Source organism: Parambassis ranga, chromosome 12, assembly GCF_900634625.1.
Source record: "Parambassis ranga chromosome 12, fParRan2.1, whole genome shotgun sequence".
Classification (NCBI taxonomy): Eukaryota; Metazoa; Chordata; class Actinopteri; family Ambassidae; genus Parambassis; species Parambassis ranga.
In genome coordinates this window covers 12,295,337-12,533,733 of record NC_041032.1, presented here as the reverse complement: position 1 = coordinate 12,533,733, position 238,397 = coordinate 12,295,337, and the positions used below count along the sequence as shown (strand labels likewise).

The 238,397-nt window shown below is 42.3% G+C and overlaps 14 protein-coding genes and 1 long non-coding RNA gene across 21 annotated transcripts; 4 read left to right on the top strand and 11 right to left on the bottom strand.

Moving 5' to 3' along the window:
• Nucleotides 1-2,195: 2,195 nt before the first annotated feature.
• garnl3 (GTPase activating Rap/RanGAP domain like 3) lies at nt 2,196-55,725 on the bottom strand. Of its 6 annotated transcripts, none has more exons than XM_028417836.1 (31): nt 55,185-55,725; nt 38,703-38,772; nt 24,338-24,412; nt 23,469-23,568; nt 22,199-22,317; nt 21,451-21,515; nt 20,262-20,325; nt 20,060-20,086; nt 19,727-19,802; nt 19,245-19,343; nt 19,048-19,151; nt 17,793-17,901; nt 17,644-17,689; nt 17,461-17,567; nt 17,269-17,384; nt 16,757-16,879; nt 14,715-14,789; nt 14,362-14,476; nt 14,234-14,260; nt 14,052-14,156; nt 13,209-13,325; nt 11,311-11,477; nt 10,936-11,094; nt 10,474-10,540; nt 10,162-10,269; nt 8,320-8,438; nt 7,861-7,996; nt 6,113-6,172; nt 3,921-4,139; nt 3,627-3,747; nt 2,196-3,539 (listed from the first exon to the last, which is right to left on the bottom strand). In XM_028417836.1, the coding sequence occupies exons 1-31, from the start codon at nt 55,280-55,282 to the stop codon at nt 3,374-3,376; spliced, it is 3,159 nt and encodes a 1,052-aa protein (XP_028273637.1). In that variant the 5' UTR covers nt 55,283-55,725; the 3' UTR covers nt 2,196-3,373. The 6 variants fall into 6 exon arrangements, with proteins under 6 accessions (XP_028273637.1, XP_028273638.1, XP_028273641.1 ...); XM_028417837.1 differs by having other exon boundaries at nt 16,757-16,861; XM_028417839.1 differs by lacking the exon at nt 55,185-55,725 and adding an exon at nt 43,525-43,805 and having other exon boundaries at nt 3,374-3,539.
• A 14,587-nt stretch (nt 55,726-70,312) lies between these two features.
• Nucleotides 70,313-104,689, bottom strand: LOC114444161 (carboxyl-terminal PDZ ligand of neuronal nitric oxide synthase protein). Its single transcript, XM_028418582.1, has 11 exons — nt 104,203-104,689; nt 103,046-103,117; nt 87,556-87,648; nt 87,394-87,452; nt 86,506-86,614; nt 85,954-86,095; nt 85,305-85,468; nt 83,005-83,166; nt 82,050-82,254; nt 80,648-80,969; nt 70,313-72,169 (listed from the first exon to the last, which is right to left on the bottom strand). Exons 1-11 carry the CDS (start codon nt 104,305-104,307, stop codon nt 71,614-71,616), a joined length of 1,989 nt encoding a protein of 662 aa, XP_028274383.1. The 5' UTR covers nt 104,308-104,689; the 3' UTR covers nt 70,313-71,613.
• Nucleotides 104,690-107,470: 2,781 nt separating this feature from the next.
• Nucleotides 107,471-111,847, bottom strand: cacfd1 (calcium channel flower domain containing 1). Its single transcript, XM_028418316.1, has 5 exons — nt 111,267-111,847; nt 109,546-109,618; nt 108,759-108,884; nt 108,471-108,578; nt 107,471-108,167 (listed from the first exon to the last, which is right to left on the bottom strand). The coding sequence occupies exons 1-5, from the start codon at nt 111,373-111,375 to the stop codon at nt 108,077-108,079; spliced, it is 507 nt and encodes a 168-aa protein (XP_028274117.1). The 5' UTR covers nt 111,376-111,847; the 3' UTR covers nt 107,471-108,076.
• A 90-nt stretch (nt 111,848-111,937) lies between these two features.
• On the bottom strand, nt 111,938-114,836 carry ptcd2 (pentatricopeptide repeat domain 2). The gene is made up of 10 exons (XM_028418315.1): nt 114,707-114,836; nt 114,291-114,383; nt 114,085-114,214; nt 113,866-113,983; nt 113,714-113,792; nt 113,553-113,644; nt 113,355-113,468; nt 113,204-113,278; nt 113,016-113,129; nt 111,938-112,844 (listed from the first exon to the last, which is right to left on the bottom strand). The coding sequence occupies exons 1-10, from the start codon at nt 114,834-114,836 to the stop codon at nt 112,623-112,625; spliced, it is 1,167 nt and encodes a 388-aa protein (XP_028274116.1). The 3' UTR covers nt 111,938-112,622.
• Nucleotides 114,837-116,858: 2,022 nt separating this feature from the next.
• Nucleotides 116,859-131,944, bottom strand: map1b (microtubule-associated protein 1B). Its single transcript, XM_028418436.1, has 7 exons — nt 131,644-131,944; nt 130,129-130,230; nt 125,449-125,531; nt 124,780-124,920; nt 119,505-124,578; nt 119,179-119,417; nt 116,859-118,919 (listed from the first exon to the last, which is right to left on the bottom strand). Exons 1-7 carry the CDS (start codon nt 131,816-131,818, stop codon nt 118,764-118,766), a joined length of 5,970 nt encoding a protein of 1,989 aa, XP_028274237.1. The 5' UTR covers nt 131,819-131,944; the 3' UTR covers nt 116,859-118,763.
• A 20,238-nt stretch (nt 131,945-152,182) lies between these two features.
• ptger4b (prostaglandin E receptor 4 (subtype EP4) b) lies at nt 152,183-155,637 on the top strand. Its single transcript, XM_028418236.1, has 2 exons — nt 152,183-153,304; nt 154,194-155,637. Exons 1-2 carry the CDS (start codon nt 152,525-152,527, stop codon nt 154,761-154,763), a joined length of 1,350 nt encoding a protein of 449 aa, XP_028274037.1. The 5' UTR covers nt 152,183-152,524; the 3' UTR covers nt 154,764-155,637.
• Nucleotides 155,638-157,571: 1,934 nt separating this feature from the next.
• ttc33 (tetratricopeptide repeat domain 33) lies at nt 157,572-165,002 on the bottom strand. Its single transcript, XM_028418679.1, has 5 exons — nt 164,910-165,002; nt 164,248-164,475; nt 161,891-161,972; nt 160,125-160,256; nt 157,572-158,201 (listed from the first exon to the last, which is right to left on the bottom strand). Coding segments are annotated over exons 1-5 (819 nt in total). The 5' UTR covers nt 164,912-165,002; the 3' UTR covers nt 157,572-157,826.
• Nucleotides 165,003-165,552: 550 nt separating this feature from the next.
• prkaa1 (protein kinase, AMP-activated, alpha 1 catalytic subunit) lies at nt 165,553-174,913 on the bottom strand. Its single transcript, XM_028417647.1, has 9 exons — nt 174,709-174,913; nt 172,873-173,014; nt 171,629-171,722; nt 171,205-171,349; nt 170,499-170,586; nt 170,184-170,408; nt 169,572-170,085; nt 169,353-169,479; nt 165,553-168,435 (listed from the first exon to the last, which is right to left on the bottom strand). The coding sequence occupies exons 1-9, from the start codon at nt 174,803-174,805 to the stop codon at nt 168,152-168,154; spliced, it is 1,716 nt and encodes a 571-aa protein (XP_028273448.1). The 5' UTR covers nt 174,806-174,913; the 3' UTR covers nt 165,553-168,151.
• Nucleotides 174,914-177,192: 2,279 nt separating this feature from the next.
• On the bottom strand, nt 177,193-186,249 carry aif1l (allograft inflammatory factor 1-like). The gene is made up of 6 exons (XM_028417550.1): nt 186,087-186,249; nt 185,849-185,910; nt 183,891-183,957; nt 181,797-181,838; nt 180,786-180,948; nt 177,193-178,601 (listed from the first exon to the last, which is right to left on the bottom strand). Exons 1-6 carry the CDS (start codon nt 186,109-186,111, stop codon nt 178,514-178,516), a joined length of 447 nt encoding a protein of 148 aa, XP_028273351.1. The 5' UTR covers nt 186,112-186,249; the 3' UTR covers nt 177,193-178,513.
• A 1,897-nt stretch (nt 186,250-188,146) lies between these two features.
• Nucleotides 188,147-192,180, top strand: LOC114443483 (Golgi phosphoprotein 3-like). The gene is made up of 5 exons (XM_028417549.1): nt 188,147-188,558; nt 188,933-189,064; nt 189,275-189,389; nt 189,503-189,663; nt 189,999-192,180. Exons 1-5 carry the CDS (start codon nt 188,349-188,351, stop codon nt 190,260-190,262), a joined length of 882 nt encoding a protein of 293 aa, XP_028273350.1. The 5' UTR covers nt 188,147-188,348; the 3' UTR covers nt 190,263-192,180.
• Nucleotides 192,181-193,147: 967 nt separating this feature from the next.
• On the bottom strand, nt 193,148-195,444 carry LOC114443485 (uncharacterized). The gene is made up of 2 exons (XR_003671448.1): nt 193,946-195,444; nt 193,148-193,851 (listed from the first exon to the last, which is right to left on the bottom strand). It is a non-coding gene; the product is annotated as an uncharacterized LOC114443485 (long non-coding RNA).
• Nucleotides 195,445-195,994: 550 nt separating this feature from the next.
• On the top strand, nt 195,995-202,518 carry pstpip2 (proline-serine-threonine phosphatase interacting protein 2). The gene is made up of 14 exons (XM_028417795.1): nt 195,995-196,145; nt 196,643-196,743; nt 197,789-197,863; nt 199,248-199,282; nt 199,364-199,470; nt 199,556-199,618; nt 200,065-200,163; nt 200,267-200,312; nt 201,073-201,152; nt 201,240-201,338; nt 201,450-201,546; nt 201,648-201,732; nt 201,816-201,847; nt 201,960-202,518. Exons 1-14 carry the CDS (start codon nt 196,113-196,115, stop codon nt 202,013-202,015), a joined length of 1,008 nt encoding a protein of 335 aa, XP_028273596.1. The 5' UTR covers nt 195,995-196,112; the 3' UTR covers nt 202,016-202,518.
• Nucleotides 202,495-209,734, bottom strand: dhx29 (DEAH (Asp-Glu-Ala-His) box polypeptide 29). Its single transcript, XM_028417794.1, has 27 exons — nt 209,452-209,734; nt 209,043-209,116; nt 208,849-208,962; nt 208,651-208,780; nt 208,443-208,582; nt 208,220-208,369; nt 208,001-208,127; nt 207,761-207,919; nt 207,497-207,665; nt 206,915-207,413; nt 206,576-206,842; nt 206,350-206,493; nt 206,086-206,262; nt 205,865-206,005; nt 205,617-205,761; nt 205,413-205,533; nt 205,252-205,336; nt 205,068-205,156; nt 204,630-204,758; nt 204,475-204,550; nt 204,175-204,399; nt 203,957-204,093; nt 203,794-203,884; nt 203,399-203,704; nt 203,196-203,327; nt 203,001-203,097; nt 202,495-202,765 (listed from the first exon to the last, which is right to left on the bottom strand). The coding sequence occupies exons 1-27, from the start codon at nt 209,624-209,626 to the stop codon at nt 202,710-202,712; spliced, it is 4,155 nt and encodes a 1,384-aa protein (XP_028273595.1). The 5' UTR covers nt 209,627-209,734; the 3' UTR covers nt 202,495-202,709.
• Nucleotides 209,735-209,811: 77 nt separating this feature from the next.
• Nucleotides 209,812-222,659, top strand: mtrex (Mtr4 exosome RNA helicase). Its single transcript, XM_028417476.1, has 27 exons — nt 209,812-209,912; nt 210,181-210,318; nt 210,405-210,471; nt 211,599-211,661; nt 211,748-211,860; nt 212,089-212,263; nt 212,345-212,435; nt 212,552-212,676; nt 212,800-212,898; nt 212,996-213,113; nt 213,208-213,339; nt 215,515-215,594; nt 215,905-216,015; nt 216,187-216,288; nt 217,402-217,527; nt 218,100-218,250; nt 218,413-218,585; nt 218,661-218,729; nt 218,807-218,932; nt 219,014-219,124; nt 219,215-219,403; nt 220,534-220,697; nt 220,842-220,947; nt 221,457-221,513; nt 221,593-221,755; nt 222,224-222,328; nt 222,492-222,659. Exons 1-27 carry the CDS (start codon nt 209,812-209,814, stop codon nt 222,542-222,544), a joined length of 3,108 nt encoding a protein of 1,035 aa, XP_028273277.1. The 3' UTR covers nt 222,545-222,659.
• plpp1a (phospholipid phosphatase 1a) lies at nt 222,628-232,230 on the bottom strand. Of its 2 annotated transcripts, none has more exons than XM_028417477.1 (6): nt 231,713-232,230; nt 229,858-230,012; nt 227,228-227,508; nt 224,881-224,938; nt 223,647-223,823; nt 222,628-223,560 (listed from the first exon to the last, which is right to left on the bottom strand). In XM_028417477.1, exons 1-6 carry the CDS (start codon nt 231,768-231,770, stop codon nt 223,441-223,443), a joined length of 849 nt encoding a protein of 282 aa, XP_028273278.1. In that variant the 5' UTR covers nt 231,771-232,230; the 3' UTR covers nt 222,628-223,440. The 2 variants fall into 2 exon arrangements, with proteins under 2 accessions (XP_028273278.1, XP_028273279.1); XM_028417478.1 differs by lacking the exon at nt 229,858-230,012 and adding an exon at nt 228,622-228,773.
• Nucleotides 232,231-238,397: the final 6,167 nt, after the last annotated feature.

Sequence of the window (238,397 nt, the reverse complement as noted above, 5' to 3'; positions counted from 1 at the left end):
ATGTCATAAAATGTGATAGAGGAGTAGACTCAGCAGCCAGGCTGGTGTTAAATTTCAGAGCGGAGGCAGGGCCGAAACACAGACAAAGCAGAGAACCAACAAAAAACAAGCTTTGAGACAAAGATGTAGAAAAACTAGCCTGGGGACACAGAGGCATGGGGAGCAGGAAGGAGAGCACATGGACTAAATACACCAGAGTAAGACACAGGTGGAGACAATAGAAGCACAGCAGCCAATCACAGATGAGACAACAATCAGGCTGAGATTCACTCGACTACCAAAATAAAACAGGAAGTAGAAGGAACCAAGAAACACAAAGAAACTGACCTCTGAATCAGGACGTCTACAAGAGGACACTCACAAAATTCTCACTAATTAAATAATAAATAAAAATAAAATAAATCAAAGTAAACAGAAAATAAGTTTGAATCATCCGCTCAGTTTCTGCTTGGATATAAGATGAAATAAGTAAAACAATGAGCCTGTCCAAATTTCATAAATATTTATTACATATCAATGAACAGAATCAACTACTTTCACAGCAGTGGTCTACAGCACTTGTTTAAAATAACTGCTAAAATCAAATAATAATAATAATAATTATAATAATAATAATATAGTTCAGTTTCATTTGAGGCCACATTTGATACACAAACATTTACAAGTAGTACTTGGCATTAAAAACAATGGCGATACAATATTTTTAAGACACTTGGTGTTTTTTTTGTTTTTTTTTCCTTGCGTTTTGATATCACAGAGGTTCAGCAACAGTCTAAACAGTAAATATAGATTCAAATAGAAAATCAAATCAAATAAACAGTGAGAATGCCAAGGGGAGGTAGAAACAAAGAGTACTCGACAGGAATACAAGAGAAACAGAAGCATCACCCACCCTGACTCAGAGTAATAAAGAGTACCTTTGTAAAAATCCCCCTCACGCTGTGGCCTTCTTCTTCTTCTTCGTCCCTTTTCGATTTAGTTTTACTGAGTTGTGTTTCTGAGTTGGAGGGATTCACGGACGAGGTGGACAGAGGAAAAGGAGGAAGAGGAGGCTCATGCAGGATCTGAAGGCTGCTGTGCGGTGCGCCCATGTTAACATAGAACCACTTCTAGTCTGGTGCCTTACACACATTTCCCCTCTGGTTTCACTCCCACTGGTCCATGTCAGCATACATACACAAGTGTGATCTTTAAATTTAGGTGTTTTATTTTGAAAGACCAAAACTCAGAGTCTCAGAGCTGCAGCTGATTGCTCCACCTGGCCTGAGCTGCTGCACTGCTGCTCGCCAACAACTTCTGAAACACCTGTGCATGAGTTTTTACACAATTAAAAAGGGTATTTCATACATAAAGTTCAGAATAGACAAGTATTCAATGGCAGAAACTGAGCTGCATTTACATCATATGGATTTTAAATAGTGTATGATTCCAATGTTAGATAGTTACAGGACTGAAATACTGCACACTGTGTGGAGTTTAACTGCTGTGGGTTCAGTTAATGTTGAGTATCTTAGGCTGGTATTGGAGTGGTTTGGTTTCCAGGCACTTAAGCACCAACTGTAGTTCTCCAATTGTTTTTATTTAAAAGTCAAGGTGAACACGGTTTACAAGTCAGACACTCAAATATCTGCAAATTTAAAGTTCTACAACAAAAGTGAAATATTCTGCCTATCAGGATTTGACTTTAATTGATCGCTCAGTTAATTTAATCATCATCAGCAGGCATCTGGATCTACAGGACCAGGGAAGATGACCACTCTGGGTTAGATTAGACTATAAGGCCCCGTTCACAATGGAGAAAGTCAATCCAGCTAGAGTAGGATTGAATCCAGATAGCCGTTAAGCTGGATATGACCTATTTTCAAATCTGGCTATCACACACGTGGTTTCACGCTCAATCCAGCTCAATCTGGCTTGTCAGGTGGCGCCTTGTAATATACAGAGTCTGTTTAGGTCGCGGTAGGACTGTGTGTGCATGTGTCGTGTGTGTTTTTTTGTCCTGTGTCGCTCGTTCTTTCGTTTTTTTGTTTTGGTTCTAAAATCAATTGTAGCCCTGTGAAAAATAAACTCGGGGCAAAGCTGTCGTAGTTCGATGGTTGTTTATATACGGCTTTTGTACACGACCCGGACACTGTCCCTGTGAACCAGCAGTATCACTTTGCAAGCGGGATTCGCTAGCCGCGTTTGCGTTTACACCTGAGCCAGATGTGAGCCAATGCAGCTAGATCCACCTCCGAGAGGTAGAAAAAAATCAATCCAGATATATCCAGATACGGCCCGAATCCCGCTCTAGCCGGATTGATGTCCCCAGTGTGAACGGTAAACTATTTGTGTATTAGTTATCATGCTTGTTCACTTCTATTTATGACCAAACTCCTCTTTGCTATGATATTATTTGATTTGATCAATTTAAACTTTAGTTTTTCCCCATTCTGGAACATTTTTTCATTTTTTTAATGTAATGTAATGTTTAGGGCCTTTGCTGTTCCCATAGTAACCATTTCGCATTTTAACTTTTATGTGGCTTCAAAAAATGGCCTTCTGAAGTAGGATTGGAATCAGCATTGTAATCTCATGTGGACTACAATCATGGCTGCTACTGCCTGACACCTGAATACAGTGGCTGTTAGAGGTGTAGTTCCATGGAGGATGCTGGGAAATGGCACTTGTGGGAGACTTTGCCTCGAGCCCTGTCTACCTGTATACCGTGAATCAGGAAAATATTGAGGAGTAAAATGTGCAGAGAGCATAAAAGGTCATACTTTTACTAAATAAGGGAATAATTTTTTTTTTTATAATATATCTATAAATCTGCACCACAGGCACGCTGCGTGCATCTTCATGTATAAACAGATGTACACATACATATGCATATCATACAACATTTGAAAGTGGATCTGAAATAATCACATAATATACAACACATATTAAGCTCTGGTGACTTCAGAGGGAATGTGTGAGTGTGCAGAGATTTTTGTCGTGCCTCCGTTCGCAGATTTACATTCAGCTTGTGGTTTGGGATCAAACCGTTATCTCAAAAGTCTAATTACACCACGACATCTCGCACAACCTCATCGCCTCTTTGGGTTATTTGCTGCGGGGGCAACACAAACACCCAACACACAGTGGCCGAGGGACTGCTCACGAAAAAACAAACACACACAGACACGTCCTCCAACTCCCACTGCACCCATCTTTGTCCTATGAATGAGGAGAACCAAGATACCGTGGGTATAAACAAACCAAAAATAAAATAAAAAAAAAAAAAGTTGAGAAATAAATCCAACAAATTAAAACCAAACCAACCAAAAGTGTAAAATAACAATGACAGCACAGGGGTGGGAGGGCAGAGAAGTGCACGATGGGATTGTCTTCACTTTAGGTCCAGGACATCTTCTTCAAAGGAGGTGGAGAGGGCGAACGCGCGGGCCTGAGGCGGGCTCTCCGCCCGCAGCACCACCTTCTCAGGCTCGGTCTCTGAACTGGACGAACAGTGCAGCTGGACGTCCAGGTCTGCATCAATAGACTCTGAGGCGAACCTGTTGTTAATGTGCACGGTAACACATTATCAAGTTAAAGTGACGCAAAGCAACATTTACAGGTGTGGCATCTGGTAAATATGTCACCTGTCGCTGTTTGTTGACGTCAGTGCTCGAGCTTTGGGCTCCTCCTCGGTGTTCTTCTTGCTCATCTTTCGCTGCTTGACTGATCCACTGTCAGATTTCCCACTCGGTTCCTCTGTCAGACCTATGTTGGTAACAATAAACAGCTCAGTAACAAGGAAATGGTTAGATTTATGGATAAGATGGCTGGTTAGACACACCCTGCCTTTCTGGATCTCTATAATGAATGCTAAGCTAAGCTAATCTGGCTGTAACCCTTTGTGTAGCATACATTAACACAAATTGGGAACGTTTTACCAAGTAATTCCTTCCGCGTGCGGCTGGCGATCTCTTTGATCTCCATGCGGGACAGGGAAAGCGAGTGTGTGGCTGAGATGAGAGGAGTCGACGGCAGCATGGTGGGGGCGGGCGCCGTCAGCACCTTGTTGACCAGAGGAGACTTCAGGGGTCTTTCGATGCTGCGGCCCACCAAGTTACAAAGAGGGATCTTGAAGATCTGCTTACATGCTGCCTCGCCTGAGAGAGAGTAAAGAAAAGGATGGAAAAAAAAGGAGATACGAAAAGAAAGAAGGCACGTGGAAAGAGAAGGGATTAAAACAAGAGACGACAGAAAAAGATGGGAACAAAATGTCAAAGAAGAAGCACATATAAAGGACGGGCAATGTGTGGAAGTTACGTATGACATCTGAAACCTGCGCTGACTTTCCTCTCAGCTACTGAACAGTTTTTGTTATTATTGCCTCAGTATTGCACATTGAGCCTGTTGGGCGTAAAGACTACAAAGTTTGAGGTTGGCAGCATTTAGTTAGCTTATAGCTTAGCATGAAGAAAATGGGGGGGTGCTAATACAACACAAAAAGTCCAACAAAACAAAAAGTTGCAATCTGAGGAAGTGGTTTTGTTGGATATAACAAATGCTAAGCTAATGCTAACAGGCACAAGATACATACTAAGGCTAGCTCTGTTTCTCTTTGTTTCCATTCTATGCATAAAAGAGCCTCTCTGTGGTGCATTCAAGGAACCTCTAACATCTCATCTCATCTATAGATATTTTGGTATGAGATGAGACACAGTTTTGGAGCTATAGGTCATCTCTCTCCACTGTAAAAGCTGGATAGCTTCATGCTTGTGGTGCATTATGAGACGAACTGTCCCTTTAAACTCTAATATGTTGTCTAAGGTAAAGTAAAAACATTTTTCCAATATAGTGCAATTAAATCAGAAAAAAATCAAAAATATTAAAAATCCTAAAATCTTAGAATCAATCCTCCTGTATAGAACTAGAATATGCCTGCAAAGCTGCAGTGCCTAATCATGCCACTGGGGAGCAGCATTAGAGTTCATCAGCCACACATTGCTCCACTGAGGCAGACTGCTGGTGGAGGTAACACAGATGAGAATGAATCAAAGTGGGGGAGTCGACGCAGCACAAAAGAGGACCGTCTCGTCTGAAATGTCAGCAGGTGAGAGGAGGGTAAAGAGCCATGGAGAAAAATAGAGGGTCACTGCTGATGTTTGACAGGTACACTGTGTTAGTGCTGTTACAGATCCGCTCTCATGGACCTGCGCTGCCACACAGACCCAAAAAAAACTAGACAAAATACGAGAAAGCATGCAGTTATTCTAGGAATATATAATCACAGAGATCGATATATTCCACGTGCGTCTCTGGACCGGGGGAAGTGTCGCAGTCCATCACACTGGCGTGCAAATTTTCTTTTCAGCACTAATTGAAGTTGAACTGTCCAGAGCTGCTCTGGCTGCAGGTGTTTGGTGGTGTTTGTTTTAAGCCAGTGGAGGTAGATGGTGGCCAGCAGCCACATCAGTAACAGCATCTTGTTCACATTACTGATGCGATTACATCAGATGAAACCCTCCCCGAGGAGCAGATACGGCAGGCGCACAGGCAGTTAGAGGATGGGATTTTTGTCAGCAGCCCTTCAACCTTTCCCTGCCCCCCCCCCCATCTACAAACCTCCCACACCCCTGTTTGGACGACCACTTTGGATCGAAGAGAGGGCTGACAAAAGTCTCCATGGCGACAGTGCAATCTGTAAATCATGCTGCGGCAGACGTGTCTTCTCCTTCCCTCTCTCCCTTTTCCCCCTGCTTTTCTCTTACTTGTACACAGCCCCTCCCTCTTCCTCGTTCACTCCTGCATACCTCCTCTGCCTCTCCTGTAATTTTTAAAACCCTGCACCTTGATTGACAAAACCACCTCCGTCTCACTTTTTACTTTGTGCTCTCAAACCTCTTTTTTTTGTTAACCCTCTCGTCAAGCTGATGCTTTAATTAGTGAAGACAGAAAGAAAGGGGGGATGGGGAAGACATAATGTTCACTTAACATTCAAGTCAACATGCCGCCTTGGAGCAGACAGGGTGATACACTCTGGGAGCACGTGCATGTTAGTGGGGCAGCATTATGAAGGTGTTTTTTTTTTTTTTTTTTAAATGAACAGAGGACAAGTTGTTGGAGAGTCCTGCAGTACCTTCAGCATCCTTAGACATGTACAGGGAAAGCTTGGTACCATAGGGGATCCGTATAGAATCTGAACCAGGAATGAAGAAGAGGGTTACACAGACTGAAGACACACACAGTAACACATTTTGGGCACACAAACACACACACACACACAGCAGGTTCTCAGTTAGGTCCCAGTGATGCAGAATGATATTCGTAATCAGCTCAAAACAGGAAACAGAATGAGAACCCCTTTGAGAGAAATGATTACCCGAACCAGGCTGAAAGCATAAAGCCCACCTTTGGCTAATGGCCGCAGCAACAGACAATCCTCCCTGCCTGTTAGCCCCTAATAGGACCTGTAAATATACAAGCTTTTTAGGCAGACTGCCTTGATGGTGCAGCAGGTACACAACCACTTTAATAATTGCTCTCCTGAAGCCCTGTCCTTCACTGAGGCCGTCAGATGAACACATTTGCATCCTTTAAATGGGGGAGGCTCGTGAACAAAGAGCAGTCATCATCCATCAGTCTGTTGACTCACTAATGAACGACAAACCTGTGTGTTACCAACTGCATTAACAACAGCTGTGCGTCACAGCTGTGTCAATCAGGAACAGGTCAAGAATGAAAGGAGGGGTTGCTGAATGGTCAACTACACAATGAATGATAGAGGAGGGTGGGGATTGTATTGATCCTAGATCATCTCTGAAAGTGTTTTGTGCCTCTGAGGACGCTTCCCGTGTCCATTGACTGGCAGCGGTGGGAGGGATGATGGTAATTAAGACTGTTATTCATTTGGCAATTTGTTAGATCATAAAGATGCTGTCGGACTACAAATTAAATCGCACCTAACTACAAACCACTTTTCGAATCAATCCATTCAGATTACATTTCTACCTGTGTTTCAATTAAAGGCCTCCGTTCAGTTAGGTTTGATTATGAGGACAGTCTGGTGTGTTCAGGGACTACCTGACAAAATCTAATGGCTCCGGAAGCCCGCTACCAGAGACATTAATCCACGTCATCCATCAGAGAAATAAACTTGTCACAGCCTCTGTAGGTAATGTTATTGATCATGACAACTGTATGAGGAGGAAAGCTAATACAACTCATCTGTTACTCGTCAAGTTATTAACAATTCATAATTACTGCTCAGTTAGCCGCTCACGTAACTCTCAGACTGTGTCAGAAATGACTCCTAACACACTATATAGTGCCCTGTAGAGTGTCTTGTTGTCGGTTGGATGGGTGTAACCATGGTAACCTATCTGTACTTAATTGCATTGAGGAATATTTACGAATGCTGGCTGGCATACTGACCAGTGTTTGTATATTTTTACATTATATGCAAGGTTGCTTGGAAGTCAGCTTTTACAAGCAACCAAATATTGAAACCTTCTGTCGGCTTTAAGTCAAAAGAGAAGTGTGTTAAGGAGACGTGTTAAACTCAGAGGCTAACGACGAAGACATTTGAATATTTGTCTGTTTCTTTCAGTGTTATTCGTTGAGTCATGGTAGAGTTAAATGCAATTAGGTGTCTTCCTGTAGAAACTACACTTGCTAAAAACGGCAGTAAATGAACCCTAACCCTGCAGGAGAAAGGCAGCGAACCATTCTGCTGAGACAAGTTTATGTAAATGGCTGTCAAGCTCTGGGCTAAGAGGGCAACTGCAGTCAAACAAGGTCCTGCAGGCAATGATGACATATAGGAACCTTTAATATCAGCGCTGTAATAATCAACATCCTCGGGCTGTGTTGCTGTGCAGGGCTTACCATCGCCGAGCGGCGAGGGGAACACGGGCATCTCGTAGCCGGTGGGCGTCTGCGGGGAACTCTGGGAGCTGGTGTCTCTTGAACTGCAGTTGGAGGCTGAGCTCACCGGAGCAGACGAAACAAAATAGATGTCCGACTGTGGAGCCCACAGAGAGGAAGTAAAAATCAATACAGAGATGTAGAGGAGCCAGGAAATATTAAGAGGAAAGAAGAAAGAAGGTGAAACACAAATAGACTGGATGAGGTATTTTCGTTTAACGCCAGATGTCCTTCTTTTTTAATTTATCTCAGTGTATACATGATATTATTGCTTTGTAGCCATGCAGATCACCAGCCATATTTCCCATTGGGGTAATAAAGATTGATTGAAATAAAAAAGCTGAGGCAGCTACTCAGATTACAGAGAGTGAAGTCTGACACTGAAAACATTCACACTTCTATTTCATCCATCCTACTGACCCGTGAAGAAACCAACTGCAGCTCCGGGACCACTGCTGTGTACACGAGGTTGCCATTGACCACCAGTCTGATCTCAATGGAATCTGTTGTGAAGGCCAGGATGTAGGGAAATGCACAAACTGCAGAGACAACACAAGCAAATGAAAAACAAGAGTTATGATCAAAAGGAGGCAACAGGGAGACGCTGCAGGAAGTCCCACAATACCTGACATTTAATACTTCCACCCAGAATGACATTTGGAAATGTCATCATTAGAAGCAGATATACTGTATGCAGAAGCAGAATCTGGTCGGACTGCTCTCTGCTTTATGTTAAATGTATAACACGGAAACTTACTCCACTAAGTTAGCCAGCTAGATGCTTACTTTGTTTATAAGGGACTGAACAAGGCTAAAGGATGCTAACAGAAGCCGTTATAAACCAGATAACTGTTGGATTGCTTCAGTTCCGAGGTTTATCTACCACCAACTTTCAATTCTATTAAAAAATCTACTTTTGGTTCACGCTTCGGTTCTTTAGGACCAGATCAAAGCAGGAAAATAATACTTAATGTTCACATTGGTACTTTTAACCAAAACGTACAAAGGTACGTAGCCAAGGTTGGACAGCTTTTATAACATTACTATGGACAGAGTGCCCATGACATCACTGCCTAGGTTCCTGAAGCACCATGTTAAAGGTAGGGTAGGAGATTTTGAAAACTCAGTGAGAGTCAGCCAGATTTCGAAAGTAAACACACGCCCCTTTCTCTCGGAGCTCACCCCGAAGCCACGCCTCCCAATCACATGGACACGCATTACCTGAAGACGAGTTGCGGTCTGTGACTTCGGCCATCATGCACGTACCTCTCTGGTGCGCACAGAGCAGGAAGAGAGTGACAACCAGCCAATACTCTGCACAGGGGCGCCTTGTAGGATTGGCTGATGTTTTTAACGTTTTATAGCTTCCACAGATGATTCATATTCTTCATTTTAATGCGAAACTGCCGAACTAATTGGTTGCTATCGGATTGTAAAGAGTTACACTAATTTAACAAAAAGTGCATCAGAATGAAATCTCCTACCCTACCTTTAAGACTGTGTGTGACGTTGCTCTGACCATGTTGACAGCATCACAGTCCACCTAAACTCCAAATACAGGCATAGAGGTGGAGTGTGAGTGGAGCTGAGGCAGAGTGCTGTAAGTCAGTCACTGGAAGCAGTCACGGCCATATTTATGTGTAATGTTAAGCTGTTGTGAAGTTTTTAACATGGGAGTCTATGAGGATTGCCTCACTTTTGGAGCCAACCCCAAGAGGCTGCTGGGTGAACTGCAATTTCTAACTCATGCACAGGCTTTATCTCTTGGTCACAAAAAAAACAAAAACAAATGTGTGCTGGGCTAATAAAAGTATGCTAAAAACATGCTCGCCATCACTGGAGGGGTGCTAAGAAACCATTTGGAAGCAGTTTAATTCAATAAGCCACATTTGGTTTATTGGATTATAATGGCTGCACAGCTGTTTCTTATATATGCTTTAGTATGTTTGGTTTATTACTTTGCATCGCACGCTTTGTATGTGTGAAAAAGGGCACATTTCAGATTCACAGCCAACCAAAGCGGCAGCATTCGGTCATCAACAAGGTCAGAGTTACAGGTTTAATACTGATTGTGTTTGCTTTTCATCACCTTCTGCATTAATCATAGCATGCACAACTCACACACACACACACACAATCACACAGGCCATTTGGATGCTTGTGGCTAACACATGGTGTTTCCATGGTGACAGCAAGCTCCGGCCAGGCCAGCAGCATGGGCAGGGTGGGTGGGTCCCAAGCACTGTTGCCGTGGTAACCTACCAATAGCATTGGGCATCTGGTTCCAGCTGAAGTGGAAATCGGAGGTGTTGGACTGGATCATCGGTGTGGAGCCGTTAAACGGACAAACTTTCTTATAGTAACAAATATCTGGAGACAAACAAGTTTCACGTTAACTCACTGACACATATTTGTCCTGCTATGCAGACAAGTAGATGGCTTCAGTTTCAAAAATATCTATTGATATTCTGTTGCAGTCTGTGCTGTGATTTTTATTCCAGTGGCACAGGCACATCATAAAGGCTCAAAGACAAGAGACCCAAATCATTTCTGAAATGTTAAAGGGAGACTCACAGTTGTAACACAACAGCAGACCGGCCTCCCCATCTTCATACACATCAATGGCTGCTACAAAATTTACCTGCAGGCAAAGACAAGTCAGTGTTAAGAGATCACTTCAACAAAACAAGGTTTTTAATAAACACCCTTAAGGTATGTGTAATTAATGCTCAGGCTGTGACACAGAAAGCCATCAACATTGGCTGAAGTCTGCGGTGCGTTCAGCATTTTAAAAGCCTTTGCTAGATTTTTCATTTTCTTTCCTTGACAAAGAAAAATGTAGAGTGAGTTTATTAGAACAGCTGCTCATCCTCCACTCTACTCATTCTTCTTTTCTCCTCTCCAGCTGGTTATGAATGACAATGTGTTGATTCCCCAAAGTAATTAGCAGCATGAACACAACACAAGAACACAGGGAGGGGGGGGAGGAGAAAACCACTGGGTTTATTTATGTGAGCGTGTGTACATGTGACTCACCCTGTTGGCATCTACATGATGTAGCCGATAGGCATCTCCAGTGCTCTCATTGATTAGGTCAAATTGGTGTTTGTAGGCCACACAGATCATATTGTCATTTTCTCCAGTTGGCCCGTCGACCAGTGTCATCACCACCGGCGGATCACACAGACAGATCTCCTAATGGGCGGATAGATATTGACTGTGTAGATAATCACGCTGTTAGCAATGGAACCACATCTCCCATAATGCTTCGGAAAATACTGCTATGGATCAAATAGCTTATTTTTTTCCATAGTATATCAATGAATACACAGACAGTCATCACAGGATAAGCTGAATGCTCTGACTTCATGTGTTTCTATCTTCATTCATTCATTCTTGTGGCTGTTGTACCCGTATGTACTGAAACTCCTCCACAGGGGAGTCCGCTCCCGCGGCGATGGCGCTGAAACCTTCGAAGCGTGGATGTTTCCTTGTAATGAGGAGGAGTTTGTTCCTGATGGCTGCTACTATCCTCAGCTCTGAGCCGTGGTGGGTGTTGATAGAGTACAAATGACAACCTGCGAGAAAGAGGAGGGACGAGGAGGTGAGGGGAGTTGGAAAGTACTCTGGACACGTGCTGTGCTGTAGGTTTCCTGGCATCATCGCACGGATCGATGCAGCCGGTTCGGACGGCTGGCATGACACCAGCAGAGGGTCAAATGTGATGTGTGTGCACTCTGCCAAGGGGTTGTTCATTATGGTCACACTGCAGGCTGACTGGATGTACAACATATTAAATTATTCCCTCTGCCAAAAGCTGAAAGCAACTCTGTTGATGATTTGCCAGAGTCAGTTTTTTAAAAAAGAAAAATTTTGAATTCACTTATTGAGACATTTTTTTTTAAATCAGTGTGAGGAGCAGTGTTTAAATTGTATAGCATGTGGGTTTTTATCGCTGTAATATGTTTATGCTAGGCTAACCTACGCTAACAGCTGCTGGTTTGTGTGTACACTGTAGAAGAGACCGGGGCTTGTTGTCACACTCTGTTATATATCTTAAAATTAGTTCATCAGATTGTTAAAAAATACTTACCAAATGAAAGAACAAAGTCTTGGGCACAGGTTTTGTATTCATTTTATTTTGATATCTCTATTCTGTGCAGACTTATCAGCATTTTAATAGGGGATGCACACATGTGACATGCTGCCCCATTAGCAGGTAAGTTGTCACACACCGTGTGGAGTAATACGTCACACATGTTTGGCATAAATAAAACAAGACCACTTCAGTTTAATTAATATTCTAAATTAAATTTAGCTAGAAAAAGATTTGTTTTTCTTTTGTAATTCCTGACAATATCTTCTCCTGTGAGTTTTTCCTCACACATTGAACAACCATTAACCAGCAGATTCTCTGTGTCTATTATTGCATATACTCAAGTGAGACAATTTGCCCCACACCCACCCATATTTGCTAATTTTAGCCATATTTTAAAGTAAAGCACTACTCAAGTCTGGCCAAACACTTTATTCTCTCTTCTAACAGGTTCAAATGTTAAATAATTGATGTTGTGTCTTTAAGCAGACAATTACAAAAAATATTTAGTTGGTATTTTTTACTTTCACATATGAAAAAATTTGTCCTCGCCTCAGTTTACAGTGCGCTTTGGTATTCCCAGACAGTTTGTGACATCACGTTATGTTTAAACACAAAACTAGATTTCCTCTTTTGAGTAGACCCCCTTTATGGTCAAGTTATTGCAAGTGTGACAACTTACCCATGTGACAAAAAGCCCCAGTCTCCCCTACTTATATATTTTGTATTTTTTTATTGTATATTTTTAACAGTTTATTTTTAACAGTTAAGGGAGAAAACATCCTGTATTGTATTTTGTTTCTTGAACTGGATTGTGTTGATGCTGTATAAATTGGGCCCAAAACAGTGGATTTATATATATTTTGATATTTCCTGGAGAAAAATAAAAAAAAACAGTGTGACTCATCCTGTCCTCTGGAGCACATATTGATGTCCCTCCCTCCCCCTGTGTGTGTCCTTTCACCAGCCAACATGATGCAGAGTGGCTGCTCATGCCATTGGAGCTGACTAATCAGGGCAGGCTGGGGCTTCTTGGAAACAAATTAGCATCCTGCTAGCTGGTGCACAGAAACTTCATAGTAGAGCTTCTTTTCATGCCTGTTTATAGGCGATGAAGCAACAAGTGCTGTTGTTGCGGCACTAAAGTAAGACACCTTGAGCTGAATTAAATCCCATGTTTACAGCCTACAGGATATTTGTTGTTGAGATGTACCTTTAGTTTTCTCCAGTTTATTCTCCCGACAGTCACACTTGCTCCTGACGAGCTGCCGCTCCTCCAGGCCTCTCTTGATCGTGCTGAGCCGGAACACGTACAGCCGAGCGTCCTTTCCTGGAAACAAAACAAAAGCCGCTTCTGTCTTGCATGAAGGTTGCTCTTAATTTGCCATCTCCTTCTTTAATCATCCGCCCACGACCAGACAACAGTGTTGTTCTGAAGGAGGATTACTAGGAGGCTTCCAGAGGCTCTGCGCCCTCTCAGAAGCTTTATCAAAGCCCACACACAGTTGTGACAAATGTTTGTGCTGCCATCACATAATCACTATCAAAACTCAAGTCAACCCTGTTTGTCAATATTAGGGTTAGCTAATCATGTGCAGGGTAATTAATTACATGCCCCTCTGGTTGGCACAAACATGAGAGAAATCCTACTGCTGGCTGGCTGTACACAGAAATGTCTTATTTACACTGTTTGTATGTTTGATTTTTTTCTATCAGTCCTTTACAGTGCACTTCACTCTCACAGTCAATAAGGTCCTGCAGGATAAACAGACACACACACACCCTACAGGGATTGGTTGACTATAGGTCAGCTGCCATAGATCGCAGCAAGAGATCAATGTGTTCAGTGGACCAGTGGGGGTGGAAAGGGTAAGTATGTACTCAACAACACTGAAAGAGAGATGACAGAGATAAAATAAGACGGAGCAGCGGAAATAATGAGAAAGATGCTGTGCTGTAAATACAGTTCTGAGTCAATGAGAGGATGACGAAGAACAGCACCAGGGGAAGCAGTCTCTGACGTGATGGAGGGTGTTATAAGAAGCATCCTGTCTACCTTTGTCTGCTCGGGTGATGAGCAGGTCCTGAGGCTCAAGAACGTGCATCTGCTTCACCACCATAGTTTTATCAAACACCTGCACAGGAGGCAGGGTCTGCGTCTCTGAAACACACAAATAAAAAGAAGGGTAAAATCTGAAGCACGTATCAGTGGAGGATTATTGATTGTGTGTCAGTTACCGCTGCTGGACAGGACTGGATCAGGCCCTGAAACACAGACAACAACATTATCTGCTGGATATTGAATGGATATGGATGGGTGGCTTTATATTAGAGGGTACAGGACGTATTGATAAGCGTGGCCTCACCATCCAGCAGCATGACCCCCGCTGTGTCGGTGGCAGCCAGCAGAGACTGACCCCAGGAGTCAGCGCACACGGTCTCATAAGGGAAAGTGCTGCAGAACGACTGGGACTCCCACGGCTGCGGCATACGGACACATACAAGGATGGAATGACATATTAACTTCCAAGGGATCAGATCATTACTGTCTGATGAGTTAATTAGATATTTTTCATTAAGGACACACCATAAAACTACTCTCCCCCTACTGGTAGCAAGTGGCATTACACAAAAACAACAATAAAGGGTCACAAACATGAGAACAGTTTTCTACATTGGTATAAACATATTAAAGATAAACATATTACTGTCCCCTCACCTCTTTTCTGCACAGGCCTGTGGTAACGAGGCTTGTCGGGGCATCTCCTCTCACGATGGTCTTCAGCTTCAGAGCCTGGAGAGGAAAAGAAACCAGACTGTAGCAGACACTCCGTGTAATAAACACACCTGAATGTTCTGTGTGCTTTAGGTTGCAGTAATGGAAATAATTATTACATTAATCATATTTTCTTTATTTAGGTGCAGAGAGCTGTGGCAGCTCATTAAGACAGTCAACATGACCATCTGAGGCTGCAGTCACTTTTTACATATCTGCATAAACAGCCAATCTGACGATAAAACAATGAGTCCAGAGACTGATGCAGCTCACTGTGGCATCCAGGAGGAAATACTTGTATCCAGACATCCAGGAGAACATGAAATGATTGTGTGAACATACAGAGCATCGGTTTATTTGAGGACAAATGTCTCGTCTCTACAAAACTGGATAATCAATGACTCGACACGTATGCCTTCCATTGTTTTCATGCTTTACAGCACAAGGTGTCGATGCCTCGGCTTTATGTTTATGAGCGAAGAGCGACAGAAACGAGGCAGAGAACACAAACAGCAACACCGACAACGAGGGCAGACAAATGAGGACACCAAACAGAGGAAACAAAGGGGACAGAGTTACTTAGAGGCATAAACAAGTCTTTTAAAGAAGGTACAGTCTGAGTCACTGTGATGGATGGCAAACAGCTGTCTGAAAATTAACACAGCAGATCTGCTCACAGGTTGCTCTATAGGAGCTTAACAAACCCAAAACAAGCACAAGTGTCTTTGCTTGATGTTCATTACATGCACAGACGGCCTTGCTTTTGGTTTCTAAGGGTAATTTCTGATTCATTATTTGCAGGACTTTATTCACAGACACATTAGGTAATGGCGCTCTGAAACATCACCACAACAGAGCAGAGATGTGCCCTGAAACATCCATTATCCTCCAGCTGCCCTGAGGCAAATTATTTCAAAAATGACACAGGTCGCCTAAGTTCACCGTCACAGCACAGCTTTGTAGGCTTCTGTGGTCAGAGTCTGGTGCTCTATAATTATAATTACATCAGGTGTAATGGTGATTAAATCAACCTCTTGCTCAGAGAGCTCTTTTCCCCTTATTTTTACATCCCTCTGCCCTCTCTGTGAGCAGTTTTGCAAAGACTTTATCGGTGCAAAGAATTACACGTCAGTATTTAGTTGTTGATATTAATGGGTTCTCGGCCATTTTGCATCTATTACAATGGAAATATATGAGATAATGCTCCTTTTTTAAGTCCTAATGGAATTTAAATGTAACAAGTAAATGGCACAACAATAAAACATCTTTTTGTATTTTTGGTATTTCCTGAAACAATGAGATTATTTATTATGAGTGAGACACTTGCACCCTCTGTTTAGTTTCGATCCATAGAGCCATGAATTGGACACACCACTTTTACCAAAATAAGGTCCCAAGATGTGTGACAGTGACTTTTTTTCTTAAAAGGCACCAGTATTCCTCTTTAATAAACACTACACTTGAGTTTTTCTTGTAAAATCTTTAATATACGGCTATTTTTGTGGCACAAGCATGAAAGCACAGAACCTGTAGAAAATGTCTAAAATGCATCGTGCCTGAAAAAGTGCTTTGTTTTTTCAGACCAGGTAGGAAATATATGCAGTGTGTCCCACAGCTGAATTAACCTCCTGATTACAGCAGGAATTTGAAGTGTTCTCTACAATAGAAGCAGATGAAAACAGCTTTCATGGAGAATAATCATCTGTAATATATAAATTCTCTGCTCCCTGTGCAGCTGAATTGGTTGTACGGCTCCTTAGGCACCAAACACAGATTTATATAGTTTAAAAGTGCTTTTTTAGAATAAGAGCACATTTATTTATATGTATTCATTATGAACTATATAAATAAAAATCAGTGTGCATGTGCGTGTAGGCTTCTTGGATGAGCCGGCGTGTTTGTGTTGACACCTTTGTCTATTCTGGTGCCCATGTGTTTTCTGTGTATGTGTGCATCAAATGACGGTCGTGTGGTTTGTGTGTTACCTGTCCTATTCTGACAAATTCGGCCTGCCGCGCCTCCTCCTTCTTGCGTGCAGACTTCGGAGACTCAGGCAGCACGTCGCTAAAGGACCGTCGGTTCAACATGTTCTGAGGAGAAAAAGGAACCTAAACATGGAACACACACAAAATGTGGCATGGAGAGAGAGAGAGAGAGAAAGCAAAAAAAGCGCTCTTAGAGACAGACCCTGGCAGGGGGTGAGAACAGCAGCAGGAAACACAGTTGTGTTAGGAGCAACAGTGAAAGGAGGGGACAAAAAAAAAAAACACAAGAAAAAAGTGATGTGAGGAGAGAGAGCCCTGCTGAGAAAGTCAGCATTGCAGTAGTATCCAGTCAGTGTGGTGCAGTGTGCAGAGGCAGACTGAGGGCTGCAGTGGAATACAGCAGAACACAGCTCAGCAGTGACTCAAGTGACAAGAAGGAGTGAGGGGGAGGACCAAAAATATGTCCCTCTGAGTGTTAAGGCTGCTTAGACTGGTGGTGAGAAGAGCCGTACCTTGTGCAGGTCAGGCATGAGGTCCTGGTAGAGCGAGAGGATCAACATGTCGAGAGTCCGCTGGCGCTTCTGGGCAAACGTTGGTGTCTCCAGTGTGGCTTTCTCTCCATTGATTACTACAGGAGATGAGGATAGATCAGAGTAAGATGAGGCAGATATTATCCGCACATATTTCTTTTAATGTTTTCATACATTTGACTAATAAAAAGTCCCTGAATTCTTGGTGATCAGTAAACACAGGCGGAGACGGGAGAGGTGGTCCAAAGAGTGGAACGCTCTCCTCTGAAAAAATCTTCAACCTGTGGCACATATAACAACAGGTCACTTTATATAATAAGACACAGAAACCTTACAGCTTCAACCAAAGACACTCACCTGTAACTGTCATTCTGGCTATTATACCTAACTAATGCAAAAATATCTGAACGTGAAAGTAAAGGAAACACTTATTTCACAGGAGGCACGACAGCACGTCTTCAGTGATTTCATTAGCAGACGCCGCTGACGGTCTGTGTGAAGGATACGAGTGAAGTGCGATCGGATCATAGACGGTTTGAAGGACGACGACGCATCATCCCCTTCCTGGAATACTATGGTAACAATGTCGTTTCCAATGTGCCTCTTTCTCTCCACCTGGCAGAGAGGACAGAGCAGACAGAGAGAGAGAGTCACACGCATGAGGAGAACACCAGCAGCCACTGCACCTCGGCGTCATTCATCATGTTTGACAGGAGTGGTATTTAAAGTTCCCAAGTAATCAAATCAGTCTGTTTTTATAAGTCACCTTTCCGGCACATGAAGAATTAAAAAGTTATTTTGTAGGTACTCCTAATTGTATATTGTCCTTTCCTGAAAAGCTGTACTGATTTATAATTTCACCTACACCTAAATTCATTCATTCACCAATAAATTCACCATTTATTTAATAACTTTACAGAAAAACCTGCAGTTTGTTTAAGCTTTAGGAGCACTGTTAAATCACATGAGACAGGATTTTGACTGCGACAGATTGTCGTCTGAAATTAACACTATAATAATTTCATAATTTACATCGAAATGACTTTATATTGCACAGACTCAGGTGTGATTCTCAGTGTGAGTGCAGCTGTGGTCACTCAGCACAGACTGTTCCTTATTATTGACCACCAGTGTCCAATTACATTTCAAATCTGTTAAGCTGCAGCTCTTTTAAATCACACACCCTCATATTGGCATTACAGAATGGAGAAATAATGTCCCTTTTTTCTCCCTCTCATGCTAACCCGAATACATTTGACAGGTTGGCTGACACTGTGCTCTGCTGAAGTGGATTTTTCTTTTCCTAATAACGGACAGACGAAGGCCTCTGTCTCATGTACATCGACATTATTGCCATTTTCAAAGTATGAAAATGTACAAAAATAAAGAACAATGAGACTGAAATCATGTTTGGACATGTTAACATGGACGTCTGTGGTGACCAGCCTCTAGTGGCCATTTGAGGAACTGCGCTTCATTTGCTGCATTGATTTAAGCGGAATTTTAAAAACTAGCATGCTTACAATGACAATGCTAACATGCTGACTATTACCTAGCAGATATGCTAACCTGAACATGGTGCTATATGAAAATTCATGGACATAAATTTCATGAAAAAGCATAATTATAAACCTCATGGAGGCACCTTAACAAAGGAGAGCGATCGAATAATGTCCAAATGTCATGTTACTCCCTAAATGATCCTGGCTTTGATTAGCCATAATAACAAGAGAATAAAAACGCACAACCACAGACACACACCTGCTGTTTGTTTTCTTTAGAGTAGGGTAACATGGTGGACACGTGAAACATGAGTTCATGGCCTTGATACACTGTGTAGATGGACTTAATTCCTGTAGTGTCATCTGCACAGAAACAAACACACAAACAAACACTATAAAATAACAAAATAGCCTTTAATTTTAAATAATGTTGATAATAAATATGTTTGCTCTTACTCTTTGTGTCCAGGCCTCCGCGGTAACCTGCCCATCCCTGCAGTGTAATGGTATCACCCAACAGATTAAGGAACTTATCAAAGCTCTCACTCCCCATCTCTACAAGCACAAAAAGACAGATCAACAGTTGTTGCTGCTGCACACAAGATCACAGATGATACTGAAAGGTTCACATACATTTGATATTAGATCATTTTCATCATTAAATGATGTCAGGGTCCATGTTAAAAGTGGTTTTACTTTAAATTCCGATGTAACATCCAAAAAAGGTGCAAACACGTCCCGTCATCCTTGTCCTCCCCCCCCCCCATATCTCCTCCCCCATTTATCATTAAATAAACCCACAGATTCATCTGGTGCATATAACACTTAAAAGCAGCTATAACCACATTATGTTTTGCTGCCATGTACTGGAGCCTAAGTAGGACTTTTTTTTAATTAACAGCTGAGAAATGAGTGTGTAAGAGTGTTGAGGGATTTACCGTTGCTGAACATCTCGTCGTCTGTGAGCTGTCCATCTTTGGCAAAGAGTACACCAAATTTAAAGTTGACAGAACCCTACACAATAAGAGTCTGATTAAGAACTGAAAGTTTTTTTTTTACATTTTCAAAAGGCAACATGTGTAAAATCAGACACTAGATATAACTTAGCCAACAGACAGATGACTTTACTATGCAATTATATAATAAGATGGAAGTGCAGTGTGATACTTTTACTATATAAATAAGCCAAACAAAGGGACTGATAAGAATCACGGACAACATTGTTACTACAGAAAGCCTAAGTGTAGTATGAAAGCAGTATCATTTCATACCTCTTGTTCCTCTAACACCAGCAGATCCTGAGGAAAGAGCACATAACAACTATTATTCACGCTGACCAGGCGCTGCAGCGAGACATGACACAGCCCAGGGGCGTTATAAAGTTTAGCTGTTGCAGATCAGACTCCGCATGAAATGGACCGGCGCTGTATTTCATTAAAAGTGGGCCACTGCTCTGCTCGGTGTCGCTCTCACCTTCTGAATCTCCGGGTTGAGGATCTCCCTGGGGCCTTTCTCAAACCTGTCCATGTTCATTGCACTGTAAGAGGAGGAGAGGGAGAAGAAGTGATGAACAAAAGAGCTGCTTAGTAAGGATGGAAGACAAACAGCCCAAAGGCTAACGGAGCAAAAAGGAGACCTGATACAGGGGATTTCTCATTCAGCCTGTACTCATTCAGAGCTCGAGCTGTGACACTGCTCAGCCTGAGGAAATGATAACCTCCAATCTTCTGTTTCATGCATCTTTTTTTATCTCATTACTCACGACATCTGCTGCTGGAAACATGGTGGATTTTTTTTTTTAAATAGCTAGAAAATACATGTACATATGTGTCATTTTACAAGTCAATACCACCAACCAGGTGCCAGTGAGTGGTTATATGACAACAATTCAAGATGCAGCTTACATCCATGTATGCCCAGACTCATAGAATATATGTACAGAAGACCTTAAATGGATTTATTAAGAGTCTTTTTTCTACTTATCCATGATCAGGATGCCTAAACCTTGGCTTCTCTTTTAGCGTGAAGGAGCAGCAACTCTACACTCAGCTCCTCACCTTATCTCTAGAGCAGACCCCAGCCACCATGTTGAGGAAACTCACAGGGGTGCTTGTATTTGTGTTCACCACCCACAGCTGGCCAGAGATGAAGGAAGGAGCATAGCTTGACTGGAATTTGAGAGCCTTTGGGCTCCGCTCTCTCTTCATGACAACAGACCTGACCAGAGCCTGCCTTACTGAGGATGCAACATCAATCCACCTGTCCATCTCCTGGTGCCTGTTTTTCCTCCAACATACCAGAACTCCCCAAGGGAGCTGCTCCCTCCCTTGGGGTAGTAGCATCCCCAATCTTGAGAGTTCATTGTACGTTTCTGTTCAAAAGGGTGACCTAAGGTCACAGTGGCCTTAAAAGAGCAAAATCTAACCAGTTTTTTCTTGAATCAAAGAGAACATTTGTGCCAAATTTGAGTTTCCTGCAATATATCACATCAGCAGGCCACTTTTTTTTCATTATTGTAACCACAGGCAAACAATCTTACCATGTATCTGAGGCTCTGATTGCAGTCACATATTACAATGCTATGCTCAAAGCAATAACAGTAACGGTACTTCTCATTGTGACGACTGAATGTTGCCCTCAAGCTCCAGGCGGCACTTCTCACCTTAGGATTGACTTGACTGATAGTGTTTTGGTTGGGCTGTAGGGGAGGCTGATCTTCAGAGTGCCCTAAGCAAAGAGGAATGACACAGGAGAGGATTACACACACACACACACACACACACAGATTCATTCAGCTTTTCTGTGAGGAGTCACTTGGTTAAAATGTGTAGCAGAGCGATTCTAAAACATGTTTTTTCAATTAGTCAAAGAATGATATGAACCCAAGGCCGTTCAAAACAAAGTTGTTCTGTTCAGCAAAACATCCTGTACCGGTTACAGAAACAAGACAAATCAATGTGATCAGGCTGCGGAGGTGGGCCGCCCTAATCAGGTTCCAGATGAGGCTGGAGGATAAAATTAGATCCATGCTATCTTGGTCATGATACTGAAACTACAAACTCACAATAATGAACACGCATCTCGCACACCTACGCACGCCGTGACTCAAAAGCAGAGTAGCACGGTCCCTGAAGACGGCATTTGTTGCTTTTTCACATTTAGATCACAGAAGAAAAACCACCTACAGACATACAATCTGTTTCATACTCAGGATGCATCTGCAAGTTTCACAAGAGGCTGTGAGGTAAGGGTGGACATTAGATAAAAAAAGTCACTTTAAAGTGTATAAGGAGCACAGACAAAGCAAAAGAGAAGTTACTCAATTAGCACAAGGTGCAAGAGACATTAGTCTACAACCAACAACACCAGTTCTGCAGGTCTGCACATGACATTGATTGACTCAAACTCACTGTCTTCCTCCAGAGGATGGCTCTGTACTGAGGAACCCGCTGGTTGTTCTGGTCTGAGAGGACGACTGACATGAAGAAGGGATTCTTCTCTGCATCTGTGCCCACATAGTTCTGGTGCACTGAGAGACAACATATAGATTACATTACACATGCACGTGGAATGATAATGATACAATCTGTAGCTACAAGGACTATGTGTCCTTTTCCCATTCAAATATTTCAGTATTCATCCCTCCCTTTCATCCCACTGCAGCCCTGCCCTGCTTTTTTTGTCCTTCTTTCTTTCATCATTTTGTGTCATCCTTTCATTCAGACCCCCCGGATACAAAGACCTCCTGACGACACGGCAGCAGTCACACATTCATGCCTCTGCCTCTGCGGTTGACAGGGTAACATCTTCAGAAACACTGCCAAACAGACCTCCAAACCTGATTACCACAGGATCTCTGCTGCTTCGTTCTTTGTCCTCGTCTAATGCTTTTTCTGTTTATTCTTCATTAACTGTGTGTTTATGTTTCAGGCAAGGAAGCACTTTGCCCAGTTTGTACGCTATATTTCCACACATACTGAGACTATTCCAACAGGAAGGGTAGCTGACCTGGAGTTCATAGTGTGTGGTGTTGTTGGGTGCAGTCAGGCTGTGTGACACAGATGGCTCAGCTGCAGTCCAAACAGGTCGAGCCAACTTCTCTGAGACCATTTTAAACTGGCCATGCCGTAGTGTGATCAGACCCCGGCTGGAGGAGCAGGGGGACGGATTTTCTCTTTTTCTTCTTCTAACTTTCCTTCATAATTATCTCCCTCCACCTCTCTCCTTTATCTCATCCTTTCAGCTGAGGGCATTCTTCCTGATTCAAGTCATGGTAAAGACACCCTGAGAACGATCTTTTTGTTGCACCACTTGCATTGCTGCCTATGCCACAGGCCTGACAGGAAGGGTGTTAATTAGGATGGTGAAATGATGACGGTCAGAAGGGTGAAGGAACAGGTGACCAATTCTAATGTATTTTTAACAAATAGTTCAGGGATCATTTCAGAAGTCGGCAGTCCAATCTTAATTATACCATGGAGGCATTTGCTCTCTGCTGAGGCTCGATGTCCTCCGCGGGCTTTCCACTCTGGGTGGTGCATGAGATTAGAGCATAACTGAGACTCTCAGAGGGGGATACTGCTGGATGCTAACAGGTATTGCATGAGGACAAGCCTGAATCTCACACTAATTCTGCACATAAGCGTGTTTTTAAACAGAGCACAGCAGGTTAGCACTGACCTTTTCCCAGGAAGTATTTAAAGAACCATCTGGTGTGGTACTCTGGATTCTCCAGATGGACATCGGTCCTCCTCCAGGTTCCCGGAGTGTAGTCCAAAGTCTGTTTGTCACACACATACACAGCTTGAGTCACAGCAGATACTGAGATGCAGAGAAAGCACAGACAGTTTTTATTACTATCAGTGCTGTAAATAATATTATAGTGCATAAACACACTCAGTTAAAAGCTGCAAGTGTTGTCTTTAATGACAGGCAATCCCACTGTAAGCATGGGGATGCTGAAAACAGTGACATACTGAGGTTTATTAGCTGCTTGGATTGCTTGATATACATCATTTTAATATATTACTAAGTAGGGAAAAATGGGGTATTTAAAATGATCATTGCTTTACTCAGTAAGGGACAAGCTACATCACTTTATCAATATCTGTATGTTGCTCCATACACAGCACCCACTGCTGTTGATACCATGGTGTTTGTAAGCAAAATTTGGATCAGGCTGGAGCTGCAGTGATGCAACACTGACTTTGGTACTTATATTGATCCTTTTTAAAAAAAAAAATCTTTAAAATGTGGAGTTTGTGGCAGAGTAATTGCCCCTGTCCCCCAGCTATGTCATCTATTATATACCATTGATGGGAAGCAATAATGTGGAAATCAACACCACCATAGCATAGCAATCTGGGAGCATTAGAAGTGTTGAGAGTCAGGTCGGTCAGCAGTTTCCCACTTCCCCCTTGTTTTCATGCTAAGCTAATTAGTTAGCTGTATCTTCATTGTGGTGTCAGCTTCCATGCACCGTTTACTACCTGTTGCTGATGGCTGCCAATCACATGCTGTGGACTGGTTGGGGTGTATTGTGTATGTACCTCATCTGACGAGCCATTCTCCACCCTGAAGCGCCCTGCCCTCTGAATGGCCCCATCTGCGTCACTGGAAATCAGCTGAGAGGGAGACAGAGAGAGAGAGAGAGAGAGAGAGAGAGATGTTTAAATGTAGACATCTGAACTCTGACTCATGGCAGACAGTAATAAGCAGGTCATAAATATGTCCGAGCTGGCGCTGCATCACAGGCAAAACAGGAACCACCACAGACGCATCACCTCCATGTGACAACAACAGCATGATTCCCACTGCAAACGTACAAGCAGTCACTTCCCTTCCAGAGAACATCCCCACTCTTTTCAGTCCATAATAATCACTCTTTGTGAAGAGTCTTAACACTTTTTTTGTCCAGTAAAAATCTGTTTCTGTCTTTTTTTCCATTCTTTTCATTTTCATCTGCCACCCTCTACTTATCGCCCCAATTATCTGTCTCTTGCTGACTCACCTCTCTCTACCCCAGCACTGAAGAGCAGACATTATGAGAGTGAAATGGGACAGTTAATGGTAGTGTGGATCCTAAACAAAACAATCAGGGCAGAGGATAAGAACAGAATGTTTCCTGCGCAAGAGACGACTCACAAAAGTGCTCGGACATTTTGGGGAAATCTGCATACTGAACAGTAATTTTCTTGCTGAGAGCTGCATTGGACTGGATGTAACCTCTGAGCTTGTAACTCTAGGAAAAAAAGCAGGTGTCGCCTGATGATCTAACCTGTGGGGCCTACAGAGCTGGAGCTGATGGAGCTGATGATGTTTACCTGCAACCGACATTCATGGGTTAATTCTGTGGCCCTTCGTTTCCTTTTATTGGTATGAAGACTTGTTTTTAAAAAGATTAAGGCTAGCTGTTTACAGACGTTCGGCTAAGCTAAGCTAACCATTTCCTAGTTGCATCTTTAAGGATAATAATGTTGTATCTTCTTTCACTGGACCTGCAGGAACTCTCCACGTGTTGTGCATAAATAAAAGTGCACTGATAGCTCACCAGCAGAGGTGAGTGAGATGCTTTGTCAGTCAATGGTGCTGCTATTTACCATCTTCCTCTTGTCCTTGTGGACATCTGCAAACCCCCTTCAATCTATGCTTCTTCACGTCCCTGTTTTCTATTTAACCCCCCAGCTCCATCTCGCTGAGCGATGCTGTGTTGCCAGGCAACGGACCACAGACTCTCTCCTCCCTTTTTGCTGCTGTTTCTCCTTCACCTGATTTTTTTTTCTCTACAACTTTGCCCTTAGCTCTTTGACCCTCTTGACTGTAGCACTCTGCTTTGCTCCCCTCCTGTGTACGTTTTTTTTTTTTTTTTAAAGACTCCTAGTTGGCCGAGTACACTGCGATATGTCCAGATGGCCTGAGACAGAGAGGAGGAAATAGAGGATGAAAAGCTAACTCCTGAAGGGAGCAGAGCTGAACATGGAAAGTTAATGAAGACAGTGTGGTGAAACTGACCTCCAGGCTCAACAGAACAAAGTTGCTGCTAACAACAAAACCACCAGGACAATACTGTCATCAGAAGTTTTCCTGCTGCCTATTCTGAGTGGCTAACAGAACCAAGCAGGGCTAGCAGCAGCTCACAGGATCAGGTTAGAATGATGAGGAAAAGTGATGAAGGAGCACAAATCATCAAGCCAGAGAAAGAGGGTTAAAGTCCATTCCTGTGTGTAAGTGAGGATGAAAGAGCTTCAGTTCCACAATAAATCATTAATAGCTGTCACACCGACTTAATTGTTCCTTCTAAATTAAATCTGATGTGCAGAGCTGTAGCAGATTCATTCAAAGGTATCAAATGAAGCTTGAGCCTGCAAGACTTCAGTAAAGAATGAATATCAAGCATAATTTGATGCGTCAGCTATAACATACTTTCATCAGTCATTACATCATGATGCCAGTGTTTGAAAACATCATGGTTTGCAATAAGATCTATCCTTTTAGAAAACCCATGAGACAAACATCTCCCAGCAGAGACGCCCACATGCACTTAATCACAGAAAATCACCTGTGTTACACTCTGCACCTTCTGGCCCACTGGTAAGCAAAAAATGGCTCTCCACTCGACATAATTATGACAGCGATAATGACTGATAACAGCCATTTAATGAGCTGACAGTGAGAGCGAGGTGCACACCCAGCAGAAAAAGGAAACAGTTAACCTTGCAGCACAACTCTCAGAAGGGGGTTTTCTGATTTGGTGACTCAGCAGATATGCACACAATTGAAGACATAACTGCAGCTGTGTGAGGTTATACTTGTAGGAGATGCTGAAGCTAAAAAACTGTTCAAACAACACTGTTCCTGGGAAAAACAGCTTAACACTGTAAAGAGAAAGAAAGAACTGCCACTGTGCAGTGCGTACGTGACAGCTTTCTACATGCAAGGTGTGCTTTGACACTTTTGTTGCAGCAATCTAACAACATGACTATCAAATTATTCCGCTGATTTCACCCAGCTCTGACGGGAAGTAAAGCAAGTAAAGCTGCATTTCCTCCCAGAGGTACACTGTATATAATGAGATAATAAAATCCAGCAGATCCGAGCAGAGCCGAACGTTCTCACTGCAGGTGTGAAGCTCTGATAAACAACAGAGGTTTCTGTGCAATAATTGGCAATGTTTTCACCGAGGCGGCAGAAAATACGGCGCTCTCTCTCCCTTCATATGCAGAATAATATGCCTTAAAAACGTATTTCCTCATGTGTTTACGTGCGTGTGGATGCTTCTCCTTAAGATCTGTGTTTGTGTGTGGAAAATGGAAAGTGGATGTGGAAGCAGTAGGCCTCCATCTCCCTCCATTTCTGTCTCCTCCTGCAACATTAACTGTCCAATCGCAGGATAATGGAGGGGAAACCAATGCAGCATTCAGAGAAGAGCAATGCACCGCCTCCCAGGTGAATGTGTGTGTGTGTGGGGCTGCATGTGAGAGAAGAAAAAAAATATTAAGTGTGTGTGTTTAGGTAAGTGTTTGTGCTGCAGTGTGTGAATAGGCTTTTAGCTGTTTTGGGGTGAAAGAATGAAAAATGTCTGGAAAAAGGAGAGATAATGCACTCTGGGGAGTCTGTAGGCTTGTGTGTGTCTGTACACACACACACAGACACACACACACACACTGCTTCTAAATCATGCAACAGAAGAGTGGCAAAGAAGGAAAAGCTGCACTCCAACGATTCCCCCCGGGCCCGGGCCAGGGGGGGGGCAGACGAGAGGCAACAGGAGAGAAGGGGGAGTCTGTTATGCTTCTACGCTTTAACAAACAACCCATAAAACACCTCAGCACTGCCAGGGAGCAAAAGAGGAGGGACGGGGGAGAGGAATATATATATCTATATATATATAGATATATATATAAAATGCATATATATAGACAGGGGCAGAATGAAGGATGAGGCCAACAGGAAAGTGAGGCAAAGAGCGTTGTGTAATGACAACAAAAAGCCAAATGATAAAAGAGTAATAGCCGTCTTCACTATGCGTAAACCCATGGGAGCAGGGCAGAGGCTTTCCAGCTTTACAGACGCAGCGTGCCTGCACTCCCTCTTACACACACACACTTAAACAGCTCTCATTTTAGGGCATGACTCGAACATTTTACAAACACAATCGAGTACTCATAGAGCCACTGATTTCCCCAAGGCCCCCGTGACAAAGGAGCTCTGCAGTGAAGTGAAAGAGAGACGTGTGTGTGTGTGTGTGTGTGTCGGGGTGTTAAATCAATACTTTTGTGACTGTTGATAGATAATTGATCTCATCAGTGGGCCTGTTCATGCACACTCACAATCCTCCAGGATGGCAGAGAACACTGAGGCGTAAGCAGCAGAGCAGGAGAGGAAGCGGAAGAGGATGAGGAGGGATTTAACTGAATTCTTTGATTAAAAACATTGAAAGGGGAGAAGTTTTTTCAGAGGATTCATGAAAATCTTTTCTTTTTTTCCTACAATCCGGATGTGAAGTTTTCTACAAGATTAAGATTAAGAAACCTTTATTAGTCCCACAATGGGGAAATTGCATAGTAAAAGCCAGAAAATGTTATGCACCTCACTGCTGAAGCACTTCCACAGCTTGGATCAGCATAGAAAGAACCAGAACAAAAGATCTGAATATGCATTGACACTTCTAGTTTAATAAAAAGGCGTAAGGTGCAAGACAAGAATAGAAAAAAACTGCAGTTTCACAAATGTCCACTTGAGGCTGACTCCAAAAGTGAGCCAATCCTTCCTTCAGTCCCTTTCTGCACAGTGGATTCATTTTTATTTAACCCTCAGAGTTAAGGGAACAATGTTTGCATCCACATCGCTAGCTAACCTTCACCAGCTACAGCTGATAATGCGTGCTGACAACATCTGCCTATGACAAAACCCTTGTTAATAAATAAAGGCTGAGGAAAGCTAAATGCAGCATCCTATTCGCCTCAACACATCCCTGGTTAGAACATAGCGAGACTAGACCGACTAGACAGCGAGCGGGTGGAACATGAGTTCAAGAGAGCCATTATGAAAGGTTGTGCTGATACACAGCAGATTCAGAGAGGTGTAAATATCTCATGCTGGCTACACAGCCCATCGAATGACTCAGACAGCCCAGAATAAAAATACTAACTGAATGCATTTAGAGACGGAAGTGAAACGAGGTGAATTAAATCACTGAGTGTGAGAAAGAGATACAAAACGCTGTGTATTTTCACTGTCTATTCAAAATGTAATTTTTGCTGGTCAAATCATCAGCTATTTCTTTATTTTTAGAAAGTTTAAGTATCTTTCAGGAAGAAAAAGCAGCTGTTTGGCACACATCTCCTTTTTCCCACATCCTAAATGAACTCATTCTGCTAACAAATATTGACTGTGTAAAGCCTGATTCATCCGTGCTACAGGCGTCCATTGTGTTTTTGGAGCTGTTTGCCACACAGGAAGAAGCTATATCAGGCTTTGGGTACACAGAGGATTTTTCTTCGTTTGCTCGTTTCATTGTTGGTTTTTGGTCTTTTGTGGAATTTGTTGACAATAAGAAAAATATGATCAGACATGTTGTTTTAAATGCTCAAGAATGAAACATTCAGAACTCCTGCAATTCAAATGAGGATGCATAATGCATGATGTTGTTGTAGACATAAAAATTACAACCTGTGAGGTAGGAAATTAGAGGTGAAATCAAAGACAAACAATCACTGTAATGTGGCATATTTGCCACTGACTGCACCGGATTAGCATTAACGCTATACCTGTGGCTATAGGAAACACATCCAGCCACATGCTAACAACACCACATCAATAGCTTCCCATTTATGCTACAGTGACGCTGGCGATGACTAATCTAATGACTGGAACTGAAGGCACTGAGCCGTCGACTCTCCCACCTAGGAGCCGCGTTGATGGGTGCAGCAGCTTTACGGGCCCTCAGACGCTGCAGTGAGGCCTCGGATCACAGAGCTCAGGAGCACAGCGCCATGCATCAGCTGCTTTAATAGGCATTTAGTTATGTATCAGAGGGAGGACAGATGGAGTGACAAGAGTTAGAGGGAGAGACATCTAAAAAAAAGGATGCTTGGATAGACACCTGCTCTAACCCAAACTTCACAGGTGAATGCTTTAAGAAGAATTTCACATGCATTATTCTGCTTGGGAAAACACAAGGGAAGAAAAGAGCAAAAATAATTGCAATTACACGAGAAGCAGACAATTGATTTTCCACTGATAAAAGAAATCCAACAGAAGATAAGAGCACAGGCGGCTTCTCAGACGACACCATGATCATTTATTGCTGTGGTTCGCCTCACAGACAATAAACAGAGCAAGATGTCTTGCATTGTAAAATGTGTCCTGGTGAGCTCACTTTCTCTGCTCTCTGCTTCACAGGAGGATTTGTCAGTTTGCATTCTAGCTTGCAAGTGTCACACCAGACACACACACAACCCACACCTGCCTTCAGTCAGCATGTGAGCTAACACACATCAGACAACATGATGCTGCTGTGTAACCGATGGAGCCACTAAATGTCCACAGATTTCAAAAACTGACTTTTACCCTTATCGTTTCTTGTAATTGCCACTTGTGGCCAGAGTGGCCGCTGTTTATCTAAGGTCATGTGGTTAATAAATAAACGCAGCCACACTCGGTGCGTTGCACACACACACACACGCTGAGAGTGGGAATAAATTCAACATGACAGTGCAGTCAAAAGCCTCTGAGGCAGTGACAGTAACACTGGTAGGCAGGTGGGAGTGGAGCCGTCTGCTCACCAGTCGCTGTGCAAGACTGACAGCTAACCTCTCAACAGTGTTTCTCACACACACACACCAATGCTGACAGGAGTCTCAGTCACAGTCATTGCTGTGAAACAACAAGGCACCAAGACAAATGCACATGCCCACAAAAAAAAACGACATGTGAGTGTCTGACGGATTTTATCCTCAAAGCTTTTATTTATTTATTTATATTTATTTATTTTATTATTTTTCCCTGTGTGGTACACCACCCAGCACCCACCTCAGCATCATCTCTGTTCATTCCCACGCTCTCTAAGCTGTTGTGTCAGGATAAATTTGGTTTAATTGTTGCAAGCTTCAGCTTTAGTACACAGCACACAATTGAGTTTTTGAAAGTGGAGCTGTCATTGAATGACAGCACAGGGTGGGAGTCTCCTTTGTGTTGTTTGTCTCTATGTGTGAATGTGTGTGTGTGTGTGTGTAGGCAAGACTGATAACAAGTGTGTGTGTTAAATTGTATGACTGTAGCATGTAATTTGGGCAGTGTGTGTGTGTGTGGAGCAGCGGGATATTGATTTTCCCTCATTCTTCAGTGTATTTGGTAAATTAAACTTCTTCCTCTTGTTGCTATGTAACAATAGGGGCCTGTTAAAGTGGTATTTGACACACAACTAATTGCCATTTAACACACTGTTTGGATACAGCTGAACTACTTGGTTAGGTTTAGGAAAGGATTATTGAGCAAACACTCTTTCACTTTGTGTGAATTCTTTTATTTTTATTATTTTATTCTCTTCATTTTCTTGGTTACCATGGTGACATGCCCCACTCCACCGAAAGATTATGCCTGCACCTACTAGAGGAGGGCATAAAGCAACAGAAACACCAGTTTCAATCCCCTTAAAATTCAAAGTTTTTTTTGTGTTTTTGAATTAGGATAAATTAGTTAAAGTCACCAATATTTCCAGTTTGTAAACTTTTCTCACTGTACTCGTTGTTGAAGTTGTGTTAACATTATAAAGATGGATACATTTACAGAACACTGTCATCATGACTCAGAAGTATCTCAGACTCCTACAACCGCACTAAGTTTCCCTTCAAAGTAGGCTCAAATGTAACAGGGCCTAGTATATAGTATAATCAGCTTCCTGATCCAGACCCAGTTTTATCAGTTTGAGATTGTGTTGTTGCTTCTTCTACCAGCTTCTGGACAGATGTCTGTAATTTGATTTCATCTTCTATTGATCCTGATTTTTCCCTTTGTTTGGAGAATGTACTGTTTGGCTTCATTACCTTTTCACTCACAAAGACTAATCAATATTACCTTATTAATCTTATTATTTTGTTATCTAAATGGTATATACACAAATGTCATTACACAAATCAAAAACCTTTTTTGTTGCATTTAGGAATGAGGCCAAACAATACTTCAAAACTATAGAAAAATCCCATAATTTGAAAGCTATAAAGACTTTACGTTTATGTGCTCTATACAATATTTTTGTATAATTCTCATTGTAAAAATAATGTTTGTATATGTAACCCCCTGGCATTTACCAAGTGCATTAATGAGCTGAAGGAACACAACGTTTGTCTGTTAACCAGTTTGAGTCATGTGTGGCTGGAAAGTCAGCGCTTGTATTTTCTAGCTGCACCTACTGGTTTTAGGTGGGGATGTTTGTCGTTTTATGTATACAGTATATAAACAGTCACATTAGTGTAACACAGAGTCGCTGGTGTTACCTCAGTGCCCTCAAACAGCTGTAACCTCCCAGTTTATTGTGTGGGGATTTAAGCACAAGGCTGCTGTTTGTCTGTCTTTACGAATGAAATTTGTATTATGGTGAAGCTTCCCTGTCATGATCTGAATGTGTATTATTACAAATTGTTGAACATATCGGTGACTTATTTATAAATATATTTGCTGGAGGGTTATTTGTTGGAATCGCTTCTCAGTTTTAATGTTTAATAAACCAAGGATTCAACATAAAACACTGTGAGTAGCAGATGTGATGAGAAAAGCATGTAGATGCTTAGAGAACAATATAATGCTTCCTTTCTCTGCTGTTTGCAGCTTGTTGGTAATTTGCCTTTTTAGGCAAATTCCAATTTTGATTTCAGCTGAACAATTGTTCTTCTATTCCATCCTTTTTTTTTTACTGTGCAGAAGTAGGGATTTCTGGCCCCATTTGTACTTGGTGATAAATTTAAAATGTTTATCTCAGGGACAAATTTTAAATGTATTTATTGAACAGGGTTATTTGTGTTGAATCATGTGAGGTTAGGAACAGCTAAGCCTTAGTTCTTTACATAGATGCTCTTCACAGGGAAGGTTAAAGAGGTGTGTGTCACTAGTTTGCATTTCCAGTTTGCTTAATGGGATAAAATTGGAAGACACAAGCTGTGCCCATGTTACTCTACTAGAATTATAGCTATTATATTATTATATAATGTAATAATAATCATATATAGTATATATAGTGTACTATATAGTATATATTATAATATATACTAGGAAATGTTTGATTGCTGCAGCTGAAGCATTGCTTTGAATGCTGATGTGAAGGATTGCTCTGAATTGCTGGAGAATCAGAGCAATTCAGAGCTTTGTATGCCTCTGTGTGTCAGCCTTTCACCATGGTAACAGCAGAGGAGACCTCAAAAACCACTCCAACTTTGAGAGCCTGGCTTGCGGAAATGTTTCGGAATTAGAAAATTCTAAATACAAGTTTGATAGAGCAGCAGCTAATGAGCGTTTTAAAATGGAGTCTGTAGCTTGAAATTTGTAGGAGGAGATACTTTTGGCAGATGACCCTTGTTGAAGGCTCCTCCATAGACTCCCATGTTAAAAATGACACAGAAATTGCCTAATATTTGAAAAACTATAATTTTTTGAAAAACACCGGAATGTCCTCTGTGAGATGAACATTTTGATAGTTGAATGGCTGAAATCGGTCGATGTATGCTGAAGATACGCTGCGCCAAAAAACATACGGTAGAATAAAAAAGAAGAAGAAAGAGGGTGAAGAACAATATGACTAGCAATGGCAATCAAACTAATTACCACTAATCCTTAAGGAGCTATTTGATCACTACAGCGCAAGATCCTTTGCTACAGATTTGTTAACATCAAAACAAGATGATTGCCATAACAACCACTACAAAATAGACACCACTATCAGTCTAGGTTGTGATGTCATAGTGTTCAGCATGTGATGTCATAGTGAACATTGTGTCTTAGTGATATCAAAACAAACCTAGACAATAATTGGAGCTCTCCTGCAACATTCCGTCATTGCTTGGATCTGTACCGATCAAGTTTCTTAGAAGTTTTTGAGGCTTTTTGAAGCACAGTAGTATTATTGCTTTATCCTTTGTACAATCTTTGGAGCATAAATGGACGGACATGGAGATGAAGGCCAAACACGCAATCAACATGAACCTCATAGAGGTAAATATCTTTATAAAGGCCAAAAACAGGATTACTTGAATTTAGTCAAATTGGGAAACAGTTCTGATAGTGGCAAAGATACTGAAGAAGAACTCTGTGAGGTAGATGTGTGTCAGCAGGACAGACAAGCGGACGCCCTGCCTCAAGCCCACAGGCTTGAGAACACTGCTGACACCACAAGCAGCAGCCTTAAAGATGTATTTGAAGATGCTCTTTGTGACCAAAGGGACGATGACCCCCTGGGAGGATGGCCAATGTGGTACTGGCTTGGACAGGTAGATGTGTGTCAGCAGGCCAGAGCAGAGGAAGGTCAACCCGAGAAGTCCACTCTGCAGAGGACGTTGAGGTGCAATTGTGACCAAGGGGACTACGACCCCCTGGAAGGATGCTCAACGTGGTACTGGCCTGGACAGGTAGATGTGTGTCAGCAGGCCAGAGCAGAGAAAGGTCAACCCAAGAAGTCCACTCTGCAGAGGACGTTGAGATGCAATTGTGGGAATATACCTGAAAAGTCATCTGTCAAGTCATGCAGTGATAGAGAAAATAAGGGTTTTAGCACAAATAAAACCAAAAAGACACTGCTGGTGACTATTAAAAGTGTCTTTTCCAGGAACAGTCCTGGAAATAAACACAAAAAAACTAGACCTGAAGATAAACCAAACATGTCTTGCACAGAAGATAAACCAAACAGATCTAGTACTGGACATCAACCCAACAAGGTTGGCTCTGGAGATGAAGCCATCAAGGCTAGTCCTGGAGATAAACCAAAGGCTAGTCCTGGAGATAAAGCCAACAAGGTTGGCACTGGAGTTAAATCCAACAAGACCACTTCTGAAACAAATGAAGTCAAATCAGGTTGTGGAGAAAACACAACTTTGACTACAGTTAAATGCAGAAGAGCAACATTAAAGAGGATTAGGAACTTCTTCTCCAGGAATAAAGTACATGGTCCTGGAGATAAAGCCAACAAGGGTGGTCCTGGACATCAACCCAACAAGGTTAGTCCTGGAGATAAACCAAAGGCTAGTCCTGGAGAAAAGGCCAACAAGGTTAGTCCTGGAGATAAAGCTAACAAGGGTGGTCCTGGACATCGACCCAACAAGGGTGGTCCTGGACATCGACCCAACAAGGTTAGTCCTGGAGATAAAGCCAACAAGGTTGGCACTGGAGTCAAATCCAACAAGACCACTTCTGAAACGAATAAAGTCAAGTCAGGTTGTGGAGAAGACATAACTTTGACCACAGTTAAATGTAGAAGAGCAACATTAAAGAGGATTAGGAACTTCTTCTCCAGGAATAAAGTACATGGACCTGGAGATAAAGCCAACAAAGCTGGTCCTGGAGATAAAGCTAACAAGGCTGGTCCTGGACATCAACCCAACAAGGCTGGTCTTGGTGATGAAGCCAACAAGGTTGGTCCTGGACATCAACCCAACAAGGTTAGTCCTGGAGATAAAGCCAACAAGGTTGGCACTGGAGTCAAATCCAACAAGACCACTTCTGAAACGAATGAAGTCAAGTCAGGTTGTGGAGAAGACGTAACTTTGACTACAGTTAAATGCAGAAGAGCAACATTAAAGAGGATTAGGAACTTCTTCTCCAGGAATAAAGTACATGGTCCTGGAGATAAAGCCAAGTCGAGTCCTGGAGTCAAATCCAACAAGACCACTTCTGAAACGTCCTTCGTGCTTGTTCCAACAACCCGTCCAGAGGGGAGACTAACGAACAGTAAATCTGGACAACAAACAAAGAACAAAAATAAAACAAAGAAATAACAAACCTAACCATGAAACAGGAGGAAGTAAAGACACTGAGAACACAATGCTCCCAGTTGTGTCACTGGTTGGCAGTGAGGAGCGTGTGCCTATGAAGCTGTTATACAGATACAGGTGCCAGGCATTCATTCATTGTGGAGTCTGCATTCCCTTTTTCATCTGTAACAGAAACAGCAGATTGATTCATATACTGGGGATGGAGATGGGTCTGACACCTGTACCAAGGCTTTATATTGTGTGGTTGGTTTGTTGTTTGAAGCTAAAAATACAGGTAAATATACTGTAGAACCTTAGGCCTCACTTTATTGCCACTCCACAGCAGAGGAAATCCTCACAGCTTTGTCATGTTAATCCTTTGAAGCATATTATTCTTGTGTCTGTCCCTGCTGTGTCTGAGGCCAGTTCTCCTAAGCCATTCAGAAACATTTTTTAATTTGGAAAACTTATTTGGTCTGTAGTGACTATTTGTCAATAATATTTGAAACTTTTAACTAAACAAAACCAATCAACTTAATCAAACAATCACTCCTGTGCACCGTGGGTATTTGGTTTACACAGGCAGGACTCAATGTCCATTCTTAAAAAAATCATTTTTGATGGCAGGGTTATTTAGTCCGTGTTCAGGCAGACAACCAGACAAACTTTTTTCCCTGCTGCTGTCTCTCCTGTGCTGGTAAAAAAACATTTGCCCACCCAGGTCCATTCTGGTCTACCTGTGTCTAGTGCTTACCTAAATAACCTTGGTGCCCCTGAGTGACGCTAAATAGCAACAACAACTAGAAAACGGCAATCAAACTAATTATATTATTACTAATTATTATTATTAAATTATATTATTATTATAGCTATATACAGCTGTGTTGGTGTGTGTTGACTTGGGTGAATCATATCACTGGTGTGTGTGTGTGTGTGTGTGTGTGTGAGAAGGTACTGGCTCTTATTGCTGCTGCTTCTGAGATGCCAAAAATAAAACAAATAGACAAGGTGAGTCACAGCCCTGTTTATGCAGGTCTCTTTTATTAGGGAGACCCTGCTTGAAATTCCAAACCTCAGCTTGTGCTGAGACATTTGATGACATCTCAAAGCAGAGGGACTACTGCAGTTAAACAAATGAATGCCAGAAAACAATACATCACAACGACTTCAGTGATTTACAGTCTTAAAAATAGAAACAATGATTAAAAACATGATGTCTTCCAACATAAGGAACTGTAAAAACAGAAAGAATAGTCGGACATTCAACTTTCCAGTGGTTCATGAATGCATCGCATCTAATGGCAAACTATAACCAAATCTAAGGCAAAATATAAAAACCACAATTTAGTAAAAACTTATTTGCATTATAAACAAAACATGCTGCAATTAAAAAAATCATGTCAATGATTGTGAGTCACAAACCACCACTGTACCCAGACCTATGCAGTCTGTAGTCCAGAAGGCTTTGACCTCAACAGTGTCATCTCTGCTGGACACAGCTCTGCCCACATTAACGTCACACCACAGACACACACACAAACACAGATGAAGCCCAAGACTCGCCACGACAGCTGCTCTGCTGCAGCGACAGCCTGGCAGAGGTGAACTGAAGGCCCCCCCACATACATTTAACCAGTATCTGATTTGTAGAAAATTCAGCTTCTGATGTCTTTCCTAGGCAGACACACACAAACACACACACACCTAGAGTGCACAGATTCAACACAAGCAACTGTTGACTGAAAGGAATTAGGACCTGAATTTTCAGACTCTTTGTTGATCTTTGCACACGCCACCCCCGGAGATATACAGCCTTTAACAGCGTGAGTGCAAGACACTATGAAAACACTTTTGCCTTGTATGTCCACACATGCAATTAGATTTCTTCTCTCACAGAAAAGCAGAGTCTATATTTTACTGCAGAGTCAAGGGCCGGAGCTAAGATGGAAGCTTGGCAACATGTGGTTATCCTCCCTGAGGTTATTTCTAAAGATCAACTGGGTTTGTCAAAGCCTGTCATTAATTTTCCATTAGACACTTCCTCTTCTATTAACTATACCACACAGCCTCTTATCCTGTCTTAAAAACTTTGTTTTGGTGATTACATTTGATTAAACATAGCTTCTCGTCTTATGTATGTAATAAAATCAATATTTGTTGCAGCCAACAAAGAGCAATAAGGCCCCTTTCCCTTATTAGACCTTCATACTGAACCTTTAGCTTGCTGCACATTGGGAAAAAAAATCAATTTCAGGTGTAACAGAGATAATAAAAATGAGAGGACACCGTGCAGTGATCTGATCTACAAACTTGTTTTACACATTTTAATGCAACCGTCTCACTGTTCTGCGATAGCAACACTTTGAATATCAACTATCACACACATACACACAGCTGCATTGTGCATGGTGTCAGTCTGCTTGTGCTGATAGGCAGCATGTGGTTTCTCCTCAACACTAATCTGTCACACACGTGGTGCTCAGCACTCATGGACAAACCCACAATATGTCTCTGGTAGGAAGTCTGATCACAGTGCGAAAACCCTAGGACTTCCTGTCCCTCTGGGCTATCGGGATGTACAGACTTATCTCACAATGGAGAGAGGAACACTCCTCCACACACACACACAGTAACAATGACTCAACAGCTTAGTAATCAACCACAAAGACACATGCTGTGTCTGTGCTTTACACTGGCAGTGTCAAAATAAAACAAATGATGTTTGGAGGATGAAAAGCAAGCAAGAGTCCTGCAACACTTTGAGTGGAGCAACCTGGCAAAGCACATCGCTGGACCACACCCAGTACGTCATGACTCATCGGTCCCCCTCTGTTGTCCATCCATGCCAACAGAAAGAGGGGATGGCAGTGAGAGACAGAGACAGGAGGGTGGGGAGAATCATCAAGAGCAGACACAAAGAGAGCAACAAACAGATGAGTGCGTTGTGGGTGGGACTCACCAGCTCGACTGAACCATAGTGTTTCCTGCTGAAGTCTCCACGCCTGCAGCCCAAGTCCTCTGAGGCAGAGCTGTAACACAAACGCATGGTCAGACACATGGCCTCCATCACAACACACAGACAGCACATGCATACACACAGTGGCAGCTGCAGCATCTGCTCACTCTGTCTTCTCGTTCATGGACACTTGTTTCTCTTTCTTTCCCTTTCCTCCTGTCTGTGTCGTGTCTGTGTGGCATGGTGACTGGCCGGGAGTGGCGGCCAACCCCAGTCCTGATTGAGATGTGGGTACTGATTGAATTAAGCTAGAGTGATAGATGGAGACTGGCTTAGAGAGCTGACTGCTGGCCAAATAGTCAAATGCACACACAGTAAGGTAGAAACAATCACAAGCAGGCACACACCGTTTAAAAAAAGTTAGCTCGGTCTTATAAAAGAGACATACTGCAGTGAGTCAATCTGCCATTGATCCAAGAGAGGTTGCTCCATAGATCAGATGGTTCCATCACTTCTAACCAGAGATGAGAGAGCAACAAAATCAGTGGAAAACACCGAACGAAGCACAATCAGAGAGGCCAAGAGGCAAGGTGAGAGCCTCTGTGCTGCTGATTGACAAAGTCACACATTACATGGTCCCACTCATTGACAGTAAAAACAAGACAGAGCTTCCGTGATGTCACCCGTTTGTTTCTGAAGAGCCGTTTTGAGGCTCGGTGGGAGGCACCGGGACGTTCTGACCGCAGCGATGTTGGCAGCATCATGTCCGCCAAAACTCCAAATACGGAAAGAGGGGGGAGCACGAGCGGAGTTTAGGGGGGCGGATGATAATTTTTTAACAATTGACACTAGAAGAGAACCTATCATTTGAGACCAGAATGGTGTTTTGTACCAGGCTGTAAACCCCATTTCTGCTGTGAAGTTGGCTATTTTAACATAGGAGTCTATAGGAAATGACTCTCTTCTGGAGCCAGCCCCCCAGCGGTTGCAGCATGAACTGCAAGTTTTGACACTTCCGCATGGGCTTCAAGTCTGAGCCCCGAAAGTTGCCGCTTGGACCTACTATGCTGATCTCTGAGACAGCTATAGGAAACATTTAAGGAGATTCTGCAAGGGCAACGCTCCAGCCTAGAAATGCACAGTGATTATGGCTGGACGCCCATGTGGCACGCTCTTCTCTATGATGGAGAAGATCCGTCAACCCGATGGTGTCACGCACTGGACATAACAAGAACCTTGTTTAAACGCAGTTAATTGTTCCAAAGCATTACACACTGAACAGCCCATGTACCTCTGCTTACCTCCAGTCCTGATGATCTTACCATTGATCCACTACTGTCACAGCAGTAGAATCGCTTGAAAGCACTGTAAAAAGTCTTAAAACTTGAACAGAAAGTATAAGCCCAGGATAATTCAATTAATTTGTCTACATTCAGCAGGCAGTGTTCTCCAAGATCCCACTTTTAGATCAGTTTTTATTTCTTTGGAATAGTAAATGTCACAGAAATCTGGTTAAACCTCATTAGAATTGAAGACATTTATTTAGCATAACCATCACAGAATTATGGCTGAAAGGCAGGCCAAAGCAATTTCCTGTGCTAAACAGAGACACTGGGGTAAATAGGAAGATAATAAGAAGTAAGCTTGGAGGATTAGACTGAAGATGCTGGTGGTTGCATCTCATTCTAACAGTAGATTAGTAGAAGAAACAGCTAGGGTCTGCAATTAATTTAACATTTTTGTTGTGCCTCTTAAAGTGTGTTTTTCTTCTGAAACAAAAAAACAGCATTCATTGCAAGCTTGCAACTATCTGACCTATTTTTGTAATACTCTCATGGATGCTGACAAGGAGCCATGGCTCTGCCCAGGGAGCATTTCACTGACCAGAACTCGTCCCTTTAATATTTTGTGTGTGGTGTTGTATCTTCCTCCGTGCTTTTTGCTTCCTCTGTCCCTCCTCCCCCACACCTCTGCTTCCATCTCCGCCTAACCCTTGCCTCCCTGGTCAGGTTTCTCTGTCTCTGCAGAGATGAAGGCTGTTAATACATAATGCACACTCATGCTTAAAGGACGCATCAGTGGGGTCTGTACTACAGGATGTATCCATCACTGCCTCCTTACTCGCCCTCCTCCTTCATTCTCCTCCCTCCGCCCTCCATCACAGCACAGCTTCCACTCTTATGTCTTTTTCCACTATTGGACACCCTGGTCACCATCTTTCCTTACCCTTTACTTTTCCTCTGTGTATTGGAGGGAGGTGATAAAGTTATATTAGCCATCCCTCGCCTTCCTAATGAAACTAAGGCTCATTGTAAAGCTCATCTCCTGTAAAGGTATCATGGCTTTAAGGCTCCCTATGGTGCATTAAACCGAAAGTGGGTTTGAAGTGGGACTGAATGAGGAACCCATGGTTGATGGTGGTCAATACACCTTCCTGTCAAGTTTTTTTTGTTCCACAAGCTTGTATTAGAGCAGTCAACTGTTGCATTTTTTGAACACGATCCACGATCCCCTCCTCCCTGAGAACTTGGCTGTATAAAAGAACCGTGTTGCTGCCAGAGAATGTGTCTTTGTGTACTTGGGAAAGCATTCATTGTTCAGTTTTAGATTTTTTTCACCTTTAGAAATGAGAAGCACTTCTACACATGTAGGAGGTGCAGCTAAGAACTGTTTGTGCTCAAGGTGGTTTGTGTCAGACCAAACAGATGAGCAACAATCAAGCTGCGCTGACACCTATTAAAGAGGCGAAACAAGCCAAGGGAGTAAAGTGGCATGAGCCTGAAGAGGAACATGTACCCATCAACAGTGCAACACAGTGGAGATTAAATATTCTAAGTACAGTATGTGTAAAAAAAAACACTGGCAAGTCTGAAGTCATCGCTCTACTGAAGCCAACAAAGCTCAAAAACGTATGTTCTTCAACCCAAAGTAAGCTACAGAGGCTGCTTTATATATGATTTCTGTGCCAAAAAATGCTGTTAGTAAATGTTCCCATGCTAACATGCTGAAACAAGACACCTGCTTCACATCAGCATCCCAGCATTAGAGCTGCCTGCTCTCCTGTGATTGACGACATGTAACAGTTGAAATCATTATCCTGCATTCAGAGCTGCTCATATGTTTCTACATCATAACTTGAACTCTGCACTACAGCGGTCCAGACATTCACTTCCCAGCAGCCTAATGGCTGTTAGCCAGAGAATAATGACTTTGAATGCTGGGACCAAAAGATACAGCACTGAAACAGAAAGAGAGGTAAAGGGGATATTCATTACTCAACTGCTGCCCTCAGTAATGGAGTACGGGAGAGGTTACAAATTGTGGCTTCTGTCACAAGACAATGGACACTGGCCACTGAAAGGCTCCATACAGCACAGTGAAATGTAAAGTATAAATCACACTGCCACCCATCATACTACTGCTGCTGCTGCTCAGGAATAAGCCACATACAAATTCAGCTGGCTTTTCAAGACTTTTCAACATCAACTGTGTCACAAATGCCATGTTTGAGAGCATTTTGATTAATATATATGTATATATAAATAGTTTTTATATCAAACAAACACATGACGGCACAATCTGCTGTGCATGTATCATACAACCCATGCTCCCTCCACTTTTTGGCATCATTTTTACAAAGTAGGGATCAACACAAGATCCTGCCAAGTGAGGACTTTCTCCCAAGAGACTGATTCCCACCAGTAGCTATTACTCACTCAACCCAACTTTTTTAGGGGTCAAAACACGCCCCTTAAGGTTGGAAAGTTAGAAGAAAAACTTCCACCTGCAACAAGCTCCTACACCTCAGTTGCCATGGTGACAAGCCCCAAAAGAGGATAACAAACTTAAACGAAGCAACTGTGGCAATATATAGGGACTTCTGTTCAAGCCTATACTGGATGATTCCATGTTACCTGCTGTGTTACATTGTGATGCCACAGGTGCACCCAACAAGCACCCCCCCCCCCCCTCACACACACACACAGATGCACATACAAAATTCATGGCTGAAGTCGTTGAGACATTGCATGACAATAACAGCATGATGACTTCAGGAGCCAAAATGGTGCAGTATGGAGAGAGGGGCAGTGTCATCAGCACTGTACATTTCCTATATAATCTACTGTGTGTGTGTTGAACTGTAGCTCAGGGCTCAGCTCTCTGGTGTTGCTATCAAGCTGCAGCAGTGGTATTTTCAGCTCAACGTACACTGAGAAGCTGGAAATGAGCTGCTAGAGAGCAACCTTGGACTACATATCAACTCAGTTGTAGAGTTTAAGCCAGCCTGTGGCCACATATTCTGTCGCCGCCCGCGCTGCATGCACCTCCACTCTACCTTGAGCTGAAAAGCATGACATGAATAATTCATATTTTTTTCCATGTAGCCTCATGTCTGCTCTCTCAGGAAACAGCTCAATTAAAGAAACAATTTCTAAAAAAAAAATAGCTAGACAGCAGAAACCTGTGGAACAGCCTTCAGCAGAGTGTTAATACTTCTAGAATGGAGACTTGTGGATTCAGAGGTGCTCAGCGTGTGAAGCATAATTAAAAAAAACTGTTCAATAAATCATGCATATGATATACAAAGTATTAAAACTCAATCATAAACTGTGGAACAATGTAAACATAATTAGCCTGCCCACCAGCGTAACATGGCACTTTACGCACGAACGAATGGAGCAGGTGTTTCTGTCTATATTGCTGGAGGCTGCGTAAAATATGCGAGTGCTGCAGGGAAATGACAGAGCGACGACAGAGAGCCACATGCATTCAACAGATGAGTGTATGCATTCACACAGGTATGAGCTTAGTTCTGTTTTTTTACCGTTGAGTGAAAGTCAACAGTTTGTTAGAGGCTTGATCCACGCTGTTCATATCCCCATGCGATGTCAGTCCAGAGGACCAGGCGACAGCACAACACACAACAAACCGGCGTTTTTTCCCCCCTATTCGTGTCTCTTTCCCCTCTCTCGCTATGATGAGAGCAGCAGGGACATCACTGCGGCGCAAACTCCGACAACAGCTAACCAAAAAGGAAAAAGAACACCCCGGCTGGTGGCCCGATTCTTCCTGGCTCCTCTCTCGGCGCGTAAACTGTTCACTGCATGATGGTGAAGCGCTCTGACACAGGAGCTGTGTGTTTACTGTGTGATCCCTCGCTCTCTCTCTCTCTCTCTCTCTCTCTCTCACACACACACACACACACACACACACACACATCACTGGTGCATTTCAAGTCACCACATTCTTGCTGGAGGCACCATTCAGGGCAGTGTGTTCATTTTTTTTTTAGCTGCTGATGTTACATCACCGTCAATTACGCGAAGCTTCTCAGTATCCCGGAGCGCAAAGTGATGTCAGGATACAGAGGTTCACATCATCTGGTGCTCTCTCAGCTGTGACTCCTGCTGGTGTCAGGCAGTCACCAGTCTGCGGTTATTATTTATCCTAAAATGAGCTTTAATTTAAAAAAGGTGGCTGGGTTTATAAACTGTAAGTCATTATTTAATCATTTGCTTATCACTGATGATCCATTAATGGGGTTGTAAAAAACCTCTTTGGTTGGCCTTGCTGATGTTCCTGAATGATAAATAGTCATGTTTTTAAACCTGGTAACTAAACAGATGATTTAAAGTGAGCCGGCCTGACACATTCTTTAGAAGCAGTGACTTCTCGTTCCTCTGCCTCACGTATTATCACCAATCAATCACTTACATGCTCCCCAGAGTCTATCCATAATCCCTCTGAACTGCAGGTCCGGGCATTGATGAGGTCATTTATTCACATTCTCACACACACACACACACACACTTCCCCCACTCTGCACCTAAATTAGCATTTCTTCTGTCCTCCATTAATAACCACTCAGCTTCTTTAAAAAAGAAATCTGATATAATGCCACAACAAGTGTCTGCTACTTAACCTCTACGACTGTTTGGCTATGGCAACTCAGGCTCTGCCCACATGTGGACAAAAGCCGTTTACACAAACCAACTTTAAACAATGATAATGCAGGGGTAATTATCATTGTAATTATATAATATAATTATTATATGCATTGTATTGAAGTCTTTCAAATGAAGTGGGTGTCTTCCATAAATACTTTTCATTTTACCCCCTCTTCGCTGAGCTGCTGTGGGATGGAAGAAAAAAGCAGATGGTACTAAAAATAATCCAGCGATGAACAATACCCACTTGACTGCAGAAGCTTTGGTTATTTGACTGAAAATAAAAATGTGTCTTCACACAGATCAGGGACGTCTGTCTCTCAGACTTTGTCTGTCTATCGGTGACTGGTGGCATCAAGACTCTCTCACTAAGCCACACCTCTGTGAAAGTGGAGCAGTCTCTTACACCTCCTCTGCACACCAGCTCAGCAGCCCCTCTATTCATACTATGAGAAGCTGTGAGTTGGGCAGCATGCTAACAAGCCACAACACAAACCTAGATGTCTTAGACATAATGTCCTGGCTGTGTGCTTAAATTAATTTAACAATTTCAAATGTAACGAAAGAGGCTAGCACGGGTGGATGAATAAAGGAAGCAGAAGAATGTGACAAAAACACACATCGTGCATCAGATCTGACTTTAATTCTTCCTCTCGTCTCTCCCACTCTCTCGTTCTCACACACGGACACAGAGGATTTGAAATTTGAGCTGAGGTAAATTTGATACCTTCACTACAGCCCAGCCACAGACTGTGTCTCCAGCTCCAGCTACATGCACACAAACACACACACACACACAACATGAAAGAGTGCAGGAATGCTGGACCCGGGCTACACAGCACTCAGCTGCTCATCAATTTTTAATCAGCAGAAACCCCCCTCTGTGGCACGACACACACCACAGGAAAACACCTAAAGCTACCAACACACAGTGCTGTGTGTCTCTCTTTATCTATCTGCCTCAAAGTGGCCACCTTTAAAAATAGCTCTTTGCTCAGATGCAGCTGGAGTCTGCAGAAGAAAGAAGCCATCTGAAAAAGGAGACCGCAGAAAACACAGGTCTCCTTTTTCTCACCTCTGGATCAAGTTACACAACAAGCAGTCTGAGATACCTGAACACCCCCCACCTCTAATTAGAGCCCTGAGGCCGATAACTCACACACACACAGACACTCATACATGTTACATAAACACAACTTCATCACACACCCTCCCGCTGTCACACTTTGTCATGCGCCGGCCCCCGTGTCCTTTGACTTATGAAGTCATTCTTTTACAAAGGAAATGGGAACAGGGAAGACTTCCTGTAACCATGGCTGCAACCAAATTGTATTTATGAGTGCTGATGATTATTTTTTTACTGAATCAGTCCATTAAATATTAGCAGAAATGTCAAAAAATATAATAAAAAAAGACTCCTGCATGTGTGGGACCTGGTGGTGCTGGACCATCCCAGGCTCTCTGCTCCCCACACGGATGCAACTTCAAAGCTGAGGATATAAACGTAGGTGTAAGAGTTACGGTGTGTGGGTTTACAGTCTGTGCGTCCAAGGTTGCCGTGCACCGGTGCGCCGGTTGCGTATGCACGGGCACTCACAACAGCCGCTCACGAAGTAGCAGGATGCAGATCAGGGGCTCTTGACTCAATAGTGTAATAATCCCTCTGAGCTACAGTTAACCGCCGCCTTCTCTCTGGACAGCTGCCCCTCAGTCTGAGCCTCAGCCTCAGCACCTTTTCCCACACAGAGGATAAACCAGTCTTGATAAGAGTGTACAATATGAGTTAAACATTGCGGGAGATGTACGAGAGATGTATGCAAATGAGTAAAGACAAATATAACGCACACAGTTATGCAAAGAAGATAGGTTGCTTCTACAAGCAACAACACAGTGGGTTTTTCTTTTAATGTTTCACACACATGCAGATAAAACATGCAAATCCACAGATCTGCCATGATTAGAGTGAAATTATGTCATTGGAACAGCAGAAGAAGAGCAGGAAAAGGTAAAGCAAGCACCTTTAAACAACATCCTATTTTTTAAAAGGGAAAAAACAGCTACATTTACAACATGCTATTCATGCTGGATGGCTAAGAGGGAACATGAAAGTATTGGCTGACATTATTTGATCATGGGACTGATACAGACTGATAGGAGAGGGTTAGGGATGATGAGGGGACAGGCAGCCGAGGCAGAGCTTCATCCCCAAGTCTCAACTTCACCTCCCTCTAACACCTCAACACAAACTACTGGGTTAGGTAAAGATCATGGTTTAACTTAAAACACACCTATTAATACAATTAAGCCCTTTTTTATGGACGAATCAATAGTTTGATAACTTGCCTATAAAAGGAGTGTCTGTAAATGTACTTTCAGTTCAGTGAACCATCATGCCATAAGTGTTTCTGTTAACCTGTCATGAACCATTAATTCAGACTACATTCAATAGATACCCTTGTCAGTAAGCAGTAAGCATTCAGTGGTGTGTAATCCCCTAACATAGCAGTCATTTGTAGATATAAGCACACACACACACAAACACACACACTGAGGGAGATGATTTGGATTCAGAGCTTGGCTTCTTTGTCTTTAGCGCATCCCAAATGCCAGCAGGTCACCATGTGGCCTCTGTAAAATGTCACAATGTCGGGTTGCAGGGATTGATGATGGCGCTCTCATTAAATGTGATCAGGTGAATTAACCTGGCCAGCCGTGTAGCCCTCTCTGCCCTCGGCCCTGTGGCTACATGTAAGAGTGTGTGTTTCCTTTCTCATATTTTAGACTTGACATTAAAGGAAGGCTGCGTTAGCAGGCAGTGACACAGTTCACATTGTTACACCACACAAAGGCACACAGTGCACCCCTGCTCCACCTGCTCTCCACATAACTGTTCTTAAAGCACATACTCCTCCTAGTGGAAAGGTGTGACCAGTGTATCCTCACTGATCTGTTTCGACCAATCAACATGAATTTTTAAACTTATATTCTGTGCTGTATCATATGTGCAAATACTCTGTGAATACTTTTGAATTAATCTTTCTTGTTTTGGTAAAAAACACAATAAAAATACCATATGGTGGCATTATTGTTTTTATAGGAACAGTCTGCCCTCTTGTGGTTGTACATCACAGTTACATGCACTTGGGTACACCTCACTGAGTGATGGTCCCCCTTTGCTCTGAGTTGTTGGTGGCACAAACCTTTGTCACCATTGGTGCAGATGTGCACAAAACCAATATCAAACCACTACACTACCTCCAGCCGCCTTGACTCTCATGTAAGACAGGTCAGGTCTTTGATGCCTGCATCTGCAGATGTGATTCATCCATTGATTGTCTGTCCAGTTTTGGCGAGCCTGTGCCTCTGAGGACAAGACAGTGCTGACTTGTAATTTTTGCCAATTGCCAAAACAGAAATACCACAAAAGTTTCTGTGCATTCTCTTAAAGAGTGCATGTACGTGCATCTCCTGAACTGATCAATAACCTCTCAAATGCTCTGATTACCTATGCTCTTTAGGAGATGTTAGCCTGCACATGTGTAACTGTATGTGGTATCACTATAAAGGTAGCATTAGCTTAGCTCTCTTCTAGCACATACAGTGACTTGTTTCCCAACAGGTTGATGTCAAAGTGTTATTATTAAACAGTTGCTGTCTCAGCTTCCTGAATGGGTGTTCCCTCTGCAAACAGCCATGTTAAACTCATTTCAGTTCCTCGTTTGATTCATCAGAAATGTGAGACGTCAGGTGTTAGGGTGGGCGTTTCCTAAAGAGAAAAAATGTGTAGAAAGCGAGTGGTGTGTCAGCATATGAAACTAAGGTGCCCATATTCTTCCTTCAGAATAGCACCATGCAATAAAAACATGTTGCAGTAAGAGGCCTACAGCAGGGGGAACTCCCTTTAAGTTCCTGAAATAATGTCCACACTTCAACAACTTCATTTGAGCTCCGTCCTTACACATCTGCTGAAAGTACACCCCTGTGTCTCTGCCTTCAAACTACACTTCCACCCCTTTCATTTTTTCACATCTTCCTCTGTTGCTCGCACCCAAACCAAGAAGCGGTTTTGGCCGACCTCCTGCAAAACCACAGGGTAAAAAATGTACAACAGTAACCCTTGACGGGCTCTATTTCCTCTTCTGTCTCTCCCGGATCGCTCTATAAAAAGGTTAAGACGGGGGCATCAGGCTGGCGTGAAGCAATGTACACACAGACTGTTTGTGCACCGTGTGGACTTCATTTGATCTGAGCTGTAACCCCTTCAACAGGCACTGACTGTCTCTTCACCTTTGACTGAGTTTAGCATAAAAAAAGGAAGTTTAATACAACTTTGTGAAAAGAGAACACTCTCTTGTAAGCATGTGGCTTGTGGCTGAGCTCGAGGTGGCCGCATCCCCACCAATACCCAGTTTTAAGTACAACTCACTCAAAGCTGGGCTTATTCTGGCCAACTATAATGGGAAATGTTTTTCCAGCCTCCAAGCTTTCTTGGAGCACTGCACAGTGCATTTTAATGTGTAGGTATGTGTCTTAAAGCCCTAAATGGAAGCAGATGTTCCAGTCAAAGAGTAAAAGTTTACACAGGGTTGTAATCAAGTGAGGGATTTTTCCCTTTTCTTTTTTGGTATTTTTTTTCTTCTTCTAGTAATTTGAGTCTGTTTTTCAGTCTAAATGAGCCCGGTGCGCTGCATTGTGCGCATGGCTGAACTGTGCCGGGCTGTGCTGAGCTATGCAGCCACATATGGGAGTGATTACGGTCCAGTGTTTATCAGACCTCACTGAGGGCCTGACTGTACGGCTGAGCAGAGCGGACTCATGCACACCATGTCTGTTTCACATCTACAGCCTTCTATGGAAATCTGGTGTGAGTAATCAGTCGATCGATAGAAAATTAATCTTTTCATAAGTGAGTAAATGTTTAAAGTGTACAAAAAAGTTGTATAAATCCATCTGTGTCTCCAGAGGGAGCTGTGAGAACCTCTAAATGCTCTAACAGGATAACACATCAGGCTAAAATGACAACTTAGAAGAAGAATAACTTTGAATATCTTCTTATTCAGCAGCACTCACAAAGTGTACTGTGCCTACATTGTGCAGACAACTGGGGAATACAAATGTGCAGCAGGTTGCCAAATTGCTTGTTGCAATATTTCTTATCTTCTGTGCAAAGGATTGTGGGTCAGAAAAGCCAAAAAACACAAGCTGCCCTGCACAATGACCTGATGACATTCTGTTTCTACCTTGTTATTTTAAAGACAGAAAAGAAATACAGCACAGCTGTGTTTTAGGTTTAAAACACAATTAGTGTTAGACCTTTACATAGGCTCCAGGTTCTACATTGGATAGTGAGTTCATTTAAATCCACTGAGTGTGAAAGACATCTAGCTGCCTCTGTCAGGAGGACATCAGTCAGGTGAGGGTTTAACCACAGAATGGTTCTCGTCTTCCTGTTTTCAGCCACAATGAACACTGGTTTCTTTAACCCACGGCCTCCCAACCAAACTACAGCCACTGCCAGCTAAAAAAACAACACAATCAGTTGTATCGTCTGTATTTTCTGTGAGTATGCAAAGCAGGCAAGTGCTTCTAGTCAGCAAAAATGTCAGTTAGTCCACCAATCACTCTCCCCGCTGGATGCTTTATGACAGACTGTAGCGCAGAGGGAGACCCCAGCAGCCCGGACTATCACACCCTCTTTCAGTTCTGCCTGTGAGTGAGCATGCTGCCGTCCATGAACAGTCTGTTAGTCCATTCCTAAATCTAAGAAACAAACATGTCTGACATTCAAAACATGTGTTCTTCATTCACATAAAGCTTTGAAGCCCGCTGTAAAAGCCTCACCAGGAAACCACAAGAGGACAAACCCTAATACATATTTCCTTCTCTCTCTCTCTCTCTCTCGCTCTTTTTAAAGATGCATATGCTCACAAATCCCTCTGCTGAGTGTTTACAAAGCTCTTGAATGCAGCTACATCTGGATCAAGCCTCATGCCAATCTGACAAGAGGCAAGCTACAGCAAAACCTCTGCCATGCCAAAATTATGGGTCTGGCAGCGGGCGAGATGAATGAAGACAATGAGAGCGTTTCAAAGTAAATGCACTCAAATAACTTCTTGAGTGAGAAGTTCAAGAGTCTGCAGTCCACCGAGCATCTATTTCTGTCTGTGAGTGCAGGTGAAATCATCTCTGGTTTGTTTAAAAGGTGGATGAGATGGATGACATAAACAAACTGAGAGAAGTGATTAATGAGAAGCAAATAATCCACGCAGTCAGACCTAATCTCTGCTGCCTACAAGATAAACAGACTCTATATCGTGACGTGCTTGTTACAAAAATCAAACCATAGTAACGCGTTCTGATTCCACATTGTTCCACGTTAGCTTCGAGATAAATGAGCTTTTCTTCCCTCGTGGTCCTGTAACATGCTCAAACCGCTCCCTGCCAGCGCATGCCTTTCCTTAAATGAACTACAAATGTTCTGTGAGGGATTGATGAGGGAGTCCAGAAGATTCCGTGCAAGGAGGTTAGTTTCCACCGCATCTGAATTTGCTGATGTTGGATTCATCGAAAGCATGCTGTACTTATTGTGCTGTTTTTTATATAATACTGGCTTCAACAGAACATCTTCCTTCTGTGGTCCATCTTTTTTATGCTGTACTGCCTGTGACCATTCACATAATTCCCCTCGGTCTCTCTGGCAGAGTTGTGTTTGAGCCAGTGCTTTCTTGGCACCTTCGAGAGACACCATGTAGCCTAATCTCATTCACTAACCATCAACCAGAGTCGCCTGGAAGTTAGTGTGAGACAGGCGGACTTGACGAAGAGACACGCCACAATTGTTATGGAAAATAATGGAATAAGACTCTAAATAGGTTAGGATTTGTTGTTCCTGGAGGACCTCCAGGCTCTCCCTCTGTCAAGCAAAAGACTTGAGGGCAAAGAACATACTTATTGTGTGCTTACTTATAAGCACACAATAAGCATAATAAGCACTCTTAAAGTACTCCACTGTTCTTTTTCAGAAGGAGGCTGAATGATAGATGGAAAATTCTTCTTTTTTAAAAGCAGTTTCTATCATATTTTTTGTTTGTACTGCATGTAAACAACCTGCCCAGCCAAATACACAGACATTGCTAGCTTTTCATTTCATGTGACAATAATAAACTGTAAAATGTTGCCATATTTTGCACAAAGTCTTAGTAGGCTAACAAATTACCAACAAAACACCATTACCATTTTTACGATCACATGATTGGATCGAGAACTGATTTCAGACTTGATCGGAATTTGACGTTACCTCCCGATCAGGACTCGGATCTATATTTATTAGGGCTGTCAAAGTTAACGCCTTGATCGGATTGGGGCTCGGTATCGGCAGATACTCAAAATCAAATGATTTGGACTCGGACTCAAGGGCAAAAAAAACCTGATCGGGACATCCCTATTAGAAATCATAACTCCATGGAGAATATTTTATATTTCCGGAAAAAATAAAAAGTCTTTGTTATTGTCACACGCTCTCAGTTCATTTGAAGCAAATGTCCACATGAAAAAAAAACACCACATTTGATTGATAATACATCCTACTGATACGACACAGGGTTATGTTTATGCTAGCTGATCGTATTGCTCATCATCCTTTCACTGGAGGTCCATGCAATGCGGCAGGTATTCATGCAGGAGTCTGAAGTTTGAGTCCCCCTTACACTGCGAGCTGTTTTGTTTTCACCTGCTGTTAAGTTACATGTTTCTACATGGTTGGTTCAGCTAGAGAATGACACTCACGTTCCATTTTTAAGGACTTAAATATCAACCTCATGTAAAAAACAGACCAGTATACTAACATGTTCCCCTTTAACCCATGACCCATATGAACACAGACACACTGCTGTACATGTTGAGCCAACATGCAATCACTCGCTGCCCTAAACACCAGCACATCTGACCCAGCAGAGCAAAATGACCCAGTAATTGAATCCAGTGGTCCATCAAACTTTCCTGCTTTCACTGTCGACTGTGCAGCTACCTGCTGTCTGTGAGAATATCCGCCAGCTGGCAGTCCGCTGACTTTGTTAGATAAGGCCTATGTGTCATGATGTAGCGGTGTCCAAAACACAGTTGGAAATAATAATGTGATGTGAAGTGTTTATACCAAAACAGATTAGCTGCAGGAGATTAGAACAGATCCTGACAACGTTACACGCTAATGTACGTTTGATCCTGGATGGTGACATGCAATTTTCAATCCACAGAAAAAAAAACATCTGGCAATTGACCTTTTTGATAATTGGAAAATTATTTAAGTGATAAGTGCAAAACTAGCTAATACATGGTGATGATTTGCTGCATTAGAGCTGTGAAGCCAGCATCTGGCCACATTCCCACAACATTCCTACATTTATTAATCAATCAAATGAGAAAATAATCATCAGATTAACTTATTATCAAATACATTTTAGCTGCAGCCCAAGAGAGTCTGTTATAAGTGCTGTGGGAGGTCTCCCGCTGTCTGCAGCCTGGAGGAGAAAAAGAGGCCAGATCGATGTCTAGATAAAGCTACCTCATGACATCCACTCCCAGACAAACTTATGAATGCTCCAGCTGGTGTGTGTGTGTGAGAGAGAGAGAGAGAGAGAGAGAGAGAAATCATGTGCAATCATGCATGTATCTAACATATAGAGAAAGTCCTTATGAAGCTGTCACAAACTGTTGGGTCTGTATGGTCATGCTTCCTTGCAGCACAATGAATTATACAGTCCCAGCAGCAGCCCTTCACTTGAGTGTCTTTCATATCGGCTTCAGTGTAGAGAATCTATTCCTCCCTGCAGACGCACTTCAGGCAACAGCTCTGACTGATTGTCTGTTAAACTGCAAGTGACTGAGAGACTCCCAGGAAGCTTTACAATATGACTCTGGGCCCATAGAGTGCAGAAATGGAACAACCTCTTACACTGCACACATCAGCCTAATTTGAAGGGATGCACGCCTTGCACAAAGCTGATCCAGTCTCACTGCGGGTACAGTACATACCTGGCAGCATGTGTACAGTGATTCCCAACACACAAGTCTCAACATCACACCGAGACAAAGTTACAAAACGTAAGAGCAATGAAGCAACACTCATCAGTAAATTTGCACTCTGGCACACCCCCACAAACTGTCTGAAATAGCAGGAAATTAGAGTGAAGGTGGGAGTGAGAAAGATGATACCACTGCAAAGATAACATGCAGACAGTCAAGATAATGGAAAAAGGCAATGTGTTAGTCAAAAAAAACAATTATGCTGCAAGTCAATTAAGTCCTCAAATGTGAGAATGTTCTGTGTTTCCCTGTCTTATCTGTCAGCAAATGGGATTTCAGGCTCAAAGGCAGACAAAACAAAGACGTCACCTGACGGATCAGTCAAAACAGACTCAAACTGTGTCACTGCGCTGGGTGATTTCCACCCAAGCTTTACATTAAAATGATCAGAAATGTGTGTGTTTGAGTTTCATCATTAGCAAGGAAAGAAATGATTGATTTTCTTAAGGAAAAAAAAATCAAGAAAATGATCAATAACTAAAGTGAAATCAGAATCAGAATCATCTGAGATTAAAGACGATACACTAACAGGTTCCTAACAGACAGACCTCATCTGGGAGGATGATGCAAAATGAAAAGAAGTGTTGTGACACCTCAAAAAGTGAGAGCCTTTAACTAACCCAGACAGATCACAAGCATCTGATGGATGAGATGCTCAGAGCCAGGCAGAAGCAGCTTGGTGCCATCCTGCTGGAGGCGCCCACAGGAGGCCACACATCTCAGCACCCTGCTGAAACCCAGCTGTAACAAGCAACAAAGTCATATCAACTGCTCACATCAGGTTCTCCACGTTTGTCTCCACCACCTCCCGCCTTTCCTGCCTCTGTCTCCTCAGGATGTGTGTGAACTCACAGGTGTCCAGCTGTGCCTCCTGCCAGAAGACTACAGCAAGTATTCTCATTCCAAAATCTTCCTTTTTGATGTGCATGTATGTAAGGGTGAATTCAAAACCTGCACATTGTCACCCCTCTGTGGCAGGACAGATCTGTGCCTGCTGGGCTGACCAATCAGCACCTGATTTGGGCTATAAAATAAACGGAGGAGCGCGTCCTGTCACTAAGCAGCTCTGTCAATATTGAGGAGTCAGGTGCAGACAAAATGCACCCGTGCGTAACGCATCCCCCCACGGTCCGATCGGAGGATGTGAACGCACGGTGCTGAGATACAAAAAGACAAGACAAACAGAAAGCACCAGGATGTCATTTCAGCCATAAATCTGAGGGGAACATATGACCCCATGCATCCGATTCTTGGATACATGTTTTGGTGTTTCTTATCATTGCGCGCACACTGGCTAAATCAGCAGTAATGGTGAAAACCACATTACAAACTCACGGTGTGTATGCAAGGAAAGTGTCACTTCTAGGCAGGAGAGTACCGTCTAGCCATTTTGGTCTCCCTCTTGTCCCAGACAAAAAAATGCCGCCGACCATCCTTAAAAAACAAGAGGACCTACCTGGTAATCTCGAAGCTGCAACCCTTCCGAAGGAGCAAGGCTCTCTTCCGCATGATCCCTTTGTCTCTGCCGAGGTATACATTTTTATCTGAATTCATGGGTGCTGGACGAGCAGGTAGGCTCTGGGGAAACAGCAGCGCTTTCTTTGAGAAGGGGAAAGAAAGTCCAGAATCGAGCAGTGGACTGCGAAGAGGAGGCGGAATTGTGGGGGAAAAACTGGCCGGAAAATCAGAGAAAGGGAATCCTTTGACGCTCGGTTCACCTTCGCAGAGGAAGGAAAGTGAGCATGCAGAGTTTCCCCTCCCCAGGCTGGACAAACGACGCTGTGCTGAAGCTTTCAGAGGAGCATGTTGTCGGAGGATGGTGGTGGTGGAGGTGGTGGTGGTACGTCCATGTGGGGTTAATGGAGCAGGCTGTAGCGGGGCTGCTGCTGCTGCTGCTGCACCCTGAGCGGACTGCGCTCAGGAGATCCGGTGTTCCTCAACTGTGGAGCTCACAGTGCTCCTGCAGCTTCAGCCCGACACTGAGTGGCTACCCGGCGATGACTTCATGAGAGAGAGAGAGAGAGAGAGAGAGAGAGAGAGAGATGGTTAGTTTAGAGCTCTTAATGAAGGTAATTTGTGCGTAAAAGGGAAGATAAACAGAGAACTGAAGGCCAAGCCTACAATGTGCTGCTGTTCTATCTATATAAAAAACAATGACCCATCCAAAAATAACATCATTTATTTTATTTTCATTTATTTACTTCTTGGTTTCTTTGGGTCATGACAACAAAACACATTCAAACACACAAAAAGAGCACATTTAAAGAGTTTAGTGGTCAAATTTTCACCCCCAATAAAACCTTAAAGGGCTCTGCCAGTTCTTTCTGCTACATCCCTCAGCTGCAAGTGCACCCAGCTGGGCTGGACTATGGAGTAGTTGATTAGCTCTACAAATATAATGGTGTAGGCGAGGATGTATGCGTCTTGGATGTGCTTCATTAGGGTGGGATGTTAAAGGGTGATTCATAGAACACTGAAAGACACTGTGGGCCAGTTCAGAAGAAACACATTTACATAATCAAAGAAGAAGAAGAGGAAGAAATAAACGAACTGCACTTCCTTCAATGGCCACTTGGCCGAGTGAGTCAAACCCCAACACACCATCATGTTTACAGACAGCATGAGGATGGATGGACGGTTAGATGCACGATATGCTGTTAGATTCAATAATCACTTTAGGAGGAGGAAAGGTACGACAGCAGTAGTTTCTGCTTTGATTAGGAAATAGCTTCTATGTTTCACCTTTTGCATCCTGTAGAAGGTAAAGCTGATTACTCCCACATATGTATGAACACACACACTCTCTCTCTCGCTCTCTTCCTCTGTCTCATGTGAGCCCACTGTTTAGATGAGGAATTCTCTCAACATGACTCACAGCTGCATGTTTGTGTGATTGGAAGGACTTCAGTTTTGTTGCTCAAACCTTCTGACTCACTGTGGTTCTGCTGCAGCGGATCAACCTGCACGGTTAGGGACGTCTTTAAATAGCTGCCCTCTCTTATCAAACTCATTGCGTATGAGCAGCACGGCAGCAATGAATTAAGACTTACAGTGTTTGTTTCTGAGGTTTGTGGTGATTCCGCAGACTTGTTGAACGTCCTTTGATGCATTTGTAATCATAGCGGATTTATGTGAGGCAGTAATGTGACGTGAGTGTGGTTCTCTTCTGTATTTACAGAACAGGCATAGAGGACTCTGCGAGGCCTTATAAGTCTGTGACCTGCGGCAGGACTTAATGAAAATCTAAACATATCCCAGCCTTTTGAAAATCCTGTGCTGCTCTCAACTGTGGAGAGGAATAATAAAAAGCTACTTATAGAATTTAGATTTGTTTGCTTTCACAAACTAAATTGCCAGCTGTTGACTGCAGACTTCATTTAAATTCCTGAAGCTTCAGCAGTATCTTTCCTTTTAGTGGTTTTCTTTGATGATAATTATTGATTCTGTCACAAACTGCTTTTAGACAGGTAGTGTGTGCTTTGTTCTTATCAAAATCCATGAGGACATAACATGAACAGGAGCATCCACAGACATGTTCTTCTTACAGTTGCATATTTTACTGAAAACAGTTATTAATTGTACTCAAAAACAACACCCAAAACAAAGTGCTAAAGGACACAAAAAGACACTCCTAATAACAACAACACCATTCACTGTCAACCCTGTTGTGATTAATAGGAAATGAAAGCATTCTGGAAGTGTTTGAGAGATTTGTGTGGCTGTTGAGAGGAAGTTTAATGAAATGTGACAGTGTTAACAATCTTTGTGATTCCAAGTTCCATGTGCTTGTTTTGATCTGCAGTGGAGTGACGTGCAGAACAACAGTCTGCTCCTCTGTTTTATGGCTTTAAGTCTTTTTCCTGATAATCACGGCCAGGTGTCATGTCTAACATGCATGAGTCATGGCGGGCGTTGCCAGCCCTCCTGCTCCGAATGTGCCACAGTCTCCTTAACCCCTCAACAGAACAGCAACAGGAACTTCTAGATGTCCATGTTAAGGTCATTTCGCCAATGCAGAAGCAGAGTGGAATTCTGTGTGCAGCCTCCATTAGTCAAGAAGTGACAGGACAGGCAGGACAGAAGGCAAAACACTTAAAGAAGGAAGCCATGAGCTCTGAGAGAGGCTTGGGTGATGGACTGGGGGAGTGGAGAGGAGATGGCAATAAAATTTGGGATAAGGAGTCGCTGTGACCTATAAATTTTAGGAGCTGTGCAGGCAGTAAAGGGTCTGTACAACCAAACATTGGACCATCAAAGCTAAGCTAACCTTCCCTGGCTTCAGAGAGGTTTGCACAGGTTTTAATCTTCTCATCAAAGTCCAGAAAATAAACAAACATGACAAAAAAAGACATGACACCTTGCAGGCTGAGTATTCAGTCAGAGGTTCTGCTTGTGTGCCATGAAGTAAGTTTCTAAAGTCAAAAGAAGTAATTGCATGTGACCGATCCCTTCTAACAGTGTTAGGGGGGAGAAAAGTACAACCTGGCAGCATGAATATGGATGCTCGTCCATATCTCTTCACCAGCTGACTGTAAATGGACTGATTCATCAGTGTCTTGCTGACCTGTGCAATAAAGAAAGCACAAGGAGGAGAGGGGAGAGGGGGGAGGAGAGAGAAGAGAGGCCACAACATGTTGCCAGAGCACAGCTGAGGTGAGTCTATCAATGACACTGGGTCTGATGCCAGCAGAAAACAGCATCCTGAATCTAAAATACAATGTTTAGCAGGATGATGCCAACGTTGGCACATCTCTCTGGGTCACAATTTTATTTTTTTTTTAAGGGGTGAAGGAGGTGGAGGCTGGCAAAGAGGGCACAAGTGTCAGCAGGCTTTCATCCCCCGAGGAGGCTCAACAAGCAGCCGAATAGAGACGAGGCCGACGAAAAAAATCCCCTGCAGAGACCAGAGAGAGGCACTGAGTCATACTTAAATGATTTCATCATTTTCTGAGCGGTGAAAGGAAGGGGTGTGACTCTGATTGAAATGTCTTTGACTTGAAGCTGTGACCCCTAATTTCAGCCAAAGAACGGCATTCCTTTCATCAAAATGACTGAATGAAGGGGAAAAAAAGATTCAAAAAATAAAAAAAAGACACAAACTGCAAGGCAGGGTGCAAAGCAAACTGTGAAAATACAAGTAAGTAAAGAAACACTGGAGATTAAGGTGCACCGGTATCATGTGTACAAAAGAAAATACTGATATTTGGGAAGGAAATCCACAGCAGGCTCTCAGCGTTAGCAACTACCAAAATAAAAGGGAAGCAAACACGACAGTCAGCAACTAAAACAAAGCATTGTTCTCAACAACAGTGAATACTGTACTTTTGTATTTGGCCAGAAACAAAACATACATGCTTGTGCTGATCCAGTCTTAAGGAGGGAGTCCTAGGAGTCCACCATTTTTTACAGCTCGATTAGAAATTTAACAAAAACATCTTACCACCATTGAAATGTTAAAAGCTTGCTGTCCCCTGTAATATGATAATCCTCCTCTTTCAGCCCTAATCTTTATTCAAATCAATTCATAGATGGCTCTTAGCTAAAAATCAGCTGTCAGTGTGTGTGTGTGTGTGTGTTTGTGTGTGTTTGTGTGTGTAGCTGTGTGTGAACAGGTGCGGGGGTTTCACTGGGGTTGACGGTGTTCATTCAGACTGACGAGAACGCCTTCAAGGGCATTTGTTTGGTGTGTTAAAGGACAAGCTTATATTTACTTTCTTGTTTCCCAGTGCTCAGACATGCACGCACACACACACTCCTGCCTACTGTAAAGCTGAGTCAAAGGACTACCAAACTGAAAATATAATCACAGGGGAAACTGATTTAGAGGAAGAGGCACGAAGTGCTGGATGCATTCATCAGTAGCAAGCCTCAGCTGATTGTGTGTAATATTGGTTCAAACTCAAAGCAATCTGTCAGCCGGGCGTGATGATGTGTCTGAATACTGATGTCCTGCAGTAATTTGCTCTCGAATCGCTGTCGAAACAAACATGAAAGTATTGTATTGTGTATTTGTGACCTCCTGTGAGCAGTCTGGATGTTTCCACTGATCCTCCGGCTGTCTACAGGGTGTGTTTAACCGCTGTAACACACAAACAGCCATCAGCCTTTTGTCAAAACGTGCTAAACCCTATATGAGATTTAGAATAATCCTGTCATGTAAATGATTCTATAAATCCTGCCTATTGTAACGTCCACATGCATCCATCCCGGTGGTTACTCGAGAGAACATAATGTTTCTGTTTACAAACACAATTATTCAGAATGACTGGCTGTCAGTCACACTCTGCATTTTGATTGTCATGCTTGTGTCTTGTCAGCCTGTAAGTGCTTTAGGTTTCATTTGTTTTACCCTGAGTGCTACTTTGTTTTGATGCTAATCCACAAACCACTTTGCTACTCCTCTGCCATCCTATTACAGAGAGGCTGCAAAAAGAGTATATGCAATATTTCTATTTTGCTCTAAATGTCAGATGCTGCTGAGAGAGGAACCAAATGCAGACAACATAAGACAAAATGTCCATCTTAATGTGAGATTTAATAAGCCGTAAATAGTCCAAAAAGAACGCAAAGAATGACAAGAGTCCAAGTACACATGGGTAACGAGGCAGAGGTGGGCGGGGCAAGTAGTCACAAAGGCGGAAAACACAGGAGGATGTAAAACACACAGAGAAACACTGCTATCAAAATAAAACAGAGAATATACTAAACGGGTGCCGGCTCATGGCCTGTCTGCTTACCCCAGCTCCACATCCACTGAGTGGCAAAACATCTTGTTGAGTGGAGTGTTGAGGCCCTGAAAAATATCAAAACAAAACTCCATAAAATGCTGTTGTGACTGTACAAATGGATGCAGCAAGAAATATATGATATCGTTTTAAAGACCGTCAAACATTATAGATTTCACAGAAACAACTGGATTCCAGCAGCTGAAACGTCAGTCCGACATGACGATACTTTGGTTAAATATTTGATTGAATGCTCTATTGACAACGTGTCTGTTAAATATTGGAAATAAATGAATACTCATTACGAGTAACATTGTGTTTGTTTCAGAAAAAAAAGAGCAGTGATCCCAAACACCCCGACTATGTGCCATCTTTATTTAGCTTCAGGCTTAGTTATGCCTTCAGGCTTTGCTTTGTGTGTTTTGAGGATCACTGCCGAGTACAGCAACCTTTACTTTAATCACCTGTTTTACTCCCATTGTCACAGTTCTCCCTTCTCTATTTAAGACTTAACAGGAGTTCAGGCTCACTATGATGCTGCCAATGATTGTCAGAGCCTCCCATGAGGACTTTAATTGGCTCCTCAGAAACCTGTGTCACGTATGGTGTAGCCACTCCAAGGTTAGCAGTGCTATGAGGAGAAAGGGCTCCAGGAAGGAGGCTAGTCAATCTTTAAAGGGATTCAGATGCTAGACCCTTCTTCTGCTTCATGTTTACATTGAAGCATCACAGTCAGGACTGCTCTGGTAAATTAGGTGCAGGTGTTCATGCCTCTTGTGTCTACTTGAGTGTCAGTGGAAGCCTGAACCCTCCCTTTAGCTGCACGATGGACAATGGGACACAGCAATTACAGCTTGGTGGTCTTAATGACGGTGTGTGTGTGGACAGTGTTTTGCACATGGTGATGTAACATTTTGTAAGGCTCAAGATGATGTGTGTTCTGGTTGAAATTATTGAATATAAATGGTGTTTATTAATAGAATTAAGAAGGAAATGAAGGTCTATAGACAACTGAACCCATGCAGATCCTGACTAAACTCAGGTTTCTGTGTACCTTGGCGCCATCCATCAAGCTTATCGCTATGAACTATACACTCAGACACACACACACACACACACACACACACACACACACACACACCTGGTTCCTGTCAGTCTGCCAGTAACACTTTCCCACTCTCAGCTCATCGCAGTCAGGGTCACCAAGAGTGGCGGTGTTGAGCGGGCAGATGGTGCCGCCACTCAATCACTTCCCCTCCAGCAGCTTTGATAAGAGAGAACCTAGATAAAGACCAACACTTGGATTAGTGCTTCCCAGCAGCTGTATCTAAAGTACAGTTGTAAGAGGAAGTAAAACCAAAAGATGACAGACTAAAACAACAGATACAAAAATTGAGATAATATGCACAGTTTTTGTTCATGTGACCCAGCCATAGATAATAAATCCTCAGCATTCATCCGAGCAGTATTCCACTGGCAAGAGCCACCGAAACAGGCTTTCTGCCACGTCCATGTTGTTACTGATGGCGGTCGTCCAGCTCTCCCAGGCGTCTGTAGACCTGGCTGAGGGGGAATGTCTGTCAACTTGCCACCAGCTCCTTTACCCAATTCCTTCCCCGTGCCTCCTTCATCGCCTCTTAGGACACTGGTAGCTCCGATAAGACGAGCCTTCATATGGCCTTGGATATGAAGCTGATATCTGGTTTCAACAAAGACAGGATGACGCATGCTGGCGGTTTTAGCTGCCTCCCAAAGATGACCAGGTCCCGTGCCAAGGAAAGTCAGTTGAATGTTGTTGTCTTGGTTGTAACTTGGGTGTTTTGGGTTGCCTTAAGCCAGATCAAGAGTCACACATGACAAGCACCCAGTTCATTGACAGTACCTTAAAACACAGCCCTATTGTTAGATTAGATCATTTTTTCATACAGCGTATAGGCAAAGAAGACAAAGGCTTCATTCATTTCAGTGTTTGAGGAGGGATGACCCTGGTTGAGTCTCTCATTAACATACATTTAATTTTCCTTCATTATATGAAGAGCAGACTTCAAAATTAAAATGCTAAATGGGGCGTGGGGGAGGGGGGGTGGTGGTAGAAGGGATTCAAGGCTGAGAATAGGTTTGACAAAGAACACTTAATCAGTGCGAGTGGAGAGTAACATGACATCAATGAAAGGAGAATCAAATCTCTTTTCGTTTAAATCACACACCTGTATCTCTGTGTGCAGACAGACAGGGAAAGCCCTCCAGCGATGGTACATCCTCACCCAGGTGACTGACAGCTCTAGTAATTGGGAAATCCCTGCATGAAGTGACTGCACCTGCTCACCACAAACACAGATCGCATTCTGTGAATAAGATATGTCTAAATGCCAAAATAAATTGATTTAGTTCATGTTAAAACCCTAAATGGTCAGAGTGACATTTAAGAGAAAGGATATGGTTATTACATGGATTCATGAGACAATCTTAATCCAATATCTGAGAGCCATCGTGACACGGAGACATCATGAATAACTGACATCTGTTCCTCTGATCCTCCCACGGCCCCAGGAAGCCATCAGCAGCCAGAGAGGGCTGGAGAGAAGGGCAGTGGCTGATTTGCATAGCTGCCGCTTAAATGACTCGTTATAAAGATGACAGTAATAATGTAGTCCAATGAAACCCTGCATTGTGAGAGCAGGGTCTCGCCCCTCATGTAAGCAGCCATCAGAGAGAAGGAAGAGAAGAAAAATATTGATGTAAGTGAAGGAAAAAACCTGACACATGGCAGCATTCATTCGTTCAGTTAGTCATGCATGTTTGCATCAGAGGGATTTCTCTATTTTGCAGTTCACAGAGCAAGTGTTCAAAAAGACGGTCTGCTTTTTCTTCTGCTGCTTCTCTTGTGAGGCTGATAGATTTCTAGTGCGAGTTATGAAATCCGGGGATGTCTTAGTTGTCCATCCATCCATTTTCTACTGCTTATCCGGGACCAGGTCGCAGGGGCAGCAGTCTATACACCCAGACTTCCCTCTCACCGGACACTTCTTCCAGCTCTTCCGGGGGAATCCAGAGGCGTTCCCAGGCCAGCCGAGAGACATAGTCTCTCCACCGCGTCCTGGGTCTTCCCCGGGGTCTCCCCTTGCAGTGGGACATACCCGGAATACCTCCCCAGGGAGGCATCCAGGAGGCATCCAAAATAGATGCCTGAGCCACCTCGGGTGACCGAGCTTCTCACCCCATCTCTAAGGGAACGCCCAGCCACCCTTTGAAGAAAGCTCATTTCGGCCGCTTGTATTTGCAGTCTCATTGGTCATTACCCAGAGCTCATTTGTCTTTGTTGTCAAAGTCTGAACTAAAGAGTATTGGGAATATGTCCAGAGGCACCATTTGCCAGGGGGCAACCACTGGGGGCCCCATGCCAGGTAAGGGCCAAGAAATTTAAAAACTACAGCAGTAGTGTACACATTTTCCAATAACAGCAGGATAGCAACACCCGATTCTGCTCACCCACACCCTTGCAAGAGTGTTTCAAGTCATGACGAGAAGAAAGAAGCTGCACCAAGATCTCTATTTAGAATCATACATGAGGACATCACTATTGTCAACCACCGTAGGCTTGCAAATGTTTTAAAAAGAGTTCTTGCTAGGGGTTGATTGGTCAACGTGTGGCTGTGAATGTGAGTCTTCACACAGGAAGAAGGAAGCTGGGTGGAAGCCGCCACTTGTGTGGCTCCTATCAACGCTGCAGGCTCGTCCTCTCCTTCAACATCACAAGCTGACAATCAAATCTGTCCCTAGCATCGACATCCCAGTGTGACGCCGCCGCTCTTTGTTATCTTGCAGCTCATTAACATAACTGAAGATATAACTTTGCCCTTGAACAGAAGGATGCATGTTCACACACACATGTATATATAGTACAAAACAACACCCAACACACAGAAACGAACTCATCCATTCTTACGACACAACCTCAACACACACACACATTTCTTTTTATTTCAATTCAGATAATGAGGAGGAGGAGGAGGAAGAGGCGAGAAAATTCTCTTGTGGATACCTTTTGTGCGACAGTCAGATGCAAGAGATCCAGAGAGATACAACAATAAATGAAATGTCAAGAGACCAACAACAGGGTTTTCATCCATTATCCTTTCATCACAGGCGGCTCCTCCTGCTGTCAAATGAATTGCTTGTCAGAGTGCGTGCTTGTGGTGTGTCCAGTGTCTTATTGATTTATCTCTGTTATTTACTAACACATAGCTTTGAGGATAATGGCGCCTTTTGTTTCTGCAGATTAAATTTCTCTTCATAAACTTCCATTAATGCCAGTTTTCTATTTCAGCCTCGCTCCCAGAAACATGCGATGCGGAGGTGGCGAGCATCTGTTATTTACACAGTGACCAAGACTCTGGTGGTATACTTTAATCATATGAAGGCTACGCACATCGACAATAACTACACTTCTTTCTGAGTTGTTTACATCAAGCCATACTTTCCTATAATTTGCCACAGCACAGAGGAACATAACTGCTGCTAAATTTGCTTCGAGGCGTTTACTCTCAAAGTGAAGCACTGTGGAATCGATGCTTTGTTCTAGTGTCTCATGACCTGCATGCTGTGAAAATTGTACCAACCTCTACAGAATCCTCCACCATTTTTTTCTTCAGTGTAAACACTACTATTTAAATGGCTTGAAATATTGAGTCCTAATGTCCTAAAGAATTTCAAATGATGATACTAGGAATAGTTTTGGTCTCTCTTGATAAGTTCCCTTTTTTATAGGGTAGGCAGGCCCTGAATTAAGAGCATACTCCCTCACCTCTGCCCGTCTTTTACCTCTGTGTCAGGGTTTGTGGTGTGGGAGGACAGCAGGCAGTTTAAAAGGCAATAATAAGTCTTTTATTCTAGGCCAGGAGGGCAAAAACAAAGGGTTCAAAACTACAAAGAACACTTGCATGGTAAAAGATGTGGCACGGCAAAAAAAACAAGAATTAGACTAGATCGAAAACCAGGCAGAAAGCAAAAGGAGATCAAAATGCAAAGCACGGCATGAAACCTGGACAACGCGGCTGAAGCATGGCTTGGCAAGGCTCAAAGGCAGGAACAAACCCCCATGAGAGACAAGACAAACTGGCACCCGGGGTAGGGAAGACACAGACTAAATTCATGTGGACCAGGGAAGAGAACGAGACACAGCTGACACACATGAGGGAGGAGCAGGTAATCACACAAGGCGGGAAACCACAGGAAGTAAAGCACAAGACAAAACACGAGGAGGACAGGACTATCAAAGTAAAACAGGAAGCACAAGACAAGGCAAGACAAGACCACAAGGACAACAAGATACAAAATACAAGAAACAAAACAGAGAACAAAACAATAACTGAACACGGGATTAACAAAAATTAAAAAAAATACACAGGGTCATGACACCGTGCCTTTGGACTTTAGGCAGACTGTGACGCTGCCAACATAGCGACAGTTGAATCCTCTCACAGAGACACAAACTGGCAGGGGGACCTTGTTCATAGTTCTGCTTTTAAAGGGACTGTAACCTGAGAGCATCAGAGGATCCATAGGTTCAGACAGTCCAGCTGGGCTAGATTTCCCTTGAGGGTCTTTTCAGCACAGTTTTGACAAGGTAAGTTCTAAAGAAAAGAAAAATGATAAAATAAACTGTAAAGGCACAAGGTGTTCATGTCATGCGTAACTGTTAGAGCTCGTTAGCGCTGCAAAAAAAGCCTCAGATAAAAAGTAGTTTTCCTTCTGAACTGACACTTCATATCCTGACATTTGCCTGTTCTGCAGCTAAAGCTACATTTCTGTCAGCGGACTGAAATAGCTCTGTGAGTTGATGAGAGTGAACAGATTAAGTCTTCATGTTCAGCCTTTCAGGTTACATCGGCTTTCGTCAAATAGAGCGCAATCTAACAGAGAAGTCCCAGGTGGGGAAATGCAAACAGGTGTGCCTGCTGGAGATGCTTTGACAGTAAGAAAAAGATGTTCAGAGACGCCAGGCTAAGCGATAGGGGAAAGAGATAAGGAGGAGGTTTCAAGAGTAAGGGTGGAGAAATGAAATGATTCACTGCAGATAAGAGCTATAGCACAAGGACGACCTGAGACAGAGATACAGTTTTTATAAATGAGAATGACTCTCTGCAAGGTCAGGGACAGGCCAGAGTCAAAGCACGGTCGTCTGTTTGGAGGGCAGAAAAACACAGCTGCAGTAACAACACTGACGCTCAAGCTATACTTGAGGCAACCCCCATGAAAAAATGATCTGCTGCTGTGGAGTTCCATGTGGCTGCTGCCTGGCAACATGATCAACTTACTACAATAACACAGCCACCCCGTCCTATGAAAAAATTAAATGAAAAGACATAAATCAGTCAGAAATAGATAAATCAATGCTGCTCGGTTTAGGCCTGTGCTTGTGGCATTGTGTGTGTACCTTGTGTGTGTTTATGTGCTTGTGCACACACACCCCCTACTTTCTGACAAGCATGAGATTGAGTGCCGCAAATGAGACGGGATGTTTTTCCGTTATGTGTCTCTCCTGAGAGCGGTACACATGCTGCCTCAGCATCACTCCCGTCACTTTGTCACTATGGCGTGAATAATCAGATTAATCTCCATAAGGGAGGAATTCTTCTTCTTCTTCTTAAAAAAACTAGTGACTAGTGGTAAATCTGTTTTTTTTTTTTTACAATACATCATGTGTTCTGCAAAAACACTGAATGTTTGTAGCGTGACGGAGCCACTTCTCAGTTGTTTTACAGTATAAATGGAACAGCAGAGAAGTCATTGATCTTGTGTTACTGTTCGAAAGAAGGACACAGGAGGAGGGGTTTAAAGGGAAGAACAAAGCCATCGACATGGCAGCAGCCCTTGTGCAGTTAATTATATTGTATCCACAGATACAGTAGTGTTTTATTGTATGGCCAGAATTATGTATAACTATGAGGGTGAAGGAAAGCTAGAAAGCTGAAGTTGCAGCATGTCCCATTCTGTTGGTGTATTTCTCTTCAAAAGATGTTCCCCTTGTGCTGCCATCAAATCCCAGCTCCCCTCGTGATGTGATGAAACAAACTGAGTGTGAAAACGTATCAGATTTGGAGAAGCAGCCGAGTGAGCTTATACTGACTGCTCTGTGTCACCAATATTATTACTGTCACACACACACACACACACACACACAGAGGAGGGACACAGAGCGGCAGGTTTGAGGGAGGAAAACGGTGACTCTGACTTCTGTGTAGTGGAGTTTAAACTTACCTTTAAACATGTCGATCCACAGCCTCGTCAAGATTGTTCAGTGTTGGGTGTCTGGAAGGAGAATGTGATTTATTTTGAAAATAAGTATTCAGTAGTGATAAAACAATCTAACATCATCTAACAGTCCACATTAAAAACTGTATGGAAATACATTTTCAAATATAGAAACAGAAGTGTTTATCCTGCTGACAGATGATTTAAAAAGAAAACAACACATTAAAGATATTTTAAAGTAAGTTACAGAACTAATAAGTGTGTTGGCCTTGTTAAATCCAGTGTTTTGTTAACCCTGTCTGTCCACCCACACCTCTTCCAACAGTCACTGAATTTCAACAGAAATATATTGTATGAAACAAAATAATTCTCAACTTCTCTGTGTTAAGTACCAGTTAGAGCCGCTGTTTTCCACAGCTTATGACTGATGCTGCCTTCATTTGGACTAATTACTGTAGTCAGCAACTCAAGATTTCACTCTCTTGGAAATAAAAATAACTATTTGTGAGGAACAAAAACAATCTGTCATATTTGTTTTGTTTTTATTAGCAGAAACAACTGTTGTTTTTTTTTGGAAAGCTAAAGTTAGTTAATATTTTCCCTATGACCTCTAATGGGTTTGCAATAACACCTAATCAACTATTAGCAATAAATATGCAATATTTAAAAAAATCTCTCTGGATTTCTTGCATCTAAAAAACATGTAGTGTTTTTAGAGGGATATGTTCAGAAAAAGCTGGCTAAGCTAATGAAGGGCAAGTTAGCAAGTGCATGTGAAGCATTTTTATCAACATACGATTGCTCCTTGTAGGAAACGGTGAGTCATTCCGTCCCTCTGTCCGTGTGTGTGAGGGCTGACTGAAGCATTCTGTCCAGATTGCAGATTACAAGCAAGGTCACACACTCGCAGATAAACAAGACACATCTCAATTCATTGCAAGAAAACACACATACTGACTTACAGATGCAGCTGTGGCTGATAGCAAAGTCTTCATATCTGCTGTTTTGGAGTCTGAACTCCTATGAAAAAGGAGCAGGAGTGGTCACATTTGTGCTGAGGGAGGGCAGCTAATAGAAAGTTAATGGAAATGGTGGAAGGCATGCTGAAAATGTCTGGCCCCTCAAGGCAATAAGGGGATATATGAAAAACTGAGTGAGTTATTTGAAGAAATGTCAGCTATTTACAGGTCACATACAGTCTGATGTGAGGCGGATATTAGTTTCCTGTCATTGTATACATTTAAAGTGCAATGTGTATATTAATTCAAGCGACATCACCTCTTTGAGGGAGGTAGAAATACCCTGTGAACTCCACATGGACTTGTTTATCATTCAGAAATTTGCAGAGAAAAACATCACTCTCCCCTATAGCTTCAATATTAGTTGTTCAGCCGTTCGGAGACACTATAAATGCAAATGTCATCATCCGAAACAACACATAAGCTGATTGATTTCCACACTATGAAGACGGATGAACAACCCAAAAAACATCACCTCTATCCACGACTGTCCTGTTTTATCTTTTTTTTTTTTGGTTCCTACTGAAAAAAATGCAGCAGGCTTCCGAGCCGAGTTCTTCCCCCGTGCCTGTGATCAGCAGCCTCCCACACAGAGCTTTGATCAGCAGCAGGCTCCCTCCTGTCTATACACAGACTGATGACTTTTCAGCAGTGTTAATGGCCACATAAAGGACAATGGCCATCTACTTTAAGCAGAAATGTAAAGCCACTCAGCCAAGGTTAACCACCGACATCAAGCTGCAATCTGACTCTTCTGAGCTTCGCGATTGATCGCAGATCAGATGCAGTCTGGTATTGAACAGGATTTAAGCCAAGCCACCTCTCTAGAGAGAGAAGAAGAAAGAGAGGAAGAGGAGGGACAGGCCACACAGGTATCCTGCATTATTGATTATCCAGTTGGGGGACTTCTATGTTGAATGAAGGCATGAAGCCACACAGGAAGAAACAGCTTCCACAAATAAAACACAGCTCGTTTCTCCTTATTAGCAGGTACCAGAGGAGGTGTCTGCACTCCTGAGATCAGACTTGGCTCGGCATGGGAAAATAAGAGCACTAACACCTCAGAGCTTAAGGACTCCCTATCGGCCTTCTTTCTCATAAATGCATCCAACCGAGGCTCTGAAGGCATTAAGCCTGTCACTCACATGATCCTGCCTTGCAGCTACAGCAGAGCTGAACTGTGCTGGCTGAGAAGACACAGCTCACATTCAAAGAAAGGCACCTCAAGGAGAAGAAGTAGTAATATAAAGTCTTAACGAGCCTTAACAATGTTACGCATGGCGGTGGAGAGTTTGAGAAACATGAATTTTTAATGCCAGCCGGCGATGTAATGAGACATACTTAATGCAGCGAGAAAAAAGGGCAAAAAAGGAGACTATTCTGGTATCCATTCAACCTGGTAGCTTTCCTCAGCTGCACCTCTTTGTGAACACTAATCTTCCCACAGTGCATTCAACTTCTGCCTGTGGATCAAATTATGTGGTACATACCAGCTGCACATGCACTTCCTGTGTGCAAGGCGCCACAGATAAGACATCGTCTTTCAATAAAAATGCACAAATAAACAGTTTTTTTCCAACTATTCTTCTTTATTGTTTCATCCGTGTGTTATTGCTGTTTAGCTCCCTGCCACGTGTGATGCTGAGAAAAGCCTCGAACCTTTACACATGCACCTTTAACACCCTGATCACACCTCAGCTGTGTCACCTCTCCTGTCCATTTATCTTCAATACAACCCCGTCAAAATAAATTTCACTGCTTCAAGACATTATAATCTTACAAATATGCAATAATGTGCATATTTTCTACACTGATCTAAGACAGAAACACTCAAACAGCTGTGATCTGAAGCTTTTTACGTTTGAGGGTTTCCCTACTTCCTGTTTCTCAAAGCTAGAATATTTAATGCAGAGCTCCCTTTATTTATTAAAGGATTGCATCTACGCTACATACAGAGGTCCACGCTACATCTGTCATTCCACTACTACACCCAGCATGTGGTGTAGTAGTGCTATTAAAGAGTCGGAGCGCACCTGTGACACATTGACCCCGCACGCCACCGCTCAATGCCATAGGTTATGTAACCATCGCTATGGCTCCCAGTAAACTAACCCCCAAGCTACTGACCACTTTTATGTGGAATATTTTATTGCATGGTTTTTTAATGGATGAGTTGACGTTATGAATTAATCAACACTAATAATAGTGTTTGTTCAGGGAAGCCACATGTTGAGTTCAGCCTTGCTTCGCTGCCATTTTTCCAGATGCAGGCTTTCCATGCACGCACTAAACCCTCAATAAGACACGTTTGTTTTTATTGGCCGTCTTGGGTGACATATTGCTAGCCAACATTCTGTTTCTGCATCAACCCAAACACCACCTTGATCTGCTCACTTCTACATCCTGCCCCTTTTATTCCATCTTACAGACTTTCTTGTTCTTTTCTTTTCCAGCCATCATCCAGTCAGGTGCTCTGCAGAAGTCAAAGCTTTTCCCAGCATCTATACCACTCTTTCCACAATATTTTGCATCACACTTAAGCCTCATACAAAATATGGTTAATGTTGTCTACTAGCAAAAATAAAATGTGTTCCCTCATTGGCTTTGCCTTCTATAGTGTGACTTCAACAGTGCAAGTATTGCTACATGTATTCTGCTTAACATTCTAGTCACTAAAAAGTAAATTAGATCATTAATTTCATTACAAAAATACTAAATCTGTCCATTGGCTAATATTTTATACATTTTCCGTATATGCTATATCTGTGTCACAAATGGATGGAACACTTAAGAGGTCCAGAAACAGAGCTCAGTGCAAACACAGGAGGGTTTGACAGTAAGTATTGAACATCGAGGAATGTCTCAGGAGGGTCGTTAGCTCATCCTCCTAACTCCGCTGTGGAACATTAGGGTCTTCTTGGCTGCTCTCCAGCAGCTCATCCTCAGAAAAGCTAATGTGAAGGCAGGTATCATTCATAGGAGAGGAGAAGGGCAGCGGGTGACCACAGGTGTCCAAATGTAAGCTGAGGGTCGGGGCTTCAGATTTACAGGCTGAGTGAACTGCTTCACGCCTCTCCTCTAAGGGACTGTCACAGCCGCTGGAGGCCGTTAAAAAGGTCCCATGGTCCCCGAACAGGTCGTCATCATCACGGAGTGGTGACAGCAGAGACTTGGTTTCGGAGCGGACGCCTGAGTCTTCGCTGGCCGAACAGGAGCTGCTCTCGCCGTTGCTGAGCGAGTGGAATTCATTCGACGACAGAGAGCTGGGGGTGATGTCCCGGAACGAGAGGCTGCTGCTGCGGCTGGGAGCCACGTCATTAGCCGTGGCCTCTGCAGGCATGGGCACGGCTGGGATTTCTGACCCCGGGGACAACGTCCTGCTAGCCCTCTTGCGGTTCATGGAGGGTGGCGGAGGGTCAAGTTTGGGGATTATCTGTTTACACCTGCCAATGACAAGAACCCAAGAGAGAAACTGGTTAGCAAAGTCTAACAAACACCCTTTAATGATGAGAAGTTCACATTTTTTGTCCCTGCTCTGCTAAAGGAATCATTTTCCTTAGGGTACAGAAATAAGTCTCAAGCCAGTTTTACTCCATCAGTCACATTACACTCCATTAACCTGAGTACACTGTGACGTAAGCTGTTACTACACAAGACAGTGACGCTCTCTTTTTCTCCAGCCCCCCTTGTTGTTTTGGCTGTCTAGGAACTTATCTACATCCCACAGCTCCCCGTTGAGAAAACAGAGGGACAGGAGAAGACAGAGAGCCAGAGACCGGGGGAGAGGAGGGTAAGGGAGCGAGGAAAGAGCTGCAGGCTTTCCCTTGTCATACACACCAGAAATAGCTACAATGCAGTCTCTGATTTCACCACAGCAAAGCCGTGATGACAAGCACCAGTGCACCCAACCACACCCAATTACAGTCATTCTGTTGGAAAATGACTCCTGACACACAGCCGATAACAAACCTCACTTCCTCCCTGACTCCTCCCGGTGGCGGCTAACTTCATTCCCCTATAAAAATCCGGTCCAGGGTTGGATCCTGCTCTGAGTAATGAACTTATGTGACTTAATGATGTATTTACCGTCTCTGCTTCTGCACAAGGACGACAGCTAACAGTAATGACAGACTCGTAATGGTGAGGAAAACATCCAGAGATAATTATCCACTATTTCCCAAAACTGACAAAAGGAGTAACACACACACACACACACGTGGATGGAGGGGTAAAAGTCAAGCTGAACTCCAACAGACTCCAACGCCACAAGAGACATCATTAGTTTTTATTTGCCAACTGTGGTGACTCATGGTATGCTGATGTAACTGATCGATTGGTCAGAACAACACCTGGATGGATTGCCATGGAAGTTGGTTTAGAGAATCACAGAGGATGGAGCCTTTGACTTTTCCTTAAGCAGCACACTCAGTCTAAGAAACGCTTTGACTATCATCTGATGCCTCTGAGGGCAGCAACCAGCTCCCAGCAGAAATCTACATTAAACCCATACACTGGCCTTCCTAAAGGTATGTTTTGACAAATACATTAGCCCTCTTCTTGTTGGTGTTTGACCTTTTTTGAGGAAATCCAGCTCAAATGTTTCTCCTCCTTACCGCTTCAGTTTTTCTCAACACTCCCTCCGGGGATACATGCCGTCTTGTGGGTTATCAAAACAAACAGCATAATTAAATGTTTTATTCTGCACTGTTTATTTCTGTGTGTGCTGCTGAGATGATTGCAGCTGGATGAAGGAGCAGGCTGCTTTTCCTCCCCCTCCTCCTTTTCTCTGTCACATTGACACCCCTCTCTGCTTCGCTGCCCTATCTCCCTCTACTGTGTGTTTTTTCCTTTCCATTATTCTCTGTCTCTTTGTATTACTGAATCATTGTTTCTGTGTACATTCAGCCTACCTACACCTTAGCTGCTGGTGTGCCTCTCCTCCTCCATCTAATTTAATGCACTAAAATAATAGGTCAGGTAGAAGGATTTCGAAAAGTAAATCTGGTTGCAAGAGTGCAATACATAGAAAGAATCTGACATCATACACAGGCATCACTGATGTAAAATGCAAAGCTGAAAATCGAATGGCAACCTTCTGGGTCAGAGAATGCCCATGAAGCCCATGTAAAAGTGCAGTTCAACCCGCAGCCTCTAGGGGTTGACACCAAAAGCAAGGCAATCCCTATAATCTCCCATTTACGCATAATTTGGGTGCGAGCACCTTGAATAAGAGGCGGATGCTGCCTGCTTCAACACTCACAGCAGCCCAGGATAACATCACTAGCTAGCATCATAAAGGTTCATGAAAAATCTAGGACATGAAACAAGTTAGCGAAAGTCGTAACGTACGTCTGTAAAAATATGGAATGCATGCTATATTACAGTTACGCAAGCAGTGTGGTCGTGGCAACAACAACAACAACGACGACAGACAGCGACCTGAGACAGTGAAGCAGCAAAAGTGTCGACTCGCTTCTGACAGTGTCATGGCTCACGGTGCACAAAAGCTCTCACACCAAAGATGGTTAGCTTAGCACAAAATACCATTTAATGACCGTTTACACAAACTGAATCAGCCACTGGTTTAATTTCAGCATAGAATAAAAGTAGCTTTTTCTAATTTGGTGCATTAAATAGTGGATGGCAACCTTTGACATCTTATAATAAAAAAAAAGAATGATCAGAAGAACGATCACTCACTTTCTCATTTGTCTGTGAGCCTGTTCTGAGCAGATGCAGGGTTCCCATAAGTTTTTATTTATTTATTGTCAGCTGGTGCCAGCCACAAGTTCAAAAGTGTCTTTTTCTGTATGCGTCTCTTTTTTCCTCTGGCTGCTGGTCAAACATGTAGCAGAACAATATGTGAGACCTGTGGTGCTGTACGCCTGAGGATGGACTCATCACATTCTCCATCTGGTTGATTCAGTAAAGCAAAACATGCATGTGACCAAACACACACACAAAGAAAATCGAATTCCACTTTGTCAGAAAGACGTTCTGACAACAAGACGAAGGCTTGGAGACAGAGTGTCGTACACAAAACCTCTGACTCCCTGATTACCTCAATGCAAATGCGGTTCTTAATTTGCAGAAGCACATCCGCATGTAAATGGTGGTTATTATGCAGTCATTAGCAGAGGAATCACTGGTGAGGCCTACACACGAGCCCACTAACACCCACACTGTTCATCTACCACATGCCCAGTCCCATGCTTGTGCCACACAAACACACACACCACGGCTCCACATGCTGGTTATCATGAGTAATACTCACACAGAGAGAGGAAGAAGGGGCAGAAAGGAGGAGAAGAGGAGGAGTAAGAGGAGAGGAAGGGGGCTTAGGCAGTGGCAGAGAGCTCCCCAGGCTCCCAGGGAGAGGCAGGCTGGTGCAGCAAACGATGAGAAGGGCAGGGATGGGGACGGGACGATGAAAGGCATGAGCTGTGGGGTTTGTTTGAGCAGAGTGACAGACTGAGCTGCTGGTATCAAATGAGGGGTGGTTAAATGAGGAAGAGGACGAGGAGAAGTGGGTCCTCACACCTGTACCAAAGAGAGGCAACAGTTAGACTACAAAGAGGCAGGCAGCCATGCAAGGCAGAAAGACTGATGGAATGTGGGCTCACTTTAAATTTACATGCTGGATTTGAACATCTACAACTTTGGCACCTTCAGCAGCAGCAGCATCCATTCACATCAGCTGATAAGAGAGTAGTTATGAAGGGCTGGGAAGTACTGCGTTTAAGTTATTTAATAATTTTCCTGAACAGAATAATAACGCTCAATCACTGTGAATTGGTGAATACAACCATAATCAGGAGTCTTAGGCTGCAGTTGCCATGGAGACAGAGCTGTGGAGGTGCAAATCAGAGAAGAAGAAAATTCTAAATTCTTTGATTTTAAAGTTAAGTGGTCAAAACACATTCTATAATTAATTTGATGTATTTAATGCAGATTAAATGGACAGTGCTATAGGCTGGTTTAAATTCTATTTATCAATGTTTCTCATGTTAATGGTGTTTCCTCCATGGTTGTGTGTTTGGATCCATTCTGGTCACTTTGTTTTGGGTCCTAAACACCTTAGGAACTGACCAGCTGACTATTAGTTACTCTGGGTGGTATTATTCTAGCCTATAAAATAACTGTGATGAACCTCAGAGTAATTTCTGACTCACACATTAAACAGGTCTCTTGGGCAGCCTTCATTCTTGCTTTATGTAAAAGGACAAGGGTGGAGTTTTAGGCAGAAAGTCTGACTTTAATAATCACTGCCAGATGGCTCTCTGGAGAAAAGTAATGCAATGCTGAATTTAATTACCACAGAAGTAATTAAACTTTGACACATCACCTCAAACAAAGCACCCTAAAGAAAATATCTTAATATGAGAGTGTAGTACATGCAGCCGGATACAGAAACATGATGGGTGGAGATTAAATTCTGTAGGCACCTTGTAAGATGTAGTTAACTAACATTTTTACATACACTGGCGATATTAAGCTAGCAATGTTACTGCAACTGTGACTCATGTTATATTGTCTATAGGGAAAGTAAACAGGACTCTGAAACCAGACATGTCTGCAACAGCTCCTCCCACACTCTCCATGCACCTTGTCCACTCCCACAGGAAGACCCAGGTGGAAGAAGAAGAAGATGGCAAGACTGCTTTTGCTAGCTCAACAGGTTATTAGAATTTAGTGCAATGTGCTCTCATCCCTCCATTCTACTCAGTGCTGAGCCCATCAGGGTCGATGCACAATAAACAGGGAGATATAATCCCTACAGAGACTCCACCACCTAAATGCGGCTGTCAGTGTGGAGGAGCACTGGAGCTTTCAGTCACTCATGAAAAAGACGCTGAGATACCTAAACTCCTCCAGCTGGGATAGATTCACATGTGTGGATATTACCAAATGGAACACTGAAGGTCTCTGGGAGCACCAGAAGGACGACACTGTCCACAAACAGCAGAGACGTCACCCTGTGCAGCACCATGCCGCTGTTACCACTGCTGCCACTGAAACAAATCCAAAGCAGCTGCTGCCTGAACATCAAGAGATAAGTCTGAAATCAGCAGGAAGTTCATTAAAGGATTCACTTTTCTAACACTGAGCGATGTGCGTCAGGTTACTCACTCCGGGGAAATGTGTTTTCTTGGGGAGAATTAAATGTCACATGAAAATCAATAGAGAGATCAGAGAGGCAAGAAGGTTGCTTTAGAAATTTAAACGTCAATCTCCCCGCGGTGTCTGAAGTACATATGACTCATAAGCACAGCGGGATGATTTTCTTCAACGCTCAATAAACAAGGAACAAAGAAAAAAAAATGCAGATCAAAAGGGGAAGATGAGGAGTCAGTAAAACCTCTGTGCCTCCAAGAAGATGTGACAAAAAACACAATGTAGGAGGTTTAACTGAGAGAGGGGGGATTTATAAAAGTGTCTTCCTTTTGTACTGAAATGACAAAGGAAGACGCGTGCTGCGTCTGTGTGGGATGTTAAAGTGTAGGTGGATGAACGTGAGAGCCTGCAAACTTCCAACACTGTTAATTTTTATTAAAGAGCAGCTCCCTGTCCGTGATTCTTCTTCTTACCGACTCACCTTCTCTGCTGAAACCACGGATGAATCTCACAGCTAATCCTCACAAACGACAGTATCCATTTCTGTGTGTGTAAATCTGGCTGGCAGTGCTAGCTCTGCCCAAACGCCAGGAAACATCATCCATTACCCCCATCACATCAATGCAATTAAATTATGGTCCGATGAGATCTGCAGCTGCAGCCCTGACACACACACACACACCATGATGAAGCGGTTAAACAAAACAAAATAAACGAGAATATCATGAGATCAGGTCAGGAAATGTGATTACACAATGTGTAACACTGAGTGGAAGAGAAAGCAGTCTATACCATACCAGAGGAAGCCGTGACTCACTCACACATATAAGCTGGTCACCATATGTCTGCTTGCTCTGTGTGGGCATGCTGTAGTTTTTAGCAGCACAGCACAGCTCTGGGGATCTTTGGTCAGTCCGCCACTGAAATATCTCAACACTTTTGCATGGATTGATATTTTGTTCTGTTCTGACTCTGGTGATCCTCTGACTTTGTGGCCACAAAGTGTTTTTTAAGCCCACTAAAACATCCTGCTTTGATTTTTCCAGCTCGATGTGTAAAGCTCTGTAGAGTTCAGTGCAGCCGCAGCATGCTGTGATCATGAAGCGCTTGCTGTAGAGCGTGCACTGATATGAAGGAGAAGGCACGTGTGACTTTAGAGGCTAAACTGTATTAATATTAATAATGTGAAGCGAAGAGGTTGTGGCACTCCAGCCTCGACCTGTGGGAGTTTCAAGAGGAGGAGAGGCCGGGTGAGAACAGACGGCTGCTAGTTCACAGGACATAAAAATCAGGCCACTCAGGCTGTAAACATTGATCCGCAGGGGAAATCCAGAAAACAAAAGCAAATGGAAGCAATAAAATCTGCTGTGAGGGGGAGGAGGGTGAGGAAGGGCAGACACGGGAGTCTGACTGCACCAAAGGTGATGCAGGAGGAAACAGAATAATACAAAGAAGATGGAAGTCATAATGTTCCTAAGCAGCAGTGAGTTGTCTTTTTCTGTTGCTTCTAATGAGGAGTCACACTCACACATGTCTTAAAGGTAGGGTAGGAGATTTCATTCTGATGCACTTTTTGTTAAATTAGTTTAACTTCTCTTTACAATCCGATAGCAACCGATTAGTTTGGCAGTTTCACTTTAAAACGAAGAATATTAATCATCTGTGGAAGCTATAAAATGCTAAAAACATCAGCCAATCCTATGAGGTGCACCTGCGCGGAGTATTGGCTGGTTGTCACTCTCTTCCTGCTCTGCGCGCACCAGAGAGGTACGTGCATGATGGCCGAAGTCACAGGCGTGGCTTCGGGGTGAGCTAAGAGAGAAAGGGGCGTGTGTTTACTTTCAAAATCTGGCTGACTCTCACCGAGTTTTCAAAATCTCCTACCCTACCTTTAATGTGCTACACCAGCTAACATTAGCATGCTAACAGTGGTATAATATTGCTCTCTCGAGTGGATAACCAATATAATTCATCCAAACCCTAGCATGATATACCAATGTAGATAAACCAATGCCAGATACGTACTTTAATGGAGGCCAAGTTTAGCCTGGCTGCGTGCCTATGTTTGGAATATTATGGAAAATAAAATACTAGATTAGTGAGCTAACTTATCGCAATAATTCCCAAGTGTCATCCACGTTATAAACTCAACTCAACATTACACACAATAATAATCCCTTTGTGTATCAGCTTAGGATTAAAGTTTGTGGTTACACATAAGGTGATATCATTCAGGAGAAAAGGCAAGTACGGGGGGGGGGGGGGGGGGGGGTTTGGTGGAGAGGGAAATGTGTAAACTTCATCTTTGTTCAGCTTCGGAGACAGAAAATACAAAGTGTGGTGGGAGAGGGAAGCTCAGGAGGAAACCTGACTTGTGGTTACATAATAATAAAGAAAGAGTAAAAAGGAGGAGTTAAAGCCTGGAGCTCCTAACATTCAGATGGAAATGTACACTAACAGCACAGATCTGAGGTTTCCTTTTTGTTTTCCCTCTCCCGTGCCGAGCATGTCACAAAAAAAGAGAAAAGAAAAAGTATTCTGACATATGTAGGAGGGTAAAGTTTCAGGTGGGATTGGCCGGGAGTCTGTAGCTGTCAGAAACCACAGGCGCACACACACACGCACGGCAAACACACAATGCTCCACCGAGTCCATTCCAGCTTCTTATTTTTCCTCCTTGTCTATTTTGAAATTAACATGCTCTCCTTTGAGAGTTGGCTGTGGATTATTTTCAGAGAGAGGGAGAGGAGACAGCAGGAGTTCATCCTGCTTCTACATCTTATGCAGAAAATGTTTTTTATAGCGTTACTGGTCTTTGGCTTTATGGAGATTAAAAGCTCATTAAAAAGTGATTATATGCTGGGGCTCCATGTATGCACTCAAGGTAAAGTCTGTGTGTGTGCCAGAGGATTCAAAGATAAAGTCAAATATAAAGCAGTGAAAATGTGATAAAATGTGAACAAATAATGAAGCTCAAACATCCCTGAAAAGCAAAACATGTTCATTATGAATTATTCCCCTGAAATAATTGTATTTACTGTCTCTCCATGCACATTTTAATGGCTTCTCCAAATGAGTTATTGCATGAAACAGAAACACTAAAAGTTAAAGCTGATGGAGCTTCTGTGCTTTTCTTGAATCTCATTCTCTCTCTCTCTGATTCCCTCTTTCAACCTCAGACCTGATCCTCTCTTTGTTTGTCTCACCCGAACCCTTTTCTTCCCTGCTCGCTGTAATCCCCTGATTACAGTCACACTTTCATTAGCTGCAGGCAGTTTCTGCTGACTTGAGCTGTTCTCCACTAATAACGCTAAAAGCTACAGGACGTGTATGTCACTGTGTAGCCTGGTTACCCCGAACACAAACCGACTGGTACCACATTAGGTGTGTGTGTGTGTGTGTGTGCAGCAAAAAGGATCAGCTCAACGTTTTGGAAATTGTCCAGGATTTTGGATGAGAAGCTTGATACAGTTATACCTTAGCTTAGCTCGGCACAAAGACTGGAAACAATCCTGAAGGAGACAGCTAGCAATCCGTGAAGCCTCCATCCTCCCAAATAAAGCAGGCGCATCCTTCATTATGTATAATTTTAGGCAATGTAAACGGATGAACTAGATATTTAGCATGTGTTTATTTCTACTGTAAAGCTGGACATTTTTCCATGGAGGTTTAAGTGCCATCAACACTGATAGCTTGCTCCTGTCTCTAGTCTATATGCTAAGTTAACTAGCTTTTTATTAAATGTACAGATGTGTCAGTCAAGTAGTCGTGAACTCTGTGCAATATCATGAGGACATGGATCTTACTTTTCATCCATGTTGGCCGAGTTTCTGGCAGAGAATGGGACGATCTCATTGCAGGAGCTCTCCTTGTTGTCTGCGGTGCCATTGGCCCTGATGAATGGGTCCAGGTTGTTGACCGAAGCCGCCTGCTTGGTGCTGTTCTCCAGGTTGAGAAGGTTGAGGTAGGACTCGGCACAGTCCACCTGGGAGGGGGAGAGGGGTGAGGTTGGGAGCGGCCATGCGGGTGTGGAGGTGATGAGCTGGTCCAGGGTCTGACTGTAGTGATTCTTCAGATTCAGGGAGAGAGACTTTGCTGACACGGTGTTGCATGTTGACTGCTGGCCATCTGGAAGAAGACAGAAAACACAATAAGGACAACCAGCATGTTGATCTTTACAAAGATCCTCCCAAGTCATTACAGGCAAAAGGAGCTGGCAGAGAGCCACACACAGCAGCACCCAGGCCAGCCTAACACCAGCAAGATAAAAGGGCAAAGTATGATTCACAATGCATCAATTTAAAACACATAATCAATATGTATACAGACACACAAATCTGTGGTGTGTGTATGTGTGTGTGTGTGTGTGTGGTAATTCATTATTATTTTTTGCAGGATCCGTCCCTATTCTAGCTGCTGTAAACACAACCTTCTTCCAAAAATCCTCCTTTGGGACAAAGTGTTTGTATATGCACCAAAATGAAGGTTATTAGCATAATAAAACTCAGAGAACAAAGTCTGTGAGTGGGAGATAATGCTGACAGAATGCAGTTTAAAATCCACTGTGCACAGCGTGAATTACTTTCAGAGAGGCGTGCGGTGTGTAACATAACGTGTGGCTGATGTCTGATTGTGATTGTCGAGCCAATGCAAAAGCACAACAATCCTTTCAAAGGGAAACTTCAAATATTAAGAGTTGCCAGATTAATAATTTTAATAAAAATATCTCTCAGTCTCAGTCTTTATGGCAGTATGAAAGTTTACTTTGGTTTTTTTTTTAAGCCCCATTTTTCAATTTCCCTGCATCTCATTGGGACCAACGTGTTTGCAATATTGAAGAAGAACAGTACAACCCCTGTTTTTTTCTGCACTTCTTTCATGTGGCTCTAACCAGGTCAACAAAATAAAATTAAGCTAATAATGTTAGCATAACTAACTCTTTTTTTACCTAAGGAAACTGTGCTTTGGTGCACTCTGGTTGCAGAGCAGCACTCATAACATGGCAGCCTCTGCCCCATCAAACACAACAGACAGTGTTCACAGGCAGGATCACCGTGTGTGTGTGTGTCGTGACTGTCTACATCCTCCACAGGCCAAAAGAGGAGTCAGCAAAGAGGACTGCAGCAGACGAAGGGAGCAACCTGACCTGACACGAGCACGTCTGAGACATAACACTGTTCCTACCAGTCACCTCTTTTAGTCACTTACTGTGTCCATTAGCTTGTGGCTCCTGCTGTGGCTGCCCCGGCTGAGCTGTTTTTGGCGAGCGCGCCTCCAGCTCTTTCAGTTGCTGCACGAGCAGGGCCAGGTGCTGCAGCAGGTCCCTGTTCTGCAGCAGCAGCTGGTGGACGCGGGCCTGAGCCTCCATACGAGCAGCAGACTCTGCAGCCATCTGATCTTTCAGCAGCTGCACCTGTAGTGGGAACAAAGGCCAAGGTGTGTTTGTTTGAGCACGGGCCGTCAGTGATTCTATCACAGTTTTCCTGATGCCACACTTAAACTTACAACATGAGTTTTTGATGATCTTGTGTGTACAAAATTGGATTTATAATCCTGTTTGCATCCATTCTTTGTAGAGTGACACTTAGTCTTAGGTTAGGTTGGTGCTTTATTATCCTGCACCAAGTCTTCACCCATTCCTGTGCTAGTGCTGCCCCCTAGTGGCACAGCATCAGGACAACAAATACCAAGAGATTCACAGTGATTGCACTGAAATATGCAATCATGCCTTCACCAAATGCACAGTTACAGTGCACCATGGGAGAAGTAGGAGTGGAAGAAGTAACAACAATGCTATTATTAACATTATGGTTGGCGGTTCTGAGAAATCAAAGGGAACGGACTGGGTTTTTGGGATTAGGTGTCCCCCTGCCTATGCCAGCAGGAATATTCAGGTTTCCCTGCTCTCTCTCTTTTAGCAACATGATAACAACTGTGTCCATCAGCCTGGCTCTGAGGGAAAATCCACAGACACACCAAAGCCTGCATGTTTGAATCTTTCACCCTGTCACAGTAGAAACAATAATAAGTCTGCCAGATTTCAGACAAAGATGTAGTTTTTCACCTCATGAAAGAGTGACCAGGTCGTTATGTATCACCATGGGAGAAGTAGGAGTGGAAGAAGTAACAACAATGCTATTAATAACAATTAGCATTATCTTACCTGTGCGACGGCCACCTGTGTGTGCTGCTGCTGCTGCTGCAGCTGCTGCTGGAGGAGCTGCAGGAAGTGCTGCGATGCCAGTGGAGTGAGAGACGGGGAGCAAGGGCTGCTGGGAGTAACACCTTGAGATGTCACAGTGAAGACGGACCGTCCATCAAAATCCTGACCACAGACACACAACAGATTTTACAGATGGAACGACAACTGGTTAATTCTCCAACAGTCTGCCTCAGTGGGTTTTCGGCGCTGGCCCTCAGAACCCACAATGCTGCCAGATTTTCTACATAATAGGAGCTATTTTTAGACCCCACATGAATGCAATTAATGAAGGAGTGGGACAGAAACTTTCCGGTCTTGTGAATCCCTGGAACCAGGACTGTAACCCTCTGATCTGGAGCCCCCTGGAGTCCCACTACCCACTCCTAACTACCAGAACTGGAATAATCTCTAAGCTCATTACCATCATAAACTCCTTTCCTCTATTTCCGTCCTCCTCGTACCTCTCCCCTCATCTTTAGATGACTTTCCTGATGATCTCCAGTAGCACAAACATCCATAAGCAGCTTATTCCTTTAGTTTTCACCTCATCTAATATACAGTGCAGCCAGACAGAGCCTGAGGTAGCAACACTCAGCAAGAAGTAAGGTTCCAGTTTGTCGATGACACGTCTGCATAATCACACCTGAAATTGTCCTTTTTGGTAATATTGTACAAAATGAGGATTGTAAAGCTGACATCTCACCACTAGAGGGCAAAGTGGCACACTGCAAAGAGAGGCTGATTCAGCTTAAACTGAGTGCATCTTAATGAGGACCAAAGTAAAAAATGAGCCTTTTTTATTTTAAAGAGGGTCTTTTATTTCTATTTTTTTATTTAGACACTGATCTTATTTTAGATTTCTCTAACCCTACTGACACCAGCCTGAAACATGTCTAATGCCGGATCACTTAGTTCACAGTAGTGCTTTAATTGTTAACAGAAATAGCAGCAAGCTTACAAAAGATAATTTAACCCTTCAGGTGGTTTTGGAGGCATTTCTGTGATTGTTTCCACCCTCACATCAAATTCCACCACCACCACCTCCATCAGTATATTTTCCCTTTCCATTACTGAAACCTCTCATTATTCCTTCTTCAATCCCTCGCTCGCTTTCTCTCTCTCTCTCTCTCTCTTCTCTCCATGCTTATCTCCATAGAGCAGATGTTCGTGAACCCCTCAATGGGATTATGGTTGGCGGTTCTGAGAAATCAAAGGGAACGGACTGGGTTTTTGGGATTAGGTGTCCCCCTTACTATGCCAGCAGGAATATTCAGGTTTCCCTGCTCTCTCTCTTTTAGCAGCATGATAACAACTGTGTCCATCAGCCTGGCTCTGAGGGAAAATCCACAGGAACACTATCATGACACACCAAAGCCTGCATGTTTGAATCTTTCACCCTGTCACAGTAGAAACAATAATAAGTCTGCCAGATTTCAGACAAAGATGTAGTTTTTTACCTCATGAAAGAGTGACCGGGTCGTTATGTATCTACAGCTTCTGCCAAATTGAAGCTGTTATTAGCCGTGGAGAGCTGCAGCCAATGTTCTGGTCAGGTACTGCAGTAGATGACAAAGCACTTGTGCTGCACTTGCTTAGTTCTGTGAGCCATTTGGCAGCACTGTGCCTCAGATAATAGCATCAAAACACCACTAAAGCCAAAGCAATGAATCAAGACAGCAGAGTCAATGTCCTGTGGCCTCAAAGGCAAAGCTGAAGAAACCGGCAACCACTGAATGAGGGCACTGCTGCTGTCACCGAAATGAGGCGTTTCTGATGGCCGACCTCACAAATGAGTGTTGCTTCACTGACCAGTGAGCACACAAAGATGTAGCGGCAGCGTAAATGGGGTTAGAAGGCTTCAAGCCTCGGAGTGAGTGTAGCCATCATGATGATTTTTTAATCAATACACTGCATGTATGCAGGGTTTGTTGCAGCTCGTGCACTCAGAACAGGTCTAAACGGCAGTGATAGTGCCCAGTTACCTACGTTTGGTATTGACTGATAATGATGGTGAGTGTTCTTTTCTCATATCTCGGTGCCCTAAAAAGGTTCGTCACACTCTCACTGACTCACTGACTCACTAAGTGGCTTTTTTTTTCTTTTTTAGAAAAATGTACTTGACAACTTTTTGTTGGACCGTTACTGCTTCTACTGCTACTACTACTTCTTTCAAGCTACTACTTCTTTCAGAGCACTTCTGTGGCTCTCTGCATCGACTCTGCTCTGTAACACATACAATGTCCTTAACATTACTATCTCACCATGATGGTCTGTCCAGGTTTGACGACGTTCAGCTCGGCCAGGCTCTGCAGAATCTCACTGACGGCCTTCTCACACAGTGAAGCGCGCTCGTCTCCTCCCCGTCTTCCTCCCGGTTTGCCGTCCTCATCCTCTTCCTCATGCTCGGCTCCTGTCAGCTTACGACCTGCAGAGGTGCACACATTTTGACCGTCACTGCACACACTAATTTATGAATAAATGACGAGTGGCTCTTTGATGGCTGGTGGCTGTTCATTCACCGAGCAGATTACCCTCATTACTGGCAACAGTGGCCATCACAGGAATCCTTTTCCCTGTAACTAAAACGTCTGGACAATTCAGGGGACGCTCAGGTCTACATTACTTCTATGTTGTTCCTTAAATCAGTTTACATTCCAGACATGTGTGCTATCACTGTTTGATCACTGCTCTAAATTAATGAGCTGGTGAGGTCTGGTGGTTCCACTTAGGCTCTAAATAGGCATGAAATTAACCTGCAGACGGGCAGGGAAGAGGTTTGTGTTTCAGCTTTGGTGACCAGCCCTTCCTTATCTGCACATACAGGTATTCATCCACTCTAAATCTAGAAACTAGAAAAGAGTAATATCACAAAACTGTGGATGAGACATAAGTCTATCAAACTGCCCTCACCATGGCTGCTGTTCTCCTCTGTCGACTTGTCGCTCTCTCCATCCGCCTGCCCGTCAGCATCCTGTTCAGCATGCTGCAGGCTCAGCTTATGGCACACCTCAAAGGCCTGCCCCACCGTCCGCACAATACGCATGGCCTGCGTCTGATGGGGGGAAAAGAAGAAGAAGGATCATGATCATCAGATCCTTCTCTTTGTGTAGTCTGTTCAGAAACAACACTATTTATAACAATACCACACATGAAAGCATTAACTTGTAGAAGCTTAAGAAACGTGGGGCTGTAATCCTCCTCTTTTCGGTATTGACTGCAGGCTGTGGATCTGTGAGTCCACTGAATATTAAATACGCCCCCGGAAATTGAGTCCAAGAACAAATTTAAGAGCTAAATTGTCCTGTGAGCTGACATTATCAGAAAATTAACAAGATAAAAGTAAAAAACACAAAACACAAACACCCAGTCTTAATGTGCTCTGCAGAAGCCTCTGCTGACTGCAGTGTTCATTGTCATTTTTCCTGTATGATTAAAAGCTATCAGACCTGCTTCAAACTGTACCTTCTTCTTTGATTTGAAGACATTGCATCTGAAGGAATTACTAGAGCCGTCTCTTGCGATGTAGCTGAAGATCTTTAAGTCTTGTGAGTCATGAGATACGTAGAAAATCCTGCAAAACATGACGAGTTTCAGGTTATTAAAATGTGTTTAAACAAGTTTTTACAGTAAAGTCCCTTTAAAAAAAATACTTGTATTATGTTGTACAAACAAGCTCCCTCATCTAACTCTGTCCCTGCCAGAAACCCTGAACTAACAGTAAACTGGCAGAGGGTCAGGGTTTCATCTCCATCTGTAGCCCGGCTGCTGTAAAACGTCTCCATGGGGAACCGGGTGAAACAAACGCTGGCCATCCTCTGCTGAAACTCACACGCTCGCAAACACAAAAACACAAGCATGGATGATTATATTTAACACACGCAATCCCTTGATGAGGTGTGGTTTCACTAAACGAGATCCTCCCACACATTTATCCATAATTTACAAACACACATAGAAGTCTCCGAGCGCACACAAGGCTGCTTGTTTAGTAGTTACATCAGACAGGCGCTACACTTTTGGCACGGACATCGCTGATGCTGAGGCACAAATTAATGCTATTTTTTGTTTTTACAAACATATCTTCACTTGACGTATACAGCACAGTAAAGAACATTAGTCCTGCATGGTGAAGAACATGTGGGGACATTTGAAGCGAGCTTAAACATCCACTGAGAGGCATATGTTATGTGTCATCTGTAGCATGCTCACTGCAATTACTGGGATTAAAGTGAACATATGGGTGTGGAGGAGGAATATGAGAGGATGTTTAAGACATACTTTCCCTGACATTAACTCAATCATACTCTCAAATCATATCTCAAATGGCCTCTCATAATGGAAGCTGTATACCTGTAAATTGGATCTTGCATGATCATCATTTTGCTTTCATCCCACGTCCATTCTTTTCTCTATGTGTATGAAACAAAACATCATTGTTAAGCACAGATAAAAAGCCTTTATTATTTGTTATTATTGATATGCTGTGTGTTGGTAATTTTCTTTGAGAGGTACCTTCTGTTTCTTCCTCAGCATCACCTTGACCCCATCCACAGACACCACAATGCTGACCTTTTTCTTCTTGATGTTCTTGGCCTTGAATTCGTACTAGAAAAGCAAATGAAATGCACATCAGAACAAGTGTTAAGTATTCCAAGAGGCAGGCTTTAGGAGTATGTGGGCCGGACAATATATGGGGCTGACTTGAAAGGGCAGAACAAGTCGAAGTTAGCAGCTGCAAGCTAACAAGGGTCACTACAGGTTGAACATTGCATACTACACTCTGACAACTATTTTCTGTAATCCTATGTTGTCTCCACACTCTTAAGAGCTTAGGACAATGGCCAGCTGAACTACCAGAGGAACATGATCACAACAGTAATCCTACAGGTAACCTCTCTGATTGCATGACAGATTATGGTTTAACATCAGGATTGAAAAAGCTAAAATAAGCTATCTTAGCCTTTACAAAAGGCTGAAATTAGCAGTAAATGTCTATCAAAACAATCAATTAATAAATTGATGCAGAAAATATTTTGTCTGTTGGCAGAGCTGAGTAACACACACACACACAGCTTGGCAGCTCACAGTAAGAGTTTGATAAAGTTTGCTGAACTCCAGTAAAGTTGGATTACAGCGACACTTACATTTGAATTATACTGTGAACACAGAATGACTGAAAACCACCTTGCTTAATTATACAGCAGCATTTAAGTAAAAGGTCCAGAACATGGCCTTGTCTAAAGTCTGATAGCTGAGTGGTACACAACAGCTGTGACTACACTGAGTGACTAACACGTTTCCACCTTGTCAGCTGGCCGGGCGCTCTGCTGAAGAACTTAGCAAGTCTGGCCTGTCAGCTCGAATCAGCGTCCCCTTTAAACATGAAGCACAGTTCGACTCTGGTTAGCTACCAGCTACACTGAGGCCTACAGAGGAACACCCAGGACACAGACGTGTCCCAGAACTCTGTTTGACTTAGGAGCCATTAAGTTGGCTTCATAAAGAAGCCTACACAAAGCCACATTAAAATGGATGGTTCAACATTTTGGAGTGTTGTGTTGATGAAAAATGAAACAATAGCCTGCAACTACCAAAGAAATAAGCTCATCAATCCACATTTTGGGAGCACTACCCTGAAAAAAAGTGTTGAATATAATTAAAAATATCAAACCTTCTATTCAACATGTAGTATATAATATGAATTTTCTTCTCAGTCTGAAATAATCTTTTATGAGCTCACAACTTCTGTGGTAGACAAACTAGGCTGGGAGATACAGGATGGCGAGAGAGGTGAGCAGATGAGAGGTGAAGAGACGGCGGCTGTCGTTATTCAACAACCTGACCTTTTAAATCATGCAACATAACACCACCATGGACCAATTAGCCTAGTATTATGAAGTCAAATCTAACCAGATATGATTATGAGCTACGATACATCCATCCACACTGTCTGTACACGACTGACTGACTCCGTTTCCGTGTTCTCCTTTCTTTCTCGATGATTTCCTGCTTGTGTCTGTTTGAAACGGCCTTCTCTCCCTGCCCTGGATCCATGGTGATTAAAGTTTCAGTCTCTAATTATACAGAACCGAGTCCTGAGAGAGCTGATTAAACAGAGAATAGCTTTAGAGGAGAGACACAGCATGGAGACAGACAGACAGACAGAGAGAGACACTCGTCTGGGTTAAAGAGGAGGAATTGGAAAAATGAACGAGCTGTAAAGAGAAGTAATGTGGCAGTGAGATGAAAGGGGAGTGTGGAACCAAAAAACAGGTGCTGAAATTCATTTGTATCTACTGCATGCTCCTGATCCCCATGAAAGCCTTTGTCATTGAGAATATGGCACGATTTGCTTATATGAGAGGAGGTAATTGAAAGAAAGGCGACTAAACAGGAGGAGGATTTTTTCAGCCTTGATGGCAACATTAATCTGAGACGGAGCATCCGTCCATGCCACATAAAACACTGCTTGAAAGTTTGTGAACCCTTCAGAATATTTCTGTATCAATATGATCCAAAACATCAGCGGATTTTCACAGTAAAGTCCAAAAAGTAGATAAAGAGAACCCAATCAAACTGGTTCAGATGCAGCAAAACAGGCCTGAACACATGATACTACCGCCGCCATGTTTAATAAGGGCTTCTGATTTCATCATCATATTTCCACAAAATATGTTCCCAGCAGCCCTCTGGCTTGTTCACATGAGCTTTAGCAAACTCCCAAGACTGGCAGCAGGCAACGTATCCATCTAAATACGTCATACATCAAACAAATGCTACCATATTAATGGAGCCTGGAGAAGACAGCTGGAGGCATCAGATCACAGATGACACTAATATCACTTTTATACAGACTCTAGATAACACACTGACACACACCTGCATATTCAGGCCATCTAACCATCTTTACTTACTGCCCAACGGTGTCAGAACACTCACCCAGCTCTTATATAATTCAGCTTATGCCAGCATTCTGCTGAGGCAAAGTGGGATTTTGCAACTTCATCCAAAGTATGAAATTTTTATATTTTCTTGAGTGCAAAGTGTTTTGAAATATTTAGCATTTTAATGCACTTGTATTGTTTTGGTTTTCCTGTTATCAACAGTGGGACAAACAATTAAAAGCTCACAGCACAGGTTCCTCTAAACGCAGCATGTCAGGTTAGAAAACTTTCAGTTCCTGGGACGAGCTTTAGCCTGCCATTACGCATTCTGAAACTTTCTGGATCATGTTTGAGACATTTAGGAAGACGGATCTGAGGAATAATGCATGAGTTGCGATAAAAAGTGTATGACTAATATGTGGATTGAACAGACATGCAGAGGACATGAGCTTTAAGTTCTGAAACGCTCTCTTCAAAGATCTTCTTACAAGGCTGTGGGTGAGCGCTGCAGTGCTGCAGCCACGTACCGGCTTAAAGCAAACAGACCGAGAGCATTCATTTCAAACCTCTCTCAGCCTGGATGTGTGCATTTAGGCCGTCAGACTCATCAGTCTTCCCAGACAGCGGAACAAATTTCAGTCAGCGTTCTTCTCTGCAATCTATTATGAAAGTGTCAGACAGAACAGTGACGGCTGTTGCTATGTGCACCAAATGAAGGGAGACAGAGGTGGCTTCTGTAGCATGTCTGAGCCCAGTGCTGTTAATTTTGGGGGTAGCTGCTTTTGAGCCGAGACAAACATTTTACAAGAACAAACTGGATGAGGACAAGAGGCCATTCACTTTTTATTAGTGATATCTGAGCAGGCCAAGACAATAGAATCCTTTGTGATGGTTTGAGAGCGCTTTCTTTTTGTAGCATGAATAAATCAGAATCACTTTTTATTGCAGGAAGTCAGCTGAGGGTGACACTGTCCAGATCACTGGACAGTCTACATGGTGGAAGCTTCATGCGCTTAATTCTTTAAAAATATATGACAAAGTTTCTTTATCTTATCACCAGTGATGTCATTGCTTTTCAGAAGACTCTAGATGTTGCCTACAATTTACAAATTGTTGACACTTCCAACAGCAAGAAGAAGAACCCAGTCAGTGTACACAGCTGCAGCAATGCACATCTATTATGGTCAGTGTAGACCATCCAGACGCTGAGATGCACACCTGTCAAATTGTTCCAAAGTGACAGAAACTGAAACTTTCTGCTGAACAATGACTACTGATTCATGAATGAATCATTTTACAATAAGATTCTTAGTCCAATTACTAGTCCGTTCCATTCTGTTGGACCAACACTTGCAGGTGAAAGTAGGTCTTAGACCCTTTGAGACTTAAAACAAGATCAATCTGACATCTTTTATTTAAGAGAGACTGCAGGTCAAGAAGCCAAGCTCCCAGTCTTTACCTGGAAATAATTATCCAGCAGATACTGTAAACAAAAAGCCTGCAGTAAAAAGCTCTGAGTCCTGCAGCTAGCTCCTCCAGCTAAAGTTGGAAAAAACACATTGGTTTTATTTTTAGAATGCATAAATAAAGCAGGATTTAGGTTTAGCAAACCAAGCTGTTGAATGGGAAATTCAGAGGAGCCCCCGGTCCTTTCCAACAATCCTGAAAAGCAGTGGAATGTGGGGTGCATTGGGGGTCATTGATGCTCTCTGTTGTACCGTTGAATCCATACAGGAGCCCACAATAGGCTCTATAGATTGCAACCTAGCAACCCCTTCATTGTAATTCCCAGGATTTGGGGAGTTCCAAGGAATTCTGCTGCTTTTTTTTCCTCCCTGCTCAGTGTACAAAGAGATGACTGTTGGGAGCCGAGAAACGCAACAGCTGCCCAACAGCCTGCCATTTAAAACAGACTTCTTGGAAATCAAAGTGCTGAGAAACGATCGGAAATAAAGTTAGTAAATTTATTTAAAGAAGGAGATCACTCGAGCGGCTGCTTTGTACAACTCTAAACAAAAAGGTTTTAATCACTGCTGTGATCATCACCGATGTGTATTTTCAGACGAGCCTCGCGGCCTCATCGTGGCCAGATAGGGAGGACAGAGTGACTCCCATGATGGCAGAGATGCCCGAACCCTCCAGAGGGAACTGGCACATCTCATCATTAGTCAGCAGGAGTGTGTATGAGGAAGCAATTACCTCGACAGTAGCCAGCGATGACGACCTTGGCCTAGTTCAGAAAGTGGGGGGAGATTGTTTATTGTGAAAAAACACGTGTGTGTGTGTGTGTGTGTGCAGCTTCTTCCTTCATGATGATATTAAGGAATGGACTCCTGAGCTCCAGACTTTTGGCAGCCTCCAGTGAGCAGTCTTCTCCTGAGGGAGAGAGGGTGCTAACAGGAAGCAGCCTGTATAACAGCCTCTTTAATGCAGGCTTCCCTTTGACAGCAGGCTTAGAAGCAAGACTGGAATTTACTGCTCGGTTTTTCAGGTTTGGGGCAGTATTGATCATTTCTGTTGTGTTTTCATTTCAACAGTCTTGTGGTAGTTGAGAAACCACAGCTGGTACTGACACTGCACCAACTCCATCTGGGAGCTACAGCTGTGACTTTTTGAGATAAATGACTTTCATTACTTACACTGCAGGTCTGTTTATAGTAGCTGACAGACAGAATTGATCAATCATGGCCAGTGTTAATATGCCAGCAGCACATAAGTAGAGAAAGAGTCAAATCCCCTGAACTCTGGGCAGCCAGCACAACACACCATGCGGCTCGCTTGATTGATCATCATCATCATGTCCTTTAGTCTTAAATTAAACCAGCAAGGTCAGGATGAAAACCTGCCATGAATAGAGAGCAGTGAGGCGATGCTGGATGTGGGTACCTTGGGAGAGGTATTCAACTACACTTGAAGTAGGCTTGTCAGGAAGCAGCTAAGCCCCAGCGCGAGCCCAGGCAGGCACACTCCTTGAGCGTTGGCGCCCTTAGAGTGAGAATGGACCCACGCTTGAGTGAGTCGCTGACAGGCACAATGAAAGGACAGCCAGTCCCAGAGCGCTGACGGCAGCTACTCAGGGTTAGTCACATGGGACACGGAGGAACAACCTGAGCATGCCAACCACTTACACTCAATGACAAACAGGAGAAGGTGCACTAGGAGGCGAGGTTGTCATTTACATTATGTCACAACTTAGGAGAAACCCAAATCCAAAGTGATGCAATCTCATCAGACAAAAGAACTCCGATGGGCTTCAACATGTTTTTAATGAGGAATAATGTTTGAAAAGATGAAGCCGTACTGCACCAACATGCAGTCTCAAGACATCACCTTTTCATTTCAAAGGCTGAGTCACGTGTAGCTCCACTGAAATCAAATGAGCAACAATGAAACCTCATGTCATGAAAGTTAACTACCTAACTAAGGGTACGGAGTGCAACAGAAGATCCTGCAGAAAGTGGTTCATGTCGGCCACCACAGTGATACAGAGATGCTGTGTGTGGCTCTGTCCGATGCCGTAGTCTGGCAAAGCAGCAGTCAGAGTAATAGGATTACTGGGACGAACGCTGTCAGATCACAGGCCCTAAAATCCCCTTAGCACCCAGCACAAGGGGGGCAAGCATCACCGATCTGCATCCATACTGTACAAACACCAGGACGACCTTTATCAGCTATACTGCCAAAATCATAAATTGAATGTATGCAGTGTAAGAACTGGTCATTATACAAATATGAAGGAGTTCATGCATAAAAAAGAGCTTAATGACAACCATGAATCTGTTATAACTGGCTCATGTCCATAATTAACCTGGGCGTATTCATATCCCCTGTTTAGTTTGGAATGTCTGCCATCACAAAATGCAGACGTGAAGCGACAGGACACCTGGTGTGCTACAGGTGGTGTGAAGGAGGCCCTCAATGATAGGAAACAGGGGAGACAGGAATAATTAAGTTGGTGACAAAGCATTTAATAAAACAACATCAGGTTTGAGGTCAATGCTTAACGCTGTTTGAGGAGGGTAAACATAGGGTGTTGAGCCACCATCTGTGCCTCACATGCAAACAAATGTCCCAAAAAAGCCCCCCTGCAAGAAGGCTTTAGGAGTAAGAGCTTTCATAAAGCTCACACATGAGTAGCTTAAATCTGGGCTGAGACAGCTCCTCATGCAGCCCACTACACCCACAACAACTTGTCTTGTCTGACAACAGAAGGTTAGGTAAAGTGTGCCACCACATGGCGCTGATTGATGACATTCAGCCCGTCTCGACATAATTCTGTCTGAATTTTTTTTCCTGACCTAACTGCATCTTTCCACATGTCGAGGTTAAATATGCTAAACAGAAAATTGAAGGAACAGTTTTACTCAAGTGGAGGCAGAAAGAGAGAGAGAGGATCTGACCTGCATTCATTTAATTAAATGAATCAGGAAGTTTATTTTGTGTTTTTTTATTTGAGGCTCCATCAGAACCACACTGCAGCAGATTAGAGACAATCAAATGACTGAATGCCTTTTGTGTGGAATCAAAGGACTTACTGGAGATGAGTAGTGTTCAGTGTGCAGTGTGATGAAGATGATCATCAGAAACAGCCTTGGTAACTTCAGCACACAAGTGATGCACTACACTGACAACATCCCTGTGCAGGGATCCAATCCTTACCCTTCAGGTATGATTTCAAAAACATCCAAATGACACAGAGGTCTGTTGATGTTTTAAAACTACACTTGTATTGATGATAGATGCTGAAAACGTAGGGCAATAACGCTGGGAAGTCATGATGCACTCCTGCTTGTGTGTGACTTTCCAAATGTAAGTGATGGCAGTGGGGAGAAAGACAGAAAGAGACAGGAAGAAAGAAAGATCTGAGAGAAACAAAAGCCCCAAATGCACACAGAAAGTCAGAGAACAGACCAATCAAAAGGCAAAGATTACACTGAAACCCAGCTGGGATCAAATTATTCAGGAAGCACAAGAAAACATGAAAAAGTACAGAGTTATGGAAACTGATATTCAGACCCAAAAATATGCTAATGCCTCCAGTGCATTTGATTAGACGGCTTATGGGCTGCCTCCTTCCTCATTATCCATTCAGTTTTCTGCCCTGATGGGTTGATGTGAGTGAAGATAACAATGAACGCAGCAAAACAGATTCTCAACGTTGAGTGCAGATCAGTTTGTTACATAAAAAAGAAGTCACAGAACAAGAAAACCTCTTCTTTTACTAAAAATGCAATAAAAATGTTAACACTCATCCAAGTGACAGGGTTTGACAGGCAGGATCATGGTCCTCTGTGAGACCAGCATGTTGTTAATCTGAGTGACAGACACCATTAGCCCTGGTTGTCTGGTTAGTGTCTGAATGGATGGCAGCACTGAAGCCGTTCTCATGAGTCCTCAGGATGAGCAGCAGCAGTTTAGCCTCATCATTTATCCTATTAGAGTATAACAGGGGAGTGACCGCTGAGCCTTCACCGGACTACAGCAGAGAAATGCAGTCTCACAGACATGTTTTGAACAAGCATCAGTCAAACTCAACAGATAAGTTTTGTAGTAACAGAAATTTGTCAGATGGCTGCTTTCGCCTAGTCAACCTGCCAAGAGTAACAGCATCAGCAGCAGAGGAAGAAAGAATACACAGCAACTGAAAAATATGTTGAGTTTAGCCCTGTGTGATAGATTAGCAACCTGTCCAGGGTGCACCAAAACCTCTCACCAATTAATAGCTTTGATAGGCATCTAACCCTTAGCCTATTGCCTATTGCTTCTGTAAGCGCAACTGAGATAGCAGCTGATAGTTTTGCACTCACTGCCTCATGTTGCCATGTTAGCCTGCAAGTAAAAGCACCCACTTCCTTAGACATAACCACCACTATGAGTGGGATTACTAATAAGGTGCAGCCTTTGATTGAGCTGCTGAACACATAATACACCTGGCAGGTAGCTGAAAGTGGATCCTGTGAAAGGTTTTCTACTAAGATTATTGCAGATTGCTCCGTCTTCCTGCCACATTCTAAAGACGTGCTTGTCAATTGGTCACTCTAAATTGCCCATAGGTGTGTCTTTGTGTGTGTCTGTATTAGGGCTGCAACAAACGAGTATTTTTGCTATTACTCGAGGACTCGGATCACGCGTAAATGTCATAGATAGATCCATCCATCCATCCATCCATCCAGATACAGTTGCATCTAGCAGCAGATGGATACCTGCTTTGGACCGCTGCAGTGTCATTGCTTCAGCCTGCGACCGCCTCCATGCCCGGCACCAAAACCGTGTGTATAAATGGCTCACCCGCATCTCGAACCGGGGACCTCTTGCACCCAAAACGCTGATCATCCCACTACGCCACAAGAGAATCATCCCCGATGACATCACTGAACGAGTCATTGAGTACTAAATTAGTTGTCGATGCATTTTGCCCTAGAATATTACTTGAGTAATCGTTGCAGCCCTAGTCTGTATGTTGCCCTGCGATGGACTGGTGTACCCCGCCTGTCACCCATAGTTAGCTGGGACAGGCTCCAGCCCCCTGTGACCCTGCACTGCAGGACAAAGCGGGTTAATGGATGGATTCATCTTCACTCGAACATTTGGTGTATGTAGTCATCCTACAGTTACAACAACATCACTACAGATTTTGACGTCAGTTGCGATGACAAAAAAAAAAAAAAAAAAAAAAAAACTGCTTCCTCCTTGTTTGGAGCAACACAAACCTTAGAAGAGAGAAGAAGAAGAGCACAGAGTAAAGGTGGAGTGATGAAGGCAGTGACACTAAAAGAGGATCCGAGTGTGGAGAGGTTGAACGATAGGAATGGGAGAATGAGACCTTGAGGCTTTCTATGTAGCACGCTGGAAGAAGATGAGAGAACTGAAATGAATGTGCATAGACACACACACACACACACACAAAACTCCAAATCACATTTAGAAGTAGGGCAGCCCATCCTGCCAGCTCAAAAGCCCGCAGCACTTTCCTCAATCATTATCCAACAAACGATACCATAGTACAATAGGCTTAGTTTATCTGCCTACTCGTGCTAAGAAAAATGCTCCCAGGCAAAGACGCACAACTAACAAAAGCGACACATGTTTATTTTAAGTAATATGGAGAATGTGAAGTTGTGTAATTTAAATTGTTTGCATGTAAATAAATACATACTAACCTTGTGTGTCTTTAAAACCTGAAAGAAAATCATGGAAAACAAGCTGCTTCCCAAACTGTGAATGTAAATCAAGATACAATCCTGTGGATGTGTTCATCCACACCAAACTTCGAGTCCAGCCCAAACCTTAAGACGACTAGAGAAAACATGTTTTTGTGGCACAACTGGTTGCCAGGGAGACCTGAGGAGCAGCCTGACATTTGTGGTTAATTCAAAAGCTGCGGAATAATAGCAAGACGGAGTGAGGGCACAACAGTGCCATTCATCAAAGGGCCAATTAAGGCGAAGCATGCAGTCGAACAAATCAGGATGGGTCAATCAGGATGACCAAACTGGATGTGCAAATTTACCGAAGCAGACGAATCACTTTGTCCAAAACAAGCTGAGGAAGAACAGATTCACTTACTGAACAGTTACTCCAGCAGCTCTTATCTGTGCAGACAAATGAGACCGACCCTGATAATGCATGACAGGCTGCAGGTGCAGTCACACACACTCTCACACACACGCATCTATCCAATAAAAGCCTGTCCAGGTCCTGCTATGTTGACTTTAGCTGTATTTGTACTTAAGATTAGCTGCAGCAGGCATTAAAAGCAGCAACAAGCAGGCCTCTGCTCACAAGAACCTTTTACTGTAACATAAATATAATCTTGGACTTGCTGACAAATACTAATACTGTATTTATAATAAAATACCACTAAAACAGATTAAAAATAGCAGCCTTTTATTACAGCTGACCTGGTAGAAAATGTTAAAACTGACGTGACATTTTAATTTTTCAGCTCATATTAAATCTAGATACAACAAACATTAATTTAACTATCAGATAAAAGAAAAGTCTTCCGCCGGCCCTGCGTGCTGAGCTGAGGCTGCCAAGCGTTATGGTCGGGGATGTCTATGAAGAAAATGTGCCTTCAGGCTCTGCAGTGGGATTGAGTTCATGGCTTTAGAAATGTCTTTTCCTTAAGATGGGGCTGGTTTTAGGTGGATGGGTGGGTGGGGACATCAGAAAACAGAAGTCTTGACTAATTGTGCTGCTGAAAGACAGTGAATGGCCCCAGGGCAGATGATGAAAGTGTGTGTATGTGTGTGACATGATGCCGGCAGTGGAGACGGGGGACCACTCACCACCTGTTTGTCCATCCATGTGAGAGAAAAGACCGGCTGTCCCTTCAGTATATTTATACACCGCACGCAAACACCAGTGCAGGGGGAAAAAAAAACTAAGAACTAGCTGAACTACAAAGGATTACACAATAATACATGATATATTAATTATGATGTCAAGGGCACAAGTACAGTTTATTTATACACAAATATAAATCAGGGTTTTATGGCAATCTGTGGGGATTGACTCACTTTTGAAGCCAGCCCCCAAGTGGCAATTTCAGGCACTGCAGTTTTGTTTGGCTTACAGTTTTGACACTCATCACAGACTGTCACCAGTGTTAATCAAGAAGAATGGGTTCACACAAACAAAGGGTAGCTGCACCCATTCAAAGCTGCAATCACATATAATCCACTACACATATAGGTCACCTCCTATGCTCCTGTACATCTGCTCACATTAACACAGTGTGAAAACAATGCCTCCCTTTATGGGTTATGCCTCAATAAATATCCCGCATTCATACATATGCTGACCACCAGCCCCCCCACCAGCCCCCACGCACCCCCTTTGCTATAGATCTGAAACCCCCCCTGGAGTTAAGCTGTGCTCTCATTTCTCCTCTGGTTTTCTGGGACATGCATGGTGTGTAATTGTTATGCAAAAATGTAATTCACTGATATCTGGTCCTGACTCGTGCTCAGTTGTGCATCACTGTGTTTTTTGGGGGGGGGATTATTTAGTGTCCAGCTTTGCTTCTGCTGTTTGTTTAGAGGGAAGTTTCACACTCTTGATGTTATCGCGTATCTTCGTGTGTGTGTTTTGTGTGCTCAGCAGCCTTCAGGCCTGGATAAGCATTTGTTGTTATGGTCGGAGTTAAGTAAAAAAAGAAAAAACACAAAGGAGGACACTTCTGTGCCATGAAACTACACACACAATGCAACACTGGTGAATGTCTGAAGCGTTCCTGACTGTAAACAGGAGAAGAGAGTAACACTATTTTTATGTTAACAAAATAAATAAATAAAAATCTGTTCAGTTTCACTCTGACAGGTCCGCAGCTTTCGTCTTCCCATGACAAACCTCTCGACAGCCAAACATCTGCTTCTGACTGAGTCATGACAGTTCAGCAGGCTCTCAGAAGGCTGACACAGACTCAGTGGACCCACACTGAAACGGCAGAAACCAAACAAAAACATACGGTTCCGTTTGGTCTCGCACGGCAAACAGGGGGTCCTCTCATGAGATGTTCCAGACAGACACGAGTACACAAATGCAGAGAGAGAGAAATAAAAAGCTGTGGAAATGTGATGGTCTGAGGGAGGAAGCTGCATCCTCCTGACGGACATGTGAGGGAGGCTGAAAATCCCATTAGAGCCGATCAAAATTCAAAGGGAAGCATGCATAGCCTGCCCTCAGCCTAAAAATCTATTCCTGTCAGCACTGAGTAGATAGCCAGAGATGGGCTAAATCGAGACTAGTCTATTTTGGTAGGAAGAGAGTGAAGGGATGGAAAGAAAACAGCAGAGTAAGAGACAGGGCGAGGAGGAGAAAAGCCTCAAACTTGTTTTCTTTTGTGAAGGGACGGCCTCCTGTAACTCATACATGTTTGTTTCCAGTACATACACACGTCCTTTTCTGAGGCAGTGAGCCGAAACTTTCTATGTGCATGCAGCAACACCGTCTGTTATCAGACAGCCTTGTTAATCAGTTGAGGAGGTTTTTAGAATGCAAGAGGTCTTACTATTATGGTGCACTGGAGCTCTCTCTCTCACACACACACACACACACACACACAAACATGTCTGTGAGCACAATTTCTATGCCACTGGTCAAACTGAATGAAACAAAGTCTTTAAAATGGGCACAGTATGACCAGTCAGCCATAATGGAAGAACGTTTAACAAAAACCCGCTCTGAAAAGATCCGCAGGCAACAAAATAGTGTCTTTTCACTTTCTCCCTGTAGGGACAGCAGGTGTGTGAGTCTGTGAAAAAAACGGTTGAAGACTCAACTAACACAACTCCTCCTCTCCGACAAACTGTTTATTCAGAGATGATCAGGCTGTGTCTGCTCTCCCTCTCTCTTCTTATGTTTGCTCCTGATTTCTCACATCGACCGAGACTAAAGAGATTAGCCAGGGGAGATGAAACGTCTTCGGCTCTGCCAGCAGCCACCGCGCAGCCCCTCTCCATTCCAGGACTTCCTCCCAAGTCTTTTTCCCCCCACTGCCATCACTTCATTCCTCACTCTCTTTAATCACACTCAACTCTGTGGAGTCTCTGCTCAGTCCCTCAGTAAAAGGGGTGTGCTTTTAAATTAAAGGCCTTTAAGTCGCCTTTGTAAAAAAGAGATGAGGGCAAAGTCAGGAAGGCCAGCCAATATTCATCTTCACAAAGCTAATTACAGTTAACTATGCAAACAGACCTAAACACATATGCTTAAAGGCTTGTGTGTTTACATGCACACAGTTCAGGCACAAGTGGGAGGCAGGTGGTCTGAACGCCATAAAACACGATCTATTAAAAGGTAGAGTAGGAGATTTCATCCTGATGCACTTTTTGTTAAATTAGTGTAACTTCTCTTTACAATCCAATAGCAACCAATTAGTTCGGCAGTTTCTCATTAAAACGAAGAATATGAATCATCTGTGGAAGCTATAAAATGCTAAAAACATCCAATCCTCCGGGACGAGTTGGCTGGTTGTCACTCTCTTCCTGCTCTGCGTGTACCAGAGAGGTACGTGCATGCTGGCTGAAGTCACAGACCGCAGCTCGTCTTCAGGTAATGCCATTGACAGTAAAAACTATGGACAGAGCTTCCGTGACGTCACCCGTTTGTTTCTGAAGAGCCGTTCTGAGGCTCGGTGGGAGGCTCCGGGACTAGCTGACCGCCGCCATGTTGGCAGTGTCATGTCCGCCAAAACTCCAAATATGGACAAAGAGGGGGAGCACGAGCGGAGTTTAGGGGGGCGGGCGATCGTGGAAGCAGGAAACTCGCGCTGTGATACGTCAACTGTCAAAATTATACGTAATTCCAAAAAGTCCAAATACAATTAAAACGAGTTAGTTGTAAAAAAATTCATCCCCCGTACAATTGACACTAGAAGGGAACCTATCCTTTGAGACCAGAATGTTTTTTTTATACCAGGCTGTAAACATGTTCATTTCTGCTGTGAAGTCGGCCATTTTAACATGGGAGTCTATGGGAAATAACTCGCTTCTGGAGCCAGCCCCCAGAGGTTGCGGCGTGAATTACAAGTTTTGACACTTCGGCACTGGCTTCAAGTTTGAGCCCCGAATCATGAAAAAAATAAATAAATAAACCACATTCTTCTGCCAGGTCCACTCCAATCACAGACATTACAAGTATGGTTTCCTCATAAAACCTTCATTTGCACAGTTAAATTAAGAATTCCTAAACCTCTAAGCCCAAGTCATCTGCCGGTCAGTGTAATGTCTCCAGCCTATAAATAGTAACATCTTGTCAGTGTCGGCACACATTACTTCAAACACACATGACAAATTAATAAATCAGAGGTTGTTTTTTTTAAAGACTGCCTCTTCCTATCAGGCAGACCCTCCTGTTTGCATTCATCAGCATTGTGCTTCTTTCATTGCAACAAAAACATTCTGTACAATAGGCTGGGTTGGGCCTTCAAATATTAACCCATTCATTATTGATTCAAGGCTTTCTTTAGATCTAGAGGGATATTATTATACACACACACACAACATGTGTGCATCCATATGTGAGCACACACTCAGACCTAAATAAACTGTAGTCGTGCATTTAGTGTATTTTTAGCTAGAAACATGCTGGTAAACAGAGCTTACTTTGATTTTTATTCCACGCCATCTTCTCGTCTGCCTGCTCCCGTTTAACGTTCACCCTGATCATTATGTTTATTTTACAGCTTCATTGATTTGCCAGTGTGTGGACTGCAGGAAATAAGAGGTGCTATCTGCACCCTCAGCCCATTCACACAGGCTTCTCTTTGCTCTATAGACCTACTTTTCTTTGCTCTATAGCCTCTTTTCTCTCATTCTACACACAGCAGTCACCTACAAACCCAGCATGTTACACTAGAGCAGCCAAAACAAACTAAGAGTCACAGGAGGATTTCCTCAAATGCTCAACGTTTGCATATTTGCCTCTGCATTTTTTAGAAGATAACAGCTATTTGTGGCTTTTTTCGGGAGCTGAAAGAATCTGTCCTGCATATTCACACAGACTGGGTTAAGAGCCTTGTCGTGTCTGAACCAGGCTCGGCTAGTGAGTCACACGAAAGATTACAGAACCACCTCGCCTGTATGATTTGGCTCGGTGTTAGCTACCGGAAGAAACTACCCTTCTGGAAACAGGGAGAAGGAAAATGATTACATGATACGTTTAGAAGCACTGATTTAACTATATGGGGAACAAAAAACATCAGTGTGTCATAACAGCCTGAATGAAAAAAAGAGGAAGAGAGATAGAAAGGCAAATAAATCACCCTCATAAACTATCAGCGAGTACAATTATAACAAGAGACAGAGTTTAATCAAAGCTGACTACAACATTATTGTGCGCGCACACACACAGTGCGCCTTCAGCTCACACAAACTGAGACAGGCCACCGTAATCCACCTCGCTCTTATTGCTTCTGTAAAACTCATCCCTTTGCTGCTTTCCCCACATCAGGAGTCACACTCTGTTCTCCAGCCAGCAATAAGTCACTACATTCCTAAAAAAAATTCCACCTGACAGAAGCACAGTTTTTGTACAGTTTTGTTGTACAGGTATGGTTTCTGTCTTCTGTCGCGGACTTCAGAGGAGTGTGTTGTTGCATTGTTGCGTTTTCTTACCCTGATCCTCCTCATGGCTGCCACAATCTCCATCCGACTGTTGGGTCTGGGTACATCGAGACTCCCCACGTACTGTGGTAAACACACACACACACACACACACAAGGAAAGCATCGATCACAACCAGAGCAACTTACAATTAACTGTAGACATATATCACCTTATGCATAATCAAGCAAATTTAATATCTTTATTGCAATCTGGCAACTGGTGCGCGTCTTTTCAGGACAAAATCTATACAGAGGGCAAAGCTATGCTTTACTAATGAGATCTGAGGCTTCCATACATTTGAATTGGAGGCTCCATGGACTGTTGCTTTTGATGTTTGCATTTTGATTACAGAGCTTAGACTTAAAATGTATTGTTTACTTGGTCAGCATTATATATGGTATATTATATATGGTGTGCTAATGAATTTGGTAAAACTCCAGTGTGTTTATGAGCTCATTAGATGAGCCAGTGCTCACAACATTCAGTGAAATGAAGAAAACACACTGAGATGAGCTCACTGCTTCATAAGCTGGTCTAATGACATGAGATAGACGCAGTCTTGTGATTGAACTTTGGACCAGTAACACTCCCGCTCTCTTCCACTGTGTTCCTGCATGAGTTTCCTGTATGAATGTGTACAGACAGCACCAGATAAGTTACAAGTCTGGGTGTGTGTGACTCACTATTAAAGCCAAACACTTTCAAAAGGCTTCAGATTCAGCTGCAAATCTTAGAAAGTGTGGAAATGTTCCATAATCTGCTTCATATAACTGAAATCATATTTTATGTTACCATCAGCTGTGGGGAAACCGTGTGTTTTAACATTTTCTTCACATTTTAAGGATTAATAATCCAGAATATTATCTTCAATCCAATCCATTATGAGATAAACATCCTTAATATAAAATGGTTAACAGAACCTGGAAGGTTCTTCCCTCGAAGTTTATTAATAACTCAATAACTTGAAATATACCCTGTTCACTTATAAGCTTCAAAAATAAACGTCAGCATGTCTAACACTCCACATGTGTGTAGTTGGGGCCCAACAAGCCGCCATGCGTTCAAACTTAACGAGGGACTCCAGCTGGAGGGTCCAGCGCACCTGCCACTCCGTCAACACAACACGAAGCAACCATGAAGCAGCTTTTAGGATCTTTTCACTTCACCTTGGCTTGGAAGTAAATCCCGTGCTGATACGCCTCCTCGTTGTGCAGCGGCACCCTCGAGTCCGCCACATCGTCCACCAGGTTGTACCTGTTCCTCGCGGGCATCACGGGCTCCAATTCCCCTACCGGCACCACCACCGGCACCGGCACCGCGAACACTTGTTTAACAACTAAACAAAGAAAATCTGGACTCTGCTTTGGAGCGCTACAATCCCCATGTGCGCGCAGAGCGCGGCTCCGCGGCTGAGTTCCCGGTGGAAACGCAGACCATTGTTGCCGCTTTCAGCCTCAAAAGGTCCCGTCCTTAAGAAGGACAAAACTGCACGCTGCTTTTCCCAACAAAACACACACACACCGAGAGGCACTTCAGGATTCCCCCTTTCACGCTGCTTCCGGTGAAAAAACACGGAGACGCACAGTGTGTCTGCTTCCGAGCCCACGGGGAGAATCCAGCGTGCTGTCTCTCTGCAGGTGATGCTGCCTGCTCGCTCTGGGTGCTTTTGAAACCCCGTCCTGTTGGTGGCAGAGCTGCAGCCGCCTTCCCCCTCCTCTCCCTCTCCCTCTCCCTCCTTCTCTGTCTCCCCCCCGCCCTCACAAAGCACAAAGCAGGTCCCTCACTGGAGAGAAGTTCCCAAACATGACGCAACCCGGAGCTGGGAGGAGAGCCAACAAATAAGTTAGTCCTCCCTCAGGAGGTGAACATCTGATACACTCTGCTCCTGAGAACTGAAGGTGGATTTACTGTGGGGGGCACGAGCTGCACAAATAAAGATGGAATGAGCAGCTAATTAAATCTGAACTGTCCTATTTAACACATCTTCACATCACAAATTATTTATTTACAACATCACCATGAGGATTTGACAGCTGCTTCTTTTCCCACAGCTGTAAATGTATCAGCCATAATAAAAAATATTTTGTTGTCAGTAATGTGCAACTGGTGCTTCTCATTATTAATTGATCCTGTCATAACAGGGACACAAATTAAATGTGGTGATCCTCTCCATGTCCAGTCCTCCTTGGTTATATTATTGCTGCACAAGCCAATAATAAGTCTACACCTGCTGCTTTCATGTTCCACAGCATCAATAGTACGCAGCATGTTACCTTTGTATAAGTTAGTACAGGTTTAAGATTCTCCAAACATGCTCCTGTCACAGTGCTATGGCGCCCTCTGTTGGTCACACATTTCCAGTTTAAAGGTTACAAATAAATATTGTAATTGCAAATCAATTGGATTTATATCTATTAAAGAGAGAGAGTGGCAGAAGCAACACAGCATGCTAATAAAATGTGCCAAGCAGCAGCTCTGGGTGTATCCAGCTCACATGTTATGAAGATATTTCAGCTGTCATGGCCTGAAATTCACTTTCAAGGATGTTGCTCTTTGATCATAAATAAAAGCAAAAAAGAAAATGAAATAAAAACATCTTGACATCCAGAAGTATAAACACCTTTAAGAAGATCTGTCCTGTGCATGACACCAGTAATGCAACGACATTAGTTCTGCTTGTTGCTCATAAAGAAAGAAAGAAGAAAGACTAAGATGTCTAGAAGAATTTGATCAATTATGTTGTCTGCATAAATGCATTTCTCTGAATATATTTTTAAGTATACTCTGACATTCAAACATTACTTTTGAGGAAACAGTACTGAGGATTAAAATAAAAACATTGGACAACTTTCACACTTATCACAACATACTAAACAGATTGATTCCTGAAATAATTCAAATGATGTTGCCAGAGGAGTCGTCTTTGGACAGGTTTGGCCTGCGGGTCACACAAGAAGAAAAATGGATTCACTAAAGTCACTGAAAAGAAGTAAGACTTCTGAAGTTATTTCAGTCCCTGCTATAAATGAGTGACAAGCCAGAGAGGAGCCCAAACATGAAATCCACACAGAGATGCCAGACCTGTGGTAGTATTATCAAGTTTTTCTTTAATTCACAAAGTCAGAACAGGGTCAGGACTCACATCACAACACACACTTTACACATGTCCCTCACAGCAAATGACACACTCAACACCCGCAGATGCAGATTCAGTTTAAGAACGGATGCGACTGTAGTAAATAAAACTGGTGGATAAGGAAAGCGGTGTGTTAAACCTGTAGTGTAGCAGCATGTAGTGTTAATAGTTAGCATATCACTGGTAGAAATGGAGTGTTTGTTCACTTGTGAATGCTGGTTTGCATGTTTTAAATGCATCACAAATGCTTTTTTTCCATTGGCTCAAGTGATACAGAAGTTACTTAAGTCATGCTTGTCGTCTATGCATACGCACTGTGCATTAAGTATGGTTCCTGAGAGCTGGTGGTAATGTGTGAATGACACCTGTAAAAGACACATCAGAAGCAAGGGAACAACACAACACAAACTGCTGACCACTGCACACACCTCATTGGAGTGACACATGTAAATCATGGCTCTGGTGACTGTGTGGAGCTCAGACCAATTAGTCCCTGATTCAAGACGCTTAACTGTGGATAGGTTTTTTGGAAGAGTGTGCTAATTAAGACCCAGAACAATCAGAAGATGCTCACTGAAGGGTTAAAAGGTGCAAAATGTTTTACAAATAAGCGCACATTCCCCTTTTCTTTACATAAGGTACCATAAAATCTGCAGCCACAACTTGGCTTACACTATACACCAAAGGTTTAGTGCAGGAATGCCTCCACTTATCTATAATCAACTAAAAAATTCATTTATAAAAGCAAAAGCAAAATAAAGATAAGATGTCTTTATCTTTGGGTATACCAGTTACATTCGCCAATGTTAGAAATCCCTCCTGCCTCTTACAAATGCACTCAGGCTGCAGGTCAGAGGTGTGACTGCAGAGCAGGGATGACTTCATGATGCCAAAGTCACTCTGTTACATACATTTCCTCCCCTCGTGTTCATGCACATAATACAATAAACATCAGCTTCAAGGAGTAAACACAAGAAGAACATTCTGAGGGTTAAATACAATGAAGAAGTTAAGGAAACACTTTAGGTTATTTACACTTTAGAAGAGTAGTTTTCATAAATATTTAAAAAAAACTAAGGTCAGGTCAACATTAAACACAGGCAAAACAAATAATACACACTGGCCAATTAATTGTCATCGAATCTGATGCAAAGTTTGTAACAGAATTTTCAATTTAAAGGAACGGTGCAGAACGTTTCTCTGTTCTAACCCCAGCATGGTCCATGGTTCAGGGAGTTCTTTTTCATATCTCAAAACACACAAAAGACTGATTATTATAAAACATCTTCTCATTAGAATGCACTGTAAGTATTTTGTTAAGTTCAGTACATATAAAGGTAACTGGACTTTTTTTTTTTTTAAATGTAGTACTACAAGCTACATTCCACCCACTGTGTCTGTGATGTGGAAGGTGGAGTCCCTCTGTCACATGACTCTGAATTGCAGCCTCAAAGTCAAAAGAGCAAATAACCTGAAGTCAATTCTGTATATTTTACAATCATATTAATTTCTACTCCACGTTCCTGAAAGGCTTTTAGGGCACTACGTTTTGTAAATCACAGACTTCCTGTGAAACAAAGGGCAGCAACAATCAAGAAACACAAAACAAAAACAACAAAAGAATAGATAAAAACATAAAATCAAAGCTTATCATGTAAAGTAACAGGTCACAATGACAAATCCCACGTACACACCAGGTACCACATCATGAGCTGAATCCAACATCAGTCTGGACATTAGTCAGGACAACAAGAATGCAGCAATTTCAGTAAATAAATAAACTCAGTAACATGTGACTGAAATGAGAGTGAGGAAGGGAGCATGGAGGAGGTAGGAAGGACAGGAAGGACAAAAATTCAAGTGTAAGTACTGCAGAAAAGAGGAGGGTGGAAAAGGCAGGTGTCTCACTCTTGAGCCCCGTTGGTTGTCCCTGTCATTCTCTCTTCATATCCCTGCTTCTCATGCTGCAGTCTGGCATAAGTCACTGCATCTCCCCTGAGAGAGAAATAAACCGATGCAAGAGAGGGGTGGCGATGGAAAGTTATGCCCAAGGAGAGGTAGGGGAAAAAAGGAAGATGGCAGCATTAATTGCAAGGTTATTATACAACAGAAGCTCATTTACATGAATAAAGAGGCTCATTAGGATTGTTAAAACTTTCAAGCATAAAATAAAAAAGCATTTTAATATGAAAGCCTGCATTAATGTGATGTAAAGTCATTAGGACGTCAAGAGATATGAGAAATTACAGTCATATTTTTCTAAACCTGGCGATTACATATGATCAGAAGACAACTTACTTTTTGCCTAAAGATGCAAGGCCATACAGAACTCCTGTTGCAAAGGCGATGGCATTTCCAAACAGGGTCGTAAAGGAGAAACTCAAAAACACCGGAAACAGGGCCATCCTGGATAACAACAATATATGCATACAGGTATATGTAAGCCAAGGTTACAAAAAGTCAGTCAATCATATCAACAACTACTGTCCCAATAGTACGTTTAACTATTTATGCTATGCTAATAAGCAGAAATTCACAATCCACAAATGTAATTTTTCATAATATAGTGGAAACAGTGGTCCTTACCCACAGTAGAAGAGGGATTTCTGCCAGGGTTTGAATTTGTCTGCGCGGGCTGCCACTGCATTAGCAAACTCTATAAACTGGCAGCAGAATGGGACTTCACAAAGGAACAGCACGAAGGCAGTCAACCTTGAGACAGGAATAGAGGACATAAACACAGCAGAGGATCATCCTGTGTGCTTCCAACTACAGGGATTTAAATATAGCATCTGCTTCTACACTGAGCTGACTGGTGAAGTTACAGCTTCAACTAACATGTATATTAAATTAATCTTTTCATGTTTTTAGGGAGAAGTCAACCTAAAATTCAGATGAATCAAGAGCAATGCGAGACTACTGCACCTTAACAACAATTGAGGAATGTAAATGAAATATGTACTGTAGGAGCTCTGTTGAGTCTGTGACTCAGTGAAAATTTTAATTTCCATCTGCTGTTAAGTTATATTTGCCTGTAAGGTTCTGCTCTGGGACCTTCATGCCTTTCCATAGATGAAAAACCTGATTCAGGTAGATGTATCCTTTCTGCCCTTTAATGTGCTAATATGTAAAGCCTGAGGCAGGGAGAACAGCAGCAAAGGCCTCTGAAAGGACGAGGAAGAGGAGGCAGGCAAAACCAGTTAAAGTAAGATGCTGGTATGAGCCATCAGCTGATGTAAGCTGGCACTGAGGTCAGCTTATGTACCAGGATCCTGGAATGAGTTTGACTTAATACCAGCTCACATTTATGTCATTAAACATGACACATTATTATTAACTGGGCTTGTAGTATGAGTGTGTGTTAAGGACTTACACCATCCATACTCCTGCAGCAATGTTTAAAGGGTTCACAGTGACACAGTTCCACACTCCTGAGACGGCACAGGCTGCATGAGTTGGACAAAAAAACAAAAAACAACTCAGACTTAGACTCATTAGATATCAGATTTTAATTTGTGTTGTATATCCTAGCAGAACAAATATCTGAATTAGAGCTGCAGGTGAACATCCTACTGAACAACTCTTTTGGTGAAAAACATCACTGTATGCAAGATATACGCTGCATGCATGGTTAAATAATAAACAAGACAAGAAAATCAGCAATGCAGAATAATAAAATGTCTTTCATGTGAAGCACTGTCTGCAAACATCAGAAATAACACTGAATAAAAACACTGGAATTAGCACTCCTATCCAGCTGTGAAAGTGATCATTAATTGCCCTTATCACATCTGCTCACTAATTAAAACTGTGTCCCTCAAATCAAAGCAGCACTCATATTTTATGCACAAAATAATTTGTTTTCTCGGCTTCTGCCACAGATTGATTGTTCTGAAGTTTCTTTAGTCTGTTTGCTTCTCTGCTTGAAATGTACATAAAGAGAGGAGTGTTAAAATGTGTAAACACAAGAGGCTGCATCCTCATTGGGGGTGTAGAAGCTGTGAAAATGTCCTTAGTGTGGGTCCCTGAAATAGTATGAAATGTGCAACTGTGACACACTGCAAAAGTGAGCAAAAAAGCAATTTACACGACAGAAAATCCATCAGTCAGCCACCCAATTATCTGGTTTATTCACACTGCTGTAATGCAATCAACACACACACGCTTTATCTAGCCCCTTATCTAGCTATCAATTTGTTTTATATTGCATTGGATTGTTTAGTCAGTAGAAAATTAAAAACAAGTGCATAATCTGTCATAATAAAAGACTGTGCAAGCCAGCAAATACTCACACATGGAACCAGAAATAAAGTTGGACTGAGAGGAAGTTCTGTTTATAATTATTAAGGCGCAGGACAATCACTCATAGTAAGACATGTCTCTTTGACAGAACTAAATGTCAGATAAAGGGGGGGGGAATCCTACTTTACATTTTCAAGAATGTTTACATATTAGGATGTAGCTTCAGGCTGAAACCCCAATAAGAATAAAGGATACTTATGCCTGGTGTCTATGTGAAATGTCACAAACTACATAGGATACCCTGCTACTCTAGACCATCCAGCCTCCTCAATAATACAGAACCCATTGAATATGCAGTGGTTAATGTGATACTGGCAATGGGACTCTGGTGTCACCGTGAAGGAGAGATGGATGGAGGGAGGAGGGATGCAGTACTGCTGGAAAACTGCAAAGCCAGCAGTCAGAGGGGAAGATTTAACATATGTCTGACTGTGTGTTTATATCAAAGAGGTAACTTAAGAACAACAGTGTGTTTTTCACTGAGCAAGCCAAACAGGCGGTGCCCACAGTGGCTGCTGCAGTCAGGGACAATGAGCAGTGACAAAGCCTTTGTTTAGTGGCAGAGATACTGAAGAGCAGCACAGCTACAAACATGAATGTCCTGGTAACAAAAAAATATTTTTTTCTAACATCTTTACCAGTTTGGTGACGAGAGTAAAATCCACTTGTCACAAAGATAAAATGTTTTGAAAACTGACAGCATGTTTTTCCACATAACACATGTAACTACAGCAAAATTTGGGGTTTTTGTGGACATTTTCTCACAAGAAATGAACTTTGACAGCTACTCACATATTCCTCCCAAAACGCCAGCTATTTTGCAGAGCCATCTGTACCACCATGTCATGCCATCATCCTCCGGAGTGGTTTTAGTGGGCGCTTCTGTCTCTTCGGTGCTCATTGTGTTTTTCTAGCTACGTTTACTACAGCCAGTATTTACAGCGATGACCACCCAGCGATGGCTAAATAACAAAACTGCTAGCTAACTTACTACGGCACCGCTGTCCCTCTGAGTAACAAAATATATAATTTCACCTTTCTAAGCCCTTTTAATCCCTTCTTCCCTTTGTTTGTTCTGTGGCCAGCTGCCGGGTGTTACTAGCAACGTTTTCCGACGTCTCTCCTCCTCCCTCCAGCTACCAGCTAACCAGCTAGCTGATGCTAAGCAGCACCGCTACCAGGAGTGGAAATCACCGCAGCATTCGTCCTCAACTTTCTACCAGTCTCATATAAGTCTATATAAGACCGACCACTGTAATACTTTCGCCTAACACTAACTGAAAACTACGTAGAAGGTTGTTTGGGTAAAATTATCAGCTCCGTTGTTGTGTTCTCATCCCCGTCTGTTCCGCCGATGTCAGCGGTGCATTGTGGGAGGGCTCTGATATACGTCACGTTTGTTTACATGCGGAGAGCGTTCCAGTCATACACCGTATAAAAATGACACCACTTGGTTTGTTAAGTCCCGTTTGAAGCTTTGTTTTTATTATTTCCAGAGTGATATCTCAACATTTTGTGCCCAGAAATCCAGCTTCATATTTCCATATTTGGATCGAGAGGGCGGGGCTTAATGAGAGGGCGAGGCCCGCATACCCGCCCACCGACACCGGCTGGGCTTCACTGCTAACATGCTTAGTTCACCCAAAAGCATTTTTTTCCACCAAAGCACATGTTCTTATTAAATATCTGACTCATTTTATCACTTTACACAATTATATGTACATTACAACACATTTCTACCAAATTACTCATGATTTTATCGTTTCTTTTGAAGGATGGGAAAGGCATGAGACAAATATCCTGTTTCTTAGGAAAGGTTAAAAAAAACAGGGATGGATGGCTTCTTCATAGATAATACTGTGGATATAACACAGGGCTGCTGTTCTGGTGTAGCAGACATGTGATTGTGACAATGAGCTCTGACCTGACCTGAGGCTACATGTAGTGGAAAAAATAGGTTTACAACAAATTAATGTATTCTATTGAGCAGCAGAAAAATATATACGAGTCATTTTACGAATAGTTATTGTCATTTTGTTACACTGGTAACAGCAAGTAGAATTTTGAAGACAGTGTTTAACAGCCCTTTTCCCATTTCCATATTGGTTCAACTTCAAAGTCAATTGAAGCCAAACTCAAAGTCTGGCCTCACTCTGACAGCAGCGTGGACTGCAAAGGCTTCAGAGTCCTTCGGCTGGTTCTTCTCTGCTCCATTATCGGCGATGGCTTCCTCTTCCCCGTTGGCGTGTAGCACAGAATGTCATCAAGGGTCTTCTGAGTCACCTGACCTGCTTGTTCCAGCTGAGTTAATACTTTTTCCACCTTTGACATGTTCTGACTGCCCTCGCTACACAAACGAAGCAAATCCACCTGCAAAAAGAGGCATAGGATTAATTTCACTTTTACACATGCACAACAACCCACAAGCACTTAAACTTCAGCACTACTGATTCAACAATAACATAACAGTTCTAATAGTGAGGTATTACATCATCAAATAAACCCCCAGACTACTTTGCATATAGCATCTTTGTCACTCACCACCTCCTGTGAAAATTCAGGCTTCTTCACAAAATAGGGACTTTTAGGCAACATGGCTTCTGACAGGACAGAGAGGGCTTCTGCAATAGCTCCTGACATTGCTAGTAACACAACCTAAAACACAACCAAAATACATATAATTAAGTGAACAACAACTGTAAAAATACGGTTCCATGCTGCATCTTTACCTTAAAATTTTGGCATAATCTTCCATCAGTGTTTATTATTTGTGAATACAAAGTCTGTGCCTTTACTTGATCACTCTGGAAGAAATAACAAATAGATGAGAAATCATCATCTTTACATATTTTTGCACGTATGACAGCACATACAACTCACCTGTCGAAGTGCTAAAGCTACAGCAAAACAGTAAGCATGTCTGGGGATATAGTCGCCCTTGGTCTGTTCCTCCTCTAAAAGAGTGGTGCAGATCCTGTAGGACTCTGCTGTGTTCTGACCCACACAAAACAGAACATTAGATACCACCTGAACACACACTCTACATGAATATAAGTTCTACAACAGTCAGAATATTACCAGTTTATAGCAGGTGCCTGTTGCTAGCGTCAGTGTGTCTTTGTTGAATGGTTGACCTTGGTGCCGCATCGTTCTTAGTACCTCCAAAGCAGCTGCAAATAGTCAATGTTAGCAACAGCATATATGGCATAATGACTGTAAAATGTTGATATTTCACTTACTTTCATACAAGCCTTTTATGAATAACATGTCTATGGTGATGTTGAAGGAGGTAGTGTCATTGAAGAATCCTTTCATATTCTGTTCAGACAAATGAGAGTCAAAGTAAATTACAGTGGGGTTCCACACCTGAATTTGTATTTGTAATATGTACCTTGTCAGTAAGAGCTGCTACAGCCATGTCCTCCAGACCCAGCTCATAGCACAGTCTCACAAACAGAGGACCAAACTTGAAGTCTCCATGTGCCAAGTTGTGGTTCTCTGCATGATACCTTGAAGTGGGAAAATGAACAATAGTTGCTCATCCTTTTTAGGCCGTGTGAAGCTAAATATGTGTGCAAAGAGCAGTATTAGCAGGAGGCATATGCTGTACCTATAGATAGCATCTCTGGCTATCAGCATATCGTTAGCAGACTGGCACAGGTGAAGGAGAAGCTTCAAGTCATTCTGCAGAATAAGCTCACTTCTTTGCAGCTTCTGATGAAATAGTTCAATATAGTTTCCTGCAAGAGTTTGTGAAAAAATATAATATATGTTTTTATGACATTAAACTGCAGCATAATGTCAATAATTTTTTACCGTTTGATCCAGTAACAAGATGAGCCACAGCTAGCTTCCTCTGCTGGAAGTCCTGCAGTTTGATCACATCTTCTGATAATAGATGTCTTTTAGCTGCAGACGAAAATGCAGTGTGTGTGTGGGGGATAATATGTTATCAATAAATAAAAAATAAACAAACTGTAAGACAGGAGGGAAGGAAGAGTTCTTCACAATAGTTACCACAAGCTCTATCTATAAGCTTGGTGGATTTGATCGATCATCAGTACACACTTAAAGTAAAAAGTTAAAACCAAGTACAGCTAGTTTCTGTGTGCTACGTTCACGTGTTATTATTTACAGGACGTTAGCTTGTCTCTGTCTATAACCTACATCGTTTTTACAGTCACCTGTGTATCAGTAACAGCGCACATAATCACCACTTGTGTTACTCTTACCACCTACGCAGCTGTCAATCCAGCTTGGCCGTGAAACACTGCAAAAAACACTTTTAGAATACTCAAAGACTAATGACCGACAACATTTACCGAGTCTCCCCAGCGCCATATTGCCTACTGACTGAACCATGGCGACGCAAAACAGGGGTGTTATTGGTATTATATAGATCTAGAACTCCAGTTATCATCCACCATGCCTAAACATATTTCACAGAATACTCAAAAAATATAATTACAGCAAGTTGAAAAGAAAAATGTAGATGTTGGTTTATTTGTTGGTTTGTTTTATATTTTACAAATACAGTTTGCAGTTGGTATCATCCAATATGGCGCTGCCCTGTGACACCGCGCAGAAGTTTAATTTAATTAATTTAACTCCATTAATGGCTTCATATACTCTTTCTCTTAAATTTATGGACTTATGTCAGCTAATGGGATGAGAAGTTTATTGCTGACCGACAAAGTAGCCCAAGATGTGTTCACCCTTTGACCTGCAGGTGGTGCTGTTCCACCATACAAAATACCCAGAGCATTGTGGATCTACCATAAAGCCCGTGTAAATATGATCAGTGTGTATAGTATAGTCTAACACAGTCTGTACCTATAGCCTAATGTATTTACTGTGTTAGAATTATGTTCATTTTATTGTTTATTTTTTGCAGTTACACTATGAGAACTTTACTGTCCTCCAAAATGTGGCTTTGTTTACATAAAATGTCACATAAGATCTATGTACAGTAAGTTTTGAAGAATGAATTCTACTGATGAAGGTGTTTCCTAAATAAACTTAGAGCATAGGGGGTAAATAGGGCTGAGACAGGGGAGGTTCCCTGCTGTTGCCTTAGCAACACGATCTCAGCCCATCCAGCTGAGATTGCTTGCTCAGCCAATCAGACTCGGGGCCTTAGATAATTTATGGCATCCTGCAAGGTGTGTGTCTCTGTGGGATTCTCTCTCTAACTACATATTGCATGGATATAAAAACAGCCTTCCTGCATATAGCACATCCATAGCTACAGGTTGAGAATTTAGAGTGGTGGCTGGTCAGGTTGTCAAATAAATGAAACAGGGAAGTATAGCACTGTTTGCAGGGGTACTATTTTAGCACTCAGAGCCTGATTTCCCTCGACAAACCGGCAGGTTCTGCACACAGACAGCTCTTACATCTTCTTTGATTTATCCCTGTGTGCACTTGTCTTTGGCTTTGGAAAGTGCCTGGGGTGCCCCATCATCGTTAATAAATGTCCCCACTGAAACAGTTTTGGGAACAAAAAAAAGCAGCTGTTACTGATTGCTGTGAGAGTCTGTCTGTGCCAGAGATATAAAGCCAGTGTCCTTGAAAGACAATTAAATAGGTTAGCTTCAATTTACAGCAAGACTAATGATGCTCATAAGCAGTGACTGATAAACCATAGCTGTCTGTGGCTTGTTAGGATGCTTTTGATTTGCAGTGCAAGCGTATATCACTGTTTAAAGGAGATATTATTATAAGCACTGGCTTGTCAGCTAGGTGTTCACTCATTGAGAGACATCAAACAAGCGGAGCTGTGGTCCCCCACTGTACAGCATAAGGGTTCTGAGTAGTGAAGCCATGTTTGATTATTCTGATCTACTGTGTTCCTTCTTGGTGTTCTCTCAGTCGGGATCCCTGGGACGTCTGAAGTTCACTAGGAGGAGTAAAGTACGTACTCTCATTTCTCTCTATTTATCACCTCCTGTCATCATACTGCACTTTCTAACACACACATCTGCATCATTAGGCAAATATCCTTCCAGTAATCACACTCACACACTTTTCTTTTAGCCATCACCAAAGACTAAAGCAGGAAATCTGTGCCTCCAGTCTGTCCCTCACTGTGGGAACATAAATACGTCCTCTGTCCTGACTGACTCTCAAGGACACTTGTCACCAAGGAAAAGAAGTAATTTCCTCCTGAATCACAATATCACATGTCTTTGCCACTGTTCTGTTCCCAATCATCATCATCTATATCTGTATCATGTTTCAGGAGGTCACAGGTTTGGGTTCAGCTGTGAGGCCAGTGTCCATTTTAAACATGAAGACAAAGCAAATATTTTTCACAAGAGAGTTTATTGTGGGTTTTCCTTAATGTTTGTTCTTAAGTAGTGACTCCTCTTACAATAGGTTCGCCGTAATGATTGAGGAAATATTGCACACAAACATCAGAAAGCACTAAGGAATATTTTCACTTGAAACTAATTGCTATAGGTTACATATGAGTTTTTGGGGGGAAAAAGGCAGAAGAATGCAAGATCACAAGACAAATATACCACACAGCTGCAGACAAACATTATTAAAGTTCTCCCGAGAGAAAGATAAGGAGAAAAGGCAGATAAATAGATGGAGAGAGACAGAGAGAGAGAGAGAGAGAGAGAAATAGAGGAAGTGTAGAGAAATACGAAAGAGAAATGTCAGTTCAAGACAAATGTCAGTTCTGTTTGTTGATTGACAGTAAGGTCACGGTGTTAGTTTGAGGTTCTCCTGCAGGAAAACTGGTTTGAAGTGGAATTCTGAACACCTGACGTCAGTTCAGAAATATGTGATGAGGTTGGTGAGTCAACCTAACAGCCCAGAACACCAAAGCCTGCTGCAATTCATAAATGGATCTCCAGAAGCTGGCCGGTTTAAAGTTGATCTGTGGCCTGTGTACTGTTAGTTTGGTGTACAGTCATGTTTGTTTATTAAAGTGTCTAGTTTTTGTCTTACATACTTTCATCTAACACACACTCGCTCTCACCCCTGTGTGCTGTCCTTTGCAAGACTACGCTTCTCACTAGAAGCTGATTCCCGTTTCATTCAGCCTGTCCTACATATGTTCACATCATCACCCTGGAACTCTACAGCGTGTTGCTCCCAAAAATCAAGTTTCGTATCAATACAGTGTAGTATACATACGTCATGGCTCATGGCACAACTTGCAAAAATCATAAAATGCTCCTTACTTTTATTTATTTAGCCTGAATAGCCCTGTTCTTAATTCAAGTCTGAGCAAAATCCTAAAAAAAAAAGAGAGAAAAAAATCCTCCTATCATAACTCATGCATGTCTTCAAACAGCTCCACTGGCCACAAAGCTATTTATAATTATAATACAAAGCTTTAGAAAAACAAGACATTTTAAGGGTTATGAAAATATCCTGCTTCACCAGCTTTACAAAGGGAAAAGGCTAAGTTTCCCACAGCTCATTGATACATAAAAACAGGTATAAGAAATTCGAGCTGATTTCATCTTTTTGAAACTGAAAACAAACATCTGTAAATAAAAGGTGATAATCTGAAAAGATTGTACAATGTTATAAGGGCGGGGAAGAGCAACTCACTGTTACACAGTGTAAAAGGTTGCCTAAAAGATAAAGCTCAATAATTTAAAAATAATAAATAATAAATAATAAATACTCATACATCAGCAGCAACATAAACGATAAAAACATCAAATAAAACCCTAGCCAACTCAACAATGTCATGAAGATGTCCAATTATTATTAATAGGTGCTGAGTGTCCATATTTACCATCATTCAGCTCTGTAACAGTCATTTTTGGGATCAGCCTCTGTGTCTAATTGTCTGCTACCTCTTGTACATTCATTTATATTCCCACTAAGGCAATAACAGAAGATGTGTTGTTTTTCTATCCTTTGGTTTGGATAACAGCCATTATTATTATTTTGTTCCCGGAAAGCAGTCAGATTGACTAAAAGCGCTCGTATACTTTGATCAGGGGATGCACAGGAAACTCAATACATCTATAAGAGCATCGTTATTTAAATTAGCATCAATCATGGCTAGGCTGGTTTATTTGGTTTCTTCTTTCACCCCAGTTCTGTCCATCTAAAGCCTAAATCTGGGAAACAAACTGTGGACTTCATAGATAAATTTGCATTGACCCCTCAAAGCTAGTTGTGTTAGTTGATCCTTGGTGCAGATATTTGTTTCATTTTAGCATATAAGTGTTTTTAGGTGTCTGCTTAGGCTTTATGCTACATGGATTGTTTTTCTTCCTTAGATAATGATTCCTTCTGATCTCTTAGAGAACAAGCTTACATTTCTATCTTGCAAGCAGGGAAGGACTCATCCTGCATAACAACAGTACTGCTGCTGGCCAGGACCATGATGTTCAGCTCCTGCTGCTTGTCGTGGGTCTCCTGGTACCACTCCCTCATCACATCCGTGTCATGGGTCGGAATCAGAGTGACCTGACATCAGGGAGACAGAGGTCTCTTAAGTCAAGCTTTCACAAATACACAAAACAAGCAAAACAAAATGTTTCGGCTTCTCTCATCCTCCCCTCCAGATATCATTTTTACCAGGCTTCATGATCAGAATCATATGAGAAGTACAGGCATATTTATCTGGCACTAAACACTGAGCATCTGGTGTCAAATGTCTGTTTAATATTGATGTAATTTCACACTATTGCATTGTCACCATGCATTTTTACTACCTGAGACTTACCTGCATGTTGTTTCCCCACTGGGCTTTTCCTTCCAGCAAGGCATCAAGGACAGCCCGGCTGGGCTCCTGAGCTGTCTGGTCATTGCCACTGACCACATAGTAAGAGGACCGTACACGCTTAAAGAACTCTGCATCCACATTTTTGGCACTGCAGTGATTGGGGATGTAAACCAAGTCCATGTACATGGGAGGACAGTTAGGCAGAGATGCCCCACCTGATACTTTTCCACTGCCTGTACCTGAAAAAAAAACCTTTCTCTTAGACAATGTTTCAGCAATATGTAGCAAAGAGAGATACATGATAACAATGAGTACAATGTACTCACCTGATGTGGCACTTTTTACACCTCTGGACGCTGAAGTATTGGTTGCATTTTTTGCATCTTTCCCTTCTCCAACACCCTTTTTAGGAGAGGCGGTCTTTGCGTCCTTCACCTTTGATAGACTGCTCTTTCTGGCTGGTGATGAGGACTTTTTAGAGAGCTTTTTCTTGATGGACTTCTCTCCTCCTTCTGTGTTGGCATTGTGGAGGTTTTCTTCAGCCTTGAGGGCTTCTGGGTCCACCATGCAGACATCATGGTGGCCTGAAGATGGAGCAGCATCCCTGAGAGCCACTGGAGGAGGGTCAGCATGCTTGTAGGTCAAGGTTCTGTCAGTAGGCAGAGTCTCAGAGTCGTCTTCAGAGTCAATGTTTGCATCAGCTGTAATGGAGGGACACTCCTCTGTCCCTGGTGGAACATCTGAATCTGTCTGGGATGGTGCAGACTCACTGATGGATGTAGGTGGGGTCTCTTCACATTGCTTGGTGGAGAGCTTGCCACCTGGAGGTGGGGGCCCTCCTCCTGACTTGGCCAGAGGTTTCTCCTCATCCAAGGCATTTTCTTCGTTGATGAAGTATTCCAGAGGGTTGGGGTTAATGAAAGAAGGGGAAAGTTCAGTCTTTGGATGGCGGTACTCACATGAAGTAACAAGACAGAGGTCAACATCTGTCTTTGATGGAGCACAGGGGCTCCTCTTGGTGGAGTCTGGCTCCCTGGCACCACAGGCAGCATACATATCCATGGGACTCACAGGTGATTTCTTATCAGGTAAAGAGTGTTCACATTTAAAGGGATTTGTTTCTTTTGCAGGGGAAAGCCCTTTTGACAGGCTGAAACAAGATGACGGTGAAGAAGCTCGGGGGGGTGATGGTGACTTGTCATATTTTTGCTGCGTGTTGCTCTCCACAGGTGGTGAAATTAGGCTGGTGCTGTCTTTAGGTGGGGAACCTGCTAGCACTGGGGATGGCTCATTGGAATGGGGAGAATAGGTGACAGATGATGCCTTTGGTATGACTGGAGACCTTACCGTTTGCTCAACCACAGCTTGTACCATCTCTGTCATTTGGCATGGGGTTGTAACAGAGGGCGTGGACTGAGAAGCATCTGATGGGGTTGCAGAAGCTGCGCGAGCTGAGTCACACTCTTCAAAAAGCAAAGGGTTCTTGACTGCAGAGTTTGGCTCTTCAGATGCTTTTACATCTGTTCCAAATGAAGGGCTGTAATCAACCTCAGTCGGTCCATTCTCTGTAGCACGCGAGCTGCTGCCCAGTGATGGGTGCTCAGGAGACTGCCTACTAAAGTCCAGGGCTAATGAATGGTCAGGGGACTCCTGGCCGAGCTCTATTGACATGGTGGAGTGCTCTGGGGATTTTATGTCCAGTGTCTGTGCCCTTAATTTTGGGGAGATGTCAGGAGAGATAGACATAGGCCTTGGACTGTCCTCCTTGGATGGAGATCCCTCAGCCTCATGGAAGGTGGTTGGGGTCTGAACTACAGAGACAGACAAAGAGTCATCTACTTCAGTTGAGTGAGGAGAGCCCACCTCAGCATGAAGGGAAGGAGAACCAGTGGTTGGCTCTGGCAAGGAGCTGGTGGCCAGTGAGGCTGTGGATGCTGAAGCTAAATGTGAAAATGTGTCTTCTGCCACCACTTCTTCTAGAGGAGTGCCAGACTTGTCTGATGTGGTGCCCTCTGAAATGGACATTTTACTCTCTTCTTTGAATGCAGTAAAAGGATTGGTGTCTGATTCATTTTTGGTCAATGGAGCTGAGGACAAAACTGGATGGCTGTCTTCTTCAATTTTCCCAGTTTCTGTATCAAAGGAAGACTCTTCCTTCTTCATCGGAGAATCGGGCTCCTCTAGTGGTGAGTTCTTCGTAGAAGACGCTTCCCTCTCCATTGGGAAAGACCTCTCATGCTCTGGCTCATCAGGCTCCGGGGTTACCCTGTTGGATGAATCCTCTTTATCACTTGTGACCTCCACAATTAATGGACCCTGCTCTTTGTCTTCTGACACAGCTGGCAGAGCTCCCACCTTTTCATCCACTGGTGACTGATAGTAAGGTGTGTGACCAGAAGACTGAGGTGAATTTGCTCCTTCCAACGTCTTGTCATCTGGGCTGATGGAGGAATCCGGCGGTGCTTTGGTGCACCCTGCTAGTGTGGTAGACAGCTCTATTGGAGCAGCAAACAATGATGGAGGATCAACGATATCCTTGCGGTCCACTGAGGGAGAACGCACAAGAGGTGATGCAGTGGATATTGAACTGAGTCTAGCAGAGTCAGCATCATACTTCTCACTCGCCTCTTCAGTCTTCCCTGCTGTGGGGAACTCCTTACAGAATTTATCCTCTTCTAGAGATGAAGGGGGTGAAATTGTAGATGCAGAATGGCTGTAGTCTTGGCCTTCTGTAGCCTCACTCTGAGAGTGATCTGACCCCAGCACATCCTGAAGTGGGGAGAGCCTCTTTCTATCTAATTCTCCAGATGTGAACGTTCCGAACCTGCCAACATCCTGTGATGGAGATTCGGTTTCTTCGTTGGTGGCTTCATCACTTGTGATGTCCCGAGGTGTCAGCATCTCATCCATGGGAGTTGGCACACTCGAGATTTCAATGGTGGACTGAGTGTGTCCAGACGTGACGGTGTAATCCTCAGGGGCCTCATCTCTGTTCTCATCATCTGAGGCTGTTGAACTCTCAAAGCCCACTGGGAGCATTTCATCATGGATAGATGCTGCTGGAGAAACTGGTGAGGACACTTTGGGTGAGGCTGATACGAACAGACTCTGGTTCCTTGTTTTTCTCTCATCTTCTACATTTTTGTTAGTCACATCATCGTTGTCCTCAGCTCTATCTCCCTGTTCCATTTCATCATCTGCACAGGTGGCATGGCTGTCGGATTCCACTCTCTGTGGTTCGTACACTTCTTCTATCTCCCCTTTCTCTTCATAATCCCCTCCCTCAGAGGTCTCCTCCATGACAGTGCCCTCATCTTCAAACTTCTCAGATACACTGCCATTCAGTTTTCCCTTCAGAACTTGCTCCTCTGGGGTCTCTCCACTGTCTCCTTCTGCCTCTGTGGTGGTTATACCTTCGTCCACAGACTCTAACGCCTCAGGTGACTCTTTAGTCTGTATCATTTCTTCCTGGTGGATCATCACAACCTCCCTTTCTTCGCTTTGTTGTACAGTTGCATCATCCTCCACTAACTCTTCAGCTTTAAGCTCCTCAAAGTCCTTCGTGAGGTCTTCTGGTGAAGACATCAAAGATCTTTCTGCCTCTGGATCCTCTACAACAGCAGCAACTAGTGCTGCAGTAGCAGCTGCTGCAGCAGCACTACCTGCCAAATTGTTACTATCCACTTTTGTCACCTTCTTTGTCACCTTTGACTTCCCTTTCTCTTTTAACTTCAGAGCTCCTCCATCTTTCTTTGGAGCATCATCTTTTTTCAGAAGCTTTGGTTTGAGATTCTTGTCTTCCCCTGCAGTCTTTCTCATGTCTTTGGAGGGCCTTTTGACATCTTTCTTTTGCTCTTTCTTTTCTTCCTTCTTCTCTTTCATAGGTGAGTCTTTTTTGATATCCTTTTTGAGAACTTTCTTTGCCTCCTCTTTCTTTACTTTCTCATCCTTTTTAGCTTCTTGTTTGGGGGTATCGTCTTTTTTTGCTATTTCTTTTTTGACATCCCTTTTCTTTTCCATGGATACTTTTGCAGTTTTGGGTTTCATTTCAGACTTCTTTTTCTCTGGTGTTTCATTCTGGACTGTTTGGTCTGCTTTTGCTTTTGATTCTTTCTCAGGGGCTTTTGCCTTTTTCAGTGGGACCTTTTCCTTTTTTTCTGTCTTCTCTATTTTTTCACGAGCTGATTCTGTATCTGTCTTTACCTTTTCTGGCATTTCCTCCTTTGAATCCTTTCTGAAGTTTTTGCTCGGTGATGCCTTTGGGGTGGATTTTAGGCTCTCTTTGCTGTCTGTTCTGTGTTTCATCTTTGCCTGCTTTAGTGTTGGTGTTGATGGCATACTAGAGGACATTATTTTTTGAGTGACAACCGGCTGCTTCAGGAAGTCCAGGTGCTTTAGCTTTTCTAAGCCTTCAAAGATGTGATGCTGGGTAGCATTTCCAGGAAAAAGAACACGCACAACCTTATCTAAGGGATTTGCAGGGTGCCACACTATGAGTGAAGCGATAGACGTCACATAAGACTGAGGGAACTCAGATTCTTTTCCATTTGGAAGCAGAATGGAAGTAGTGTCTTTTTCACTGCCCGTCCACTGCTTCATAAAGTGCTGCATCTCCTTGCTGTTCTTTGATGGATTAAGCACATACATCTCAAGCATCCCGACACCCATTTTTTGGAAAAGTATGATTGGTTCTATAGCGTTTCCTACAGGTCTTTGCAAAGGCTCGATCCTCAGATTGAGTTTGGTGAGGATCTGCTGGGTGAACGCTGCTTCCTCAAAAGTCTTACGCACTCTGTAATTAGGTTCTGGATTCTCCAGGCTTTCAGGAAGGTTCACAAACACAACGCCAATATCTGGAGAAATCATGTTCTTCACCCAGTCACTGTTAGCTGTTGAACCCTGCGACTGTTCCTCCTCAAGCTCTGCAACCTTCCTCTGCAGCATGCTGTTGAGGCCGGGCAGATTGTCGTCACCAACGTGGGTCAGGAGAATGGAGTCCACCCGGTCTAGATGTCTCACCAGCTTCCAGAAGCATGACTTTCTGTCTGAGCCTCCGTTAATCAGCATGTTGAAGCCGTTGACAGCAAAGAGAGCAGAGTCACCACGACCACCAGGGAAGATATAGCAGCACGGTTTAGACAATTTAAGGAATCCACCTGAAGTTGGTGGCTCTAACATTTCGAAAGGAGACGGGATCTCTACAGACTCAGATAAATACTCTGTGAACTCAGAGAGGCCCTCCATCTCAGGGAGGATGAGAGTGGAGTTTAGCTTCATGTTAATGAAGTCCTGCAGGTTGTGTTTGTCCAAATTGGAGTTTTTCCAGTCGCCTTGTTCGGGGCAGAAGAGTGTAAGGTTGGCTTTGTTTGCTGGATGAATGGTGCTGAGCAATTCACCAATCTGGCATGAGAAAAATTCAAATGACTTTTAATTTTTATTCAGAAAGACAAATAAATCCAATAAGTGATGTGTTTAGATTAGACTTAGTGTCTGATTGATCACCTAATGGCATCATGTCCTCAGATCAATACCCATAATGACTTGGGTTTGTCTGTAGATGTATGGATATAATATAAATATTTGAAGAAACCCGTGGCTCACCTCTTGGTCGGTGAAAATGTCGATGAAATTAAAGAAAGAGAAGGACCCAGACTGAAGAATCAGCTCCCCAGAGTTCTCAGAGCATTGTCCTGAGAGGACCAACAGTTTGTGTCTTGCAGTGTCTGAGATCATCAAGCGAACCTGGAAATGAAAAGAATGCAGCATTAAACTGTGCAGCTGATTTAAGGCATTTAATTACTGCAGCTGCTCAAGAACAACAGCAGTGCTACAGATTACTGCAGCATGTTGCGTAATGATTTGGTGTATGTAAAATATCACTTAAACCCATTAGCTAATTAGCTGACTTGTTGTCTTGCTGTCCACCCGACCAGCCCTGTCTGTCTTTCTGCTTTTTCTACTTCAGCAACATCAGCTGTTCTGTGCCATGAGATATTATTGATGCACTGTTTGACTGCAGACACAGCTAGAGGGTGGAGACAACAATAAAAAGGAGCAGTGACACAAAAGAAAATCCTGCGTCATCCCATCCTCCAATCCAAGTGTAGAAAAAAACTAAATGCACGAGGCAGTAATCTAATTTTTAGGTGTCCAATTGGTCCTATAAACAAACACAGCAAAGACAAAATAATTAAAATTCTTAGGAGGCAGTGAATTGTTTTAATGGGTCTGTGAAAAACCTGTGAAAATTAGCAACAGATTTTTTTTTACCTCAGTGCTGACTGCTTCATCTGAAGGGTTGATCAACACCACCGTCTCCAGGATATTACTTTTATGGTGAAGAATTCTCTGCCCTGAAAATAAGATGGAAAACAGAAGCAGATGAACAAAAATAATATTATTTTTTTTTAATAAAAGTGATTTAAAGCTCCTCTGGTTCTTATAAGAGGCGCCACACAACAAATATATCAACTAATTCATCAATTACAGACGATGTGGCAGCTGTGATATGGCCGTGTAAATGTTAATGGTCTCTGCAGAGTGAAGCTCTTTATCATGAGGATGGATGAAATCTCCAGAGAGTGAAGTGAACACCCCCCTACCTCCCATCCCTGACATTAGTGGGTTTTTAACATGTCTGCACTGTAAGATGATAAAAATACTCACAGCACTCTTTGTCTTTGTGCAGCTTGGGCTGCGTTGTCTGCTGTAATTTCACTGTATCACAGAAAATGAACAGTGGGGTGTGACAGGCTTATAATCAATCATCCCAGGCTTTGAATGATTGATTATGATAATGACTTTGATCCCACTATGTGTGTCTTGTGGGGGTGTGTTTCCTCTGGCCCAGCTGACGAGACATGACCACGACATCATTATTCAGCCCCTCAAACCCTCTTTGTTTGTCCTCCTGGTTTTTCCCATTTATTTTTAAATATGAGAATCAATAAATACACACAAAGTTGATGGATAAAGTCATGTGTCATTTTGTTCAATCAGATCAGATTTCTTTCACCCACAATGCTGCTTGTGTGTGGTACTGCAGCAGCTCAGCCGATTCCTCCATACATGTTTCATATAACATGAACCACCAGGATCCCATTAAGTCCACCTCTTTGCCCCCAAAGGGATGTCCCTCCATATGGGAAAAACTCTTGACATTCACTGCACACTATTTGACCATTAGCCTATAATAATCTGGGGAATTCAGTGAATGTAGAAATAATGACTTTCTGGCCACTTGATTTGTTAGACCCTGTTGTCTTGAGGGAGAAATATTCCTGGTATGGCATTAATTTTGGTGATTTGTATAAATTCAATATTATCATCACAGATTTTTAAATGCTTTATTGCATTCTGCTTTTGTTTGTGTGTCAGAAAAGGTGAGTAGGATGTGTCATATTTTAAATGAATGACATATAAATAACATATATGTGGATATAAACTTAGTTTTTGCTTCATTTTCACTTAATAAATATAAAGTTGATTCATGATTGGGGTTAAGCCTTAAAAAGATCATGGTTTGTATTCACATTTATAACATGAGATACTTGTTAAAGGTAGGGTAGGAGATTTCATTCTGATGTACTTTTTGTTAAATTAGTGTAACTTCTCTTTACAGTCCCATAGCAACCAATTAGTTCGGCAGTTTCGCATTAAAACGAAGAATATAAATTATCTGTGGAAGCTATAAAATGCTAAAAACATCAGCCAATCCTCCGGGTGGACCCTGCGTGGAGTATTGTCTGGTTGTCACTCTCTTCCTGCTCTGCGCGCACCAGAGAGGTACGTGCATGATGGCCGAAGTCACAGACCGCAGCTCGTCTTCAGGTAATGCGCGTCCATGTGATTGGGAGGCGTGGCTTCGGGGTGAGCTCCGAGAGAAAGGGGCGTGTGTTTACTTTCGAAATCTGGCTGACTCTCACTGAGTTTTAAAAATCTCCTACCCTACCTTTAAGAGGAAAGTGATGCCCTTATTCATTCCCTTCCCTCAGGCGACAAGCTTCTCCCCCATTTTATTGTGTACAGTTCTGACATGCACTCATTAACATGATCACAGGATGGTGCATTCCTACACAAACACATGCAAATATTTATTTTTGTAGGCATTTACTACCTGCTACACTCAACAAAGACCAAAATTCAATTCTGTAATTCTTCTTTTTCAAAACAGCCCCTGATGAAAAGGTGTTGTTTACTCTACATTATCACTCCAGAGGTCTGATACCACCATCATCTAAATCCCAGCTGACTCTGGTTCACTGGGATTCTTTGTAGAGAGGCAGCAGTAACAAACTGATGACCAGACACTGTCTGAAAACCGTGGAGGAAACACTTTTCAGTGGGCTGTGAAATGAGAGAATCCTTAAAGTCCATTTTTCATCTGGCTCATACTACTGCACACACACAGTTGCATCTTATTTGTCCCTTTTGTGGGTTACGCCCTGCTTGCTGGCCTTTTATGTGATGAAACCGTAAACACAGCAGAGTGGAGGTTCGAGCCTCCATCACAACAACCACCAGCCCGTGTCTGAGCTAACTCATCGAAAGATGACAGATTGTGCAGTGGAGCTTGCTTGACCCTGACAATTACCTTGATCGATATAAAAACCCTTAACGCCTAGCGTGGCTACGTCTCAGCGGGGTGGCGAGCTAATGTGACATGCACTGCTGAGCATTCTCCTCCTGGCTGAATAGAAAGTGCGAGACTGGTATAGCCTGGCTGCCACAGACTGAACCAGACGGGAACATCAATGTGGATGGCACCGCACCAAAAATAGATCAGTGGAACAACCGGTGTCTCCTTTCTTTTACTGTATAACAAAGGAAAAAAAGACCTTACATGTAGGGACTGTATTTTCTACATTCTCAGGTAGATTCCCTGTTTTTGTCAGCATCTTTTTAGAATAATCGACCTCTGTGACTTTCAGCAGCAATTCGAGGCCCCTCCAGCGTTTATTTTTTTAGCGTGTCCCCACACAACTGGGTTAAAGAGGGAGCCAGCATACGTAATATGTCTGGAAATGGAGCTAATGGCCCTGCTGCTGCTATTAACCGAGCTCACCCACAGAGCAGTCAATCACTAGTGTCGCAGTATTGATGCCTGTCAATGACATTCAGTTTGAAACTTCTTTACAGTCTGCAGGAATTAGCTTGTCAAATCAACTAAGAAGGAAAATGAACAATGAAGAGATTAAACTACTCTGTCTAATATTCCATGCTGATACGCAGCAGTTCAAATTAATTTATAATAGACAGTTCTTTACATCATTATTGACAATAAATTGCATTGTTGTCCTCAACAATGTGATAAGCAATGATCCTTAATGGATTTGTGGTTTAGAGGAGGCTTTCAAGGCTGGGTAATCTATAGTATCCATATCATCTATATCCAGACTGGGGGTCTCCTGTTTGTCCCACCCCTTCCCTCCTCACAGTGAGGGTCAAAGCCATATGGTGGATGGTATATCATCCATCAAGCACACATGATTGCATTAGTCTCTGTGTTTTGATACCATCCGCTGTTTTTTCTGCTGATGTCTAAACAATAAAGACATATCACTGGATGAATCAAACTCTCATATACTGTGTTTATGTAAAGTTTAGGTAAATCCTGTTCTTGTCATACAAATGCATCATGGGAAATGAAACTATTTGTGAATGCACCGTTCCTGTTGGAGCTAAAATGAGAGATCTGAGGACCCCCTTCTATGTGCAGCCGATGCACTGGAAGTTCAAAACCTGCCTTGTAAAAGCCGGCGGCATTCTAGATAAGAGAATTAAATTATTCCAGTTATAGTGATTAGAAAGCATCGACTGTCCACATCCTGGCCTCTCTTCTTTATGTTGCTGCTTTTCTCTGCTCTTATTTATCTCTCTGATCTGTTTCAGCCTGTTCTTCTCTTCCTAATCTCCATTTTACTCCTCCTTCCGGTTCATCTACCTCCCCCTGTTGCTCCCTTGTTTGCTTCTCCCCATTTCGCAGCCGTTCCCCTCACCCCCTTTCTGTGTCCCTCCCTTGCTTATTTTTATGGATAGACACTTGCCACTGGGGATTGTACAATGCTAATTACTCCCGAATCAGCTGTGCACATGCAGTTCCAAGGCAACAGGACACAGGAGGAAGAAAGACGGTGAGGAATGGAGGATGGGAACAACACATTGTGATGAAACAGAATGGGGAATTAGAGCCCATCTGAATGCCATTACTGATAAATCCTCACTTTTTACTCTCCAGTTTGGAGATTTGATAATAAGCTATTAAAAAAATCAATGGACTGATTTAGTTTGGAGCATGCGTTTGATGGCCCGATCTACCTTTTGTGCATCTAACCGCGTATGAAGCCCTGCTGGACAGATCCTATGTGGAGCAGAGCCAAGCAGAGGCTTTAGCTGCTGCTGACCATCAAGGCCACACTGACACACCACATGGATCTGTTCCATCTTAATAGAGCCACTCCTTCACCTTGCAAACAATACGGCTATAAAACAAAATGCTGAGGGGGCGGATAGGTAATAAAACCTGTGTGTCTGCTATAATGGCTGGCTGTGATGTGACAGTGTACACTGCTGAGGTACATCGCATGTTTTACACCAGATTTTGTCTTTATTTTATCTGCTGAATTTACATAAAGCATGTATGATACTACAAAAATGCATTTGCGGGCATATGTGGGGGATTTAAAGGTTTATTGTCCCTGTAGATTCCAACACAGTCTGCGTCTTGGACGTCCATAAAGTCCAAGTCCAAGGCAGCAATGATCATGATGTGGATCAGATTGTATGATTTTCATTTTAAATTATTTAATTAGTTATTGAGTTACATTTTTCCACTATTCAAACTGCACATACATGTAAAAAACAAAAGCTTTATAACTCCTTCTATCTGACTCCTAATAAGAAAATCAGTGACAAATTATCACAGAAAATGTCTTTTCTTGTCCTGTTTACCTTTGACATCTGCAGAGAAGCGCGCCGAGTGCCTGGAGACAAACAGCTTGAGTTCCTGGTCCAGGTTGCAGTCCATAAGGTTGGTGTCCCATGATCGGATGCCTGCAACACACAAACACACACACACACACAAATTAACATTACGCAGACAACTTGGCACGGGTCTTCCTAGTATGAAAAGTCTCATGCCACCCACGTGTCGATTTTATTCACGCCTCTAGGTCACTGGAAAATCTTGGGGTGAACATAGACTTGTGACTGATTTGGCAAGAGTAAAGAAATCTATAATAGGAAATATCTATAGCCCTTTTCCTGTTTAGCCAAGGGCCACAGGCCCTGGCCATGGCCTCCACTGTGGCTGCCAAAATTACGCCCGTTGCAAGCGTGTATTTCTTGAAAGTACGCTTCACATTAAACACTGATATAAAAGGTTATTTCACTCACAACGTGTTGCTAGGGAAATTAAACCGTTAAAATTAACAACACAAGCAGTTTTCTTTGTCCAATCAATGAAGCCCAAGGTCGACTTAACATCTTACGACATTAGGAGCCAATGAATAAGAGATATAATATTTTTAAAAAGGACTTCAACAGATTTAACATAATATAAATCTGGTAATCTGAATTAAAATCTCTGAATTACAAAGCCACACTTTCAGGATTAATACAGAAGTTCATGATTCGTGTTTCCTCTCTGCCTTTACTCATGAAAAGAACTTGATTTCACACCCACACAGTTACTGCGCCATATTCTCCTCCCTCACACAGACAGTGCACCCTGGCCGTGGGGAGGTAGGCCTCTGCTCAAGCAGCTGTAGCATTTCTAAAACGCCCTGCTCACTCTGAAGAGCGGCCCTTGTGGCTTTCCGTAGGGACCGCAGTGCGGAGTGAGCCACGCCCACAAAGCCGGTGTTGGATGAGAAAGAGACGGAGAGAGAGAGAGAGACAGCGAGAGAGAGCTGGATGCAGGATGAGGATGAGGAGGATGATGAAAAAATGTTGCCACTGGATGAATTCATGTATTTCTATTCTTATCGGGGAGAAGTAATCTCACAACACAAAGCGTGTTTTAATCCAGCGCAGAGCAGCTTTGCATCACAACACAAAGCAGATAAACAAAACAAAAGCCTGACGCATCTGGATGGAAAAGCGCACAGCTGCGCTTGGACTCATAAAAACGCGACACGGTGCATTAGTATTGCGCATTGTGCCAAATGAATGCTGAATCACTGCTTATTAGAGGAGCTGGCCCACGTGTGGGGTTGACAACAACTTGGCCTCCTGATGAGGACAAACACACACACACAGAACCAAGGTGCTGTTAAACACAGTGAAGCAGAGAAAGCACCTGTGGGCGCTGATCCTGGGAGGGGCTGCGTAAAGCCCAGCGCTGGAAACAGACGCTGCTTTCTTTTTTTTTACAGAGTCTTTAAAGCGTGATCTCAAAGGCAGTTCAAGTTGTTATCAAGTTCATCTCTCGCTGGCCTCCACCCACCCCACAAAGCTCCATCTTACCTTTCTCTATGTCCGCAATGGCACACTTCAAGTGATCCTCCGTTACGATCTCTCCGATAACCACCAGCAGGTAGAATTTGCTGTCATTGAAGTGCTGTGAGGGGCTGGTGGATGCCGGAGATGCCCCCGTGTTTGTTAAAGTCTCCATATCTGCAGATTCTACCAGGGTGGCCATCCTCTCCTCTCCTCTCCTCTGTCTGTGTGTGTGTCTGTGTGTGTGTGTGTGTGCCTCTCTCCGGCTCAGGATCCCGGCAGCAGCAGCAGCAGCAGCCTCCACCCCTTTATTCGCTGCAGAGCGGTCTCCAGACATACAAGTGGAGCCTGGATAGGAGTGGCCCTAGCTTTTTATACCAGCAGACATTGTGTCAGATACGGTAACCGGGAAGGAGAAGAAGAGGGCGCCGGGGCTTTTTTTTCGCACACTCACTCCACAGCTGATGTCATCCGCAACGAATCAAACGTCTCCGGAAGTCACCGTGATTTTATGCTTCTCACTGTCTGTGGAGTCAACACTTCACTGGCAAAGTAATCCACAACTTTTAATACACTCAATGCACAGATGGAATGATTCCTGCTTATAGAACCTGAGACCATTAGGTACCGATCCACCTCTGATCTGCATCACTGTCTAATACAGAACATTTTAAAGAGAGTCACTTCACCATCTTTCATGGTGGAGGTCTAGTCTAAGAAACAGGCACATTTTTATATGAAAGGAAGATCAGAGCAGAGTGTGGGTCAAAGATGGAAAACTACAAATGAATTGTAAATGAAAAGAATACAGATCACAGGATTCCAGTCTGTCTTATAGCATCACAAAGGAAATGTGTGTGTGTGTGTGTATGGTATGTGTTCATGATGAATGCAGTTGGCAGTGAGTAATGAGATATTCCATCCTGTGATATGAACATGAAAGGTGCTCAGTTTTCCCAGGAGGATAATCTATCTGCTGAAATTTTACCCTCCGCCGAGGAAGACTCACTTCAGAGCTCACACAGAAGCATCATAAATTCGACAGAGGCAGAAAGGGATGCACACACACACACACACAGAAAATGTTTGATTTTCACCCTGGATTTCCCTCTGGTAATGTAGTTCAGACTGGATGGGGGTCACTGCAGGTGTGTTTAAAAGGCTATCGGGAACAGGAGTCCACTCAGCAGCTCCTGGATGTGAATATTTCAGGGCCTTTGTGGCCTGGCGGGCTGGGTTTGGTCATATTCTCCGAAGGCCACGAGGGGTTGTATCAAACATTCATTACACACAGCTGGGAAAGAAGGAAGCCATTAAAAATACATCAGGGTGCCACCAGAAGTCTCTCAGATACAGACAAGGATGGGATGGATGTGTGGATGCGTTTTTTTTTTTTTTCTTACAGGTTTGATGGACAGCGCTGGAAGGACTGTGCTTTCATTTGTGTCATCGTGTGGCATGGAGGGATTTTAATAATTCACAAACCTTAAAGTCTTCTGGGTCTTACAAAACATCAAATCCTGCAATGCCCCGGGTTACTAACAAAAACAACAAAGGAGTGAGACACACTGCACAGAGAGAGCTGGAAACCAAACACGCTCCTTTAGTAAAGAAACAAACAGAAACATACAAATATTTCCAAACAGTGTTATTTATTGTACAAACAGTCTGTAACATCCCGAAAAAATGAGACCTTCTCCAATTTGTGTGTAGTCATGAATGCCTTGCATCATGGAGGAACGCTGGCTAACTTTAGCTTAAGTTACAGAATGTGGCAAAGTTTCTCTTGCTTCAGTGGGAGCCTCCCCCTTTGACTGGACACACTGATGGAAAAGAAACCAGCGTATCTTAGGAACAACAACGTCCACAGATAAACTGCGCCATCACTTGAACAACCTGGCTGACAAACATAAAGACAGGCGTGGGCAGGTTCACTAACACAGCATTAAATTAGCTTGTGATGGAGCTGCACACACACACACACACTCGCTTGCAAACACATTTATGCAGTGAAAACACAACTATAACATCCACTCTCTCAGTGGTGGAGGAAGTACTGAAGCTTCCAGATTAATATTTTTACTTACAAAAAGCAGAAAAAAATATTAATCTGTTAAGTTTTTATAGCAGTTTTTTGTAAGTGGACATTTTTGTCCACGAATGATACAAAAGGGTAGTAAAGTTGTTTCACCATGTTCTGGTGATGTATTTGAAAAATCTAAATTGGAATAGTAAAAAATGTGTCTAGAGAGAGTGTTTGTTACAAAAAATTGTGCCATATGCACCAGCACAGATAAAATGGTGGCCAGGTAAAGAGGACGGAAGAAGTGGACAAAAAAGCCCCCAATGATGCCCGAGGGTTAAATGTACTTAGTAAAAGTACTCACGCACCGAATATATATTATTGATTTCCATTGCAAAGGATCGGAACAGGTTAAAATAATCAAAGAAATCATCTTAAAATTAAAATGGACAACATGTAGTTAATTTACATTTTCAGTACAGAAGCAGCTATGGACAGGTCTGTGTGTCATGAGGCAGGCTGTGGGCATTCAGCATTTTTACTGTGTCAGTATTCCTGCTGTAGATTCATGTTATGATTCATGTTAATCAGACGTTAATGGATGGACCTGTGTCAGCAGACAGCAGCTAACTAGTTAGCTAACTGAGCCAGGGCACCGGCATCATGACTGAGGCTCATTATAGAAACACAGCTGGCAGCGTGACACCACCTCCATGCAGAGTCTGACCTCACATCAGTCCAGCACAGCTGTATGAACACAACTGTATTCATAAATGTACTTGTAACTACAGACATTGTAAAAATTTGTAGTGGAGTAAAAAGTACAGATAACAGCTGCAAAATGTAATGGAGTAAAAGTACAAAGTATGCACTATTATTTTTACTTACGGTAAGTAAAATATAAATACATAAAAATGTACTTAAGTACAGTAAAGTACAGTACAGTACAGTAAAAAAATACAACAAAATAGTTGTGCAGACACCATTCACACTGTTATGAGCTGATATGCTATCAAATGTTTTTATAAGCATCATTTTAAAGGGGGAAATATTTAATTTGAAGGTAAACCATGTTAGGCTATATCATATTTAGATACTATATTCAGACTATCTCTCACATTGTTGACCATGTATCTGGTTAGAACAGTAGTCCAGCACATGTTCTGCATCATCATTGCCACCTGCTCCATCAGAGCTGCTTTTGTTGTTGCTTTGAACATTCACATATCAAAGTGCTGCTTGTGGCCCCTCTTTCAGCTGAGCAGTGCTGCTAATTCATGCATTCACTGGCAGTGTTTAGTGTTAAGATGGTGTAATGTTTATCGTTAATGTGCGGACATAGCCAAACATCTTTAAATCAGGTGTAGGAATGACAAATGGACAAGCTAAAAAAACTAAAACTCCACAATAGGATTTTATGATTTCACGGTTTCATGGCATGGAGGCAGCCATCTGCCCCGACACGGCATGTTGGCCATGATAATGACCTTAGGAGAGCGTGGGTTTATGGGTAATGGCTGCATCTTTCTGGCTCCCCCCGTGCAGATCTGGCACATCATGTTCATATTTCAGTTATTCACTTAAAGCACAGGTTTAATTAACGCTTTATTTATGTGTCCTGATAGGTCATTTGAGGGCCAACAGCCACAACACTGAGTCTCCAGCCAAAGGTGCCATATGGCTGCAAAACTGTTCACCTTCAGAGAGGTCAATAAGCAATGCTCCTTCTGAATGACATGTGCATTTGTGGTGTCATTTCATGAATCAATGAGTAAAGAAATAAAGGCAACAAGCGCACACCACTAAGAAAATGAAGTAACAAAGGGTTCGATGTTGTAATACTAATCTTACTGTACACACACACAGGTGCACAGGCCACATTCTGCTGTGCCTGCCTGGCATCTCTGTGGCATTTCTGTGGGCCAGTCTGCACCCTGCTGAGCTGACAACACCAATGTGTCACTCCGCTGTGACTGTGTGGGTGTATGCGTGTGATTGTCTGAACATAGAATTGACTGCGAGAGGCAGAGAGGAGAGAGAGTTCAATCAATGATGTTCATATGAGCATTAACACACTTTATATGAGGCTCAACCTGTCTGTGATGCTACCATCGCTTTCGTTTGCCTAAAAATGCCAGTATGACCTGATTCTCTGGACATGCCTCACATAGACAAGCTATGCACAGCAGTGCTGTTACTGTGTGTGTGTGTGTGTGTGTGTGTGTGTGCGCTGCCTGAACCCGCTGAACCCTGTTGTGTCTGTGTTGGAAGGCTGCTGTGCACAGAATATGGCTGCCCACATTTCAGACTGAAAATTATCAACCATGCAACCAATAAAAAGGTAGAGAGAGAGAGAGAGAGAGAGAGAGAGAGAGCGCATGTATGCATGTATGACTGCATACATACATCACACACAGGTGTGTTTCCAACAGAATTCAATAGCTTCTCTGAGCTCTTATTCACAAGCAGCAACAGTATTTTTCATTCTTTTCTTTTGTCAGCTCAGGATGAAGCTTGTCTGTTTTTGAGCTCACGCGGAGTCCCTGTAAAGTCACCGGCCTTTCCTCCAGAGCTTTCCATAATCTGCACTTTACTAAGTGATCTCCTGCCGAGACTGAGAAAGGAAAAGTATTACTGGCTTCAGAGAGGTAAAACTGCTTTTTGGTATCGATCCCAGGAGACATTAGTTTTAATGATTTAGGGCGGCGGAAAAAAAAAATATCCAGACGACACAGAGGTTTCACAAACTAAATAAATAATTAAATCAGACTTCAATTTAAAATATAATAGCCTATAGGAAATATATTAAATATATTAAAATATAATATCCTATTGGAAAGTGGCAGCTGATCAGAATCTTACAGGAAAATGTAGGCTGACACCGCCCCCTAGTGGTGAGAGAATTAATGTTAGAATCCTACTGTTCTACTGTCCTGCTGTTACTTGTTTTATTAACACGTGATTATAAAATCTAACATTAGTACATATTTATTACACTTTTATCAAAATTATTTTGCTATATCCAATCATTATAATTTTTTATTGTAATAATTATTATTCAGTCATTATTATCAAACAGGCTTGTTAACATATCCTTCATTACATCACACTCTGAGGATGTTTTTACTACAACCTCTCCAGATAACAAGCTACAGCCTGACTCTTCCTGATGTCCAAACTTAAATAAACAGCCTCCTCCTGCTGCTGCCTCCTCCACAGGTAAACTGCTTCCTGCTGCTCTCTGACATGAGGACTCAGCGTCTTCCTCATCTCTCTGAGTCAGCATTACATCACTGGTTAGACCCTGATTAAACCTTCATTATTACAGTGTGCACTTCCTCTCTGATTCTGGACTGTGCACAGCTCTTATTACCTGAGACTGTCACACAGTGGAGTGAAGGATTTGGCCGTGACCTCTCTGTGAATGACAGAGGTGGATGCACTCTGTGAGGTCTTGTTTTTGAGGTTTTTGCTTTTATCGTCAGCCAAATGTGTGTCAGCTCTTATTCCACAGTAACAATTTAAGGCACAGCCTGCCATGAATGGGTGGATGTACTCCCAGTGTACAGAGTAACCAGAGAGTGGAGCTGTGGTGCCATAACATGCAGCAGCAACACCTGCAGGATAAAGGGAAGCCACAGTGCAGTCACTTGTTTAATTATCTAATTTATAGTATACTTTGTGGGCCTGGTTACCCCCTTTCAACACGAGCATCAAGACAACACAGGCTTACATAAAATAAACACCATTTAGTGGAAATGCTTGGCACCTGCTGCACAATTTAGCACATGGCCTTCCTGACATCTTGGTTTGCTGGAGCGATAAATGGAGCCAGCTTTGCTCAGTGACGTATATGTGAAAGAACCACTGTGAGCAAGAGTTGCCCTGTTTTATTATGCCAGCCTAATCATCCAATATTCTCTTGTGTGCTTAATGAGATGTGAGTAAAACTCGGTGAAATCAAAGCTCTGTACACAATAAGTCTCAGTTTTTAATGTTCTAACATGTTGTTCTGTACAGCAGGAGACACACACATGTCCACTCTGTCCTGTTCTGCTCTGTGGGTCTGTTTCACGGTGCAGATATCTTATCTGACTCCTTAGCTGTATGTTATGTACCAAGAGGCTGACTGATGTTTGTCCAAACGGCACACACACACACAGAAACACACACTCGTGCATTCTTTGGTTGACTTTTTGACCAGCCTGAAGAAGCACTTTAGATAGCTATTGATGGGACTGGCAGGCGCTTTTATTTACACTGGATTTAGCTGCAATGGTAACAGCCAATGGTAACCAAAACACACCTTTATGCACGCCACTGTGTGCGTATGTGACCTAAGGTTTGCTGTTAGTGAAGTCGTATCCAACCCAACAGCCAACAACTGCAGGTCCTCACTCTAAAACTGAATCAATCCCCATAGAGATCTATGTTAGAATGAACTTTACACCAGAAATACATGTTTTTATTGAACTAATATTAACACTAATTTCGAGAGAACGCTCTGAAGGAGCTGGTTTAAAGACAAAAACTGCAGAAGGATCAACTGTGGTCATTATGAAATGCTTTTTCTCAATGCTCAGAGAAGCTTGTAGTGTGACAGTCTTCACGTGCTTTATAATTCACCATTTGACACCTCTTGAGTGAGCGCCTGTGATTGGATATCACTTCCTTAATATACACGTGGCTGTGTTTCTACTAATTCAATGTAACATTACCGGAATAGCAGTAAAAATAAGTTACTGAGTTACTTTATAAAATGAGCAACACGTGTTGTATTCTAACAAATAAAAAAACACCACTTTGTGAAAGTTACTGAAGTTAGACCTTTTCTAAGCAGGCTGGTTTGTGTCAGTGTCTTTCTGTGTTTTCGCTTCCTTCTCTCCAGAGGAACAGGAAAGGATGGCTTTTATTTTTGTCCCTTTACCAAGCAACACTGGCTAATGATGCAACACGAGGAGCAAAAGTTTGAACTCTGCTCAAAGTTGAGCAGAGTTGAAACATGATTTAATTGTTGATCTATATGGGTGAAGGGTCCCATCCACCCATCCATCCATCCATCCATTTTCTTAACCAGCTTAGTCCTGTGCTGTGGGGTAACAGGGGAGCTCAAGCCTATCCCAGCCGACAATGGGCAAACCAGGGGACAGATCACCAACCAATCGCAGGGCTAAACCAGACTCGTACTCACACCTACAGCCAATTCAGAGTTCCCATCTTTGGTACTTTAAAGTTGCATCAACTATCTTGACATGTCATCACTTGAAAAAATGGTATATACACACACTTGGCGCGTGTTTGGTACAACTAAGAGAACGCCTTCTCAGCTTCAGTGTAGAGAAGCTGCAGAGAGATCATTTACCTTCCACCGATGGGTTTAATCAGCAGTGTCTGGCTTGAGTAACCACCCTGCTACATAGCTTTAGAGTTAATGATTCTCAGGCAAATAAAAAGGCCCTGATCATTGGCTTTATATCACATTGGTGTTATTAATTGTCCCAGATTTAAACAGAAGTGTTTTATTGTGTCTTTTGTCCGTGTTCCATCGTGCCAACACAACTTAAACCAGACCCTCTGTGTCTGTTTAGTGTCTCCTAGTCTGGTGTGACAGTGGCGGTCAGGTCTGGCCTGTGTCACTATCTTCTGCCAACAGGGATGCCAGCTAGTTACTCCACTGATCTTTCTTCCAACCCCACAGTGTTTACCAAACCAAGTAAGGACAGGATTTTATTATGCCAAGAGACAGGCGTCCTTGGAAATATTTTGAAAGTGCTTTCTTTTTTTGAAGAAGTGTTCAAAAGGACCCAAATGCAGACAACGAGGCAAAATTCAAACAAAAGGCGAGCTTTACTTTAACCTAAAGCTGACAACGGGCATCCAAACTACACAAAGTACAACAAAAGAGGACAACTGCCACCAGGAAGACACAGAGGGACTCACAGTACAGACCAACACAGACAAGGGGGAGCACCAGAGAGTGCACAACGTCAAGTAGATCATCAGAAAAGACAGAAATGATCAGATCTGTGTGGCTGCATTAACACACATAATCCTCACTGTTCTGACACGCAGCACCACGGTGGACACACTGGACACAGACCTGCCCATCCTCACCCAGCATCAAATGTCCCTGCGTTCTCTGGGAAAGTGTTTATCTTCAGCACAGACATTTGGCCGGCAGTCTGTGGTCAGGAGGGGGACACACAGAGCTTGCGGCCTGATCACAGACGTGGTCCAGCTCAGGTCATTCAAAGTGCTGCGTAGCTCTGACTTGTTTCCCACAGAAACGAGGACCAGCAGCTCAAAGGATAACACATGTAATCTGTGGCAAGACTTTGCAGTAACAGTGACTTTTTATGTGTGACACTGTCCACACTTTATAGCATCAACATATCTATGTTTGCATTGCATCATTAATCAATCAATCAATCCTTTCTTTCTTTCCTACTACATGTATTAAAAACATAACCTCTCTCTATATGAGTTTGATAAAGGTGATGCAATCTTTGCTAAAACACAGGAACCTAAATTAAACTTATTATATTAAGAGGGATTATGACATGATCTGATATTATGTTCCCTTCCTATCTTTGCAGCATGTTTTCTGATATGATTCATACCTCTCAGAATACATCCTTAACTGTTGCATAAATCTAACATTTACATTTACTTTCATGTCCCAGCTGGTTCTAATGTTGGAAGGTGGGTTTCTGAAGTGAAATACAGCCTGAAATAACACAAGCTATTCGGGTTCTGTGAGAACCTACTACACAAGGAATTTTATCGCCTCTCCTGCAATCAACCAACATAATGACTTTAACAGAAAAGCAATTGTGTAAGAGAAGCATTGTTCCTCGGAAAACTCTCCTGCAATCAGACAGCTTTAAGAGCTGTCCCAAAAAAGATCAGCAAACACAAAGCACGACAAACTGTCAACGACAATCATCTACACAAATCCCTACTGCTACTATCCCTACAAAATGTGTTGTGGTTTTTTGTTGGCTAAACACTTTCTTATCTATATATGTTCTTGTCTACATATATCTTTCTTACTGACCCTTCCTGAACTAACTCTCTTTCCCCTCCCCCATCCTTGTTCATACAGCTTGCAGCTGTTATGCTGGTTTTTCAATTAATTATTTCTCAAACATCAAATACATTTCAAGTAATATGGCTCAAGAATAAAAACATTCCTATTAGAAGATCTATTATCTGCTGTGTAGGAGTTTCTCTTGACAATAATATTCAGCAGATGGAGCGACCATGAAATCAGGTCTGTGGTCTACAGACTGAAGTGCTCATGAGAGATGAAAGGTTTTAGTATGAATTCTTTGAAGAAATGTCCTCAGTCCTTATCTCTCTTCAGCTAAAATGTTCCATCATCGCCTGAGGCACCGATCACATAATTATTTGTAGATAAATGACAGGCAAAACAAACCATTACATTAACATGTTTGTAGCCTTTTCAAAGTCTGGTTTATCAATTAATCTGTTTTAATCCCTGTTGGAGAGTGATTTTTTTCCATTGCACTCTCACTCAATAAACAGGCACATTCCTTCAATCTGTTCAGTCCAGAGGACAATATGGTGGGTGGTCGGCAGTAGAGCATCTCTGTAGTGACAGAAACACAGGAGCTGCAGTGTGTCAGGGAGACATTTTACTGTCCTGTGCAGGTCTGTGATTCATCATGGAAGCTTTGTACCATATAGTACCAATATATGGCTTCATGTCCTCAAATCAGTCATGGTGCTTACAGCTTGTCTGACGTTTCAGGAACGCCTTGATGGACGAGAAACGTTAGAAGATCACGATTCCTCTCTGACTTCACAAAAGAAATGTATTATCACATACTACAACCTCTGCTTGATATGAAACTATGCACAAATGTGGAGCAACCATTTTTAGACTTGGACACTTACAACCCTCTGTATAAATATTACGATCACACAATCAATCTGTATGACAAAAAAATGTGGTCAAAACGTGTTCCCAGGCCACACAAGTATGTCCTCCGTGCCCTGGAATGTGCCACATCATCAAACTGCCAGGAAATGAAACATGTGGCAGAGCCTACAGGCCCGTTTGTATCGTTTAGATTTACTGGTGAAGAAAGCATGGGAAAGTTTGCACGGTACCATTCACCTTCGATCATGGTGTCTCATCACAACACGACCTGTGCAGAGAAGGCAGAGCAGCAATTTATAAAAAATTATTTGAGAGTTTAGCCGAACGTCAGAACAGTGTTTATGTGTACGAGGGTCACAACACACAACATCACAACACACAATCTGTCACATTAAAGTTCCCCTTTGTTGGGATCAGTGCATACACAAGCAGCCGTGTGAAAAGAGAGAGAGTAAACTGAAAGAGAAGTTATCTTACAAACAGGGACCATGACGTCACAAAGGAAGAAAATGACAGCAGAGCATGAAAACATGGGGTGATGCTGAGTGAGTGGTTTACCATGCTTGACACTTGTCATTCATAATTAGAAGTGCATTGAATATGACATGTCTGTCACATCGGTAAACATGTCGTCTGACTAACCAGCAACAGAATATCTGTGAGACTGCGCTGCCACTGCAGGTCGCTGATGGCAGGGCATAGGTAGGCTCACAAGGGCAACAGCCTAAGCAAGGAAAGCCAAACTTCCCTCTTTGCCAACCGAGAGGACATAAACACCAGCATGTCCTAGGTTTGCCTCAGGGCCATCTCCTGGATGAACATGCCAGGAACACCTCAACGCAGAAGCGCAGAAGGTGCATGCAAACAAAGGCCACATAGATTTCATCAAGACCATTCTCATTTGTGTCATATGGCCTGGAATTAGACTAGCAGTCATAGAAAACGTGTTCATAGAGGTGTCAAACCTGCTGTACCTGCATGTACCCCCACCATCTTCAACCTGCCTCTTAACATGGACTTTTGTGGCTGTATTAAACCCAGATGACATTGGGCAACACGTCCATACAATCTTTGGGGATTTTCATGAGTGTTGAAAGGCCACATGGATTCCAACATGGCCGTTCTCATTTGTGTCACATGGCCTAGAATCTGACATACATCATCTTCATCCAGTGACTGTAGACCTGTTCATATATCAGGATTGATATGTCTGTACAGACCTTAACAAATCAGATTTGAGTCAATTCAATCTGGTAATCTGAGCCCAGCCTCATGTCTTTTGGACTAAAACTACACAGCCTTTACTCGTAATGACAAACGTCCACACTTTTTCATCGTGTGATAAAATCTATATCGGTTACAAGCTGCTGAGATAAGAGCTGGAGAGATAAGCACAGAATAAACAATACTTTCACACCTTTATGCACAGAAGTTGTCTATTATCCCTGTTATCAGCTACATAATCTGTGTTTAGTTTGTAGTCATAACACTGGATGAAGTAAAATGTAACTGCCAGGAGCACAGAAACCTGTGAAAAGGCTTTTAAAGAGATGCAGCCATTCAACAGATGATTAGAATCACCTAATTAAGACTGTATCGTGACGTTTTCTCCATGGTTTTCTATAATCTTCTTCACTTCACATTTTGTATGACAGTTGAGAAGAAGTTGGCAGCTGTGTGATGGGTCTAAACAAAGCTGCCTCATGGTCTCAGTCTGTTGGGTTTAGCCTGGGAGAACAAGCAGGTGAGCTCTGCAGACTGGAGTTCAGCCAAGTGGCAGAGGAAAAAAAGTCTGACATGATACGCCACATAAAGTGCACACACAGCTGGGAGATTTGCATGTATGTTTTAAGGATCTAGAAACAAGCTTCTTGATAGACCATGAAGATTGCAGGGCTCCGCCACCAGCCACAGACACACATGGCTGCCACTTTCACTGGACCAAAACCTGACGCTGGTTTTGTTTTTCTAACCGCCTCCCTCACAGCTCTGTGGATGGCAGCTGAAGATGGATGACATTCTGCACATCCTTCTCCACCCTACTTGTGTTCCTGTCAGTTTGGAGACCCAACCTGGTCTGACACTCAGGAAGACGCCTGTGCAAAGGGTCCACCTCAAACAGGAAGTGCTTTGTTTTTTCTCTCTCTGCAAAAATGTCATCACTTTGCCTGCAGGCCCCAACGGCCCCTTTCACACATTCTGGATAGGAACTCATGAATTACCCTCCCACACACACACACACCTGCTTCACATAGTGTAGCAATACATCTTGTGTCCTGCATTCTTTCTTCATTAATCATTTTGTTCTACGAAAGACTGTGTCATATTTGAATATATGTTAAACACCAGTATGGTTTAAAAGAGAGGACTACGTTGAGCAACAGTGGGCACATTTAGAGGAAGTGAAATCACAAGACAAGAGGCGATCAGCAATAAATATTCTTACAGGTCATCTGAGCAGCACCCTTCAAAGTTATTTATGGGTCAGGCCACAATCTAAATGAGGAGGGAGACACAAACCTGTATGAAGAGCGTCAACCCAGGATGAAAATTGCTAAGAAAAGATGGTTTTCCCATGTATAACACACACGCAGATCAAACCAGAATGCCATGGTTACATCATGGATACATTAAGCCAGTAAAAACAGTAATATTTACTTTAGCGATGGTTTAGTTTCTGCTCAATAATTAAAATAATACATGACTACTGAAACGTTTCCGAGCAATGTTTGTCACAAAGTAAATTATTTTGCTGGAGAGCTCAGTTAATAAATTCAGACAAATGTAAGCGGTAAGTGATTTATCAGCTGTCTTCCTGGATTTTCTCTCCTCCTCCCTGGCTCTTTTTTCCTCTCACATTTCACTGATAATGGCACCACACATGATGGACTGTGCAATAAAACTGAACATCAAAAACATGGATCATCCCTCTTTAGCAGCACCATGCTATCCTATTTCATTAATAAAAACACAACTAAAACTGTGATATTTAAAGAAGACAGAACTTTCAGGCAAGTCAATTAAAAATGTTACACTCCTCTGGAAAATGATGCTGTGTACCCACACACAGCACATTATGTTCTCATTTTGTTTTGTTTTTTTTACTTACATCCTCTTCCTGCCATTTGATGGGGTGTCAAAGATGAATATTTGACCAGGGAACCACAGTCTGGGACAGATGGACAGTAATCACACCTGTGTAAAAGGATGCAAGGGCAGAAAGAAGCAGGGCCTTCTACAGGGACACAAAGCTATACAGACACATCCTGTCACAAGTAAAACACACATACACATAGAGATCTAAACCCTCTCTGAACAGACACTGCTTATTATTCCTTTGAGTTTATACATGAGAGATGATTGGGAGAAATATGGGTATGGCTTAAAAAGCTAAGGAGGGACCCCAGATTCAGATTTAAACCCTAAAACTGTAAATTTGTTAGACAAATGAGGACAAATTTAAGTTTGTCTGAGCCTCGAGTGTTCCAAACATCATCCTTGCTAATTCAGTGCTATTTATAGCTTGCCAAACTGTGATACTTCCACCATAGCATGATACAATGCACTACAAAAGTGTTGTCCTTTTGTACTATTCAAGCAACTTGTAATGTATGTAGCAGGATTAAATCAAATCAAAGTTGCTCCATGAGTGGTGTCATTGTTTTTTACCACGTCTTTTGAATTTTTATTTGCTGCTGTTTTGTGGCTGTGTGAAAAGATAAGTGCCTGCGGATACACAAGGGGAATAATCTAAAATTAATGCGACTATTTTACAAGGTATAGCTGCCAGTTTATTTAGACAAAGGTTCCTTTGTGTTGCTGTTGGTAGCAGTAATTATTCTACTTTGTTTTGAAACCTGCTGGTTGTCTAAAGGATCGAGCGAATTTAGCGAATACCAGGAAGAAATTCTTTACAGTTGTCAGTGACAAAGAAGGATGCACATGAATCTGCAGATGTAAGTTCATGTTTATCTTTACCCAGTTGCCAGAGAATAATAAACCAAAAATATGCACATACATAACATGCACAGGTTTTGTAGTGCAACCGTCATCATCTTCAGAGCAAATTTATTGTCGAGGAATGCAGAAGAGAACAGGTGTGGCATTGCGGTATCACAGCAGACGCCAGCAACACTGTTCAAAACCAATGATTGTCTCATTAAATTGTGTTTAGCAAGTGAATGTTTTCAGACTTTCTCAGAAGAACCATGTGTTGCACAACTTACAGGAGAGTGACACCCAGAAAAAATATAATTGTAGTCTAATGTTGCCTAATAAAGTGCCACAGCCATAATAATAAACATGCATTCCCACATTGCTAGCATTCACACTTGAGTACACTTATGCACGTAGACGTATGCTTGCTATTGTTCTCTGCAGCTCAGTTTCTGGATGGCTACCACAGGCCATAACCTCTGGCAGGTTCTTCCTGCTTAATTTTTTTTAATGCTGCACGCTTGAGCTGACAATACAAGTCAACCAAAAACACTGAAACCTCATCCATCACCTTCTCTGGACCCTTCTCATTATATATAGGCTCAAATAAAGTTACTAGTAAATCATTACATCTAATAAACATGCTGCCTTTAACCAATGATGTAGATCATATTAACATGTAATAATGAATGTATGTTTGTGGAAATTATCCTTTAAATATTTGACAGCAATATGCTTCAGAGCTCACAACATATGCAGTGTGCCATGACAAAAGGACACCCATGCCTTAGCAGTGTAAATAGCCATGTCAGACAAGGTCACCCTTTCACATAGCTGGTGTCTGCTGAGGCCTGTTGAAATGTGGGTCAAATAAGGCAACGCACAAACTTTCTTGGCCTTGTTTGTGTGTATGAATGGTGCATGAGATGTTTTGGCCTGCGTCTAAAAATTGGTAATTATATAAAGCATCTTTGTCTCTTAGATAGGCTTGTGGGACGTGAAGTACTTGATGTTTGCTCTCAAAGCTGCCAGAGGGAAATAGTTTGCAACTGTTGAGACTTGTTCCTCTAAAGCTTATGTTAAAACTGCACCTGAGTGTGGAACTGATGAACGTAATTATAGGATATAAGTGTCTGAGGTTCTCTATGAATGCTCTGATTGAGAGGACAAAATAGGGGAGAAGAAGAAGAAGAAGAAGAAGAAGAAGAAAATGCATAGATGAGAATATGCATGCAGACACACGACCACAGATGCTGGAGAATGCTCAGCTCTTGTCACATACTTTTGCATCACATCCAGGAATTTAGGAAGGACCCGTTGGTGTCCAGGAAAAGAAGTGATGGGTCAAATGTGTGCCTCCGTTTCAGGGGGCAACTGCTGGGTCTTATCTTTAAACACACACACACACACACACACACACACACACACACACACACACATACGCAACGTCTCTATACTGCAGCAGTCAAAGATAAAACACTGCTGTCTTCCTTTTCAGCATGTGGTGGTGAGATAGTGGAGAACAGGCTGTGTGTTCCATACAGAGTCAGTTCTATTAGTCATGACTGGGAAATGTTACATCTGTTCAGCGGTGAGAGAAGATTTAAAGCTGTTTATTGTAGCCCAGTACCATACACACTGCATGTTTAGTATATAGATACAGATCTATGGAAGAATGTGACCTAAAACCTGCTGAAACTGTTAATAATATTGACTATATCTCGCTTCAGTGGAAGCTGTCACCAAGTGGGAAGCCGTTTCTTGAAACCGATGTTTTTGAAGCAGTAAAACGGACAAGTGTGAGGATCTGACTGATTCTGACCAGAGGCCAGACTGTGATGGATGGACGGCTGCGTCAGAGCATCTACAAAAGCAAACTTGTAATATCCTTTTTTTACAACAACTGATTTCCCTGCCGCTACAATTTTTGGATTGTTTATTGGTCTTAAATTAAGAAAGCAAAGCTGCTTTTTTAGAGGAATGTGGGAGTAACCTGACTCCCCTGGGGGTTTACTCCTTTATAATGACATGGGAAGTTTGTGTGGGATGTTGGGATGTGCGATTAGCTGGACTTTCTCTAGAGGAAACAGGCACATCCATGCACGGCACTTGTCGTCAATGGCAGTTACAGATTTGTGTCTGGTTTTTCGTCTTTATTACAAACATTAATATTAGACTACTCAAAAGTGACAGGAGGGTACAAACAAATCAAGACTTGCAGTTCAGCAATCTGTTTCCTTATTTAGAACAAGGAAGATCTACAAGATTTAATAAGACTTGCCATCTATTGGCACTTGGCACCGTGTTAGAGCACAACATGCTAAGTCATTAAACTGCAACAGTAAAATAAACAAACAAGTGCAGATCTGCACATGTTGCAGAAAATATGCGGCTCACTGGCACCGCAGAGAGAAAAAGAGTGCACACACATACACTGACTTTCTCTGTTAAACCCTGAATCTGTGACAACGCACATCAGCAGCCATTTTTATGGTCTTTTGAGTTTTCATTAAGTCCCTGGAGGAGTCAAAGCTACCAGAGAACTGGAGGTTTGGACATTTGAACTGACCCGACTCCCCGAACTGGACCGGAGCTGAGATGGAGAGGGAGCGGTAAGCTTGGTGCTTAAACCTCCCAGGGGATCTTAAAGAAATTCTCTGGTTTTCCCAGGCTGGGAGAAGATTTCTTTTTAATGTTTTCTAATGGCAGTAAAGACTCCTGGATGTCCTGCACTCCTTCACAGAGTTTTAAAGGCAGGCGCCCGTCTTAGAAATTAAAAGCAATACTTTCTCTCATATCATCATGGTGGAATTCTGGCACATTCTTCACAACATTGATTCAGTTGAATAATTTTTGGGCATTCACTTATGCAGAGACCTCTCAATGTCCCACCACAGCATTTCAATTAGGTTCAGGTCTGGTCTTTGACTAAACCATTCCAAAACCTTGAGCTTTGAGAAAAATCAGAGGAGTTTATGGTGGACTCAATGACTGAAGGTCCTCCAATGTCATTTCATGGAAAAGAAAAAGCCTGAACCGTCACCCCTCCACTGTTAAATGCTGTGTTTGTTTTTTTCTCAGACATGGCAGTGAGGATTAAGGGCAAATAACTTCTGTCTCATGTGTCCATAGGACTTTGCTCCAGAAGGGTTGCAGTTGTTAGTCTTCTTCTAACTGTTCTGTGAAGGACATTAAAGTTTAACATGCTCAGTGAGGCCTGTGGGTTAAATAAACATATATGTTGTTGGTTGTCTAAAGTTGTGTTTGCCTAATAGAACTTATCTACAATCAGATAATCTTTTTTATTATGTTTAAAAACATAATAAACAGGGGGTACTCATTCTTGAACAAAGGTTAGGTTTTACTCTTTGAGGACACTCATGAGGACAAAAAATTGCACAAAGACAGGTGATTTGAAAGAGAAGTCAAGGAAGCCACCTATGTTAAGCTGGAGAAACCTTCCCTTAACAGAGGTGCTGGTTGTCTTTCTGCCACATACAACACAGCTTCCATCCATTCCCAGGAAGTTTCACTCCAAGTCACATGTGCCCAACAAGAACAATGGGCTGTCCACCTGTCCCTCTCCGGCAGTCTCATAGTCGTTAGCAAGTCGGTAGACACACCTGGCACAGGCAGCCAGACCAACACAGGTATGGATGGAGACATTTAGAGCTATTGTTTGTAAGTTTCACACAGACCTGAGGTCCTCCACCACATAAAAACCATGTTTCCCCACCAAACAGTTAGAACTGATGATCAGCGAAACATCTACAAGAAAACTCTACAAGTCCTTCGACCTTCTGAACGAAAATGACCTGGATGACTGAGAATCTTCATCAACATGACAGTAACTTTAACCAGTTTCCTAAACATAAACTTCATGTGTTCACGTTTATAACAATTATAAAATACAGAACAGTCTGAAACATCAACCTGGATTTTGTCTTTTTCTGCCATGTACTTTTTAACCACCGTACTTCTTTAAACCTGATTTCAGTGAAGAGAGAAAAATGGATCATGAAACAGGAATGCACCAGCATACTGAGAATCACTCTAACTCATGGTAATGTCCAGTTACTGGAAAGGGACCAGAACAGTGAGTCATGTGGTGCTGATCAACTCTTTCTCTGTGAGATTGTTTTTCCTTTTTTCTAACGCCATTTTGTCTACAAATCTTTAAACTTTACAGGAACAGTACACAGATGAAGCAGATTTACACATGACCACATGGAATAATAAACAATCACAAAATCCATCTGACCTTGGTAATCAAATGCTAACTGGTTCAGTAAACCTGCTTTCTGACTCAACAAGTGGAGTATGGCGAACTGTAAACAGTCTGTCAACCAGCCTGACTAGTCGGAGCACGCCTCACAATACAAGCCGCTCTGAAACCACCTAAGAAACTAAATAAAATAATGAGAGTAATGTTTTTTATAAGAGAAGAGAAATTACAATCCTAAACACAAAAACAGCAGCAACGTTTATGTGGTTATGCGCCACCTAGTGGCCATGTGTCCACAAAGTCCATGTAAAACATTCCTGATATGCTGAGCATTAATCGGCTTATTAGCATTTATTCCTCCATCTTGTTTAGGTGTCACTCCTCATGTGAAGTTGTTTCAGGCTACAACACCAGACATTTTCCTCTGGTGGTGACGGTGGAGACCAAAAACAGAGCTACAAAAATCCGACGTGATGTTTCTGTACCAAAATAAGAGCTTTAAATCTCTCAGACAGGGTCCCTGAACTGACATCATTGTTCTTGTTTTGTACTTCAGGTTTAGCACCCTTAGGTGTTTTGGGCTTGTCTCTGCTGCCAGTAATCATGCCTCAACAGTTAAATATCAGTTAAATGTTTGTTTGCGTCTTTGTCATTGTGCCAAAGCCACATCAAGTGCACATCAGACTGGGTGCCCAATTTGCTGTCTAGAGGAGAAAAAAACCTGTTCAACAATACTATTTTACTATCAAGCAAGGGTTAAAAAAATGAAAATCTAAAAATATTCATGTTCCTCTCAAGGTAATCATCACTTAACATAAAGATAACGTAACATGGCAGCAACATGATCAAAGTAAGATGATGCTCAACCAAACATTGTGGTTGGAAACAGGAAATGACAAAGCAGTCTCCTGTGTAGAGATCTGACTTTCTGTTGCTCCGTCCATGTCCCTCCCTGAGCAGACCTTGTTTCTCTAACTGAACTAACTTCTCCAAACTTAACTGTTGTTGAAATGCTTCTGTTGCATCACTGTCTGCTCTTCTGCACATCTGCAAGCAGCAGGAGAACGTGCAAACTCCACATAGAAAGGCCCCAACCAGAATCAAACCACTGCACCACTGCACCACACCAGGCAATAAACAGGTCTATGGGAATTGACTCACTTTTGGAGCCAGCCTCAAGTGGACAGTCAAGGCACTGCAGTTATTTTTTTAAGGGCCAGAGGTGTTTTTCATTGGAACACATTCCTCGCTACTATCATCATTCCAACCATGTATATTCATTTGAATAACAGAGCAGCCACTACTCACTTTGTCTTAAATCATAAAGCAAAGAGACATTAAAGCGTTATTAATAAGAGCCCTACCCTGTCTATCTGAGAGAGAAAGGTTCATCATAGGTCAGAGGAAGTGGTACCTCTGTGTGGGTTTCACAAGTGTTTTGATGGAGTACATGACACATTTGTAGCAAGCACCACAGAACACGCTTTGTACTAGTGTACAAACACTAACATCCTGCACTAAAACGTCTTGTTTACACATTTAAAGTAACAGAATCGATTTCCTATTCTCTGTTTGATTCAGTGAACACACTATCAACTTCCTGACTAGTGCAGTAAACATTTAGACATCTATCTGCTGCAGCTGTTTCTGAGGCAACATAATCCTCCCAGTAAAGCAGAACACTAATAAATATATATTGATTCCAGTGAAACATAGCTTAAAAAAATAATGTCTTGCACATTGTAAAACTCATTGATGCTTGTTTTCCTTTTTTTAAGTCTTGAAGTGACTCATGTTTACAAGAAGGAAAACGGTGGTTAAGAGGTGTCAATAAAAAGTACACCAACATGACGCATGTGGCTGATCTGTATGAGATAACCAAATTAATCAATACGTCCAAGGATGCTGAAGTGGTTTTAACATATTGTAGCTTAGGTGTATTTCCTGGAAAAAGCTTGTTACTTTAATCTTTAATTTTAATATATATATATAGTTAAAAATAAAAATTTTTTTTACTCCTTTAAGGCCAAAGAATGTTAGACAAGTTTGCAGTGAGTCATAAATTCTCCTCTTGTTGCTGATTAGACATATTTTGAGGAGAGATCTACTCTTCAGTGAGACTGATGTTAGGTTTGCTCATCCACAAAGTTAACTGACACAAGACTTCAAGCATTTCAGCTGGCGTTCAGAGAGTTCAGATCCGTGGTAAAGAAATATAGGCTTTAGTAAAAGTAGTTTATATTGTATGTGGCACTGGTGCATCGACGTGTGAAGAGCAGGTCTACAATCTAAAGTCATTGATCCAGTGTTATCCGGCTCTTATGACTTTGTTGATGTCAGCTGAATAATGATGACGATAGTAAGGAATTCACGTACCAACAACTGTACACAGAGGGCAGCCAATGAGAATTCAGATTGATAGAGGAGAACTGAAACTGTAACCTCTAACACATACGCTGGGTCTTTTTTGACGGCTGATGTGCTGCACTGGCTGCTTCGACGCGCCATTTCCTAAAGAGCTCACTGGTTAAATGATACCAGAGGAGGAGCCGCCGCAAGTGGCCCTTTGACGAAAACTTTCCTGTCAGTTGTGAGAGTGATAACAACACAGCACGCAGCCTCGGAGCACCGACTGCAAGCCAAAACCATGCGCTTTCATGGAGAATACGGAGCTGTAGTTCCGTGCGTAAAAGTGCCATTTGGACCAAATGGATTTAGTTATTACTGGATAATTTGAAGGACGCGCATTAATGTGAAGGCTTCGGAAGTAAGAGAAGACTCTCTGCTTAGTAACAGTGAAACAACTTCCTTTGCAGGAATGAACAACACAGCAGGAACGGAGACATCTAAGCCACCCACCATTCCGGTGATTATGTTCATTTTCGGTGTGGCGGGTAATGTCATCGCTATTGTGGTTCTGCGAATATCACGAAAGGAACAAAAAGAGACGACTTTTTACACACTTGTGTGTGGCCTGGCAGTGACGGACCTCCTGGGCACCCTGCTGGCCAGCCCTGTCACCATCGCCACCTACATGAAGGGCTCCTGGCCGGGAGGAGAGCCGCTGTGCCAGTACTCGGGCTTCATCCTGCTCTTCTTCTTCTTGGTTCAGCTCAGTATTGTATTTGCGATGTCAGTTGAAAGATATTTAGCTATAAACCATGCTTATTTTTACAACGAGTATGTCAACCAGAGACTCGCTGCGCTGGCTCTACTGGCTATATACGTTTCCATCATCGTCTTTTGCGCACTGCCCAGCTTGGGGTTCGGGAAGGTCGCGCTGCAGAACTCTCGGACCTGGTGTTTCATAGACTGGCAGAACAACAACACAACAGTGAAGACTTTTAATCTGATGTACGCGGGAGTGAATTCCGTCATCGTGTTGGCCACCGTCATATGTAACGTGATGGTGTGCGGAGCCTTGATCCTCATGCACAAGCGCTTCATCCGACGCACGTCTTTGGGCACAGACCAGCGGCGCATCGCGGAGCTCCGGCGCAGACGGAGCTTTAGACGATTGGCTGGAGCAGAAATCCAGATGGTGATCCTGCTCATCGCTACCTCCGCTGTGGTTCTCATCTGCTCCATACCTTTAGTGGTGAGTAGTAACAATGCAACTATGATATATTGCTGTGGGTATGTGCGCACTACAATGCGCAGATTTTGAGTCACTTGGAGAAAATAACGCAGCATAGATAACAGTATATTCACCTTCAATAAAATAAAAGAAATGACTGTGCTATGAAAACCCTCAGAAGGTACACGGCGGTTAATGACAATAACAACATCTAAACGTTGTGCTCTAGTTCTAGACCTTCGTGGTCAGATGACGCACCTCTGAAGCACAGATGCGGTTGTTCACGTCCCCTGTATATCATTTCAACTCTTCATAGTCTTCACAGAGTTGTAGGTGTCATAAGCTCTCAAAGTTTATCTTCTGGTGTAAGACAGCACAGAGCATCATGGACCAAGCCTAAAATTCTTTTTTTTTGCTCCCCTGAAGCTTGGTGTGAAGCAAAAAGAGTGACTAACCCAGACTGACCTCAGATTAACTTCACATTTAAATATATGTGTATACAAAGCCCTTTTACCCTCTATAGAACAGGAACAGCAGCAATCATGATGAGAGAAGGCAAAAACTATTCATCGTATTATTGTTGTAAAGCAGACTAGTTATTAAACATGGGGGCTTTTGTGCCTCCGGCTTAGTTTGAAATGACTTTTGATTGGACTCTGGGGAAGCCCAATAGCCAAAGGCTCACATATGATGACAGTGAGAACTGTTTTTATTGGCCCCTTTCCATCTCTACATTGCTGTGGTTGCACAGAATTCAATCTAGTGTCTGTGGATTTACCCACTCCATGCTGACAATGTAAAAAATATGTAAAATTATATCAGCTATAAATGAGATGTGAGCACGTTTAGTTTCTGCATTTAATCCATGTTAAATTCATCTATCATTGCTGTTTCTCTCCTTTGCCAACAGTGGAGGATCTTTGTGAATCAGCTGTACAGAAACCCAAAAGAAGACTCTTTCGGGTTGAATAAAGACCTGCTGGCCATCCGCATGGCCTCTGTTAACCCCATCTTAGACCCCTGGATCTACATCCTGCTCAGAAAGACAGTGGTTCTCAAGATGATGGAGAAAATCAAGTGTCTCTTCTGCAAAATGGGCGGGCGGGCACAAAGAGGAGGTAGACAGTTCCGCTGTGTCGATGGACACCTCTCCTCCTCCATCATCTCTAAGGATTCCCCATCACTCATGTCCCGGGAGTTGCGGGATATAGTGAGCACCTCGCAGTCTTTCCTTAACTCGCATGAAAGAAACATAGACATGCTGGGGTCATCACAAGCAGGACCACAGGGCGGCTCCAGCCCGCCAGCTCCACTGACATTACTGGATAACCAGGAGACTAACGGGCCTCAGAGGCTGAGTGGTTTAGATGGCAGAGTGGCAGGTAGACCCCTGAAACAGCTGGCAATGTGCCCCAAAGACACGGCTCTGCAAGTGACCTTCACAGATGAGACTGCAAACATACAAGAGAAATGCATATAACCATCAGCATGGACTGAGACCCTGTGAGAGCACTGCAAGGCTGGACACCACCTATCAGTCTTATAATATGACATTTGACAGATATATTACCCAACTAAATATCCATTATCAATGTATCACTCCTCAGTAATAATATCATAGTAAAAATTTCACATAGTCATTTCAACAAATCCACAGAGAACAACATCATAGAGGAGCTCTTCTGTTGCACTTTTTGAACTTTAAAACCACTGCTAGGCTATTTGTTTTGTAGCTTTTCAATGACCTGCACACTGACTGTAAAGAATCAATGTTAAAATGTGAACTCTGTCCCATGTTTTAATTTATTCGAGTACAAATGCTGTACGTTATCGTCTTCTCTATGAGAAGGGCCAGCTAGTTTTGAGCCATTTTAAATCGGTACAGGATGAATATGCTCATAGTGTTATTTGGGACATTTGCAAACAATTTGGTCGACAGAGCAGCTCTAACAACATCCCCTCCATGTCACAGCAAACGGCAGCTATACTGTGGCTTTCCCACTGTACAGACACTGGAGGCCTCTGGTTAAATTTGCATTGCCCATTTACTCTGTTCAGCTCATTACTTTGTAAGAATCAATCCAGCTTCATCTTACCATAACGTAATGTACAATTCTTCCCATCTAATCAGACTTTATAGGGGAGTTAAGACAGGGAATGAATATTGAAGACATTTTTAGATGTCCTCTCTAAACATTTTGTGTATTTTTCCTTAAAAAATAGATTTCCTGTGCATCAAGTTATGCTGCTATAAAGATATAAATACCAACATGTTCATATTCAGTCCGTGAACAAACTTGTTTGTTGTACCTAACTAAAAAACTGAAAATAAAAGCTGGTAAATGATCACATAATATAAGCATTTGTGTCAGTTTCTTGGATCATTTAAAGGTAGGTTAGGAGATTTCATTCTGATTCACTCTTTGTTAAATTGGTGTAACCTATCTTTACAATCCGATAGCAACCAATTAGTTCGGCAGTTTCGCATTAAAACGAAGAATACGAATCATCTGTGGAAGCTATAAAACGCTAAAAACATCAGCCAATCCTCCGGGTGGACCCTGCGCGGAGTATTGGCTGGTTGTCACTCTCTTCCTGCTCTGCACACACCAGAGAGGTACGTGCATGATGGCCGAAGTCACAGTCCGCAGCTCGTCTTCAGGCTGGGTTCGGGGTGAGCTCCGAGAGAAAGGGGCGTGTGTTTACTTTCAAAATCTGGCTGACTCTCACTGAGTTTTCAAAATCTCTTACCCTACCTTTAATGCCCTTTTTAATCTAAAAAAAAAAGGACCAACATAGCATCAATGGCTTCAAACTGAAATTCAAACCTGTCTTTCAATAAATGCTCTACAATAACATTTACTTTTCCCTGCCCTGATGTGCATAAAAGATGTGTCGCATTTAATCCCCTTCATTTCTTCCTATGGCAGCACTGATGGCTAAAACACATCTTTAACACTGTTCAGATGGCATGGCACTGCTCACCTGCAGACAGATGGTTTCTTCACCACTGGACGTTTCCAGGGTCAATATGGCCACTGTCCAGAGGCTTCCTGAGAGCGGTGAAAAGTCCCTCTGAGAACAATAACCCTTTAAAGAGAGCTGTGACCTCAGACCGAAGAAGTCTGTTAAAGCCGTAGACTCTCCCAGGAGGCAGGAAATAGTGATTGACAAAACAGTGTCAGGGTTTCAGCAGAGGGTAAAGAGGAAAAATGAGTCTTCTTGGAAACTGGCCCCCTCTTTTTCTACCTCATCAACTCACACCAGTGCTGCATTAAAGTATAGGCGACAGGCTGCGTTAGACATCTAAACCTTTGCTTTGAGAAGCCTGAGAAAACAACTGGTTATCGGAAAATGTCACTTTAGGAGCTGTGGCTTGTTGAGTTTAGCACAAAAAATAAAGAGTTTAGAGCAACGGGAAATGCAGCAAATGGTTATTAATGATGTTGTTATATATGCATTTATGGCTCCTAAACACAGCTGCAGAGACAGTTTGAGAAAAAACAGGTAGAATTGATCATGCTCTAGGAAAAGTCAGTGGAGTTTGGCCTCCGTGACAACATGGAAAAAACAGATTCTAAAAGGTCAAGATCATCTAGAATGGTTAAACAATCTACTACTAATGATTTCATATTTTAATATTGAATAAAATCATTTTAACTTCGTCAATAGGTGTTTGTTTTTTTTTTAATACACATGATTTCTGCTCCACTGTACACTGATTTGGCTGTGCAAAACACTTAAATGGGCTTCCTTCATTCAGTGGCAACACTAAGTGTCCACATACATGTATGTCTGGATCACTTGGCACACCCTGATTAAACACAGCTGACCTCAATTTGTGTTGTGCAGCTTAGGTGTACCAGCACTGCTTTGGGTGTGACTGATTATATAATGGTCCTGCCAATCAAACAAAACAATATATGTTAACTTTATGTAACATTACAGTAACCTACCTGCCTTACTGGCTTTTTTCCCTGACAGAAATGTGTGAGTGTTGTGCTTACTCTACATGCTTTGTCAGTGGTGCAGACTCCGTTCTACAGAACCTGTATTATCTCGGGACAAGTATCAGACCTTTTCAGAAAGTCAATTATTTCTATTTTTATGCTACTCCATTAACCACTTTACATGCTGGAAATGACTTCCTTCCAACTAAAAAGGAAGTATTGAACAGATTTACCAAGAATGCTAACGTTTCTTTCACTTGCTGTGGTATTTGTGAAGCAGTCCTTTGGAAACAATGCCTTGCTGTTGGATAGGAAACACTACACGCTGCAGACTGTGATGTGATTCATCGTTTTATCCCGTGTGGTTTTTGCAACGGTAGCACATTGCTCAGAAAATAAACATGAACCTGTCAGTATGTCCGGTCATTGTAAGTAGTAAAACAGACACTAAACTCTGTCACCCTTAATCATGCATAAGAATTTAAATTCACTATAGTCAGTTCTTATCTTTGCCTCTGATTTAAAGATGTGTTCTATACAGCAGGTTTACACACTCATAAATATTACCATTCATTTCTCATGCTGAGATGAGTTCAGAGTCCTCTTGCTTTTATGAACTGTTCCTTGGATGGCGTTGCGGTTTGCTCTGATTCTTCTTCCCTGCTTGTCATATTTGTTATATTCCCCTCAGTGTCTATGACCACAGTGGTCCTCTTCAGCTCCTCGTAGCGTGCCTGCCGCTCAGCGACGGCCATGCAGGCGGCCACAACCTCATCCGACTCAAAATCATAGTCCTGCTCCAGCTCGGGGGCGTTGATGATCTGGTTTTTGGTGTCCTCTTCTTCCTGAATCTTCTCCTTGACAGCCAACTGCTGCTTCTGCAGTTTCCACGCCCAGGTCAGGTCATCCTCCCACAGGCTGCGCTCCGACGGGCACAGGTGGATTGCAACTTGGAAGGACCTCACAGCCTGCAGGAAACAGGACTGACATCAGCTTAAAACACAAACATGAGATCTAACTGGATGTGGACATGGGAATACTTACACATTTAGTCTGTGGAGAGGAGATTATTGTCTTCAAAAATGGAATGAGCACCTAAAATCTGTCACGCCTGCCTGTGGGTTCACTTGCTTCTTCTTATAGATGAATGGTACATATTATGCACCCATCAGTGCAGCTGATGAGCCACTGCATCATCTTTATGTTGCATTCCCAGGTTGACTTATAGTTTAATTAATAGTAGATCGATATCTCATTGGTGACTGTGCATTTGTATGTCGGTTTCAAAAATTAGTCATACGGAACAGAAATAAAAATCACCCGCGATCGTTCATGTGACCAGTCAGTCCTGAGAGGGGACTGTTTGATGCATGTGAAATGATAAAATAAATCTGGCACTGAGGCCATCTGATCATGATGACAAATGGCTGGAACACATATTGAGCTAGAGAGGTGTACCAATGTTGCAGAAGAGCATTAAACAGTCTGTAATAACAGACTGTAATAAGTAATAACAGTTACTAAAGAAAATCTGCAGCTTTAGGACACTGCATCGCTGCACAGACGGCAGCACCCATAACGTACACAATGGCTCAACTGAGGAGGACACTAAACATTAACGTTTACATCCAGTTTCTCATCTGTAAGCCTGTTATCATGACACTGAAACGTTATCTGCAGTTATCTGCTGAACCTGGAACAGTAAATGTAAAAATCATAAATCAATGATATAAAAATAGAAGGATGGTAAACGTATGAGGAGAGATAAAGGACTACTAGAAAGCAGCTGCTCAATGTTAGCATGTTTGTTGCTAACCTGACCGTAACTCCAAGTATAACAAAAAAAAGTGGTTTTGCAATAATAAATTCATGTATGTAAAAGTCATAACCTGTTCATACTCTCACAACTTTATGTTTAACACTCCCAAGCTGTCAACATCAATCAGCTTATCTGTATGTGCCTAAAATAACAAATCAAGTTTTGTCTTGAACGGACCTGATGGAGCAGCACCAGCTCTTCATCTCCAATCCTTTAACTCATAAAATGCCACTGGAACCAAATTAACCGGCTTCTAAAGGACAATTATGACCAAACACACTTGATGATGACAAAGAAATGATAAACAGCAACAGAGAAATGAGAAGCTATGTGTTGTTTTATGTGGGTGCCTTCCATTTTCCTTGAAGAGACAGAGTGGATCGGGACTGCAGACTCATGAACTGGATTACTGCATTCACTTTTGCACAAACATGTTGGTGCATACAAAGCCTTAAAACGCGACCGAACACGTCTCGCTAAAAATAGACGAATACATTTTTTTTCCTTTTGCTTCCAGGAGCTTCATTATACAAGGAGGTGTGTCTATAATTGGCTTTAGTTTAAGCTCAACACTTCCCATTGTTGCTTTTAGTGCCGTAAGACAGGTCTCCCGCTCTGGGGCATGTATGAGCGATAATAGCTGAAGGGCTTCTTAGTTCAACCCTGTTTGCTTGGCTCTAATAAGAGCGAGCAGTGTAACTAAGATTCAGAGGTATTGCGCACCCACAGGTCCCGGCGTGTTCTGGGGCAATTTGAGCAATCGTCCGAGCCCCAGGCACCTGGGTGTGCTTTGGAAGAGGCACCAAGTTCACAAAAAAGTGGTAAACAGAAATAAATGATGCATCGTATTAAAGACTCTAGAACAAAGGAGCAAAGTAAACAGTTCACTGGAAAACCCATCAGACAAATGTCAAGGGAAGACCATTAGGAAATGTTAAAATGAACGAACGAATCATGACTTGTTGACAGTGTCTATCACTGCATGGAGTCTCTTTACCTTCTCCTATTGCTCCTCTGTACTTTTCGCACTTTATGACCTCTTGTTAAAAAGTGTATTGAAAGCCACACTCACCAGGTCCACCTCTCCCAGGTTGAGCTGAGCCCGTCCCAGAGTCTGCCAGCCCTCCCACCACAACGGGCGGTACTTGACGGCCATCTCTGCTGCCTTCACTGCTGGAAACACTTCCTGCAGGATGGTCAGTACCTGTGGAGACAAGAAACATCCTTACAGATACCTACTGCATCCATGTGCATGCAGGTACATCAACAATACAGAGTGAATCAAAGTATCAAACTGAACTCATTAACCGCTTCAACCTTGCCCGAGTCTTCTATGTTATCTTTTATTCAAACACTGCAAATCCTTCAGAGTTTTTCAGTTTGCTTAGCTGTGATGGTAAAAAAAACATGTCAGGATATGCCTGTGCACTAATTTGCATAATAAACTTCGAGGTTTCCAAGACTTCTCTTATGTCCGTTTTATGCATGCGGTAAGCAAGTGACACTTCAACAAGAGATTGGCATGCAGGAATAGCACCACTGTATGTATACACCACTATAGGTTAAAATCATTTATATAGCCAAGAAGATGTGGTCACAGTGTAATAAAGCAGAGCATTCAGAGAGGCAGGGGACTCCATGTATTCACCACAACACTGATTGAATTAGGAAGAAAGCAATGAAGGGAAGTGAATGACCAGCGTCTGTGTGACCATCCTCGTCATCTAAGGCCAGTAATGGGGATTTGATGAGTGGCATCCTATTTTCAGTCTAATGAATGTAAATAGCATCAACTCTGGAAATGGACACTAATAGGTGAGATGTGTAGTCAAACACAGCTGCATCACAGTTGTCTGAGGCCAGTCTGTGTTTATTGCCTGAAGAAGATCCAGGTCTGGATCTCTAATGATTTCCTTCTCAAATATCCAATAATGGCTAATATGATATTAGGCAGGCACAAAATACTACCAGATGAGATGTGAATGACCAGGCATGCATACAAAGAGAGATTTTATTGCGTTAGTTGTAGTAAACTAATAATAAATAATGGAGAGAGCTTCGTTCATTTGAGACAACGCCCACTGACTTGTCACTGTTACAAAACATAAAATCATTTTTTTTTTCTGTTGAAGAAAAAGGAGAAGCGGCTGCAGGGAAATGGCAGCAAAAAGTGTCTCATGGACAAAAAAAATGAAAACTACAAACACATCATTTAGTGGTATGCTGCTTGTCTGCATAGTGACAGACTTGCCGAGCTCTACAGATGGTCTGTGTTTGTCTAAAAGCCTACTCTGTGGCTTGTCTTGTTAATTCACCTCTAAAGCCACAATAACTGTTCTATTCACTGACTGTTTGAAGGGATAATAGTCAGTGTTGGGCTTCTTTCTACCTCCCATGGCGGACTCCCATCTTGTGGTACACAGTGGTATTAAGCAGGGCATTATTTGAATGTTTTAAACTCCAGTATTTAAAGCAGCCTATTTCGATATATTTTAATACAACACTCACAGGCCTGTGTGACTCTTTTAGCGGAAATCCTTCCCACTGTTCCTAATGACCTCTGCCTAATGCAATTTAAATGGTGCTGAAGCACAGTTTATCATCATAAAAATAACATGTAGAACACACGATCTCTCCGCAGGGCCAGCAGGAAGAATAATAAAAAAAAATAAATCTTGGGGCGTGTGAAAAGGAAGTGCAGGGTTCAGATCTCTGTACGCTGCTGCTGCTTATCTCTTTTTTGATGCCATCAGTTCAAGTCTTTATGAGACAATACTAGCATAGCACACAAAATCCTCAACTGTCAACAGTATGGGTGAATAGAGAAAAATGAAATACCTGAGACTTCATCTCATACAGCAGGGGGTTGTCTGGGGTCAGCTGAATGGCCTCATCCCACTTATTAATGGCCTCCCAGTGCCTAAAGGAAACAAATATACATCACATAAAACAGTGTAATCAGACAATTACATTGTCTCCACTGTAAGATTTAATATATGTTATGTTATGTTATACAGAGATGTGACCCCTTTTATGATTCACTTGGTCTTTTATCATTCTTTTATCTTGAAGAGTGCAGTACAGAAGTTGTCCACTAGTCCCTCTTAATACATTTAAATACAAACATGTACATTTGTCATGTTAAGCTTCATAACGCCAACATGCTGCTGGATCCTGGAACCACAACGATACACTTTTTTTGCATGTCTTTCTTTCTTTAGAAGTTTGAACACCAGGTATTTTTTGCCTCCTTTTACAAACACATAAAAATTGCTCTGCTTCCTCAATGGACACTGTTCTCAAACCAATATTGACTTAAGGCTTGTTTCCTGGTCAAGACTGAGAGATAAAATGATACTAAAATGACACCGTGTCTGTCAGGTTTGACACCTTTTACAGTTTTATGGAAACGGACATCCTGAAAAAATTAAAAGGAATAAAAACACACAATGAGACTATTCACACTGATCTGTTACAAAACTGTGTTGAGCAGCAAGCAGCAAGGAGGGCTGAGGAAATGGAACTACAGTAATGTGGAAATTTCACCATCACATGAAGCAAAGAGCACCGCTAGTGCTAAATCATATGAGGAAATTAAGCAACTCATCACATGAAACCTGAGGGCTGAAAAAGACTCCTGTACCTGTGTCATAACCCTTATCAGTCAAAGGCAGGTTAGGCTGAAAAAACACTGCCCAAAAGGAATAAATGTAACTTATACATGTTTATAACAACAACACCTAACAGCCCAAACCACAAAAACACAGAAGACACTAACAGTTTTAAGCTTTTGAATGCCAGAGCACATCTTAAAGGCATAATGTTAGTGTAAAATATGACTCAGCAAGTCAGACAAATCAGCAAACTATGTGGATATCAATACTGTGACTTACAGACTAGAGTGTGTGGGAGTACCTAAGATTTCAATGGAATTTAACCCTTCCTGCACCCAATGAGAATCAGTTTTTTTTTAGTTTTTTTTTTTTTAGGAGGGGATCAAATTATTGGGGACACGTCACCTCAGTCCATGTTAAACTACGCCCCGTGTGTGGGAGTCAACAACTCCCACACACCCAAGAGATGAAGTCCTGCAACTTAACAGCCAATCTTTAGGAACTGTAATCTATGCAAATGTGAGACCTGCCAATCAATGTTTCTGTGACCTACAGGGAATAATAACAAGCAAAAACCTGTTGAGCCTTCAGTCAAAATGAGTTAGTCAGACAGTTTCTAAAGTATCAGCTCAGCTAGTAACAATAATGGGAAGAAATGCAGAAAAACAGTGTTACATAAACATATCTGCACACCCTGTGAATCATCAGACACAGCTAAGCTAACAACAGACAACAGACTGAAATCAGAGGTCAATTTTATTAGAGAAGGATAAGACCCTGGCTGACATCCCCGACCAGACACTGCAGCAAACCACTGAGCAGCTATTACAGAGCAGTAAAACATATGGCAATATTACATCTTCTCAACACGAGGGTTTTTCACAAAGTGACTCTTATTTGGCTCCTTGTGGAGGGCTTTTTCCTTTTTAATCTAACAGGCCATTTGCACAATTTACAATGGTGTCTCTTCAAATAATAATATTTCTCAACATTAATCAGACTAAAAACAAAAAAATCAAGAGTTTTTAAAAAGAGGTTCCAGCAGAGCAGACTGAGAAGCAGATTAGTGCTTTTTTTTTGGTATAAACATGTTTAAAAATCACTTTGTTTGAAAAGCTTTCACAAGAACAAGAGTTCTATAAGAGTTATTTGGCTAATAAAATGTGATATTTATTGAATGTTTAAATGAACATATTATACTAGCTGGCTGTTTCTGTGTGCTCTGTGCAATGGTGCCATCTTCTGGAGAAATCCTACCAACACATCTCTCAATGTTTGTACAGAAATAATACAAACAAAAATATGTTTGAGTAAAAGCTGTAAATGAGTAGTAGAGGAGAGAAAAGTGTTATAGCTGGTGATATTTAAATAACTTTCTCTGGACAGTTTATCTTAGAATTCATCAGTGATTGAATTCAGCATCTGATATTTGATTAATAATTATCCCTCATTAAAAATCCAGGTGTGCACACACATACACAGGAAGAATTCAGTGTCATAAAATACAATAAAAAAAAGCTTAAAGCTGGATGTTTGCATGCCTGTGTGTGTGTGTGTGTGTGGTATAATGTGCACCCTCACCTGCCTTCCTCAGCCAGCAGTGACCCCTCGTCTATCAGCCTTTTGCTCTTTGCAGCACAGTCCTCCAGCAGAACCTCCCGACGCCGTTTGATGGCGTGCATCCAGTCCACCTCGTCGTCCTGACTCGGCCCTTCATCCTCAGCTTTCTTTGCGTTTGCTTCAAACTCCTGTAACACTGACTTTGACACCTTCTCACCTGCTTTCCTCTTCCAGCCAAATGAGGTCATCCTATAAGGATAAATCAAGACAGCGGGACGTGTCAATGAGCCATCGTCTATCCATCGTTGCAACCATTACTAAGTGAAATAAGTTCATGGACTTTTATTTTGAAATATCAAAACTGGCTAGGCTAGCATCCCGTTGCTACCAGGCAGTTTAATTTGGTCTATTTTAGCACAGCTTAAACACTGATTCCTATTTAAACTATTTCTAGTATCGTAATTGCTAGTCATTAAACAACTACGATACTACATCTTGTCAATAAAAACAACCCCGTCACAACAAATGTAGCTAACGCCAGCTATGGTTAGCCAGCTAAAATTAGCACCGAAATTGTTGACATTTTTTCGGCTTATCAAATCATCAAAACACTGCACGTTTAATTTTGCCAATATACGATATATTTAAATATTTCAAGACAACAAAAAGCGATATGTGCATACATGCATCCTCTGTTATCCGTGTACAAGGATGGGCAGGTTGAAGTAAGCTAACAGTTAGCCACATTTAATGACACTTAATGGTGCGTTCAGGAGATGTCGTTTATACCGACATCAGAGACGTAGAACCTGTAGAACGCGACGTTTTCTGCAAAAATCAGTTGAAACTTCTATTATAAATTATCCTAACGACAGGTATTTAATTACACACACCTTATTAAAAAGCTAGGTTATTAGCCGAGGCAGAGTAAACTGGAATTATACATAAAGGACTACGAGTTCATTCCGTTTTGCCAGGATTACGCGAACGCATTGTGACCGGAAGCTGTGGATATGTTTACATGTCTTTTAAAGATACAGAACCCTCTTTTGAAGTGGATAATAAAGCCTGTGAAATTACTTTAACCCTAATATTTATGTACAAGTATCAATTTTAAACTAATATAGCCACTGCTTTCCATCAGAGAAGTATACCATCAGCTTCCAAATTCAATAAAATGTAACCCTTTCCCTTTCCCACTTAATAAGCAAATGTGGAAAAGTGCAGTAAATGTATTTTTATGGAGCTGTTTATGGCATGCCTGATAATTAATTGGTGCAATGACACTTTATTTTACTCGACACTCAAACATAAAAACTTCAGCAGAACTGTGCAATTTAGCAGTTTATTAGGCAGTTGTGTATGCAAATGTTTCAACACTGTCCATTCAGATTTACACTGGTCAAACTTGTAGGGTCCCCTGACACACCAAACAAAAATAGAACAATATTTTTGAAGCAGTTCAAACAGATACTGAATTGAACAGTCAACTACGACACAACTCCTGTAGCCGGCAAAAAATTCAGTCTTTTGCACACATTCGTCATCATCTTATTCGTATCCTACAAAAACCAATCATGGAAGCCATGAAAAGTTTTTGGAATGTGATCGTGCAACTGCCCTTTAAAACTACAATTGTTTAGTTTTACAATATATTTCCGAGATCATAGTATGTGTGTGTTTACTATGATCAATATATTCCATTAACTGTAGTTTAAAACAGAGACACAAAGGTCAAATATTTCAGTCCAAACTGTCCGGCAGGACAGCAAGAAAAACAAGGTGATCACAATCATTGTCACTTCAAGCAATTTTTTTTCTTTTTTTTTGCTGAGTAGCATCTTTAAAATGCAAATTGTTTACACAAATGAGATATTTGACTTTTAAAGCTGTGGAGAGCAAAACACTGGAAACCCAGACTTCAGTAACTGTCCTCAAAATCAATAGTGTGGGATTTTACAGTAACAACATGCAAACCCTAGTTTAACTGACTCAAGATAACTAAATGAGAAACCAATTTACCTTATGTTTGCCTTATGTTTGCCTTATGTTTGCTTTGGTTTTTTCCTATTGCCATCATTAATGACCGTAGCAGTTACTGATGTCTGCAAGTTTGGCAACACAATCTGATGAAATTTGCAGGTAATAACTGTTTTCTTTAAACTCAAATAATAAAATTTAACCAATAGTAACACTGACACCAATTTGTGAGCTTTAACCCTTTAAAATTGCAAACAATGGCAATAATTCTGACCAGCACTGAATTCCAACTTTTTTTTTAACCAACATGAAAACTGAACAGTACTGATAATGATAAGGCAGCCAAACAGACACCACTTAAAACTTAAGACCATGGACAGGAAAATGGAGTGAGACACATCATACTAACAATTAAAGACACACCTAAGACTCTGTGAGCATGAAAGGATGTCCTGTTCAACAGCTGGTTATCAAATATAAATCAGCCACACATTTACGATCTTAAAGCTTGTGCGTGTTTTCTCTCTGCCATCAGAATTATCATCTGCCTGACAGGCCTATGTAATTCCAAGCTCACAAGTCTGTTTCAGGTTTAAACATGTGTAAACCTTTGTTTAAGGTCAACCTTTGAGGGAATGTGAGCGCAATCAAAACATCAACATGTCCAAAAAAATGACAATATTATGAATGTACTCGCCTGCTAACAAACTCCATGTCCATGCACTGCATGTAACTGCTACCACTCACTTTCAAACTGAGCCCTGAGGCCTATACTCGTGTGATGGATTGGCATTTATGAATTAAATATAGGCAAAAGTCATTTCACTCAGTAATCATACTCAAATCCTATTCATTAATCTAAAAAAAAAAAAGGAATAGAGAAAAATATAACAAAAAAAAGTGAAAATCAACATGTCATTTTAATACACAGAGAATGATATATTTTTAAATTTTGACTGTCATGGCAGAATACCTCTTAAATGGTAAAAGCAGGCTATAGTCATCTGGATAGACAATCAAGTATCAGAATAATTGTGATTGAAGGAAACAAAACTGTGATATAGATTTAAAACCCAGACAATAAAAAAAAAGGAAAATATATACCATCCAGCAATAGATCTTAATGCAAGAAAGAAAAAAAAATCCAATACTCCCTCCACATAACGCACTGATAAATATATTCACGTCTTTATATATAAAAATGTAGGGGGACAGACAGTTTTTACAAGGACAAAACTATGAAAATTTAGTTTTTGACAAATCAGATTCACAAAAAAAGAAAAAAAACATAACTGATGAAGCATTTTTTTGTCCCTGCCACAAGTATACAGGGGTCACTGCACTTATTCCAAGTCCAATGAATGTGACGGGCATGACCATCCTACTTATAGTCAGTGCAGCACCCCCCCAACACATCTGCACCCCCTCTGGTCCCCACTGGGAGGGAAAAAAAAAACAAGAGCAGCAGGAAATAAAAAGGAACGTGTGCAAAAGTGCTTCCTGCATCCTATGACTGCCACCCAAATTCCCTAACCTTAATGTGTGGCTTTCTTCTCTGCAGGCAAAAATGTGATCTTGTTCTCAATGTACTGGAAAGCAGCAGTGCTCACTGGCTACAGTACAGAAAATTCAGTGTAATGTGTAGGTGGGATGTGGGCGTCTGCTTATTAAATTGAACAGGAAATTGTAAAAACCCCCTTCCTAAATGTTGTTCTGTCCTTGCTAATTAAGTAGCTTGTCATTCCTCTTTCCTAATAACCCCTTTACATCCCCAGTCAGCTCAGTATACATCCAGGTTATACAGCGTAGGGAACACCAACCTGCATCAGTGCCATGGAACAATCACTTCATCCCCAGCAAGGGATGAACTGAGCCATAATCAGTTGCATGCTTATTGCTATAAAGACACTCGGAGAGGAAAAAAGGCTAGCGATTGTTTTGCGAGCTATCGTGCAAGTAGTTTAATAAGATTTGCACACATCTCAAAGAACTCAATGGTGTGGCTTCCCGGTCGGGGGATGTTCGAGTTGTCTGCCCCTCCCGTTGAGTCGATGGATGAGGTCAACGACGAACCTAAGGAGCCTTCTGCAGCCTTGGGGGGGTGCACAGAGCTAGATGTAGTTGCAATGTCTGCTCCGTCTACATCATTCTTAATAGTGGTGCGGTAGTTGCCCACAGATCCAGAGCGGAGTGGAGTAGCAGTTCCAGATTTGGTCTCCAACATTTCATCTGAAGAACACAAGACAGAGTTTTATTCTTCAAAACAATCACGCAAAAATGAGTCAACGATGTGCATGAAGGATTTGTGTTGACCTTTAGTCGGCACATGTAGCCAACACTATTCGACCATGATGCCTTACTGTCATACTTCAGAAAATATGACTTTTTTATGTCTGTCCACATGGCATTTTAAGGTCTGAAAGGGATAATGACTTTCTCTGAAGAGGCCTTGTAAAGGGTGCTTATCTATGTTAGTAGTAGATAGTAGATAGTGGTCAGCTTTTCCCTAGTTCGGAGAAGCTACCTTTTCCTACTAGGAACCGATGGCGTTACATTGCCCTCTTCAAAACCACCAAACTCCACGGACAAAACCAGTAATATGCAATAACTTCAGATGCTGTAAAAACAAGTCAACTTTCCGATACTTTTAAGTACAACAATATAAACATTATGACTAACTAGGCTATAGCCAGGAGAAAAATGTTAAGCCTATATGCACCTTATATGGCATACCAAAGCTACACCAATAGCCCATAACAACACTCCTACATTTTTGCTTTGAGGTGCCGCCAGGCACCTACGCAGGCTTCCGAGGACCTTAACCCCGAGTCAATGATTTATAAAGGCAGCATACTACTAGAAAGAATTCAGATAAAACATTGTAGATACAGAGTCCTGAATCCAGGACTTAAGAGAAAACATACTGGTGGTCTAAAGGATTCATAACAATAATAATAATTTGGCAATTTAGCACCACAATGAACAGGTTTGTTTGAGAGTAAGACTTAAAATATACACAACACAAGTACGCTTAACATGGAACCAACAGATACTATTCTGATTATTACCTATCACTGACATTTACTTACTCATCATATTACTATACTTATGGTAACATTTTAAAGATGTAGGCAGGTAAAACTTACCGTCTATGCTCCGGAAGTCAAGGAGGTAGGTTCTACTGTCCACCTGGTAGAGCTGAAGGCTCATCTTGGTTTGCATCCCAGTAATAGGATTCTTCCGTCGCACACGTAAATAATAAGGATTCACAACCTGGAAAGCAGAAAATATATAAATAAAACGGTATAAAGCTACCCCCTTAGAGGTTCTGTCAATATGCCCCTCTCATGGACTTTCTTTCTTACCTTCCACTCATAATCTAGCTGTTTCATGGCGCGGCACACTTCCGTCATGATATCGTTGGGTCTACTCTGACTGCGGATACCAAGATGCCACTTGGCCCTTCTAACACCCTGATGCTTGGACTTCTGGGGGTTCAGTTCATCCAGTGTGTGGCGAGGCCTGGGAGGAGTCTCAGCCACAAGAAAGGGCACACGTTCAGGGTGGGGCTTGATAACACCGGCCACACCAGACGAAGTAAGGTGCTGGTCATCCAAAAAGGAGTCGGGAGGGCTTGACGCCAGGTAAAAATCCTTTGCTTCATTCATGATGCGGCGATTGTCAATGATGAGATGGTAGGCGACAGCTAATGGATCCTGATGGTTCCGACTATAGATGCAGGACAGCACCTCCTCCTCTGTGCACTCAAACTTCTCACACACCTCCTTCAGGGCCTCATCGTCAATCATGTTGTTGCTGTAAGAGGGGTCCTCAGGGAACAAGTACTTGGGTAGGTCTTGTTTGAACCACTCATCCTCTCTAGGAGGAGAAAGCAATCATTAAACAGAACTCGTCTTACATCATTAAAATAAAAATACTGCATGGATTTAGAATGTAAATCACCTCAGCTGGCTTACCGAATCTCTTTGATGGTGGCTCTTTTCATTGGGTCCACCTGCAGCATGTGCTTAAGGAGGCTTATTACTGAAGGGTTCAGATACTGCGGCGTGAAAAAGATCCCATCACAGATCTTCTTGAAGAGTGTTGGCACGTGATCATCATCGAAGGGGAGTGTCCCACACAGCAAGGCATAGAGAATGACGCCACTACTCCAGATATCCACCTCTGGACCCGCATATAACCTGAAGATAAATAAAAAGGTAGGGAAACCATTATTTGTAAAGTTACATGTCTGTGTCTGCTTCTGATGATACCAACAACAAATACATTACCTTCCTGAGATGACCTCAGGAGCAGCATAGTTTGGAGAACCACAACTTGTTCTCAGGAACTCTCCATCTGACATCATGTTTGACAAACCTGCAAAGCAATTTTTTTTATATTTGTATAGCACACATGTAGCATATCATACACATACTGCACAAAAAACATGACATGGCTTAGCTTGGGGTGGGCCTATGAGCTTACTTTTACCTGCCATAAATTATGTCTCAAACAAATGTTTTAGCCCTGCTAGAAAAATAATAAAGGAATAGTATAATTTCTACAATAACTTATACATTCTAGCTTCTACAGTTACTGCAGTCAGCCTCATAAAATATAAATGCATGCACTACGGATTCAAAATAAACATTTTGCCCCAGCAACATATAGTAAAAGTCTAAATCTGGAAAGATGTTCTGGTCTGTGCCAGATTAACCTGTCTTCCTGTGGAAAAAACCTTTAGGTTAAAGAACATGTTAAATATTACACTTTTTGTAAAACACAAATCTGGGTTGTTCCTTGTTAAGTAGCAGTAAGCGTTCTCAATAGTCTTTGCTGATATTTTTTTTGCATGTGTACTCCTGCATTTCCTCATGCCAACTGAAAACAAATATTGCTTCATATGACATCATCGTGTAAGTGGTCAAAGGCTTTACAGGGCACGTCGACGTCCATTATTACCATGCTACAACAGTAGGGATGAAAAGTACTTACCGAAGTCTGCTATCTTGGCATTCATGTGCGCATCAAGCAGGACATTTTCTGGCTTGAGGTCTCTGTGTACTACCATGTGCCTGTGGCAGTAGTCTACGGCTGAAATAATCTGCTGGAACAGTCGGCGACTCTCCTTTTCATCCAACTGTCAAAGAAGAAATTATCCATGCGGTGTGATCTTCTCTGTGACTCAGTTATCACATCACTGCTGACTAAGCAGAGCTTTAGGTTGTGGTGTGTTTTAATATTTTTTGTGGTTTACACAGATCAAAGATCATTGTATCTCTGCTACAGGCTATCATAAACATGAATACTCTTCTCTGGTTGATAAAATCACTAATAACAAAATGTATCTGTATCTTATGAAAAGATGGAAAGAGAATATTGGACATCAATGAGCACACTATTTCCTGTATTAAAGTACCTTTCCATTTTTGCAGATGTAGTCGAACAGCTCTCCTCCTGAGACATACTCCATAACCATGAAGATATCTGTAGGGGTGCTAATAACCTGATACCTACAAAAATGAACACAAAGTTGAAATCATGTGGAAGATTAACAGTAGGTAGATATAAAACAAACTCAGTCAGGGGGTTCTTTCAAAGTGAAAATACAGCTAACATTGAAACTTAATACCACATTACTTTCAATATAAAACTGTATTTCAGGCCTGCATTTTAAGCAAGCTCTGCAGTAAACAGTAAACAGTGCCACAGGAATAAATATATCTTGAAGTTTATGAGAGGTTTAGAAGACGTTAACAATCTTGACTAACTGCTGGTCTGACATGTCACAACTGCAACATCCAAACAAACCAGCAGAGCATAACATTACCCTGTTTGTTATTATCCAGAATACATGGGATGCTATGCACTTTGCCCCAGTGGTCTGTACACCCTGTCAAAGATGGGACCTCTCTCTCTCTCTCTCTCTCTCTCTCTCTGTGTAAACCACACAGAGTTTACATTCTTCTCCATGCTTGACACAGAACTGGTATTTTAGGCAATTAGCCATGCCTCCTGGTCAGTTTAATGACCCTCAAACTGTGGCCTTGGGACTGTGGACATTCACAATCCAGGCAGGAAGTATCCGAGCAATTTCCTAACAATATTTTTAGCTCAGTGGCTCTTTCAGCAACAGTGTACCACAATGGAATGAAACGTTGTCTTCAGCCTAGTTATAGTCACCATCACAGCTTGATGCACCAGTGCATTAAAACAACAGCAGCTGACCTGAAAAATGTCAAAGTCAGTTCAGACAGTAAGGTTAAACAATGACTCATTCAAACACCACGGTTACTTATCTATGTGCTTCAGTGTGTGCTGATGTTGTCAGCAAAGCTGAAACTGGGGCAGCTGCATTACAGACACATGTGATTATATAGTGAATGTACATTTAGTGATTAAAGAGTTTAAGAGTAGGTCACACATTTAGATAACAATGATGCACTTTTATATAGTAAAATGAAACAGCGGGGATAAGCACACCAGACAATACCATTAAGATGAGCAGTGACTGATGGGAGAACAGACTGTGTCAGACAGATATTGTCCTAAATGGATGTATTCTAACACACATTATTAAAGCCTGGAAATAGCTCAGTGGGTGGCATTAATGTGGTGGCAGTGAGATTACAGAGCAGTGAGAGGGTGTAATCTAGGACTTACAGTTTAATTATGTGAGGGTGCCTGAAAAGCTTGAGGTTCTGGATCTCCCGGCGAATTTTTCCCACCACGTCCAAACTGCGGATCTTCTGCCGGTTCAAGATCTTCACAGCCACTTGGTGCTTGGTAAGCTCATGTTGACCAACTGCAGGGAAAACAAGATGAGTGCATGCCAGTTACCAACAACAATAAAAATGTATCTCAATTCAAGCGGTAAATATAATTTGATGGAAAACTACAGTAACATTAGGGGCCTCTTGCCAACTTTCCAGCACGTACAAACTTCATTCTGAACTTAAATGGACTTGGGGATAGGCAGTGCCAACAAAACACTCTCAGGGAATACAATAATTATATGGCAAACATCTCGCAGATGCAGAAAAACAACAGCATTTGGAGTCCAATATTCATGGTCGATTTAGCTCCCTTTGGCTCCCCAACAACTTGAGGTGGAAGCATGTGGCTCTATAGTTGCTCTCTCATCAGGCAGTCATTTGAAAGTGCTGGTGTTGACCAGAAAATCAAAACAATCCATTACAACACTGTAAAATGCTCTAACAGTATGTGTGGAACCACACAGCATGTATGTTTATTTTTCACTATAAATGAAGAAGAAAATAAGGTGTGTATAAAAATGTTGTTTGGCCTTTTTATTTAATGTGTTTCCGCACCATACAGAGTTAGACATTTATCTAAAGATGGAGAAGGAATTGTTATGATGAAATGAAAACAAGCGTAACCAACGCTGCATGGATTGCACAACATATAAAACAGCAGCAGCTGACACCAAGCACGCAAACATAACCGATCCTATCAGAACACGTCTTCCATAACAAAGGAAAATGATAACATAGGAATGGATGGTGGGAAGACGGCACATTTGGACATGGGAGTTTGTAAACACTTGCGTTTGATTAACTGGTTTTGTTGGTAGGAAACCATTAAATCCTCAGTAATCACAGGCATAATCACAGAGCAACAACTCCAGTTCTTTTCCTTTCAAAGACAAAAAAGTGCAGGGAGATGACTCATTGTGAATTAGCAGACTGTAAACAGAACTAGGGGCTGTCCTGACTGTTCTATTACAGAGAATTAGTTGCTGCTTCACATGATTGTTGCACATTAGTGGTTGATCATATGGGACAGGAGATACACTGTGAGTAGGTGAAAATGTGAACTAATACAATCATTTGTATAGGATCCAATAAGTACGTGCATGTTGATACAAGGCATGCTCTATATTGACATAGGCTACTGATCGTACCGCCCTCTGGACTGACAACATTGGGCGTAGAGTCTGGGTTTGCTGAACTCTCTCCTCATTCACAACTTAACATAAATTTGGTGGCAAATAGAACTTATAAAGCAGGCAGTTAGGACTAAATGCACTTCTATGATATATATATTTCGTAATATGAGTAGAAACAGTGAACAATTCCACTCCAAATAGATGAAAGCTCCTCATGAATATGTACCCAGAAAGCGCAAATACCCGTCAGAGGGTTTACTTCCCGGTGTCTTGTCTTGACAAGCGACTTGTGGCTCACAGGCTAGCTCAAAACGCAGCCGATGCTAACTAAAGTATATCAGTTCAAATAAAAAAGGTATGCTGTAAAACTGGCATCGCGTTACTGCTCCTGTTAACTGCAGTTACATCCGTCAAAACCCAATGTTTGTCACGAACAAGTTTAGGCAAACAACAAGTGTGTTACCTTCCTGCGGTTGCGACAAGTTAGCTTTCAGAGCATAGGCTACATTAGCTGCTAAGCTAAAAAGCTCTCCCAGTGCCTCCATCTTTCAGTTGTCGGGATGCACAAACGCTTAGACAGTCAGACATACCTTTAACTTTTCCAAACGTCCCCACTCCGAGTGTATCTCCGAGAATGTAATGTCCAATTTTAACTCTTCCTTCATGCTTCTGTTTTTCCGTCGCCATCTTCCCGCAGTGGCCTTGCTGTAAGGTTAGCTAGCTGCGGGCAGAGGTAGACCGAACTCCGCTGTGTGAGTCTCTCTCTCTCTCTCTCTCTCTCTCTCTCTCTCTCTCTCTCTCTCTCTCTAGCTGCTGTAGCGGCTTCGCTCCGCGCGGAGGGTGGGAGGGGCCCCGGCTCCTGCGCGATTTGTCAAAATAGTAGGCGACGTCTAGTGTTGCCTTCAAGCGCACTCTGTAAATTTATTAATCAAGTTGCCATTATCAGCTTTACTGTGTTTAGGCCTGAATATACATTAGCGGTATATTTATTTTGCATCCAAGGTCACAGAGTGAATAGAGACAGACTGTGCATTTGGCCTACACGTGATAAAAGGAAATAAATAAATGCAGGTCAGAGGAAAACGTGTAGCATTAATTATTAACACTGAACGTTTCATGGTATTCTAAACATACTGAGAGCTCAAGTGAGCACTGTGATACCTTTTATGTGTATTTATGTCTCATATTGCCTTCATGAGCATATAAAAGGGATCCAAACCATGGTGGTGTTTCACATGCTAATCTGTAATGTCTAAGAGAACACTGATACAAAGGCCTGTGTTGCTGTTCCATCTATCGTCAAAGTTTTTAAATGAATGCATTGCAAAAACGACAGCCCACATCTTCTCTGACAAGTAAGACAGCTGCAAACCACCCACGAGCCAGCTCATTGTGGTTGCTAGCCTGGGTTAATAATGTGAACATCTCCAGACCACAAGGAAAAGTGTAGTGGCAGTCTTAACAAAACTTTTAAACTGAATAAAGATGAACTGATGGGAAAGAAAAGAACTGCTCATTACCAGTGATTGTTGTGTGAACTATCCAGGCCCCCTAAATCACATGAAAGTATGACAGTGTTCCTAAGTGTGTCTTAAATAACTCAAAGGAGTGTTTTTCTGCAAACAAAAGGCATACTCTAAAGTACAGGTTGAGTAAATACAGCTTTCAGTGAGTGCTGGAGTGATTATTAAAGAAAGAAAGGCCTGGTAAACAGTTACCATGACTCCCCAGGGAAGTCTGGTAAGAATCAACAGTCCTGTCAGTATGTTTGTGTGTGTGTGAATACTGTGTATTTCTGTATGCGCTTGAAAGGATGTAAGAGCATAAGAAATCCTGTGGAAGTCCAGTACCACACAACTTTACACGTGAAGGTCCCCAGGGGCCCCAGACCTGCACTTTTTAGTTCACTATTTAAACTCTAGGGCCCCTTGAGGGTCCCTATTGCTTGTAATTTCTTTTCATTGGTGACCTCTTGTGGTTACACACAAGCGCAGTTTATCTGCACTAACAAAGAAGTGTTGCAATGTGTGTTGTATTTGTTGTTTTCCTGTTATCTGTGATCAGGAGAAGTTGCTTAACCCATTGGTATCTTTTAGTTTGTTTTTGTGTTTGGAAGTGGGTCAAAGGTTTGAGGAGCGTAACAATTCAAACTGTAAGGGCTGTAATGACGTTCATGTGACTCATAGCCCAGTTGAACAGGATACATTTAATTACACAAAAGGGGTATTAATGAATAACATTAATAATATTTAATAATTTGGATTTATGATCACATTTGGGATATTATGCATGTTTACATACATTGACTGATACCAAAATGGCTCCTTTAACTTTATCAGTGTGATGACTTTATACACCGAGCAACAGTGTAAAGAAGCTCTAATGCTAAAGGACACAAATTAAAGCTAAAAAAGTACATTAAAGTAAAGTATGCATGTTAATGAGCTGTTTGGATGGTGTTTATGTGTAATTGTCCAGCAGGTGGCAATGTTTACTTAAGAGATACACAGAAGGGTGATCATGGATGTGCAGTGTGTCTATTCCACGACAGAATTATACAATTGATGAGTAATGAGTAGGTGGAAGTAGGTGTGCATTAAATGTCCTCAACACTGTTCAGGAGTTTCTGTTGGTAAGAAGCACAGAAAACAGGAGCCCGGGGGGGTTAGTGTCACCATCATTAGCAACATTTATTTTTAACTTCTAAGTACCGTCTTCCTCCTCCACGGTGTCTATGTAAGCTAGCAGTTAATTACACAGAACACTGGTTATCATTTTAATTACAGAGGTGCTTATTATAATCCCACTGGACCAGTCTGTTATCACGAATGTTAGAGTGTTGTTTATTATCCTCTGCTTCTCACTCAAGCAACTGGCCTTCTAAGCCAGAAACAATAACACACATTTAAATATATGTTCGAGGGCACCCAAAACTATTTACCTTTTCATAAAAACATGTTATTTCTTAAGTGTGTGTATGCACACATGTACAATAAGCAACATAAAACATGTATTAGAAGGAACCCCCTAGTGTATTAAGCCAACTCTGTTCAAACTCAACAACAATGAACTGAAATCCAGTGTAAGAAGAATTTTATTCCTTTGGTGTCTGCAAACAATGTGCATCTTAACAACACTAAAAATATGGTAATTTACCTACCACATGGAAACATTAGAATAGTGAAAAACATGTTATGTGTACAAGTTCCAATTTTACAGCAAATAGCATGAGTTACACTGGAGAGACAAAACACAGAGGCACAACATACAGAACTCATAGAGGACAATAAGCCAAAAGATAAACATCTGGAAACAATAAAAGGGGGAAAAAAGATAAACCACCCAACAAACAGATGAAATGTTTGAAGTGACATATAAAATAACGGTTAGAAAAAAGAAACCACAGATCCTACATTTTAAAAAAAACCCATCACATGTGAATTCACTCACTCAGAATAGTAAGGAAACATATCAACAAACATTAAAATGATCTTACAGATTACTTATGGTTGCCTGGAGATAATAAGCTGAGAGGACTGCTTGAACTGCACTGCACTGTTTGAAGCTCTACAGTATCTGTATGTTGAGGCACTTGGAAAGAATATGATTGTACTATGTGTAGCATATTATGTACATGTGTTCTGCGTGTGTGCCTGTAAATCACACTCCTTCCAATAAGAGCAGACCTCACAGATCAGAAACTGAGTCAAATTTGCTGTTCTTCAAGTCGCTTGTGGAAAGACTCACGGTCAACATGATCTCTTCTCTCAACTATGTGTGTGTGAATATTCAAAAAACAAAAAAACAAAGACAAGCAAAGCAGTCCGCTCTTCTGCAGAAATGGTGACTTAGTTACTGATTCCAGATCAGTGTTTCAGCTCAAAGGGCTGACGACCCAGAGGAAATGGGCTTGGCCTATAATCTCTGGCACCTGATCTAAAGTGAGGCGGTGACTAACATTAGCCTGGCAGAAATCCACGCAAGACCACTGAAGACAGCACATTAAGAAAAAAGTGTTGGAAAAACTGCTTCTTCTCCTTGTGCTTCTCTAAAAACGCTGTGGAGTATTTCAAAATTTCCCTTAAAATATTACCATGAAACACATACCTACAAAATGTCATTTATCAAGCTGATTACATGGAAAACTATCACTGCTACATTTTAATTGAGGAAAAAAAAAAAGATGAATAATAAAATTCACAGTCAAACATCATTTAGTGAGTTTCGGGCTCAGTATTCCAAATAACAGAAACCTTGCACGTATCGTACTGTATATTCACAACAAAACATCCTCGCTCACTGGTCCCACATTAAAACGACACCCCACATGTTATTCAATGCAAACCACTGATGGTCCCCATGCCTCAACAGCACACTGGAGGCCAACATCTACGCTTAAGGCAGGCTAGCGATGTCTCGCTTCGGAGGGGGTCCTGATGGTTTGCAGGGAGAACCGTTGGCTTTGTCTTCAAAAATCAAAACTCTGAAAGGGAGCGAAGCAAGAAAGAGTTAATACAATGGCAATATTTAATGTTATCTGCTAGAGCAAAAGTGAGGCAACGGACATAATCTGTGAAGCTTATTAAGATAAGATAAGATAAAACTTTATTAATGCTGAAGGAAATTCTTGTGCTAGAGGGTATCAAGTTACATTAAATGCAGTTAAGTACAGAGTATAAGAGTATAAGTGTCACTAAAATCCAAATCAGAGTACAAAATGCAGTATCAGCACAATATATGATGCATGGATACAAATATAGACCAGTGGAGGGAATGACAGTGATGCATGACATGGCTATCTAGCTCCTCTCCCTACAGAAAGGGGAGGAGTTATACAGTCTGATGGCCACTGGCAGGAAGGACCTCCTGTGGCGTTCTGTGCTGCTCCTCAGTAGTCTCAGTCTACTTATTGTTGTTCTAATTGTTAAAACTAAAATTAATTTAGACCACTTGAACTGAAGGCTTAACCTAACGCTTTCAGCACCATGGATAGCAGCATATAGCCGGGAAAATATTGATTAAAATCAAAGAAGAGGTCAACAAAAGCACAGTCATCCTCAGTTATGGTCAGGATATGAAACAGCTGAGCAATAAGTGAAAGGAATGAAGTGAAACCACAAAGGGACTGAGGGGTGGTTGAGGCTTTACAGTCAAGAGTGAGCGATCTGACAGGAGCTATTCAGGGCGAATGCCTGTCTTTAATTTCCTTTTTTGGAAAACTCTGCAAAGCTCCGCTAAGCCCATAAGGAGCAATCATCCCAACGGTGAAACCGGCACTCAGCGACTCAAACTCTGGCACATCTCTCTGGCAGCCACTCTCACTCACTGTGTGTCATCACATTAAGAGATAACCTCCTCTTCTCTTCAGGTCGGTTCACTGACAGTCAGCAATTAAATACTGCTGAATTTTACAGCATGTAGCGCCTGGAAACAACAACAGTTGACTCATATACCTCATTTATCTTTCATTAAAAAAAAAAACTTCAGTCAATTACATTGCCTGTGTGAATTTATTGTATTGCCCAGTACAGCCTGAGCCAAACAGTGGAGCCTGACATCAATCACTTTCTTCTAATTGCAACCAAATCAATTGTTGTCCTGCCAGATGGATTGAATAACACTATTCTGAATAGTGCACTTTTGTACTCTGGACTTCTCTCTACCATCTATTCTCTCTAAAGCAGCACACAAGAGAGGCGTTGTAGACCTTTGCTGTTATCAGCAAGGCCAGCAGGCTGCTAGTTAGAGTATAAAAAGCCATATTACAAAGAGCCAGTTACTCCCTAATGGGAGATAAGCCCTCAGACTACAACTGCCAAAAGTCCTTTTGTCGGATCTGTGCATATCATATGTATCACAAAATATCAGGAGACAATATCTGGAAGCCAAACCCACTCAGCTTGTGTTTTAATATTACTAGAAAGCTGCATGAACTAGTGGATGAAAAAGGCAGGAAGTAAGTGAGACATCTATAAATAACAACTGCAGGATTATAGGATATACTTGTGAAAAAAGGTTGAGGGCAAAGAAGGAAAAGTTATGCATGTATTTTTTCTGCTTGGTGTTTTTGGGATTATGAGATTTGTCTGCTAAAAGGTCCAGCCGGCTCAGCCCAGCGGGGCTGACACGCTGCAGTCATTCTAGCTCATGCTGCTGCAGATTGACCCAGTGCAAGACTGCTTTAAAAGGCTTAAACCAGCTACTCTAACCCATTTTCAAATAGACAGAAATATATCTCATCACTAGGCAACACAGAGAAGATGGTGATTACATACTTGCTTGACATGAACATGAATTTTCTTGACAGATTCAGATGGGTTTTAGTGTTTTTGTTAGGCCTATATGACCGTCTGTGGGTTAATCAGCCTATAATCAGTTACCTAAGCACATGATCCCAGCTAAAGATAAGGATGGGTTGACTATGGATAGGCCATATAGATGGGTTTTGTTGCCATGGTGATTAACAACTAATGCAGCATGTGGGCAGTGACTTCATTGGTAGTTATCTTCAACACCCCCTGCTGATGGATAAAACAATTGGCTGACACAGTGCACAATACATATCCTCTCTGTCACATGCACACAATGAACCAGCAGATGGTTTACAGGCTGTCAGCATAAAGATAAATATATCATCATCATCACACAGTCCCAGGGGTTTACTTACAATTTGAGCACAGCTGAGCGTTTGCCCAGCATCATCTTGACAAAGTCCCTGTAGTTGATAGTGTTGCTGCTGCCGCCCGTCACCTCCACAATCATCTTTTTCAACTCCAGGTGGGTCTTGGGAACACCCAGTTTCTCCATCGTTCGTTTCAAACCCATTAAATCTGAGACAAGCAGAGATTAGTATTATCAATAGTATTAGCACCATTTTTTTTAAATTTAATGATAAAAGAAGCCATCAGGAGTGCTGACAGAAGGTTTCTTGAATAGTTGTAGATGTGTCACCAAGCAAACTTATTACATAAGAAAACTATGGTCTCATAGCCACCAGACAACACTGACTCAGCTTGTACCCAAATGAATGTTTTGAAACAAAAACAAGTGCATCAGCAACTCCTGTGTTCATCGAGGTAAAATTATTGTTTATATCAATGGAGACTTGTGGCTTTAACAAGGGCAATTTAACAGCTACAGCCCCCCATCAGGAAAAGCTGTCTAGCTACAGACCCCTTAAAAAGTTAAGGAGGGCTGTGTATATTGAAAACTGATAATATCAAATATTTTCTTTTACTTTAAATCAACTGAGGGAGTTGGCCATGTTCCTGAAGTAAAAGCTTGAAACCAGACTGTGGAGTCATAGTGGCAGCTCAGTGAGGCACTGGATTTGCACAATTCTTCATATTATAGAATTTTTCTGAGTGAGTTGTTGGGTTTGGGCAGTTAAGTGTAAACAATAACAAAAAGAAAAAGAAAAAACTATTAATTATTTGTTGACAAACTTAGTAATGATTTTCTTTACATCTGCTCAGGAGCTGAAGACCTTTCACACTGCTGTACAGCATAGTCTCACTTTACATACAGAAAACCACCATGACACATGAGCCCTGTGTCACAGTGGCCAGACAATACACACAGTATTAATTACTGTTCCCTCATGTCGACACTGCGTATGTTTCAGCTGACAGTTGTTATCTGGGGTGCAGCTGGTGTTTTGGTGCTGGTTATTACTCACCAATCTCTCCTTGGTCGTTCAGGTCAAACTCTGCATATTTATCTGGAAAAAAACACACACAGAAGCAGATTATTGCCAACAGCAGTGATGCATTCTCACGTCACATACACCACACTCTCAGGTGCACAACATTTAAACTAACACTAATACCCAGCTAGTATCTTACAGGGGTCAGGAAGACAGCCAACACTCTCTGTCTAGAGATCTCACACCCTGCAGACAGCTGACACAGCAAAGGGACAGACACAAACAGCTGAGAATGACAGGTGTGTTTTTTTTACGCCTGTCTGTCAGTGGGAAGCAGGCAAAGGACAGCTGAGTGGAGTTGGCAGATTGATAGTGAGAGGGTAAAATGTAGGAGAAACACACCACAAATTAGGGAGGAGAATTAAAATTGGTTGCACTGTCATTAATTAAACGACATTGAGTAGTTTAATTATGGCCTTTATTAACTGTATAAACAGAACTTGCATTAAGTAATAAAACACATTAACAGCCACTGCAGTGGTTTCTTCTCTGCAACACTAAGCACAGATATTTTCCTGCTTCTCCCTAAATTTCTCCCCCATTCTCTTTTCTGTAGAAGACCACTTTAGTCAGATTACACTTGCTATTTCTGTCCCACAATGGGAGCTCTGTGTGCGTATTCGGAGGGAGAGAGAGAGAGGAGAGGGAACTGTGTTAACTGTGGGAGCCCATGGGGAGTGGGACAGGACAATGCCGACCCTGTTCGTAAACTCTGAGGAACGGGCCTCCACACACACACACACAGTAGAGTTTTTTTTGAGAGGGCACTTGTCGTAGGGCAGCCTGTTGATCATCTGCAGTCACAGAAAATGGCTCAACTTAACAAAACTGAAGTCTTCAGTTCTTCCTTTTGACCTACATTCCTTAAGCTGCTGACAAAAATGTGGCATCAAATCCTAACCATAACCTCAACTATGAGTTTCTTCTACTTCTCTTTGACATTTATAAGGAAGTCTGCAATATAATTCTGACTTAACCAGATTTGTTTACTGATGTTTGTCGACCGAATCCATTCGCAGCTTCATCTGGGACTTGCTGATAAAATTGAGACTTGCTGATAAAATTGCTTAAATAGATAAGTTGATTCGTTAACTTCCTCTGCCACATTGGACCACAGATAAACAAGGAATGTTCCCATTAATAGATGCCAACTCTCAGGGACGATAAAAGACTTCAATTAGGGCTTCAGTTTGATATCTTAACATCTTTTCCTCTCTTTTGGAAGGAAAAAATAGAGATTCTTTGCCAAAAAGAAAACCAAATTTTACGTTTTATTTTACTGCACACTTCTAAACCAAAGATTTGAATAATGGAGAAAGAAAAAACAGAAAAAAATCATTTAGAACCATTTGCTGGAGACATCATGTAAATGTTAAACAGGGCATGTTTTAAGAATCATCATGCTTTGACATGATTTGGATGTTAGTTAAAAGCAGCATGTAGATGTCGACCTCTGGGTCACTGGGACAGTATGGAAAAGATAGAAAAACAGCAATCCTCCCAGGATCTGGGTGTCAGGTCATCTTTCTGTTTATATATTACTGCTCCATTTCCTCCAGCAAACTTACACTGCAAGTAGGACACCATAGCATACTTCTCGTTTCAAAGCTTGAGCATCTTATTAGTATAAAAAGACATATCAGGAAATGTTTCTTTGGGGAAAAAAATAAAACAAAATACGTAGTATGCGAGGAATGGGGAGGGATTCTTTGATAAATCATGTGATTCTATTTCTGTAATTAACCAGTGGCAGTGTATCTTTGTTCCCAGGAGCTATGAGATTACCCAGCAAAGTTCTGAATATTGAAACAACAAGAAGAGGAACGCCCCAGCACATTCCTCTCAGTCCACCGAGGACTTGGCCTTGCAAATCTTTTAGAAATCCCAGCAGTCCGTCTTTCCCACAGAGAAAAACAAAATGCTGAAGAATAAAAATGTGTGCGCAGCCCGCCAAACAAATAAACAAATACTGAGGTCGAGACAAAAGCCAGGAAAAAGGAACACTTCCTTAAAAAGACAAGCCGACAATGCTAGATAGTGAGGGGGAGACTCAGACTGTTTGCTTACTTTTGAAGCCTTCCAATTTCTCCGCCAGATCCTCTTCATCCCTGTATTTCTGGTCTTCCAGGTATTCCTAGGAAGGAGGAAAAAGATAAGGGTGAAAAAGAAAGCAGGTTTTGCAGCTTTTAATGAAACTTAAAGACCCTTGAACCAGCTCCTCTGAAGTCAATAATCAATCTCAATATTCTTGAGAAACTGTTAGTTTTATACAACACTCCTTTTATAGAAGAAAGCCTACTCAATCTGAGTGTGTAATGTAAAAAGTGAAGAGTGATGACTCACAGCGTTAAGATGTTCCTCTTACTGGATTGTCATTACTTATTACTACGTTCCTTAATTGGAACACCTCACAGGGGTATAAAGGAGCCTGAAGGGAGCTTCTCTAATGAAATTATAATGATGCAATCTGCCATGTGGGAGTCATCTTTCCAAACAGAAGAGAGAGCAGGAAAAACAGAGAGTGTGGTTGTTCTTTGCATTAACCTCTATGTGTCTGTCAAGCATGTAATTAAGGGTACAAAGGATGAACAACACAACTGGATGTTTATCAGGGTCGCCTGACTCAGCTGTACTGAATCACTGCTGCACTCCCACCCTGCACAAGAATGTCCACTCACACTCTCAGTGCAAGTGTACATTTGAACAAGTACAGTGGCAGCATTACAAGGAATCCAATCTGTAAAGATTTTCACAATAATCAGGTCAAACACTGAATGTAGCCAGATGTTAATAATATGATTTTGAAGCAGCACACATATGCTTTCTTCTGTCAAACTATAAGCAAATGTGTCTTCTGGATTAGTCCAAAAACACAACAATTAGTCAGAGCAGGAGATGCCACTTTTAAACATGATTTGTGCGAGCAACAGATCAAAACTCAGCGATTGTAACGGGAAAAATCTGCAAGGATTAGTTGACTGAAAGAATATAAAAAGTTCACCATGTTAATTATCAATTAATTACTTAAGTCATGTCTCAATTAAATGCATACATAGTAAAAATTAGACTGACACTACAAGACTTCTTTGCATCACTCTGTGCTTAAGGAAGGAAGGAATTTTCAGTTTTTAAGAAGTGTTGATAATAATCTGCTGCTTAATTGGTAATAAAAATTCATCCTTTGGGTTAAATGTTCTGATTTGAAGCTTTGATTCTGACACCCTGTATTACCTGTCCTAAGTAATGAGTAACTTCCACATGCAAAACAATGCAAGGACTTCATCAGAGGATCAACTAATGTAAACGCAGGATTTAGATGAAATGGAAGTGAGGGGGTTAATCACTGTATAGCTGTTATTGTTAGGCCTGGAAGCTCAGAGATCGTGGGTCATTTCTCTTCCTGTTTCTCTAATAAACAAATGAAGCGTATAAAAAAAAAACCCTGAATAACTGGAACAGCAGGGGGGTTGTGCACAGAAGAGTCACAGTAATGCTTTTATATGATGACAGGCGGCCAGCCAGAGTAAAGGAGGGAGCATCAATCTGTGGGGCATACTAACACTTATCTGCAAAATCTAGGCATTCAAACAAAGGGCTCATTCAAACACCTGTTTCACAGGAAGAGAGCACAGCAGTCATGGATACGAAACACCCTCCGAATAATCAATAGTCGGGTCAAAGGCAAATACTCGTCTCTGAACACGGACATGTGTGACGGCATGCATCCTATTCAACAAGTGCCACAAATCTGCAGGGGGCCAAATCGATAAAATGCCCCCAGCAGCAGCAGCAGCAGCAGCAGCACCGCCATACTCAGCTACAGTAACTGTGAGTGGTAGTTGTGGTGGTTCATTATTCACAGCGCTGCTGCTCAGTAATCTGAACGCCGAGAATCCTCAGTGTGGCCGCACGTTGAAAAAAAACAAGGCCAATGCCAAGTCAAGTGTGCTCCAGCTCATTACATTCAAATTCCCGTGTAGGTGCCGTTAGACACGCTCACAGAAAAATAAAAACACCGTGCGTACCTGGTTGATTTCTTCCAGTTTTTGCCTTTGCTGCTCCTTTAACAGTCCGAACGCTTTCCCACCTGCGAACAGAACAATACATCATTTTAATAGCTAGCTAGTTAACATCGACACGAGCTTAAAGTCAACGGTAGCCGGGCGGCCGCAGATGCTCTATTGTAGAGACTCGGAGCTTTTAGCTAGCGACACACATAATCAGATACCCGAGGAAAAAAGACTGAATAATCCGCTTTATTACCTTGAACGTTTTGATTCGAAGGCATCCTGGAATTTATCTGTGGTGTATATATATATATATCCAGAAAATATAAAATATCCGAGTCACGAGGGTCCCGCAACTGTCTGCCAGGGCGATGCTCCTGTTTTGAGATTGGGCTCAATGGGCCACTCGGCACCGGTGTCAAGACGAAAGCATTTGTGTGTAGCACATCCGGTGCGGCCTTTCAAAATAAAACGATGACCTACATCGTAAAATGCATTTTAAAAAATAAAATAAATTGAAATATTAAGAAAATATAATTATATAGTAATAAAAGCAAAATTGATATAATTAATACACAAATTAGCCAACGCTAATATTTGTAACGACTTACTTGTGTGACGTACTGCCACTAACAATGTTTTTTTTTAATCAGAATTATTATTTTAATAGTTTTATTCAATTAATTGTTTCACTATAGTGCAATATCAAGAGATGGAGATCAAGAGATTCGTTTGTGTCACAGTCCCTATTGTAATATTGCAAATCGGGACATAATCTTACTTCATGCTCTTATTTTGAAGACTGAAACGTCTAAATTCCGGTGTCTTTGTGTAGAAACAGTCTTCATCGGTGAGTGATGCTCTTTGAGAAAACGGCTGCTGCTGCTTTAGTCGTGCTCTCCATCATGTGGTGAACGAGGAGGCTGCAGATACTGAGGGCGTGACCCGGACAAGCTGGCACAGATGCATGGATGCAGATTTATGTAATTATTCACAAACAAATTCCAAGTGTGCAAACACAAATTACAAAACAATAAGACTGCTGTTTTCACGCCACCCCAATGTGACAGTGAACAGAATAATGTCTCTGACACAGTTTAGGCTTGTAAACACTGATCCACTAAAAACTGTTCAAAAACACTCCATCCTCAGTCTACTGGGCTCCAGCTCTGGGAGTGTCTGCTTTTTGCATTCATTAATTCTCTGTTAGGGCTGCTTAGTTTTAAATAAATCATGACCTTGGCAAGACCACAGTCTGCTCCTAAATTGAACGTACTGCAAAGCACTTTCAAATTATTATATGCTGATCTCCCAGTAATCATTAGCTTTCTGTTGTATTTGTTGATGAACTATACTGTATAGGACCAATAAGATACACATGAGTCTTGTTATTCATTCCCTGAGACTTACAGGTCAACCATGAACATCTGGCATGTCTAAGTGTCAAAGGTAACTGAGGGTGAAGGCTGTGGAGATTAAAAGAGCACAGGTAGTATGCACGCACTGCTTATTGGATCTTATAGACATTGCTGTGCAGGATTGTTGAGAACGTTGTTTTGTTGTATGACAGTCATGCTGTCATAGATAAGGGAAAGAGGGTAATTGCATCCTTGGAAGGTGTGCTTAAATGGCTGGAGGGAAGTGAGGTGAGAAAGGTTTTGTGGAAAGTGAGAGGAAGGAATCTGGTGGTGATGATGAGAAGAGAAGAAGCTTCCTCCCACAAACCTAAATATGTGCATGTTAAGTTATATGGGGATTGTTTACTGGGGAGTGTGAGTGGTTTGTCTGTGTGGTGTCTCTCTCATAGTCTCAATAGGGAACTATTTAATCTATATGTCATATTATTATTTTAAGAAAACATATTAAATAATCCCAACAATAAACTCAGTAAACACAGTTTTACACTGTATGGATGCTGACATAATAATAAAACACCCTCTTACTTAGCACAGGGCAGATTAATGCATGGCTCTGTAGTTAGCTAAGCATAGATGCAAAGCTGGTGAGCTCTGCAGGAAACACAGCCATTCATTTTCATTTCATCTGCACTTTAGTCTTGACTAAAATAATTTTTGTTTTATAATTTTGAAAAAAACTGGAATTGACCCATCAGGTCCTGAAATACATGGAATATTTGGCAGCCATGCATCTATTAAACAAATATATTGGACTTGATCGTATGTAATAAAAAATGTATACATCAAGTTTTAGATATAAAGTTGTCATTGTGTTGTGAGGTTGTTGTATTTCCGATGACACTGAACGCAACTACAAGCCTGACGCGTTCACAGGACCACAGTCTACGTCACAGCCTGCCACCTCCACCATGTTGGATCAGGAAGTGGGCAGAGTCTATGCAGAAATTCCGAGCCGAGCTTAACGTTGACGGCCGTCTTTACTCGATCAGTCCACTGTTTCCCCGTTTTCACCTTTAACATTCAGTGTACATGCTGCGCGGCTCTCCCTCTGGTCGAGGCAGGCGCTTTCCTTCGGATCTGATCGTTTTGCAGCCGCAGTTATGACTTCTCTCACGCAGAGAAACTCGGGCCTCGTCCAGCGGAGGACCGAGGCCATTCGCAGTGCCGCCGCCGACAAGGAGAAGGAGTCCGGCGAGGAGGAGGACGAGGCGCGTCGCGGGGAGGAGGACGATGACGACAAGGGGGACTCGAAGGAGACTAGGCTCACCCTCATGGAGGAAGTGTTGCTCTTGGGCCTCAAGGATCGAGAGGTGTGGGCCGATGGTAACTCTACAAAGCGGGCTAGCTAAGAACTTAGAACCGAACATTAGCTAACACTGTGTTTACGTTGCGTCACCAAACATGTCAACGGGGCTAACTTGGTTTGGTTGGTGGTGGTTAATGATTCCAGGATTTGCCTTAAGCGCAGCTTGGAGGGTGTTACTTTAAAGCGTTAATCTGGTTTGCAAACGTGTCTTTAGCCGTGTCACATATACAACGTGTCAACAAACGCAATAGTTTGCGGAACTACTTCTTTAATTTACTGACCTCCTGTGCAGCGTGACAGACTTTTCCAACCTGTGCATACTCCCACCAACACGTCAGCTAAAGTTTGCTAAGTCCTGTTTTTTTTCTCCCCTCTCAGGGCTACACGTCGTTCTGGAACGACTGCATTTCTTCCGGTCTTCGCGGGTGTATGTTGGTGGAGCTAGCCCTCAGAGGGAGGCTACATCTGGAGGCCTGCGGGGTGAGGAGGAAAAGTCTGCTCGCAAGGAAGGTGAGGGAAAATGTGCTCAGGGCCCTAGCCTGTGTTTATTGTAATACTAGACACTTGACACTGGGATTATTTGTGCATATCTTCAGCAGGGATCGGCCATACTAGAGTTTCACTCCCTCTGAATCCTGTTCACACAGGATATGGGTTTAAGTCAAAGTGAGGCTAACAATAAGTGCCGGTGTAACTAGTGTTTTCCTTTTGTTTGTTCAGGTGATCTGCAAGTCAGATGCTCCGACAGGAGATGTGCTTCTGGATGAGGCCTTGAAGCACATTAAAGAAACACAGCCTCCAGAGACAGTTCAGAGCTGGATAGAGCTGCTGAGTGGTGAGATAAGCCTTGCAGAGTTTGCTAACCAAACCTTCCAGTAATTATGGCAATGACACACACACAGAGACAGAGAAGTGTTGTATATCATTGGATCTCATGTCGTCCCACAGGAGAAACCTGGAATCCCCTGAAGCTGCATTACCAGCTGAGAAACGTCAGAGAGCGCCTTGCAAAAAACCTGGTAGAGAAAGGTGTGCTCACTACAGAGAAACAGAACTTCCTGCTGTTTGACATGACCACACATCCGCTCACCAACAGTACGATTAAACAGGTATCTATGGCAATAATTGCTCAGTCTGTAAGCATGTTCACATCTGGACAAAAAACCTGCAAACATCTGGCTTTTGTCTTCAGCTGGAAAAGATACAGGCGGCATTCATTCTTGGGTTTTGAGTCTTGTTACTCGGCAGTGATAGAAGATTTAATTTACTCTCCTAATAGTTTGGCAGCTCTTTACAATCTGTCACTAATTCAATTCATCTGAAGCTTGAATTTGCAGAGGCTATATTTAAAACTATATTGTTTAAAAAAAATGGCAAAAGCATGCATCTGCTCTCTTATATGGTGCTTTGATGTAAAAGTTTATATCCCTGTTCTTGCCTGCAGCGCCTTATCAAGAAGGTCCAGGATTCCGTTTTGGAGAAGTGGGTCAACGATCCCCACCGCATGGACAAAAGAGTCCTGGCCCTGATTCTCCTGGCTCACTCCTCTGACGTCCTTGAGAATGCCTTTGCCCCACTCCAAGATGACCAGTACGACCTGGGCATGAAGAGAGTCCACACCTTGCTCGAGCTGGAGCCCGAGAAGGAGAGCGCAAAGCCCAACGTCAATGAACTAATGTGGGCCGTGGTGGCTGCGTTTACTAAATGAAAAAAAAACATCTGATTGGTCGGACTGAAAGATCTGGCTGGTCTGTGTTATTTAATTGGTTGAAGGACTTCACTTACAGATGCAGACTTCATTTTAATGAGACAATCTATTTTTTGGTTGGGGAGCCTGTTTATACATCTATTCCGGATGACATTTTTTCGGTGGTAGTCCATATTAACACAGTGCAATCTGATTGGTGGTGGGCTTCACCGAGCGAACAGCTGGTCGGACGGAATGGTCTCTGAATGAAACATGACAGGCTGCTTTCTCACGAGTGAGGCAAAGTGTCTGCAGAAAGCTGGATGTACGTACTTAAAAAACCATCAACACTACGAACGGGTGGGCTTCTGGTAAAGTTAGATGACGTCAGCACGCACAGCAGTAGTACATGGTAAATATGAAGATTGGGGCCAAGTTTCCCTTCTACACTAAGAAAATATGTACTTTTCATTATGTCTCTGAAAATTTCATACTTTCCCACGTGCTTATGCAAGGGTAAAACACAGTGATTGGGTTCCCACATGTGCTGGGAGTCAAGTAGGGTTAACAGACTACCTGAATGTTTTATTCTGTCTTCAAAGTTTCCTTCCTCCTTTCGTCCTTTCAGCATTTTGTGGAAGAAAGGGGGGATAAACTCTTCAGTTCTTTATCATTGAGAGTTACACCTGGGTAATGTGGCCCTTAGAATTAAATGAAGAATTGAATAAAACTCAAGTTATGAGGTTGCTGTCTCTGCCAGGGTCCATTCTGTGTTCATAGAATTATGGCTAGTCTTCCATTCTATTTCTGTTTCTGTTGTTACTGGACGCTTGGAGTAGCCTGCCATTTATCATCTATTTTGCACAGTCACTAGCCCTGTAGGTAAAATTGTATTTATAGCTATTTTTCTTGGGTTAAGTAACCCACTTGTAAAGATTTTAAAAAAAGAAATGTTCTAAACCTTAGTGACTATGTTAAAAGAGAGAAAAAAGTTGTCCCTTATTTTTTCTACAGCTATTGAGCATCTACTTTAAAATCATTCCGTTGGACATCTCAAGAAAAAACAGTAATAATGCTTCTGCTTCATTTAAGCGTGAATTAGGAAGGCAGGAAAAACAGGTAGTGATCTGATCTGTGTGGATCGGATACCTGTGAAGAGCTAACATGCCACGTGTTAGCTAGTTAGGCTGGGAAATGTTAGCCAAAGAGGCTAGCTTCAGTGTAATAAAGGGTCAATTCATCCATACATGTTTCCTCACAAGTGGTATCAAGTCATACACAATACAGTGAAGGTGTGGGCAGAGGAGCAGATACAAGATCTTGTGCTCGGGGTTTCCCTGTGACCAAGTGAAACATTTACCACTAAGCTAAGTGAGTATTGTGTAAGCTGGGTGAGCTGGCCCTTTAAATTTCCCTCTTGCAATATAAGTTTTGTCATGTCATAATTAGGTGTTATATCTGTGTAATATGCCCCATGTGGGAATGTTGTTTTGTTTTATACGTCCGGCTGATAGAAGGGTTACTTGGGCCCAGATAAAATAAAAAAAAAAACACATGCTTCAGTGCAGCAGGTCTGAGATAATATAAAGTTATGATCATAAACATCATTCTGGTCTGAGTACAGTATGTGGATGATGTAATATCACCTATTTGTTTAATGGCATACTTATAGTTCTTTTTTTTTTCCTATCTGCAAAAGGGGTTCAAAGAACTGTGATCCGTTTACAGCAAAGAGACCATGCATGCTATCGGTGAAGGGCCAGGGTACTCGTGGATGTAGCTACAGAGAAAAGGCTTGTATGTAATTATTAGTCATTTTATGTGTATGATCTAATGGAATTCAATGAAAGGGATCTTCTCTCCTATCCTCTATAATTCTGTATGCTTTTTTGTATTACCACACAAAATAAAGTAAGGATCCTTTAAGTGCCTGAATTTACACTGTTTTGCTGCTGTTGTTATTTCCTAGTGTGAACATTTACAGACACGTTATAAAGAGTTTAAGACTGAAATTTGACCCTAATCATGCACATTTATTATAATGATATCAGATGTATTTAGTTGTGTAATTAAACAAGTAAAATTGCACCAAACCCGGTGGTGTCCAATGAAACATGAGACATTTGTGCTAGTTTTTTTAAAACATTGATGGGAAAATTGAGATTTTTTTCCCTCAGTAAACAATACCTAATTTGTTGAAGCACAAAGCCTGCTAAGTGGTATCATTCTCCTTATTTTACAACTACCGGTACTTTTTTTTTTTTCTTCTTCCTTATACTTTAATAATCCCAGAAGGGAAATTGCTTAAGGCTGCCAGCAAGTAGCGCCACACACCAGTGAGTGCAGTGGAGGCAATGCTGGTAAAGTGCCTTGCCCAAGGACACACAACGGTAACTAGGGAGGAGTTGGGATTGAACCACCGACCTTCTGGTTATTGGACAACCACTGAGCCACTGCTGCCCCCTTTCTGAAGTGGAAACACTTCAATTTAAAAAAATCTCTTTGTAAGTCTACCACACATTTGTAATTTGTCATTCTGGACAAAAAAAAATAATAACACATGACAAATAATTTCCATGTACCTGGGTTTTCCTGGGTTACAACATGTCAGAAGTTCCACCTGTTGTTCTTTGGAAAAAAAAACCTGGTCAGCCAGCCTGGCAGCTAACGTCACAATTAGCCTTTAGCCCCTGCTAGCATAACATAACACACCTGTGTATCCGACCAAATTATCAACATTTTGACATCTAACAATACAAACAAATCTATCATTATAAACCTATAGTCTGTATTTGTTGCATCATCTTATTTAAACTTAAACTGAGATCAAAATGGTACAAAGCTGTTAGCCAGCTGTTTTATCACAACCATAGGAGACATGAGACCACAAAGTCAAATGACAATTGTGACAATGTAAAATTATTTATTATCAAACAGTAAAGAGTATATTAACACATGACAGCATATATAAAATGTCCATATGTGTACTGTACATGTGACATCAGGGTTTTTAGCTGAACTTCCATGTTCCTTTTTTAAGTCGGGTCAGCCACAGGTCACAGTCACACCACCACCATCAAACAAAACAAAAACAACAACATTGATAATAAAATAAAAAATAAAATTCATTAATGATCACTCTGATCTCAGGGGCTGATTTCTGAACTTCTTTGTCTATCTCTCCATCAACAACATGTCGGATCAGGCCACAGGAGCTGACCAATCAGTCACTCTCTTTTTCCCCTTTTGGTCTTAAAGGAAACAAACAGCTCTCAACTTGCTGTTTCATGTTATTATGACAGCAGTCCGGCCTCAGTTTGCCAGCGACTCCAGGGTTTCCAAAAGCGTATATATCCACATCCCACTGAAGAGCTCCCACTTTGGCTCTATATCCTGAGACTCCCCGTCTTCGGCTCTGAAAGCCTTCCATTTTTTTTGGTTTACAATATTAGATTCCTCTCACAGTCCACTGTCAGAGTGTCTCATTTGACTTTGGGCACAGGCTTGTAATACTTCAGCATTTCCATCAGTTTGTAAGTCCAGTACAGCTCGTCACCAGCATGTCGTAGCTCACGTGCACAGTGCTCAAGAATAGCAGCCAAGTCAAGATCTGAGGGAAGACAACACAGTTAAGACAGGTTGTTAACATAAACAAGTGAATAATAACATAAGTCATTCAGTCAAATATATACGGAGATACTTACCGGGGGAAGCCATTGTTGTCAGGTTTATGTGTAGCAGCAGTCTTCACAGATTCAGTTCGTCTTTGCACGCAAGGCTCTTGTAAAGTAGTAGTTGTTGTTCAAAAGGGAGGAACAGGTTTGAACTACTGACGGAGAACTCGGCCTTAAATAGGTTAAAACCATGTGACGCACAGCAGAGGAATCCCCATCAGCTGCAGCCAGGTTCCTCCCACCACAACTCGGTTTGAACTCATGTTACAGAGCTGAGCTAATATTGAGCTAATGTTGACATTATTGTTACAGGTCCGTCTAATCAGTAAATTACATTCTGTTTTTTCATACTTAACAAATACCCAATGTACTGTGTCAACATATGAAAAACAAGTGACGCCATATAGAAAGTAAAACCTAACCCTGCTGCCATGCATCACATGATGTCAAATTTCATCACGTCACTGATGAATATAAGGAACTTATATAATCCCACCATAAAGATCTCAGCGTGGCTACACAACAACAGTTATGTCCTAATGGGGCTGATAGTGGCGATAAGAACACAGTGGCTGTTTTTCCGAATGTTCCAGGACACTTGTATTAGTTCACACATTGCATAAACAGACAAAACGACGTTCAAAAACAAAGAGGCCTCAGATTACCTCAGATAAACGCACCTGGGGTTCCCAGGAACCCACACATTTTCCATAAACGTGGAGATGTCTCTGCTCAAGACAGGCATCATCAACATGCTACGACTTGCCTGCCTTCTTTAGAAATGGGGAAGTACCGGGGAGTCCACAGCACAGTGCGCAGCATAGAGAATGTTCTGGTTTGTGACTGATGTAAGGAAAAGCTGGTAATGCTCATAGCACATGACGGTGTTAGTTTAACAATGTATTCAGGTTGTGATTACAATAACTGGACTTCAGAACAAACTGATTTTAACTTGTTGGCCAAGCATCCGAAGACACTCTGACCACACATGGTCTATTCACACACATGTTTGATAGCTGTGTCTATAAAGGCTCTTATGTGTAGCTCAAACAAAAGGTTGAGGATACAGCGGTTGTAACACCGTTTCTGTCACCCAGCAACCTGTAATGGACACCAGCATTTAAAAGTTATCTACTGTTCTGTCTGTGGAGTCTACAGTCTTCCAACCAGCACTGAGAAAGCAATTAATCATATGAGAAGAATACAACAGAAGAAACTTTTGATATGTTTTGAAAGCCAGTGGTACAGGTTGATCTCACTGATAACAGCCTTGTTTATCACCACAGTACCCTGAAGGGAACATAGCAGGGTGGACTTCTGTTTTCAGTGTCATGTTCTATGACCAACCTTATCAGAGTTACTGTACTGACACAGTGTTTAGTCATGTGATACACAGAACAACACAATGCATCAGAAAATACATGACCTCATTATGTCTATATATAAACGTATAGACTTTTAAGCTGAGGACACACTAAATGACTTTTCACCCACAATTCCCTGTCGGGCATGGTCGGCACCAGTCTGCACTAATATCTAGTGTTTTTTTTTTTTACTAATATCTAGTGTGTGAAGGGGTGAAGAGGCAAAGATGGAAGTGTGTGAGGGGAACAGACCTGACCAGACCTCCGTCGCAGTTATTCAAACTTGCTGGAATTTGTCGGACCGAGTCTGGAAGCAGAGGGGTAGTGTGAACTCATGACCGACCCGAAACAGGTGTTGCCAACAGTCAATGATAAGGGATGGTGACACACGGGAGATACTGTCAGAACAGGCCGGGAAGTAGCGGGAATATAAAACTACTTGATTCAAAGCCGTTTTCTTCTTGTTGTTTTTTTCGAGCAGCTAGCTGCACAGATATCAGCAGCTAGCAAGCTGCCTTGCTGGCTGTCTGACTTTCTTCTTCTTCGTCGTCGAGTTTGTTGGCCGTTGCCGCATTACTGCCACCAACTGGTTTGTTTGTAAACTGTCGCCATTGCGAGAGTAACATCAAGCTGTAGATGTACCTCCACCTGTCACCAGATGGCAGCACACTCACACTCGTCAACTCAGTTTATAATAGGGTTAATGTCATTATCACTGCGCATGCGTGAGTCGGAGCGGCTTCTGACTTGTAGTCAAAGTTCAGTGCTGACTGGCTGAAACAAGGAAAGACGTCTCGCCAAGTATCAGATTAAACACTGCGGCGCTGCCAAATATGAAAAACCTCCATTTTAAAGACTTCTTCTGGGTGAGTTTTTTTTTATTTGTGTTTATTTCTCCATGATTCAGTTTTATTTTAGACACGTAAAGCCAAAAATAATCATCATGAGGATGTGTGTAAAGTAACTGTACAGTTTCATTGTGGCTTCTCTGATGGGAAATAGACCTTATTTAAATTTTTTGGCTTAATTAAATGACATTCAGAACTTTAGATTTATTAAAGTAAAATTATGTATAAGAGATAATAAATGAAAGAAAAATATATTGTAGGCCTATTTTTAAACACAACTAGTGGATATAGTGCAGCTAAGTGTCTTACACCTCCTGTGTTGAATAACCTGTAAATAGACAGAAAGTAAGGATGGTGATTTGGATGATTACAGGCTCTTACCTCATACCTAAATTATGGAGATGTACAGTACAAAACATCAGTTTAGTGTTTATTTAAACAAGTTTAGGCAGCGTGCTCCTGCCTCACAGTGAAGAGTGCTGGAGAACTCATATCAGTGTTCACCCTGCTGACAGAACTCTGAGCTGACCAGCACAGGCGGCTACGACGCCATCATCCAGTACCTCAATGATGGCAAGAGGACGTGCAAAGAGCTGGAGGATTTCATGAAAGCCAGGTGATGTGCGTCATACGTATGTATGTTAATTCTGTGGTAGCTCAAAGGGACAAAGGTCGCACACCTGGGAACGACATGGTTGGAGTGAGGTGAAAATGAAAGCTGAGAAAGAGGAAGAGCATGTTAATGTTGTGGGGTCATTGCTGTGGGAAATTGCACAGTTTATCAGTGAAACATTGAGTGGAGGAATTAAGATGTGAAGGCTTGAAGAGGAGGAAGGAAAGACCAAACCTTAAACTGCACATGAAGTTGAAGATGACAATATTTGTTAGATCTGATCACTTTCTGTGAGCTGATGATGGGCCAGTCAGTTTATTTCAGGCGTGATTGATAAGTTATTGGCAGTCATAATATGAATTTATCCTTCTTTATAGAAGTCTTTGACAAAATCAGGCAGGCGTTCGCAGTCTTCAGTGTATCTGCCAGAAAGATCAGTGTGTCAGATCCCTGTGATAGAGAGAGACCCTGTCTTGGTCGTCCACTCAGGAGACAGATGTCGTCGCTTTGACCTCACTGCACTGGCTTTCTTGTTTGTATCCGTCTGTCAGGATCTGCCTGAAAATATTTTTTTTTATGTTGCATTGAATCTGCTTCTCGTGAGCCGACACCTTTGGAATTTGTGGTGCACGGACACGTTCTTGGGAGGAACCCATCTCTATTGCGACATACTGTTCTGTTATTCATGGATCTAGGCAATGATCTCCTGCGTGGGAGACGGTGGTCATCTTCCACGCTGTCTCTGCCACCTTTGAAATTAGCACTGTGGCTCCTCTCCATGCTGTAGTATATGGAGATCCATGATAAATAAGAACTTGATACTGCTTTGGCATGGCTGCAGGAAAGCTATCGTGGCTTTCTAAAGCCTCCTGTCTTATCAGTTAACCTACAGTGTTATATGACAATTAATAATGTCTTTACATAGTGTGTAAATTAGTGATAGAAAACAACCATCACTGATTTCCATGTAAATTTATCTGCACTTTGTAGGCTGACTGTTTGCTCTTTGTAAGCATGCTAGACACACGTCTTCGTGTTTTTCTTTCAGGGCGTCAGTTGAAGAAAAGTACGCCAAAGATCTTCTTGGTTTGTCCAAGAAGGTGTGTGGCCACAATGAGATGAAGTAAGCGACCGCAGTGTTGAGTTATTATTATCGTGTTTTTAACCAGCTCTGTTTACAGACAGCCTCAGCAACAGTAGCTGCATGAGTGCATCTCTGCAGAGCTGAGGTGTTGCTTTATAATAGTTTTGATACAAGTCCAACACAAAAAGAGAAGTCAAAGAGAAAGTCTAGTTACCAAACATCGGAAGATTCTGACTGTTTGTTTTGAAAGTGGAAATAATGAGCCCACTGCCTACTGTTTCTTAGTCATTTGCTTTTAGCCTGACAGATGGAACATGCATGCACTGGCATGTTATTTCTCTCTCAAACAGTCCTCTTTATCTTTAGTCACAGACAATATGGTCAGTGTTGTTTCATTTCTATTTTTGAAGCTGTGAAAATAATTTAAAAGTGTTTTGTTTAAAAGATGCACTGGGGGGGATTTTTAGTAGATGACCTCATGACCTGAGGTGGCATGTTGGTGCAGTCGCCTCACAGCCAGAAGGTTCCTGGTATTAGCTCGGGTCGTTCTGTGCAAAGTTTGCACACGTGCATGTTAGGTCAACTGAGGGCATAAAGACACCACCAATGCTAGATTCATGCTGCATGACTAAGATAATGCTAGCTGACATTACTCACTAAGAACTTGTTATTGTTAGCAATTTAGCACAGTGAAAAAAGTGTTTCTAACAGACTATGCAATGTAGAACAGTGAACATATAAAGAACAATTATACATAGAACAAATACACTATTCATTGTGTATTATGGATCACATCAAAAAGAGTTAAGGATACTATTAGCAAGCAATCAAGCTATCCATCTAGCAGTGGCATTCATACCATCCATCTGCTGAACCCACTTTGTCCTGTAGTACAGGGTCACATACTGGACAGGTCACCGGTCCATCACAGAGCAACACACACAGACAAACAACCATTCTCACTCACACTCACCAATTAACCTAACAAGCACGTCTTTAGAACGTGGGAGGAAGCCGGAGTACCCGGAGAAAACCCATGCAGGCACGGGGAGAACATGCAAACTCCACACAGAAAGGCCCCAGTCAGAGTTGAACCAGGAACCTTCTTACTGTGAGGCGACAGTGCTAACCACATCCACACCATGTCAGCGAAAAGTATCATTAGCAAATGGCAAACTTCACCAAGATCAGCCCACTAATGAAAGTATTTTTAAAAAAGTATACAGTCCCTCACATAGAGTTTGAGTTTTTTTTCTTTTTGTCATGTTACAATCCGTTCACACAGTAAGAATGTGTTCATGTGCATAAATGCTGAATCATGCATTGTAAAGCAGGATATTCATGTCATTGTCATGTGATGCTTTTACAGTTTCCATGTTTTAATATTTATATTCCCACTGTGTAATCTTGTCCTCTTTTTTAGCACATTAAAAAGATCCTTGGATGTGTTCAAACTGCGTGAGTCCAGCTCCTATTTATAATGTGTGAATTTTTTTGTATTTAGCCTGCAGTTTAAATTATGGTTTTTAATCCCTGCAGAGACTGAAAACGTGAGTCTGTCGCACCTACAGCTGGCTCAGAGTCTGAGGGAAGAGGCCAAGAAACTGGAGGAGTTTAGAGAAAAGCAAAAAGAAGCGAGGAAAAAGGTCGGTGGGTTTTCTTTCAGCTCTGTGAGAAAATGAGACGACGACTACGAGCTATGTTAAGTTGATGTGATGACGCAAATTTCAGATCGAACAACAGATGGACGCGCTGCACAAACAGAAGTCTTCACAGTTCAAGAAGACCATGGATGTAAGTAGCAGAGTTAATTATCGGGGATTCAATCATTCACTGCTGTTATAGTAAATATGTGGGCTATATCTGTGCTACCTCAAAATTCTGTGTACTCCAGAATCATTTTAAAACCTACAAATAGTTCATTAGTGTGTTAAGTCAGAAGAGTTTCAGTTGTGTTCTTAACTGTTGTCTCTTCTTCCTCTTTGGTGGAGGAAGTTGTCCTGACCAGTCTGGGAAGTATAAGAGCAGGGTATCACTTAACACCATCAAAATCCTCTCCAAAAGAAGAAGTACTTGTCATGCATGACTTTGAAATAAATAAGAATCAGACTGTGACAGAGAGAAGTGTCTCTGTCTGTGACAGAGAGAAGTGATGCCAGTTGACAGTTTTTGTAAAATGTTTTTGGGGGGGTGATGAACAAGTAGTTAGTTCTCTGTGGTAATTGTGTTGCTCCTCCCAGTCAAAGAAGACGTACGAACAGAAGTGTCGAGACAAAGAAGAAGCAGACCAGAACGTGAACCGAAACGCCAACACCAACAACCCCAAGCACATGGAGAAGGTACAGTGAGGACATCCTCACTTTTGCTTTAGGCAAATGACTATAGTTACACTTTCCATTCAGTTTAGATGCAACAAATTGACTCTTATTTTTTATCTTTTAGCTCAACTCAAAGGCACAGCAGGCAAAACAGAACGCAGAAGATGCAGGTAAACTTCCAAATGTAACCCAATGAGCAGAGACGGGTCAGTGTTCTGATAGCAACATACTACCAACTCCTGATTTTTAGATCTATCCTCATCCCAATATAAACAACAATTGTTTAACACACTCAGATATTTCAACTTAATTCACATTTCAAAGAAATCTTTTAATTTTTTTAATCACCCCAAATAAAGAAAAACGATTCTCCAAAGAGAATCAATGCTGGCCAGCCAGGGTCGGCCCAATATGCAAAATATGAAGTCGCTTAGGGCCCCCAAGAGCACCAAAAGTCGATGATCAAATTTTATATTTAAAAAAATAACATTGATTAATACAAACGAGATTATATTACACATTCAGTAGCGTGTATTACACACAGTGCAGCCTATAGGATGATGAAGCATCTGATGCTAAGGTGGTGGTAGGAAATTTTGCTTAGGGCCCCATAAAGGCTTGGCCAGCCGCTAACTGAGCTGAGCTCCCCGCCCAGCATACCTGTACACTGAGCACTGGGCCATCTTAAAGGGGTCGCAGCACGACAATCGTAATAGAATGTCGATCAACTTACACTTAGTACAAGTTTGTCCAAGTACAAAGATCACCGGCACACCAGAGCAGAGATTAGCATTTAGCTTAAAGCAACAGAGAGTGCAGCATTGATCTTAGAGGGCCACAAGACACTCACTGTTAGCATGCTACATTAGCATACCTGGTTTCATTAGCATTTTGCTTTGTGTTTGGGTGTTCACTGTGTTTCATTTGCAGACAGGTTATATCAGCAGAATGTGAGCACACTGGGAAAGATTAGAGACGACTGGCTAAAGGAACACGTCAAGGCTTGCAGTGTAAGACCATGAATCCTGTAGTTTTTAACATGATGTAGAAAAAAGAGAGGGAGAGCTGAATGCACTTCTGTCATGTTTTCCAATCAGATCTTTGAAAATCAGTCAACAGAGAGGATCAACTTCTTGAGAAACGCAGTGTGGACTCACCTCAACCAGCTCTCCCAGCAGTGCGTTACCTGTGACGAGGTAAAAAGCCCCCAGCTGCAGGATGAGTATTCTAAACATGACAGTGGGACATTATTTATAAGCGTGGCTTCACTGAACTCTGATCTCTTTTGTTTGACTGTGTGTGGACAGCTGTATGAGGAAGTGAGGAAGTCCCTGGAACAGTGTGACATCCAGGACGATATCGAACACTTTGTGAACCTCAGACGCACTGGTGAGAAACCGCCAGGTACGCATGCTGCAAACACTCATTTACAGAACCATCATCACCAGCTGCACAGAGTCCTGGATGGAAACAGAAGCAGATTCACCTGTCTTCCTGTCTGACAGCTCCTGTTGCATATGAGAACTTCTACAGCGGTCAGAGGTCACCGACTGGAGCTCCACCCAACCGATTGCCTCCACCTGTAGTAAGGTAAACAGAGGAAACTGCTGCCTATCTGTTCAACTCTATGTTGATTTGATCACACACACACTGTTTGTGTTGTGAATTTGCAGGAGGCCATTACCTGAGCCAACACACACCAGGGGTATGTTGTCCTATTTTATTTTATATACAACTGCTGCTTAGTCCATTTAAATGTTATTTTTGCTGTACTTTCTGTTGTCATGCCACAATGTTTCCTGTGTGGTTTATTGCAGATGACGCAGTCTACTCGATGGTGCAGGATGCAGGCTACAGCGTCATTCAGTACTAACACAGACCTGCGTGGAGGAGTGATCACATGTGGCTCTGCGGTAACACTGAGTAGAAGTGCAGCATCATAAGTGTGCATACATTGTGTATTTTTAGGAAATACTGGGATCATAAGTGTTTTATTTATTTATAACTTTTTCAAAATATAGATTGAGGCTTGTGTGTGTGTAAGGGTTCTGTGCCATGTTTACTTGTTTTCATTTCCTCCTTGATATGAAAGTAGCTTTTCACCGCAGCTTTTTTTTTTTTTTTTTGAAAAGGCTCACACACTCCTATTACATACCAGCACTATATATCCCATATCCTACACTTAAAATTAAGTTATGGACAATATTTTCAGATTCAGGTTGATCCTTTCTTCACTGTGGTTTTGCTTTATTTATAAAGAGGAAGTTCAAATGCTCTAGGATTAAATGGCACTTCATTGTGAAACTGACCTGGTGTTGGTTTTGTTTTTCCTCCTTTTTAACAGTCAATAACTTCAAATAAAAACTGCTTTATTTCCACCCCATTCGGCAACATGATCTTTGTGTCGTTATGCATCTCATATGTTACAGTCCTCCTCAATGTGAGTTAAGATTTACTGGAAACAATCGGCTCATCTTCAGGACACCAGCATCTGTCCTGCAGGTTCTGTGTGTTTCTTCATTTCTTCATGAGTACTCTGAAGCACTTGGTGTGTGCAGGTTCTGATGTTACATGCCGTGCTCGGATTTGATTAGGTCCAGAATCACCTGGATGGTGCTTTCCCCTGCATCAGAGAAACAGAATCAGATCAGACCGAGCTGAAACATAGACTTCCTTTGTTTTCACCTGCAGACTAGCATTTAAAATCTCAGTCTCAGTGCTTTCATCCCCATACATTTCTGTTTAATACTTGGAGAATCAATAAACAACGAAATTTAATAATGGATTTCCACAATATGTTTAAATGTCCACTGTTACAGGAGAAATAAAACAGGCATTTCTAAACCGTCCTGGTTTACCTTCTACAGTCATCTTGGGATTCTCCAGCTTCTTTTCAAGCAAAGAGTCCATCAGCTTCCTCAGATGTTTGAAGATGACGCCAATCCGTACAGGAGCCTTAAAATGTGAGAAATAAAAACAAAAAGCACCATTCAGCAACAAAACAACAGGAAAAGAGACATAAATTAATCTGATCAACCTCTATGGTCTCTGACCTGGAAGTGGATCCATCCGTCCAGAGTGATAAGCCTCTCTCTGTGCTGGATGTCGATCTCACCTCCAAACAGCAGCATGGGGAAAGGAGATACCAGAGTGGTGTCTCGCAGGTAGATCTTAGTGTATTTCACCTGTGGACAAATAACAGTGTGAATAATTGGTGGAAAAGATGGTCAACGATAAATTAACGCTTCCTCTGTACCTTCTCCTGGTACAGCAGCCAGCCGTGTGTCTGCAGGTTGCGGTTCACAGACGAGGGGTGGACCTGAGCCTTTCCTTGAGGCGTCTCCACCGTGCAGGCCACCCGCTCTAGCACGTCCACAGAGGGGGTGCACAGAACCCGGGCCACACTGTCATAGAGGCCCGCTGTCAGTGCAGCGTTCAGGATGGACATCTGCTGCTTGGGCAGCGAGGTCGTCTGCTGCTGCTTCAGGCGAGAAGACGAGGAGGAGCGAGATGACCAGAAACCTGCCTGCTCCATCATCTTCATCAGCTCCTGCTTCACATCCTGTATGAGAGAAAAGAAAGAAGCACAAGAGGAAGTGAAGTGGTGTTGAAATAAGTGTAGTTGAGTACATGCTTGTGAGTGGACGGTACCTCTATGGTAATGAGAGCTGTGCGATTGAGGAAGTGTTTCCTGCAGTATGATATTTCTGCTCTCGGCCCGTCAGTCTGTGAGTTCTTCCATCTGACGGTAAGACAAAAGGTCAAACAGGCCACTTGAAAAACATACAGTCCAGCTGTTTAGACTAGTCCTTACCCCATGTATGCATTGTAGATCGTCAGGTGATCAGAGTTGGCCAATGCCAGTGCAGCTTTTGCCAGGTTAGCTTCCTCCTTTCTATTAATTGGCGTGAAGAAAGGAGACTTTTCTGCGATGGCTGCTGCGATGGTCGCCTGGGAGATATACATTTAAGACATGAAACTAAAAAGTCAAAATATAGTGCCTATTTGTTTAAAAACCTAAGTGGAACATACTATCGGCTCCAGACAGCCAAGTATGGCTCCATAGATGAGCATCTTGCCAATCTTCACGTTGACCGGGAGACTCGCCAGGTGGTGTCCCAAAGCAGTGAGGACGTGGTTGTCGGGGTGACAAGCACCAATCTTCCTCAGCAGATTGACAGCATTACTGACTGACTGGGGCTGAGGAGCGTCCAGGGCCCTGCTCAGAAAGTCCTCTGGGGAGCCGTACTGACATTTCTACCAGAGCAGAGAAAGAGTTTGACAATCTGTGGTCATTTCTGTGTGACTGAGAATGGGGGCTGTATTGTATACCATAATGTGCAGGCAGAGCTCCTCAAGTGGCACCCGCAGGATCTCAGGAATGGAGTAATCCATGAAGGCATCAAACCTGATGTCAAACAGATCATTAGCACATGACACAAAACAGAAGCATCTTTACTTTAGACAAAGCATGATGAGGTGAGTACCTGTATTTTGGGTAAAGTCTAAAGCAGAAGCCATTACGGACTCGTCCTGCTCTCCCCTGCCTCTGGAGGGCGCTGGCTTTGGAAACAAATGTCTCTACAAGGGAACTCATCTGGCTGCTCTCATGGTACCTGAACAACAAAGTGGAATGGATTTAAGTCTGTCCCCAACTAGCATAATTTTCCATATTTCAGGATCACATCTTTTCCAGGATAGTTGTTGGAACTTAATCCTGATCACTCAAATTATTATCTGGCGCCATCATCTGGTCAAAAGTAAAACTGTTTTACTTTTTTAATGACCAAAAATCTTTAGCATCAGTTGTGCTTTTTGTTGTTAAACCTTTAGTAGACAGACAAATACATCAAATAATTTAGTTAAAAAAAAAAACAGATGTGATATAATCTAAAATAATCTGAATAATTTGAGACTTTTCTTACTTGTTTTCTTTTGTCTTCCCTGTGTCGATGACAAACACAATATCAGGAATAGTCACACCTGTCTCAGCAATGTTTGTTGACAACACAATCTACAGGAGACATGCAGAAAAGGTGAAGAGAATCAGTCACAGTTTAACACAAAGCTTACGTTTTTCTGTATAAATTACACTACATGCAGCAATACCTTTCTGACCCCAGCAGGGGGCACTGTGAAGGCTGCAGCCTGGTCCTTAGATGAGAGAGTAGAGTGGAGAGCAACTATCCTGTACCTAAAGAAGAAAATTAACAGTGTTGTTAGAATATATTAGATTACTGTACAGTCATATATCAGTGTGTGCACATCACCTGTTTTTGTCCCGGAACCTCTTGTCTGAGGAGAGCAAGTCATAAAGCTGCTGGATGTGAGCCAGACCCGGGAGGAAGACCAGAACAGCTCCATCCACATCTGCAAACTGTGGGGATTTATCTGGAGAAAAAACACACACACATTTAACACGCATAACAACACTCGAACATGGATGATTCTGTATCCAGCCAATGTGTGTTTACCCAAGTAGTCCATGAGGTCAACCAGCAAGTCCATATTGATCTTATTGGGGTTCATGTACTGCAGTGCCTGCCGAGTCCTGCTGCTGAAGTGGTCGAGTTCAGGACCCAGGTCCCAGCCAGAGGAGGAGTCTCTTATTATCACCTCCTGAGACAAAGAGGAGCACCAGTAAGCATTTAGCTTCTGAAGATGTAAATAAGCTAATTTGCCACATAATCAAAAAGTCAGATGTAACAGTTGCTATTGCTACCTGGTGCTGCAACGTCTTGCCACCTTTTTGCGTGACAGACACAGACACTTCCTCCTCCTCTTCAAGAATTTTCTGGCAGTACTCCGAGTCCTTTTCCAGGATGTATCCCGTCTGCTCAACTATGTCCTCTAAATGATACACCTGGGAATAAAACCTCATTAGCTTGAAAACATCCCATTTCCTTTGGTTCTTAGGCAAAAAAAACAAATGCAAACTTGTACCTCCACTGGGAAAGTCCTGCCAGGAATGGTAATCACTGGGCAGCGGTTAAAGTAGTTGGAGAACTTGTCACAGTCCACTGTGGCGCTCATGAGGATCAGCTGCAGGTCTGATCTCCTCATGACAACATCTTTCAGGATGGTCAGCAGGAAGTCTGACTGGACGCTGCGCTCATGGACCTGAGAGGGTGGGGGTGAGGTGAAAAGGATGCAGATGAAGTTATTGGCTTACTTACTCTGTTGTGTCTGATCAGAAGTTCCAAGTACCTCGTCTACGATGATGTGGGTCAGGGAGCTGAGGTGACGGTCATGCTGAAGTTTCCTGAGTAGAACTCCAGTCGTGCAGTAAAGCAGACGAGTCCAGTCCCCTGACTGATTCTCCATTCGGATCTGGTATCCACACAATGACGACTGCAACACGAAACATGGTCATTAAGAACAGGTAGCAGTGGATAAAAACTATATTGACACATACTGTACAAGAAATATTCACTTTGGATCCTGGTCCGTCCTCGCAACCCAGTTCCTGAGTGACTCTGCAGGCCAGGCTCATGGCAGATATCCTGCGGGGCTGCGTCACCACGATGTTGCAGGGCTGTGCCATCTGTCCTCCAGTCAACAGCTCCTCCAGCAGGAACTGAGGGATCTGAGTACTCTTGCCACTACCTGTCTCACCGGCCACCACCACCACAGGGTGGCGCTGCAGGGCCTCCAAGACACGGTGTCGGTGTTGAAAGACAGGAAGCTGCTCTCGCTCTGCCTTAAAAGTCAGATACTTGTTTAATAACACGACTTTATTTATCTTATTAGCCTGTGAGGAAAGTGTATTTACCTGCAGTTTCTGGGCAAGTGGTGTCACCTTTAGCTTCTTTAAGAGCTCTCTAGCCGCCTCAAGGGCTGCCCCTTGCCTCCTCCCACCACTTTTCTCACTCTTGTCTTCCACTTCCTCTCCTCTGTCCCCAAAATCAAGACCAGCCAGATTCTCCCACGACTCTTCGGGCTCCTCATCAGCAGCCCTGCTTATCTGTCCTTGAGTTCCAGACCCCTGACTCTGGTTCTGCTGCTGTTTGAGTCTCGTCAGGAGGCGAGAGATGAACTGGTCTCGAGGTTTGTTGGCAGCAGTGCGGCTCTCCTCTTGCTGCTGCTGCTCACTGTCTCTCCACTCCAGCCACACATCCCGGTAGGTTGGAGGAAGAAGCTGGTGCACCGACTGTCCTTTAACCAGATTGTAGAGAGCCAGTGTGGCCCCCAGATGCTGAGCCTGCATACTGTCCTCTGTCAGGATGGTGGGACAAACTTCCAGGATGTCATCGACCCTCTGGACACGCACCCTGATACATTTAAAGAAGTCAAATAAATCCAAAACGAAGTTGAAATTCTGTATGTGTTTTGAGTCACATATACACCCACTTACTTGCACCTCCAATATCTACCAGCAGCAACCTTGTGGAAAGCCGGTGGTGGACTTTTGGGCAGGTTCTTACGGACCCAGTCGATGAGGAACTGTTTGGGAGACTTTCCAGTCCAGCTGCGGGCTGTATAGTCAAAGTTGCGTATGTCTTTTGGCTCATTCTTTTTCACCACTAGAAACAAAGAAACAAATTTTAAACATTAGACCATTTACTGTAAAATAGAGCAGAAGCATGACTATGAAGGTGTGCCTTTCCCTGATAATAACCTTTCTCGGGAGGAGGGGCCTTCTCAGCTTGTTCAAATAAATTGAAACCAAGGTCCTCTTTGTCCTCACTGACAGGAAGAGCTTTCTTTTCTTTCTGAGGAGCATCTACCACTCTTATGGCTGGATTGAACATCGGGTGCAACTCCAGCTGCTTCATTTCTAGTATTAAAACATCAGAAAAACAAATACTGTCATGTAATAAAAGTAACATTTAAAAGGTATTGATTAACAAACACACACCTTGCTGTATGACACGTATCCTGTCCTGTGCCATCCTCTGACCAGACTTGTCTCCTTTGGTCTTGGCAGTAGCGGCCATGTCTTTAGCATCATACAGTTGAGCAGTAAGGATCAAATATCTGTCATTCTATGCAGCGAGACATAATACACACATCTTTATCAATAATGCTGTTCATTCAATCACCATAGATGACAAACCTTCATCAACATTTTACTTACTGGATCAAACTTTTCCTCCAGTTCAGGATTGTGTTTCTTCTTCCCTCCTTTCTCCTCCTCCTCCTCCTCTTCGTCCTCTTCGTCGCTGCTTTGCTCTGCATACCTTAAGATCCAGTCCTTCACGGTTGCAGCTTCATCCTTCTCGCTGGACTGGCAAAAACAAAAAACACACTTAAGTTTTGAGAATAAAACACACATAAACAAAGTAGGTACAAACAGAAACCTTAGTGGTCTCTTTGCTGGTGGTGTTGGGAACTCTGGGGCTCTGAGCTGCAGGTTTCTGCTGGGCAGGAGGCTGGAATCTGGGCCGGCTCTTCTGAATCTCCTCTTGCATCTGCTGGCTAAAACCATCAGGCAGCTCCTCTGTTAAAACAGAATCCAGTCACACTTGTGTCTTTAGGTAATATTAGGGAATATCCATTGTCTAATACCATCTTTAAGATTGAGGCAGAGCCAGTCGAGAGCAGAGTGGAGATCTCCTCCATACAGCACGCTGCTCTTCATCGCCTCCTCGATGTGTTCTCTTTTAAAGTTGAACTTCTGCAGAGCTGTGTACAAATCCTGCCAACAGAAGGAACATGAGTACAAAAACACCAAGTCTAAATCAGAGGGGATGCTGTTGTCTTTACCAGCAGCTTCTTGCTTGTAAGTCTGCCTGATATGGGCCCCTTGTCCCCATTCTCCTGTCTGAAGTCATTTATTAGCTTGATGATCTTCTTCTCCAGGTCAGCTTGGATGGTAACCTGTATTTAAATCATTCACCGTCAACATTTTGAAAGTTTACCACCACGAAACACACCCGAGACTGAAATAATAGACTTACTTTCAGAATCGACTTGTCTGAGATGCCACCAGTGTCCACCTGGGCGGTGTTGGCTAAGCTGTAGGTCTTGGGAGCTGAGGTGAAAACAGAGAAACTGAATATCACTGCTGGGCCTGACGTTATTCTGAAGAATTAGATTCTATGATTAACCTGCTTATTGAGTTAAATGTATTGATGACTTACTGTTCAGGTCACCGAACCTACAACTTTTCTTACAAATGTGGCAGTAAGTATTGGTCAGAAAGTAAGCAGGTTTACTCAAGGAAAACTGTATTTTTCATTGAACATTTCTGATCCAGTTATCTGAAAATGACACTGCTAACACAACGTGTAACGACACACTACATTACTGTTTTTAAAAACTAGACACGTAGCAGAATGAACATGCTGCATTGTCACTTATCACTACCTTTCGACTTGCTGTCTTTGGCTGGTTTGCCCGGCTTGTTACTGCATGCCTGCTTCTTCGCCTCCTCCGCCACGCTGTCCCCCGCTGCAGGAGCACCGTTCCTGCCCGCTGCCGATGCTGCCGCGGCCCCCGGAGCTGCCGCTTGGGGGGCCGACTTCTTCTTCTTTCCGCCCATTAAGTCACCAAAACCTCGTCTGTGCCAGGTGGCTCCTTTACGGGGCTATGGATTGACAACTCATCGGGAAGCTGATTTAGACTGATGTTTCTCCGTTTTTGGACCACACAGCTGCCGTAGCGGAAGCGATGCCGATATAATGACCTCTTCGCGTTGCATTGTGGGACGTGAGCACCCTAATAAACATGGCGGACTCCTTTGGAGACGGACTGTTCAGCGTGTTTGACGATGAACAACAAACTAACACAAGCAAAAAGATACCTACCACTGCAGCTGGTGATTCGGGGTAAAGAGTTTAGCAAGTGGATCTTTTCTGGTTAAAATCAGATTATTATTTTTAAATTGAACCCGACCTCATCATCATGTGCTCTTTTGCTAGCCAACGCTAACCGATTCAGCACGCTAGCTGATTTGTCAAGTGTTTAGCTGTGCCATTAAAAATATGGTTTATTCTGTCACAAATTATGTTAAACTAGTTATCAGTGAGACTATCAAGTGTTTACCTATCCAATGGTGTGTGAATTATACCGTCTAAATCTTTTTGTATTTCCCAGGAAACCGGTAGTTAAAGGTACCAGCGAAAAGAATGCTGCTCCATCTCCCCGCATTAAGAGGGAGGCAGACGGTGATGGGGAGGAGGTGGTGTTTGGGAAGAAGCCTCGCATTGAAACCGTCTCAGCTAATGATATAAAGTGAGTTGGAGTGCAGGTATATTAGCTTTATCTGTTTACTCGTAGTGCTTAAAATACAATTTTACAGTGATTTTTCTGTTTTTCAGTTTTGCAGAGTTTATGCCCCAAGTGAAGGTGGAGCAAGTTGAAACTGTGGAAGGATGCTCACACGAGGTAAACAAGGCAAATTTGCTATGTTGTGCGTTTTTGTCTTACAGGTAGGGAAATATATTTGAACCTCTGCTGATTTTGTAAGTTTACCTACTAACAAATAAATGATCAGTCGATCATTTCAGTGGTAGGTTTATTTAAACAGTGACACAGAACAATATAGAATAGAAATACTTCATCACAAGTTGGGAGAGTTAACTGCTTTGCTCTGCTAATATGATTCTTCTTGAGCCAGTCCTTTGTTACCTTGGCTGTGTGTTTTGGATCACTGTAATGCTGAAATACCCACACATGACCCATTTTCACTGCCCCTGGCTGAGGGAAGGAGGTTCTTACCCAAGATTTGACAGTACATGGCCCCATCCATCCTCCCTTTGATGCAGGTGCAACTGTCTTGTCCCCTCGGCAGGAAAGCACCCCAAAGCATGTTTCCACCTCCATGTTTGACGATAGAGATGGTGTTCTTGGAGTGATAGGCAGTAGGTTGAGTTGATGTCGAAGAGCTGGATTTTGGTCTCATCTGATCACAACACTTTCAGCCAGTCCTCCTCTGACTCATTCAGATGTTCAGTGACAGGCTTCAAACAGGCCTGTACATGTGCTTTCTTACATGAGTATTTCTTGAGATCATTGACAATTTCTTCTCGAGTAGTTCTGGCTGATTATCATTGAAACTCTACGAGGTGAGATCCTGCATGAAGCTCCAGCCTGAGGGGGAGATTGACAGTTAATGTTTACTTACTAATGTTTTAATAATGGCACCAACTGTTGTCACTTACTCACCCAGCTGCTTGGCGATGGTCTTGTAGGTCCACAGTCTTGTCCCTGACATCCTTGGAAAGCTCTTTGGTCTTGTGCATGATGAAGAGTTTGGAATCAGGATTGATTGAATGCTTCTGTGGACAGGTGTCTTTTATACAGGTAACGAGAGAGGGCTCCCAGTGTCAGCTCGTTACCTGTATAAAATACACCTGGGAGCCAGAAATCCTGCTGATTGATAGGAGATCAAATATTTATTTCAATTAATTTATAAACTTCCAAAATTAGCAGGGGTTCAAATATTTTTTCCCATAACTATATGTCTGACTTGAAATGTCAAAACTTAATAAAGTCATGCATTTCTATAACAGGTTGCTCTTCCTGCCAATGATGAATGCAAACCACTAAAACCACGAGTGGGGAAAGCAGCCAAGGTATAACATGCATAAATTAAAAATTACTAGCTTTACATTTGGGTTTGTTTTTAGTTTGTGTTGATGTATCTTGCTCGTCCTTGCAGGAATACCCTTTTGTTCTTGATCCCTTCCAACGTGAGGCCATCTTATGTATTGACAATAACCAGTCTGTACTTGTGTCAGCACACACCTCTGCCGGAAAGACTGTTTGCGCTGAGTAAGTAATCATTGTAAATGTGAGGCTGTTTTAAGTGAGAAATTTTATATCCTTTAATGGCTACATTAGTCACACGACTGGAGTTTTTTTCTCTGTGGCATTTTGTTGAAATGTTTGAGGGAACGGTGAGCGGTATTGGCAACCTTGAGTAGTTGAGAAACCCTTCAGAAAAGTACAAGTAAAAATAAAGTGCATATAAAAATAAAAATCTCCTTGATGTCCTTGTAGATATGCCATTGCTTTGGCTCTCAGAGAGAAGCAGAGAGTGATCTTCACAAGCCCCATCAAGGCCCTCTCCAATCAGAAATACAGAGAGATGTATGAAGAGTTCCAGGATGTGGGACTGATGACCGGTGATGTCACCATCAACCCCACTGCCTCCTGCCTCGTCATGACGACTGAGGTGGGAAAGAATTTTGTATGGAGAGAAGTTTAGCGTTTAGATAAGCCAACGACGTTGGTCTAACAACTTATTTCCTCCCAGATCCTAAGGAGCATGCTCTACCGGGGCTCTGAAGTCATGAGGGAGGTGGCGTGGGTCATCTTTGATGAGATCCATTACATGAGAGACACAGGTGTGCCATATTTTTTTATTCTCTGGTCACATTTTATATGAATTACATCTGCACACAATCAGATGTAAAAACTTTGTAGAAGATGAGTATGTTTAAGCTCCTTTCCATTAATCCAGAGCGTGGTGTGGTGTGGGAGGAGACCATCATTCTTCTTCCCGACAACGTGCATTACGTCTTCCTGTCAGCCACTATCCCCAATGCCAAACAGTTTGCTGAGTGGATCTGCCATTTACACAAGCAGGTGAGCTGTAGTACTAGTTTTGCTGGATGTAATAATTATCCTAATATTGATGAGAGAAAATTGGATAAAGTTTTTGTGTGTTTGAATAATTAATAAAGTGTCTTGGTCTGCTATCTCTTCCAGCCATGCCATGTTGTGTACACAGATTACAGACCTACTCCACTGCAACACTACATCTTTCCAGCAGGGGGCGACGGACTCCACCTGGTGGTTGATGAGAATGTAAGGACCACATTAAACCTCACTCATTAGGGTTTGTTAGAACCCTACTCCTTGGGCCTTGAATATTCTAAATGTGTGTGTTTGTGCTTTTATTTAGGGAGACTTCAGAGAAGACAATTTTAACACAGCAATGCAGGTACTGAGAGACTCTTGCGATCCTGGGAGCAGTGGAGGTGGAAAATGGGACCCAAAAGGACGCAAAGGGGGCACTTCAGGTTTGAGCTTTCTGCCAACTTTCATAGTAATAATAATACGGTCTGTATATCTGCAGTTCATTAATCAGAATTTCTGACTGTTTACCTCCATAAGGACCATCCAGTGTGTTCAAGATAGTGAAGATGATCATGGAGAGGAACTTCCAGCCTGTTATCATCTTCAGCTTCAGCAAGAAGGAGTGTGAGGCTTATGCTCTGCAGGTGGCCAAACTGGACTTTAACAGGGGTATGTGTGTTTGTGGCAATTATGCATACAATTGTTGGGTATACCATACGTTCGGTGTAGTTCTATAGTAAGCGCTACTGCTCTAATGGCAACACAAGTCAAGCCGGTGGTGTTTGTGTGTCAATTCTGGAAGCACTGTGAGATACTGTACGGCCTGAACAAGCTTCTTATAAGGTTTTTTTGGTTACTGGGTTGAGTCCCTGTCAAGTTGTCCCTAGTGCAATATAGTATTGTTGTTTCCCATATTACTGTCTCAGTGCTTTTAAAGAAGAGGCCATTTTTCAATAATCAGAACAGCAGTATCAATCAGGTCTATAGTCAGAGGATCAATCATATTTTTGAGTTACAGAGTTGTTGGGCAGACTGAAATGTCAAAACATTTTTGTGATAAATTACTCAGAGTTGTTGAGGGAGTTGTGAAACCACTCACCAGAATTCTAAGCTGAATGAATCCCCCCACTCCGTGGGTGCCATTAATATGGATTATGGTGCTTGCACAGTTGGACCAGGGAACAGAGGGAAGAGTTGATTCATGAGGACCATTCTCTGCATGTCTGAAGATAATTTAGCATCGAACTGAGCTCCAGTCTTTGTTCAGTGAAGTACAACATGAAGGACATGAAGGCTCACTTTTTCCTCCCTCATCTTGGTTTGTTTTTATGCATTGTGACATTATTATAAATTACTGTGTTTGTTTTAATGCTTAACTCTTCCAGCTCTGACAGCATTTATTATGTAAAAGCTGCCATTTTTTAAGCAATGTTGCAAAAAACAAACGGAAACAGTCTGCCAAAGATCATTTCTCTTTTCCAAGAGTTACATGTGTTTAGAGAATTTCTTGGATGGGCTTTTCTCAGAAAACTGGGCAGACAGTATTCAGCAATAGCAGTCAGATAAAGTCTTTAGACTGACAAAAATAGCCGATGTACATAAAATAATCAGACTTGTATAGAGTATCAGATTGTTTTTTGGAGTTAAAATCGTAAATGTTTACAAAATAACCACTGGAAATGACACGATACAAAACCTAAATTTGCAGTTTATGTGAAAGGTGTTTTTGTCTGTCATTTACCATCTCTCTATAGCAAACAGTTGTGAAGCCACATTGTTTAACCAGTGTGTATGTACACAGATTTCTCTGTTTGTGTGTGTGTAGGTGGGTTATGATGAGGAAATGGAGCCATGTGGCTCTTCTAGTTTCCCAGCAGCCTGTTATACCTCTTTACTTTGTGACAAATAGACAGGATACATAGACTATGGCCAGTTTATATAAAAAAATTGACATTCCCATAGATCTAGTTTGTGATGTTATGATTCAACCTGCAGCATTTACGAAGTTGCCTTCTGGCTGTACTGCAGCATTACAGATGTTTTTGCTACTATTGGCTGGGCCAATATGGAGTCTGCACGTCCAGCAGCAGCTTCAGCCAAGTTTAAATATTTCAACACATTCTGGTCACATAGCTGTGGTTTGGTTTGGTTATTCATGGTCCATGGAGGATAATTCCTAATGATTTTATTGACCCCTTTGGCCTTTTGTCCACCGCCAGGCACGTGTGTCATTTTTGTAAATGAAATGTCATAGTTTGATTTAAAAACAGTTATATAGTTGATGCAACGGAGGTAGAATTGTTCTGATATTTAGTCCCTTGTATGAGTAAATTTCTAATACACTTCATCCTGCACTTTAACTTAGCTTTGCTCTATGTTTGTTTTGCTTTGGTCGTACAGTTGTCGTCTCTGGCATTGCTTTGCAAAATAAGTTCCATTGACACTTCACATTAAAAATAGAGCTAAGCCACCAGACTTTGTGGAACTCCAAAAGTGTCTGAGTAATAGTCATGCAAGAACGTTTCCCAGAATGCTTTCCTGAATAAAGGAAGACCTGTGACTAAGTTTCCACATGGATAGCGACGGTCCAGCCACAGTAAACAATGTAATGTAATTAGCACAGTAATAAGAGATGGGTGGCATTGAAAGTACATTTATTTATTAGTATATTAAAGCCTGACAAACTGATAATTGGACTTAATACAGATTTGTTGCCACACACATCAAGAGAAATGTTTAGAAGAACATGTTAAATTTTGGAAGAAGATGGCTTTGTGCTAATATTTACAGCACTGTTTTGAACAGCGAGGAGAAGATGTTAAACGGACCATTTGTTTGTTCCAGATGATGAGAAACGTCTGGTGGAGGAAGTGTTCAACAATGCAGTGGACTGCCTCTCCGATGAAGACAAGAAACTGCCCCAGGTAAGCAGGGCTGGTATTTCTCACACCGTTTACAACCATCCAGGTTTTGAACCCAGCATTGGCACCTTGTAAAAACCTTTAGTAAAAAATGCCTGTGCATTTCCTTTAGGGTCATTTTCTGCTAAGAGAAGCCTGTTGGCTGTGCTGAGTCATGTTATGAAAAGCAGCCGTGTTGCGGTAATAGCTGTTAGTGGGTAACCTTACAGCACACATTTCCACTACGAGGATTAGAGTTGCTTTTCCATTCTGTGTTTGGTGAATTTGTACTGTCACTAGTTTAAAAAATTAACAAGCCATCTGGTGTTTTCAGGTTGAGCATGTGCTGCCACTGCTAAGGAGGGGAATAGGAATCCATCATGGAGGCCTGCTGCCCATCCTGAAAGAAACCATAGAGATCCTTTTCTCTGAAGGACTGCTCAAGGTGCAACACTCTCTATAAAGATGCTCATCATCAACATTTAAAAAGTCTCTTTGTACTTGAAAGCGTGTCCTTAATGATACACACAATGTATTTTGGGGAGATTGTTTAGAGGAAGACTCTATAGGGGGCACTGGAAGTTGAATGTTGAAATTCTTTCCGTTGTTGTTTCAGGCCCTGTTTGCCACGGAAACCTTCGCCATGGGCATCAACATGCCAGCTCGAACTGTACTCTTCACCAGTGCACGCAAGTTTGATGGCAAGAGCCACCGCTTTGTAAGAACACTCACACACAAAATTATGTTTACATATTATCTTGCCAAAAAGATAATTGTCTGCTGGATGATGCCTGATGTAAACTAAGCATTCATATTTGGAAAAGTTAAATATCTAAAAAACGGGGCTAACTTGCCCTAAACTGTGCAGTCTCTTTAAAAACAGTTCTGACCTGTGTTCAGTTGTTATGGTGTGTTCCTCTGAGGCCTTTATAAGGTCTTCAAGTGCTGCTGCAGCGCCACATAAACAGCCACGTATTGTTTATAAGAGCTGGGGGCTGTGTGTGTGAGGCTGCCGTCACTTAGAAGCACCCTTCATCTTCACTACACACACACACACACACACGGCTTGAAGAGAATGAGAGAGAGAAGGAAACTGCCCTCCAAGAGGTTCATCAGGAACATCTGGTGCCTCTGACGGTGCCAAAGCTCCACGCAGGCACTCATACTTCAGTACACACACACAACCCTCATTCCTCAAACACACTGTGTTTCAAATCATGAGCTGATCCCATGGCACGCCTGAAATGAAGATCAGGTCATTTCAAAACAAAATAACCGTATTTGCCTTTTTTCCCCTTGCAAACACAGTACAAATGTGGAGTTTAGTTTGAGCCATGTGCGATCCAGAGAAAGGTCCTCAGAGGCTTGGTGAATATTGGTTCACACTCTTCACTAGATGATCGTCTACATTTCCAGAAACCAAAACAGGCCTGACTGGCTTCTCAAACAAAGACCTTTAAAATAACAAAATACATAAGGAGTCACCCTTCACTAAACCTAGTGTGACTATATGGTGTGACTGTCCACACAATTCAAAAGGCTTACAACACGCAGACACAAACACTCCATCAGCAGCCAAGACAAGAAAGAGTAAACTCAACACTGTGCCTTCCTTTTATCCTGGAGCCTGGACAATGATTGGTTGAATCAGGCCAGGTAGCAGCTCACCTGGACTGCACAGGTGAGCCTGCCAGGCAGTCTCCACCTGATAACACAGATAAATATAATACATCATTATTTTAGCTTGCTTTCTTGTTTGTCTTCAATGAACTTCATACTTAAGGTACAGGTATACTTATGCATTTATTGTGTGTCTTCTGATGTGGTCTAGATTACATCAGGTGAGTACATCCAGATGTCAGGGCGCGCTGGGAGAAGAGGAATGGACGACAGGGGAATTGTTATTTTTATGGTGGACGAGAAGATGAGTCCAGCTGTGGGCAAACAGCTACTGAAGGTACTATCAGCTGCTTTCCATCATAAAAGTTTAGATTATTTTGCAGCTCTGACTCTTCAGTCATGTCTTTGCAAACCTCTTCCGTTGGTGTAAGAATTGTTCCACTTTAATTTCCCTGTAGCCGTGCTAAGAATCTGAGCATCTGGAAGGAAAGTGTCAGAAGTGATTCTTAAATTTTTCTCCCTGGGGATCATAAGGTCGCACATACAGTCACGACGAAGCCAGAGAGTCTTACTGTCTTTTACTTTGACTTGACACATTTACTGCTGTGCTGCTATAAATATGTAGCTGCATAGTTTTTGGTTGTGTTAATGTAAAACTGGCACTGACACAGCACTTAACTCCCAGGGAGTCTTGGCGAGAGCTGTCGAACACGTATCTGTGGTTTAGAGGTTGTGATTACAAAATCTTGTTCAGTATTTTTAAGTGGGGGGAAAATGACTTCAGCTTGCATTAATTTAGACCTCGTAGAATCTTGGCACCTATCGGTAATTCTAACATTTTTTATCACAACACATGATGAATCACAGCTGTATTTCACTACAGTGAAAGTTGTTTTGTGTTTTGCACAGGGCTCAGCAGACCCTTTGAACAGCGCCTTCCATCTGACCTACAATATGGTGCTCAATCTGCTCCGTGTTGAGGAGATCAACCCAGAGTACATGCTGGAGAAGTCTTTCTACCAGTTCCAGCACTACAGATCCTTACCTGGAGTAGTGGAGAGTAAGCATCTGTTCCTACCATACTGCATTATATAAAAAGTAGGAACTAATGGGCTATTTAATGTTAGGTAAACACACTATCAGCTGATGGCCCTAAAAAGCTCCTATGGACAAAGCATATTTTTCCCCCTATTTCTATAACAAGAGGTTGATTGTTGTGCAGGAATAAAGAAGTTGGAGGAGCAGTATCATGCCATTGACATACCCAACGAAGAGAACGTTGTCACTTACTTCAAAATCAGGCAGCAGCTGGCCAAACTGGGCAAAGAGATCCAAGAGTTCATCCACAAGCCCAAATACTGTTTGCCTTTCTTGCAGCCTGGGCGGCTGGTCAAGGTACAGCTTCACACTGTAGAGAAAGATGATAGAGTTATGCACACCACTGATTGACTCATTGTTTTGCTCTTGCAGGTAAAAAATGAAGACGTGGACTTCGGCTGGGGTGTCGTTGTAAACTTTTCCAAGAAGTCTAATGTAAAGGTAAGTTGGTGCAGTTGTGTACAGGAATCCATAAATTACATGGAGCTCTGACTGACACGCGTTTCACCCCTTTTCAGTCCACCACAGACTCGGAGCCATTGTATGTGGTGGAGGTTTTGCTTCACTGCAGTAAGGACAGCGTGAAGAATGCTGCAACTGAGGCGCAAAAACCTGCTGCTCCAGGAGAGACTGGAGAGATGCAGGTGGGTGAAATGAGCACAGAAAACACTCTTGGCTGTATATTGTCTATGCACACGTGACTGTAATCATCATATTCCCTCCAGGTGGTTCCAGTGATGCTCCATCTCCTCACTTCTATCAGCTCTGTTCGTCTTTACATCCCCAAAGATCTGAAGCCCTTTGACAACAGACAGCTCATGCTCAAATCCATACAGGTGCAGAATGCAGTCCTATATACACACAGATAGCAAAACTCCAAACAACCTTATTTTAAAAATGATTCCCCCTATCTTTTTATTCTACAGGAGGTGCAGAAACGTTTCCCAGATGGCGTTCCTGTGCTTGACCCCATAGATGACATGTGCATCAAAGACCCTGCTCTGAAGAAGGTTATACAGAAGATGGAGGCCTTTGAGCACCGCATGTACTCCCACCCCATGCACAGCGATCCAAACTTAGAGTCTGCCTATTCTCTCTGTGAGAAAAAAGCCCTGGTAAGAAATGTTATGTGCAGTAAATGTCAAACCTAATGTTACCTTTTGTCTGACAACATTCAGTGACCTTCAGTTATTTCACTTGTTCCTAAAAGCAAACACAGGAAGGAAGGCTCAGACATTGTTTCTTAGCAGTCATGTCATAATCCGATATCAGAAAACTTCCTCATATGGTCATGAGTAATGGATTTTTGTTTGACCTTTTGTGTCTTTGTTACACTACGAAAAGTCACCACCACCCCTGCAGTAGTACTGCATTCAGAGGGTCTGTCTTGCATAAATGCCCCCTTTAGGGAAAACTCTAGAACAACAATCATACAAAGAAGCTATACTTCCTGTTAAAACAGACAAGTAAGAAAAGCAATGAGTGCCCTTCAAAATAAAATACGGGGACAGGCTGTACCACTGTGGAAGATACAAAACAAACCGAAGCACATTTGCAAAAACATTTACATCTGGCTGTGGTTTCAGGATAAAGTGGATTACTCTGTTTGATTGGGAGAGTAAGACATTAATATGCTCCTCTGTTAGCAGCTTTTCAGTCCTGCTGTCTGATTTTTATGCACAGCAGTGACATCACTTTGAATTTGCTTAGCAAAGCAGGTAGCACTGGGATCTCATAAAAAAACGGCACAATGGCTACTTGAAAGGTGACCTCCATCACACACTGTTTTATTGATTAGCCAACATGGTGACTGAGCGCTGCGTTGTGTTTGCTGCTCTGGCTCAGAGTTGCATTGTAATGGCGAGGAGTAAAGGTTGAAGTGCGCAATGGAAATTGCTGGTGATAGACAATAAGCCTGAACATCTGTTGTAATTTTAATTCACATTCCACTTCGTCCTGGTTACTGTTTGACATTACCAAACAGCTGGTAAATATTGCAGAGCTCTTAATAATACGTCTTATGCCTGTGTTGAGCTTCAGCTGTATTTTTTTATTAACTATAAAAGTGAGACTAATAGTAAAGCTTCTGTGCATGCATCAGTTTGCATGTTCCTTGTGGATGCTGTTGCAATTTCTGGGTACACTGTAAGCTACATGCTCTCTCAACAAATGAAAATAAGGCAGGAGTCAGGACTAGTTTACCTAAATATTACACGGATTACCAGAACCTGTGTGTGTGTTTCAGCTTGCAGCAGATGTCCGATCAGCCCAGCGAGAGCTGAAGAAAGCTCGGACCATCTTGCAGATGGACGAGCTAAAATGCAGGAAGAGAGTCCTGAGAAGACTCGGCTTTGCCAGCTCCTGTGATGTCATTGAGATGAAAGGGCGGGTCGCCTGTGAAATTAGCAGGTAGGTAATATCAAACACATACATGGGGATAATCTGTGTGAATGTGGACATTACTACAACTAGCTCTGGTTGCTAAAAAAGCAATACATTATGTGACAACTTGAACACTCTTTTATAATTAATCCTGTGCAAAAATCTTTCTAGTGCTGACGAGCTCCTGCTGACAGAAATGGTGTTCAACGGTCTCTTCAACGACCTGACGGTCGAACAAGCCACCGCCCTGCTGTCCTGCTTCGTCTTCCAGGAGAATGTACGAACACACAAACGCAATATCTTCTAATTCTCAGTACAAACGGATATCGAGCCTTTCTTGAACACTCACCTAAACAACCTGTTCCCACAAGCTTCACTTGCATTCTTGGCCTCTTCAAACTTGATGTTGATGTGAGTTTGTCTTGTCTAAAGACAAACAAAGCTGCTGTCTCTCAGCTCAGTCTGTGTCCAGTCAGTGCTCCACCAGACAGAGAACAATGACTAGCACCTGTGTGTGTGGGTACAGCTGTCATCTGTCATTAGAACCACCTGCTGCAGGTTTAACTTGGGATGAGTGCACCCCATTGGATTGGTGTTAATTAGTAAATTGCTGGTGTATTTTTAGCATGTTAGCACCCTACTTATACTGCTTTTTCTTTTCTTATAGAGCATTATATCAATTAATAAAATGCATGTTTTTTTGGTTTCTTCAGAGCACCCTCTCCTTAAGAGAGAAAGACTTATATTTTTCCATCTGATCATTAACCATGTCCATTTACCTTCCAGGCCAGTGAGATGCCAAAACTGACAGAACAACTAGCTGCACCACTGAGACAAATGCAGGTGAGACAAGAGAAAATAAGCTGTTTCTAAGCTAAATATTGGAATATGGTGAGATTTCTGCTGCTTTTGTTGTGTTCAGGAGTGTGCGAAGCGCATCGCCAAGGTTTCAGCAGACGCCAAGCTGGAGGTGGACGAGGAGACGTATCTGAACCAGTTCAAACCCCACCTAATGGACGTGGTCTTCGCCTGGGCCAATGGCGCAACATTCGCACAAATCTGCAAGATGACCGATGTCTTTGAAGGTGTGTTATTGATATTAATATCCAGCAGCAGACATCACTGTGATCTGTCTAGGTTTTTAGCAAGAGCCCCTACTCTGAACGTTGTTCACTGTGGCCTTGACAAGTACATTTCACCATTCATGTCTTCACTATCTGTCTTTGTGAAGCCATTTGGAAGCTATGAGAGGCTTGTAGACTAATTTATTATGTGTTATTTTATGCTATCATTCAGAGCCAGCAGTGACCTCAGCTCTGAAATATTTGATGCCATCATAACAGAGAAGTCTTTCTCGGTTGGGAAATTTGAGGGATTGAGTTGGTAGGAGGAAAACGGAACAGAGGACTTTTTTATCAGTAAACCAGTTACTTCATTCACAGTAAATCATTCTGTTTAAAGAGACACTTTTCCCTCAGAGCCCCCAGACTTAAGGATGTAACAATGTTGTCAACATGAATTCCTTGTCTATAAACTGTGTCTGTTTTCTGCAGGGAGCATCATCCGCTGCATGCGGCGTCTGGAGGAGGTGCTGCGACAGATGTGCTCTGCAGCCAAAGCCATCGGCAACACTGAGCTGGAGAACAAGTTTGCGGAAGGTAAGAAATGTACTTCCTTTTTTAAGTTTCAATTTAGAGTGGCTGGGTTATTGCTTATCAAAGCCCTATATTAAACAGAAGTCTTTGCTCCAGAAGCCTCAGTGTCCAGCCACACAGTGAACATTCTCTAGATAAAATATTAATTTGCATTCTGTTCCCGCAGGAATAACAAAGATCAAGAGGGACATCGTCTTCGCCGCTAGCCTTTACTTGTAGTTAACCTTTGGTTGTGTTCACTGTTCATTCGTGCTTTTATGATGCTTTCATTGGGCTTACAACAGAACACGTTCAACACCTTATTTGTGTTCATGAGTAAAATGGCTTTATTTTTCCTTATTTTAGACATTTGTATATATATATATGTTTTTTTTCAATAAAGGTCTGTATGATTATTTGTTTACATACAGATTATACAAAAAGCGCATTGTTGTTGTTTCATTTGTTTACACTACATACACAGGATGCTGTGATACTAGCAGTCCAGCAAAGGCAACACAGGACTTGAACTGACCCGTCCACTCTGCAGCACTCCAACCAAACATGGTTCTTGATTATAATATTAGGTTAGAGAGTTGGAGAATAAGACGGCAGTGACCTGGAGTCTGCAGCTTTAGCTCCCAGAAACAAACATTCTTCTTTTCATTAGCCCTTTTAATCAACCTAATTTGGAGCCAAGGCAGCTCTGAGTGCTGGAACCCTAAACCAGATCCTCCAGGTTGGGAAAAGCACTGAAGCAGGGTTACATTCACAGGTTTTACAACTCTCCTCTGTCCCAGCAGTGGTCAGACCCTTTTAGTGGGTGCATGCAGCAGTTCAGTAGATCATTACATGCTAAAAAGTTTCCATCCTTTCAGAATCTCTAGGTCCCTAATCTACATCTGTGTCGACAAGGGTTGGATAGGTTATCTTGTCGCTTTCCTTCCAGATGGAGAAGGCAAGTTTCCTAAAAGTCTTAAAATGTGATCAGGCCTTTTGTGGTACTAAGTTAATTTTTCCTCTGGCATAAACACTGTAAATCCATGCAGGGAATCTGATGAGATGAAAGGCTAGAGAGCTGGGATCCTGGATGTGCGTCTGTACAGCGCGGAGCTCTATGCTGCCGCTCGCGTAGCTTAGTTTGGACTTTCAAAGTGGTTTCCATTCGTCGGTGTCTCCTGCAGGCTCGTGTGCGGGATGGCTGCCTCTTTTTGGGAATCCGGACGTGGCTTGAAAAAATCTGACACGAAGAAGACCTGCAGGGCAGACGGATTGAAAAAATAGAAATGAAGCTGAATTTGTAAAGTGCTGGAAGATGTTGAGGAATGAGGGCAGCACTTACCACCAACAGAGCCATAAGTGCACCCTGCAGGAGTCCAGTCAGCACATCACTCCAGTGATGTTTATAATCGGACACCCTTGACAGCCCCGTATACACCGAGGCAGCGATCAGGAAAAACTGGATGGTCGGCCTCAGCAGCCGCGCCCACTCAGCCTGGAGCCGAGCCTGAAGGTAGAGCTGAACACAGACACACACAGGGGCTGTCACTGTGGAGTACATGATTACTGTACTCAATGTCCAAATGTTCTTCAGGTGGAAGGTGCATTTGTGATCATTATGTGCTTGAAGCAATCACAGGCTCTGTCAAACAATCTCTAATCAAAAGATGATAATAACAGTTATCATTGGTCAGCTGGACATTGGGCCATACACCAAACGGCTCCATTCTGTCCGTATTAAAAGCAGGGTGTATCTCTTCTTTTTGTTTGCATCGAGAACAAACAAAGCGTAGCTGCACACCTCTTTTACTTCTGACGTACTCATGCTGTTATTTACGTACTTGAACTTCCACTGTGCGCACAGGGGAAAAGGAGCTTTACACTGCAGCCAGGACTTTGTCCCTGTGTCTATTTATATCTGCAGGCGATGAATGAATCAGCAGCACATAGCGTTTATCAGGTATGAGCAGCAAAGCAGGTTGTACCAGAACAAAGACATAAGGTTGACAGGCGTACTTAAGGAACTGCAGTTTAAAGGAATGTTTGACCAACATCATGTTCACATGGCACTACGGGCTAGTTAGCTTAGCACGGAGACTGGAAACAAAGGAACACTGTTGGCCTGACCATGTGTGTACTTTGTGTGGGCTTTGTTATTTTCAGATACACATTCCTATTTCTGCAGCTGGGTGTGTTTTCAAATTAAAAGCAGAAAGAAATGCTAACTTGGAGTTAAGCAGGTTTTTAACATTTATAATTAAAAAAAAAACATTAAATCAGGGGTCTAAAAGGCCTGGCTTTTTTCAAAGCTGTGAATTTACTATTTAAGCATTTAAAACTGAGAGGCTGTGGCTTTAGTGGGAGTTTTGGGAAAGGTCTCGGTCATCAGCTCTGAAATATTCCAGACCACAGACTAAGATTTTCTCTTTCTGGATTAACTTTGGACAGAGACAGGCTAGCTTCTCCTGTTTACAGTTTTTATAATTTTATTTTTACAATAATTTAGTAAATATAAAGATTTGAGATGTTAATGTCCTGTTCTGCATAACTGACTGATTGAAGGTGACGGTACTTACGGCGAGGAACAGCATGCAGTACATGGAGAAAGAGGAGTGACCCGAGTAGAAGGATAGCCTGCAACACAAAGACAACAAAAGCATGACGTCACACTTTGTTCTTCACATTGTTGCATGACTGAAGTTTTGATCATTCTGAGAAGTGACTCCTGAGATGGATGTTGAGTGATGTGGTGGACAGCAGCGGCCCTCCACCCTTAAGAGACTTCCTGTTTATAGTAACAGAGCTGGAGTTTACAGCATCTCTGCAGCTCGTCTGCCATGTGTACACACCCGCAGTCAGAGTTTAATTACTGTACACTGGGCCAAGAACCTACTGCTGGATCTAAGAGGCAGGTTAACTGAACACATGTCATTCATGGTGTGGCAAATGTTATCCCATATATTAATAAGAAAACAATGGTGACACACCTGCATGTTTACATTGTTACTGTGTTATTTTAAAGAGTACTTTTTGTTCATTACAACCTGGTGCTCCAGGTTGATACTGTCTGGCAAGAGCCAAAACATGCTCCAGTCAACTAATCAGACAGTTTTCAGCTATCACCACGTCTGCACCACGATGCTGGTAGTTCCTCGCAGGAGGCTAATTGTTAGCCTGGTGTTAATTAAATTAAAATTAAGAAACCTTTATTAGTCCCACAATGGGGAAATTGCTTAAGGCAGCACTAGGGAAGAGTTGGGATCGAACCACCAACCTTCCAGTTATTGGACAACCCTGCTATACCACTGAGCCACTGCTGCCCACAATAATGTTATGACTTCTCCATTTGGCTAACTGCTTGGCTGTATGTTTCCTCAATTCTCTACAATGATGTTTTATGAACACAAAAATCTAATTTAAGCATGCAAGTCCTGATATTTTGCAGTTCAATCTATTTGTCAGATGACACCAGCCGCCTCTGTATCAAAGCCCTGCTGCCAAATCCAGCAATAATGTTGACTTCTATACATCGTCTGTGGCATCAGATTAAAACCGGGGGTTGTGTGGGACCCTGTGAGGACTCTCTCGCTCTGCATTGATTCTCCAGGGCTTCAAACACACATGCAGCATGGACAGTGGGCCAGGGGAAGTTAAACTAAGCTAAGGTGGAGTCATATTACTGTAAGATGATGCTGGGCTGGCAGGCGGGCCAAAGCCTATCAGTGTCTGGCAGACCAAACATACATATAATGTATCCTGACATTAATCTGAAAAGCCCTGGATATCTACCTCCTATCACTGGAGCCTTCTTCTTGGCCTGCTGATCATTTCCTGGAGCTGCATTTATCCTGCCACACCCATGTAAATGACCGGCAGACGAGCCACAGGAGAGACGAATATTTGGGCACATTTACAGTCTGCTTTTAGGATCAGTGTAAAGAGTCCTCTGACCTGTGAAGCAGAATAACATATAGCTGCCCACAGCTCATTATTACTCCTGTGAGGCTGACACCAGAATGAGAAGAGGAAATCCTGCCCTCCCATATTTCTTCCTTCTGCTCTGAGCTGATAAAAGACTTTAATCAAAACAAGCTTCACATTCCTGCTATATTACTCAGCTGCAGCATCCCTCCTATGTGCTTCACGCTGACATGTCTCATCATCTGTTTACTACATGTTGCACTAACTATTATTGTTAGCAATCCTACAGTCCAGAATCAACCCTCCCACCCTGGGAGTCTGTATGAAATGCTCTTTAAAACAGTGTTTAAGCTGTGTTTATATTCACCATCTGTCATCTCTTGGAGGAAAGATTTGGTTTGTTTGATTTTTCTGTTTAATGTGTAAATTTTACAGAGCAATCCTGACCACTTGGATGAAAGATACAACAGCTGCTATGACATCATTAAGTGTACCCTCTTAAAATGTATCTAAATTTATCATCTCAGGCTCCAATAAATTATTCCTTTCTGTGCATGTCTTGTTAAAAAAAAAAAAAAAAAAAAGGCGATTGAAGTAAGAAAAAGTCCTGAGCCCTCATTTATCAACAGTGTGTAGATTCGGTCTTACAGGACACGAGGCAGTGATCAGAGGCGATGAATCCCACCTGTTCTTAAGCACCATGCTCGTTCACGTTCTGGGTCATTTGCATTCAGAAACGCCTCCAATTACCCATATATGTAATAAAAATTAACAGGAAGTGGTATGATAGGGAGATTGAGTGGGGAGATGAATTTTAATATGAAAACAATGAAAATCTTTATTTCTTTCATTTACAAATGAGATTTGGGCTGGATTATGTTTTGGACTTGGTTTTAGACAATGAGGTGTGTACACACGTTCCAAGTACGGGTTCATAAACCCCTAGACTTTCAAACACACTGTTGATAAATGAGGCTCTTGCTCCTTAATAAGACACCATACCTGCCCTCGTTGACCACCGTTTTGTCTCCAGTGCAGGTGAAGTCCTCGATGTAAGCCAATGACGAGCAGTTGATCAGCTTCCAGTCGGGCTTGCACACATCCAGGAAGTGCGGCCTGAGGCGGCCAATCGAATACTTGGCGATGTCCGTCAGAGATTGGCTCATGGCGGCCCCGAACAGGAAGGTACCGATGGCTTTGTAAACACGGGCAACATAGCTGCCAAAAGAGGACTTTGATTTGAGGCGGTCTAGGTAAACTAAAAGGCACTCGCCAAAGATCATCTGGAGGAGAAGGAGGAAGAGGAGGAGGAGGAGGAGGAGAGGACACAGTTAGAGACGTGTGCACAATCATTTCATTTTAAGATGCAGCTGAATGAACATCAGAGCCAGCAAAAGACCCGCAACCCAACAACACACACACCAACACACAATGTAGCACAGCTGTGTTTAAAGGAACACATTTAAATGAGATGAGCAGGTTGATCCTCTTCTCACATAAATATGAAAGTAGCAGCAGGTGCTTAGCTTAGTTTAAAAAATTTGGAACTGAGTTTTGTCAAGAAGGCAACATCATCAGCACATCGTGTTGCTGTTGTATAGACTGAAGTAAACTGTGTGAAATGTAAAATTTAGAGGTGGATATAGGTGTTTTTCCACAGCAGGCTGCTCTAGTGTGGGCTGCACTTTGTGCATGTTCCCACTGCAGGAACTTGGCCCACTTTAAGAGCCGAGAGAGAGGGGATAAAGGTACTCTGGATACTGAGATTCATTCATTATGTAGCCTGATTCAGAGGCCATTCTTGTGAATCTGGCCTCAGATCCAGGCTTGCTATTTCCAGTGTTTATGTGAAGCTAATCTAAGCTAAGCATGTCTACACCTTCTTATTTAAGCAAAGATGAGAAGGGTGAGATTCTCACGTGACAGTAAAAATCAGTTAGATGCTGAAAAGGCCACAAGAGGATGTCCACCTAATAACGTTAGCGATGAAACGTTTGTGTTAGCTGCAGAATGACTCATCACGTCTTCTTGTTGTGAATGTGCGTCACTGCTGCCAGGTAACAGGCCCCGAGGGCTCGCGCTGTTTTATTATTAATGCTGGTAACTGTAGCTTTGAGGCATTTTAACAATAAGATGTGTGTTTACAGGTCAAACGGCTGCTTTATCTACACTGAAACAAAATAAAAGAACCAACACTACAACCGCTGGACTGCCTGTATGAAACGTTTTATCACCTGTCTCTTTCTACAACATGCTGCAGGCAAGTTAGGAACATGCAACAAACGAATTCAGCAGGTTTTATAGAGGAGAAGTGGATTAAAATATGACTAAAAAAGGATGAGATGAGATATAAGGAAGCACAGAGTGTTATCAGAGAACAAAACGTGTGCACTTACAGTGAGTACTGTGACGGGAATCATGACACCTCCTAACAACTGATAGGATATGGTGTCCTCTTTAAAGGGGTACTTGATTGAATCATCATTACAGAAAAAGCCCCGTCGGAAGGGACTATGTAGAAGATTGAGTATTGCAAGTGGGAGTCCAACTAGTAAAGAGTAATGAGAAAGAGAGAGACAGAAAAAAATAAGCACATAGGTTATAAGGTGCCACTACCCATCATGCAACAGTGTCTAGGTGAAGCAGGCGACAGCAGCCAGGTGAAAATCCTCTGAAGGTGGTGGGCGTCCTCGCCACCTTTCAGAAACATTGTAAATGGTTAAAAAAAAGTGTCGGCATGGCAATAAAGGACCAGATGTTAATGAAGAAACACACAAAAAACTATTTCTCAGCAGGATGCTCGGTTTTAGGCCGGCTCAGCAGCAGCAGCAGCAGCAGAGAGGATTGTGATTCTAGGACGATTTTCTGTCCACAAACCCTTCTACAACCGTCCACTGACAGACAGCAAACAATGAAAACAGTCATTAAAATCACTGCGGTGACATTAAACAAATAAAAGTCTCTGGGTTATGATTACTAAGGACACACAAAGGACAGAGGAGATAAATCACTTATACCACAACAGTAACATGAGGCAGGCGCGCACACACACACAGTAGAACTTCCTGCCTTTCCGAAAACAATCGCTGTGTTCCAGATGAGCATTCCTGCTATTTTAAGGAAGAGAGAGAAAGTTCAGCCGCCATAATAAACCAAAGGATTAAATGAAATGACCCGTTTTTTTAGATCAACGTGGGTGTTTGGACCTTTTATAAGAGTCTATGATTTGTGGATTTTTATTTAAAACCAACTGTTTTTTTAAGTGGACATCCTCCATAGCTTTCAGCTTCACGTACACCTCCAATAATGTCAAAGTGACTACAGTTTTCAAACTATTAGTCAAACTATTGTTGTACTTGTCTCAAACAGGAAGCTATTTCTATGGAGCTTTAAAGCTCTACCAGTCCACACAGACCGTTCTCACAGTGGATATTTTGACTTGCCGCAGCAGAAAGGGGAGCAATCATAGCTGATAACCATAATAATAATAATAATAACAATGGCTGCTTTCCATGTAGGTGTGGCAGTAACTCTGCCTGCGTCATATGGCAACACCTTAAACCACTGCAAAATCATCATATCTGCCGTGAGACCGGTCGTGCGTGTACAAGCCCTGAGTGACTCCTACTTACGCAGCTAATGGGCAGGGTGAAGCCCACAGTGTAGAGCACGGTGGAGGTAATTGTGCTGTGGTGGAAGGGGTACTTGATGCTGTCGTCGTTACAGAAAAAGCCCCTTTGGTAAGGGCGGATCTTACCCAGGTTAAAGGCTGCCAGAGGCAGGCCTCCTGTGGAGGGAGAGATCGGAGTGGGGGGTTACCACAGGAAGAGGTCAAAGGTTAAATGAAAATAAAATAAAAAGGAGCCAAAACACAAATCCAGCCTTGCACATCACAATCAGCTAATAGTGGCAATCAATTAGTTTATTGACTCATAATGATTCGTATGGTTTGTGTTTCCAGTTTTCTGTTGCCGTGGAAACACCCTTGTTAACATCAGTGGCCTGAGGGCACCATTTTAACATTTTAAATCCTGCTTCTATCACGTTGTTAGCCTACATCAGACGCCATTGTTAGCACACAACAGCAGAATTCTGTGCATGTAAAACACTACAGTGCCATGTCCACACAGAGCCGGTAAAGAATGAGAAAAACATGAGGGAATTCGTGTGTATAGTGGAAAAGGAATTACACCAAATAAAGGTGTGAAAGGAGCTGTGGACACACACAGCAGAGCACTCCCTATAGACAAAATACCATAAAGATAACAAGCTACACTAATTGGTTGTGACGGTACGAAGTCTGAATGCGATGCAATGCCGCTGTCATTCCTCGAGCCACAAAGACAAGAACACGCACAAACATGTGAGGATATAGACCTTTAACCCCCTGGTATTTCTGTTGTGTGTCTATGTGCAGTTTCTGCAGCTGTTCACACCCTCAGCTGTGCCACCCTGAGTTGACGGGCTACAACAGCTGGAGATGGCAGAAAGGCGGGACAGAAACAACACTCAGGGCACCGGCAGGACCCACAAGGTCTCCTTCCAACTGCCGACAGATGGCGTGCGTTACACTCATCAATGCAACCCAACAGCCAAGAGGGTCTCCACAACACAAACAGACACAAATCCATAGTCTGCTGATTTCACAAGTCAGAAAGTAAAAAGCAAATCTCTTTGATTGGTGGAGCTACAAACTTATGACCAGTGTTTGGAAACACTGCAGGGCTGCTGGAAACAGACTCCCTGATGCCTGGTTATAATTCGGGTGTTTCGTTAATGAATCAGTCAACATTTCAATCATAAGGTTTTTTTCAACACAAGGTAGCAGGACAGTGTATACATTTTTAGTAATGACTTACTGGGTAAAAAAACTTTAAAGCATCATAATGAGCCCCTAAACCTGTATAAAATTTAGAGCAGACAATTTTGAATGTTAATGTCTGCTGTGAATTCATGAGTCATGCTGCAAATCAATAGATCAGAATCAGATTTACATACGTAAATATCAAATGAGGTTGACGTGATGACTGTGCAACCTCATACCTGCTGCTGTGTAATGATTATAGACTTTCTGTGGGGAATGTGTTACATATACCAGGAAATAAAAGCAGTTTTTCTAGAACACCTAAAATGACTGCTTGTGTTTGGTTATGAAAGTGTTAACTCCATATATTTAGGCAATTATTTCCATGTACAAAATGTTTGTGATTTTTATATTTAGTCTCTATATTAGGGATTCCAAACCTGTTCAATAAATATTTACAGTTTGTGTATAAGGAAAAAAAAACACAGATTAAATGTAATATGATAAAAAGGTGTTAGATAATCCCATTAAAGGGTAAAATAAAGAGGTGAACCCCACTCTACTGGACCCTCACCACTCCCTTCACGTGATAGCACGCAGCTGAATGTCCCCAAAGAGGATTACGCTCACTAATCGGATTATAAATCAGTAAGTGTACACAGCAAATTCGTTCAAACACATACCCAGAATCAGACAGGCTATATCGAGCAGGACAAACGGGATCCCTCTGGTCTCAAACATGTTGGCTCCTGTGTCGGTCGAGTCCCTGCTGCCTGGCGGTGCGTCCTGCTGCTCAGTAAAAAACACACCGAGAGAGAGGAGGGGGTGGGGGGCAGATGCTCCTCCTCGGTGATGCTACTGATGTTTCTGATTGAATCGGATCCGGGGAAAAAAGTAAATGTAAAAAAAATCACAACACACACAGATGTCCTCGTAGAAACAGTAAGACAGCGGCTATGAGGACGAGGAATGCGTCTCACTGCTCCTGTTGTTGTTGTTGTTGTTGTTGTTGTTTCGAGGCGGTGACCTGCAGCACTGCCGATAACTCCCCATATGCGTCATCGTGATGAACGTACAGCTGTTTAAATTAAACAAACACTCTCTCGCTCACGATGGGCCGGTCATTCGGGACAGACACCTGCCCCGTCTCGGTGTTTGTCGCCGGTGAAACATGAGCCGATGGCGGAGCCGAGGACCAGCTTCTTCCGCTGGTGTTAATGGAAGGTTGCAGGGGCAATACCGCCACCTACCGGACCGGAGGGGGAAACGACAGACAAACTACTAAAAACATAATAAAAGTAAACCTAAGTTCTCTTTATCAAAACATAAAATTGTGAGAATGTTTTTGCCTTCATACTTTGATTATGATGTGTTGAAATATATAAATAAAGTTTGATTGACTGACTTTTGTCTATGCCCCTCTCATTCCCATAGCCAACCATAGATCTCATCTCTGCAGGATTAGTTCCAAATCCAGTCTAGAGGCAGATTGTGCACCTCTAGGGGTCCATGCAAAACCACTTTGGGAATCCCTGATGTAGTTTAAGACAAATGACCACGAGGCCATGAATGTTTTGTTAATAATAATTATACTTTTTGTCTATACGCCTCAAAAGGTTGAAATGGATTTTAACACTTGACAATTCTGACACTGGCTGATAGTATTCAGTACTCATCGGTTGTTCAACATTTTTGAGTCAAATTAATAATAAATATCATGTATTCAATATTTGGTTAATTTTATTTTCTATTTATACTAATCTCCATTAAATGTACGTTTGTCTCCCTCTGGTGGCCATCTTTTGTAAACACCACCATTTTAATTGCATTTTGATAGGAGCTGTCATACAGTTCATTAGTCATAGCACTCCTTCTTATGTACTGCTGCAAAAACTAACGAGTTCTTTTGATTCCCAGCTGTAAAGACTAAGATAAGAGCTGCTGAGTGTTCTTATGCATCCAGTGGATGTAATGAAAGACTGTTAAATGGTTACCTACACAGTATACAGCCATTCCTTGCTGCCTTTTGCTGATAGTATGGGTGGTTCTATTCATTGTCTTTCTGCATTCCCACTCAATACACTGAGCACTGACAGATGTACTCGAAGCTAGCTGTGGGTGCTGGATGCTGCTTGTCTCTCCATCTCCAGCAGCACTTGCACCTTCTGCACATTTTAATGAGTCTGTTTTTTCTGAGGTTTTTTAGATTATTTTTTTAACAAGGCTCCCAGCTGCAGTGTGTCTTTAGGGGTGTCATGTTTGTCGTTGCTCATAATTCCGATGAAAACCTTTTAGAGTGTAACTGTGGGCGAGTCTGTCCTAATAAGCATTTCTCAGATAAGCTTGACTGGTCAGTGCTAAATTACAGTTTTAGGGCATCCGTGCTAGTTTTTTTTAAGGCGAAACATGTTGAAGTGCTGCAGTCTCACCTGTGTAATTGGATGGAAGTCATTTACATATGGGAATTCAGGAGGAATACTTGACCCACCAGTGTTTCTGTAAATATATTTTGCTTCTGTGAACACACACAGAAATACACTGCGGGCCTTTTTCAGGGTGTATTTCTTCTTCTTTTGTGAAAATATGCCTGTTTATCACAGTGCCCTGAGTTTTATTAGAGGAGACACTTCTAACACTCACCATTCTGATTTACATGAAAGGTCTACTGGTCTCCAGCTAAAGAGACCATTAATCCACAGGACCGCTCTGGGAGAATCTGTTTTTTTTGCATTCATTAATTCAGTGTTAGATCATAGGGCTGCTTGGTTTTAAATAAATCATGACCTTGGCAGGACCACAGTCTGCTCTAAATTGAACAGACTGCAAAGAACTTTCCAATTATAATATGTTGCCCTCCCAGTGATTTTCCAGCTTTCTGTTGTTTTTGTTGATGTGTAAAGATGGTTGTTTATAGATGTTTTGTAGAAAATAGATTTTCTTTTAACTAAAATGTGAATATACGATTCTGTTAAGTCAAACTCTTTTAAGGAAATATGCTGGTTTAGAATTTAGAATATTTTCCCTATCATCATAAATGGTTTGGAGCCAGATTCTGCTTCAGAGGAAAAATACAAAGTCATGTATTGATTGAACAAAAAAGATTTACAGTTTGGAAAAGAGAGCGCTCTGGGGAGATATGTCAACTCAGCACAGAGGAGCTCTGGGCAGGTGATATTTTATCATGAGTAAAGGAAGGAAGGTAGAGCGGACAGCAGCCTAGACAAGCCTGCTTCCAGCTGCAACAAGCTTCTCCGCCATTTTACTGAGATTTTAAATAATAACTTGAGGGTGCATCAATCACCAGTGGATAAACTAACACAGTGTTTCTTGCTGTCCTGTTGTTTCCCCAGGCTGTACCGGGTGGCAGTTTACTCCTCCACCTCTAATAGGTGCACCATTAAAATGAAGTTTTGTCCCAGTTTCACACTCCATTAGCCTGCAGCGCCTGTTATATATATTGTGAGTTAACACTGGAAATGTGTCACAAAGATACAGATATATGCAGACTACATCCTATGAATTATTTTTCTGTTAAAGCTGAATTTTAAAACCAACTACTTAAGCAACACGGTATGAAAATGAGTATGCAGCTCATATTGCACAGCTTTGTCTGGATGTTTGGATCCTCCATAGCTGCCTGCAGCTGTAAGGATTTGTGAGGCTCATCTCTCTGCTAACGTCAGTATGCTGCAGGTTGCAAAAAGACACATGAACACTGTCCAACATAGCAAGAAGATTACACTAAGTGACAATGCTAAGGATAACTAAGGTAAGTAAGGACAAAGTTTGAAAGTTTTCTTGTGTAACATGACATGTTATTTTGTTGTGATGTGTTCAAATGTTTGAAAAAAACAATAGAAATTCTGGTTTGATGTCACACAGGGTTAAGATCCAACAGCAGAAGCAGGAGCCGGAAGCATGTATCACATTGGAAATTAGACGTCTGCACAGTAGGAGATATTATTTCAGAACCACTGCTTGAAGAACCAGGTTGTTATAGAATTAGGTCAAGGGTTAAAGGGTAATTGCATCCTTGGAGGATGTGCTTGAAAGGCTGCAGGGAAGTGAGGTGAAAAAAGGTTTCATAGAGAGGAAGGAGTCTGATGGAAAGAGAAGTGAACGTGAAGGGAAGCGTCATCACGCAGCGAGATAATGTCAGGGAGGGGCAGTACAGTGGCACATTCATAACTAAAACCAGTCCACAGGGCTGCACAGAAAAAAAACAATACTTTTTTAATTATTACAGATGAAAGAACACAGCAACAAACTATTAAACCATCATTAGAGCACACAGAAACAAAGCACCCCAGCCATGCATTTCAAGTCCCAGTGACCCACGGGCAGATGGAAGCGATCTGAACCAAGGCCAGCCATTTGTCTTATTTTCAAACACACCACATGAGGGCAGCATTGATTCACACACTGCTGGGGACATATTAAAACTGCATGTGGTATATTATTTTAAAAATGTGTTAAATAATCCCAACAATAAACTTAGTAAACACCGTTTTACACAATATTGGTGCTGACATAACAATAAAACAGCCTCTTACCCAGCAAAGGGGAAGATTAATGCAGGGCTCTGTCATCAGCTAAGCATAGATACTCAAAAGAGTAAAAAACTTAGTTTAAGAAAATCCACATCCACTCTGTGATAATGTGAAGAGACAGAACAGAAGGAGAGAAAACAAAGAAACAAACAAACATTTGTCAATCTTTGTGTTACTTCCAGCCTTACTTTAAGGTGATAACCGAGGCCATTTACAGTTTATAGATCAAGCATTCAAACTGTGAGACGTGGAAACTCCACTCTAGGTCACTGAGCGGGACAATAGACTGTAGTCATTATTGTGAAATTAACCCTGAAATTAACCCTGGGTGACGCAGGACCTCTCTGCTTCATGTCGTCATTGTAAAATTAACCCCGACAAGGATGGACGGATGACCCAGAGGGGGTTAATTTTGCAATAATGATCGGCTTGCTGTACATTACTCCACTTAGGCTATTACACAGCTACTTATTATATGCTTCCCCCCATGAAAAATAGCACTGTAATGTCCATAACCCTGCATAGATCTGATAGTTAGCTAGCTTACATCACTAGCTAACAATTTATGAAATTAACTGTAACAGCTTTGGCGGGCTGCTCTTCAGTTTAATTGATTATAATTAACTACTAAACAATGGCTAATGATAGCGATTATTAGTCTATATTCTAATAGTCTAATATTCATTAACTTCATCTTTGATTGGATCCTGTAATCATTTTAATCAGTTCTTTTTAAAGTGATCTATCAATACCCATCCATCCATTCATCCATCCATACATATCATACATACATGTTTTGTCAGCTGTCCAGGTTACAGCAACAATGGAAACAGCAGACCAGCCCCGAAAACCCCATTATGTCAGCTACTAAATAATAATTGTTTATTCTGGTTCAGCATCATTTATTATTATGTCTCCATCTCTGCCTCAGAGAACCAATCCTTCCTGCCTCCTTGACAGGATTTCCCATATGGGAAATGTCTTTTGTGGGTGTTCTGCACACATGATGGAAACATCACCAAATGTTTGACAACTAATACAAGCCTGCTGTTACCAGGCTATCATTTTACACATACACATTTAACAATGCACTGACAAATTAGGGCCGATGTGAAGAAGGAGCAGATGGAGGTGGAGAAGCGAAATTAGCCATTGTCAGGAGGACTCTCATGTTATCTGCTAGTGTTCGGGTCACTGCCTGCAGCTTATGAGTGTGGGTGAGCGTCACACTCGAAGCTGACCTGAAAATGGAGAGTTTTTCTTTGTGCATCTTCACATGCACAAAATTAACCTTCTAGACACATTTTGTTAACTTGCCTCTTGCACTGCAGTCTTTATATGTGTGTGTGTGAGTGTGTCAGTGTACTCAGTGACCCTCGCAGCAACATGAGCTGCTGTTCGGAACACCTGAGGGATCGGGGTATCAGATCAGGAGTCCGTAAAGAGAATCGTGCCCAGAATAAACGCACAGGAGCCCATGTCTGGAGCCAGGCAGGGAGAGCAGAGCTCTTATCAAAGAAAATGACCCCTGTAGTTTGACTGAACACAGAGACTACATCTGCATTAGGTGCAGGCACATTTTTCTGAATTACCTTTAGTATCAGATTAAAACAGTTGTTCTCTAATTTGTCCTTGATTATACACTCCCTGCTCATATTAATGTGCCATGCAAGGGGTAGGCAGGCACAATCTACATCAATACAACAATGAACCTGACCTTATGTGAGCTTCTACTAATGTATTCATCACATTTCTCCGGATCGTACAGTACAAGGAGCACGGAATAAAAACAGTAAGTGTTGATGATGAAAGTAAAGCTAAAGGCTCATTGTTATTGTTCATTTGAGGATTGTGTGTATGTGTGAATGTCTATGTGCACTTTTATATGTCACTGTGCAGCATTGCATGAATGCCTGAACACCAGCTTGGTTTTCTGTTGGTTTATTGTGTCTGTTAATTCTTAGTGGGAAATCTTTTTATTTGTATACATCTGTTGACCCTGCTCTGTGCTTCTCCAAAAATACAAAAAATATGAATATTTGAATGGACACTTCATGCTTGGGTGCCAAGTTTATACAGAGTATTGCAGTAATGTGTCTCCCCACTATACCTCTGCATGCACATCTTTGGCTCTGGACTAAAAAGGCCCTAAACAAACACTGGCTCCTGATTTCCCCACTGCATATGCCACTTTAATCCAGAAAACCACCACTGCTTTACAGCCAAAATTGTTTCCTCGTATATATATATATAGATGTAGTTTAAGTTTCAAAAAGTATCTTGAAACAGGAAAGAAGTGCTAGACTTTGACAGTTTATCTCAAAGAAATGGAGGACCTGTTCATGTAAAACTGAGACCGATGAATTCATACCTTCATGTTGAAGGAGCTTTTCTCAACATTTTGAGTGAAAGTAAGTGAAGAGTGAAGTCAAAACTTCACAAATAAATGTAGGGAAATGTAACATAAATCTTATATTTCAGTCCTTGAATATGGAAGGTGTGTATTTCTCTAGCAGCATCTGTAATCTGGACTTGTTATAATCATTTTTTTTGTAAAATGTGTTTAATGTTTTAATTTATGTGTTTAAAACAGATCCTTATTGCTAGTTTCCTAGTAGTCCACCATGTAGCATGTACCCCACCATCCCCATCCCGCCTGCCTCCTAACACAGACTTTTGTGGCTGTATTGCTCCCCTGGTCAGATGATGTTGGGCGATATGTTTTGTTAGCAAAAACATAACCATGTGTTCTCTCTGGTGGATGCTTTTTTTTCTCGTGAGGACAGGTTGAGGTTTTCTCAGCACTGTGGTGAAGGAT

Bases quoted from the DNA above. Each gene is read 5' to 3' on its own strand.
- garnl3 (XM_028417836.1), bottom strand. From the start codon at position 55,282: ATGAATTCAGATAAAAATGTATACCTCGGCAGAGACAAAGGGATCATG. The intron at 21,516-22,198 runs GTGAGTTTGAGT...CTCTTTGCTTAG, and splicing joins CCATCCTCTGGAGGAAGACA to GGCACTCTGAAGATCAGCCT. The intron at 14,261-14,361 runs GTGAGGCCACGC...TCTGTGTTTCAG, and splicing joins GGGGGTCATGCTGCTGGATG to GGCCTGATCCAGTCCTGTCC.
- LOC114444161 (XM_028418582.1), bottom strand. From the start codon at position 104,307: ATGCCCGCGAGGAACAGGTACAACCTGGTGGACGATGTGGCGGACTCG. The intron at 87,649-103,045 runs GTAAGAAAACGC...TTGCTTTTCTAG, and splicing joins CAGCCATGAGGAGGATCAGG to TACGAATTCAAGGCCAAGAA. The intron at 80,970-82,049 runs GTAAGTGACTAA...GTCTTCTTCCAG, and splicing joins GCCACAAGCTAATGGACACA to ATGGCCAGCAGTCAACATGC.
- cacfd1 (XM_028418316.1), bottom strand. From the start codon at position 111,375: ATGAGCACCGAAGAGACAGAAGCGCCCACTAAAACCACTCCGGAGGAT. The intron at 108,579-108,758 runs GTAAGGACCACT...GTTGTTATCCAG, and splicing joins AAATCCCTCTTCTACTGTGG to GATGGCCCTGTTTCCGGTGT. The intron at 108,168-108,470 runs GTAAGTTGTCTT...TTTCTCTCTCAG, and splicing joins CTTGCATCTTTAGGCAAAAA to GGGAGATGCAGTGACTTATG.
- ptcd2 (XM_028418315.1), bottom strand. From the start codon at position 114,836: ATGGTTCAGTCAGTAGGCAATATGGCGCTGGGGAGACTCGGTAAATGT. The intron at 114,215-114,290 runs GTAAAAAATTAT...AAACTCTTGCAG, and splicing joins TCTTGTTACTGGATCAAACG to GAAACTATATTGAACTATTT. The intron at 113,645-113,713 runs GTAAGTGAAATA...GACTATTTGCAG, and splicing joins CATAAAAGGCTTGTATGAAA to CTGCTTTGGAGGTACTAAGA.
- map1b (XM_028418436.1), bottom strand. From the start codon at position 131,818: ATGGCCACCCTGGTAGAATCTGCAGATATGGAGACTTTAACAAACACG. The intron at 130,231-131,643 runs GTAAGATGGAGC...TGTGTGTTGCAG, and splicing joins CATTGCGGACATAGAGAAAG to GCATCCGATCATGGGACACC. The intron at 118,920-119,178 runs GTAAGTCTCAGG...CCCTGATGTCAG, and splicing joins AGTGGGGAAACAACATGCAG to GTCACTCTGATTCCGACCCA.
- ptger4b (XM_028418236.1), top strand. From the start codon at position 152,525: ATGAACAACACAGCAGGAACGGAGACATCTAAGCCACCCACCATTCCG. The intron at 153,305-154,193 runs GTGAGTAGTAAC...CTTTGCCAACAG, and splicing joins TCTGCTCCATACCTTTAGTG to TGGAGGATCTTTGTGAATCA.
- ttc33 (XM_028418679.1), bottom strand. The intron at 161,973-164,247 runs GTGAGGGTGCAC...TGTTTCCTTTAG, and splicing joins CTGCTGGCTGAGGAAGGCAG to GCACTGGGAGGCCATTAATA. The intron at 158,202-160,124 runs GTGAGTGTGGCT...TGTTTCCTGCAG, and splicing joins ACCTGGGAGAGGTGGACCTG to GCTGTGAGGTCCTTCCAAGT.
- prkaa1 (XM_028417647.1), bottom strand. From the start codon at position 174,805: ATGGCGACGGAAAAACAGAAGCATGAAGGAAGAGTTAAAATTGGACAT. The intron at 171,723-172,872 runs GTAAGTCCTAGA...TCATTTTTGTAG, and splicing joins CACCCTCACATAATTAAACT to GTATCAGGTTATTAGCACCC. The intron at 170,409-170,498 runs GTAATGTATTTG...ATTTATCTTCAG, and splicing joins CCTGAGGTCATCTCAGGAAG to GTTATATGCGGGTCCAGAGG.
- aif1l (XM_028417550.1), bottom strand. From the start codon at position 186,111: ATGCCTTCGAATCAAAACGTTCAAG. The intron at 185,911-186,086 runs GTAATAAAGCGG...TTCTGTTCGCAG, and splicing joins TTCGAATCAAAACGTTCAAG to GTGGGAAAGCGTTCGGACTG. The intron at 183,958-185,848 runs GTACGCACGGTG...CCTCCTTCCTAG, and splicing joins AACTGGAAGAAATCAACCAG to GAATACCTGGAAGACCAGAA.
- LOC114443483 (XM_028417549.1), top strand. From the start codon at position 188,349: ATGACTTCTCTCACGCAGAGAAACTCGGGCCTCGTCCAGCGGAGGACC. The intron at 189,065-189,274 runs GTGAGGGAAAAT...TTGTTTGTTCAG, and splicing joins AAAGTCTGCTCGCAAGGAAG to GTGATCTGCAAGTCAGATGC. The intron at 189,390-189,502 runs GTGAGATAAGCC...GTCGTCCCACAG, and splicing joins CTGGATAGAGCTGCTGAGTG to GAGAAACCTGGAATCCCCTG.
- pstpip2 (XM_028417795.1), top strand. From the start codon at position 196,113: ATGAAAAACCTCCATTTTAAAGACTTCTTCTGG. The intron at 196,146-196,642 runs GTGAGTTTTTTT...CCCTGCTGACAG, and splicing joins ATTTTAAAGACTTCTTCTGG to AACTCTGAGCTGACCAGCAC. The intron at 201,848-201,959 runs GTATGTTGTCCT...GGTTTATTGCAG, and splicing joins TGAGCCAACACACACCAGGG to ATGACGCAGTCTACTCGATG.
- dhx29 (XM_028417794.1), bottom strand. From the start codon at position 209,626: ATGGGCGGAAAGAAGAAGAAGTCGGCCCCCCAAGCGGCAGCTCCGGGG. The intron at 203,328-203,398 runs GTACAGAGGAAG...ATTTGTCCACAG, and splicing joins GGCTGCTGTACCAGGAGAAG to GTGAAATACACTAAGATCTA. The intron at 202,766-203,000 runs GTAAACCAGGAC...TCTCTGATGCAG, and splicing joins TCCCAAGATGACTGTAGAAG to GGGAAAGCACCATCCAGGTG.
- mtrex (XM_028417476.1), top strand. From the start codon at position 209,812: ATGGCGGACTCCTTTGGAGACGGACTGTTCAGCGTGTTTGACGATGAA. The intron at 218,586-218,660 runs GTACAGCTTCAC...TTGCTCTTGCAG, and splicing joins AGCCTGGGCGGCTGGTCAAG to GTAAAAAATGAAGACGTGGA. The intron at 221,514-221,592 runs GTGAGACAAGAG...TGTTGTGTTCAG, and splicing joins CACCACTGAGACAAATGCAG to GAGTGTGCGAAGCGCATCGC.
- plpp1a (XM_028417477.1), bottom strand. From the start codon at position 231,770: ATGTTTGAGACCAGAGGGATCCCGTTTGTCCTGCTCGATATAGCCTGT. The intron at 224,939-227,227 runs GTATGGTGTCTT...TTTGTGTTGCAG, and splicing joins ACGGTGGTCAACGAGGGCAG to GCTATCCTTCTACTCGGGTC. The intron at 223,561-223,646 runs GTAAGTGCTGCC...TCTGCCCTGCAG, and splicing joins CACTTATGGCTCTGTTGGTG to GTCTTCTTCGTGTCAGATTT.